This window comes from Tetrao urogallus (genome assembly GCF_951394365.1).
Source record: "Tetrao urogallus genome assembly, chromosome: 10".
NCBI classification, from domain to species: Eukaryota; Metazoa; Chordata; class Aves; order Galliformes; family Phasianidae; genus Tetrao; species Tetrao urogallus.
The window spans coordinates 19,068,306-19,356,663 of NC_136823.1; the positions used below are offsets into that span (position 1 = coordinate 19,068,306).

A 288,358-nucleotide genomic window follows, 5' to 3' on the forward strand; every position below is an offset into this window, starting at 1 on the left:
AGCCTGCAGCACTTCTTGATTTTGTTTAAACGTGCTTTCATATGGCTGTGATGGACAGACAAGAGGAGCTGGGAGAGGAGCAGCGGGTGGGGAAGGAGGGCTGTGCCATCAGGAACGGGGCAGGGACCCCCATTAGTGCTAAACCTCACAACCCAGACACAAATTCAGCCCTGGGAGCAACACCACAGGAGCCAAGGGGAAGCATCTGCATCCCTATCAAAAGGACACAGCCAAGGGATCTTAAAAATGATTTCCGATTTGCAAAGAACGCTCATGATTTCTGTTACAAAATGCTCCAAAACAACCTCACAACCCAATTTCTACAGCCATCGGAACAGGGAGAATTACATAAGATCCTTGCTATTTGCTTTTTTTTATGCTTAACTCATATCCTCAATGATTCATTATCAAGATTTGTCAGAACTAATTAAGATGAGTGCCAGCTGTGATGGCGTTTGGTATCACGGCACCTTGCTCCATGGGGTGCGACTGAGGTGGCTCAGTGCATGCAGTTAGCTAACAGCAAGCCGTGCTGGGCAGCTGGCAGTCTGAGCTGCTCACAGAGGTGAAGCTCTTTAGCAGCCCCTGGGGATGTGATGCTTCTGTGTACGGAATTGAGTTTTCAGTAACTCTATTAAAAAAAAAATCATCATCAACAAAGAGAAAATGTATTAAATTGCACATATGGCTTGCTGTTGTGCGGCAAGCCAATTCTCTTTATTTAAATAAAAACAAGTAAATACCAAAAATGGTGTAAGTTTTAAAGTCAGGAAGGGTGAAGATGCAGTTTTGGTTATGGTTTTGAATGTGAGTTTTAATTATGATGTGGTCTGGTGGGCCCCTCTGCAAGCAGGTCACCAACAAAACCTTTCTGGCCTTGCTTTCGTACAGGTGAAGTTAATCATGACATAACCTACATGCAGGTGTGTATTCACTGCTCCTAAACAAGCAGTGGGTGGGGGGCTGGGGGCTGAGTGCTGCAGGGAGGGGGGGAGGGGGGCTCAGCAGGAAAGCAAGGAGCGTTTCATCCCTTCATTAAGGATGCCATCACAGCATGTGCAGAGTAGGTGGAAGGAGCAAGTGTGACTGGCTTTCCCAGAGGCTGATTTTGCAGCCTGGGCGTTTCTTTTCAGGTGAGTGTGGGGGCTTTTTGAGGGTAACATTGAAGAGGAGCAGATAGGAGGATGTCTGCCCCCCCCCCCGGCTGCCTCCCATGGGGGACCCCAGCTCTGCACCCCTGGAGCTGCCTCTGGGGGCTGCCAGGTGGCTCATCTCGTCACCCAGCCCTGGGCAGGTGGAGAAAACCACCTGGTCTCACTCCTGAGAGCATGCAAACTCCATCAGCATTGCAGGTGTTGTGGGGATTAAGTGAATCAGAATATTCCTAGTAAATCAGAAACTGAGATAACAGTGAGTGTTTGAGAGGGAGAAGTTACTGTTCTCAGCGGATTGCAGGGATTGCAATGATTTGGCTGAAATGCCCATCTAATAGAGCTGCCTCTTTGAAATATTTGCCACCTCAGAGGAACAGTTTTAAAGTGTCTCCTGCGTAATTGATTGATTCATTCTCCTCTGATGCCTGGAAGGCTCTCAGAGCGATGGGACAGGTACTGATGGCACTTTGGGGGGATGTGTGTCCTACACGGCCAGGGAACACGGAGGCTTGCCTGGAAAGGCTCAAACACTGGGAGAGAAATAGGTCAAAAATGTATTAATTTTAAAACGTCGTTAACTGTAGCCGTGCAGCAGCGTGGAAGGTGGCATCCAGCCCTTGCACTGTGACTCAGTTTTCTAAGTGTGCTCCATTGAAGGGCTCAGCTCACAGCCCTGACGAATGGGGGGATGCAGCAGTGGCACCCAGTGGCTCTGGTGCAGCAGGTTGGCTGCAGCTGGGGGGTCTCCTCCTCAAGTGTTAACAGTGTGTGCAGAGGAGGCAGGATCCAGGAGATGGCTGGAAATGGAAAACAACTGCGTGTGTAAATCTGTGGGCCTTTTAAAGCACATCAAGTAAATGTTCTTCTCCAGGAGGGAGCTGAGATCAGCCACACTGCTCCATCCATTTGGTTTTGTATGGGACCACAGTCACGCATTACTGCAGAGTGCTCGACCAGGTGCTCTGTGTTCCAGGTGCATATTTCTGCACAGAATGAAGAACAACCCCTAACACTTATTCTATATTTACAGTCTTAATGCACATATAATAAATATGCAATCAATAATTCATATTTAATATATACAAATTCAACATTTCAATCTAACAGCTTATAATAACAATATAAATACATGCACACGTTTTGCTAGATCTGACTTTACGTGAGGCCAGATCTACCAAAAGATCCAGGCCGCTGCATCCTTGAAGAGGATTTGCTCTCCCCACCTCCCTGGCAGCCAGCACTGCGCTGACATTTTCTCTTTGTAAACAGCTACAGCCAAACACTGAGTTAAGGATCAGGATTTTTCGGGAGCCTCTGCTCCAAAAATTCATTATTTTCCAAACACCAGATAAGCAGGCACTCTGGCTGCCATCCCAACACTGACTTCACCCAACAAATTAATTGCTTGTACCATGTCCATTACAGTTGTTCAAAATGACCTCCAACCATGCACGGCAGCAGCATGCTACATTACCAAGATGTGAAATATTGTCTTATTTCTCTCTCCTGCTTTTCCACAGCTCTTTGTTTTGCTTCCATGGATCTGTCGTAACGCGATTTTGTGCTCACCCTGCCAGCTGCCCACATAAAAGCAATATTTAATTATACAGCTTCTTTGAAAGTAGATGCGGGTCAGGTCCTCTTGTGATGGAAATGGTGCTGCTCCCCAAAGGACGCTGATATCATTCTGGCAATGACTTTTCTTATCCGGTACCAACTTGGCCGAATCCTTGATCTTATTTGACAGACAAGTTAAGAAATGTTTGTGACTCTGCTTTTGCGTGTGTTTAACCACTAGTTTAACCACTAAACAAATTCCATTGCTGAAAGGATTGGGATAGGATGTTTGTGAAGTCCTGTTTTATGTCTCCTTTTGGTTTCTTTGTGAAGCAAACCTTCCTGGTGGGAGGCAGAGGGCATCCCCAGAGGTGGGGCAGGGACAGCAGTGCTCCTGTGCTCTGCAGCGCCCTGCAGCCCTCCTCTCCCCTGCTGCTTTCAGGGACGGAAATGGAATAGCTTCATTCCTATCACGCCGGGCCTACAACCTGCTCCTATGTGAGCACAGTGCTCCAGCACTGAATTAGGGCATCTAAAGAAAGCATTCGCCGCTCTCTGGGAGCTCAGAGAGTGACTTTTGCTGGGAGTTTGATGTAGCGCAAGAATGACTAATTATGAGGTGAAATACTAAGCATAACATTGAAACGACTTTCCCACCAGTGGAAAAATAAAAATACGCTTCTATCAATATTCCCATTAAATATATACGTTGTCACTCTGCGGCTTTACCGTAATAACATTGCTTTCTGAGAGCCATTTCAGATTAGGATACAAGTTTAACGTGATTTAGTATGTTGTAACTCTAAATCCTCGCTGACAGCTTTAAGAGTGGGAAAGTTCAGCCTGGAGTGGACAGAACGTAATGTATGCTGAGGAACCAGGGGCTGAATCCTTGCGCAGGAGAACCGTTCTGGTGATGAGGAGAAATGCTTTTTAGATCCAGCAGGGCAGGGGCCGCCATGCAGCGCGGGTTCTGAAGCACAGCTATGTTGTGATATGTCATGACATGTGAGTGACGTGTTGAAGATGGTATTTAGCCGGCGTTGTCTCACCTCCAGGTTTTCAGTAATCCAAACCAAATGACAAGTTCCTTCAAAGTAAATCATGGCAGTCACAGATATGCAGGTGATTGGGTTATTGGCTTTAGTTTCATCTCTGCAAGCACCGGAACGAATGTAGGTAGAAAACTGCATGCAGTGGAAGGAGAACATGCACAATAAGGGGAGGTTACTGACTACTTTAACAAAGCAGGAAACAGAAAACTGGCAAAAGCAGGACTTTTTTCAGGCAGTGTCCAATCAAACGGTGGTATTTGTTACCACCAGGTGCCATTGAAACCAAGTGGAAAAGGGACTGGGTGTGTTTATGGATATCTAGAATATCCAGAGTAATGACTGACTAGATAAAATTTGGAATGCAATTAAAATAATTTTTCATGCTTCATGGTTTAAACCAATTCCTATATATGAGATTCAGGGTGAGATTTATGGTAGGAGCAGATTAAAGGCATCTGCATGCTGCAGAGCTCCTGTCTTTTCTTCTGCAGCATCTGCTGCTTCCAAGGCAAGATATTGGGCTAGGACAGATCCCAGGTCTACCTTGATCAAGTGTGTCATTTTCTTTGTTCCCACAGGGAATCTGCTGTGGAATACATAGACTAATTCTTTAGGTAAGCAGGGTGTGATGAAAAGAACCATGGAGTAGACGGCAGATGGGTTTTCTGCAATTCTGAGAGGATAAACATGTTGAATGTAATTGTGGATTTGCCCAAGGAAAAAAAAAATAAAAGGTTAAAAAGCAAGAAAGCTCTCAAATTGATGAGGCAGCTTCCTGCGAAACGAGGCACGGGTTTGCCAAAAAGAAAATAGAAAAGAAAAAAAAATAAAACTTAAAAAAACTTCTAAATTCATATAGTAGCATCCCACAGAACAATGTGATCTATTGGAAAAGATGGTTGATATTTAAATTCTTTCTGAAGCTTGAGCACTTAAGGTAAGCTTGAGTCGTGCTTGCAACCTCTCCTGTACAGCCACTAGAGTTGGATTTTTTAATGATAATAAATACAGCAAAGACTCTGGATGAGGAGCTTCAAGTGGCCAAGAGGTAAATAGGCACTGAAGAGCTTACTTACATTCAATCACACACATTGAGATGTGAAAGGGGCTGAGGCTGATGTTATCAAGGAATGGTTTGGGAGGAACTGCTGACACACTGAGCAGCAGCTGAGCCCGTGCACAGAGCTGAGATGCGTGTGGGCATTGCTGGCATTGGCTCTGGCTGGTGGGGCTGGAGGATGAGGGGTGTCTGACCCTGAGGGCCCCGTCCTTTGTGAGCTCTGCAGGGCAAGTGCTGATCTGTTGAGGCAGCGTGGCTGTGCTTTCCCTGTATGAGGAATAAAACTGATAAATACAGGCCGAGCGATGGCACGAGTAGATCACAATAGTGAAATTACTAAGAAATTGTCTCTAATGAGATTTTTCAGTCCATGGAAAAACTATATTTTGGTGCAAAGGCCCCAGAACAGTTTCTGGCTGAGAACTCCAGCTGCTTTTATTGGTGGTTATCTTTGTTACACCCTGGCCCTGCTGCAAAACCCCTGGACCTGCTATATCTGCCAGTTCTGCTGCTGTTCCCCACGCACCCTCCCTCACTGAGGAATATGTGAGTGAGGTGAAACTGAGGAGCAACTCCTTGGAAAACCTGGTTTCAGTAACTTCTGCCAAGTGGACACAGGGAAGAGGAAAAAGGCTGAAAATGGGAATGGAGGCAGGCCCACAGCTGTGGGGGGAACACATCAGGGCTGCAGCTGGAGCAGGCAGGATGGTGAACAGCAGTTCTGCTTAACCCAGTGTTTGTGCAGAAGGAATGAAAGACTGTTTTCAAAAATACGTGCTTGGCCTGGCAGGAACCAGACATCAGAACTGTATTTTGCATTACTCTCGAGTTGGGAAGGGACAGGATGTGGATTTGCTGCTCAGCACAGAACAGCAACAGGTCTCATCTCCTTGGCTATTACAGTTTGGGGCTGAATGGGACAAAACCAGATGTTCTAGCATCCTTGAAATCTTGGTGCACGGGACAAAATGGGTCTGGAGCTCTTAAAAAACAAAAGCATGAGATCAGCTGCATTACTTCTGTTTCGGGAATATGGGGTTACATCCAAACTCCTCCTTCTCCTCACTGGCTCCACCGGTATTAGCGGCAAGGAGGATGCGCTCCCATGGCAGAGCCGGGCTCTCCGCTTTGACGCCGAGGGCTGGCCGGAACGTCGCTCCGGTTGCCGCGGCCGGGCTGGCCGCGGCTCCTCGAAGAGCGGGGGCTCCGCTCGCCTCCCGCCCGCCCTGCCCCGGCTCCCGGACCCGGGGAGCGAGGCTGCTCCGGCTCCGCGCGCCCTCGGCTCTGCCCATTCGCCCCCGTTTCTGCCCATCCATCCCCAGCTCCGCACGTCCCCGGCGCTGCCCGTCCATCGCCGGCTCCGTCGGACCGCGCTCCTCCACCTGTAGCCCCGCGAGGCCGAACCGCCGGAGCTGCCGCGGCCGCACCGCCTCCACGCCCGGCCCCGGCTCGGCCGCATCCTGCGCAGCGGCGGCCCCGGGGCGGGGCGGCGGAGGGGGCGGGGGGCGGGGAGGCCCCGGCCACCATTTAAAGCGGCAGCGGCGCGGCGCGGCTCCCTTGTGCCGAGCTGCCGCGGAGCGCGGCGGAGGCAGCGGCGGGCGGGAGCGGCCAGAGCCCCGCATCCCGCCCCGAGCCCCGCGTCGCGCCCCGGCGGGCGGATGAAGGCGCAGGGGGGCGCGGGGCAGCGCCCGGGGACGACCGGCAGCACCATGCTCCGCCTGGGCAGGCTGCTGCGGCTCCTGACTCTGGTGAAGTTGCCCTGCTGCCTGCTGGAGTTCCTGCTCTCCGAGGCGGCCCTGGGGCAGGAGATGTACGCGCCGCACTCCATCCGGCTGGAGGGGGACATCACGCTGGGGGGGCTCTTCCCTGTCCACGCCAAAGGTCCCCCGGGCGTGCCCTGCGGGGACATTAAGAAAGAGAACGGCATCCACAGGCTGGAAGCGATGCTCTACGCCCTGGACCAGATCAACAGCGATCCGGAGCTGCTGCCCAATGTCACGCTGGGCGCTCGCATCCTGGACACCTGCTCCCGAGACACCTACGCGCTGGAGCAGTCGCTCACCTTCGTGCAGGCGCTCATCCAGAAGGACACCTCCGACGTGAGGTGCACCAACGGGGAGCCGCCCGTCTTCGTCAAGCCGGAGAAAGTAGTTGGAGTGATCGGGGCGTCGGGAAGTTCCGTGTCTATTATGGTGGCCAACATCCTCCGGCTCTTCCAGGTAGGGCTGCGCGGCGCCGGGTAGCGGAGGGCCGAACCGAACAAGCCGTGCCGAACCGAGCCGTGCAGAGCCGCGCGGCGGAGGCGAACTCTGCCGGCGCCCCTCAGGTGCTTCGTTCGCTTCCCCTCCGGAGCCTCTCGTTTCCCTCCCAGCCGCTCCCGCTATGCCAACATCCTCCCCCGTCTCCCTTCTCTACGGAGCGTGGCACTTTCTGGATTTATCGCCCCATTTGCAAGAAGCAATCCGTGAAGGGAAAGGAGGAGAGGAAAAAATAAAGGCGGTGATTGAGATGGGTTTGCGTTAGGGAGAAATATGGCTCGGCGGCGGGGTACGGCCGGGCCGGGGACCGGGGGGGGGGCTTCGTCCCCCACCCCCAGGGGATCCGCCGTTTCTGGGCGCTGCGCAGCGCGGGGACAGCGGCAGCACCGCCACCAGATGCATCGCGAGCGGCGGAGTTTCTCGCTTCCTATCCTCCGCCTTCGCACGCGGAAGGTGCTGGTGGGGTTATTTTTATTATTTTGTATGGTTTTTTTTTTTTTCTTTTTGCAGCGGGCGGAGATATCCCCCGCTTTTCCCGGTTGGAAACTTGTGGAGGTTTTCCCGACAGAGCCCATCTGGTGTCAGCAGCCACCGCCGCTTCGCGTCCCCATCCCCGGGGCCGGGGCAGCCGCCCGGCGCGGTGCGGAACCTGCCCGGTCGCTCTGGTCTCGGTGCTGTCCGTTCTTCCCAGAGAGCACGAAGGACGCGGTTCTTTTTTCCTCGCTCTCCTCCCCCGCCCGGCAGACTGCGGTGCGCTGAATCCCCGGCAATTTGCGCGGCCGTACCGGCGCTGGGATGCTGTCTCCGGAGGCTGCTGTTTGCGCGGCGCTCCTTTCGCTCCGCACTTCTCGCATTGCCGACAGCCCTCCTTGGGCTGCGGTCCCGCTTCCCCCGAACCGGGGCCGAAGTTGTGCCGGAGGATGGCTCAGCGGGCCGGCAGCTGTCGGTACCGAGCCGCAGCCACGGCGAATCCTGGGCGCTGAGATCCCGTTGGGAAGGGAAGCCCGGGCGCTCCGAGCCCTCCTGTAACACCACGGTACCTGCGAGATCTGTTGATGTTACATAAGGGAGTTTGCAGAAAATGAGGCATTTGAGCAGTTCCTGCACGTAGCGATATTTATATATCTCTAAACATTTTAACATATTGTGACTAAGCATCTGTTCCAAATTGCTCTTTATTCAAATCATCCAGAATGCAGGAACTGGTGCACGCTGAGAGATCACTCTGACTATGTATCTGCAGATTGGTTCTGCCTGCTTTAAGCACATTTTCTGTGTGCTAGAACTGCTAGAACTCTCATCCTTGTCATCCTTCAAAGCACAGTTCAGAGCACGTCCCAGCCAGGGAGAAATAATAAGAATTTTGAGGTAGGAGCAGGAGAGGACCTGTTAAGCGACAGAGTGCAGCTGTGTGGGGAGTGAGAAGCAACGAGGTACTGGAAAGATACACAGCAACAAACTTACTAACCTGCACGCTTGCTAAAATGCATTCGCTTCTGCTTCCCATGTAGCTCTCGTAGGTCCCTGCAGCATTTGCTGACCCTGTGGTGAGGGGGTGGGGGCTCCCAGACATTTGGTTTTGTGCATAGGCTGCCTTTTCCCCAGCGTCTCCTTCCATCTGTGGAGGCTTCTGCAAAGAGACATTACTGGTGGTTGCATTTCTCTGACAGTGTTTTGGAAGAGAACCGAAGTACTCACGCTGTACCTCAATGTGTGGGGAAAGAAATGGGTATAACCCACGCAGAGCACAGCGGGGTTTCCTCAGGCAGCTACTGATGCTTATGGGCTTTCTCTGCAGGAGGGGTAGGGCTTGGGCCATTCCTTTTGCTCTCTGCATATGGAATTGCAGCAGCCATGCGTGCAGCTCACCCGTCTGTCCCTGATACAGCACAGAGCTCTGGGAGCATCTCTAGCCAATGCCAACAGGTGCAGCAGCAGGGAAAGCTATAGTGAGGTCCTCTGACTTGAATTCATCTGTGCCATTACTGTTAGAAGCTTTGTGGAAGCTTTTGTTTGGTAAAAAAGAAGAAAAAAAAAACAAACATGCAAAGATATGCCGGTTTATTCTGTGTGATCAAAGGACAAGTCCTGCTTGCATCTCTTGGAGCTGAGTGGCACTTGCAGCGGGAGCAGCTGGGGTGGGCTGGGGCAGGGCTCTGCCTGGAGCCTGGGGAAGGGCTGAGCCCCATGAGGGATGCTGCTCCCCGGCTGTGGCTGTGTGATGGAGCGGGTCGCTGCTCTGTGGGGCACAGGGGATGTGCAGGTCGTTCTGTGACAGGTGCAGGTGCTGCCAGGGAGGGCAGTGTGCTTCCAAAGGCCAAGTGCACGAGGATTTCTCTTCCACAATTACAGCTGATGAGAGATGCAACCGTGCACAGGATTTAAAGGAAGGAAGATGTCTATCAGCCGGAATTCGAGGTCTGGTTTTGCTGTCGGTTTTGTGCGGACCTCAAGCAAGATGCTTTAGTTTAGATGTTTGGGAGCATCCCACCAGCAGCCCTGATCCTGCTGGGAGCATCCCGTGCCGCTCTGAAGGCAGCAGCCTGGGCCTGACCGTGACTCGCTGTGAAAGGGATGGAGATGGGGGTGCCTCCAGCTGAATGCTTTGCTTTTAGCACCTCGTTGTTATTTCATTTCCTCCTCTCAGAAGTGGGGTGGGGAGACCGCGACGTTCCCATCCAGCCCCGGGCAGCGTTGCTGGGCGCTGCAGCTGTGGGCTGGAACCGTCACGGTCCTCACGCTGCCTTGCTGAAGGCTGTGGGCTTCTGTGCAAGAAGTTGCATTTCCTTTGCTGCGTGGAAGGTGATGCCTCGTCATAGATTTTTCTAGGACGCTGCAGAATGTCGTTTGGGAATGTTTGTTAAGCTGCAAATTTGGGGAAGAGGGCTGCGTCATCTCTGCCAGGGTGCAGCATGGATGCAACAGGAGGAGCGATGCGTGCAGCAGAGCATGGAGATAAAGGCATAAATACTGAAGTGTGTCAAGTAGGGTGACTTCTTCACATTACAATTCTGTGAGAGCATGAGATAAGCAGTGTGCAGATTGTAAATTAAATATCTGCTCTAAAAATAAGACAAACAATTTGGGAAGCTCTTTCTAAACGCACCGGAGATTTCAAGGCGATGCGTTTTTTAGGCTGCTGGTTTCACATTGTAAAAGAATAAATTGTTACTTTACAGTGTCATAGGTTTCCCTGTGAATTCAACTCCATGAAATTCAGTAACTATGCTGAAACAATGCCAGATGTATCATATCTTCTATGAGTTAAACCATGAAGTGTGGAGAGAATCAGCACACCGATTTCTTTTCTTTTTTATACTGGAAAACTCATCTTTGGATGCCCTTAGAACTGCAGACTTCTCATTACGGGCTTTAATAATGAACTAATTACTGCTCCAGGTTTCTGTCCTCAGTGGATGTAGTTTTAAATAGTCAATCAGCAGCTGTTCTTCATCTGAATGCCTTTTGCTTTACATCAGTGATGGTTCCTGTGGCCCATAAGACACATTACTGTGCCCCTTCAGGAAACAGTTTAGAAAACAGAGTGGGATGAAGGTGTACGACTAGATTGAGAGTGTAAATTGAAACTCCTTTATATCCCCTGGGTGCTTTTACTGTATTTCCTTCTGCGGGTGCCTCAGTACTAAGTGAGAAGGATGAAAGTTGCAGTGCCTGCTTTCTGCTGCAGACACAGGAGAAATGAGATTATTTAGAAAGGAATACAGTTTACAAGCGCGGCTCTGAGCTGGGCACTTCTTTCCCTAGAAGGGGGTTGTGCCTTTCCCAGTGAAACCCAAGGGTGGATCCTGCTGGGGCACTGGGGCTGCCTGTGTGGCTGGGCTGCAGCTGGATCACAGCTGGCCTCAGGGACTCGCGTGTGGCATTTCAGTGGCCACCAGGTCCTGCTCTGGTGGGCCAGCATTGCCAAGGGAGGATTGTGAGAGCCATGTGAGAATTGCTTGGGAGTGTGTGTTTGTGTCATTTCCAGATGATTTTAATCCGATCAGCTTCTACAGTCTCCTTCACTCCACAAGAAGAGTTTTCTTGCTCTCCCCATCGCTTGGTTCAAGCTTCCCACTTGCATCACGTGTGCCCAGATGTTGGTGTCTGCGTAGGACCTGGGTACAACCCCAAAGGCCCCAGCAGAGCCCCTCCTGCTGGGCTAAAGGAGCTCATTCCTGGGGCAGGGCTAATTTCCTGCACTGTACCCCGTGGGGCTCCTGGGTTCTCACTGGGAGGAACTCAGCATGCCGTAGCGTTGTTTTTCTCTAGTGCTAATGATAGGCCTTGAACTCATTGCCAATTCATTGCTGTTTCTCCTAACTTTCAGTAAGATGCTGCTGGTTTTAGTGAATGGAGCAATGATGCAATTTTTAAAAGATTGAGGAGAACTATTTTTTGTGGTTACTTTCAGTGAATTTCAAGGAAAGCTGAAAATAGGAGAGGGTAAACTTTCAAAAAAAATTAAAAGGCTTCTGTGTTTCTTGGCAAGCTCTAATTTCCTTCAATCTCTAAATATTGGTGCTTGTTGCTACTGATGCACCTAATGCCTGCCAGCAAGCTGGTCCATGCAGTTTTATTGTTACCTAAATAATTGGCTACGTTTAACAGATGTGAAGTCTTATTTGCTCTGTGTAATTCAAAAGTGCTGGAAAATCTATGTGTCAAGAACAACTTTTCTTCCATGTGGAGTTTCTAGTGGTATGTTGGAGGCATCATGAATGTATTACGCTGTATTCTGTAGGTAAAAATCATATTCCTGACAAGGCAAAGTTAAGCATTAGCAATAATCTCAGCTCTTAATCCCGCTTCAGGTGCTGCTTCATAGGATTCTGGTAGAAGGGAATGCATGGAGGCAGCTGGAAGCAGAGTGGTGCTGCCAGGGGATGGACGCTTCTCCATGCTGAGAGGTGTAAGGATGAGTTTGCTCATGTGAGCAAAGGGTCAGCAGGCAGCTGGGCTGCTGCAGGGGCAGCCTGGTCGGTGAGGGTTGGTAAGGTTGCAATGCATGCAGCAAGTGCCTTTGTGTGATTCCCTGTTCGCTCTTTGAAATGAAAGAAGGTGACCTCTTTGGAATGAGAAATGGAGGGATCGTTTCAAGGCATTATTTTCTTATGAAAGAAATATTGATCTGGTTTCGAGTCTCATAATCCTAATACTGTAAAACTATGTGTACTCTATTCTACATTTTATTTTATTAAATGAGTTTTGCTTGGAGGCGTTAAAACCACCTCATGCAATATTCTGCATCATAATGTCAGATGTTGTTACTTCTATTTATAGCGATACGCAAATTAATCTCAATGAGTGACAATGATGACTGTCCCAGACATAGGACTATGGTGAATTTTATCATAATATTGGAAGATATGAAGCATGTAATTAAAGCTGTTTGAGAGCGTGGTATCCAATATAGTCGGGTCATTAGCGTGGTGGAATGGGCATCCAGGCAGAGAGAATTCTGAAGAAAAACAAGTATTTCTCAAAGCCTTCCACGCTACTGATGATTCACGAGGTCCTGAAAACCCTTCAGCTAAGGGCAATAGAACTATTATGATTAATTGCCAGTAGGAGGGGCAGTCAAGCATGACCACATTAAAACATGGCAGCCCCGGCCCCTGGCAGTGGTCATTCATGCACAGACACCACGCAGGCTCTTTCATGGACTGAAGCTTGCTGGAGGAGCTCTCCTACCTGCACAGCTCGAGTTTCTACCAGATGGCTGTACTGCTCTGAGAAGAGCAGATGACACCAATGGACATCGGGCACAGTCTGAATACTTTTCTCTTGCTGTGCCCCCATGTCTCGGGGCTGTCACGTGAATGCCTCTCTTACGGCACGGCCAGGGCTCAGACAAAGTGTGCACCCAGGCTGGGTGCAGGGTGCTGCAGTGGGGTGAGGGTGACGGTCACCTTCACCTGGGTCTGTCCCTTTCTGAGGGTCGGACACGTCCACTCACACCACCTGCCTGCTGCTGTTACAGCTCCAGCAGCTCTGCCTGGTGTCCCTGTAATGCCGTTTAGTTCCTATTGAGATAAGTGATGCTTTTGCTGTGTCATTTGAGATGTTCGGGGAGGCATTAGCATGCTGTACGGATGTGTGCGTTGAGAAGCTGATATCCTTGTATTCTTTGCTGACATGGAAATGCAAGCCAGGACCGCACTTCGGAGTGTTTTTAAATGAACTTGGGGAGCGTGCCAAAGGCCTGTGAGGTGCCTCTCATTAGAGATCACCATCCTCTGCCTGAGAGCATGGCAGGCACTCAGAGTGCCTGGCCTCGATCTGGATAGAAAAGCAGGCCTGGGAGACCTTCATTTGGGGGCCTTGAGCTGCATGGCACGGATACAACCTCACATGTAGGGCATGTCAGACAGCACTGGATTTGGTAAAAATCTGACCCACTGGGGGAGGAAGGCTACAGCAGTGTTGGGAGTTGTAGGATTTCTGTTCATTTTGGTGGTTCTCTGTTAACCTGTATGAACCTGTTTGTTTATGTAGGTGTTATATAAATATAGAATCATAGAATGGCTTGGGTTGGAAGGGACACCAAGGATCAAAAAGTTCCAACCCCCCTGCCACAGGCAGGGCCACCAACCTCCAGATCTGGTACTAGACCACATACCTATGTGTATATGTCATCTTGTAAACACACATATTATATACCTATATTCTCTATTTATTGCTTTTTAGACATTTTGTAGGTACCAGTGAGCCATCTGTCAGAGCACTGCTTAGGGATGGAGCTGGGTGGAACAGTGAGTCCCAGTGCCAGGCTGTGTTGGGGCAGGTTGGATGGAGCGTGCCTGTGCTTCCATTCCTGCTGCTGCGGGTGCATTGCTGAGCTGCTCAGCTCTTGGCTGTGCCCATCTCACACTGTTACAGTGCCAGGGCTTAGATGAATCATGGGTGTGGGGTTTGTAGAGGAAGGGTGTGCTCTGGTAACACAGAACCACCTCAAAGGCATTGAGCAGCACAGGCAGCAGGTTGCACTCAGTTTTCTGCCCAGCCTGGAGGTGACAGGAGATGAGCATAACCCATGATAGGCATGGGAAGTTCCAAGGTCAGCAAGAAGCTGGGGCAGGAGGAGATGCCCTGCGGGGAGGCTGCTGGCTGGGGGCAGTCTGAAGCCTGAATCCTGAGGTCTGGCCCAGCCTTGCTGAAGCTGCCTAACTGTTTTCAGTTCAAAAGCAAGATAGCCTGGACTTGGCTTTGGTGTGGTCCCTTTGCTCCACTCCGTGCTGCTGATATGCCCTTAGATCTTGCTTTCACTGTTTTACAACTGTTTTTGCCTTTTCGCTTGTGGGTATAACAACTGCTGACAAAGCCAAAGCCTTAAGCTGCAGATCTGCACTGAAAAATGACTGTGATCCAGGTTCTCCTTGCGTGGCTCGATACAACCCCTACCTCTGCTTCCTTTGTCAGATTGCACACCTGTATTGCTGTAGGCACGAGGAATGTGACTGTGGTATCACAGAGACTTTCCGGGGCTAGATGGAAAAGTCATCTTGCTGTTCATAAACTAAATTTCAGATGGAGAAGATACGGGTAAAAGTGACTATACATCCCCATATGCGATATTTATAGCGGCCATTTATTACTATCATACACAACAGACCTAATCCTAACCTTTCTTAGAAGAGTGCCAATAAATAAATGGGACTATAAATCTGAAGATTGCTTCTCTTAGCACATGCTTCTCTTAGTACAGTTTTCCAGCATTTTCTCTGGAGAGTCCATCCAGCACTGGCGGATGTCAGTGGGATGGCAGCTGGATGAAAGCCCATCTAATTCCTTGGGGCATCTTCAAGCTTCTCTTTGCCCTGGTTCCAGAAGGCCTCCTAAAACAAGAATAATCAGAGACCAACCTATAATATCAAAGCCAGTGACTAAGAAACAGGTGTTTTTGTCCTAAATAGGTGGCTTTTATCTTCTGTGCTGGAAATTTCCTTGGTTTTGTCTTGACTGCACTCTCACAGCAGGCGATGAGGCTTAAGTGCAACATAAGATGCAGTCGGTATCCTTCTGAAGCAAGATTTCTGCTTTTCTTCTTTGTTGGAAGTTAGGTACCAAAAACTAGACTTTGTGAGTTCTTTGGTGAGAGATTTCTCCTTGAGCTTAACAGTCAGCTGGGACCTGGGAAATGCCTCTGTCTGATTCAGGCTCATCTAAAGCCTAAACCACTGATGGTCCAGATGAGTGCTGGAGGCTGTTCTCACTTCTGTGTCATTTCAGTGGTGCTTTTCCAGTTTCTAAACAAGAACAACAAACAACAACCAAACAAAAACTCTGCAAGGCATTTGCTTCCTCAACAGCCTTTGTGGAAAGAACTGACAAATTTGCAGAGGAAGAAAATAGGAAATTGAGAATTTATTATTCTGGCACTCCAAGTTCTGGAGAGGAATCTCAGGAAACCTTTGTGCCTGTATTATCTGAGAGGGAAGTGCTTGGGTTCATGCCTTGCCAGCTTGTTTTCTCTGCTGCCATTTTAGCAGTCGTGTAGAGCAGTATTCTGCAAGCTCTTATGCAGAAGGCTTTCTAATAAATTTATTATTTCATAAATATTTTAATAACAGTAATTATGCATTCATCAGAACGGAGATTTGTTTCAATGTTATTAAATTCAGCCTCATAATTATATGCATGGTATTTTTACACGCAGCACAATCGGAGTGCAATTCCTTTGTAGATGTATTGCAGTGCCTGGCGACTGGCAGAGTTCATATCTTTGCAGAATTTTCATCCATAGCCCTTGGCTTGTTCAGTATACCAGAACCAACAGGACAACAGCAGGTTCTCTTCCATGAAAAAAGAGTTTGTCTTAAGCGCTGCGGCGGGTTTCTATTTCCAGCGACAACAGCAAATGACCTCGTTAAAAGAAGATCACAGATAAAATGCAAATTGAGATACAGAGGCACCAGTTGGTGCAGGGTGGTCGGGGCTGTGGCAGAAGAGGGCCAGCTGCAGGGGCTGTGTGCTGGCGGGGCTGCTCAGCCTGCCTGCTTTGCTTGATATTTATTCCCTTTGGGAATGGGTACGTTCCCCAGGCCTGTGATCGTTGGGACATCAGATTTCCTTACACAGTTGTTTCTCTTGGGAAATCCATAGTGGAGGGGTGAGCAAGATGGGTTAACACAAGGACTGGCTCAATGGGTGGCTGAATGCTCATCAGCTCTCTTGGTGCCTTGAATGTAACAGCAGGGTGTAAGAACGTGGATGGCGTGACATGGCCATCGGCTCTAGTGGTGCTGGTGCTCTGCAGCAATAGAGAAAAGACAGAATGCCCAATCATTTCCCATGCTGACCCCACTGAGATGGAGTCCCGTCAGGAAGGGATCCAAATCCCGTTCAGTAACATGTGGTAGGAATAAGTCAAAAACTAAAGGGAAACTGTCAACTCAGATTTGGCTGGAAGTCATAATCTTCATATAAATAAAATCCAGAACCGATAGAGATGTTTTTGTAATTTCTAAACAAGGTAATTTTGCTGCAGAATTTGAGTGCACAGAAGTGATATTGACAGTAAAAATTAATTAAATGACTTCTCGCAGTTTTTCTGTCTGAAAACAGTACAGAGAATGTCAGAGCATTAGCGACATGCAGGGAATTGTCTTTGTACTGTGCCTGTGCCTTTGATATAGGGAATCTTTTCCAGATCAGGAAGGTATGCTCCTGTGCTTCGATTCCCCAGCAGCTCCAGCAAACTGGGAGCTCTGCACCTGTTCCAGTACTTGCAAACACTTCCTTTAGTACGGTGTTGGTGTCACAGCTATAGAGATTTGTGTACTGAACACGCCGTTCTTCAGGCTAACACGAAAAATTAATTTTCAGTCTGCCTCCACAACCATGATGGCATCTCAGTCCTGGAGGACTCACGCCTGGTTCTCACTTTACTCCCAAAGAGAAGTAGGTGGGGATGGAGAGGCGGCCCCAAGTGCTCCGCTCCTTCTGCACCCAGGGCTGCCCTGGCTGAGAGGGGGCTGTGGGGCTGGAGGGGGCTGGAGGCTGCTGCAAGGTCCCTTCCATCCTCAGGGATGCTTTTGGTGAGATGGTAAGCTGGAGGGCCTGAAGTCCATGAAGCAGTGAAAGGAATCTTTACAGTTTTTCTCGCTGTCGGTAAATGCATTTTGTTGGAGAATCAAGTTGTTATTATAAAAAAGGCCTCCAAGTCTTATGCTTATTTTCTCAGAAAGAATCTTCTTATATTTCAGAAGAAAATAAATACCTCTACACACAAAAGCGCCGAGGAGTGGGGCCGATAACCCTTCTGTAACGTCCTGCTTGAGACGAGCAAAGCACCCACTGCTCTTTAAGAAATCCATCTGTTAGGGAGATGATAATCACCTGCTAAAACGTGCATTCCATTGCAGTGCTTATGATAAGAGCATGTACTGAAATGAAGCCTGCAGTTGTCTCCGAGCTGCGCGGTGCTGTAACGCTGTGCTTGGTTGTGTGCAGCGCCTGCCCTGATGGTTGCCCTCAACTGCTGACCCCCAGCCGGGCAGAGGGAAAGCCCCAGCACAGCTGGCATCAGCTGGGAAGCTCTCCTGGTGGCAGCACACACATCAGGCAGCAAGGAAATGCTGCAGCAGCCAGCCAGCCGCGTTCTGTCAGCTATGCAAGCAAGTCCTGTGAGTTTCTCAAACGTATCAGCTGTTCTGTGGGGGCAAACCAGCTCTTTTGTGGTACCTCGATGCAGTGCATTATTGCATACATCTTGAGGTGATGTTTTAGTTATGCACACTGCTTTGTTTTTTCCTTTCGCCAGTTTTTTTTTTTTAACTGCTATTTTTTAATGTCTTTTTATTTAGTGATAAATGTGTGTTTCTACCTCTTCCCTCCCTCCACTGTTCCTTTCTCAGCTCCTAAGCAGTCTGGGAAATTGCTCTGACAGCTGATCTTAATCTCCAGAGTGAATTTGAGATAAGATGGTGTTGGGTTTAGAAAAGGAAGTTTTTTCTTATGCCATTATACAGGTATGGTTGAGCTAGCAAAATGAGCAAAGAGTGCTCTTTGTCTTTCCCACTGTTTTTGTGGAGAGTGTTAAGTCTTGTCACTTAGATTATAATGAATATGGCACAGATTAAAAATAACAAAAAATAATGAGGTTTAGTTTAAACACACAGCTAGGAGAAAATATCTTTCTCAATTGAATTGTGTTTGTGCTCTCTGTGAATCTTTTTTGCCATATTTTCTTGACATAGTTTTTTGAATGTGTCCCCTGAAGATGAATCAAGACCATCAGATATTTAATGAAATCAATTACTGGGGAGGTGTGCCGAGCCCTCCAGGGTGGCTTGTGGTGCTGTGAGGCATGTGAGGTGCTATGGGGGCTGGGATGGAGGGACTGCACTACGTGTAGGGGCAGTCTGACACTTTCTCCAGTCTGTGTTTGCAGGGTCAGTTCCTCAGTTTGTTTTGGGATGCTGTGCCCTCCTGTCCCAGGGGTGTTTTCTCCCAGCCCATGATGTTCCCCTGGGACACGGGGACAGGAGGTGACACAGGACCTCTGCTCAGAGCCCACAGACGGCTGAGTGCAGCCCTCAGGGAGGTGTCTGTGCTCAGCGGGATGCTTATCGCAGGGAAGGGACGCGTTCAGACCAAATGGCAGCCTGACACTGCACAGGGCAAAATACTCATCTAAGATAAAGCAATTTTAAAAATAGAAGCCAGGGAGAAAATGGACTTGAAGGTACATAGCACTCAGATGGAATTGGTCCTAATGGCCCTGAGCTGTGCTCAGATGGAGGTTGCGAGTAAGGCCAGGGCAGAAACCTGAAGGAGGGAGAAGAGCTGCTGCTCAGACATGACTCCCTGTGTCCAATTTATTTTTATTTTAATTTAGGCAGAGAACTGCCCCGGGCTTCAGCTTTTCCTTGTTCAGTTTAGGACTTGCTGCTGCTCCAGGAGGCAATGGGGGAAAGGAGTGTGGGGCTTGGCTGCTCTGCAGGGCTCCGTTATTTGCTGGGAAATCACATCATGTGAAGTCTGCTGGGCCGAGATAACATCTGGTTTCAGGAGGTAGTACACGACCTGGCTTCTGCATCTGGCAGATGAGCTTGCTTGGTGTCAGCCCAGGAAAGATGGAGATGTGATTTGATCTCCTCCCGCGTGCCACCCTGCCTACAGACCTGCTGCCCCTCCGAGAGACCTGCAGCCCCCAGCCCCGTGTGTCCTCCCACTCAGCACAGGGAAGCTCTTGCTGAGGTTATTGTCAGAACAGCAAGGAAACTGAAGGCTTTAAAAAAAAATAGTTTGCTCATTCTGCCCTCCCCCCCAGTGCTCACATAAATGAAGTGCAATGTTTGCAGTCGCTGTCATTGATTTAGCAGCCAGCAAAGCAGAATAGGTGCTGGACCCATTGGCAGATGCAAGCCATGTGAAATTCTTCACCTTCTTTGTAAAGGAACGCTGCTCATATTCGTGTGAGGCAGCAGTGATCTAAGAAAAATATTTGGAAGACGTTATTTGTTTATTTTTGACCTGTAGAACAGACATCGCCATAGAAGTCAGGGGGCAGCTTACAACAGGTTGTGAGCTGTGCATAAAACCCTTCAGCGTGAGTCTGAAATCTGCATGCTGAGGAAGCTGTCCCACGAGGTTTTGACTTCTCCTGGGGCTCCTGACAGCCAGCATCATACTGCAAGTATAGACATTATCATAATGAAAGCACGTAAACAGCACCATCTCTTCATCTGGAGGGAACCTGTCAGCAGAACTTGCCATTACCTCAGGATTCTGCTCATGTCCTTCCAGAGGCGAACACAAAATCTGTTCATAAAAACCAACTCAGCATTTTCCTCCCCAGCTTTGGAGAGGAAGGAGCCTGCTGATGATCTGACAAAATGAAGCATCTTCTCACTGAAGGAAGTCCTGCTCACTTTGAACACAGATGTGTTTCTCGCTGCCAGGATGGCTAATTTATAAGCATCTCCTTGCTTGGGAATCCCAGGTGATCTGGAGAATAATGGGAACAGATCTATGTGTGCTGGGAGTCCAGCATTAAGGGCAGTGCTGCTTCTGGCAATAGCTTTTGGTACTGATGGGGCGGATCCTAAGGGGAAGAAAATATAGGCTAGCATTTTGTTTCAGCCTTACCTCTCTGTTAAAATGAAACTCTCAGATTAATTAGTTGCTTTTGTATCTCCAAATGAGTTTTTAAACTCACACTTTGTTGACAAGAACATGCTTCTGGGGAGTTGTGATTCCAGCTTTGCTGGCAAAGTGTCTGACCAGGGGCACCTGAGAGGTCCTGAGGGATAGGAGCAGTGCACCGGACGCAGCAGGCTGGCTAGGTAGAAGGAGAAATGATGTGGTTGCAGGTAGAAGAAGAAATGATGTGGTTGCACTCTTGCACTCTGGAGATGGGCATTTTTTGTGTTTTTTAAAAAAAAAAATATATATATATATAAGCTTCCTACTCAGTCAGCAAAGACTCCAGATTGAAACAAAACTTGCAGACATCAGCCTTCCCGAGAGGCTCAAAAACTGCGTGGAGCTTTGCCCAGTAGTTTTAATGAAAGCTGAGGTTGTGGCAGGAGCTCATGGCTACCATGAGTATAAAGCAATGCAGATGTGATGGCGGCTGCAGGAGGATTTCAGCGCTGTGAGATGTGCGGGATATTTCTCAAGGCTTTTTCCAGTAGAGCAAAGAGCCTAAAAGAGCCTAAGCTTGAAACAAACAGGTGTTTGTAAGCAGTTGTTCAATATCGATTCGGGTGCTAGTGGAGCTCTGCCAAGCAAAGGTAGGCATGTTAAAATACAGAGGTCTTGTTCTCTCCAATTTAGAAGTGCTCACTACTGCCAAACAGTGTTGAAATGTGATTTGAATCACGCATGGTAAGAAGTGAGAATCACGGGGTGCATTGACTGGAACTCATCATTCACACATCTCGTGTCAGTGCCCCGTGGCACAGCCGTGTCACCTGCTGCCAGGGTGCTTGTGCACTTCTTCACTGTCTCATTTGTCCCCAGTGGATTCATCTGGCCCTTCTGATGGTTCTGTTGGCATCCCACATGCTTGAGCCTCTCTGAATAGCTGACATCCTCTTGGTGCATTAAATCCCCTCTGGCATTGTAATGAAAAGGTATTGATGAAAAAAGTTGGAAGATTTAGAATTGAATCGAGGCAGAGTGGAACCAACCTTAATTAATGCGTGTTACTGTTTCTTCTGTGACAGTTTATCTGCTCTTAATTAACGTTGTTGGAACTACAGTATAGATGTGTGATTATAGACCTACTTAAAAAAGCAGCGAGATGGTGAATAGCTGTCATGATCCCACAAAGGTATGAGAAAAAAGGCACTTACCAATATTGCCGTGTCCTCAGCACCACGGGATCCAAATGAGATGACTGCTGGCTGCAGCTGACCTATCTGTCTCTGCATTAAATGGAAATTGAACTGAGCAGCCTAGTGAATCTTTTTCAATTTTGCCAGTTTTTATTGACTCCTGTAATTGTCCTAATGAGACACTGAATTTAAGTTGTCTCGCCTCTCCCATCCCACCCACTATTTTTTCTGTAGCTTTTCTCAAAGTCTGTTTTGTCCATGGACCATTCACGTTTGCAGTTCTTTACATTAACAGTTTTCAAACGTCAGTTCTTCGGTGTCTTTTTTTTTTTTTAATGTTCTCTAGGGAATGATGCTTCAAACAGGGAAATTGTATGTTTCATTATCAAAAAGGTTTCGGGCTTTATCAGAGTCTTTTTGTTACAGTTGTCATGGAGGTTTTTATTATTATTGTTAAATTGAATAATGGGGAGGAACCTGTTCTTAAGTCTTTGAACAAGAACTAAAATTTAAATGGAGATAAATCTACTCCGTTTGTGAAAGCGGCTTTCTGAGGTTAACTGCATTTAGTTTCCATCACTGGAAGCGCACAAAAGCATTAGTTTATATCAATCAGATATCAAGGCTTTTTGCAACGGTGATAAGGGAGGATCGAACCCAACTGCAGCCAGTGCTGGAGTACCTGGTAGGCGTCGAGCAGCACTGCTATCTCTCGTTAACCAGCCGCCGTCCTCTCTTAAGCTCTGCGAGGCTGCTGGCAGGGGTGATGTCTTTCATTAGAGACGTGGGGAGAGAAGCTTCAAAAAGGGCTGGAGGTGGCTTTTCCTTTGTAGGAGGTACGGAACGCTTCCTTTGTTCAGTAGAGGAGGTGAAGCCTGGCCCTGTGTCTGGGGGCTGTGATGAGGACAGCCTGCCCTGTCCTGTGCTCAGAAAGTGGCTGTGCTGGAGATGGGTGCTAGCTGCCGTTCTGCATGGGGTTCGTGTTATTCAGACGTCTCTGGGATGGGAGCAGCTCCCGATTTCTTGGAGCCAGGACAAAACGTGAGTAATACAGAGATGAAAGGCCTGTGTGTGGATCTGAGCTGGCTCGTGCAGCTGGGAGTACCTGCAGCCAAAAGCTGCTGGGGGCAGGGCAGGTAACCTCTTCAAAATGGGGTCAGATCAGCAGATCGCCTTGAAATAGTTTTGACTAAGAAAATACGTAAAGAACCGATTTGAAAGTGCGAATGTAAATCTGTGTTTCAGCATATTTGGTTACCCCAGGCTTTAGGGAGCTCCCAGTTCAGACACAGCATGTAATGTAAATACTTTATATAATGTCTACTGTGACCATCATACTCATCATGCCTATGACGTGCATCCTTTTTTTTCCTTCGGATGCTGAAATTCATTGACAATCAGGACTCTCCCGAGTCCCCCAGGATTGTTTTGCTGTTACGCTGTGGGGTCTTCCCTTATAATTACCACGGTAAGGCAAATGGCAGCAGGCATTTAAAATGGTGCGTTTAAATACTGACCTTTTTCAAAGGCTTTGATGAAAGATGTGAAAAACTGGAATTCATTATAATATTTCTAATTTCCTGACGTGAAAATAGGAAAGACTTTCTCAATGCGTGTCTTCTCAAACAGTCATCATCAAAAGTCCTACTTTGACAAAGGTCCCTCGACTCTATGCATGCCAATGAACTTAACCATTGAATTCATAAATCTCTGCTAATACATGATCTACAAAAGGAAAGGATTTCTTTCTGTGTATACATTGCTGTCATATAATTCATTACCATGGTGTAAATGCCTGAACGAGTTTGGTCTAAAGGTGCATAAATACGTTTAAATGGTTTTAAAATCAGGACTATTAAAATAACTATATAAAATCCCCAAGAGCATTTTGGGGCAAAATTAAATTCAGAACACGCTGAATGTAAAAGATGCTGTAGCATTTGTGTGTATGTGTGCGTGTACATAAAAAACCTTTCAAAGTTGGCATCCTTTGTTTATCACTGAATGTTGAAAGGAAACACAAAAATAAATCCTCCAGCAATTTCTCGGACCATGGGGAAGGTAAGCAAGAGCATCAGGATGCTGTTTACTCCTGATGAGGAGAGGCAGAATTCTGGTTTGGTGCCATCCTGTTTGGCTTTCTGTGGGTGGGGTTTCTGAGGACTCAGAAGGCCCCAACCCAAGCCATTCTTCAAGGCTTTGTTGAAATGTACAGAGAGACGTTCCCTGCTCTGAAGATTTTACTATCTAAGCAGAAAAAAACAAAGGCTTCGGAGGCAAGATGTATTATCTCCCTGCTGCAGATGGAGAACTGAGAGGCATAACAGATGAAGTAAATTGGCTCTGATGGTGTAAGGCAGCCTGTGAGAGCTGTGCAGTGAACTTGGTCAGTGCACGCTGCAGAACTGTCCTTCCCGTGCAGACAGTGGCATCTTTCCCACCGTGGGGTGGGAGATCCTCTGCTTTCTCATGTCCCTGCAGTCCTGCACAGCTTCCACAGCTCCCATCTGCACTGCTGGCAGCTCAGGCAAAAGCTCCGGATGGAGCAATGAAAGGTTGCACCACCTCATCTTTGCTTTCCCAAAGTGACAAGGTTTCCTTTCGCCAGGCAGAAGAACACATTGACCAGGTAATAAATATTGATGCTCAGTTAGAGGCTAGCTCATAAACACCTGTTTCCACTGTTAAATTTGAATGTAAAATACAGGGGTGGAAATGTTGAGGGAGCTTATAGTGGAAAGGCAAATCAGGGCTTGTTCCACTGATTGAACACCTGGAGGAGGGCAGGGGCAGCCCAGGGGAGCTCAGGTGCATGCAATGTACTGAGTGATGAGGAGGTGGGGCCAGGATCCACCCCTTGCCAGCCCTCATTTAAGGGCTGGCCATGGGGGGAAGGGGATCTTGTTGGAGATCCCTGTGTAGCTGAGACCTTCCAAAGGTAAGCAGCTTTTTTGCTTTATTTCTGTGCTTATAGCTGTTGTGTTTGAGTGGATCTTTGCTTGCTGTAGCCTGGGATTTGGTGCTCTGCTGTTGTTGCTGTGATTTCCATGGTGTTACAGAGCTGAAAGCTACTGGTGGTTCTTTTAAGAAAGAAGAGAGGAGCCCTGGCCTGGGGCAGCAGTGCTGTGTGTGCTGGCTGGGGAGATGTGCGCAGGTGGGACTAATAGGGGAAAGTGAGAAGTGGGGGAGAGGTGGCTGAGGAGTGGTGGGGGTCTCCAGGAGGACAACAGGGAGCTTTGTGGGGAGAGGATGTGGTTTTGGAGGAGCCCGGATCATCCAAATAGCGAGGTAACTGCTTCTGGCACAACGCACCTATTTCAGAAGTACTGAGATGCCTTGCTTTTGGGGAGGTGTTTTTCTTTGGGAACTCCAGAAGGCATCTTGGTGAGAACAATCTTTTAGCTTTTCTATCCAGTGAGATTTCTGTGCTGTTAGAGCAAGAGCTTGGAAGTTCCCAGGTGGGATTCCTGCCTCATCATGGTGTGCGTGCTACTCTCCCTGCGCAGGGAGAAGACTGTGGATTCCATTTGGTGTTTGTTCACCTTTTTGAAAGCTGAAATGTAATTTTGCTAGGGGCTGGCTCCAAATGGGAGCTTTGGCATCAGTGAATCTTCTTTACAGGATAAACCCTCCTGGCTCTCCACAGAAGTGTATGTGCTGGGGCTTTTTTAATGGAGCATGAAGTGGTCCTTGTGTACCTTGGGGAAGTTTAGGCTTGAGAGGGAGAACAGCTGTGCTTTAGAGCTTGTGCTGTGAACTTTCCAGAAAGAATGACTTTGAATGCACTCCTCATAATGCAGATCTGTTTTGAAGAAGGCTGTATTTTAAGTTTGGTTTTTGTGTGGGCAAATATGAATTACTTTACTTGATCAAATGTCTTTGCAGTCGCCCATAAATAACGTAGAATGACTTGAAATTACAATTGGTCAAAAATGATGTGCTGAGGCTTCGCCTACAAGGAGGCCATGGAGTTAGGAGTCCTATCAGGTTATGGATTTCTCACTCAACCACAAAAAGCCTTTCTCTTCCAAAAATTCTTTTCATAATAATACCTTTGTTTTCTACAAATGATGCTGTAATTCAGATAAATCTGTGCTCATTGAGAAGAACAGGATTGAGTTGTCTGACTCATGTAACTGTGCCTGGACGGGAGGGCTGGGCTGGAACACTGGGGAGCACAGGGACTTGCTGCTTTGTGGCTTCCAGGGATTTTGGTCTTCAGAAAGAGTCTGGCTCAAATTCTGCTGAAAGCCAATAATGTTTGCTTAAGAAATAGTATTGTGATTTTTTTTTTTTCTTTTTTTTTTTTCTTTTTTGAGCAAGCTGTTTAGGGAAGGGGCTTTGAGATGCTGGTGTCAGCCAGCTGAGTGCTATGTATTGGACTGGCAGTGCTCAGTGACTGCAGGTGAACGTGACATGCCAGAGTTTTTGTGCTGTTCTGTTAGCAATTGCTGGCTGCCTTAAGAAAGCACTTAGCAATGCTTTGCCTTTAGGAATGAATTATCCAAATCTTGTTGCAAATCTGCTCCCTGTTGGAAGGGCTGGTTTCCAGGTTGGCTGTGATAGCCACAGAGGTGCTGGTACCGGGAGGCACCTCCAGGTCCCCTCAGCTCTACCTCTGCTCCTGGTGACTGCTTTCCTCCGGGGGCTGCAGTGGGGGCATGGAGCCTTCTGATGAGACCAAGTATCTGCAGCTTTAAGCAGATTATGGAACATTGGCTGTGAAGCTGGAGTTTGATAAATGGGTCAAACTTATTCAAGCTGAGGGAGCTAACGCTGCCGTATCCCTGCTAAGAGAGCCCTGCATTGCTGGTGTTTAACCTACATGTTAGTGGTGTTCAGACAGATGCACCAAAATTAACGTGATCTGTTTGACCTACATAGTTATACAGGGAGGAAACAATAAGAAATAAACAAGAAGATGAGACCGCATTAAAGCAAATCCTATTTTTGGCCTATTTTTCTGCCTCGTGAATGTGAACATAGAAATCAAAGGAATATACTTAAAAGCATTTTAAATAACCATCCACATCCTCAGCTGGTGGAGCAAGAAGAGGCCCCTTGTTGTGCAGTGAGAAGATTTGAGGTGATTTCTGCATGCAGGACAGTATACTGAGGAGCAGGAGGTTGCAGACCATGCTTGTGCCCATAGGACAGGGCATCCTGCTGGCTTGTGCTCTGCCACAGGTGTGTGCCTCCAGCTGGCTTGTAGGGAGCAGCTGCCAGCACTGGGACTCCTGTGCCTTCTGAGCCCTGTTCTAAAGTAGTGGACGACAGAGAAGGTGGTAGCATGATTTGTTATTTCCTGATGTCTGTAGTGTCTGGTATACCCATTCCACTTCTTCCAAAGGAAGGAAGTTGGAAACCTAATTTTGCATTTGCAGCTTTGTTCATGCCCTGCTCCCTAGGAGATGCCAGCACTGCCAGGCCCTTGGGATGTCTGCCCACCTGGTGTTCCCCATTCCTCCCTGCTCTTCTCCTCTTGGGCTCTCCAGCCCTGCTGTCAGCATTCAGTTGTGCATCCCATAGCCAGACCTCTGCTGTTTTCTCCTCCTCCCCAGCTGTCCATTTCAATAAGGAAGGATTACTGTAAAGTGGTCTCTGAGGGGCATCTGTTTATCCACTTTGAGGAGGGTGGGTGAATGTCTCCCAGAGACCCCTGGCAGTTTCCTCTGTGCACCGATAACCCACTGCAGGATCCTGCAAATCTCCCAGGTTTCAAAGCTAACCGTACTAGTGTAAAATTATACCATTAGGTATCAATGATCATAGATCATCACAAGATGCTGTTCTGATTAGTTGAGTTCCTGCTGGGTCTTTCTGTCTGGCAGTATAACCATGTGAGGATCTATTAAAATAAAATGGGTTGGATACCCCATCTTTCCTGTTTGTTTTTTGAGACCTGTTTTTGGCCTTTATGCAGAAGGCTCCTTCCTTCTTTGGTTTGGTTTAGTGTGCTTGGCAGTGAAATAACCCTAATTTGGACTTATTATGAATAAGTGTTCATGCAGAAGGCTGAGTTCAGGTGTTCATTTCTGAATTCCCAGATTAAGTGTCTGAATTACCTTTTTTGCTGTGTGAGCCAGTCTCGGATCTCCTTCTTGCCTCTTGGATTACAGCAGAAGAATTGCTGAAATTTTTTTTTTTTTAACTTTACAAACCAGCACAAATGTCTTGGAATGTGAAAGAAAGAGGTGAAGGAGAAAAGTGGGAGGTTCCCATCTTTTCTTGGAGCTGCTTTCCCATGTCTAGTGGAAGCAGTGATAAATACACATAATATTTTCCAACCAATTTCAGGGTCATTTCTCCAATTGCTTTTGAAGATGACTGGGCACAACTTAATCTGTTTTCACAGATACACAAATCACAAATTATGGTTTTCCCGAAGCCAGTCTGGGCACTGCTCCCAGCTTGCTGGGCTCCCCCACATTCTGTGCCCACACTGTGCCACAGCCCTGCAGCAGTGCTGCCTGCTGGGCTGCTCCTGCTCATCCCAAACCTTCTTGTCACAGTCCTTTCTACCAGTGTGACAGAAGTAAGATACATCACACAACTCCTCCGTTACTTCTGAAGCTTGTTTTCTTTACTGTGAAATGGGAAGAATGGTGAGTGGATGCTCCACCTGCTCTGCACACTTGAAGCAATGAAATGAAGTAATGAAAAGCTGTGCTTTGGAACAGGGACTGCTTTTCTCCAATTGTTTTATTTTTTAAAATCATGTCCACCTCTACAGTAGGTGCTGCACTCAGAGGCATCTCCAAGGCAGCGGTTTGGTTCACTTTGGTCAAAGTGCAACTGTTTTTCAATAGGAAGCATTTAGAGTGGGATGTGCTTCAGTAATAGAGGTGATGCTGGCACTTTTGGCTCTCCAGGCTTAGCAGCTGACTTGCAGCAGTGCCTGCTGCCCCCCCATCACTGCAGGGCCCTGCAGAGAGCACCCTGCCCTGCTCACCGCCTGCCCTCTTCCTCCCACTGCTCTGTGGCTGAACAGCCAGTGCCATCCAGCTGCTGTGTTCTGCGAGCTTCAGCAACATCTGCTGCTTTGGCAGCCTCCTCAGACAGTTGTGTCAATGAGTTCTGAACAGATTGGCCTTCACAATGGCTGATTTAATCTATTGGGCACTATTTTTCTCTCTGACTCATCTTTGAATAACTTTGTACCAGCCTGATTCGACTGGAAGCCCTTGTGCAGTCTGTGTAAACAAGTCTGCTTGTAGCAGGACAGGGCGCAGAGCTAAGAAATATGCTGCTGCTTCACACCTTGCTACATAAATTGTTGCAATTCCTTGATTATGTGTCCATTCAAGGAAAAGTAATTTCTAAGACAAATGTTTTTCTGTGATTAAAAAGGAACAAATAGATCTTAAAAAAAAAAAAAAAAAAAAAAAAAAAAAAAAAAAAAACACCCAAAACATCAAACCCTCGGGTTCTTTTGTTATAGAGCATTGATAATGCAATACGATTTGGAAGGCATGGCTTCAGTGTTCTGCAGACTTCAGTGGTAGATGGCAGCGCTGCTGGGCACTGGGGGAGATGGAGGGTGGGCCTGAGCTGTGAAAAGAAGGGGTTTGGGCTCCTTGGCTCGGGTCTGTCTGTTCCAGCCCACTACAGTCTTTACTTTGCACCAGTGCTTACAGTTATTCTGCACCGAAGCTGCTCCAGGTAAATCAGACTTGTAGGAAGGTGGTGGTATGCTCTTTGCTGCATAGCACTGCTTCTGTGTGTCCTGCAGTTGCCTGAACGGGATGGGGAAAATGGCTGAGGAATGAACTGTAGGCTGGTGCATACATTTGACTGAAGGCAATGATTTGGGTCAGACCCCTCGGTCTGAAGTGAATGGCAGTGTCACCCAGGTAACTGGGGGCAGAATATGGTGGGGAATATTGCAAATGAACCGTCTGAATGAGGGAGGGCATGTGAATGAACGTGCAGCAGGCACCTAAGACCTTGAACAGGAGGCTGGTGTTGGTTGCAGTTCCTCCTGCCCTTGTCTTGGAGGGCACTTTGAGTTTCCCCTCGGGAAGACTTAGTGCCTGGCTACTCTTTGGTTCAGCTCCCACCCAGGCAGCTTTGCCTTTCAGAGAAGCTGTGACTCCTATGAGCCGCTTCTGTGGGTGATGCACAGAATCACAGCTAAGCTGTTTCTTTCCTGAGCTACACAGGAAGATGGAGTTCAGCCAGTTTTGTGATGCATCCCCGTTCTGTACATCCCATGAGATTTATGTCAAAAGACTTATTGGTGGAATCTGCTGCTTTACAAGCTTTATGCTGCTCAACAGGTCGGACTAGATAAATGTAATATCTCCTGAAACTCTGTCTCTCCTGCCCTTAATCTTTACAGTCCTGTTTTTCATGGTCTCTGACACTTCTATATGGTGAATCCATTTCTGGGAGTTAATACGCTTGTTTAATATGGTAAAGGTGAGGATTTGTGCTGTCGGATATGATGTCACAGGAGCACAACTGGATGCATTTTCCATCTCTCATACTAATGTTGGAGTGTTTGGTTTCATAGCCACATAAGATTAAGAGCTGTCTCAGTAATATCCTTTAATTCTTTCACGTTATCCAGCCTGTGCTGCTGTTGTATGGATGCTGAATGATTTGCATGTTGTCTGAAGGAAAGAAGCTGCAGACCATGATCTGCCAGTATTCATGAATGTATACATGTTGACTTTAATTTTTCTTCCCTCTTTCCCATTTGTGTAGATGACTTTAAAAAAAAAAAAAAATTAGGACGTGTGTTTTATTTACTGCAAATGTAAATATAAATCCCTGTCAGCAACAGTGTAATCCAGCAGTGATCTCTCTCAGATGGAAACAAATAATAGATGTTGTGAGTGCAGCACAGGATTGATGGTGTCATCCTTACAGGCAGCTTAGATGAAAGGAGTTCTGTGCTGGCTGTGCAGATCAGCTTTGGAGTGGCACCAGAAGGAGTAGATGAAGAGCTGCTCAGCCCCGGTGCTGCCTGCTGTGTGGGCCTGATCTGCTTCACTGCAGTGCTCCTCTGCACAGAACACCCTGGCTGGCCTCTTCAGCCAGCAGCAGTGAGCACAGACTGATGGAGCAGCTCCTCCAGACAGCTGCTGCTCCAGCACATCAGTTCCTGCAGCCCCCTCCTGCCATGGCCACAAGCACTACCTGTGGCTTTCTTATCTGCAGTGCATGTGGATGCAGCCCCAGCCACGCTCCCTGCATCTGCAGCCAGGGCGATGCTCTGCTCTCTGCAGCTCCTCTCAGACAGGAGCCGGGTCCCAGGCTGCTTTCCTGATGAAAGAATTTAATCATGCCTGTGTCTGACAGAGTGATTGGTGCGGGCTTTAGCTGGAGGAAGATCTGTCGTTGACTTGGGATCCAGCTTGTGCCTGCTGCATTTATTAATGTGTCTCAGCACAATATAAATTACTCTGTTTTGTTTAAAATCTTGCTTATGGTTGAAAAACAAATGATATAGCTTAAAATGTACATGTGGCTTGGTCCCCTGATGATGCTTCAAGGAAATTAATCTGAAGAATAATGAAAAATACTTGAGGAAAAGGAAGTGTATCCCAAAGCGCATCTTAATGAGCCTTTCTGAAGCACAGAAAACAAAAATGAAACTCCACCCTCTCCTCTTCCTACAAGAAAAGCAACATCAAAGAAGAGGAGGAATTGTCAACACAATTACAGGCAGTGCAGGAAGAGTGATGTGGTCTAGGGCTGGAGCTGTGGGTTTGTGTTGGGATCGGGGTCCTGCTGGGTGCCTGTGCGTGCACAGCTCTGCTCTCCCCTGCACCGCTTGGGCATCTTAAACTGCTGAGTCTGTGAGATAAGTTTAGGAAGAGAAGTCCTGGTGTGTGCAGTGAGGATTAATCCATTCATTACAGGAAGGCCCCACCGTGCCTGACCTGAAATCCTTGCCAGGCGCTGTCCTCTATGGCCAGCAGACAGAAATGAGCTGTTATTTTGGGCAGGAGCAGGGTGTGCTGCAAAAGAAATCAAAGTGAGCATAGCAAAGCACAGAGCTCCTGAGTACTGAGATCTGGGTTAATGCATTTACCAGTGTTGGCTTTGTACTGCATTGGAAACTTTTGGCTTTCTCTGCTGCAGCACCAGGGGATCCTTCAGGGCTGTGAGTTTAAGACGAAAACTGGACCAGTGGACAGCCAAACAGGAATGCATGAGCTGGGAATGGCTCTTGGCTGTGCCTGGCTCTGCTGGGACTGGTAGGCTGTTGTCCCAGCCTCCTTTTGATGGGCACTTTGTGTGTGTGCTGTTTGAGCTGGTGGTAGGACACCTGGCATTTCTCCCTGCAGATGCTGTGGGTTGCTTTGGGCAAGCATCAGAATGGCAAAGTGGGCAGCGCAGGGTGACAGCAAGATCCTGTCTGTGCCCCGAAGGCCCTGGCAAGGTAGTTGGTCCTGAACCAGCCAAACTCTTGGTAGGAGATTGACCCAAAATGCCTTGAAAAGCATAAATTGTACCTTAGCATGGAGCACAAAGCAGTGCTGTGTTCTGCCACCCATCGTACGCGTTGGTGGAAGTAATCCTCCTGCAGTCAGTGGGATTATTTATGGAGTTAGCTGCTGTTTGTAGTAAATAAGTTATGAAATCTGGCCTGATGTTATCAAAGAGGATATTTCCAAGTCATATTTATAGACTCACAAGTGTTATGTGAATGAACGTGTTGGCTGGCTGCTCCCAGCTCCGTGAGCTGCTGCTGCTGCAGCAGTGAATGCAGGGCAGAGAACTACACAGAAAATTTGCAGGGAAATTAAGATTTGTTAACGGAGGGGTGATTTCTCACCAAGCTGACATTCATACTTTAGAAATGTGCTACTAATGCTGTGATTGAAATGTCCCTCAGGTTAAAACAAAAAAAACTGACTTGAATGGGGCCAAAATTACATGGCCGGACTTGCTTTGCTTGCTGTGTTTCCACAGTGCCCAGCAGCAGTTGCCCTTATTTCTGTGGTGTTCTGCCTGCTCCACTCTTGTACAGACAATCCTGGCCACAGCCTGCATGGCTATGTCTCTACCTACAGGTGTTACAGTGTTGTTCCACAGGTGCTTCCCTCAAAGCAGTGCAATTAGACCCAGCCAGATGGCTGGGAGGCAGATTGCAAACTGAGCAACTGAGGTGGTTTCTGCTGGACAAACCTAGAGTAAAACATTGTGAAGCCTGGTGACTTTGAGTGAGGCTGTCACATCAGAGGTAGTAATATTTCTACTCTCAGTCCCACTTCTGCCTGCGAAATAGAGATGTGTGTGCATCCTCATCCATCAGCTGACAGCTCCTTGCTTATGGAAACAGTGACAGTTTGACATCAGACCACCTAAATTTCCTTAGTGGCCAGGCTGGAAGCCTCCAGCATTGCTCATCATTCCCCCTCTGTCATCTTCATCTTGCTTTCAATTAGACTGCTACTAAATGTCACCTCAGGATATTGAAAGTTTACCAAGCTGGACATCACATGAGATAGCAAGCATCAGTGTTAATTCTAAATGTGATGTGGTTTTGGAAAAGCAATGAAAGAGCTGTGCACAGGAGCAGCTGTAATTGTAGGCATCTATGCACATGTAGTGTTTCTATAGCTTAATCCTATGGTTTTTCCTTTCAAGACTGTGAAAATGGATGGAGTTATTTTTAGGCTTGGGTGGGCTTTGCACTCAGCCTATAGGCGTTACACAGTGCTTCTGTATTGCAGTCTGCCAATGTGCAGAGGAAAAATGGGGTTGCAGGCCACCAGACCACCCCGAGACAGCTGAAGGAAAGGAATGCTGGCAATTAAGCCGCTTACTGGCAAAAGGCTGAAGCGTAGCGGAGAACTGAATGGCTGTGGGAAAAATGAAAGTTAATGGAAAGTAATTTGGCAACGTAATCTGGAGGTTGGCAGAAATCCGAGCGGATAATCATTTGATTTCAGCTGCTTTTGTGTACTTAGTCATTCGGATGCCCTGCAGAAAGTCACACCATGCTCTGCTGGTGGAGCAGCCCGTGCCCCACAGCTCTGCAGGGCTGCCAGGGGTCCTATTGCTTGCCAAGGGGCAAGTTGAGGCTTGGCCCAAGTCACGCTGCCACCAGCAGCAACTTGATGTGCAGGGAGATTTGATTATTTTTTTTTTTATCATCTTGCTGTAGCAACTTTGATTTTACGCAGTCTGAGTCCGTATCCGTATCTCCTCCCCCTCATCTCTATTCCCAGCACAGTTTGTTAGAGCTGCTGTGACAGGTAGACAGGCATCATCTCTGTCCCTGTGAGTGGTATCCCCGTTATGGTAATGAGAGAAGTCTGACCCAGCACTCGGCATTTCTGCACATGACATCAACTTAATGAAACCAGCAGCTATTTCTGGGCCTTCTCAATATGCTAAGCTCCCTCTCGGAGTAATGAAATTACTGGGGGGGGCACTCGGTTTGCCCTCTCTCCCAGTTCCTGTTCTAAAGCATATTGCCCTGGAGCATGGCTAAGCCACCATGGAATGGTGCTGCCCTGAAACACTTGTTTGTGGAGATGTCCTGGTACAGGGCAAGTGCTGTGGGGCTGTGTTGTAGGGCTGGGGACCTGCTGTATTTCTCTCAGTCCCTTGCCCCACACTGAGGTGCTTGTCTGACCCGTAGAGAAGCACTGGCAAGGGATGCTGGTGGTGAAGAAAAATATCACGATTGCATATACCCTTCAGAAAGGGTGGTCAGGCACTGGAATGGACTGCCCAGGGAGGTGGTGGAGTCACTGACCCTGGGGGTGTTCAAGGAAAGACTGGATGTTGTGTTGAGGGACATGGTTTAGTGGGAGCTGTTGGTAGTAGATGAACGGTTGGACTGGATGATCTTTTAGGTCTTTTCCAACCTTGGTGATTCTATGACTCTAAATGGTAACTGTAAATGTATCTTTCAAGTAGTCTGGTAGTTTAGGTTTTTCTCAGGTCACTTTAAGGGTTTCTTTACCACGTGAGGGCTGTTTGTGGCTGGATTCATTTTCATTATGCCATTGTTGATATGAATGAGTCATGTATGTGAGACCCTGAAGACTCAGTTTTCCTTGTGAAGATGGGGCATTGGGCACAAGGCTAAGGAAATCCTTGGTGCTCCTGGTTGGTTGCTAAATGTTTTATAACCCCCTGTGTCTGTCTGTCCCCTCTAATGTCATTAGCAAGATGAGGAGGGAGGGAATTCCAAGAAATGCTCTTCTCCTAATGCACCTCTTTGTGTTCTGTGCCTTGCTCCCAGCTCGGGTTTCCTTGGCATCGAGTTGCCCTTCGGAGCGGTGAGGAAAATGTGGCTGCTGATAGCTGCAGATAGTGTCAGCATTGAAATATTAACCCCACTGTAATGGATTACCTAATTAATGTAACTCACTGCAAACTTCAACTGCCTCAAATGCACTGCTTTCAAATGAGCCCCAAATCAGTGCTTATCTCAGCAGTAAACTTATTTAATATAAATATACCAGAGACTCTCTTGAAGTTTGTCTGCGTGACTCACCCTTCCATCTATTTGGGTTACGGAGCATAAGCCTCTGCATTTCTTAGCAGTAACTGTGCTTTGTCAACCGTGCCGTCAGATTTGAAGATTGGAATGTGCTTTTATGCAAGCATTTAATTTTGGAGGGGGAAACTTGCAGCTTTCAGCAACTAATTACCCAGTTGGTTTGAATTAATAACGGGGAGCTCTGCTGGTAGCAGTGGAGGTAAACAGTGCCTGAGCCCAGGGCAGCAGCGGTGCGGCTCAGAGCAATGCCTTATTCTTGAGGAACCCAACCTGTGAAGCAGGAAGGAGGGAGAATGGCACTGCCTTTCTTACAGGGCTAAAGATTAAACCTTTAAAACCCGAAGCAGCTCCTCTAAGATGCAGGACGGTGGAGGAAAGCTCCCAGTAAGTAGCTTAGCCTTTAATACTAGATGCAAAGATGATAACAGGAACCAGTGATCAAAGCTGCTCCTGTTCTTTCAGGGCTGTATTTACCAACCTCCCCTTAGGCCAGTCGCAGAGTTTCCCAGGTATACCGAATTTCTTTGGAATTAAAGCACACATCCCAGTTCTTGCAGGTAGGAGTTCTAATTGCTGCCCTCACCCAGCAAGTGAACTTGAAATTTTGTGAAGATTGTGGTTTTTTTGAGCTGCAGTGTCTCCTCCTGACATGCAGCACTGCTAGCAGTCTGGGGGTGTCTGTGTCCTGTACCCCTGGGGGTAGCGCTCAGCTGGCATATGGCAATGCAGGCAGCCCAGCTGTTCCTGTGGACTTCCAAACCAGTTTGTGTTTCTTGAGGGTGTATTGATGTAACTGGTGGTGAGCACCTGATTTTTGCAGTTTATAGGGAATGTAACCTGAAAAAAAAAAAAAAGTGAATTGGAACCCATGTGCCCAACCCAGGTGGTAACTTTTGTGTGAGGCATGAAAATGCGTCCTTTATCTTGCATTTCTAGGGGTTTTTCTACAAACTTCTGTTGCAGGGCTCCATAGTTCACCAGAACCCTTCAGAAGCCAATTCTTTTACTGAGAAGAGAGAAAAGGACCCTGCTTTCTGTCAGCCTTTCTAGCTGGGCAGTAATTCCTGGATATGGCATTTCTCATCTTCTTTCCTGTAGGCAGTCTTTGATTAATTTCAAAGGCCACCTATCTCTCTGCAGACCCTATGTACAGTGCATGCTTTCCAAGGCTCTTCTGGCTTTGTTGGGTCTCACTTTGTTCTTCCTTGGCAAGCTGGCGGTTTGAGGCTGTATGAGCTGCCTTTGGTCCCTGTTGGGCGCTTCCACTCCTTGCCCTCATGCTTCAGAACTGGGTGTGAGCAGCCTGGGGCTCCCCTGCTCCTCGTGCTCCATGATGCTGAGCTCCACATCTGTCTGCCTCTGCCCAGTGCTGGTGGAAACTACTGCTGAGCCTTCCCTTAGGCAGCCGGGAATCTGAGTACCCTGAGAGAGCAGGAAAACAATTGTTTTAAAGCATGGTCCTTGTATCGGTCAGATTGAAACTGCTTTTTCTATCACAAGTTATCAGCCAGCTGGAGAAGGATGTTTTTGAGGTTAACTGTAGAGAAAAAAGTAATAAATGTATTATCCAAACTCTAGTGATGTGAGCAAATGTGTTTATTTTTGCATCTATAAAACCTCTAATATCTTTCATGAAGAAAACTTCACTGATTCATGTAAGTCATTACATTTTAATTAAATTTTAGTCTGGCTTGAATGCTGCCACGCAGCCAAATCCTTTGGTGGCTGTGTGCTCTTCTTTCTGGGTTACATCTTGGCATCACTGTGGCCATGCGAGCGGAGCAGCAGCTGAGCAGGGCTTTGTGCTGCCATGGCTCTCTGCAGCTCGGCGGTTCTGTGGCACTGAAGAAAGGCAGAGGAGCCTGGTGGTGAGGTGGAAGACAAGTTATCTGCTTGCTGGCATTTGTCAGCCCCAGTTCTGTAAAACTTTGCATGGCCGCATATGCTGCAGATCTGGAACCTGCTAGCCTAAGTCACAAAGCCCGGAACGGTGCTAAAACGGTCTGTCATGCAAGTGATGATCTAGATTGTAACTTTGCAAAAAGATGTCGTTGTTCTGTGGCAATTAGCAGAAAAGGCACTGTGGAGAAACATATGTCTGCATCAAGAAAACTGGAGTTTAATGTAAGTTATTTATGTGAGCTCAATAGGAAAAAGAGGGGAGATAAATCAAAGCCCATTTTATTGGGTTCCTTTCTTTGAAGATTTCTCTTCTTAACCAAAGTAAATTTTCCAATTTCAGTTTCTTCTTATGACTGAGGGCAATAAAAAGCAAGGAACACGCAGGAGCACTTGAAAGAGTGCAGAAAAATATGTAATTATATCCTCTATGTCATGCTGTGGCCAGTGCATGGGGCACAGCAGGCATGCTCCCTGTGTAAGATGCTTACTTGGCTCTAGACATGGTGCTCAGGGAGCTTAGCTTCAGTCACCTCGCTTTCAAGGCTGCACTAATTCTGAAAGGATTCAGACTTTGCAGTCTTCAACCAACCAACAAACTCGTAAAGGCAAAGTGTGAAACAGAAGCAGGAATGTCAAAATTGTAACTGTTAGGACTTATTCATGTAGGTTTCTACAGCCTATTGACTACGTTTGATGGCGCTGAAGTTCTCTTCTGAAGCACGTTGTTGTTGGTCAAGGTTTGCAAGCAAATGAAGCCTGCCCGTCCTCCTGACTTAACCAGACCTCTGTGAACTGCAAGTAAGGTCCAGCACTTAGCAGACAATGTGCTTCTGAGCCATATCCACTGCGTGTGTACAAATGTAAAGATGTTTCTGATCCAGAAATGAAAAAGAATAAGAACCTGTTCTTCTAGCCAAGAAGCTGTGGGAAAGTCAATAGAATCAGAAATCATGGTTTTCCTCCTGGCTGCTCTGCTTCTTGAAATGCTCACTGATGAATAGGAGATTATTTTTGGCCATCCTGGGTTTCTTACACTGTAGGCATCCATATTGATGACAAACACTCGCGTAACTTCTTCCCAGCTGTCAGGCGCTTGAGGCAGAGGCTGTAGATTCATGTGATGCATCACCCTGGAATGTGATGCATCATGTGATGCAGAGCCTGGGAAGCTGTGCAGACTCATAGCCAGCTCTGTGCTCAGGGGGCTGAGTGGTGCTGAGTGGGTCAGGTTCTCACTCCAGCTGTGGGATACCTGCTGTGCATGCCCTCTGTTCTGCAGCCTGGTGCACAGGTCAGCCAAGCTGGCTGCTGGGAAGCTCTTTGCTGTAACCTCCTGCTCCATTTAAGGAAAATGGCTCTGTCTGCTTGAAATTAACAAAGGGAAGCCCAAGTAATTGTGCATTTCAATATGCTGAAGGTTTATACCTGTCTCTGCAAACAGCTAATGATGCATGTTTTAGGTAGTTCAAATCCAATAACATTTTCATACTCCGTGGAAGAAGGCGGCCCTGAATTGATGCAGCTTTTGTTATTTTGGTCATGTCTGGGAAGCCAAGCTGCTCCAGCTCTGGGTGGAGTATCTAAATGCCAGCAGTTGTAGGTTTAGTGACTTCACATTTCAATCAGCAGCAAACCATTATAGCATGAAATTATTTTACACTCCAAGCTTTTGCTGTTATCCTTTGTACGATCACAGTAGTCGTTCAAGGAGCTGTGGCTGCTGAAGAACAGATGTGTTTACTGGGGTGTCTCCTTCTAAATCTCAGCTCTGAGGAGCGAGTTCTCTTCTGTGGAACTTTCCCTCTGAATCATGTATTTTCCTACACATAGGTGCAAGGTGGGTGCTGTTGCTATCTTTTGAATTTCAATATGAAGTAGCTACTTTTTTTTCTTTGAATTGTGGGGAAATGAGAACATGCACCGTAGTTATTTAATGTTGGCAAAGCACTTTGAGGTCCCTCAGTGAAGACTATTAGACCTTAAATGTACTACTGCTTGCTTTTATAAATCACAGAAATATAAAGTGCTATTTTGGCAGAAAGAATACTTGGAAATATTAGATTTATTGAAAACTGTTGCGAGTCTTGCTACTAAGTCAATTCTAGCAATCATGTCAGTAGGCCAAATATCTGCTTGCGTTATCATTACTGCAGGCTGAGTATTAAATAGATCTGCATTGCCTGTAAAAGCAATCTCCTGGTGGCTCAGATTAACTGTAGCTCCTCACTGTCTGGATTTATGAACAGCTCTCTTAGCTTAAGAAAGGTTTTGTTGTTGTTAATGCTATGAATCAAACTGATCCAAGCACGGGTGCTCATAATGTGTCCGTCTGCTCTTGGCAAGCTCTGCTCTTAGAGTTATAGATTTGTGTGAGTTGGAAGGAACCTCTACAGGTCTAGTAGGGGTTCTGGTCTAGTCCAAGTCCTTGCAGTGAGCAGGGATGTCTACAGCTCTGTCACGTTGCTCAGAGCCTGGTGCTGCCTGGCCATGGGAGCTCTTTTTCCCAAGGGCTGGGGCTTGCTGTGTTGGTACCTGTGGGCTGGGAGGGGTCATAGGAGTAGCAGCGTTCCAGCTGGAGAACTTCATCCTGCCTCAGTTGCTTTTGTTCCTCTGTTTTTGTCTCCTGTCTACTTGATCCTTCAAGTGTCAAGAGCTAACGAAATATTTTCCTTCCAGTAATAAAACTGGTCCTATTCTCAGCTTTGCTGCCATGTGGTCAGATATGCTTAGGTGCTGGAAGTTCCTTTACCACACAGAGCAATGCCAATGCACTGCCAGCAGTAGTGCTGCCTCATGGTCTTTGTGAGATGCCTTTTAAGCAAGTAATTCTTATTTTGGTCAGAAGCTTTCTAATGATTTCCCCAATGCTTGTGTAAACGTCTAACAGTCATAGCATCAAACAAGCAAAATTCTCTTTTTAGGTTGAGTTCATAGGATTTCAGATTAGATGGAATTTACAACATCCTGTTTTGAAAAAATAAACTTGAGAAATAACCTTGTTGATTTAGAAGAATGTTACAAGAAATACTTCTTTCTTGAATGGCTTATTTACGTTATTGGAGATGGTGTCCTCTAATTGTCCTCTTCACTGTACACGCTAGAGTGTCTTTCATTTTTACATGAGATCAAAGATTAGGAACTAAAAGTGGAGCACAGGGCTGGCTGGCTTTTTCTTCTTGCCTACAAATTGGTTAGAAGCTGTTAAAGCATTAGCACGCATCACTAATGCGGTCACTGTTAATTATTAAAGTGTTTGGGAGCCCTGGCTGGTTTCCTGCCTGTCGAGGCCCCGGTTCCTGCCCTTGCTGTCAGGGAGCTTCACGTCCTCCGCAGCCAGCGCGTGGGAGAGGCAGGTTGCAGGGTATGGGCTGATTCTCCAGGAAGGCTGACAGGAGCTGTTGTGTAACGTGTCCTGATCCCTGGCGTGTCACAAGTCCCCGTGTCGCTTCCACTTACGTTCAGCGCTTGTTGTCTCCGTGCAGAATTAATATGCACACGGTGCTCTAGATTTCATGGAGTGCTTCTCCCTCACCACTCCTTTGAACTCCTTAATGAAAGCGTTTGCTATGTCAGCTCTGTGCTGCGTGTGGGGCTTGAAATATGTTTGTTTCTTTGAAAAGAGACAAACAGGTCAGATATTAAGGACGACTTCTCCAAAAGAGCAATCAGGTGCTGGCATGGGCTGCCTGGGCAGTGATGGGGTCACTGTCCCCAGAGGTATTCCAGGAACGTGGAGATGTGGCCCTGAGGATGTGGGCATAGTGGGGGTAGACTGGGGTTGGGCTTGATGGCTTTTTCCAGCCTTGTTGATTCCGTGGTTCTATGATGAAACATCAGAGAGAGCCTTGGGGGTGTGAGTGAGGGAGCTGGGGAGACTGGTTCTGTGGATCAGCCCTGATTTGTGCAGGTGCTGACCCCCAGGCAGCTCCCTGCCTGCTCATGGCTCAGTCACAGCAGTGTCCTGAGGATGGGTGCATCATCACTGTTGCCTGACTCCTGCCCATCGGTTGCCCTGGCCCTCCAGCTGGTGCCCTGCTTTTTGTGGACTTGTCCCACAGCAAATTCCTCATCTCCATGAGCTGTGTGCCTGCAGCCCACCAGGAGCTTGCCCTTGGGGGCACAGAGTGGAGCAAAACCAACCCTGGCCTCCTGGAACACCAGCCTCTTCGTGCCACCTTCCTCTCCTGGAGAGCTTTGTGTTCCTGGGAGACTTCAGGCTGTGGCAGTGTGTGAAAGACCAGGATGATAATGCTGAATGTGTTTGTTCAGGTGCATGTTGCATCTGTGAGCCATTTACATGCCACTCGGTTTCTTTTTCCCCACTGTTCTACTCTCAGCCTCGCACTGAGAAGCCCACAGCCCAAGGCAGAGCGTGCAGCTCCCATCAGGAGGTGGGGATGCACAGCCCCACACTGAGGGCTCATCCTTCGATGTGTCTGAGGTTGGGATGGAAAAAAAAAATCTTACTGTAGGGCTTGCTGTGTGAACAAAAGAAACAGGAACAGACGGATGGAGGAGGACTTGTCTAGCTCATTCTTAGCCTTCAGGACTTTAGCATGCACTCTAGAAGACAGTGGGACTTCTGTTTGTTGACTTCAATGGGAATAGACCAGGCTTTCACATGCGTTTGATTTAGCAATGTCATTTCCCAGGACAGGTAGGGCCCTTCTACCTTGAAGCACTGCCTTTCCTGGCTGTCAGGATGTGTGGCAGCTCCCTTTACTCAAGTGATGCTGAAAGAACAAAATGAAACTTACTGTATATTTAATTGGAATTCCTCTGTTTTTGTCTATCTGATAATAAATTGGCCTTGAGCGTAAGGAAAAGGTAACAATAAACAAGATTCTCTTGCAGAACCTAGTTGTTGCTGTTGGTAATTATTAGCTGTGTATTCAGCTAAGAGGAGTTTAAGCTGTTTCAGACTGCATAGCTTGGTGTTTTACACTCAGGGAAAGAATACAGAGCTGATTTCTGGACCTCGGGGGCTCTTGGGGCTTTGCAGCACTGTAAAACCAGCACAGTTAGTGCTGGCAGTGCGTGTCACCATCCCCTAAGGGCACTGCGTGGGACATCCTGGCCTTTAGCAGGAATGGCCACCTCACATTCAGCCAGTGGGTGGTGGAGAGTGGGGGGCAGCTCTGCTGGGCTCATTAAACACTTAAAAGCAATAATAAGCCTAGCTAAAATTCAAGTATCAGCAGTGCTGTGTACAAAACTGCTTCCTTATCTGGAGTGCCCGGTGTGCCTCAGCAGCTGTGGGTTCCCCACCTGGGTCACTGGAGCTCAGCTATTCCCCAGCACTGCCCCATGCGTGCTCTGGCAGATGCACAGCAGGAAGCCAGGCTGAAGGCACCTGCAAATTAATAATGTGAGCCCTGGGTATATTCAGCTGTTGTTTACAAAGAACTTAATGGCAGTGGTTTTGAATCCCAAAGCAGTGTCTTAAATAAAAATGGTGGTGATACTAACATGAATTATAAATTCCCTTGCATGCCAATGTGAAGATATTGCCTTGTTTGTCTGAAACAAGCCCTTTTAGTGCCTGCCTTTTGGGGTTACAGACCAGTGCCTTGGTGTGCTTGGAGGGACTGGTTTTCCCAGCCCTCTTTTGGCCCCTTTGGCTGTCTCAGCAGTGCTCATAGCAGTGGGTTTGAGGGAGGTAACGCTGCAGGGACTGCCCAGCAGCTAATAAATCGTGTCACTTGTGCCATTTGTCTGCTCTTTGGGAAGATGAATATGCTGCTTGTTCTTGCTGTCCTGTGCACAGATGTGAAGGGGAAAGTGAGGAGCTCCAGGAAAGTAATCGGTCTTTGGTTCAGCTTCTCTTAATTCAAATTGCTGTCCTCTCTCCTCCCTCAAGAATGACCATCTTTCACATGAGTTTGGTGCTGGTCCAGATTCAATCTCCTTCCATTTGTTTGTTAAAATTGCATTGTTGAATGAGCCCTCGGTGTCATGTTATTCTCAGATGGATGAGAAGCTTCTTTATTACCGATATCCAGCACAATTGCCCACGCTCTGCTGGGAGAAGAAAAAAAAATTGTGGCCCCCTAGGAACTTTTTACTTATTAAAAACAATTGCAGGGAAAGAGAACCACTGAAAACAGTCATCACTCACTGCTTTGACAGAGCTCTCCTCGTTTGGGAGCTGCATCGCGTCCTTACACTGAAGACATTGTCATCTGCAAGAATAATGGAGCTTTTTTAACCCCCAGAAAAAGAAACAATTACTGCAGCACACACATTATCCACGCTAAGCAGCCCTGAAGGCATTCCTTGGCAAACCAAACAGCAGCTGGAATTCAGCAGTAAGGTTGTGCCTTCAGAAGTGATGTGGGAGCTGCATGACAGTGGTGGGACTGCCCATGTCTGTCTGTGGGCACAGGGGCTGTGTGCAGGTGCACTGCTACCCAGGACCTGCTGTCACTGCAGGTGCAGCCCAGGTTTGTGCTTTAGCAGAGGGGTGCTCTGATGTCCTGCGTCACCACTCCGCGTTCCATGCACTGGAACAGGTTGCTCCATGGAGGCTGTGGATGCCCCATCCCTGGAGGCATTCAAGGCCAGGCTGGATGTGGCTCTGGGCAGCCTCATCTGCTGGTTGGCGACCTGCACACAGCAGGGGGGTTGAAACTGGTTGATCATTGTGGTCCTTTTCAACCCGGACTGTTCTGTGATGATGCTATGATCCAGGCATGGCTGAGGGAGCAGAAGCTGCTGTGCCCATGCAGACAGTTGCCCCTCTGCTCCCCCGGGGATGAGAAGCGGCTCTCACCTTGTTCCACCAAGTTATTGTTGCTCCAAAGGAATCCATTCCTACCCAATTAACAGCTCACGGTGTGGCACTGTGCTGCTGGCTGTGATGTGGGGGTGGTCTCCTGCAGAGACGTGAGCAGTGGCATCCCCAAAAGGGCAGAGCTGCTGATTTCCTTTAACACTGCATAGGCATTAGCTAATTGGCCTTAGAGCTACTCCAAGGTCAGTCTGCCTCAGGTAGAAGCTTTGCTCATTCTTCAGTGCAGTGTTCAAAAGCAAGTGTAGCATTTGGAGGTGTCCTGGGTCCAATAGCAGTATAACATGTACTAAACTCTGCTTCTCTGTTTATCTGCTCATGCTGCTGGTCAGGTTGTCTTTAGGTATGGAATGCCTTGCTATTGCACAGCAATCATGCTCTTGTGATGCTGCCCCTATCAAAACAAGATAGTTACTGAAACTTGATTAAATGAGATTTGAGGCACTTCTAAGTTCTTGTATGTATCTGTAAATATTTTTTTCCTGCTGCCTTTCGTTGTTGCACGAACTCAGTCCACTCTCATCAGCAGAAGGTGGTAACTCCATGGGGCACAGACAGCAAAGTTTTGTGTTCTTCTATTACGGCTCGAGAGATTTTCCTGGCTGGTAGCTCTGCATCATCCTTTCTGAAATGTTGATCCTTTCTAGCCACAAAATAAGAAGAGATTATATCAAGTCAGGTGTTTAGTTTATCTTCTTGTGAATTACTCCATGCAGATGCTGCTTCTGGAGCAGCTGACCAGCAATGTCCTGAAGTAGGTGAGCTCCCTCCTGATTTTTCTTTGCAGAACCAAACCACGTCAGGAACTGGAAGGTGCATTGCTTTCCCTCTGGCTGATGCCAAGCTCTGCCATGCAGTTGGTGCTGGCATGAATGTGGAGCTCTTTCAGTCTTTCTGCTGAAGTTATGGCACAAAGATGTGGGTATTGCTGCAGTGTCCCGAGTTGGGCAGGGCAAGGCTGCCACTGCTTCCCTTCCCAATTCCTCCAACCTTCTTTGAGTACTTGCCAAAAGCAGGGTGAATTTCTGTTTTTTATCTTGCCTTCCTCCTCTATCTGAGGAAAGAGAGGGAAAAAATCCATCAGAGCAGGCTGGGTTTCATCTAATTACAAACCGTTTGCTCTTGTTGCCTCAGGAGCTGGCTCCAGAGTTGCAGTGGCATTAAACATTGAGAACCGATGACTTATAGGAGGTACAGGGATGTGTGCTGTGATTACTCTATCGAAGGCAATTGTCTTCAGCTTGAAAAATTTACACCAATCTTGCCCCGTGATTCATCAATTTAAATCAATTTTCAAAGGAACATCTGCAAGAATTAAAGGATTATAAAAATGAATGACTAATTTTTCTCAATCTATTGTTGATGTGACTGAAAGCGGTGGATGATTTACTCCCCGACTATCTGTAATTCTGCTTATTAATAGGCTGGGTGAAATCCTTCATATTCATGACAAGGGATTACAGGGCTCTCCAGAGCGTTGGCACAAACCCCAAATGAATCTACTGCAAGTGGCTGCACAGATGAGGATCTGTGAGGATCTGATGGAGGAAATTTCTGGAAGGATTTTCAGTGACACACTTAGGTTTGTGAGTGTTTCCCTAGGCTGCTGTTTATTGTGATACAGAGTTAGCTGACAGTTCCTGTGTTATAATCATGTGAAGGATGCAGTCATACTAATATTGTGAAATTCAAATGTAGGGATGGTACAACACCACCTACTTAATAAGGCACACTGTTAATTAGGGCCAGCAGTAACAGTAGCTATCTTCTAGGCTAACTCAAAGGAGAATAGAGAAACTTGTCCATTAGGCAGCTGGCACCAGCAAGTTAATTATGCATAATGGCAAAAAGGAGCCCGTCTTTCAATAGGAGATTAGCAAAAGAGACTTTGATATATGATTAAAAACATCAAAGAGTGGAGCAAATGAGCAGATACCAAAGAAGAGGAATAAACAACGATGAGAAAGTGAAGAGCAGCAGAAGCAAGCAACCTCCTTGGTGCCATCGCCATCAGCGTTCAGTGCATGGCGGGGAGGAGGAGCAGTGATGTCCTGAGTGCACAGACAGGGGCTGGCCTCAACCTGCAGTGAGCTTTGTGAGGGGGTGGGGGAGATCTAATTAGCTGCTTCTAGACCACCTGGGATGGAGTGTCTGTTCATAAAAGAAAAATGGGGCTGTGGAGCAATTAGAACTCACTGATCTCCATTAGAACTCACTGATCTCCTATGCTGCAGAAGTGCAGGGTAAGGCATTTTATGAGTCATAGGAAAAAAAAATTGTGCACCACTGATGTTTAATTTTGGGACCGTTTAGGTTTAGTTACAAGGCACTCAATATGATTTTGTAGCTTCGTTGCTGTCTTTGTTGTTAGGGGACAAAGATGAGAAGAATACATAAAGCTTTCAGTGAAGGGAGCAGTAAAATGATTTGCAAATATTGACTTGCTTTTGCTTGGGAAGTGGCTGTAATACTTCTCCCAAATGTTGCAATTGGGAATGGAATTTGCTCCAAAGAAACTTCACATCTGTTTATCTGTTAGCCTGTGTGCAGGTGCAGCAAGTGCCTCTGCTCTGCCAATAAGCATGGAGGGGGAGGAGGCAGGTGCTGTGTGAAGGGCACTTTGCAAGCATGGGGTGCTTGGCACTGCAGGTGTCTGGGGAACCACGAGCTAAAAAGTCTGCAATCAGCTGTTGAGTGTATTCACCTTTAATTGGAGGGAGGGAGGGGGAGAGGAGATACCTGCATGCTCTGTCTTGTCTGAAAAACTGCAGAAAATCTGGTTTGGAAAGAATGCCCACCCCATTTATTTCCCTTCTTGTCAAAATAGCCTTTCTAGGTCCCAGAAAAAAAGATAAATGATTGGAACAGGGCAATATTTGGATTTTGGATGCTCCAGGGTCACAGGGACGTTGGCAGTGCCAAGTCAGAGGCAGCACTAACTGTGCAGTATCTGTCACTGCTGGGTGAGTTACGGCTGCGGGTTGCCATACCCATGGCAAGGCTGTTGCTGCAGTAATGGATATTGATGTAAGCTCTGTTGTGTGAGGCCAAGCGTGAAAAATCAGCTTTCTGAAGGAAAAAAAATAAATCACATTCAGGTTTCGTGTTATTGCATTTTAGGGAAAAAGGAGTCCATAAACCTGGATGCATTCCGGGAGAAAGCAGTATCTTCAGGCACCTGGGTGTGGGGTGCTGTAGGGGCAGAGCTGTGCTTTGTGGCTGCTGTTCCTCCTCTGCTGCTGCTCTGCCCGTTGTGAAGTTGGAGACTTTTTTTTTTTTTTTGCCACTATTTTTGAGGTTTGTTTCTACTAAAAAGTTTGGGTTTTCCTTGTGTGCGCAGCAGAAACTGAGCTAAGCTTGTGCTTTTCGTAAGAAAACTCAGGAGAGATAGTGGGTACAGGGCAATGCCAGTAACTGCAGTCCCAGTGCCAAGATCCTACCAGTAAAGGATGGCTGGTAATGCACTCAGTTCCCAGAGTGCTGAATGAGAAAATGACTTCTCTCCTTTTTTCCTCTCAGCTGTGCTTTCCCATGGCGATGCTGCTTGCTGAGGATGGGATCATTCCAGGCTTTCACACCTGCTTTATCTTTACTGCAGCATTCAGATTCCAGAACTGATAGAGCAGCAATTCAAAGGGTAGGACAAGGGGAATGGCTTTGAACTGAGACAGGGGAGGTGTAGGTTGGATATTAGGAGGAAGTTTTTCACCTGGAGGGTGGTGAGGCACTGGCACAGGCTGCCCAAGGAGGCTGTGGATGCCCCATCCCTGCAGGCATCCAAGGCCAGGCTGGATGTGGCTCTGGGCAGCCTGGGCTGCTGGTTGGTGACCTGCACACAGCAGGGGGGTGGAACTGGATGAGCACTGTGCTCCTTTGCAACTCAGGCCATTCTGTGATATTCTAATAAATGTGATGCGATGCAGAATAATTTTTCCCAAGGTCTGGGAGGAAAGGAAAAATAAAGTACTGAAATAATAGACAGGGATGTTCTAACAGAATATATGGATTTAATACTAACTGGGGGTTTAGTGTTAGGAAATGGGGTTTCTTGCACATCCACTGTGTGCAGTCTATGATATGAATTTAAAGTAAAAAGTACCAATAGTAATCACTATGTGTAAATTCCCTCCCTTAATTTTATGCATAATAGGCAATGCATAGCAGTACCAATTACCCTGTATTCTCCCTTTGAAGAGGTGGCACTAGAGATAATGCTGACGTTCCTCGTTGGAAATTCTATTATCTCCAAAAAAGAAACAGTTAATTAACCCCGTAGAACCATTAGTAGATCGTTGTTAGTGTTTAAGGGCCGTCTGTGTTGTGGCAGGGACGCTCTGGCAGCAGGAGCCAGTAGGACCGACTCCAGGCTGTGCAGAGGAGCTTCGCCTGTGTGAACAGTGCATAGCAGAGCGGTGATGGTCAGGGCAGGGTGTGAAGGATGGACGTGAGAGCTGGAGGCTTTGCAAAGGGGCACAGAGCATGCTTGGGCGCTGTGCACTTCATCAGTTGTCTTGCAAGTTGGTTCCCATTCAGAATCGTGCGTTCCTCCTGCAGAACATCTTCAGGTCAACGTAGATGATGTAAATGCTGCACTCCTAAAGGCATTTTGACTGTATGGGCCGGAGTGTGAAGGCTCCTTATGCTTATCATTCATTGGAAAGCATTTTATGATCAGTGGAAATTTGATAAACAATTGTCTTCATTGCAGTGCTACATTCACGTCAAAGCAAGCAAATGACAATTTTGCATTTTTTTTTTTTTTTCTTCTGTCAAGGAATAAAACTTCTCAGAAAACAACTGTGCCAAAGCAAAGAAAGGCAAACTGTAGTACTTTGGGCAGTGCTGACTTTGTGAGTGAAGCAGACATTGGGCATCCAGCATTTTTTTCACGTTCTGCTGGCAGCTCTTTCAGATAGCAGGGTAGAAGCGCTGAATGAAGCCTTACCAGCTATATATTCCCTCAGTGTCAGCATCTCAGGTGCTTCCCAGGGAACTGCCCCTGCCCTGGCCCCGGTCTGCCCTTCCTCGCCCCTCCCAGGTTCTGTTCCCATCACATTCTGTATGGTAGGTGAGGCATTTGAGATGGCAATTTGAGCTGGGTTGGTTTTCTTTTGTAAAGCTGCCATCAACTGCTTATCAACGATGGTATAGATACTGGAGGAAGTTAGTATGCTAAACAGATGAAGAGGGTAATATGTGGCTCATTTACTTCTCTCTTGTCCTGGCTTTCTCTGAAATCAATTGGACTCTGCTTACTGATTCCTGTTTAATTCCCAGGCGTTTCTGAGTGGATCAGGGATGTTGTCCAGAAGTTATCACAGCCTATCCGAACCAACCATGCGATTTCTCAAGGATAGGAAATCATTAATGGCTGACTTGGCTTAAACTTTTGTAGCAGAAAATGCTCTTTTTCTTAGGGGTTTTAAAACTTAATGTTTAATGCTATGTAGGGAAACAGAATCGGTTTCTGTAAAATGGGATGTAGTTGCAAATCTGGAAATGCACCTTCTAACGTGTGTAATACCTGCTGTCTGTAAGGAATTCTAGATTTGTAGATTCTTAGAATAATATGTTAGGATATTACATAGACTTAAATAGATAACGTTAGTATCAGTCCATCCCATCTTGAATAATCTGCAGGATTTGAGGCACCTCTGTTTCCTGTTGTCTCTATTGCTGGTGCCTTCCTGCCTTTCCTCCTCCCCCTGCTCTCTGTCTGTCCCCTCCAGCTTTCTCCTCCCACGCCGGCTCTGAAGGTGCCAAGAGACCTCAGCTCTGAGGCAATGCAAGCAAGGTGTGAGTCCAGTAAACCTCAATTCGAAATGATTAGTGATTATGGGAGTCACATGGAAGGCAGCACGGCTCCCTGCTGCCCACTGGTTGCTCCCAGCTGGTGCTGCACCAGGGAATGCGGTTCAGAATAGGGTGCATGGATCCTACCCATCTGCTCCCAGTCATTACAGAACTCTTCTGCCTACACGAAAAGGAGGAGGAATAAATGATAAAGGGCCTGTGAGGGGTGTGGGAAAAGGAGTGAGCCCTTCTGCAGGGTTTTTTTTTACTCTGATGCAATATAACTAATCCTAGTGATCCTTCTACTTCATTAGCTTGGGATTGTTTTATTTTAGGCACCGACTCCCGTGATGAATGAATCGTGACATATTATCAGAGCACCCAACATAGCAGGGACTCGCTGCGCTGTAGGTACCGTCATGGTTTAGTAAGCAATAGCAATGTTCCTTGTTGATTGGCAAGTTGCCTTCTGTAGCCAAACCGGGTATCACTTATATGACTCTTGTGGGAGAATTTTTACAGTATTTGGGGCTTTCATCTGTTGACTTTTTGTTGTGGTTTAACCCGGTGGGTGGCTCAGCACCACACAGCTGCTTGCTTCCTCTTCCCAGCAGGAGGGCAGAGAACTGGGGGGGAAAGACCAAGTAGAACTTGTGGGCTGGGATGAAACTATTAAGATAAAGGAAAAGCTTAACAGTGATGACAATACATGTATGTATGTAATGAGTGGTGCACACAATTGCTCACCACCTGACCAATGCCCAGCTTGCCCCCCCCCCCCCCCCGAGCAGCAGGAGGAAGAGAGCAGAATCCCCCCTTTCTAAACTCTTCCTCCCCACGATGTCGCACAGTGAAATGGGAAACGTCCCTTTGGCTGGGCTGGGTCAGCTGCCCTCATTGCATCCCCTCCCGGCCCCTTGTGCCCCCATTGTAGGGCAGTGGGAAATAGCGAGTGTCCTTGGCTGCGTGCAGCGCTGCTCAGCGGCAGCTGGGACCATCGCTGTGTCACCACCACTGCTCCTAAACGCACAGCGCAGCGCCGTGCGGGCGCTGGAGGAAAACAACTCCATCCCAGCTGGATTGAAGACAACTTCGTGTTTATGATGTCAGTGCTCTATCCATTTTATGCTGAAAGAATACCTTTAGCAATTGAAATATTTAAACAATGAATATCAGAAGCAGCAGGAAAAAAAAAACAAAAACAAAAACAATAAAATGTTACCAAAAAACAATGGCCATCTGGATGCTTGTGCTGTGCCACCTGCATGGGGTTTGTATGGCTGTTCATCACAGAAATAGCCTGCTTCTCATTGCATGCTTCAAGATGGTGCTAAGAAACTTTTTGTTTAAATGCACTGTTTTACTGCACAGAGCTCAGAGATAAATCACTGTGTTAGTATTGGTGCATATAATGCTCTGTATCTTGTAATCTCAAAGATGGATGTAATCCATGTGGGAAACGGGTGAGTTCTATTCAGAAGTGCTCGGGTGTCTGTGATGTGGAAAGCATATGGAGTTCTGCTGCATAGGTCAGATTTTTCATTTAAAAAAAAAAAAAAAAAAGAAAAGAAATAGAAAGCAGATTTGTGCTTGCTGGGCTGTGGGCTGTCAGGGCTCGTGTTCCTCTTGGGGTTCTGGGAGCACAGGGTGGAAATAAAGTGGTCTGAAATCAGTTCCAGCTTCAGAAGCTGGGAGCAGGAGGAAATCCGAAGCACCCGTGTCAGGTTTTGATGTACTTGTGCTCTAATGCAGGGATGGCCCCAAGCCAGCTCAGAGAAGTGAAATAAATTAAAATAATAAGTTGAGTTTGATAATATTTCTTGTCTTTTTTTAAAAGTGTTGTTATTTAAACTGGCAAGGATGTTGATCCTCTATGATGCCACCCAGCACCAATGAGGGTGGGATCTGCAGCCTGTGATTCTTCTGTAGTAGCAGTGAGGCACCGATTTGGGTAAATGTGATTTACCCAAAACCTTACCACAGGCATCCTTCATTGAGAAGAGAGATGTCTTGTCTTTACTGGGGTAAACCTGGGAGAAATTCTTGGAAATGAAAGTGATGTTATAGCATTATGTTTGTACCCCTAAACAGCACAGTTACAAGAGAAGGCAGGCTTATAGAAAGATAACCTCTTCTCCATAATTGTGTGTGTAGGAGGTAGCATCTCCTATTTAAAAGCAGGCCATTCTTATCTTTCCACATTGTGTTATCTGGAAGGTAAAGAGTTGTGTGGCTGGCACTGGCTCAGCAAACCACTCCTGTGCTGTACCTTGCTTTTAGCAGTATCACATATATACATTGATATGCAAATTTCAGGGAAAATCCTATCTCTGCTTTCAGTGGTTATGAGCAGTGCAATAGTGGCTGGCGTCAGCAGGCTCAGCTCGACCACAGAAACGGTCAAAACACAAATCAGCTTCAGAAAAAGGTCATAGGGACTTTCTTTTTAATCAGGAGAAAGAAGCCCAAGTTGTCACTTCTAACACACCGTGTTTCCAAAGGCAGATAGATTCCCTGCTGCATCAGGAGCCACAGCAGGCTTTGGACAGCTGAGCCTGTTGGCTGCCTGCTGCAGCAGTGTCCTGCAGAGGCTTTCAGCATGTGAACGTGCAGGAAGAGATGATGGCAGCTGGGTTACGTCCCCATCACATTGAAGAGCCCGGAATGCTGATAAGCCATCAAGTTGTTTAAAACCCATTTGAAATGGAGTCGCTTCAAATGAACGGAAATTAATGGAAATAGGTAGTGGAAATCATTGGCTTCAACAGAGATGTAATGTATTTAGTTTACACACGTCTTAAAGATAATTGATGATCCTCATTTTGAATTTAATGGAATTCCTCCAGTCTTATTGCAAGGTAATAGAAAATATTCTGTAATTGAAAATCAATGCAGATAATTTCTATTAATAATTAACACTCCTATCTCGGAATTGTCTAGTATCTGTAATTTAGGGCAAGGGAATAAGCTCGTGACGGTGAGGTGAAGCTCAGCTCTGGATTCCACGTGTGCTGGACATTGCAGAGGACATCGGAGGTGAGCTGGGGCTGCTTGGCCAGGCTTCCTGCTGAAGCTGCTGGCTCTGGGGTGCCTCAGTTCTTCATGGGGTCACCTGCTGCCCTACAGCATTAACCACAACAGGATGTATCAGTACATGATATGTAATTAGGACCCGGATTGGAAAACCTTGGTCAGAAGTGCTGTGTCAGCAGAATGTGAGTGCAGAGCATGAGAACTGACACAAAAGTGGATTTGTGATGAAGGTGGTCGTTGGCCCCAGGCCATGTGTGTCACCTTCCTGGTGCCGAGCATCAAGAAAAGCACAGACCTGCTTCCTCTTGCTTCTCTTGGCTCAGGTCAAAGCCATGATGTCCATCAGCTGCTGTGGGTGGGTTTCCCCAGGCCCTGCAGGTGCAGGCATCGCTCACTGCACCTCCTGTCTGAAGGAGTCGTGCCCCACGCCTGCCTTGGCTGTTGGACTGGCAGCGAGGGAGCCTTGCTCACCCTGTGACATTGAGCATATCAGGCACAGGTCAAGACAAGGCTCATCACTTTTCCTGCCTGTATTCTGCATCTCGCAGCAGCTTTAAGTGTTTAAAGCCCCTTGGTTTCTATAGCAGCACGGCCACATCAGCACACAGCACAGGCCAGGGAGGGGATGAAGCAGCGCAGTCTGTGTCACTCTGTAGTGATGTACATTTGCTGAAGGGTGCCTTTGTCTTGCAGTAAGGTTGGACTGTGCACTTATTGCGTGAAAATGCCTTTGTGCTACACTGCGTGCTGAGGTCTGCTGCTTGATTCCTGTTCTGCAAGGTGCTGTTAGGTCTAGTATTAAAAATGCCCAAATCCTCCGGTTTCTGTGAGGTTTATTCTTCCCAGGTTGAATGGCAAGGACAGGGAAGGAGTGTCATGATTAAAAGCCTCTCTTCTGAGTGATATGGAAAGTCCAGTGTGTGGGGACTTTGCTTTCTTATGAGGACAGAGATCAACACTTCACTGAATCTGGCTCTTAATTTCCCAATCCAGTGAGCTGTTGCATTCCCGAGGAGAACAGCGGTACAGAACACATTTCAACTGATAAGTAATGGCACTGTATTGCAAGTATTTTAATCAAGAAGCTTTTTTTGCTCAGAGACTTGTACAATCCAGTGTTTAACAGTACAAGCACCTCTCTTCTATTTCATTTCAAACTTCTAAGTAGTTCATACTTATAATGCAACTTTTGTCAGTTTTTACAATGAGGCTATCAAGCAGTGTGTGCTTTCCACCTAATTATGCGTTCAGTTCCATGGAAATCCCCTTTCTTTTTAATTACTCCTTGACATTTGATCTACAGAATTTTATGGCTACCCATCTCTGGTTTTACTTTTTTCTTTATTTCCCCCATTAAGCTGACAGACCGAATCTCTTCTCTCTTAGAAACTGTCTGTAGTCTTGACCTGTAGAATGACCATAGAACAAAGTCTTTTTCACTTGAGAGGGAGACTTCTAAATGCCAATTGTAGGTGTACTTCATCAGCCAAGTGTTGGTTGATGGAATCATTGAGGTTGAAAAAGACTGTGAAGATCATTGCGTCCGATTGTCAACTGAGATGGCTTTCAGTTCCTCAGAAGGTGAGGTTGGTTGGCATCATTTAGGCTGTTCTGTTTGAAGAGAGAAGAACTGGTCCTGGTTTGTGAGGAGTTGAGGTTCAGTCCTTGATCTGCCTGTGTGTAACACTGGTGGTAGCAGATAGTAGAGTTTACGTTGATGAAGATGGGCTAATTATGCTTATAAATTTACGTAATGAATTCCAGGTTCCTCTCTGGCTTGAGCTGTTTGGTGAACTCTGCAATCGTGTCTGCAGGGCAAGGGAAACCTGAATGAGGATTTTCAGGCATGCAGTCTTAAATATATGTATACCTTCATCACCACCAATTCTTTTAAAGACATAGGCTCATGTTAAATTCTAGGCTGCTATTGAGCTTATTGGCGTCAAGGAAATACTTATGACTTCAAAGTCAGTTGTTTTTCTGGATCCCCGGGCAGATATTTCACACGTGTCTTTCTCTCATTTCAAACAACAAATGACATTAATTTCATCATGAAACTTGAGATTCGCCAAGGTAGAATACTTGGTTGTTTTTAAATCAGTCGGCTCATCATTTGTCTGATCAGTGTGAAGAAGGGTGTGATAGGAGTCGGTGAGATAATTCCAAGTTTCTTCCCAGCTGATGTGGGTAATGTTCAGACTGAGTTGTTTGGTGTTGTCCCACCATGGGTTTAACCAAAAGGCCCCCAGGTGTTACAGGGCACGGTTCTGTGTGTGCCTGCTTACTGCAGTCTGCACAGTGGTCCTGCAGATCAGGACAGCATCATGCACTGGGGGGAGCACGGCAGGCACTTACAGACTGGCTTCCCTGGGGTATCTCTTCAAATGGAGATCTGAAAATGTGAAGTATGCTGTTCTGAGCAGGAAAGTGACATTCCCTGAAAAACAAGGGAGAGGGGGGAAAAAAAAAATAATAATTGAAATAAAAGCATGGCATCTGCTTTGAAATATTCACTACAGCTAAGAGTAAGTGCAGAAACTTCAGAGGGAAACCATTCAGTGGGAAGTTTCAAAAGGCTGTATTAGATGGTAAAGTTATAAACTTGTCTTCCCCCTGAGGATGCTGAGAGGGAGCTGCGTGTTTCAGCATCCCTTATTCTTGTGGCTGCACTCAGATCTGTGTATCCACACCAGTGTTCCGTGCAGCAGATGCAATGCATCTTGGCTCCATCTCCTGATGTTTACATATTACATATTCATATGTAATGTTGCCACCACTGATTTGGAAAAGCACACATTTCTCTGCTGCCTTTCATCTTGGCCATCACCCCCACTAGCAGTGCATGCTGATGAGGAACCAGGGTTTGTTTCTTCCACTTGGTTTGTGGTGAGACAAGCAATAGCTGCAGAGGCAGGATGGCCTCACTGCAATCAGCAGGAGCCAGCTTCCCTTCTTCCTCTGCCCTGTGGATGTGCTTCCTTCTGTGGGAGGAAATATTCTGCCATAGCAGGTGGAAGTGAATCAGAACAGCCCATGTTGCTTTGCAAGGTCCAAAAAATGCTGCAGGGAGAGACCAAGGGAGCCAGTGTGCCCCACAGCACCCTGTGCAAGGATGTCCTCTTCTGCTTAAGCAAATCAAATGGGCAAGCAGTGCAGTGGAAAGCAAATAGATTTATTTTTTGGCCTGTTTAATGTGTCTTTTTAAGGTATACATTTTCTGTCAAAACTGCTTAGATTGAAAGTGCCATTTCTGACTGTAATCTTTCAGAAGTAGATCAGGTAAAGAAAAACCTTCATTATCATGCAAGTCAGTAATAGCTTTTCCTCTCTGAGTTGTACGGAGCAGAAGAGTACAGTAATAATGATGCCTGGGAGTGATTCTCTCTGCATAGGAAAAATAAGGTGTTTTCCTGTTTAAAATTGTGCTTCATGTGCAAGCTACAGAAGTGCAATGGAGTGTCAGTGATTTCCAAATAGCTGCTTTCTGGGGCGGCTCAGACCTGCCTCTGTGCTGGTGTGCATGGAGCCCTGCCTCCCTGCACTGGATTTTTATGCTGAAAGTTGCTGATAAATGCTGCTCAGCTGCAGCTGCTTCCCCTAGTGCTACCCAGGGGAGCCCTGGGCAAGAAACATAAAATGGGCTTTTTTGTACCGGAGGATCTTCTATCCCTGTAGTGGTTGTGGTGGGACTTTCATGCTCGGAGTGAGAAATTCACCTGTGGAGGCACAGGACATTCAGCTGGATGGGGGCTGCAGAGGGCAGGAATATTTTGGAAGGTGAATGAGGAGAAACTAGGGCTTCTGGAGATGCTTTCTCTGGAGTGCATCCATTTGCTGAAACAGAATCAGCCAGAAGAAACTTCCAGTCAAAGTGTATGTGGTAGAAGACAATGAGAGTAAAACGGGAGATCAAATGTGTTAGGCACCGTGCGAAAGGGAGCGATGAAGGGCTCTGAAGTTGGATGAAACCAGCAAGGCGAAGGCACTAAAGCAAACTTAAAAGCAGGACACCGAGCTCTAGAGCTTTTTAAATAAAAGGATGTGATAAAGGTTGTGCATAAAAACTGAAAATATTTGTGTAGAACATAGCAAAAAAAAGTGAACTTGGAGCAATAAATGGGCAGGATTATATGCTGGGGGAAGTTCATGTGAAATATTAGGAAAAATCACCAAAAGAGTAGTCAGGCACTGACACAGGCACTGCTATGGGCTGCCCAGGGAGAGGTGGGCTCACCATCCCTGGGGATGTTCCAGAACTGTGGGCATGTGGCACTGAGAGATACAGCCAGTGGGCATGGAGGGCTGGGTTTGGGGATCCTGGGGGTCTTTTCCAACTCTCACAGTTCTATGATTCCAGTCAGTCTTATGGTACTGTAGCAAAACTTGGAGGCAACTATTGTTAACACCAGTGTAAAAGCGGTGGGGGGAATGGGGTGCATGGGACACGTGGGGCTGCAGGGCTGCACGGTGCCCATGGGGCTGCAGCACAGATGATGTTCTCTGACACAGTTCCCTTGTGGCATCAGGGAGTGTCTCATTGCTTTCCATTTAAAATAGCAACACACTTATCCTTTTATCCTTTCTTCACAGCTATATTAACGTTATTTAGAAAGGGTAGGTGAGAAATAGTGAAGTTTTATAACATTTTAAGTTTTCTGCCATGAAAATATGTAAATTGCATTTTGTTGCTTGTGATGAATCTGTCCTCACAGAAGGAGTCGATCTGAGCTTAGAGCTGGGAAGGTTACAAAAGCTCTGCCACAGGCTCATGTATTTCAATCTTCCCAGGCTCGCTGGGCAGGCACTGCCAGGTATGGTAGCTAAGTGGGGAAGGAATTAGCTGTGTATTTATTCCTCTGCCTGGCACGTTCCCAGTAGGAGCATCACTGTCTGAAGGCAGTTGAAGTGGCTGGAACCTGGATGCTGATAATGCACCTGCTCCTTTTCCCTTGAAGCTGGAGGAGTGTGTGGCTCTCTACTGGCAGAGTGGTACCAGTGACACCATCGTGGTCTCTCCTCCTCCTCCCTGCTTCCCTGCCCTCCCAGCATCACACAGGGATGGTGGGATGTGCTTGGTGCTGTTCCTCGCTGCGCCTTGTTCTGCGCTGCTGGTGCTGCCCACCTGCAGGTGATGGCAGATGATGGATGTCTGGGCATTCATCTGTAAAAGCACCAGTGCAAAGTGCTGTCACTTCTCAGCCATCTGCTTACCAACCTCTGTATGCTGCAGCACAGGCAGGAGTATTGGAGGAGGTGCTGCATGAGGACCTGTCCTGTAGTGAGCACGCTGTGTTTTCTGGCTTCACCCCTACCCAGATCTTGTTGGAGATCCTGAACGCCTTCAGGCAGCCTGGTGACTCGTCAGCTGCTGAACTGGTTGAAGGTTTTGGGGGGAAAAGTCCTGCTTGCTGAAGGATGACTTCAGAAATGCAATTTTTTGCAACATAATTGTCATATTTGATGTATTTTTCACTTCTTGTGGAAAATGTCATGCTCTACCAAACCAATCCATGTGATTATTTGAAAACCATATAAAAGCATCATCAAAATGGATGGAAGGCCAATGGTGGAGAACCTTAGGTGTTTGCTTGTTCTGTGAAAGGCTCGTGGCTATGTGTCTTTTTTTCAGTATGAAAAATGCTGCTGTGGGAAATGAAAATAGGCAGGAGCACAGGTTAAAGAAGAACCAGCACATTGCTGTTTTCCACTGGGACAAAATTGAAATGTTTCTTTGGCTTTTGGGGCAGGATGAGCCCAGGGGTGGAAAGCTTGCTCTTGGGAGCCTTTCCGTAGCTGATTTTCCTTTGCCAGTGTAGCTATTGATTTCAGACAGAATAATATTTTCAGAAGGGATTTGATGGGGATAATGAAACAGGAAGGAGCTCTGCTGTGATGTATCAACCTATAATCTGTAAATCAATGATAAACTTTATTTAATGGTTCGAAAACTAAATGGATTCAATCTAATTAACTCTCTAAGCTGTAAAGGATATTTATGACAATTAAATTTTAATACATATTCTCTGAGGGCGAGATAAAGCATCTCGTCTGTTAAACAAAGGTTGCATTTCCTGTTTGTTTGCCCCACGACTCCAGAACACATTTGGGTGGTGAGGTGATGTCTGCCAGTGGCTGGTGCTAAGGCACAGCAGTGTGTTCCCAGCTGCTGGCGCCCTGAGTTCCCCAGTCTCAGCACCCTGCCCGGCCCTCGGGATGCTGAGCAGTGCCTTTCACTTCTGAATCTTTGTTCCCTGTTTGAAGTGTTGTCTAAAGTATTCAGCTGGGGGAAAATGTGCAATTCCTTGCATTTCTCTGAGCTCTCCAACTGAATCTCTCATCTCGGTTATTCACTTCAGGTTGCTTTTGGATTTTCTTTGAGTTTGGCAATTAAATATATATCAAAAGCCTCTTCTGGTTCTGACATCCCTTAGAGTTGGTGTATTCAGGTGTTCCTGTTCTCCCTGGCGTCGCTGGCGGAGTTAAGCCACCGGTTTTGTAAACCAGTTTGGTGGTTGGCTCTGCATGTGCTGCATTATAAATGCTCTGCAGCAGAGAGCATCTCCTGCCTGTTCCAGCCTCAGTGAGTGGGGCCCAGCTCTGTATACCCTGGATCCTGGCTGCAGCACCAGGCTCTGCCCCCAGTTACCCCCAAGCCCGGCTGCTCCTCACCCCAAGGAAGGTGCAGTGGGGCAGGTCTGACCCTCACATCCCGCTGAGTTGGGAATCAGGTGGTGTGAGGCTGTAATAGAGGAATATGATGGGATTATTAAATTTATGGAGCAGGGAAAACTGCTATCAGATCAAGGCTTTGACAATTCACCCTGCAAACTTTTTTTCATCCCTTTATTTATATGAGGAGCCAAGCGTGGGTTTGCAAATGTTTCTGGTATTTTGTTTGTCCTGCGGTGAGGACTTAAGGACAGGCTGTTGTGAATCCACATGCATCCAAATCCCAAGGAGAAAACAGTCCTGTCACTGCTGCCACGTGTTTCTTTTTCCTGAGGCACTGCATTACATGAAGGAAGAACCCATTGCAGGTCATGGCGTGGTGGCAGCACACGGTCAGCTCTGTGGCTTTATCCTGACATGGTGCAGTGGGCATTGCCTCACTTCCCTTTCCATTCCCCACCCCAGGCCATGTCCCTTTGCTCAGGCATGCAGCAGTCTGGTGTCGGAATGCACCATGACAAGCTGGCACCTTGGCTGAGACCTTTCCCAGTCTATTTGTTGTAATTAACCCAGCTGTATGGGATTTCTATCAGATGGGTATTTTGTTTTAAGTGGCTTTATTTTTTGTTTAAAAAATGCAGGTTACTGTTAAGTAGATTGTTCTCATTTTCCCTTAATGATACGGTAGAGTGCAATTGTTAAATCTGCTTTCTCATTTGCTCAGCATCATTTTGAAAACACCTGAAAATATCTTTGCTATCAAACCCTTAGTTTTCTTTTTATTTTTTTTAACTATATCATTTCAACTCACTGAAATGATAGATAATAGCAAGACAAGGGGAAACGGTTTGAAGTTGAGGGAGGGAAGATTTAGGTAGGATGTCAGGGGGAAGTTCTTTACAGAGTGGTGAGGCTGCCCAGAGAACAGAACAGCTGCCCAGAGGGGCTGTGGATGCTCTATCCATCCCTGGAGGTGTTCAAGGCCAGGTTGGATGGGGCCCTGGGCAGCCTGGGCTGGTATTGAATGTGGAGGTTGGTGGCCCTGTGTGTGGAGTGGAGAGGTTGGAATTTGATGATCCTTGGGGTTCCTTCAAACCCAAGCCATTCTATGATTTAATTATGTGCACAGCATTTTTCAGACAGAACTGTGAAGGCAGGGTGTGTGTTTTTTGTTTTTGTTTTTTTTTTTTACATTAGCTTAGTATTGTACTGTAAGTGAAGGCAATTTTCTGTTCTTAAAAGCTTAATTCCATATTTAAGGGCACCTGATTTGCACACAGTGCGATGCTCTGCTGCATGCAGGGCTGACCTGACCTGGAGGGGGAGGACAGCATGCGCTCACCTGTGCTCTGCTACCTTCCTCTCCTGAGCACTTGCTGAACCCCAGCTTTCTTTAATGGTTTAGGCAAGTTAAATCACTGCAGTATCTAAAGGCAGCATGGTCATGGACCCCTGTATTCTCAGTTAGCTGACCTGCCCGTGTGGTGAGGGCTGGCTGCTGTAGAAGTCCTCTCAGAGTGGCATATTTGGGGAGAACTTCTCAGAGGTTGCAGTTGAGCTGGCACAGGTTGGGTTCAGCCTGCGTGTAAGTCCTGAGGGGATGAGGAAATCTGTTTGTGTACCTGCTTGAAAAATTAGCCACACTTGGAAAATGTTAAAATAAGGTTGGCTGCCGGGTGATAAGTTTGCATTTGAAAATGGGAAGGGTTGCTGATCTGATTTATATTTATTACAGCATTAAAAGAAGCTGGATCAATGCTACACTTCATCCTCATTATAAACTAGAGCTCTGCTTTGAATTATAGATGCAGTGTCCTACTGACTGATAGGCAATAATCCCCAAGATGAAAAGGCAGCCACTTGGTCTCACTGCTGGCAGCTCAGGGACTCCTGCAAACCACGGACAGTCCCTGTAGACGCCTGTTGCTGCTGCTGTCCTGGCCCCGAATGGTTGGGCTTGGGAATGGGACATCCCCTGTGCTTCAGCCTTTTGGTGATGGATGGAGGCGATGGGTGAAAGCAGCTGCAGCCACAGAGGAGAGGCAGCAGACAACCAGAGAAGGAGGATAGGTTTTGTTGGGAGGGGTGCACTGGGAGCATCCCGTGCCCAGAGCCCCTTGGATGAGTGCTGCACCTGAAGCCTCTGCCATCTCCTTTGGGCCTTGGGTTAGGGCTGAGGATGGGGTTTGAGGCACTGCTGTGCAGGGCAGGAGGGTTTGACGGCTCCTGACTCCCCCCCCCCTGCGCAAGGTGAAGAGGCATTGTTTGAAGCATCTGCTTCAGTATTGCTGAAGCTGTTGCTGGATTTGTTCCAGATGAATCTAAATTGGAAGGTGTTGCAAATGCCAGATGGAGCAGGGGTATGGAACAGAGAAACATGAAAGGCTTGGAAATATAGGCAATGCCTTTAAAGATAAACCCAGAAAAATAAAAGCTTCTCAGGCCTTGAGGGGAAGAATCCAAAGCCCCAGCCCTCAATGGAAGGAGCTGCATAAAAGCAGCCATGACAAAAGGTACAGCAATGAGAGCCGGTTGCAGAGCAAGCTGGATCATTTTCAATACCTTTTTTTTTCTGTCTAAATATGGCTATTTCACCGCTGTTGCTTTTACCCCATTTCACTGGGGCATATTTCACTGGTTCTCTTTTACCCCATTAGCAGTGCTGTGGCTCTGATAAGAAAGGAGAGGTGTGAATACCCAGCAGTGGTGTTCCAGCTCTGCCTGCACTGCCCATGGCTGCGGGTCGGGCACCCAGCTCTTCACCTCCAGCTTTAGCTGTTGGGCTGCCAGCTTAGCTTCTGGTGTTTCACTTTTTTTCCACTGGGGAAGATGCAAATGATTTTTGTTTGGTTGCATGATTGAGAAAACTGAGAGATCATCACTGCTGGTAAGCCTTGTAAGCTGGACCTGAAAATGTGTGTCACAGCTGGGGCATGTGTGTCCCCACCTGAGATGGGCACTCAGCAGCTGGCACTTATGTGTGCACAAACAGTGCTGTCTCCTGTTTGGGCTCACCAAAAGAGGCTCAGCTCCAGCTATCCTTAACCTGGGTGCCTCTGCCTCCTCCTCCTGCACTGCTTCTGTGCAGCAGCACTAGTCTGATAGAAGCAATGCTGGTGTAAGGCACTTGATTTAAGAAATGAGAAACAAACATCAGGAAGTGAGTAAAAGTTGCTTGAAGGGTACAGCCTGGTTTATTCTGAAGTTGTCCTTTCACACTGCGTTTTTTATTTTTTTTTTACTTAGAAGTAATCCCTTGTAGCTCTTGGGTTTTTTTTTTTCCTCTTTTTTTTCTTCCTGTTTGTGTGCAGTGTGCCATAATTTCCTTGAATTATTAATGTGGAGGATGATGAAGGTCTGTGTGGATAGCCACAAATGCACCACTTACAGTTAGGGAGCCTCTGTAGACAAGCTCAGTGTTTGCACCTGATCCGGTGGGGGCAACCAGCCCATGGCAGGGGTGGGGACTGGGGGGGCTTTCAGGTTCCCTCCAACCTGCAGCATTCTGTGGTTCCATGGCTATTGGAGATGAACAAGATGGTCTTGCCTCATCAGCATCTCTTCCACAGGTGTGTTTGGGGCAGCACCCAGGCGTGGTGTTATCTGGAGGTGGGAGAATGCAGCATAGAAACGTTGAAGATGGTGGTTGTCGTAGGCAAGTCTGACTTGTAGCAAATACAGCAATTTGAATTAAAATCCTGGATTACGTATGTGGGGAAATATCACAACAGAATGTGGCACTGATTCAGTATGCGTTCTGGATGAAAGTCATTAGGGGTAATTATCTCTAGGAACAGTTTTCATGAGGCTATTCCAGTTTTCAGCAAGCATCCTTCCTGCAGAGAACCGAGTCCTGCAGTGGGTAACTTGGTTTTCACCCAGATGATTACTGTTTGCCAAATCCCATGTTCTGGATTTGAAATTCCTCTTTTTAGGTGTTGCCATAGAAATCGCAGAGCTGACAGAGACTCTTTGCTTTCATTTTACTTTCTTTTTATATTGAGTAACGCTGTGCCCAGAATCTGCACGTGGATTTCTCAATAGCAAGGGAGTAAATGGTGGTGACGTGGACAGCAGTGGCAGAATGTGACCCTGTGCCTGTGGTTCCAGGAGCTGGGGGCAGCCAGCAGTGTTGGGCAGTGGGGATGCAGCATTGTGTCCACCTGCTGCTGCTCATGGGTGGGCTCTGCTCCCCAGCTCTGCCCATGCTGGCCACCAAACCCTCTGTGTTCCTCTGGCCAGCAGGTGGAAGCAGAGAAAAAAAACTCTTGAAGGCTCTTGTGTGTTCCCATGCTGTTCAGAGATGCTGTTTTCCTCCCAAATTGCAAGCCATTAGGGGATAGAAAATACCATGTAATTTTGCTGAGCCCTGCATCTGGTCCACAACAGCCTGAGCCAGGTGATTTTTAAAACAGCTTGCTCTGTGGTTCATTACTGGTGTTGGTTTATTTCTATTTTGTTTCATATTCTTTTTCATGCTTTTATGCACCATAAGCAACAGGAGGGCAGATTTGTACTCAGACCCTTCCGTTTGCTATTTGTTAAATTGGGTTACTGCTTGCTTGAAATCGAAAGGACCTTTGTTAAGCATCCAGCCCAGCGTCAGCTACATGGTTCAGCGTGCAGCGCTGTCTGTGCTGGTAACAGTGCTGGCAGCATCAGGACCAGACTGCACCATTGGAGCCCCTGTGATATCAATCTTAATGCTGATTTTTATTGCGTTGGTATTGGTCTACTGGGAAGTGCCACTGCCTCGTCCGTCTGTCTGCCCGTTCTCTGCCCAGGCTCAGCTTTTTGGAGCCCTGATGTGTATCGCAGTGCCTGGCGCTCTCTCGAAGCTCCAATGCCTTCTGACTGCACACAGGCGCTGGTATTGAAATCACAGCGGGCAGCTGTCAAGCTGTGGTCATCTTCAGCTCAGAAATAAAAGTAACAATTTACTGTTGCTTTGAATCAATTTAACTTGATAACACAATCAAAATTTGTATCACTTTTTTTTTTTTTCTTCCATGGAATGGTTTTGTTTCTCTTTATTTTCTGTAGATTTTAGATTTACAGCCTCCACGTATTGGCAATATTTGCAGGGAAGTAAAGAAATACTATGGAAGGAAATAAATACGTAAATGTTGTGCTATATCCATAGTAAAAGTACATTTAAGCTTCGCTGTATCACATAATTAATTGGCCATTTCATATTACTGATGTCTTTCTGAGATCACACACTTCAAAGAGGAATGTCAGAGCAGAAGAGAACAAAGATCCCTAACGCAGACTCAGTTTGTTGGTTTAATGGTCGTGGTCTCTCTGAGCCATATCTCAGTGTGTGAGCTCTGAGGAGCAGGAGATGACCACCCTCACTGTGCTGTGTGCTGAGGGGAGCGCTCTGGGTTTTGGAAGAGAAAAGACAATCTGCATAAATGCTTCAGGTAGAGCATAGCTGACCGACCCCAGCAGAAAGGCGACGACCTTGCTGGTCTGATTGGAGGAAAGTGGCACTCACAGATCCTCCCAGCCTGATTAATGGCCCTAAAAGCATCTCTGTATGCTGGGTGGGAGCTGTTTCCCACTGAATCCAGGCTTTGCATTCTTAAAATATGTGCAGATGTTTGTTATTTCTTATAGTCTTAAAATGTTTCCAAACTTCTCGGTGGAACGGCAGTGCGGTGGAGCCCTGCGGACAGGACTTCTCCCCTCTCAATGGGAGCGAGCTTTGTATCAATCCTCATTTATCAATTGTAATAGAGCTGCTGTAACAGTTGTAATTGCCAAAATTAGTCCGGATGGTTGCATTAATATTCATGTATTCCTGCAGAGCACTGAGCTAATTAGCATCCCTTCCTTCTCTTGTGACGGTGGCAATGTGGGGCAGTGCACGCGTGGGGCTGAGCTTTGTGCTGGCCGTGTGCTGGTATGCAGAGCCACGTCCTGCCTGCAGGAGCACCACGGCTGGGGCTGCTGGGACACCCACAGGTTCACAGATGTAAGGAGGAGGTGGAGGTTTGCTTCTGGGGAAACACAAAGCCATGCTGCTCTGTGTAATTATTCTGCAGTAAGCAGCATAGGATCTGCAGGGAATACTCCTCTGTGCTGGCCCAGAAATGCTGTAATTCCCTCAAATTCCACCTGGGCTGGGTGCTCAGAAGGAGTTTTCCACTTCTGGTTTCTGTAGTCCTAGAAGACAGCAATGAAAGGTGGGAGAATTTCCTGCCTGTTTCTGTGAGTCTTGCTCTTTCTCTTATTGAAAGCTATTGAGAAAACACTTCCTCACGTTGCTGAAGAGTGGCATGTTGTGCACAAACCTAAGGAATGTTCTCATGTCCCTCTCCTAGGAGCCTGTGGCAGTAGTGTGTCACCTCATAGTGCTGAGCAGGATGCCCCAAAGCCACAGCACTGCATTTCCCAGGGCACTGCACAGGTCTGTGGCTTTGGCAGCCTGTTCTGCAGCGGGGCTCAGGAGCTGGGTGCCTTCAGGGCTGAGCTGAAACTCTTCCAGAAGCCTGCGAAGCTCTTAGCATCTCACTGTGAATGTGGATTGTTAAGAAGGATCAAAGAGCAAGCACAGAGAATGCCCTTACCTGTTTCTCTGAGCAGGAAACATAGAAGGTGATGCTGGAGCAGGTGGTGGCACTGCCCTGAGTCAGCAGAGGACTGAAAAAATGCCATGCCAGGGGCTGCTTCCCGTGATTCAGCATCTCTACACTTGTTAATTAAAGCTCTGTATAAAATTGCTCTTAACTGGGTGTTGCTGTTGGCATCCCCACGCTGTCACCCTACCCGGGGAAGGTGCTGCAGCCAGGGCACTGGGTTTGGAGATCAAGCTGAGGAAAACAAGTCCCCAGAGACATCAGCACCTGCAGGCACCTGGGCTCGGGATGTACATGACAGCAGATACAATTCTGCTGTGATTATTTTTTTTATATGAAGCTATGTGCTTCACTCAAGCTCCTTCACAAACAAATGAATAAATAAAATAAAGCCATAAATGAATCAAGCGTTTCTCTTGAAAGCTTGAAAGGCAGAAGAAATAAGGAAGAAATGCTATTAGTTCTATTTTTAAAGACTTCAGGGCTGCTTGGATGCCATGGTGATAGAAGTGGTGTAAGCACCTTGTTGCAGATCTCTGAGATGTCTGCAATAATTTAAATGGACCGGGACAGTATGCAGGTAGAAAGTATTTGTCTGCTTCCCCTTGGGTTTTCTGTTGTTAAGTGTGGTTTCCTGGCTGTCAGTGTGCTGTTGGAAGCTGGCATTCCAGGCCTGGAGAGCAGTGGAACAGTCCTCAGAATGGCTCCTGCAGGTGTGGCAGCGGGCAGCTCTGTGTGCTGGGGGCCTGGAGCTGGGGGGGGGCTTGGGGCATCAGCCCTGCCCAAGTGCAGAACAGCAAGAGCATCTCAGTAGTAAATGTGGTATTGGAGGAGAGAGGCTGCAAACCGTTTTGTGCAGCTCTGGAACACCTCTGATAGCAGCGTGCTGAGCAGTGCAGGGAGCGTTTGGGGGTCCTGGTGTGGGGAAGGGGCTGCTGTGTGCCCAGCGCGGTGCTGACAGCTGGCTGTCCGTGCTTATCAGCAACGATGCTGCTGCCATTTAATGCCTGCCAGCAAGCTGCCAACCGGCAGCAATGCACAGCTAAGTCAGGATACTCCCGGAGCACCATTATTTAGGGGTGGGGGTGGAAAAAAGAAAAGAAAAAATGCTTGAGTCACTCAGTTGTGACCGTATAATGACTCTGTATACAAATTAGATGAATTCACATAGTGCTTATCTAAATGAGGTTGCCATTTTACAATGCTAATTTTCCCGTTGGTTGCTCGTGAGAGCAGAAGGCAGCATTTCCAAACCTGCCGTGCTGCTGGGCTGTGAGCTGCAGGGCTGTGGGCTGAGCGGGACCTGCTGAGCACATTGCAGCTCTGCTTCCTCCTTTTGAACTGCTTGTAAGGTTGATAGGTGTGACTGCAGTAATTAGTAGCGAGTCTATGGATCTTGATGGAGTATGCACAAGGGGCTTGTTCCTCCGTGCTGTTCTTTTACCCTCCAGAGGAATAAATAACTGAAGGGAAGGGAATTGAGGGGAGGGGGGAAGTAATGAAGAAGGAAATAAAAACCCCATGCTTATTTCAAGAGCTGACACGTAGGAATCTGATAGACACTTGCAAGATCTAAGTGAAAAGAGGCTGCATTCAAAAGCTCCTGGCAGCCTGATGGAAGTGCTGTGCTATGGTGCAGGGGGTGCAGCAGCGGAGCAGCAGTTTTTGGCTGAGGGCTGCAAAAATGTCCTCTTGTCGTTCATGTTTTATTATGGTTTGTCACACACAACGAAGGTGGTCACAGGCACAGCTTGCATGTCATGTTGTGAACGCTGACACTTTGCATTCATGCGGATACTTCTGGCATTCCAAATTCTCAGCCAACAGAGATCAAAGTTCCCTTCTCCTCCCCCCCCTCTTCTCCACTATGCGGAGCTGGGGCTGCAGGGACCGGTCAGGAGTTGCACGATGTGATGCTTCAGGCTTCTGTGTGCACAGGTCACTGTGCCTGCCTGATTCCAGGCAGTGAGGATGATGTGCAGAGCATCGCCCTGCTGGCTGGCCCTAATGGGGAGCATCAGCACAACGAGCTGCTGCCCGCAGACCTGCCGGCACTGCTTAATTTGTTTAGTGAGAGCTGACTGATGGGGACCGGTTATGTTTTGTTGTTCAGAATAATCTGTGCCCTCCATTTTGCGTAAACTTTCTTTTACAAATATCTGTTCATGGTGAAGTGAAAAAAAAAAAATAATAATAATAATAGTGATTTAGGGTATAAGCTGCGCATGCATAAACATGAGGTGATCTCCAAAGTCATGAAGCTCATTTTAATATGATAAATACAGATGCGCAATTATTTGCAGAGTGCCATTCATGGTGGTGTTAATTTTGTGGATCAGATCTTCAAGCTGTGCAAAGTGGTGGAGCTCCATTGAGGCCAGTGGCAATTTTCTCCAGCTGAGGATGTGATGCTCCATGTGCAATTTTTATTTCATAAAAGGGAAAATATATGGTATCGCATCATTCTTTCTTGCCTGCAGCTTTTCCTCTGCTCTGCTTCCATAGGGATGATGAAGTCTGTAATTGTGGTTTCTTCCATTAATGGAGGGCAGCAGCAGCACTGTTGGATGGGGCGAGGGCTGGCTGGGGCTGCAGGGCCCTCTGTGCTGCCCTGGTCCTCTGGGTCCCTTCGGCTTTGGGCGCAGGTTGGTGGCAGCTGGAGGGCAGGGAGGGGCGGCTCGGTAGCATTACCTAACTGGCAGCTGTTGCTTTGTGTGATGGCATTCCTCTGTGTACACAACTCTGGAAACAATAAAGCAGAAATGTAAGCAGTGCATTATCGGGACTAAGTGCAGAAGCACTTTGCGTTTCCGTCGGGACGCAGATGGCTGCTGATGGGCTCTGGTTGCTGCGTGCAGCAGTGCCTGTTTGGTGCGGTGGGAGCTTTGCTGTCCGTGCCTCAGAACGCGGTGGGGGGAGTGCAGAGCTTTTCCTGGCTCTGGGACTTTGGGCCAGGCAGGCGCTCAAACATGGGCTTGAATTTCCAGGCATAGAACAGTTCACTCCCTTCAGGTGGTGCCTGGAAGTAAATAGGTTTCTATGCTCTGTCAGGTTGTGCATAACGGCTTGCAGGATCAAACCCAAAGTAATGATGAGCACAAGGAGCTCCATGATTAACACGCTGTTACACAGAGCAGGGATCTTGAAATATTTAGTGCTTTCCAGATCCGAGCTCTGTATCTTTTATTTGTTGAGGTTTCAGGGTCAGAACGAGCTCTTTCATCTTAACGAAGGTCGCTCGCCCTGAACATGGATCAGCTAAAAATTATGCAAAACTTGAAGACATAGCTGCCAGCAAAATCCCCACAACTGAGAACGAGCCAAACGTGGAAAGAAAGGTTAGAAAGATGCAAGGCTGCCCAGGAACCCATTAGCAGTTTGATCTCAGAGCTTGAAGCCAACTCAGCGGCACAGCAGTGAGCCGGCCAGAAAGCCTGTCCAGAAGGCAGGGCAGTGCCAAGGAGAGCCCGAGACATCGCTTTGCTGAGGGAAAGCACGTCCCAAATGTTGACATGTAGGTCCTGCAGTTGCCAGTCTGATTTCCAACAGATGCATATTTTTCATGCTAAAGGAAGAGAATTGGGAGAGAGAAAAACTACCAGCTCTCTTAGTATCTGGGCAAAAGTGGCTTTATTTGCACTTGATTTTCTTCTGCTTTCATTGTACAGTACATAAACAAATCCAACCATACACAACTATGGCTGTACATCACAGGGCAAATCCAGCAGAGCAGTTCTTGTGTCAGAAGAGAGACTACCAGCCCTGCTGCAGGTCGGGCCATGCTTTGCACAGACATTTTCTTTGAACAGCTGTGTGCAATATCCCCACGTATTGAATACTGGCAGCAATTTGCAGATGTACTTCGCAAGGACACGTGGTTGAAAACTGTGATTCTTTTTTAATGGCTAAAAATCCAGTTAATGATGGATGAACATGTCTTACAGCTTTGCTGAACAGATACAAATGAGGACTGGGAAAGGGATCTTTATTGATTTAAAATGGCTACTGGTGGATTTTACTTAGTGTTAGTTGGATCATAGACGCAGATAAGCGTTTCCTTGAGTGGCGAAACATTTCTGTACCATTTTGTTAGTTCCATGTGATTTCAGTCACTTGCCATCTATCTGACTTTGTAGGAATGCTAGGAATGTTGGCTGAGGGAGAATGTTGGACAAATTGCTGCCCAAAGTTGTATACATGACCTTCATTTAAACAGGCACTTAAATTATAAGTTCATATGGGACACAAAATCGTACTCAAGGAGGATATCAAAGAGAATGGATGATAATATACATCGTACAAAACACAGGAGATTTCTGTGGTTCTGTAATCCTAGAAGCATCTTGGTTTACCACTGTTGCCTCAGGGGATTAGTTCATGTTGGCCATGAGAGCTGGGGAAGAGAACTGCACCACTCCAGCTCCCAGTGGTTCATCGCTGCAGGGCAGAGCTGAGATGCAGGCTGAAGCACGAGCTCAAGTTGAGGAAGGAGCCCCATGGGGAGTTGTGTTGCAGATGAGGATATTTCAGAATGATTCTCCCTTGCAGGTGTCACGAGGTGGAAATGTATAATTTCCCATGAGGAGGAGTGCAAAATAAGGAAATAGAGAGGTAAATGGATAAATAAGAGGTCTGCGTCCTGCACGGTGGCTGGGAAGCGCTGCTCCCTCTTGCCTCTGCTTGGGTAGCATTATTTATCATTTATTACAAAGACTACAGGGTACAGCCTGCACAGCTCTGTCTGGTTGGTCCTTGTTGTGTAGAGTTGGCTGCAGATTGCTTCCCTTCCAGGGAATCGTAGAGCAGCTTGGGCTGGAGGGTGGAATGGGAAAGGGAGCTGGTGGCCTTGGTGGGGTGGATTTCATCAGGGCACCAAAGGGCAGAGCTGCTTGAAGCCTTTAAAAAAAAGAAAAAGTAAAACTGTTCTGTGTCTGGTTGCTTCTGCATGTGTCTAATAACATGGCCCTTAGAAAGCAATTTGGATTAATTAGAATGTCCGGGCACTTTTGTGATAAAGACATGCCTAGTAATTATCCAGTGTCCAGAATAATCTATCGAGCTTGTGAAGTTTAAGTCTGAAAATTATTCTCCCCTAAGTATTTTTCTTTCTAGCTGTATTTCTGTTATTAAATTTGTTTTCCCACAAGTTAGATAAGAAGAAATGTAATTATTTAGCTGGCAAGCATAATGTTGAGGTGAAGAAAGCCAGTGAAGGTAAAAGTGTGATTGCCTTCTGTTTTTCCTGGGGTAGGGCATAAATATTTATATACGTGTAGAATTGCATCTTGATGACACAATTTCTAAAAGGCCAGAGATAAAATGCAAGGAAATAAAAGGTATAGATAACCACTGAAACTTCATTATGTCCTATAATTCTCATCTGTATTTTAGAAGGAATGTCACATGCAGATTTCTCATGTAATTATAATCTACTCTCACATCCCTTCTTGCTGCATTTCCTTGCTCTCCATTATGCCTTATGCCTTTGTGGACCTTGTTGGGCTTCTTGTGCTCTTAGGAGACAAAAGGCCTTCTCATCCTAATATTGATTTTTGAGTAAAAAACAACATGAAATCAGGGGAGACCAAGTACCAACTCAGCCTCACTGCTGAGATCTGTCCCTGCACCCCAACGGCTGGGTTGCTGGCTCTTGGAGCGACACTCGGCTGTGTTCAAATGATGATATAGATGTGCTTAATTTTTAGCGTGTGCCTGGTTTCTCTGAGAGAGATTTCTCATTAACTGAGTTTTTAAGCTTGTATTTGTAAGTTCTCTCTCCGTTAGAAATAAAATCCTGCTCATATCCCTCTTCCATCTGCATCATACGGAAAGCACCCCATGTTCCTACCATACTGTGTGTATTTCATAGTTCTAGGTTAGCCTTGGCTACAGTTCATGTAGATCAAACTTACATAGTAAAGCCCTTATGTTAAATTTTTCTTATGGAAGTTTAACAGCAGGAGTTCTCCTGTAGGGTTGTTACTGCTGCAGCAGAAGGTAACTTCCAATAGAGAGGTACAAATAACTTGTAAGGATTTTATTACACAAACTCAAATATACTAGGCTGCTGCTACAGCAGTAATGAACACAAGTGAATAAAAGGCTTCTAAGTGCTCTTCTGAATTGGAGACTTCACTCCAGATATTTGAAATTGAGAATGCACTCGTATCATACATCTGCTTAAATGGTGTGTTTGTAGGAATTTCCTATTAACGAGATTCAGGAAGGCTGTGCAGTACTTCATTGTGTTCTTCCCCATGCACAGAAGTATTTTGCTGTAGGAAACAGCTCTGTGCTCTAAGTACTGGATACCACTGGAACTCAGCACACTTGTTCAGAGAAATTCTCTTCTGTGTTTTGTCATGGAAAATAAAGCAATTGTCATGGGGAAAATAAAAAGGGGGAGAAAAAAGAAGGAACCAACAGGTTAGATTTTATCTTATTATCCATTTAGACCATAGTTTGTCTCTAGCTGTGAGCATCAGTTTATGGCAGGAGGGAGAACGGATGCTCTATATGCAAGCACAGGATAATCTGCTCTGTGTATTCCATCTGCAGCCATTAGCCAAAGATCACTGATGTTATCAGTGTTTCATCCCTTATCAGCAGCTTCCCAAGTCCAACATCATGTTTAATGCTGTGCTGGGTAGAGATGCTGGGGACATATCAGTGAGTTTCAGACACACAGAGGAGCTCAGCTGCAGTGGCTCCTCCTGCTGTCCTGCAGTGCTGCTCATCCACACTGGGAATGGTGGGGATTACAGCTGGGCTGTGGAGCTGCACCATCCCAGCGGTGGGTTGCACTCGGAGATGTCTCTGTGTGGTTCCATTCTTAGGTTTGTAACATCTGATCAGTGAAAGCCATTCACAGGAGTTCAGTTTTGCTCATTAAGATATTCAGCTGCTTGCTGGAAGTTCATCTTTACTTTAGAATTGCAAACAAACAGCCTTATTTTGCATAACAGATATGGAAGCTCTGCTAGAAATGCAATTGGAGAGGTACTCAGAGCTGAACTTGACAGCTTTTACTAAGCCCAGTAACTGAGCTCTGAAGGATGTTGTGCCCCACTGCAATTTGTTTCCTCTGTGGTGGCTTTGGGTGCATCTGTGTATTACTTGCAGGAAGCTGTGTCATCTTATCAGGCTTTTCTGCATATCAGCCTATCTGCTGAGATGGGTCTTGATTGTCTTTGTGGGGATACTTTCAAAATCAATGAGATTAATAGTTGCTGATTAAAAAAAAAACTTCTGAAATATGCATAGACAATGTAAGGTTCAATTATGTGTTTAGGAGACTGGAGCAGTGTGTACACATAAATAAAACATAACAGCGTGTTTGCCGTGTTTGTCTTCTGGTTCTGCTTTATTTTCAAAACAATAATTAGCATTTCTGAATCTATATTGGGACGTGTGAGTTCTGATCACTGCGAGCATATCCATACTTTTGTAAGTATTTGTATACATAAACATTCTCATATGCATTAGCATCTCGATCTGTTCAGCGTCTGACTTCTCACGTTCAGGACATGAGACGTAAGGGAATGGTGTAGGTATAAAAGGGAAAAAGCAATCCACCTGGTGCTGTCATGTAGATGGCGTCCAGCCCCCAGTGCTCTGCTCAGCACTTCTCTGAGTGGTGGAAGCTGTCCTCAGGATGCTTTGTTGGGTGCAGACCTTCAGGCCGTAGTAAGTGGGCTTCAAAACTTGAGGGATTACTTCTGAGTCAAGGATGTATTGAAATGTGTGCTCAGAATGTGCCTTCCCTCTTCCTCTGAGGGACGTGGGAAGCCTCAGTGTAAGCACACTCAGTGCTGGACCCCACCTCTGCCCCCCTGAGACACCCTGTGTTAAGACAAACATTAATCTTAGCAGTCTGGATTTATTTTTGACATGAGCTGGCTTGTGATGTGCAGTATTTAATGGGCAGACCTCAGTTTGGTCCCTGTGATACGTCACTGCCCGTTTTATCTGCCAGAGACCTTAAGCTGAGATAGAAGCAAACAGCCAAGAAGTGCATTCAGTCTTGGCACAGGCTCAGTGCAGAATGCACCTCTTAAGGTTTTTTGTTCTGTTTCTATAGGATCTTTGTAATTACCTCTCAGGTGACACAGAGTGTCACGGGAAGAAAGTGTGACAGAATATCCATAGATTTATTTTGTAGCCTGCATCTGAATCACAACACGAGGTTGATAAGTCTGTCAGTGCAGAAGCTGCTGTGTGGTACCATATGATTACAAAATGTGGCTATTAAAGGGGTTAGAGGGTCCCTGTGCTCCCATCACCTTCTGTGAGTTCAGCTAAAATCTGACTTGAAGTATTAGTTCATAATAGACAAGAAGCTTTGATGCTTTGTTAAGATTTCGAATTACCTCTAGCAGAGTGCCATCTATTATTTTAATACTGCTCTCAAGCTTACATTCTATCACCACCAGAGTTAAAATATGAAGAGCTGTGCATTCTTGCATTGCAATGGATGGGCAATCACCGCTGATACTCTAACTGATGTATCCTAGGAGGAATATTCTAGTTAATATTGTAAAGTCAATGAATATGCACTAGTAGATATAAATGTGCTGTGCTGGTCGTATCTCATCCTCCAGATCTGCAAATCATTATAGTGTTGTTGCTTTGCGAGTTTATGAGCAAGCCAGCTACGATTCTTAACAACTTAAATGTTCACTTAAAAACACGAAGTGCTGAAGTTTTGTAACGTTACGTGTCCTTTTGTCGTTATTATCCATAGCACATCTGATGTGGGAGATGAGTAATGTTGTTCCCTCGTGGGGGCTGTAGGAGGCTCCCTGCTGTGGGATGTGTTTGCATGGGAGCTGGGTGAGCTGTGGCACTGAGGGAGGGGACCCACTGCCCAGCAGGGAGTCCCACCTGCAAGGAGAATCCTGGGGAAATAGGCACAGAGATGATCACATTTAAAGTAACTTTAATTTTTTTAAAGGTTGAGATGTAGATGGAACAACAGGCACTGAAAGGTAGGGAATATAAGTAAAAATTGGTCTTGCTTCTGAGAAGTGATCACTGAGAAGCCATATTCTTCCCAACTACATAAACACAACTTTATGCCTAGAGAGAAAACTTTCTACATGCAGATCAGGCAGCTGTGCATTGAGTTATCTTCCTCCATTTCACTGTAAATTGAAAAGCTGATTTCTGGTTGTTGGTTTTTTGTTTTTTTTTTTTCTTTTGAAAATGAATGTTCCAAAGATGCACTGGGGAAAAAAGTTTTGGAGTATGGCAATATGCAGGAGGAATTAACTGCTCGTGCCATAGCGGTTGGCGTTGCGAACACAGATAATATCTGCCAACCAAGGGAATGCCTTTTTCATGCTGTTGCTGCTGTGCTGTCACAGAACAGCTGATCCCACTGGAATGGTAAGGGATATGACATGTCTTTTGATAAACGTGGGAGTATATTTTTGCCTCCTAAAAGAGCAGCCTTAAATATGTATGAAGCTTTTGTGTCCAAGCTGCACGATAGACTGAGATTTTTAATGTAGAGTTTTCCACAGGGGAAGATAGTGAAAGAACAGTTTAATTCCAGTTGGGCCTCACCTGTTTCTGGAATAATGTGCAATATTGGCAGTGCTGTTGAAACCCTATTCTGCCTTCCTCAGAGGCATTCAGCTTCTGCAGCAGCAGCAGCAGCTCAGGGGGAGCTTTGGCCAGCCTGGTCTGAAGGCTTGAATTAATGGTTTGTAGGCACCAGAAACTTTCTGAAATGGGTCACAGACCCTGCTCAGTGGGGCTTGGCTATAAAGAATGGTCTTTGCCCTTGAAAAAAATGTTATTAGATTTTGAAATGCAAGCAGAGTTACTCACTGGAACTGTAAATCTCCAAGCATTCAGCAGAGCAGGTTATTCCCACATTGCTGCTTCATTCATTCGGTAGTTCTGTTTGCAGGAGGTTCTTGAGCAGGTCTTTGGTGGGTCCTTACTGCAGATAGGGGTAATGCAGGCAGGCTTGGATTAGGGACAAAAGCCTGGAATTGCAGCCCCATAGATATTACTTTCTACTTTGTTCTTGCACCTCCTCCTGCTGTATACTGCATTAAAAAAAAAAAAAAAATCTGATATGCTTTCTTTACTTTTTTTTTTTCTAAAATGAATAGCAGTTCTTTTTGTTGTTGTTTTTTTTTTTTTTTAATGTTTTTACAGTTTTCTGACAGTGCTGAAGCTGCCTGGATAGGAACAGGTTAAAGTGACTGCAGTCACATTAAATGGGCAAGTCTTGCTCTGCAAGGAGTGCGATGTCATGGAAGAGTTTTTTTTTTTTTTTTTTTAATTTCATTTATAACTATGTAGGAAAAGTAATGAGCCTGTAGGTTCATTATAAATTGATTCACAGTACAAGAATTTGCAGATCTTAGCCACCTGGAATACATTTAGTAGGACAGTAAGCTGTCTGTGTGCCTCTGCACCATAATGCACAGATTAGACAACTGGAAGTATCAACAGTGGAAGTATAAATGGAAAATTCTTAGAGCAGAATAGGTAAGCTTGTTGAGACAGGTGTCCTCCTTTTTGAGAAGGACAGTAGGATGTGCAGCCTCAGAAAGAGATGAGGTTCTTACTTCAGTAGATCTTGGCTTCAAGTCATCTACTCGATGTTCTTTTAGCATTTAAAAGCTAAGAGATCACCTCCTTTTGCAGCTACAAAAGCCCAAGCTGTGCCACAAGCTCCTGGTTGCCCCAAATAGACATAGGCTGAGGCAGAACCAATGGAGGGTATTTCCATTTTGTGGAACCTCTCGTGTTATTGTGCACTTAAGTTTTTTTGTTTCTGCTTTCTGAGTTGATAAAATGCTCCCATGAGCTATGTGGACAGTACTAATTGCCATAATTATTGTTTCCTTAATTGCTACAATTATTTTTGCTGGAATAATTCATAGGATTACTTACTTGCTCTAGAAAAGGAAACAGAAAATGCCCTGTAGATACATGGAAAATACTCCTGACTTGCCAAAGTCATTTAAGTTGTCTTTCTACTTGATTGCCATGAAAGTTGTACTAGGGATGAAGGTTGATTTATGTGCCTGCGAAGGGTCTTTTTCATGTGCTCTTTTCAGGTCTGGATTAAATTTAAAACAAAGTAATCCCAATTAACCAAGCAAGCAAATTAAAAAATATATATATTCAATAAGAAAATGAGCGGTCCTTATGTTGTATATTTAAGAAATCCCAAGTGGTGTTGGAGATGCTTCCTTTGGTAATGGGTTTCCCCCAGTGCAGTGCTGGCAATGAAGGAGCTGCAGGTGGAAGTGCCTCACTGCCCATTACGGCCCTGCTGAGCTCTGGCACTGCCCTGCACAGCATCAGTCCTTCCCAAAGGCTGCTCTTCCCTCTTCCACCCCACAATCTGCACCACACTTCTGAAGTTTATTCGCTGCGTAGTGGAACTGAAATATGTGCTGTACAGTGAGACAGTTCCTTGGAATGAAGTTATGGATATCTCCTCCCGGTCGTTCCCTGCGTCCTGTTGGTCCATTACCCTTCCTGGCACTGCTTCGTTCTCCTGCTGCTGTGTCACTCATGAATTATCTGATGCTGAGAGGTCCACACCACAGTGACCTTGTCTGGTTTTTCGCTGATGATGTGTCAAGAACACCAATAGTTCTCTATAAATAAGGAATTTTGGAAACTCCCCAAAGGAAAAAGAGCTTGAGCGAGGGTTGGAAGGTCTGACAGAGCTCCTCTATTGCAGGAGCTGAGCACTTTTGAAAATCTCTCTTTAAAACACTTTAAAAAATGGGATTATATTGCTGTGTTAATTGTCCTGTTAGTCTGTGAAATAGGTTCAGAGAAGACCCACTCGCTGTGGGGCAGGTGGAGCTCACACAGAGTGCTGGGCTTTGGCAGAAGGGGCCAACTTGGATACAGGCTGAATTCGTGTGCATGAATCATTTATTGTGTTGCTTTTCTTGGTGTTTCTTTTTGTGCTCTTAAAGATATTTCTGTTTTATTCGATGCACTTCTCCTCCAGGCTCAGCTTCTCATTCGTATCTGATGTTGTTTATGTTTGTATTCCTGTACCTTATGAAACATCCGTCCAATTCCCGTGTAGTTGATTGTGTTGATCTCTAATACATCATTGGGAATTCACTGTGGATAAAGTAAGGGAGGTGGGATGTGAGCAAACAGGACCCTGTTTGAACACCAATGGCTTTAGTAATTGGTGAGCAGAATGAGAGAAACTGAGGTGAGCCGTGAGTAGATTCATGTTTCTGAACGTTTTCTGATATACAAATGCCCTGCTTTAGATGTGCTGCTTCTGTTATGGCACAAAGGACTTTGCTCCTTGGTGTAACTTCTGCACGCAGCAGCAGGTTTGCCAATTGTTTGCACCATTTACACCATGGCAGAGCTGCCAAGAAATGTTCCTTATTGTTCTGACAACTGATTTACATGAAAGCTTTTTTGCAAATTGTTTTGCCTCGTTGTCTAATCATCAGCATTTGATTCTTGAGTGTAAAAATCAGCTTGATATGCACTACTTGTGAAATTTCATAATAAAACATAATAGAGAGGGATTATCAAAGGGCTTTAGTAGGATTTGCTCTCATCATTATCTAAGGCTGTTGGGAGTATTACTACCCAGTCTTTTACCAGCCCTACAGGAAGAATTGCAGGATATTTGTCCACTTACACACGTTTCAGCAAGACACCCCAGAACAGGACATGTGGTGCTAGATTGGCAGCTCAGGACAACCTGTGCTGAGCTTGGATTGTGGAATGGTTTTTGTTGTACGTGTGTTACTGTCCAGCCATGCTGCAGGGCTGGGGATGCCCTGCTGGTGTTGGCTGTGGGCAAACAGGCTTCAGGTCCCACCCCATCCTGGAGGCTTTCAATGGGAAATCTCCCTCCAGCTGTCCATGCAAGCACTGGGATGTCATTGAGTCTCATTTTATACCTCTAGTAAAATGTTCTTCCTGTTGGGAACAAAGTGAAATGTGAAAATTGTAGATGAGTTTTGCCTGGAGAAAGTGGCCAGTCAGAAACTTAATTGTTTTTTTTGCCTTAAAATAAAACTACTTTATGTGCAGTTCAAGGATGCTGAAGCTGTTTGTTGTACAATGTAAATGGTGAACAAAGAGAAGTTGTACTGATGATTAAATCCTGACATGAGAGATTTCTACATGAATAAAATCCAAGACCTAAACAGATTCAAGACTGTTAGTCATCCATCAACTCACACCAAAGTGCTCAGCAGAGGAGGGCAAAGTCTTCAGGCATCTTACTTGTGCAAAGTGAAGTTGCTGGCAGGATTTTGCACTTTGTGCAGACTGATGCTGCTCTGCCAAATAAGAGACAGTCAAGAGGCTTTATCAAAGTGGGATATATATATATGTATTATATATGTATGGGATATATATATATGTATATAATATATATAATATATACATATATATAATATATATATGTATTATTTCCATGGTCAGGAGCTCATATCAGTGGAACCTGATGGGAAGTTGAAAGTAAGGTTGCAGCCAACTGTGAACTTGATGTTACCCTGGTGGGAGCTCATTAATATCTCAGCAGGTATACTCATGCATTATCTTAATTGCACGTGATCCTTAGGAAAATTGCCTTTCTCAAGTTTTCTAGTGACTGTCCTTTGCTGAGGAGGCTCAGGTGGGCCATTTCATTCATCCTTCAGTAAGATACTGGGGAGAAGGGAGCTACTGCATGGGCAGATCAGTTTTGATGTGTCCAGAGTGGGAGTATATGGGGAGGAAGGTGGATAACTCAGGTTTTACCACAGTGCAAACCCTTCAAAACTCTACAAGTTTATATTTTCTCAGTTGTGTTTTACTCAGAAACACACAGTTCTAGGCCTAATGAAAATGTTTCATGCGGACGTTGCTTTTCCAGCAGCCCAATCAAGAGTGGTGCAGGGATTCAGGGAGAACTTCTTCATTAGCAGAAGAAAATGAGATAAATGAAGAATAATGCTCAATGTTAAAAATGGATTAAAATTAATCACTGACTAATGCAATGGTCCCAGCATTAATCATTCAGTATTATTGTAATCAGAACATCGGCCAGGGAAGCCATATGAGAAGCTCTGGGCTGTGATGTTTGTCACAATCCTGCTGAAAACATGAAGGTTGCCTTCTTACAATCCTGTCTGCCCAGGACCTGCTGGCACCTGTGCATCCATTGTGGGGCTCTGGGCATGTTCCTGCCCTGCTGGCTGCTGGTCCCAGCTGCTGCAGTGGAGGAAGGGAAAATTAAATCCTTTAGATGCGACCAAATATATGTCTGGTTAATTAAAATAAGTGTGTAGAAATGCTCTATTTAATGATTTCTTGTTGAACCCACACAAAACATCACCAAAATTCTGCTCTGACTGTATGACTTCATGTTGCTTTCAGATGTCCTGTAAGAGGTGCTGGTAGAGAAACCAATATATGCTCTGAATACTGAAGTGATTTAAACAGCCAAAAGTGCTTAATATTTTATGGGCAGAGGAAAAAGACTTAAAAAAAAAAAAAACCAAAAGGTCTCCTAAGTAATATAAGCTCTGGAGCAAATTCTGTTGGAGTTTCTGCAGTAGTGCAGAATGTGATCCTGTTGATTTCAAGTTGAAAAAGTAGCTGTTTACAAGTTGGAATACAAGCACTTGCCACAGATTAAAAAAATCATATTTCTTCTGTCCTTTTATTTATAATTAATGGTGCTGCACTCGGCTATCGCAGCACAGCTCTGGGTGCTCATGCAATTAGCAGCACCCGTGAAGTCAGCATGGTAACTGTTGCACTTAATGTAACGCCATCCAATGGGGTGATGAATTAAGCTGATCAGCAGCTGAGCAGGCTCCATGGGCTGCATTGTACAAAGGAGAAGAGAGCAATCCCAGAATATCGCTATCGTGGTGAATGCAGACACCAGCAAATTAGGAACGTGAATTATTGCGGAGGTGCTCAGCGTTCTCTGTGCAACCCTGAGCTAGATGAGAAATCAAGAACCACAGTAAATCAACACCATTGATTTATTTGTGTGTTGAGAGTGGTCCCCAAGCTTTGCTGGCAAATAGGCAAAGCAGTGAGCAAAGAAATCACGTTTCTTTGCTGCCAGCCTCAATTTTAACTTCTTTAACGTTCTGTGTCTGGAACGTGTGTCAACAAGTGCCTGCGTCGTTCATAATTGCGGGTTGTTTGCATGACTTCTCTTTGCCTGCTACGTCTGCAGCAGCAGCTCTGCTTTGCAGCCCTGCTCTGGCTGCGGCACGCAGCCTGCGTCCCTTCAGACTGCTGTGTTGGCGCTGCCTGCCCTGACCTCTGTGGGCAGGGAAGGCACTGAGCCCATGCTGTAACACTGCCTCTGCTGAGAGGGCAGGAGGACTAATGAATACCCACAGAAATGCTGAGTGGAGGGAGAATACAGGAGATACTTGGGCTGAGGCATGAAATACTGACCTTGCCAGAACCTAACGATCTAAAATCATTATATATGATCATGTTTGTTTATATCTCAAGTCTTTTTTTCCCCTTCTTTGGCATCTCGAGTGAGAATTGTGGAAGGCTCCTTAAATTAAGGAGAAGTCCCAGACTGTTACTCAAACAGTTGCATAATGTGTTTGGGGATTAATGTACTGTCAGCTTGGTAACTGCTCCACAGCCTTTGTTATCAGGGAGAAAATAACCCTAGACAATATCCCAGTCTGTTGCACAAAGTAACCCACCGTCTTCCCATAAACAGAGGAAGGCTCCTTCTGGCTTCCAGCCACAACAGGTCTGGATTTCAGTTCTGCTGTATTCAGCATCCAAAGTGACCCAATGGTGCTCAGCAGAACGCCAATGAAAGGCAACAGTGAGGAGTGGTTGGTGTGCGCTGCATTGGGTTGTGCGAAAGGAGGAAATGTAAATGTTGAACATGTATGCCTTTGTTCTAATTTGACTAACTTTGTCTAGTTTTACAACTTTCTGCTCGATTTCAATGGAAAGATTGGTGTTTTGATTTGTGCACTGCAATGGAATGTGGCAGAGAAACGTAGATGGGTGCAAGGAAGATGAACTTAGGCTCAGCAGAAGCTAGGTGCTTTAGCTAACTGCTGTGACAAGTGCAATGCATATGTGAACGTGTATATTTATCAGAAATTATTTTTCTCTACAGATCCCACAAATCAGTTATGCCTCAACTGCACCAGAGTTGAGTGATGACAGGCGCTATGATTTCTTCTCACGTGTGGTTCCTCCAGATTCCTTCCAAGCGCAAGCAATGGTGGACATTGTGAAAGCTTTAGGATGGAATTATGTATCCACTTTGGCATCTGAAGGGAATTATGGAGAAAAAGGAGTCGAGTCCTTCATGCAAATTTCCAGAGAGGCAGGTAGGCAACACCCGTCCTCCCTCCCGAAAATGCTGTAGAAGTGATGGATGTTATTTTGTACTAAATGTTATGTTTTTCTGGAACGTATATTTGATTCTAAAGTTGCTCCAGTTCTTTGCAATGCCTCTGTAACGGCTCCTGGGTGCTCTCTTTCCTAAATTGCTTATAGAGTTTCAGAGAATTTGAAATGTTAGTGTTTTTCAATCGTTTCTGGAGAAAATAGAAAGCCCTGAGTCTTATCAAGCTTCTGGTATTCTGCTGGACAGCATTATGTTATGTTGACATGGGTAGAAGACAGATTCGAAAATGCTGAGCTTTTATCTCTCCACAGCTAGAAATTGTTTGAAGGCTGCTTGTTGCTACACATTGACTCGTGTCATGCTGCTGCTGTGCACGTCTCAGATTGCTGCCAGTGTATTGCTTTTCTGTAGCATTCCTCTTGACCAATTCTTTTGAGAAAACTCATACATCTTACCTGAAAGGCTCAGGATTGCTGTCCTGGGGTAAGGAGGCATAAAGCCCTGCAGCATGGTGTGAGGCACACCATGCCTCTAGTGGGATGCAAAATGCTTTTCTTGTTGCCTGAGTGCTTCTTTTCTCTTTTTTTTTCTTTCTTAAAGGATAAAGCTTTTTTCAGTGTGCTGGAGAACATCTCTTGTGAGTGGGAGATATTCCAAGAGGACAAGGAGATGCTGTGCCTTATGCTATGCCTGCTCAGGCTTGTGGTATAGGCTTGAGCCATCACAATTTTGTTGACGGGAAACCTAATTTTGCAGTTGGCTTTCTGGTTGTGGTTCAGAATGCAGGGCAGACCTGCCCTGGAGGGGTGGCTGCTGTGTCTGTGTGCTCACACCCTTGTCTCGGTAACTTGCTCTTCAGGTGAAATAGCTTTGAATTTCCCCAGAGATGACAAAACATAGGAGGGCTTGGGATGGTATGGCTGGGGATCAAACTGTACATCTGCAGCAAGCTGATATGCAATGCTGGATCATTAACGTTTGTAAACTGAAACATTTGAAGCAGATCTCCATGCTAGGAAGGAGAAATAGGCAGAAGATGACATCAGCGGTGAGCTGTATAAGAGCCAACTCCAGGAATGGGCACTGATGTATCCTGGTGTGACAGGGAGGATCAGAAATGTGTCCTCACTCTATAAGAACAAGCCCTGTTGCACTACCTGCAGGAAGTGGCAGGTGTCCCATCCTGCAGCTGCCCTGCCGTCCCATTGCAAAAAGCTGATAATACTGAGCCAGAATTCAGTCTTGAATGACAGGATTCACTGGGCAGGTGGGGAAGGGGCTGTTGGTATGGAGTGAGGGGACCTGGACAGGACAGTGATGCCCTGCAGCACCCATTGCATGTGCTGGGTCCTGCAGCCAGTACCAGGGCTGCAGGGGGTGGGGGAAGGAGCTTTGGAGGGATGTCAGAGCTGTTGTGTTCTGTTGGTATCATGTAGTGAGGCTGTATTTGCATGAATTTGTCTGTTCGTTTGAATGCGTATTTATGCAGTATTAAAGAAAATGGTTTGGGATTTAATACCATAGGAAGTGATAAACACCAGCGTTCATTATAATTTAAAATTTACTTTATTTGCAAATATCCACTGTTGCAAAATCTTACAAGAAATGCGTTCTCTACGTCAAGGACAAACTCTAGCTGAATAATACTCTATCACTTCATAGACTTTGGCAGAATTAACTTAATGACTGGAGCTGCTAATGCAGTCAACTTGTAAGTCAACGTTCTTAAAGAATAAAGCATAAACCCACAAGAACGCCCTGCATAAAGCAGCTTTGTGTGCAGGGTGATGTAGGCTGTGCCTGCCACAGCTCTGTGTTGTGCAGATAAAGACTGGGTGAGGTTCTGAGAGTCCCTGTCAGCACGCTCCTGCTCTTCTAGAGCCCAGAAAAGTACCAGGAGGTCCTGCCTCCATGGAATGTGGAATCACAGAACCACAGCGTGGTTGGTTGGAAAGGACCATAAAGCCCCCCGTGCTGCCCCCCCCTGCTGCCATTGAGCTCTGCCACTGGTGTCTGTGGGCAGTGCCCAGGGGCTGTGCAGCTCGTGCCAAAGCCTGAGATGTGCGGGCTGTTGGCAGCTGTTGTCACCTGCAGCCAGCTGCCTCGTATCTCATAATCAGCGTGGTTTGGCACAGAAGGGTTTAGTCCATAGGTACCAGCACGCTTCCTGTCTTTGGAATCCATAGCAAGCTAATTATCCTAAATTCAGCTTTCCGTCCAGTCTGGTTTCGGATTCAGCCAAGATCTTAGGAATGGCAAGGATGAGTAGAAAGCATTATCCATGCTCAGTGTTTAAATGTGCTCTGGTATATAACGACTTTGCTTGATCCTTTGAGTTAATAATTCTTCACAAAGTGACTTTTATTATGAGTGCTTCAAGCGAGTTTGAATATGTCATTGTGGCAGGGGATGAGGATTTGAAACATGCTCTGCAGTCTGTGGGATTAATAAATTAGAGAATGCTCTAATTATGGAAAATCTAAAGGACAATTTCAGATTATTAATGAAACTATTGAATGCTCAAATTTCAAAGATTAATTCATCTTTGATTTTTTAAAAGATTAATCTGTACCAGAAGGTTAATTGCTATCTGTAAGATATATATATATATTGAAGTCGTTAGCAAAAAACCACTTGACTGCCTCCTAACAGATAAATGAAAGATCCAGCATGCATTTATCCATCTTTTCCTCTCCCTGAATTCCTCTCCCCAACCTCCTTGCGGAGGTTGCTAGCCCTGCCTGTGGTAAGAGGATTGGAGATTGATGATCCTTGAGGTCCCTTCTAACCCTGGACCATTCTGTGATTCTCTGTAGTTGCCTGTTTGCAGATCAATGCCCTGGCAGCTTTGCTGTGCAGCAGTGTGTTTTAACCAGGCACCCAGATCCAGCTCCTCCCTTCTGCTTACCTCAGCCCTGTGCCCATGCTGTGCCCATTGCCCATAGCTGGGGCAGCTCTTGGGCTTGGCTGGGGCTGTGCACAGAGCAGAGCTGTTGTATCCCATAGAGAGGGCTGCCAGCAGCCATGGGCAGTCTGCAAGCCAGAGTTCATCCAGGTGTTGTTCTCAGCCACTTGGAAGGGATGGAAAAGGCAGATTCTGGAGCAGCACGTCATTTTGCTTTGTGTTCCAAAGATGCAAAAAAAGAGATTAAAGCCCTTGTATCGGAGGGCTGATGTGATTATTATGTATACTGAAGCTTTTCCCAACAACTTTCAGTTGTGGTGCCATGTCTCTTAAAAGGCCATCACCACCTTGACAGAAAAAAAAGGTGGAATAAACTTTAATCCGCTCTCGCGTAGGAAGCGCAGCATTTGCAACAGTCTCTTCATCTTCTTTTCCTTTTTATTCTTTATTTTTTGCTGAAGAACTTTTTGTAATATTCATTAATTCCTCTCTTTCCCCGATCCTCAATGCCATGCAGCAGCCTTTACATAAGGCTGGGACAGCCTGCACAGCAGGGCAGCCGGGCTGGCTCAGAAGGGGAAGAACCATCCACAGCCATCCATTGCCTGGCCAGAGAGGGGACCCTGCTGGTCTGAACCCTCTTCCCCATAATGGGTTTTTTTCCAGCAGTGACGTTGGCCGGCATTTCTTTCCTATCCTTACCTTTCTTTTTATCTTGTTTTTCCAGATTTATATTTGCTAGCAGAAAACATGCATATGCACACGTGTATGTGGCTGAATGAGATGCGTTGCCCTCATGCCTGACAGATGCAAAGTGTTGCTCCATCAGATGAATCATTTTTTGGAGTGCCATTAAAATCTGTGCATTAAATGTATAGAAGTTGACATTCCGTCCTCAGTGTCTCACACAGCATTTCTCTGGGCTCCTGTAGATCCGTGCAGCTGTCTATTATGGCCCTGAATCCATATTTTTTTAGTGGAACTGTGCTGTCTTTGGGAATGCCGTTAGCACAAATTATCACTGGAGGACATGAGAGAGTTAAATCATTGCTGGGAGGGAGCTGTGCACACTGACAGTATTCTGAGGGAAGGGAGACTGTTCTGCCAGCATCTTCAGTAGAGCACTGATTCCTACTGCCACGTAGAAACTCAGGATTTCTTTTATCATGCATTTAGACACTAATAAAACATCTCTCCTTTTTGTATCCGCTGAAGCACTGCTGCCTGCTTTTAGGATGCGTACTGTAAGTAGAAGTGCATTGCCACAAACACTGCTGTGAAACGTGGGCTTTGGGCAAGCTGCTCTACTGGGGGTGTCTCACACACTGCGAGGATTGGAACCAGGTGGTCCTTCAGACCCCCTTCCAGGCTCAAATACTCTGTGGTTGTATGCAATTTGAAAACTGTTGCTTTCCTTCCCGTGTTTCTGAAGTAACAATTGTTTTGTCATGTTCAGACAGTTGGGAAATCTCTGAATTTGTACCAACTCGTGTTGTGTGCTGCAGTCTGTTGTAGGTTCTGTATTACAAGCGTTGCTTATGTTCTGTTCTGATGCTGGAACAGCAGCAGTGCCTTTACCAAGGTCTTCCTAATGCTGTTTTTAGAGATGCAAAAGCAATAATAGTATTATTTCTAGAATATTCAGCACTCCCGAATGAAATCTTGTCAGGTTTGTGCAAAACACAAAAATTTCCATTTGGTTTAGAAGCTGGTGAACGCGCCTTGGCTGCCAGTGTAACCATGAATGGAGACCTGCTCCATACCTTCACACCAACAGAAATGCAGATATAATTCACAGAAGGGTTCTTCTTAAACTGTAAAGATACAGTAGAAGATGCACTGGAGCCTTGGATTGCAGTTGATTAAGTATTGTCCTGACAGTGGGAAGGAAGGAGCGTCATCCAAAGCACAGCACCAAGCTGCCCCCATGGCCGTGCTCTGCTGAGAGAGGCAACCTCACTGAGAGCAGCAGGCAGCCACGTCCTTCAGGCACTGCTTGGCTGCTGGCTTCCCACTGGTGTTGGTTAGAGCCCAAGCAGGTGTCTGGATTCATGGGGAGAATCCCTCTGGATGTGGCGGAGCTGGGATAGGGCGACGAGGTCCGAGTTCTCCTTTTGGAGCATCTGTGTCTCCATGGGGGATGCAGGCACCAAATAAAAGCATGAGATTACAAAAGAGAAGCATGAGATTTTACAAAGAATCCATGTGTTGGTATAAATGCCATAGGTGTATTCTCCTGTATTTTGTCATTGCTTGAAGGTAAATGCATGGCATAACTGTATGGAGTCCTTAGGATCTTGCTCAGGGTGGGAATTAGGAGCACGTGCTTTAGGTGCCCAGAAATCCTGCAGCCCAAATAGTGGCGTAATTCTGTGCTGAAATGAGTGGGGGTCTGAGTAATTCTTCCTGCTCAAATAGACTCGCATGAAATCAATACAGTGGAGTTCGGGGAGAAGCAAGGAGATAAAGATGTGACGCTATGACTACCTCAGGGTCTGCTTATGTGAAATTTGAGACCCATTCCGTGCTGATACACGCAGAAACTTTTCTGCTGTCCTCCTGAGTGATCTCACACAGCTGCTTTCCAGGCTGAAAAGAATTCAAGTGTTATTGGAAAGCTGTAACAGTCTGTTGTCACAGTTGTGGCATAAGTCACTTTAATGATAATATCTGCCTTTTTATGGCATTTATTGAATGTTCTGAGATTGCTTTTCAAGGAGCGGAGTAAAATTGAAATAGCAAAGTCTTGTTACTAAAGAAATAACTGCCAGCATCCCTTAAAAATGTTACCCCAAATTTAAAAAAAAACATTGCTTTCATGGTTATGTGAAATGTATCTTGTGGATCAGTTGAAAATAAATGATTGGTTAAGTCTTTGTTAATCCAAAGCAGAGCGATGTGCTGTTGAGCCTTTATTTTTACCAGTCAAGTTAGCCCCAGGGGATGCTCCTGTGCCTTGCAGTGTGCGTGTCCCACATTACCCAAGTGAAGGATTTGGTTTGATGTGGATTTTTTAAGCTGTTCACCCCTCATCCAGCTGCTTTTTTTCATTTGCCTGTTGAAAGGTTTCCTACATCTCATGGGTAAAGTGTTCTTCTTGGTAAAGGTAGCAGTACAGAGCAGGAACAGAGGAGGGAGAGCCTTCGTGTTCGTTCTGCAGCCATCTGCTGGGAAGAAGAGAAGTCGGGGGGGGGAAGCAGTGATGGAAACATTAGGGGAAGGGAGAATAAATCAGTTAATGCATATCCAGAAGCTTGGGGGGAAAGTCCTGCTGAAGTTCAAAAGCTGATGTTTTGAGTAGGACTGGTAGTAGGAGCAGAGAGGAGTTGGGATTTATTGAACAATAAGAGGAAGGGAGAAGTCTGTGGACAACAAGGCAGGTGTGACTGTTATGGAAGGAGAGATGAAGAGCTGTGAAATGAAAATTGATAGAAGTAGCTGGGGTTGGAAAGATTGAATCACAGCGGGGAAAAAATCCATGAATAAGGAAGCCTTGCCATAGAGAGTGGGCTAGAAAAAGGTATTTATTTCACTGAGAAATTAATGATTTCAGAAGCAGAGCTGAGTTTGGTTCTGAGGTAGAATTTCTGTCTGAAGCTCACGTTTTCTGCCTGAGGACAGTGCTGCCAGGCTGCTGCTGAAGCCTCCAAGCACTTTGTTGCTCCCCACACCTCCTGCCCACCTCCCAGCACCCCAGGGTGACCCCAGTCCAGCTCCAGTGTGAAGTGTTTTGTCTGCTTTCCTGGAGGAACAACGTGCATTTCACAAACACCTCCTGCTGAGGCGTCCCCTGCTCTCATTTTGACTTTCCCTACAGAAAATAGAAATGTTATGATTACGCTGAGCTCATCCCATGGGATGTGTCCATTTTATAGAGTGGGATAAATGTGTTGGAACATCGTTTTGGACCATCTCAAGGTGCAGTTCTGCATCTGAGGGATAAGATAGAATCTAACGCAGCAAGTTACTGCTGTTTCTGTCATGGAAATTTGGCATCTCAAGAGGAAATACAAAATATCACCTCATCTTACACCTCTCACACTTGCTGGTCCCTTTCACTTCTTGCTAATGCAAGGAACAGCTTTCATAGCCATGGGGGAGCAGCAGCACATAAATAATGCTGAGCTGCGTCTTCCATCACGCGCCCTCCCCTTTCCTTCCCTCCCCTTGGACTGCAGATGCTGACAGGCACCTCCAGCCCTCTGCCCTCTGGGGGATGGCTCTGTGCATCGCTGTGATCTCCATTGCTTGCCTGGCCCAGCCCTGGAGCCCTGCAGTCCTTCCTTCTGCCATCCCCTGGTGCAGGAAAAAAAAAGATCAAGCAGAGGAAAAAAAAAAAACCCACTTAGCTAAATTGTGGCAGGTGTGTCGTCAATTGTGATCACTTGAGTTCATCCTTTTTTCTTCGCGTGTTTGCAGGAAAGTTGATTAGTAAGACAGTGTTTCAAGCACTTTGGGCTACTTGCTGCTCGCATCATTAGCAGCCTTACAAAGATTTTGTAGGTATGTCATGGTGATGAAACAGAGTAAACTTTGTGTAATGCAGAGGCAGCTCAAGTGTGTGGATGCTGCTTGAAGTTTGAATCAGATTTTATGCTAACACTGTGTGTTATTCCACATAAGTGAGCTATCTCCATACTAATGGAAGATGGAAATGCTCTGCTATGTTGCTGTTTGTCTGGAGGAGCACAGGTATGACACAATCCTGTATCCAGGATTTGGCTGGAAAATAAGGCATGCTGTGCTATCTCTGCAGCCTGCTCAGCAGGAATCCCTTGCAGGACAAGCTGTTGCAGCTCCTGGGGGCTCCAAAGAGGGCAAGGTTAGGCTGATGTGGGGTTTGGATGAGCTGATAGAGCAGCTCAGCTGCCGTGCTGCTCCTTGGAGCCACCTGTGGCCGTTACCCCCCTGGGATTCTGTTCTCAGGCTGTGGGGATGGACCATCTCAGAGCTGCTCTGTGCAGTCCATCAGGTGTGGGTGTTCTCCTGCCAGCAGCCCGGTGCTTTCAGGTGGCTGTCCAGCAATGGAAGTTTTTATCTGGATGGACGAGTCTGCATGTGGCTATCAGCCTGCTTTAGTTGAAGAGAAGTTATAATTTAATTCCCTGAATGCATTTAGTGTCTCCCCATAATTTCACTAATCCATGTGTCTAATCAGCCCTCTAATTGACTCCCGATTTATCTTTTGTCTGTACTTTGTCCTCCTGTAGCCTGATGTTTCTCCTCAGATCTCCCTTCTCCCTCTGCAGCGTCTCGGTGCTGCTCTGCAGAGCAGAGGCTGTGCCATGCAGCTCTGGGCAGCACAGTGCTATTCTGCAGTGGCTTAAATTCTAGCTTCACTGTAAAACAGTGTCTCCTCTACCTAGATCAGTGCATCAGTGGCACAGCTACGCTGGTAAAAAGGCCAATTTAAAGACGACATGATCTTTAGACTTGGCATTAGCTGGAGTTATGGTTATTTCTAATGCTTGGGTTCCCTCCCCACGGGGGAGCTGTGTTGAGATGTGCTGGTTGGGGCTTCATTGGGCAGTCCTGCAGGTGAACAGCTGCCCTGACAGGCAGGGTGTTTGTAGTGTGGGAATCCCAAAGAGAGCAGCTCTTCTGCTTTGAAAATGAAGGCTTTTGCTGATACGACTGTGCGTTGAGTGCAGGATGAGGATGTGGAACAGCAGGAGGCTTATTTGAAAGCTTTTTGCTGACTTTTCATTGCTGTTTATATATTTCTTTTAGAGCCATTTTTATATCCAGGCGAAAGAAAGTCTAGACAGATTGTCTAAAAACTTTTATTAGCTAATTAAGGTTATATGGCGGGTGTATCATTGCTGGGTAATGTGTGGACTCTGGGTAAGACGGGCTTTTGCTTTGTGGCATGCGCCTTTTGCCGAGCACGCTTTTATTATTCCCTGCGATTGCTCTTTTCATGTTTCAACGTCAAAAACAAGTCCCAGTTGAATTCTTATGTTTGGACATCTGAATCTATACGAAGGGACTGGAGAGCCTTGATTTTCTCCAAAACACTGAGCATTCGTGGCTTCCATTAAAATTGATTGGAGATGCAATTGCTCCGTGCACACAGAAATCAATCTGGCCTTCAGCGGTTGTCTCCACGCTGCGGCCTCAGCATTCGTGTGTGGTGGGAGATTGACAGCCCTGAGAGCTGAGCTCTGGAGCTGTAATGCAGCAGCCCGGTGACGTGTCTTATCAGAGACTAAATCCCAGAAGGAGTCATGCTCCCGGAGAGTAACACCATTCACTTTGATAAATAACTCATCCCTCTGCTGAGCCTGCTGGTTTATTGCTGGAGAGTGTTTATTTGGAGCTTGGGGTGAGGTGTGCTTTCTTTGGATGTTGGCCTATTAAAATTGGTCTTACTTAACCAGCTCAAACTGGGTGATAACGGTGCCTTGTTCCCCTGGAGCCAGGATGAATTTCAACGTGGATGTTCCCACTTTCTACTGAGTTCCCATTCCCCCTCAGCGATTGCCTGAATGCCTGACTGCCATTTCTTGTGTTCCTGTGAATGTTCATAGCAGCCAGCACTCATCTCAAACCTCCGATTGCTGTAACCGAGTAGCTTTTATTTATTAACATCAGGAGGGAAGACAGAGAAGCAGCATCGCAAAATCACAGCCGAAGAACATAACACACAAAGCTGTTCCTTGAAATAAACATCTTTGAAAAAATCTCTACAGAAGCTCCGGACTGCACGGCCCCCGTTGAGGTTCTTCACACTCAGATGCCCTGTAATGCCAGCGCTCTGTAAGATGCAGTAAAAAAGCAATTAGCACTTTGGAGTGCTTTGCAAAATTTTATTAGTCTTCTGCCTCTTGAGGCTCTGGCAAAAAATTGCTGTTTTACTCGAGATGTCTTTGATGCATTTTTTTTTTTTTTTCAGACTTTTCCAAAAACAAATACAGGAGATGAGGCTGTAGTACAGTCAACCCAGCAACTTGTAATCCTACTTCCCGAGAACTTCAAAACTCATTAAACTCACTTCTTTGCAAAGACATTCCATACTTCTTCTGAAGGAGGGAAGATTTAGGTTGGATGTTAGGGGGAAGTTCTTTACAAGGAGAGTGGTTAGGCCCTGGAACGGGCTGCCCAGGGAGGTTGTGGATGAACCGTCCTTGGACGTGTTCAAGGCCAGGTTGGACGGGGTCCTGGGCAACCTGATCTAAATGTGGATGTTTGGTGGCCCTGCTAGGCAGGGGGGTTGGAACTACATGATCCTTGAGGTCCCTTCCAACCCGGGTGATTCTGTGATTCTTCTCCGTCTCTCTTTTCTTCTGCTCATCGCATCTGTGCTTCCTATGTGACTCCAGATTAAGGGCTGCAGGAACTTCAGTGTCCAAGAAAGCCATTCTTTGAGCTTGAGAACCAATACTTCTGTTCCATCATTGCCATTTCCTCACTTGCTGGAAAATAGGGAACAAATCTCCAGAGCAAAAACAAGAATAAAAGGGGCCAACAATGCTGTTCCTTGCAGTGGGAGATGCTGCCCAGTTGCTGCAGCCTGGACCTTCTATGGCAGTGTTCTGGTTCAGAGATTGGTGCTGAAGGGCATGGACACTGATGAGTGAGGCAAGGAATGACTGCTTTCCAGTGTAACCATCTTCCTGGTTTTGGTGGGATATGTTCTGTTCTTGGTGGCCATCACTGGGTTCGGGCTTTTCAGAGAACTCCCCCTCATCATCGCACCCCACATCTGTGGGGGGATGCACCCACATTGGGCACAGGCAGCTCTGAAGGCTCAGACCCGCACTGCAGGCAAACAAGGCAAGATGAGATCGTGCTCGGTTTTGCTGTTTGATTTTCCTGTGAGATTTCAATGACCTCCCTAACACAAAAAAAAGAAAACATGTTCTTTTCATCGTTGCTCCAATTCTAGTAGGTTTCAAAGCAAAACCTGTGTGGTTCTTGTCAGTTTCAGAAAGCCTTTCTTAAAGCAGAATACTACTGATTAAGCTTTAGTGACATATTTTTCTTAAAAGGAGCTAGGAATCGTAAACATTAAAGATGGGGAAGATGTAATTTGGGTGTCATTAGTACTTAAGCTGCTTTTCTCTTTCATAGATGAATGCACGCAGGTGTATTAGCAGCTGGGTTTGAATGTAGGATTTTTCTTGCCCTGTCCTATTGCAAAAGTGGTTTAAAATGCTCGGTATTGAAAGCTTATTTTCCAGCTATGTCCTTTGCTCATCTGAGTAACTGTGTCAAGGATTGGTCTCCATCCAAGAGGAGCAGGAGCTCTCTCCTGTCTTTTTCAACCAGCCAGACTATATGGAATGTTGCTTGGGATGGCAAATCCATCCCAAACTGCTCCCCAGCCCAAGGCTGGCAGTGCTGACAGCAGTGTGCTGCATGAGGGCTGTGGGGTGCTCTGGGCTCCTGCACAGAGCTTCTGTGAGGCATTTGCCTCCGATTTTGACTTTCAGTTTTAAGGAACAAGCCTACAGTTACCTAGATTTACAGCTTTCCTTCCTCCCTGCTCCAGAAGCAGACTTCAATCAATTATGGTGTCCCTTATCTCTAAGAGCATCTCTGCAGCACAGTAGCACCTGCATAAGCACCCATGAGCATGCTGGTGGTGTGGGGCAGGAGGGATGTGTCTCAGTCTTGTCTGTAAAATCACAGTGATGGAGCCTGTAGACTTGTGCCTATGTCTATTTAGAAAGAAAAATTGTGTCCAATTTCTTTTTCAAGTTTGACTGGTGCACCTCATCTCTAGTCTTGTTTGCCGTGGTACAGAATTCATCGGCTGCTGAATTACAGAGAAGCACATTACTAGGGAATTCATCTAGCAAAAGACTCACTGACAGCACAAAATATGCAAATAACAGTGATAGGGGAAACCAGATCTGGAGACAAGATCAGGAAAGTGCAAAATCCTAAATATTCCATGCCATAGTGTATGACAGTGACATGATCAGACAGGGAGTCGCATTATTTTAACTAAGAGCCATACTTAGAACATTAGAACATACTTAGAACAGCCTGGGAGAACGTCATCTGGGGAGAGAAATTGGCCTAAGTGAGAAAACTATCTCCTCAACTTCTGATTTTCCTGATGCAATGTATGGACTGTGGAAATGCTTTTCAATCCAAGATCCGTGCTGTCGTTACAACAGTGTGACTTACTGTAAAGTGCTGGGCGCTGTGGCTGGAGATGGAAAGGTTGTCAGGCTCCATTAATTAGAGGAACATCACAAAGTGTTTGGTCATAAGGGTTCATAGATGTGGTTACTGGCATTCTAGCACATAAGGAATTCTGCTGTTGCCAAAGCATGTATCATACTTGTGAAAAGCCACTGTTAGTTCCATGAGTAACCTTCAAAGTTTAATAAAGATAACTTTATCTATAGAGGATAGCGCAGGTCTGTGAAATAATACCTTTCCATTTTCAAGTTGCAGCAGCTGACACCAAGTCAAGAAAGGTAATATCTTATTAAACAGCGTCTCAGTTTCATATCTCAGGTTTTCGTCTCTCTTACATACATGCAAATTTTTAGTCTTTTTCCTTAAGAGGAAAACTAACTGGGTTGCCAAACGGAGCATCTTCCATGGAAAGAGGCTGGGTGCCATGCTGCCTGCTTGCAGCTGGAACCCCGGTGCTTCTGCAGGAAGCGTAGGACATGTGAAAGGAAGAGCAAAGTGCAGATTTTCTGTGCTGTGGTTGCAGCTGTGTTCACGACATGCCTTCATACAGGTGGGGTCACCATCCCTGGAGGTGTTCAGAACCGCAGAGATGTGGCACTGCGGGATGTGGGCAGTGGGCATGGTGGGAGGGTTGGGGCTGGGCATGGGGATTCTGGAGGTCAACCTTAAAGGTTCTGTGGCTCGGTGAACGTATAAATTACCTCATTTGTGGCCTAGTGCATCTCTTCTCTGTGATGTGAGCAGTGCTGGTATCACTGTGCTAGAGGAGGAAGAACAGAGGCACTGCGTGGGTTTCTCAGGATGTCACTAGGGGAACTGACAGATAAAGAGCATGAATATATATATATATATATATATATTTCTAAACTGAGCACGACTTGGGAAAACTTAGAGCTTGTATGTTTAATTTAAGGAATATCTTACTGCTGACATTTTCCTGTAAGAAATGGCAAAATGCAGAAATTCAGCCAGCGTTCTCTTCTAGTTGCTCTGGGGTCATTTCTCTCTTGGTCAGGGCGAAGCTCCAGCTCTTGGAGCCATTTGGGAGGTTTCTAATCCTATTACAGAGAACGGTGAAAGTTTTCCCTGCAAGTCTTTACACATCCTTATCAAGTTTAAATGTCTCATTGCTTTGGCAGCTGATGTTTTTCTTGAAAAATTAACTCTTCTGTAAAAATGACGTACTTTCAGTGAGATAAGCCATTTGATTCTGTCAGTTTGTTTCTAAGCTTCCTGTCCTAAATCAAATACCTTTAAGGGGAAGTAGTTCAGTCATCGGATGAGATATGTATATTTCTCATTTCTATATTATTTAAATAAGACACAATTATACTTCTCTTCTTTGTGTAGATGCATTCTTTTTACCAGTTAAATCATTTTTTATGTAACCATTCAAGGAGCCACATATTCTACAAAGATAAAACAAGAAAATAGATGGGCAGCAAGATGGTCAAATGTGGAAACGTATTAACAGGGAGGGGGGAACAAGAATGAAATCTGACCTGTGATTTTGCTCTTAAATGTGGAATTTCTCTAGAGTTCCTATAGGTAGTTACTCTTTTCTTATAACTAAGTCTTCCATCTCCATTGATCCAAATCTTCTGTGTCTGTTACAAAGCCCTGTCACTGCAAGAAGGTTAACAGCACTGGGAATAACGTGCTGGTGGTAAGAAGTAGATGTTGACTGCTCTTGGTAAATAATGGGTTTTAACTAGGCGTGTGGACATGGTGTCAGTCCCAAGGCTGAGGCAGGGGAAGCTGAACGCTGCTTGTAACAGGAGGTGAGGGCTCAAGCAGCAGCCCTCCGTCCTGCAGCTCCTGCTGCCCTCGCTGGTGGCCACCGCAGTATCGTGAGTGTCACGATGTGGTGTTCAGGAAAGGTTTCTTAAGCATAGGAGGGGGAAATCAGCCTGAACAGTGGTATTTCTGTCCTGGTGTTGTGCACACAGATAGGAGCCCTGTCCTTCCTAACAGCGTGTTGGGAAGGATGGAGGCAAGTGTTCACCCACTAGGCAGCCCCCAGGCTGCTTGCAGCAGAGCAGTCCTCTGTGGAGCAGCACGAGATTGGAGAGAGGGAGCAATGCAGTTAGACTGATTATAGAGAGCAGCTCAGTGTTTCTGATAAAATAATTAATCTAACTTCTGTCCATTTTCTGCATTCTTTATTCCCTAATGCAGCCATCCCACTTTGCTTTCAAGCTAGTGGTGCAGGCTGAGAGGCCTGATTAAATGGCAAGGAAGCCTTCTAAATGAAAGGATCCATATCTAGCTACACTCATTATCAGTTCCAAGAAATTAAATCTACCATAAATGATTTACTCTGAAGTAAATCAAATAGACATTGGAAAGACGAAGGGCAGAGTGACCGTAAGATTGCATCTTGGTGGGAGGAAGCAGCAATTAAAAAAAAGAAAAAAAAACAAAAACCCAGACCTGGCTTCCACTCCCACAGACAGCATCCTTGCTTAGAGTCTGGGCAGTTACCCTTGCGCTTGCCTTGAATATCCTGTAAGTTGTGCAGTGGTGGAGGACGCGATATTTATCTCAAGGAATCGGAAATCTTTTATGGCTGGCTGTTCCATAAGGCACTCTAACACTTAGGTTTTGTCTGTACGGATTGCTGCTCCCCTCTGCAGATTTATGTATTCATTTTTCTTTCAAGGATGTGAATATAAAAACCTCTAGAAATTCACCTTTGCTCTCACTGAAGACAGACATAAACAAGAAGCTCAGAGCAGCAGCAGCATTCTTCCACAAGCTGTGGTTAAAAATAACAGAGACAGTCTGTGTGTGACATGCAGTGACTTCTCATCTTCTGCTTTGCTGTTCCTCAAAATTTGTGTGTATACATTGCTGTGTATTTCTCTTTTCCACTCTGCCTATACTTACATGGTGCATTTGGTTGCTCCTCATCCGTGTTTCTTAAATCTATCCTGTTCACAGCGCAGTTCCCCTGGCTTTGTGCCTTGCATGTGGAGATGGGTACGAGGAGGGTTTGGTCCTTTTGTCAGGGATACAGACTTGTCACCAATCTGGAGGACATGTGGAGCTTTAGGAGAGAGCTGCAATGTTAGGATGTGCAGGAACACTGAGAACATGTTGCACACAACGTATTACGCTGCCCTTGTGCATGTGCAGGTTGGTTCAGCCTGCTGCTGGGCAGGCTTCCTAGAGTACGCGATGCCCTTATGCTTAAAATAATAATTAAAACCATTTTAAAAAGGCAACTTCCCCAGCCTCTACTTCATTATTTTTAAGATTCCATGCTGCATGTTGTCCAGAGCATCCCTGGGCTTGTTCCAATCCAGCAACGATAGCATTTGGTTCGATATGCAGTGCTGGGGGAAGCTGGATGTCGAATCTGTAGCTCTGGTGCAGATGAAATTCAGAGCTTTGGCCAAGTTTTTCAGTGGAATATTCCAAAGCCAGCTGAGGTCAAAAGAAGTCAATGAAATTTTTCACCGTGCTGTTTCAGCTTCCCCAAGGGCAAAGTCAGAGCGATGCAGGTTTACTTCGCATTTAGGCTTCCAAATATTCTCGGTTAGCAGCCTTGAGGCCCTCCTGCAAGCTGTGGTAGAGCAGTAAAGCTGTGGTTATTGGGACCTAGGCACCAGATGCAGTCACCTACAGCGGCCCATGCAAAATCTCAGCTTTCTAATATGCACTGATCCTCCTCCTGCCTTCCTCTCAGAGCTTCCCATATGTCTGTTTATCTTGCATTTCATTTTAAGTTTTACTTGGCCTTGATTCAGACGTTTTTAAGAAGTATGTAATTTTTACTTTAAGCTCATTTTTCAAGCAAAAATGATACAAATATGGAACTTTGTCATACCTCGGTGCATGCTGATGAAGTTTTGATTTGCTCTGGCTGATCTTGAGTGTTAAATTAGCCTGAAGGGAAGACCCAAGGTAGGAAATTTCAGTGCTTTTAACAGGAAAGAAAATACGGGGTTTGTTCTGAAAACTTTCTGTATTCTTCGACCCATCCAGCGAGGTGAAGTCATGCAGTCTCCAATGCACAGATTGCTGTGATGTGTTTGTTCTGAAATAAAAGCAGCCAGATTGCCTGGACTGTCCAACGCAGGAATTCACATTCATTCCATTTCAATTCCCATTTTCAGGTGCTAGTTCATATACAAGTGACGAAGGTTCTCACTGGTTGCTTGGTTAGGTGGGTTTTTATAGTTCCATTTCTCAAGTCCAAGAAAAAAAAGCCAAGAAGATATTTTCTTGTAAAAAGAGCTTTCTGACTGCCTAGATAGGCGGCTTTGTGAGAAGGCTGTCAAGAGCAGACCTCGGTTCTCTCCTTGCATGGATGAGCCCCAAGACAAGCTTCTTCCCACATCCTTGATTTTCTAGTGGCTTTCTTTCATGTACTTTATGAAGAGTCTGATTTACTGCTGGGGGAAGGAGTGAAGGATGGGGCTTCATTGTGTTCTATTAAATCAGAGCTGGTACCTTTCCATTTCATGCTGTGTTTTGTGCATGTGCATGGTTACTGATGCAGACGACTTCCAATAACGATTTAATAGGGGGAAAGAAAGTCATGAAAACAGAGGGTTCTAAAACTTCAGCATCGAGCACGTCTGAAAATTTGTGAATGCTTCCTAGAGTCAAATGGGCAATAAAAATAACAGCGCAGGGAGATGTAGGGATTGGTCCTGAGAGACACTGAACTCATTAACCTAAACTCATAAAGTATTTAAGCACCAAATAGTGCTATTAACTCTGGTGGACCTGCTAACCAGGTTAACATTTCTGCCCTCCTGGGCCTTATCATTAACGTTGCTCTCCATAAAGCGATGCCTATACCTGAGGATGAATCAATCACTGCACTGCTCTCCGTGAATATCTGCTGTGTTAGGGGTGTAGCAGTCAGAATTTTGTACCAGTAGTTACAATGCAAAGGGCAATGCAGCTCTAACTTGGAACAAAGAATGTTCCTTCACCTGTAGGCTTTCTTATTGTATACGTACATTTATATACATACAGCTTTGTAGCTTTGTATAATCTTTCTCTGACTGGTGTTAATTGAATTAGTTATGCTGACAGAGTACTGAAAAGATTTGCCTGTGGGAATTTCTCTTCAGTTTTGAGTCAACATTTGATTCACGGGATTTTGTTTTCATTACTGACTTCTTTATTAAAGTAAACAAGATTACTGACAGCGAATACCCTGCAAGCCTTACAAGGAAGGACAGAACATGCCAAAGCGAGCAGGCTGAGATGAACAGAGATGCATTAAAGCTTCTGCATTGTAATAGGTACAAACATTACTTTGGCAATTGTGACCTTTTTGGATTGTTTCCCAGTGGGTTCATCCCTTGGCTCTGCCGTTCCCCAGCAGCAGTGAGAGCCAGCGGTCAGCTCCAGCTCTGCCGTGGGCTGGGGCTCTCTGCCTGCACCCAGTGAGGGTCTTCACAGACTGTAACAAAACCGAATGTAAGCCTAGCCTTGGTTTTGTAAGCTCTGTGGTAATTGATTTCTCAAGACTCGTTTTCCTGTTGCGTCTTCTCCAGTTTTTAGTTGCACGGCCAGTTTTTAGGGTGGTTTTGGTTCTTTTGGTTATTTTCAGTAAAACCTCCCTAATGTCTATAAACACATATGGGTTTGAACTTACAAAATGCTGCCCATTGAGTCACGAGCTGAATGTCAGTAAGCTGGATAGAGTGCTGGAAGCCAGGACTCAGCTCCAGGCTTGTCACTCAGCCCTCGTGTTTGCTAGCCCATGGCTCTACTTACAGAGCCGCTCTAATCTTTCTTCTGCCTTCGAAGCCTGGGGAGCAAAAGGGATCAGGGGCTGACCTCCCTGTGGTGTGTGCTGTGGAGATGGGGATCTGCAGGAAGAGTGGTGCAAAGTACAGCTCTGAAAATGGCTGCTGTGCAGACAGCGTGCCCTGAGTGTTACCAGCTGGATTGTTCACGTGCCTTTTGTACAGGATGTTTTTTTTAATCATATATATATATCAACTAAATTAACCAGAGTTTCTTTATTACTGAAGTTGATTGAAAGCGTGGATGTGAAAGCAATTGCTCTGTGCTGCTTTGGAAATGGTGGGCAGGTGAGGCTGCCATTAAATTTTAGGCAAAGCAGGAGTGAGGCAGCAAGAAGAGAGAACAACAGGTCTGTCATTTTGAAGGATTAATTTGTGGCAGTTAGAAAGTAACTCAGTAATAGAAAAAAGCATGGAATCATTTTGATGCTTGTCTCTTCCTATCTTACTGTGTTTGCTTCTTGCTATAAACTGATCAGCCTGGACAGGGGATGAAGGAGAGCTTCTGTCTGCTCCTTCCCTTAGGTCAGAGATGGCCGTCCCTAGATTGAAGCTCTCTATTGTCACATTAGTGTAGAAGAGGAAGATTTATGCCTCACTACAAAATAATAAACCTATCTAATTGTTATATACTTCCGGAAAAAAAAATTGGATCTGTGAATTTGGTTTACAAATTGGATGCACTTGGAACATCTGTTCAAATTTGATGTTTCTAGCTACTGAGGAGCTTGATAACCCAGCAAACCATGTACATTTACCTCGATGTTCCACAGAAATAGTGAAAAGCTGTGGTGCTTTCTGTACCAGGCACATTATTATGTAGGTCAACTAGGATCTGGATCTGTTATCACAAGTGACATTGCTGGAGAAAAATCAATGGAAAATAAAAGGAGCCTTGAATAAGAATATCATAGGTACTGACGTTGTGTTTAATCCAGAAACAATTCCCTCGGCACCAGCACTGTACTTTCCTTACCTCGCCTACTAAATAACGACAGTAAAAATACCAACTGCTGTTCACCTGAAACAAATAGATGCTTTAAAGTAGCATAAAAATAGGTAACTGCTATAATGCCAGTAACTTGCAGGAAATTCGCTGTGATTTTTCTTAGATTATCCCTCATTTTGCCTGAGTAGTTGGGTGTTTGGAAAACGATCTGCCTTTTCTGAAAGCAATTGAGAAATGGGGATGTGGCCGAGCTCTGAGAGGTCCTGGTGCCCCATCTCCTCTGATGGGGGTGGATACGCATCACAGGGGGCTGGGGGGGCAAGGAAGGAGGCCTTGGGTTTCATCTGGGAAAGATGCGGTAGCTGCTCTGCCGTATAAGATATGCTAACATCTGACAAAATGGGTGATTTAAAGACAAAATAACTAAGAACATGATTGAAACATTAAAGAAATTGTTCAAAATTGTTCAATTTTTCAGCATATCTTCTTGTGAGTCTGGTGAGTGCTTGAATGCTCCGCTGCCACTGCGCTTGGTCTGCATAATCTGTTCCTGAAACAGGAAAAAATGGGCTGCATTGTCCTGTCCTTTGTATGGATTTGGGCATTTGTGGAATCTCGGGTCACGGTGACTGCATAAATCAGATATTTGGGGTGGATTTAGAGACAGGAATAATGCTGCTCCCAGAACTGGTAGGAGTACCAAAGTATTTAACAAGAGTAAGTTTTAACCAGACTGGAAAGCAAAACACTTTTAATTCATTTCTGTCTGTTAGACTTTGGCTCTCATTCCGGTTGATGGGCAGCAGCCCAAAGGCAGTTCTGCAGGACATGGGAGGTATGGTCGGTGCCATTGATTCCTTTAACCCTTGCACCTTTGAAGAACCCAAATTAAATATGACTCAACGCTAATAATTCACCAAGCTACCTTGGAGCCACAAAGCTACTGCAGTCTGGACTTTTTTTTAACTAATTTATCTTTTTGTTTAAAAAAAAAAGGATTTTATGAGCTTGTCCAAGGAAGCTGTTCTTGTCAGAAGTAAGAATGGGGAAAGAAACAAAGGCAAAACCAAGGCACTGTCAGTACTAATTGTTGTTCCTTCCTTCTGTTTCCCATTGGTGCAGCAGCCGTAGGCGCTGGGATTCTGAAAGCAAAGCTCTCATTTTGTGCTGCTGGCTTTACTTTTGCCACAGCAGCTTACTGCAGTTGTTCTTTCTAAGTACTTTCAGGTAGTACATCCAGTTGAGTTACAGCGAAGAGAACAAAGATTGATGGCAGGCTGGTTTAATGTAGCTCTTAGCAACAATTTGCAGAGATTAGGAGGTTGTTTTGTTGGACATCTATCACTGGAAGCTTGGGGACTGCTTTCTGAAGTCATTTTGAATTGGCAAGTAACAGATAGCTTTCTTTGATAGCTCTTTTATGTGCAGGTACAGCTAAATGGAAATCAACCACAGAGGAATGGCTCTGTTTATCATTATTTTTGAATTTCTTTAGCGTTGGGTTTCACGCATCGCCGCTTCCCAGCCGACACTCGGCAGCATTAAACAAAGGCAGGGTGGAAGCAGCACCCATGTGGGCCTCCTCACGGCCCCTTCAGCTGCCCGTGAGGCCAGCAGGAAGCAGCACGTCGCAGGCAGCACTGCGTTGCATCTGGCTTCGTGCTTAAGCAGTAGGAGAATTATGGCTCCTGGCTTCTGGCTGAGTATGAAGGCATTACTCTTCTGAAAGGTAGCTGTCATGTGCCGAGGGCTGCGAGCTGCTGGGAGGCTTACAGGGACAGTGCAAAAGGCAGCAAATGAACCAGGAGTTACTAATGAGATATAACCTGTCTCAGTAAGTATTGATTTGTACGTGTTTTTGTCTAGCCAACTTCAGGGCAATGTTACAGCCTCTAACAAGTCTTGTTTGCAACTTCTTTTGCTCCTGAGCATTGGCTCTCTCTTATTTTGTGCTCCTATCTAATTTGGATAGAAATTTTGAAAGAGTCTGAGTGTCTGCTTGGAAAAAAAAAAAAAGGCATAAAACAATCTGCTGTTTTTCAGCAGGTATTATATCATCTTCTTTGGAAATCTGAGGATATCACCAAATATCAAACCCACTCAGAAGGTAGAATTGATGAAGAAAAGTTAAGCGTGCAGAGAAGCTGTGATCCGTTTGCTTACTGAAGTTGCAAATAGCATTAATTTCTGCAGGGTTGGGTGTTGTTTACTGGTTACCAGCAGTTGCCAGTAATTACAGCTGATCTTCACTAAAATAAATGTTTTCTTGTTTTCTTCCTTCCACTTCTGCATTTCTCCATGTTTGTTTTTCTTCCTGCATCTTTTCTTTTGGACCGTGCCAGCACTACTAAATGCACTACATTTAACCAATCCAGCTCTCCCACAGGAGATGCAGCACAGCACCAAGCAGCACTGCCCTGACTGGCCATCAGCATTTCTCATCCCATCTCCTCAGAAACATTTATTAGAAAACAATATTATTTAGTGGACATGGAGAAAGGTATGTTTTCCATTGGTTTAAATGGCATATGTGCTTTAGGATATGGTCCATTAGTCAGGTGAGGGGAACCACAGTTAATTCTGCATCCTTAGATGTTGATACTCACATGCAGCTCTTTGCTCTGCTTTAGGAGTTAGTGATGCCTTCAGCTGTTGCAGGGAAACACAGAACATTGAACTCAGTGTTTTGATAGGTTAAAAAGTGTTTCCATTTCTCTTTCAACCTAAATCCCATCGTTCATATGAATATTCCCATGATGTAGCTCGTGTAAGACGAGATGTATGCTGTGTTTGTAAATTTGTGTCAGCTGGTTGCTCTGGAGCAATGTGGAGGAGATCACAAATGCAAACAGAGAGAGGAAGGAGGAAAAGGGTGTGGGGCCACGGGCACAGCCTGATGCTTGGGATGACCTCAGCCCCTCCCTGCAGTCCACCAGCGTTTGGGTCTGACACTGCAGCCAGTGCTGGGGATGAGGTTCTGCTCCTTCCTGAAGCCGCCGGGGGCTTGGATAGGAGATGCTGAGAGCACAGCAGCTAGGTTTCTCTAAGCACAGGGTCTAGAATAAGATGCTGCATACATCCTGTGGACTGAAAGGAAAAGGAAGATTTCTGCAATCACTTCTTTCATTGGTTACCTTTTGTTAGGTGTCATTTTCCCTTCCCTGTCAATTAGGAACAAGGAATTGTTTGGGGGAAAAGTTTCTCTTTTTTTTTTTTTTTTGTCAGATGAACTGATCACACGATGAATTTGTTCAGAGGTCCCTGGGCTTTCTGATATTGCCAGTGTCAGGCTGGCACGCTCTGAAGAGGAGGGCTGTGCTCAGGGGCAGGAGCAACAGCAGCCATCCTGCAGCAGCAGCTCTGCCTGCAGGCAGCCCCTCACCCTGCGCAGCACCAAGGTTCCTGGCCCTGGGCATTTGTCCCTGCTTAGCATAAAAATGTAATTCTGGAGGAGAAGAGCTCTCGTGTGTCAGACGTGGAGTGGTGTATTCATGAAGATAAGAGAAAAAGGAAAATGCAGCCTTGCTCCAAAAGCCATCTTCTAGAAAGCAGTTATCTTGGAGAGGTCATGATGGAGGGGTTATTGGCTCTCCCGTTCTCCTCTGCATGAATGCTTCCTGTGAAAGAGGGCTGGTTTTATTCAAAGAGAGTAACTCTATTACTGGGAAGTTATTACTGCCTACTGAAAATCATCATTTTTTTACTGCAGAAGGCATTACATCTTCTTCAGAAAAAACAAGAGCCCACAGTGATGGCACAGGGCAGGTCCGTGCTGCTGCTGAGCGAGCCTGGCTGAGCAGCGCCCTTCTGGCGTGGGGTGGTTTTAATTACATCCATCTCTCATGGTTACCTTCTCAGGTTCATCTCACCCTCCCTTCTAGTTTCCAATTATTCTTTTTAAGTCATTTCTTTTCAAGCTCTTTGAGCTCTCTTTCTAGTGAGCAAGCAGAGGAGAAGAACGCAGAAGCAAAACAGGCGTGCAAAGAAAGAAAATGCGTTCAAACAATTTTGCTCCACAATTGAACACGTTTTCCTGCAACTCTTCCTTTAATCCATCCCTCAATTTTGTACCGACCTTTTAGCAGATTGCTTGGATAAAAGCTTTGTCTGGTGGCTTTATCGTGTCATCCGGATACATTGCCAAGATAAGGCTGCTCTCCCTTGAGGGGTCTGAGGTTACTGGTAGAAGATGCTGTGCTGATTGTGGGGAGGCAGCAGCAGGGGATGGAGAGGAGGGGTCCATGAGGCCCAGCATCTCCCTAATGAGACAGCGAGAGATGACAATGTTCAGTTGCCTGTGATAATTTCCCTGATAACGATAATCCTATGAATAACATTCCTGGAGGACAGAGGAGAAAGGAGCTCTTTACGTGGCTTGTATTTGAATGCAAGGTTTCTTGGGAATATTAATTTTACAAATTATATTTTCTAGATGCATTGCCTGACAGACGGGCTCAAACTTGCACAAAGCATCATTTTATGTATTGGTCCAGAAGTGCATTTGCCACTCATTCATTGTGAATCCCTTCCATTGTGATTGAATGCAGCAGTTGCATGTTCCCCAAAGGACATGCCTTCCCCTGGAAACAGAAGGCCGTCCATTGCTCTGACTTACCTGCTTTAATTACAAGCAAAAACAAGCACCCTCCTGCAACCCTGAAACCTCGCGTCCGAAGGAGAAGGCCTGCAGCTGAGTTGAGGAGGTGCTGTTTATAAAAGCAATTGCTTTATTAGTAGTGAACGAGCAGGAATGCTGTTTGTCTCCTCTAAGTGCATTTCCAGTAGTGTCAGGTAAGGGAGTTTACGCAGCTTGTGTTTTGGATTCAAACACCATTGTGAACTGTGGGATTTTTAATGAACTAAAATGGGCTTATTGTGGACATCTGATAAATGAGATTTGATGGGGCTTTAAAATGGTTTTTTACCAGGAGATGTTAAGAAATATGAGGCTGAGTGTTGGAGCATCATATTGTTTTCACAATACCCGTTTTACTGACTGGGGGTGAATCACTCAAACTGTCACTGTAAGAATTCCATTTATTTACTTACAAGGAAGTAAACATTTGGAGCTCACTCACTTGAACTTCTGGCTGATGACAAAGCAGAAGGGAACACAAAGCAGAGGTTGGGCTCCCACGTCCTTCCCTTGTCCCAGCACTGCCATTACACTGCATCAAATCCATGAGAGCATCGTGCAGTTACGGTGTGCTGGGGAGATAATGATGTGCTGGTGCCGAGCTGCAATTCTGATGTTTGTTTTCCTTCTGCTATTCTCAGTGGTATCTGTGTGCTTTTTCAAGAATGAAAGCATATTTAAAAATATTTTGTACCGTGCCCCCAGCTATTTCACAAGAGTTGTCTTAAAAGAAAGCCCCTATACTTATTTAAAACCTGTGGGAACATTCATAATATGGTTGAAATGTGGGAGAAAAAAAAGAAAGCAGTTATTTTCCTTCACCATCCTCTGCTACAGAAGCACAGTGCCTTGAAGCCAAGGTTAATTTAGTATTCTCCAGGCCCAGGCAGAGGACGCGAACATCTTTGAACTCAGTGATTCTGTATAGAGCCAAATGGCACATCATGTTTCTAAACTGCTGCATGAAGTTGAAATAATGATAATGGAATGAAACAGCCCTTAGAAATAGGAGTCTGTGGGGAGGGAGAGGCTGGGATGTGAGCGGGCTCGAAGCTTCACAAGGCGTCAGTGAAGCTTTTGTTGGGTGATTTCCCAGAGGTCGCCGAGGAGAGGAGCTGTGCTGGGTGGGTGAGTCTGACGTGGGCAGTGGCACTGAGGGTCACAGGTACATCTGAGAATCACTGCTATTTTGTTCTCGTTCCTCTAGCCTGTGACACTGGAAAACATAGGAGGGGAGCTCCTTTACACCTCTTGTTCGTGTGTTTTAGCCTCGTTTATCTCCAGGTTGTATTTAAAATCACATATGCACACTGTAATCACCTGGCCTCAAAGTTCTCCATTTGCAGCAGTGGTTTCTTCATTAATATTTGAAGCGTGTGATTTTGCTTGTTATCAGCAATATCCCGAGAGACAGCGAGAAAGGCTGTGTAGGAGGGCATTTTAAAAGCTTATCTTTAAAAGCAGGGTGTTTTGTGATTTAAAAATTAAATATGGATTAACAAATGGAGAACTGACTCTGTCTGGGGAATCAAAATGGAATGTGGAGGGGAAAAGAGCATGACTCAACAAATTGCTTTATCACAATAAACTGGAGCTATTGGTGCACACACACTCAGGTAGAGTGGAATGGTTAAAACATCTGAAAGTCAGATATTACTCAAGTAACTAGGCAGGTAACAATTAAAAATAAACAAAACTCATTTCTTCCAAACAACAACTCTTGGAACCAAACGGATTAAACGAGACGCATCTGTTCTTTTCTTTGCAGGGAACGTTGCGTGGCTCTGATAAAGGTGCAGTGCTGTGCCATGGTTGCCAAAACCTCGTGCTTCTCTCAGATGTGCTTCAGCCCCACTCAACTCACTGGTTGAGTGTTGCTCCATTAGATGTGCAGAGAGAAGCAATGCTCTGGCACCAGTCTTGTGCAGACAGAGGAGCTTCTGCCACCTGGGGAGGCTTGCAGCACCCAGGCAGTGCCCAGACAGGTCTTAAAGAAGTAAAAAATGCTATTTAACAGGCTTTTTATATTAACGCAAGTAATAGGTCTAACAATCTCAAGTGTCCCTTCTCGGTTGTTATGGGTTAAAGACGTTGAAATCTGTGGCAGCTGCCAGCTGGCCTCTGTGGAAGGTGTCAGGTACCAGTGGTTCCAGTAACATAGGTGTAAAGAAACCAACCTCGAAACCCCTGTGTGGGTTGTTACAGCCTGGGAGGGGGAACAGCCCGTGCTCATGGCGGGCAGATGTGCTGCTGTGGTCTGTGTGAGACTTGAGTGGTGCAGTCGCATCCCAAAGCATGGGGGTTTATAAAGCAAGCAGAATTCTTCTTCATACTAATTAGTTGCACATGTACATTTTAAGCTATCAAGCTGGGCTTTTTTATCTCTTAAATTCCTGTGAGATATAATATATGGCAATTGAAACTAAGGGCTGCTCGGCTCCGTGTGGCTGTAGGTGTGTATGGTGAGGTATAGCTGGAAGAGTGTGAAATTTGATCTGCAAATAATGTAAGAAAATTTAATTAAATTTAGACTAATGTGATGAGTGCCCCAGCAGTAAGGGAAAGGGACATATTCAGCATATTAATTTTTCTTATCCACTCTTTTTTTGGTCTCTTTGGTCTCTTGAATTCCAGCCTTTCTAGCATTCCCTTCTCACATGAAGTTTCCAGAGAAAGTCTAGGGATCAAGCTTTCTTGCTACGTAAGGGTTGTTTAAATATTTACCCATTGATTTGGGAGTGTGACCTCATTTCTTGCTTCCTGAAGTAACAAAGAGTAGAGGATAAAAATATTTTGGTTCTCTGAAGTTATTGCTGTAACGTAAGATTACCTGCCATTACTCTGTTATTGATTAGCGCAGTAACGTTGTGCAGCATGTCCCACACCACAGCAGCACTGGATGGCAGCCCACTGAACCAGGACTGTGGCAGACAGACCTCAGGCAGACTTGACACTCCATCCTTCTCCTGCTCGCACCGTGAAAGTACCTGTCAGTGTCTATGGATTCACATCAGTGCAGGCTTTGTAAGGGAGCAGAGATTCTTGATTCTCGAGTTCTTGTTGTTCTCGGATGCTCATTGCACTGCTCCTGCTCCTTTTTGTCGGGACATTCAGCATCAGTGTAAGCTTCTTGGGGTTTTTAAAACTTAGAGGATGAGGAGAGAATCGCAACGTAATATTGGTGGTGGTTATTCTGCGCTATGCATTCAATTAAGGAAAGCACAAGTTTTTTTCCATTGCTTGACAATGGTGCTTAAGAAATGTTCTCTGGAAATTGTTACCCCAACATCTTGAACAGTATGGTTTATATATTTGCTGCTATTTTTGTGTATGTTTTCACTCGGTTTCGCTTGTTTTGTAAGTCACATTTTTAAGCCAGCGTGTAACAAGTGCAGTGCTAGGAACATGCGCTTCCCTTCCCCTCTGTCCTGGAGCCGCTTGGCTGGACCGTTCCGTTCACCTCAGTCCAGAAAATAGGAGTTTGGTTCCCATAAGTCCTAATGCTGAGCTTTGGACTATTTATTGTGCGCAGCAAAAGCAGAAAACAAATCAGTTTTTCCTTTGTTCTTTCTTTCATAGAGGAAGGATTTCTAAAAACGTGGTCTGTCAGAGATACAGGCATACTACAGCCACTGTGGCCACTGCTGAAAAGAAAATGAAGACTTTAAAGATTCATAATATTTTTGGATGCAGTGGGAGAAATATGGGCTTTTACTGCAGGAATGATTTCAGCAGCAACCACTTTTTCTTTCAGTTATACACATTAAGTAGTCTGAATATTGACAAGTACGTCATACACCTCTTGAATTCAGTGTCCAGTGAAGGGAATCGCATCTCTAATGGGTTGTTCATCAAAAAACCTCTATAGAAAACAGTCAGTGAAGAGCTTTGTGCTGTAAGAACTCGTGTATGACCATATTCAGTTCACTCCTATTGGAACTGAATGCAAATGGCCGTGTGCTGGAGGCTGGTGCTCGGCTCAAGCACACTTTTGCTGATGAAGGGTTGGTGCATGGCTCCTGCCCCATGCTGAGTCCTCTCCATGGGATCCCCTGGACACCTGGCCCACTTGTGCTGTGGCCATGATATGCAGCATTCACCCAATATGGAATCATAGAATGGCTTGGGTTAGAAGAGACCTCAAGGATCATCAGGTTCCAACCTGCTGCCAGCTGCTGACCGTGAGATAAGGCACTGCTGGGCCGAAACCCGGACTGCCGCCCGAGAGCTTGCTCCTTCTGTGCCTTTTACAACATTTTGTTGCAGAGCTTCATTAAAATGAGCTGACTATCTGTGGGCAGTATATAGGGAGGTGTTTTTTGCAATGCTGAGATAGTGTTTTTATTGAACTATATTGCATTTTTAGTAGTCATTTGAGAGTGGGCTATTAAAGCACAGTACTGTGCATTAAGAACGTTCTTGCAATGTGCAGGAGATGAGGATTATGAGAAAGTGAAGAAGAGACCAAAGACTCTTCAGTGTTTTGTTTCTATTTTTTATTTCCCTCATCCAAAGGCTGGAAAGCTGTTCTGTGCAGCTTTTGCTGCGTGTATTTTGCTGCTGAATGTATTTTTCAAGTCTCAGAAATCAGTGGTCATCTGCAGCAATGCCTTTGTCTCACTGCAGCAAGTCCAGGGGCTCAGAAACCTGGGTAGGCCCTAACAGAGAAGTGTCTGTTGGTATTTCAGTCATCCCAACTGCCATCTGCCCATCCCGTCTCCCGAGATGATTTGCACTTGAGACTTTTCAGAATGATGTGCTTTTAAGAAATGTGTGAGTCAGAGCTTTACTCAGCTTTCACCAAAACGCTGTGAAATATGGACGTGCACGGGGTAATGACAGTTTGCTAATGGTGCATCATGAAATTGTCTGTCTGTAAAATTAGACCAAGTGAAGTTTGATTCTGTTGTGATCTCTGTAGGGAGGGGGTCTGCAGTGCTGCAGAACTGAGGACCGGGGCTGTGGAAGCAGTGTTGTTTATGGTTTCAATTGAACTTGGGAAGCAGCATGCTATATGGCATGTGCTAATTAGGGAACAGTCCCCTGGAAGAGGATTTGGTATGGCTGCCGAAGCATCCGAAGAAGAGACCTTCATCCTGCTTGAAGTGTATAGGAGTAATAAGTAGCTCTTTTCTGCTTTGGTTTGCATGAGACAGAAGAAACTGGAGGTTAAACAAAATGATATGGAAGCCGCTGTCTTTTCCTCTAATCCTCTGCGTCTCCCGGCCTGATGTCCTGCTGCCTTTTGTTTTGATACCAAAACAGTAATTGATCTTTCCAGGGCTGTGCTCTGGTCCCCCATCTTGCTTTTTGTCCTCTCTAACTCAAAGCCCGTGAGTTCCTATCATTTGGTTCTCATGTTCCTTGTATCCCATGGAGTTTTTGCAAGCCTGACACTTGGTTCACAACAGATATTTCTTTATGTTGTGAATGCTGGTCTTTTCTTTGGTGGAAAAACTAGAAAACAGGCTTCGTTCCAAAAGAATACTTAAAAGATTTCTAATCCTCCCTCCCTTCCCACCCAGATTTGTCATTTTGTCATTGCTGCACTCTGGATTTCTCATTCTTTGAAGAACTGACAAGTCTTTACTTGCCCTTACAGATATATAGCAACCAAGAAAATGCCATTATCTGAGAGAAAGCTAAAATACTATGCTACCTCTCCAAGAAAAAAAATGAATTAGGAACATGGGAACACTCCAAATTGTAGTTAGAAAAGCTTCATCATTAGAGATCATTTTGTGCTTGCAATTTATAATGATTCACTATCCAGAGGTGGCATCATTATTACTAGGGGGGAAATATCCTGCAAGAACAGCACAGCGCTAAGCAGTCTCCTAAATTACAGAGTGGAGCTCCAAGAGGCAGTTCAGACAAATAAAACCGTGTCATAGAGCACAGGATTCTTTAGTGTATGTGAAGGTTGCAGGAAATTGCTTTTTGCAAGGGAGCCAAGCCAGCCTCGGCAGGCATTGTTTGTGAGCAGTGTTGCATTCAGGCGCCAGGGGAGGCAAACAAGGTGCTGGGGATGAGCAGTGGGTGAGCTGGGCTGCCCAGGCACCCGGCTGGGAGGTGAGCTGGTCCAGCCTCGCTGTGCCGAGCAGAGGATGGGTCAGTGCCTCAGTTCTGTGGGGGCTCAGGGTCTTGGCAGCGTTACCTCTGACTGTGCCTGAATACATCTCAATCTTAACGCCGATTTATAGGGAAACAAAATATTTCTTATTGTTTCTTAGTGGATGCACTGGAACAAGCTCTTCGTAAACCTGAGCCCTGAGGCTGCTGCCCGTGTCCTGCTGGTTGCACCCTGCTGGAGTTCTGCCTCCCACTGCTGAGCGTGTTCACAGCAGGCTCGGAGCCGGGGGGAGCTCCCTGGAGCCTGAAGCCTCCTCCACAGCATGGAAGTCCTCTCAGGAGTTGGTTAAGATGGTCTCCAGAGGTCCCTTCCCACCCCTGTGGTTCTGCAATGCTGGAGATGGCTGTTCTGCTTTGTTCTCAATGGAAAGTTCAGTTTAGGGCATCAAATTTGGCAGTTTTGAGGGTTTGTGAACCAGCTGCAAGGCTAAGATCCTTAGCGGGTGTTTTGTGTTGAGCGTAGCTCTAATTTGTATCATTGCTTGGCTGTGCATGGTGCTTTTAAACATGGTATTTTTGGCACTTTGTTTCTGTCTCTATCCACAGCCAGAGATTTCACCGCCTACAGTTGTTCCTAAAGAAACTGTGTTTGCTGAAGTGTTCTGACACTATTTCTGAGAACTTTGCTTTTTCTATTTTTATGCACAACACAGTGGAGTTGGTCTTAAGTCTGACTAAAGCAGAGTCTTAAAGGCAGAGGGAGGGCCGCGTTACTTTTGGTTTCTCCCTGTACAAGGTTACACAAAACGTTTTGCATTGCAATATTCATCCTGTTGATCAGCAGATGCACCCGAAGCTTCTTTACACACCTTTAATTACATTCATTGCAACATAATTCTGGCGTCTGAATGTGGGACCCCACTTTCTGTTTGATCATCGGTATGTGGTAAAAGGTCTATGCATAAGTAATGTTATTTAGCTGGGAATCTGGTTCTTCAGACGTCAGCCCTGGGTTTTCATCTGAAAGATCTTCAGAATGGCTCAAACATACTTTTTGTCATACAGAGTTTAGGATACCAATAAATCTGGAGTCCCTTCCCTGCAAACCCCTCGGCTGAGTCTGATTCAGGTGCTTTGGAGCATTGCAAAGTGAGCAGACGTGTGCTTGGGGAGCATGGGCAGCTGCTGTACCAACCAGAGAGCCTTCTGCATTTTCTGCCTGGTAATCAGAGCTTTTCTGAATCCTTGAAAATGATGATTTTTTTTTACCACTCATAATTTAATACAGCGTTCCTAATCTATGCATACTGCTGGGGTTTGTCTGCCATAGTAAAGGACAATTTTGAGGCGATAAAACTCGCAAGGAATGCCATGAAATACAGAGCTATGCTATGATGCAACAGAATGGAGCATTAATGAACAACGTACTTCAGGTATTAGTCTTCTGTGTCAGTCTGCCTTTTGGTTTTTGATCGTGATGCGATCTAACAGGAAAAGATGAGATGACAAACAGCCAAAACCGAAGCTTTAAAATGATTCCGCAGTATCTTCCCACACAGGAAGCTTCCAAGAGAAGGCTGTTGCATATCCACAAGGATGCTGGTGGACAATTTCTGTGTTTTTATGTAATTTTATTACTGGGGCACACTTTACACTTGAATTATGATACTGTGGAGACTGAATTTAAATCCTGTCCTATCTGCACACCAATGCAGCTGTAATTATAGTTGTTTTACTGGCACATGTGGGAACACCAGAACTCTTGGCACCCGCATTATTTGCCTTTCCTACTAAAGAAAGAAAGCCTAATGCAGAGCCTCATTAGAACTTCCATTTTGGACATTGGGACCCAACTGCCATTTCTGGCTTTCCTCACACGTCGGGATTTTTGGCTTAAAGGACAGACAGGTCAGTGCTCAGAGTTCAGCCATGTAGCCAGGGTTTGTTTTTCTGGCTTTGTTTATTGTGAGTTTACATGTTTGGAATCGGCGCTGGGAATTCTCCTAGGTTCGATTGCTGCAGTTCTCCCTGTTTCCTGCAGCAGGCTGATAACACAGCAGTGGGTAATAACCTGTATCATTCCTGTTCCTCTAGGACCTAATTCTGCTTTTTTAAGAACTGTCCTCAGTTGTGAAGGATGAAAGTCTGTTTGTGGGGATGATACTGATTGGGCCATTCAAGCACTACTCAGGGACGAAACTTGGTCCTTGATATTATTGCCTTTGGTTTCCTTCTATAAAATAGATGAGGTTTAGAAGTAAAAATTCATTTGAGCTAATAAATTGTATATGTGGGATATACATAATTATATCCCAAAACCCAGCAGTGGCAACAACAAAGGAAAAAAAAAAACCACTATATGTCTTTGATATGTATTTTCCTTCTTCCACAATTAATTCCTCTCCTCTGGGCCATCTCAAACTCACACAAGCTCTCCGCTGTTTCCCTAGTGAAGCACAGGCTTTGCTGCTCCTTGGGCTGCCCATGGTGTGGGTGTGCTGGTGGTGGACCCTGGGGGGGGTCAGCCCTCCTTTGTGTTGTTCAGGGTTGAAAACCTGTTTCTAAGCTGTAGGACAGCCGAGCATTTCCATGGACACCGACATTCCTAAGGAAATCGCATGAACCCAACAGCATCCCCTCCCATAAACATCCAGGGTGCAGATTCTGGCAGCTGCTCATACTGAAGTAACTCATCAGTTAAACTGAGAATTCCTTTTATTAATTAGAAATGGCCACTCTAACTTTCTGAAGCAATGTTTTTGGTGCTGCTGAAAGTGTGCTCCCCAAAAAGAGAATCTCTGCAGAGAAATCATCTGAAAAAGTGTTAAATTGTCTCCTGTGCTACCTGGTAATCCAATTAAGGGGTGATAAGAAAAATAGCTCTTGGAAAATTTCAGGGAAGCAGAATAATGTACTTAGTGTTGTACCAGAATCAAAATACCACTTAATCACGGGTATCCATGGATACTGGAGCGACACTTTGATTACCAGATACATCCATTACCCTTAAATACCAGAGCTGGGTGTTTAATGCCCCCAACAATTTGATGCACGGCTGCGTGAACTTGCACAGAGAACTCTCGTGAGGTTTTCCTCTCACAGGCAGAGCACATCACCCATCAGTGGGTGAAACAAGGCAGCCCTGATATTTTTTTACAGCTCTTTCTCCCGAGCCCCTGTGTGCTTCACAGCTCTTGCACAACAGGTCATCTCCAGCCTATTTCTGTTAACCTGCTCATCCTGTTCTACTCCAGAGACCCAAACCTGTGATCACCATCCCAGCTCTTTCCTTCACTTTGCTTCAAGACTTTGTTCTTAGTTGATAACGATTGTCTGCAAGAATGAAAGAAGACTTCAGGGTCCAATCCAGCACCTCCCTGAGTTTTGGGATGTTCTGGGAGGGTGGTTCCCTTCCTTCCGTTTGTGTTAATTGAGCACTGGTGGTTGATGTGAGAGTGAAGTGTTGGGTCCTCAGCAGCCTGGCTGTGCTGTGTGTTTGGTTTGTTTGCCAAAAAAAAAAAAAAAAAAAAAAAATCAGGAGGCACTGTTAATTTTGGTTGAAATGTTAGCATTTCTGTTTTCTCAGTGCTGCCAGTGGCTCGCAGCAGGGGGAATTTTAATGCTTGGAATAGATTGAAACCATTGGGTCAGTTTGCCAATGTGGCACAAACCCCTGGGAAAACTAGAAGCTAGGAAACAAAATAATTTTCAAGTTGTTATTGGAGGAAATGTTTCCTTGTTGTCTCCTCCCTTCTGTGGATTACTGCACGTTTTTGTGGCTTACTTGCTGGACAAAGGCACATCTGGAAGGGCTGAACCTGCTGGGTCTGCTCCTGGTGCTCTGTTCCCAGATTCATGTTATTAGGAAACATTTGCTGGCAGCAGGGAAGGGTGGAAGAGATGCCAATGTTGGACTTCTATACATAGCCCCGAGGAGAAAAGACATTGTTCCAAGAGCAGAGTGGTAGAGAGCTGGCTGCCATAGTCCCTGCTGTGGCTGCTCTTTGTGTGCTCTTTCCTGTGAATTCCTCAAATTCCGTCTTTCAAGGAATTAATTCCTCCATTTTTCCTCTAGCACTCTCATTTTCCCAAAAGAAGCGCTCCAACTGCAACAGTACAGAAGAGATCTTAAGGATTTGGTTATAAAAACATCAAACCCATCAGTTTCAGGAACTTGGAAATTTCTGGAGAAAAGAGAATTTTTCTCCCCTGGTTCAATTATGCTGCTTTTACATTTTTCCATTGTGGATGGATAAATGGAGGCACCGGCTGTGTGTGCTGTGTGTTGGGGGAGCATGACAAGCAAGCATGTTGTCTGCTGAGCACTGTTTCATCTAAGCTGTAGTTCAGATCTGCTTTATGCCTGTCTAGCACCCTTTACCTTAGAGGTGGAGCCTGCATTGGGATGCAGAACAGCAGTCCCTGCAGCACTGCATGCCAACAGCTCATGGTGCAGCGCAGGGGAGGCTGGGGCACCTGGAGCCTCGTGGCTTCCAGCAGTTGCCACAGCACTCTGTAGCTGGTAACGCCATGTGCCTGCTCACCAGTCCTGCAGGAGTCATATTTTAATGTAGAAATCCTTAATTTGCAGCTTCCACACTTCTACTGCTTAATTCCCTCAGAGGTTTTACTTCAGGAGCACCATGAATTAACAGCTGAAATAACTATGCACGTGTGTTACCTATTGCAATAGGACACTCCTTGAGCATCCTTTGCTGCTGAGGAGAGAGAAGTGGCGTGTGCCCCTGCCTGCCACGAGGTCCCACAGAGGTCAGGGCAGCCTGCACCCAGCTCAGGAGCCTCTGCAGGCAGGAGCTGTGTGAGCTGGCACACAGCCTGCAGAGCTGGGGCTGATCGCACGCTTGAGACAAGCTTGTAGTTGGGTGTCAGAGCTGCCCAGCATAGGCTTGAGCAAAGCAAATAAAGACAATAATACATCTTGACCCAACTTGGAGCACGTATTAGTTAATCTGGAATAGCATCACTTTCCTGGAAGAGATGCTGGCAATTTAAAATCAGGATAGCTATCAACATATTTGCCTTGTATCACCCGAGCCTTGTTCCTCTTCCCTCTCACTTTCTGCCTTTTATATTTGCCCATAAAAGGCCTTGTGTTGCTTTAGCCCTGTTTGCTCCTGATGTTGCTCTGTAGGTGCCTGGTTAAGGCTGTCCCCTGGTTCTTGTGCATTTCTCCCCTTCAGGTTCCCGTGGCAGCTGAGCTTGTTAAGCATTAGCAGTGCTGCTATACTGTAAGACAGTGTATTTTGGGTTTGATCACTGACTTAAGCTCAAGGATGGAAGGTTTAGATTGGATGCCAGGGGAAAGTTCTTTACAGAGAAGAGTGGTGAGGTGCTGGAACAGCTGCCTAGAGAGGCTGTGGATGCCCCATCCATCCCTGGAGGTGTTCAAGGGCAGGTTGAATGGGGCCCTGGGCCCCAGTGTCAGATTTGGAGGTTGCTGGCCCTGCCTGTGGCAGTGGGGTTGGAACTTGATGATCCTTGGGGTTCCTTCCAACCCAAGCCGTTCTATAATCTTATGATGATTCTGCAACATTTACCATTTATTCATCATTCCTGCTGACCTGTGGCAGGCAGCAGGGAAACCAAGAGCTGACTTTCCCCAGGTAGCATAAACTCTGTGGCATAAAAAAGACCCCAAACCACCCCTCCTAGTTTCCACACTTTATCCACCCTAGTTCCACACACACAAGAATTACATACTTTGTGTGTTGTGTTGGAGGCTTATTTTCCTCTCTATTGAGAATCTGGCCACAGCTGTCCAGAGATGCTCAGTTCAGCTGTAATCATTATCGACCATAATCAGATTTTTGGCTCCTCTATCCAGGCAGCAGAGATTGCATGACCCACACAAGCGGTGTAATTATTGTCAGGAGGGGTTGCTGAGCCAGCAGCCTTGCCAGCTGTTCCAACCCTTCATTTCATGCACCTAAATCATGTAGGTGTCAATTACTTAGTATTAGATACTATGTTTTTATAATAGTTTTATAACCAGAATGTGTCACCTGGGTACAGGTTTTAGTTTTTACTTTATCCCTCACATGCAAAGATTCTATAACGAAGGCATAGAACACTGCTCCTCTCTGATGGGTTCTGCTGTGGTTTTAGCTCTCTGCCCCACTGCTGCTGCTCCTGTATCACTGCTCACTGCTGCCCCGTGTGTGCAGTGCCATAGCTGGGCAAAAGCAACTGCAGGCATTCTTCCACCCTGGCTTTAGAAGTTCCTATTGGTACTTGGATATTTGAGATCAGCAGATGAGGGGAACCTTGTTCCACATCTCTCTGCAAGTGCCTCTTATTGGGAGCTGTGTCTGATCCTGCTGAGAGCTCACTTTCTCTGAATGAAAGTAATGGAGAGCTGTGAGGAATGGCCAGGGATCTGCACGGCACCTTCAGAAATGTCCGAGTAGCAAACCCACCCAGCATGCCAAACCCTTGCTCTCAGTGCTGCCAAAGACGTCCTCTCCTGCTCTGCTGTGTCAAAGTGGGAGCCTCTGGCAGGGACACCATCATGGGAGCGAAGTCATTTTTGTGTGTTAAACCTTGGCCCTTTGTAGCAGCTTGTGATTTTGTGCTTGGTTTCCTATGTGGGCACTCCTCCTCTTGCACGCTGTCCTATAGAACACCCTCTCTATTTCTTCATTTGACTGTTCTTTCAAATCTGCAACTTAAAGCATACCAGTAAATAGCTCCTTTATCTTGCTGGCTTTTAATTAATTCATCCCTACTTCAGGTTCTTACTGTGCACCTCTAAAACTATTAATTAACGCACTGTGCAGTATACTGAGGAAGTTGTTATCTAAGATGCCAGAGAAGATGAAAGAGTTTATTGCTGAGAAACAAAATAATAAAGGCAAAAGTGTGACTTCATCTGCCTCGATCGACAAGCGCAATGTCAAGGGAGATGTGATTTTTCTTTTTTTAATTGTTTTTTTTTTTTTCCCCAGCCGAGCATAATAATGTGTGAAATGTGTTAAACCTGAGCATTCCTTTGCTATGGATGTATTTATTGCTGTTATTGATTGATACTCGTTTTTTTCAACACTACCTGTGTGTTTATGAGATGCCCAGCTCACAGACGTGCTGTACCTCAAGGCAGCTCCCTTCTGTTTGGTGATGGACATTTCAATGAGTACAGATTTTCATGACCAATCTTCCCTTTGCCACCATTTCGACCCTTTTGTTGTTCCTGTTTCAAATAAGCTGTTTCGGTGGAAGCTTTTTCTCCCAACATCTTTCAACTCAAAATCAAAACGGATCCCTGCTCTTCACCAAGATAAACTGTAATTCCTTGTCAACATCATTTGCATTTCAGCCTGTTGTGTTTGTTTTTCTGAGTCAGTCTAAGCTTTTCCATGGTTTCTGCTGTTTTTGTTGTTTTCACACCCAATTGTCTGGTTTATTTGTTTGTTACTCCATGATGGTGTTTGCACCTGCTCAATGTACAGCCGTGCTCTGGCGTGCATTGTGTGTATGGGTCTATGAATGAAGCTGTGTCCCACCTTGACAACAACAAACTGTACACCTCGGGATGCCTGGAGGGAGGCTTAAGTGTCTCCAAGGACGTTTGGATCGGGTTGTTTTCCATCCAGGCTGCCCCTTCAGTCTATGTGTATCCCCCAGCCCCTTTCCCATGCTCCCTGCTGACTGAGCCCTTCTCTTCTTTGTTCCACAGGTGGGCTCTGCATCGCTCAGTCCCTGAAAATCCCACAGGATCGCAAGGACAAGACCATTGACTTTGATAAAATCATCAAGCAGCTCTTAGAAACTCCCAATGCCAGGGCCATCGTTATTTTTGCCAACGACGAGGACATAAAGTAAGGATGGCTGAGGGGACTAATTCGTTTGTGCTTGGTAGCCATGCAGAAAAAAGAAAGCAAGTAAGAACACGGATAACAAAGAGGGAATGCCTGTTGGTAGGAGCTGTGTGGGGTTGTGGGTTTGCCATTTGCAGGGTCACACTGGGCTCCTGCTGCTGCCTGGCCCTTTTGGCACCTTGGATCATGCTGTGGGGAGAAGGGAGCGACGGGCTGCAAGGGGTGAATCATAGGGTGAATCATAGAATGGCTTGGGTTGGAAGGGACCTTGAGGATCATGAAGCTCCAATCCCCCACCACAGGCAGGGCTGCCAACCTCCACGTTTAATACTAGACCAGGCTGCCCAGGGCCCCATCCAGCCCTGGGTGAAGGTCTGAAGGTTTTTAATATTGTAGGATCACTCATGTGTTTGATGGCAGACCTTAAGAAAATGCTCCTCCCTCCAAGCTCATACTACAGTGAGTAATTCCTAGATTCAGAGTGTATTTTATGACAGGTGATGGTTACTGATGATAAAGTGGCTTGGATGCTCGTGTCATTCAGATACCACTTGCCATTAAAATTATGTGCAGAATATTTTAAAAGCATGGCTTATTTCTAACTTAAGAATTTTAAATTAACCAGACATTTTGATGGTACTGAGAGGCTCAGTTCTCCAAAGTGAGACACAAGAAGTTGGGATAAAGTTTCAATGAAGTCAGTGGGATTTCATTCTTAGGATAGAGGGTGAATTAAAAAGCAAGGTTCGATCTTTGCTGCTCAGATCGTGGCACGATGTGCTGTGAAATTTCTGGGTTCTGTTGGTTACAGAAATACATTCGTTCTGCAATTGCCACGCACCGTTTTTTACCAAGCAATCGTATGTTGAAATGAAACTAACTCGTGAACAAACTGTCCCCTTCCACAGGCAAATCCTGGCAGCTGCCAAGAGGGCTGACCAAGTGGGGCACTTCCTATGGGTGGGCTCGGACACGTGGGGCTCCAAGGTGAGCCCATTGCTGCAGCAGGAGGACGTGGCTGAGGGGGCCATCACCATCCTGCCCAAGCGAGCGACCATCGAGGGTAAGAGCTCTGCCCACCTTCTCTCATATCTTCTTGCCTTGCTTCTTGTTTCCTGAAAACGAGTGGCACAAAATGGGTTGTATTTGTTCTTTGTGTGTGTTTTTTTGGGTGGCTGTACCTGGATGTGGTTGTGTTGGAAGGGTGTAAAATACGCTGAGCTGGTCTTTATCCCCTGGAATTTTCCTGAATGTCTGTGTTCCTCATCTGAGAACTATATGCTGTATCTGAAAAGCTACCAGCAGTTATCTATGTCACCTCAAAGGCAGTAAACCAAAATGATCTTAATGTGTCATGTATGTATGCAGGAAGAGAAAATGCATTGCAGTTACATACCCCTCAGAAACAGCAGATAAACTCCATACTGAGGAAGTGAAAATTCAGGTACAAGTCAGCAGCTTCCCTTCAACTTGTATTTTATTCAGATCATATGCTATATGTATTTATATTTTTTGTGTACTCTACTAATATATGTATTTGTAGATGTGTGTGCATCTGTGTAAAGATTATGAGGCACTTCTGTTACAGAATTCCTCCTTTCTCAGCATTTCTCTTCTCCCTGAAGTCTGTCTCAGATCTGTCCTTAATTTGCTGTCCCCTCTGTGGAGATGCTTAACTATCCGAGCAGCTTCCTCTGGGCAAACCAAGCATGCGATTAGAGTCCATGTTCTCCTTGACATGAAAAGGAAAACTCTTCATAGACACAAAGTAACGAGAATGAACTCCTCTGCTGTGCATGGCGTGAGAGCCCCTGCATGTGTTGTGCACACAAAAATGGGCTTTGGTGTCTTCCCTCACAGGGAAAGCAAACGTGTGCATTCATTTTAGCTGTGTATACGCTACCACCTCATTAGTTATTCTTCTCAGGTCCCTCATATTAAATTTTTGAACCTCAGAGGCATTTTTACATGTTATTTCTCCATAAATACGTAAAGTTGGTAGAGAATGAAGTGGTTTGTTTCTGAAAAACACAGCATTTTAATAATCTTTCCCTACTGTTTGCATTCATCCCTGAGGGCTTCTGACAGAAAATCTCAAAGTCTGCCAACAGCACACAGAAAGGAAAACTTTCCAAATGTGTTTGTTATAAAACATTTTCCTTCTGCGTTACACGTTAAACACTTTGGACATAATGGAGTTTTCTTTTGGCAATAATGAGTTACAACGGCAGACTGAAGGGATGCAGGTACGGAAAGTTGGCTAAGTAACAGTTACAGATATCAGCACATGTAGTGCCTTGGAGGATGTGAGAGCACTGAGCCTGTACACAGCTTATTCCCCACCTATACTGGGCTTTTGCCTAAGAGCTGCCTCGTTGCATTCTGCACTTGCGCTCACACAGACTGCACGATTACTGTTTGTAAGGTTTGTGAAGCTTGAATTATATTTTGCCTACATATATAATTGCATGCGTTCTTCCACAGTTTCTGCCATGCAGGCAGGTACATATTTTGAGTGCTGTTTTCCAGAAAGGGGAAAGCCATCAGCCGAAGGTTGGTGCCACGCTAGGTGTGAAGAGAGAGGCAGAGCACCATGTCCTAGAGCTGCAGTTCCAATGTCAATAGCAAATGATTCCTGCATGCTCTGTGACCACTAGAAAGGTTCAGGCTGGTTCTTACCTTTTGCAGTTTCGTTCATCCATCCCTAATTACCATCTGTATTTGCCATCTGCTTAGCCCTGTTAGGGGGAAGAGCAAAGGGATGGTTATGAGCGCAGAGCGCATTTCCCTTCTCCTGTGCAGTCATTCTCATACTGTCCTTCTCCAACACAACCCTCATGCCTGCCCTGCTGAGTGCTCCTCTTGGTGTGAAGCAGTTTTCCAGAATTCAACGTTTCTCCTTTCAAACCAATTCCATTTCTGTTTTGTTCCCCATGAGAAGCATCCACTGAAATCAGTTACTTACAGGAAGCAAGGATTCCTCAGGTGTTAGCATTTCTTTGCTTAGTGAGGCTGTTACCCGTATGGATTATCTTCCTTTCTTGCATTCAGACTGCTGTATGTGGTTTTGTTTTTCTTTCTGTAGTAATTTCATTTGGCATTGAATCCAGGAGAACTGGAAACAGACATTTTAACATTGTTCTTTTATCATCCAGCAATGAACGTCTGCTACTAGAATTTAGTAATGTACTTCTGTGGGAGAATACATAAAATAAATGAAATAAGAAGCCCTGACTTTCCCTATAAATTGATGGAAACAAACTAAATTAGCAGAACAGAACTCAATTTGCCCTAAAGGAGGATATCTTGAGCAGTGCCCAGCCTGGCAGGCTCCTTTCCCTGCAGTGCTGCTGCCGACGATGCGGCTCGCGGGCTGCAGGCACCACGAGGCACCAGCTGCCTTCTGCTGGGCTCGGTGAGTGCTTCTCTGGTAGGAGTGAGTAAGGGGGCTGCCCTGGTTTTGCTTAAGAGCATTTGCTCTTGTGGTATGTTAGAAAAGGATTCCCAGCCAACTTCATTGGAAGCAAACAGCGGTGCAGCTTCCCCCGTCTAGAAAATATCACGTTGATATTAAATAAGTGATGCTGCCAACCTCTTCTCACACTTTAGGGGAAAAAAGCAAGTCTTATAGGCCAGGAAAAGTTGAATTGCATTGAAAATTAATGTAGCATCATGTTAAAGCATATGTGGGAGCTTTGGATTATCAGATTTTGACATTTCAAGAGCTGTTGGTCACAGAAGTCATAAGCTGAAATGGTCAGTTTACAGAAAAAGACGTTTTTTACTGCCACTCCTCTAGCCGTGGTTCTTGGATGCAGAACACAGACGTGAAGCACGTAGTGTCAGGCCCCAGAAGTGTGGTTATTTGTCTAGATGCTTGATGTCACCCTTGGGACAGCTTTTTCTTTGCCACAGCCCCATGGGGTGATTTAGGAAATCATTACATGAACTGAATTTGTTCCTCTTAAGTCAGTCTTAATATAGCCCGATTGTGTTTGATGTAATTATGCTGAAGGGATAAAGTTGCATCTTATTTGCATAATTGCAGTAGACAGTGAGCCAGAGGAAGTGCAAACTTAAATAGTAATCACAGCACAGAAACCTGTGTGTTTGCAACAAGCTCCACGGCCAACTTCAACGAAGCTGCAGCTTCAGGGAAACAGGCAGGGCGTGCGTGCTTTGGAACAGCCACTGCAGCAGGGCAGCGTATTCCAGTTATTGTACTTTGAACTGCTCCCACAAAAAAGGCCTTAATGGTGCGTCCTCCTGCTCGTGGGCTGTTAAAACATCAGCCTGGTCCAGAAGCTGTGAGCACACTGCAGCAATGCACGTAGCAGGGCTTGTGTTGGTGAGTTCCAGTTGCGTCTCGCTCCGAGTGTAGCCCTGCGCCGTGGCTGTGGAAAGGCACAGTGTAACCACACAACAAACAGCAGTGTTGGGGTGTGAGGAAAAAAAAAACAGTTTAAATGAAAGATAAAGGGTGTTTTTTTTTCGTAATTAAAATTTGAACGGGCATCCGTTCTTATAATCATTATTATTATGTTCATTTTACAATAATATAGAAATGATGAACATCTGTGGCTCTGCGTGCGCGTGATGTTCATAAAAACAAAAGCGCAGCAGAAACAATCTGCAGAACATCTTTATTCTCCAAAATGCATTTGGTGCGGTGTTCCCTTCTGCTGCTGTGCTCCTCAGAAAGCCTCTTCTTCGTCCTTCCACTCAGTGTGAGCTGTGCATGTGGGGAGGTTCCCATGTCAGCCCAGACGATGCTGCTGGTCCTGGGGAGGTGCAGTGCTGCGAGGAGGAGCAGCTGAGGGCTGCAGAGGAAGAGTTTGGGCTGTTTTGAAGCAACGATGCCATCAGGATAATGGATAAATGGGAGATGTTGAGGCTCGACTGTAACGAGCTCCCAAAAGTTCGATCACTGCAGGGAAAATGGAAGCACAGCGGAAAATGAGAAGAAAGGCTGAGATTTCAAAACAGAAGTGTTTTGTGCTTGCAGTTCTGCTGAGCTGTTTGCCTCCAGACCAGCAAATTGCTGGGTTGGTTTTCCTTTCTCTAGGCAGGGATGGTTGAAGAGACCCTTGTTCTTTGTCCTATTTTTCATTCCGAGTCCCAGAAGCATTGTAGCCAGTCAAAGCAGCCACAAACAAACAGTGCTAATGCTCCCTGCCCCCCCGTGGCTCACCCCATTTCCAGCAGCGGAGCTTCCAAAGTGATGAACCACAGCCCCACTTCTTTGTAGATTTAAATGAACTTCTTCCACGCTAATCACAAAGTGACCTTTCAATATTCTGCTGCCACTTTGCTTCTTCATTTTTCGGTAGATTTAATATATTTTAGAGCATTTCCTTTTCTCATTATCACTGCTATGCCCAAATCTAATTATTCTTGTTATCTGCCTGGGGTAGCTGTCTTTATTACACCATATACGTGTATATAAGAGATATCAGGATGGCCCTCTGATTGAAGATGATAAGACTTCTGGCCCGGACATCGATTGAAGTTCTCCCTAGCAGGCAGCTTCCAAGTCAGGAGTTCCTAAATTCTGTCCCGGGAGAAAAAGTACTTCTTTCTGCCAGTGATAAGAAAGTGTCTGTGTCATGAGGGAAGGAAAAGCCTCATCCTTCTGCACTAGATTTGTGCAGTATTTGCCGAATTAAATTGGGAAGGCTGTTAGATGCATCTACAGGTGGATATTTAAGTCAGAGGACTGTGTGATACTGATGATCTCTGGATGCGGAATGATGATCTCTCCCCTTTCCCATCTTTTCTTCAAGTCTAAGCCATATCCACTTCAGATTTTAAATTTGCTGGTATCAGTCTTTAGTATCCATTAAGATTAAATCTGGCTCATTAGAGCCCTTGAGCAGCGTGACAGAGGAGTAGAGAGCACAGAGAACAGGTAGAGCAGGAGCATTCTGGATCTTGGTTCGGCATTTGGAACGTATTTCTGTGGCTATTTATTAGGGCTGCTCCGAAAGCAGCGCCTCCTGTATTGCGATGTTGGCCCACAACATCAGATGTGGACGCTGGTGGTTGAACCTTCCCACATCACTATGCCACTCCATTTTGTTGCCGTGCGACGTTTGGCAGCAGAGGGTCAGACTGACAGAATGGTGTGTGATGTGGAAGTGTGTATTGAAGCAAAGGGATGGAATTGAGGTCCTATATGTGGAAAAAAAAAAAAAAAGCTCCCAATGATGTTCATCAACGTTTATGGAGACTAAACAGTGGATGTGTGCACAGTGAGGGGTGGCTGGTGTGTTTCAGCAGTGGTGGCAATGGCAGCGGTCACCTCTGGTGGTGCACACTTTTGTTTGTACTGGTGAAAATGCATGGCTAATGGTGGTGAGTGCATCGAAAAATACTGTTGTGCAGCTGAGAATTTTCTCTATCGGTGCTGTCGTGCTCTTTGTAACTGCTGTCTTTTCAGTGGAAATAAATAGGAGGCATTCCTTTTGGAGTTAACCTACATAATTGTTAATTGTTTTGAAAGTCTGCTGAAATGGTTTGCCTGTAGTGAAAGAAGTGTTGCTTATGGTCTGAGGTCAGAATTTGACGCAACGAAACAGTGACATTCAAGCAGATTTGAGATAAATGATTCGATTCCAGCGAGCGCTGCATGCGGCTGAGGTTTGCAGTCTCGTGAAGCACTCAGCTCTGAGGTTAACGGATGGCTCAAATTCAGCCCAGGAAAGTGCACAGCTATTTGAAAAGAAAACAAAAACAAAACCCCAAACCAACAGAAGCATTGCAAATGCTGTAAACCAACATAAAACTGTCCTTGAATAGTCTGTTGCTTGTCTTCCAAAAAGATGGCGAACTGTGATTTCAGTGGTTTGGTTTTTATTCCCAACAAGAGCTGTTTTGCTTCTTTTTCTGTTTGAGCAGTATTATAGGTAGAAAAAAAGCACTGAAAGAGCAGTGAGTCAAGGAAAAAAGAACAGAATGAAGTCATCTCTCCCAGTTTAGTGGTTTCAAATATTTTACCTCCACATCGCCAGCCTACTGAGGTAAAGAGCTGCAGGTTCATTTTGCTCTGTGTTACAGACAGTGTTGAATTTTATCCAGTATTAACGAACCCAGTCCTGCTGTCCTGTACTCAGCTACAGCCCCCCTTTGCCCTGGGATGTTTTTCTGGGAGAGATGTGCTTGTTTTGTGCAGTGTTTACCCATCTCCTCCTTGAACAGAACAGAAAGGCATCGTGCACCTCCTGTCAATGTTTGTAAAGTGAGCGGTTTGGGATTCTTGTTGCTTACAGCCTGGCTTAGAGCTCATTACAGCGCTCTGTGCTTCTCGAGGTGTTTTGCCCCACATCCCTGGGACTGAGCTCTTAGCAGAGCCCACCTCTGGCTCCCACAGCCCAGCACAGGCAGTAGCAATGGGAGTTGTGCTGCTTTATGGCAGTGGTTTGGGAGCAGCATTCTGTTTTGGATAAGTTTATCTGCATTCTTCCTGGGAGTAAACTGTATTGAGCAGCTTTGGAATTAAAATGCTGCGAGTACTCTGTGTTCAGATGTGCGAGGTGAGATGTGTCGTCTGTTTAGGTAGGTTTCTTATTTCACCCAGTGCAGTTTATCAAATGGATGCTCTCAGTGGCACTCCGGGTCCCTTCTGACACGACTCGGCTGCCCAAGTGCAGCCGAAGGAAGAATTTACCTTTCTGTTCTTCTGCCACTCAGAGCTTAAAGTAATTTGATGCGCAAACTTGTTGAGAATGCATCTTTCCTAATGCTGATGAAGTCATTAATTGAATTTAAATTAGTTCTGTGGCTACGTGGGAGCCCAGGACACTCACAGCTGTGAAAAGTTTATTGCATATCGATCTGAGAGTGTTGGAAAGTCATTTTGGGAGGAGGATCGGCTGTGGTTCCTCTGGCTGAGTGCTGGCTGTCACTGCCTCTGCCCCTGTGCTGAGTTACAGAGTGGGGCACAATGTGCCAGGATGGCTGGCATTGCCTGCCCCGGCTGGGGGCAGGAACCATCCTCATGGAGGTGCAGGAGCACTTACAGCCAGAAGTTGTACCGGAGGAGGTTTAGGTTGGACATTAGGAGAAACTTTTTCTCTCAAAGGGTGGTCAGGCACTGGAATGGCTGCCCAGGGAGGTGGTGGAGTCGCCGTCCCTGGCAGTGTTCAAGAGGTGCCTGGATGAGGAGCTTCGAGAGATGGTTTAGTGCTTGTGGCACTGATAGGAATGGGAGGGTGGTTGGACTAGATGATCTTGCAGGTCGTTTCCAACCTTGTGATTCTGTGATTCACTGCAGTGCTTGGCTTTAAAGGGCTGACATGAAAGTCCCATGGAGGAGAGGTTAGTAGGTTGAAAGAGACAGTGCCCTAAGGGCAGCATTTTTTTTTAATATGCAGATACTGCATTTAATATGCAGATAGGAAAGTTAAGAAGCACAGCTTCTACAAAGTTCCAAATTAATGTTATGTTTGTAGTCTCAAATCAAGTTTGAAGCAGTACCTTCCTAAGGGCGTAGCTGCTTCATGCAAAAGGTCTGATTGGACAAGGAAGTGCCTTACAGCACAGATTTAGGGACCTTATCCATGGCTCGTTGAGAGGAATGGAAGGGCTCACCCAGCCCTGCTGGACGTGGGCTGTGAGGTGGGCAGCTCCTGAGCTGGGCCAGCTGTGGCTCACTCTGCATGTGCTGCTCCCTTAACTCTGTTTGGCGCGTTCCTCCCTGGGCTCACGTTGGCGTTTTCCTTTCGGTGTTCGTGTTTAGCTGTTATTTCAGGATGCTGGAGGTCGTGTGGGCGGTTGTGCTGAGATTCACGTGTGAACACACCAGAGTGGCTGGCACTGAAAGAAGAGAGAATTCGTGGGACAAAACTGTTGAGCTGCTGATGGCTGTGAGTGGTCTTTACTTTGAATCAGTCTGAACTGCACCTCCTAAGACCAGAGTTCCCCTCTGTGATCCAGCAATGAAGCTGCCTGTTGGGCACATCCAGACAGATATTTCCATCTAGAAGGAAAGCATCTTGTTTTCAGAAGCCTGCTGTTACCATGTGCCATCTCCCGATCTGCCTGCGCCCTGGTAGGGATGTCTGGGCACTAATGGGGATGTGCCATTACAGCTCCACAGCTGACAGCCCTGCGCTGCCTGCAGCACTTCTGCAAGGACTCAGAGCTGAGGGCAGCTGAGGCTGGCACACAGCCACCCCATCCCTGTGAGAACAGTGCACGGCCAGCACACAAGGCAAATGCCTGCTTCTTGTTCAACCCCCCCAAGTGGACCATTAGGAAATCCTGGTGTTTTCTAGTGCTGTTAGTCCCTGCTTCCATGCAGAGTTATAAGACTCATTTGTTTGAATTCATTTTCCATCTGCTAGTAAAACTGGCAGGATTTCCAGGATCTGTAATGTATATAGAAAGACTTAGCAGCCAAAGTTCCTCTTTTGTTGTCCCCAGGGAGGACTGTTAGGTAATACCAAAAGGTAAAAAGCAATCCTGAAGGTGTGCAAAAGGCTTTTCCCATGATCTAAAAACAAATCTCATGATCTCAAAGCTGGGAAAGGATTCGGCAAGGTGTTGCTTCATGTCAGTCACTGCAGGAAGTCATTTCCTTTTGTATCCAATGACATTCTCTGGGTCTGGCAATGAGCAGTGCTCAATTAGATCTTTTCTACTGATGCTTAACTTGCAGGGAGGAAGAGTCCCAGTATGGCTTGGCTGAGCCATTTCCAACCACTTCAGAAATACAGAAGAAATTTGGCTGAGAGGGTCCAGAGGAGAGCCTCGAAGATGATCAGGGGGCTGGAGCGCCTCCCTATGAAGACAGGCTGAGGGAGCTGGGCTTGTTCAGCCTGGAGAAAAGAAGGCTATGGGATGACCTCATTGCAGCCTTCAATACCTAAAGGGAGCCTACAGACAGGAGGGGAATCAACTCTTTGACAGGGTAGATAACTGCAGGACAAGGGGAAATGGTTTGAAGTTGAGGGAGGGGAGATTGAGGTTGGATGTCAGGGGGAAGTTCTGTGCTGTGAGAGTGGTGAGGTGCTGGAACAGCTGCCCAGAGAGGCTGTGATGCCCCGTCCATCCCTGGAGGTGTTCAAGGCCAGGTTGGATGGGACCTTGGTCAGCCTGGTCTAGCATTAAATGTGGAGGTTGGTGGCCCTGCGTGTGGCAGGGGGTTGGAGCTTCATGATCCTTGAGGTCCCTTCCAACCCTGGCCGTTCTGTGATTCTGTGGCTGATCTGAATTTTCAAGCACCTCTCAGAGAGGTGTGCTGTGGGGGTGAGGCTCAGGGGGTGTCACTGCACTGACACAGAGGAGCCCCTCCTGAGCTGCTGAGCAGATCTGGCTCACGAGAAGTATAAAAAGTAATGTTTTAGTTTGTCGTTTTCTTCAGGCATAGAAACAGGAGTCAGAAAAGATTTCATCACCTTCTCCCACTCGCTCAGAGCAGTTTGGCACTGGGACCATGCCAGGCACAGTGCTCACATTGTGGTTGCCTCCGCGACTCAGCGCAGGCAGTGCAGGGAGCCGGGATGATGCACCAGAGCTGTGCGAGGAGCACGAGCAGCCTCACTGCAGAAACAAAGGGGCAGGAGAGGTTAACGTGTTGTTTTTTTTTACCTCCAAGGAAAGTAATATGAGCAGAATATTTCTTTCACCATTTGTATTTAACGTATTTTTCTAGTAAAGAAGGAATTGCAGGAGCGTTCTGAAATAAACTGTTTCAAGTGTAAAAACAGCCATGCATCTAGTTTTGAAAGCACCGCTCTGCAGGAGGGCTGGGAACCACAGGCTGCTCTTAATGGCACAGGTCATTTGTCATCTCTGATGTTTGGCTCTGGCAAAGCATGAAGGAGTTCAGCACAGTGTGTAGCATTTCCAGTCCAGCGCCTGGTGGCCTACCCATAGCTGCTGCCAAACAGGCCATCAGGGATGCCACTTGTTTGATCAGAAGCACTGGTGGTTTCTCCTAGTGCTGATTCCCACATGTGATGAGTTTGGTCCCAAGAAAGAGTTCCAAAGGGGGAACTTAAGGATTAGATCCACAGACCTGACTGTTTATTTTCCTTCGCAATGATCACACCGTTTTAATTTAGGAAGCTTCAGACACTGAAATTGGGGGCAGTGAAACGCAGAATACAAATACAATCTGCTTGTGCCATAAGGTGATGGAAGAAATAAAAGGTTCCGTCATCGGCCGTTTCTACAAGGGTTATTTTTTGCAACAAGGAATTAAAATAGCTTCATATATTAGGAATTAAAACGAAAGAAACAAACCCCCCTGCCATCTGCTAAGCAAATACCAGTGCAGCCCATTGGAGGAGCTTCTGTGCACGGAGTGGCAGCAGCCTCCCAGCCCTGCCGTGGGTCCTGTGCTGTGTAGGCACGAGGCAAGGCAGGTCCCTTGGGGCAGCAGGGAGGAGCTGGGACACACAGTGCCAACACTGTCAGCACCCTCAGGCACCCCGTGGGCTTGCTCTGGTCTTTGCAGGGCCACATCTCCTTCCTCACCCCCTGCCTGACAGGTACAAGGCGAGCGCATATCTGCAGTGCTCCTCGCTTCTGCTCCTTTAGCAACCCTCCTGTCTTACCAGAATGTGAAAATTTAGGTGTGGTTCAGTCCTGTGTGGTGCATCTTGTCCCAGGATTGCTTTGAGTCTGATGTATTTACAGTAACACATCATTTCATGCATTCTAAATTCATACATCTCAGCATTTCTTTATCTTTTGTTATCATCTATTCCATCACTCTTTACAAATCATAATGAGTGTGAATTTCCTCTTTGGATTCAGTTTTTGATACCAAAAGCAAAGGTTTCTTAATTCAACACGTTTTTTTCCTTATGCCACTTCTGACCATGGCTATAACCCAATGAAGTTGTCCCTCGAGGCCACTTAAAATTACTCTCTGACATGTCCTATGATTCATTTATTCATCCTCTTTATTAGCAAGCCTGAAAATAAATACCACTTCACAATAAATCAAGGAAAGCAAGAATAAAAATGTTTGAGCTTTTTATGAGAGTAAAATGCAAATATGGTATTTATGTTTGCAAGTAGCAAATGAATCTGCTTACATTATACGTTACAAATATATTTGCTGTAGGTATGACGTGTTTGATAGTGGCTGCACAACCATCTATCTTTTCCTGCGTAAGCATCTATGGATGATGTGGGGGTGTGGAGCACAGGGAGGCTCTGTGCTGTCTGCAGCTCCTCTGCTGTGCAGGGCTGTGAAAGGCGCTTGGTTTTGTTTGCTTGTTGTTCTTTCTCCTTTTGGTTTGTGTTGGTAATGCTTGAAGGATGATAGGCTTTTGGAAGTAGTAATAGTTGGGAAATAATACACGTAATTTCCCTAAGGATGACACAGTGAATGCTGAAGTGCCCTCTTCACTCACGCTGGGCTTGCAGGGAATGGGTTTTCATTTTGGCGACTGTGTGATAATGCTCTAATGACAGAAACTGAAAACTGTTTAGGAAAGAATCCTCAGTGTGATCACGTGTTCCAGCTCTAAGGACAATGAAACTGGAGTCAGAAGATCAAGGAATTTTTTTTCCTGGTAAGGACAGATAAACACAATCTTTTTGTCTCGTAATTGAAATATAATTGCAGGATAGTGCAGAATTATCTGTTGGTGAGAAATGCCATCCCTCTGTGCCATTGAAGGTCATGCTGAAAAAACAGATTTGTCTTTGGTTGGTTACAGGAGCAAACCATGTGGGAAGTAACCCACTGTCATGTTCAACGTATGTGAATGTTCACACAGTTCCTACAAAGTGCCCACCTATACAGAGTGCAATCCAATACTACTCACGCTGTATGAATACAGGGTTCTTGCCTGGGGTCTTTGGTGGTCTTGAGGTGCTCTCCGGCCAACAGTTTGTTTGCTAAGTGGTCAGGTCTCATGCTTGGTCAAGAAATTGTTTACAGAAAATCAGCCAACAGCCACTGCAGAAGCTGAAAATTTCCCTTGGTTTGAGTAAATGTTTGGGTTTAGTGGATTCACTCCGCTGCAGATAGGAAGCAATGGAGCCGTGTTGGTTAGAAGTGCCCCCCTGCACCTGGCTGGTGGGGCTGACATGCTGCAGAATGGGATGAGCTCAGCTCAGAGGGGCTCTGAGCTCCGTGTGCCTCCATCTGACAGTGGCTGTAGTTCAGGCACTTCTGTCTTGTACCCTGAGTGAGACGAATAATGCAGACTGAAGTGCGGGGCTGAGTACCAAGCCTGATACAATACTACTGCAGTCGAGTTTGTGGAAGTGAATCGGTGCACTTGATTTTAAAAAAATCTAAATCATACCTGAAATCGTTCTTTAGGGCCTCCTGGGAATTTAAATGATGTTTTTAGCTTTGGCAATGATTTAAAATGCTGATGTGTCGATCCCTAAGGAGAGAATACTTGTCTCAAGTATTGCCACTTGAAATTTTGGGAAGCCACACAGATGTTCATCTCCTCATTATGGAAATAATGTATTTGGTTAATGTGTTGGTATGAAGAGAGGGGAATACAAATTATCTTGCAACTTGAGAGCGTTTAAAAGTTCCCTTATGTTCACATTGCCTTATTCAGCTCTGCAGAGGCGTTTCTGCTGGGAGATACCCTGCAGTCTCTCTGCTCTGCAGGGTCACAGCCCTGCTGCCCCGTGTCCCACAGCTCTGCTCTCACTGGTGCTCACTGTTGGCTCAGTGAGGGCTGTTTGGCAGCCCTGTATCAGCTCAAGGAGTTACAGCTGTAGGATGTGGATCTTCTCAGGTCTGTGTGTGGCTCCTTAGAGACAAGGCTGGGGTTTCTGAGTGCAGTCTGCTGGCTTCTTACTGGAAAAGTGGGAAAACCAAAGCCATGACCTCAGTGTGTTATAGCCATTATTTCTATGAAAAATTGATAACGCAGAACTGTACAAATCTTTACAAAGAAAATTGACTATCGCAGCCAAAACCATGACAGGGTGGGATAGCCCTGAGACAGAGAGAGGAGGCAAGGAAAAAGCCAGCAGAGGTGATCAAAGGATGAAGATTATGTGCCTAGAGGATATTTTGCTCCTGGATTATTTAAATACAAGTGGAAGTTTTCTTCTTTTCCCTAAAATATTCTTGGTGTTTCAAGTACAGGTGACTGGGGGCGATGCAAGAGATCCTGTGGGGGACTGCATCCTCTGGCTGCAGAAATCTGAATTATTTTTGTATTTGCCTTTTCACATGTCAGTCTGAGCACTTGTTTTTGATAGCACCTTGCAGTTTGACATGACTAATGTGCACAGCTGGAGTGAGTGCTGCTACTGTGTTAGCAGCATCAGCTGAGGAGGCTGTAGAGAAGGCGGGAATAGCTGTTATTCCGTGCTGCTCCCATCCTTGCATGCTCTAGCTGGATGGAATTATTAAAACCTGATTACAACTAAGAACTCAGCTGTCAAAATTGAGGAAGCAGATCTTTTTTCTCCTCCCCCCACCCCCCAAAAAAAAGCAGGAGTGCAGTGGAGATCTCAAGTTCTCTCAAGTGGAACTTGACAGTAAGATTGCTAGCACATGCAGTAGTTTAAGAAGTGACCCAGCTGCTGTGCACAGCTATCTGTGCCCAAACACTGGTGAGCCCTGCTGACCACTTGCACTGGGATGTGCTGCCAACATCTGCTGCCACGTGGGCTCCTGCATTTCTGCAGGAAAAAAAGGTACCATGTTAAACAGCAATCTGAAGGAATGTTGATACTTTTATCCTGCTGTTGTTACCATGTCAACAGTTTAACAGAAAAAGAAAGACAAAGCAGCATCTCTCCATACCTGGTTTGTCAGTATGGGACTGTGCACCCGTGTTTGAGGATGCATAAATATATTTACATGGGGTGATTATTGCTGTCGGTAGGTGACCTCAGCTGTGCACACACGTACGGACAGGGATGGACTCAGTGTTGAAGGAGCTGAACACAGAGCATGTGGGTGGTGTGTGGCAAGCAGTGAGTGCATGGCCCTGCTGTGTGGTGGCCATGAGGGCCTCGGCCCCATCAGCATGGATGCTCTGTGAGGAGGAGGTTTGGGTTGCGTGCCCCGTCGTGCTGGGATGTGGCCCCTCTGTCCTGCTGTCACCCAGCACTGCGTGTCCCGCTGTCACTAATGCACCCGTCGTGTTTGGGGGTTGCTCCATGTAGACAGATGTCTGTACTTTTATCCGTGTTTTAAATTATGCAGGCAAATGACTGGAGTTTAAATGCTTTTAAGGATGTGGGATGTGCATTTTGTCTGCTGCTGCTATCAAAGGGAAGGAACCACTCCGGCATGTTCTGCATTTAGACTCTCTGTATCTCTCTGATTTCACTGCTCTACATTATTAAAATGAAACGGGCCATCTGTGGAGCAGGGAGAAAGGGTGAGAAGGAGGAATGAACCCAGAGAGACGCAGGGAGGAAGGCATTGATGCATACAAGGAGATTAGTTAGATACTTAATTGCAAAATAAATATTGAAACAATAGCTCATGCTTTGAGAGTAACTGCCAGTGATAGGAGAGAGTGATCTGCTTTTGCACCTTGGCCTGACATAGCTCTGCTTTGCTCCCTGCCCTGGCTTGAGTTCCTGTTTCACTCCATTGCAGTTTTGCTGCTGCTGCTGGAAGAGATCGATGTAAAAGCTGATTTAGCTTCCAGCAGCAGAAAGCAGCTAATAATTTCAAGGCAGACTGTGAAAGTGAGAGGGGAAGAAGGCTAATATCTTATTGCCTTGCAATATAGCTAATAAAAAAATGTGAAACATTTTGCCCCATCTTCAGGTGGGAGGAAAAGCGAATACTTCCAGCATAAGGCCCTTGCAACACAAATATCCCATTTCTAATAAGTGTGTAGCAGGATAAGGCAAATTACTGAGAAACATTCTACTTCTGGATATATTCTTAAAGCTATTAGGTTTTGCCTGAATCGGGTGATAGTCTTTACAGCAGTTACAGATCCTCACTAGCAAGAGTGGGCTTATGCGACTGCACATTCCACTTCATAAAAGAATTATTCATCCCAGCAGCAGGAGTCGTTTGAATAAGAAGTAGAGTATTCAGCTGAAAGGAGAGCACAGTGTACATAAAGCAGCACGGTGACTTACAGTGATGTCAACTTAGAAAGTCCCTCTGTGGCTTAAAATGCAAAAATCTCACGCATTATGAAGTCTGTAGTTGTTAGGGGGAAGAGAGCTCAAGTTGTCTTCATCTTCTGCCCTGTAACAGCTCCCTTGCTCTCTGAGACATGGATTTGGTCTTTTCCTTTTGATAGAGAAAACAGTGATTCCTTTTGGGTTAAAGCACAATCTCCTGCTCCGGTAAGGGGATATATGTGATGCCATCCCTAGGATTCTGGCAGCAGGGGATAGGGATCAGCTCTTCGTTGCATGTGTCTCCGGAGCCTGCTGCAACAGGAAAAAGCTCATTCTCAACTGATACAGCAATAGAATCAGCAATAAAATAAATAAATTTTGGATTTTCCTCTAACTCTCATATTGATATAAATGGGAGCTTGGTGACACTGAGAAGTGCCCGAAGGCCATGAAGTGTAGAATAATGAATAATAATATACTTGTGTATTTAACCTTCCTACTACAGTGCTGTCTAGACACCACCTGGGTCACGATCTCATTGTCATGGCAGCTGTATAATTTCATAAAAGTGATAACGATGGTACTTAGCCAACATACATCTATTTCCATAATAGAAGCTTTACAGCTTAAACTCACAGATCTGCCCTAGGCACTGTAAGCTGAATTTCCTTTGTCCATGATGTATGTAGCGTATAACAAAAACATTTCAGACGTGACATCAGCCACCGTACCCTTTGTCAATGTTTCAATCTGCAACTGTTACAAAAATGCTTTGCTTTTGTTTTGTTTTGTCATGAAGGAAGTTAACAAAACCTTTCCGTGTTATGGTCTTATTGAGGAGGTCCAGAAAATCTGTAAACTCTCTTAACAATTCCACAATGCTACATAGTGTACAGCTGGAGCAATGCAATGAAATCTGAAAAAAGACTGGCTGCCTTAAAAATCGATCTTATCCCATATCTAATGCTTTTATCCCAGATTTAATGTTAGTGAATTAAAGCATTTTGGCTTGAAGGCTAAGGAAATCAGAAAATTGAGTAGCTGCTCTCAACTCACTTGGCATCAGTAACCATAAGTTACTGGCTGGGTGAATGAAATTTGTGTAGCTGGCCTTTATTAGTGTGGGCAGGCTTTGGACAAAGTAGAGGAGAATAAAACTAATGTAAACTAATAAAAACTGCTCGTGAAATTAGGTCAATCTGTTGTATTTGCTCGCAGACCACGTGGTCTGAGAATGAAAACACTCCAGGCACAAGAGAGATGTGTTAGGTCAAATGCTCTGGTTTTATTATTTTCCTTATTAAATAACAACCACCAATGACCTGACTGCCCTCGAAATCATTACTGATGCATGAAAGTAATGCTTCACAGCGCATAGCAATGATGTGGTAAACAAGAAGTGGCATAGAAGGCTTATTTAGGAATAGCTTCTTCATCCACGCCTATCGTGCATCGCCACTGAGGATTCCTAGATCAGCCTGCCCAGAGTTCCTCTTCTGGGATACTGGAAACTTCTTTTGGCTGCTGCTGGTTTCACTGGAGCCAGTTTAGTGTTGGCCCTTGGGCAGAGCTGCAGTGGAACGGGAGCATCTCTCCTTACTGCCCACTCTTTCCCTCTTGGTATCTGCCTGCTGTTTTCCCCGTGATAACTGCCTCATCTGTCAACTTGTCTTCTCTTTTCCCCACTGCTCCCCTCCCTGCTGTAATGCAGTTGACCATGGAAAACCACATCGTTAGCCCTGGAGCCCGGTTTAGCCTCCAAAGCACGTATAATTCCCTTGGCCATCACTGCCAGGGAAGCGAGCATTATGCTTTCAGGCAGAAAATGGGCAGCGTGTAACATCAGATGGAAGGAGAGATGCGAGATTAATGTTAGAAATAAATCATTGGGGGATTCTTTGTGTAAAGAACAACCACAAGTTAGCAAGCCTCATTTTCCGCTCGAGAATGAGCCACAGTTCTTGTCATCGCCGGCTCCTCGACGCGGGGTGTCTTCCTTCCTTAGCAGTGCCTGGGCCTGAAGGACCTTTCTGAGAAGTGATGAGGAGGTTGGATCTCCGCGAGCATCTCCTCAGAAGGGCTGCATGCTGTGCTGATGTTTTCATTTTGGCTGGCTGACCACAAACAGCACAGAATGAAGCGCTCAGATAAAACTTGATATGCGGAGTTTCTTATCAGCCTCTGGTAAATTCTGAGTCCGTCGCGGGGCCGGTGATGATTCCTATCCTGATAGAGAATGAGCGTGCAATGGCCCTGCAGGTGCCCTGCCTGAAGTAGCAGACGTGTGGATGTACTCAGAGCACGGCGTCATTGCAGCCTGGTGAGGACTCTGCCCTCACCTGCACATCCCAGCAGAAGGCTGTCTGGGGATCTGCTCCCTTCCCCTGCACCCCCTCTCTTAAAAACTCTGTGTCTTCACCATGTGATTAATTTATACGTTAATCCCCCAAGGTAGAAAATAAACCCATTAGGTAAAATCATCTTTCTCTGTGTAAGAGTAATGATTTAATGAAATCGGAAGGATTTAAAGTAATAAGACCTATTTTCATTTGTAAAATCTCATAAAATAGCTATCTATATCTTAGAGGTGTTTGCTGAAAAAGTAATTTTCTTAAGTATGATATATGGGCAACATTGGGAAATCGCTAAATCTTGCCACACTGGAGTAATACTTGGCCGTGTACAAAAGTAGGAAGTGATTATTCATACATGTACCTTTAAGCATCCAGCTTTTTTGGTTGGGTCAGCCAACTCCCCGAGCCCCTGAATCCCAAACTCTTACTCCTGTGCTCAGCGTTCTGCATTTAAGTTGTCTTGTTGGCTTCAGCTCAAAAAGATTAAGCTTAAACACCTGCTTAAAGTCTGTCATTATAGAGAACACGTTTGCACACATTAAATTTTAATGGTTTCTGAATCAGAATAATTTAAAAAAAAAAAATTGTGTAGAATTGGGTGTGTGTTTAAGATGTCCTCTGATTCAAAGCCCCAGGCTGGAGCTGTTTTGTTAACAGGGCAGCTGCTTGGTACGTGGGAGTGTAGAAATAGTGCTGACTAAGGGACTTGAGACAGCGCGTTTGTGCATCTTGGAGGCAGACTCCAGTTTGGGCTTTTTCCAAGAATTAAGAAGCTACAGGTCAGGCTGAATATAGTGGAAAGTTACCTAATCCTCCGTGACTTGAGAAGCTGACTGGAGGGAACCTGCTGTAGTGTGGAGGGTGCGCTGGGTGATCTGCCGGCTCCGGGAGGAGGGGTGAGAGAGGAAATTAGCAGTATCTGCAGGTTTTCTAAGACAGGTGTTGCAGCAGCTCTATTTTGTATGTAATTGTATCATTTATAATTCCCATCTGAAGAAATTCAATCACTTTAATGTAATTAGCCCTAGCAAATGTGCTGGCAGTGTGACGTGCAAGATGTTGGAGCGCTAACAGGAGGAAAGCTGTCGGACGGACACCCGAGTGTGCGGTCCTGTCGGGTGAGGCTGGGTGCCACGTTAGGGAGCTGTGGTGGGTGGGATCCTGGGCTTTGGGTGGTAAAACATGGCAGGAACTGCTCAGTGATGATGTGGCACTCAAAATGGTTTGCACCCGACGCACTGAAGAAAGTAATATGGATGTTCTGTATTGACGCAAAAGTTGGCAGCCTTCTGAAATGGAGAAAGCTGTTGATTGTAATCGCGGATCAGGATAAGCTGCTGGAGTCCGAGCTGTTCAATAAACTCGCAGTAACTAAATCTGTGTGGGTTATCTCAAAATCACATAGCATGTGTCTTTCCATAGCCCCACCATAGTCTTACAATTAGTGGTCTAAATACGATAACCTCAACACAGACTGTTCTCCAGTTGAGAGGTCATAGAATTCATCATGGGATTCGTGGTATTTAATTCTAATCCATGGCAAGGTTGGTTGCGAGGCAGCAATTTTACCACCCTGGCAAATGATTGATGAAATGAAAGACTAAACTATAGAATACTCGGGTCTTGTTTACTTATTAGCCACGCATCTAATGGATGTTTATAAATAGTAACGATAGATCCTTTTTCCTCTTAATTGAAAAACTTATTTTTTTCTTCTGGGTTCCTTCTTAAAAATTGCTTTAAATTGTATTTCATACAATTACCTGTCCAAAAATAGCAGTGGAAAAAACCAAAATGATGATTGCTGTCTGAAGTCACAGAGCAATGAGTGTGGTGCATGTTCAGCTCAGACAGTGGTGATAACTCCTTTCTTCTGCATTCTTGTGAATAATAGGATATAGAGAGGGGAAAAAAAAGCCGATACAGAGTAACCCAGCCACGTTCTGGGAGCAGTGGGATTTTACTGAGCATTCTAAACCAACCTGTAAGTAAGCTGCAGAAAATCTGATCTGCTGTAAGCAGGCAGAGTTCGGTTATGATAGGCTGTGTCAGAATTAAGTGAGGGCTGAGAGTTTCTGCACAGTCAACGCTTAATGGACATCTGGCCTCTGCTTACCTCTGACCCTCCGTCAGTCTCTTGGCTGCTCGGCTTGGTCGATAGAAAACAATGATTAAAACTGTTCACTCTTTAATAGGGATCTGTCTTCCTTCTTGAGAGTGGGGAGGGATCATTAAAAAATCAATGAGAACGTCATTATTTGTTATTAAATCTGTAAAGGTTTAGAGTAATTCTTGTGGAATTCTATTACAGTTTTATCAAGATGTATTGATTTTGTCTTATTAAGCACTTTTCATAGAGGTGGCTTACTTTGGAACATTGGTCAAGTATATTGTTTCTCTTTCCAGGATCTATTCATCGCAGGTTTTATGACCACAGATCCCCTTTGAAGTGCTCGTTTAAGCAGTAATAAAATTAATGCACGTGGGTTTACAGGAAAGCAGGTTTAGCTGGTATGCAACAAGAAAACCTAGGAAATACTCTTAGATTTTGGCTTCTGTCAAACGAGTGTTTTCCATAGGATGCTTCAGCACAGACGAGCAGAAATTGTGCTTTCCTTTCTAGAGGCAGTGCGTAGAAACAAACCCCAAAGTGGAACAGTGGAACAGCTGAGGCAGGGGGATTTTGCTACGTGGTTTCCTTAAAAGGTGGGAATCGCTGTTAGGTGCCTCCCTGGGGATAAATACACAGCTGGAGAGGTGTGGGGTCTCAGCCATTGCAGCTCTGCTCTTTTCCTGCAGCTTTGTCCAGTTTTAGTCTGGAAAGTTTTCACTTCAAGCTGCAAAAACGACACTAAGGGCTGGACAGCAGTTTTGAGTACATGGAGATGACACATATCCAGGGTGAGTCTGCAGAATTGCTTCCGTGCAGCACCGAGGCCTTCTATCCATGCTGTTGTTTTGCTTGCAGGTCGCAGCATGAAGCTTTGGGGTCACGCTGCTCACAGCTTGTGGTGGTTTGGAGGCATTCTGGTGTATTTTTAGCAAAAGGGGCATATTTTCAAGCTTGGCTGCAGACAACGTTGAAACTGCTTTCAGCCTGGTTTTGGAAGACCCCGGTGTTTATTTCTTTGGCGTTGATATGCGTTATGCTTTATGAGCAGTAGGCTTTGGATGCGCCTCGTAAACAGTAGGCTCAGAATTAGCAAAATGTGTTCTGGTTGGGTCAGTAGGGCACAGAGCTAACATGAGGAGACAGGTTGACCCCACTCCTCATTTTCTTTCTTGTTTGAAAACATCTGTTTTCATGCTGTCTATTTTTATCCCATAGTACATGGGTTGCTAAGCTAATTTAATGAGGCCATATGTTTTTCTTCTGCCTCCATTTCATTGTGTGGGGTGCCAGATTGAGTCAATTTACCCACTTATTTCAGAGAGACAAATTGTTGGCCACGGTGCAGGGAACTTTTTTTCTCTTTCAGTAGGGTATGTATTTACTGCAACTCTTAACTGCAAAATCAGAAGAGCCAGAGATAGTTTAGTACTTGTAAGAGCTTGCTGTTTCCTTGTTTCCGCTGCCTGGAACCTTTATAAGCTGCAAAGCTATGCAAAGGAACAAGACAGAAAAGCTGAGATTTGTCTCTTTGGTGGATTTGCACTTTTTAGCATGTCAGGTAACTTACCCTGAGCCTCTCTGTGTACAACCAGACTTTTTCAAGCCTTCTTTACTTGTGATCTGCCTTATGCTTCAGATCATCACAGTTTTCTATGTGATCCTGTGTGATAGCTTGAATACTTCAACTGTCTTCGTAACAAGAGGCAAAACTGCCTCGTAACCAGAATTTGAAATTTGATTACAGTTCTGGAAGGTTACATTCAAAACAGTGAATCTAGGCTGTCTCCTTAAGCAAAAGTTCTCACGTTGCTCATTGCAGACTGAAGACATAACTTGAAAGACATAGGAAGGCTCCACTCTGCCAGCAGCACTGATGAATATCCTGCTATTGAAATACACTTGCTGGAAGAATTATGTAACTCTCTGAAGAGAATGAGCGCAGCCCCCTTACTGCACAGTGACTGTCAGGTTTGGGAAATTAGTATAATGACTCTCAGAGTAACGGATGAATATATCTGCTTTCCCCAGCAATCCCTCCAGGCAGAGCTCTGTGCTGAGCTGGCTGGGAGGGCCAGGTGCTGCTGCTGACTTTTCAACTCATCTGTGAAACTTCAGGAAGGAAATCTGTCTTGATTGTGCCTTAAATGTCTTTGCTGGCGTAGCTAGAGTTGTGTTGGCCAGGAATAAGAAATAAAAGGTTTTGCCTTAAAATGGACAAAGCTGCAGTAGAGTTATCAGTACTGCAGATCATATATGCATGTATTTGTGATGTCTGTACTACCTGCTGTGTGTATATATGACACTTAATGTGCATATATATGTTGGCTACCAAAAGAAAAAAGGGTCTTTGTATGAGCATGTGCTCATGCAGTGCTGTATTTGTCCCACGCAGATACTTTCCTTACTAAACAGACAAGCAAAACCCAGAGCAAGCTGGGATGGTAAAAGGAAAAAAAGTGGAGATGGAAAGCATGGTTTCACTGGGAGAGCAGGCAGGGCCTGGGAGCTCTGCTCATTGCAGTGCAAAGGCCAGATTGCTGGCATCACACCTACCTGGGGGATCTGCCTATTGATAGGCAAGTATCTGTGTGCACAAGGGTTCCTTCAGGCTGTAAGGAGTCATCTCAGCTTTGAAGGAGAACAGCTGATGGAAGAGTGCTTAAATACAGGGGCAAACAGCAGTGCCCTGGGTAATTAGTGATTTGGACTAGAACTACCACTGCTCATTGGGAAAATAAGTATTTCTCCTGGAGTTCTGTATGCTACTGTAAGGAAAACTCCGTTAAAATGAGGATGATCTTTGAAGGGTATTGTTTGTATTGTTAAGGAATACTTGGCTTGATTTGAAACTATTGCTCCGCTATGGCAGATCCAATTTATTACCAGAATTTAATGAACTGGAAAAAAAAAGAAAAAAAATCAAAGTCTCTTTTTCTTGGCAAGTTGAGGTGCTAAAGAGAGATAGGATATGAGCCAGATAAAAATCATGAAATACTCAGTGCTACACAGCTATGCAATATTTTGTTTCAGATACTACAGAACACTAAGCGCTTTGGTAAATAAAAAATAAAACACAGGGGCTTTGTGCCTGCACTGCCTCAGTGATGGACTGAGTCTGATGGGCCCGGGCAGGGAAGCCTCCCACTGCAGGCTGTGGAGGTCATTTAAGCCAAGCACCCAGCTTTGCTTTCCAGACACCTCTGCGAAGTTCTGTGCCACGTTTATTCGTCTGGAGGGGAGATGAAGAGACACAATGCAAAAGTATGAAGTTGTACTGATAATGGCCTACTGAGTGAGATGGGGCTGCATTCTCTAGAGGTCTGGAGAGGTTAATTAAAAAATTACAGTTGTATTGAGCTCCATCAAGTATCATTTATCTTCATTCCTTATCTGTATATATCTAATCCGCGCTTCTTGCTTATAACTTTCTTTTTAATATTAATCTCTTCCACATGTATTTTACCTGGTTTTGTAACTCTCAGCCAGTAGCTGAGTACATCTTGCACGGTGCAGTTGAGGAGATAAAATGTGCAAATGATTTCCATTCTCTCCATGGGCCTCTCATGTGGTGGACAGACATGAACACGTGCCTGCTGTTGAAGGAGATGCGAGCAGTGGCTTTGTTCCTCAGGCTGCAACACTCACCATGAAGCAGGAGCCAAGACTGAGCTTTGTCTGTCTCCTCCTGCAGGGTTCGATGCCTACTTCACCTCCCGCACACTGGAGAACAACAGGAGGAATGTGTGGTTTGCTGAGTACTGGGAGGAGAACTTCAACTGCAAGCTAACCATCAGCGGGTCGAAGAAGGAGGATACAGACCGCAAATGCACAGGTGAGTGCAGGCACCGCTCCCTCCTCGTGCTGCTGAACGAGGCCGTGTTGGGCGGCTGCACGGCTGATGGAGGGAAGCTTGGCTGCAGGCAGACTGAAAAAATAAATTGAATGTTTGTTGGTTGTAGAGAAAATGGAACAGCAGCATCAGCCTCGAGGGACAAGAGTAGGTGAAGAGACAACATTTCATTCTTCTTTCTTCCTTTTTCTGGCTGTCCTTGTAGAAGGAAAATCAGTATTTTCCACGGGACCCAGAGGGACTTTCATTTGAGCACAGAGTAGCTTGCTGGGTTTCTGGAAGTTGGTTTTAGATGGAGAATATTCCATGCTTGAGCCTTTTATGTGTCTACAAATCACAGAGTGACCACCAGCCATGTCAAAGCACCTCCTGCTCGTAAGCCAGCAGAGTGGTGCTGCAAAACCCATCTGCCTGCAGTTTTGACTTTTGAGGGGGAAATCATACAATTAGGCTGGAAAGGACCTCTAGCATCATCCAGTCCAACTGTCCATCTTCTGCCAATATTTGCCACTAAACCATGTCCCAAAGTACTGCATCTACCCTTCCCTTAAACACCCCTAGGAACAGTGACCCAGCACTCCCTGAGCAGCCTGTGCCACTGCCTGACTACCTTTTCTGAGAAGAAATTCTTCCTGACATCCAACCTCCCCTGGCACAACTTGAGGTCATTTCTTCTTGTCCTATGGAAATGCACCTGTAGGAAAATAATGGCAGAGGATGAAATATTTTCATTTTATATAGAAGAAAATTGTGTTACTTCAGTGATAGTGGAAAAGTAGGAATGAGATTTTTTTCAGTCATGTTACCATCAATATCATAAGAGGGTAATTATAGCCAGTAATGTGACATTGGGCCTTTGCCTTTCCTTCCCCCCCTCCTTTCAGTTTTTCGTAGCAGCAGTTAAAGTGTTGTGTTGAATAATTGTGTTGAATTTTGATCAAAGAAAATTAGTTCATAGGAGGATATGTTTTACTTTGATTGAAAACTGATGAAAACTTTCCATATTTCATATCATCTGTTTCTGATTTCAATTCATGGATGGGAGTAGGAGGGCTGTGCACAGAAGCAGTGCGGATCCCGCTGGGAATACGTTGCCATTAAATTTAGCATTTGGAATCTCCCTTTGAAGGCTGGAATTGAAATAAAAGTCACTCAAGAAAGATCTTGAGGATAATCCCTAAAATTTTCAGTGCCCTTATTTTTTCTGCAATTATTTTGTTAGAAAAGAGGGTGAGTTGCCCACAGATTGTGCCTTCTGATGCCAATAAAGAATGGTTTTCACCCTTCCCACACCTTAGGTTCAGCAGAAACGTTTATTTTTGATGGCTAACTTATCCTATTGCACTGCAATACCACGTTACAGCTGGGCATTGCACCAGTGACATGCCCTGCCCTGACATCTTCCTTCCCTCTTGTACAAACCGAGGTAAATCGTGCATCAGAAAAAACATTAGCTTTGAATTATATTGCTGGTATGAGAATCTTAATGCCCCTTTCATGTGATAATATCATGAATGATCATCATTATTTTAGAACTTGATTGGTAATTTGTAATGCAGCGAGGTACTGGGCCACAGGCCATCAGTTTCTGACGGCGCTCGTGCTGCTGAGCACCGGGGCTCCTGCTCCTCAGCTGAGCTCGTGCACTTTGCAGGAGTCTTTGGCTCATACAGGTGTACGTAGGTGACAAAGAAAGGCCCCTCCAAGAGTCCGCCTTGTGGGCACCTGGCCTTTTAACACTGCAGCTTTCTGAGGGGTCTCCACACGAAGCTTGTAACATCATTTATGCATGAAAAATTTATCCTGATTGGGATGGATAGAGGTAGGGTGAGAAAATTAGAGCGCATTTAGCACACCATGCCTTATTTCTAGACAAGGCTAAATGTAACGTATTGCTGTAATTAACACTGTTTCTGGCGAGTGACTGACTTTGGCATAATCCAGGACACGATCCAGCACTGCAAGTCGTGCCACTGCCAAGGACACCTGTATTGTTGTGCAGCAATTTCTGCTGGGATGCAGGCCATGTCACAGCAGCGTGGATGTGTACAACAGACAGCCAAGCTGTCCCCAAAGCAGAGAGGGATCCGTTCTGCATGCACCAAACAGCACTGCTTCAGCCAGGTGCTGCCTTTGGGGCTTGCCAGCCCCTGGAGCCGCTGCCTCTGTCCTTGAGGAATGCTGTGATTTGCTTTTGAGGACACTTCATCAAGCTCTATGGGGAATCTCACGCAATCACTGGAGCAGCACAATAGTACAAAGTATTGGTTTCAGACAGTTCTTTGTTGGTTTACTTCTTGCTGCTTACTTTCCAGAATACCAATGACTCCCTTCAGCCAAAACAGGCCACGTCAAGGTAATGCAGAAGTATTTTGACAAAAATGAGCCTTTAGTACCATGTATTGTGGCAAAAGTGTTTACATGCTTGTTTTTAATAGGGAAGATTTAACAGAAGAATGCAGCTGCTTTTATAGAGAGCAAAACAGTAGTAAATATGTGTGGGGAGAGCCTTGCAGAATGCTCTGCTCGCATGCATAGAGGCGAGGAGATGAGGTGTGTGCTTTGGTTATGAGCTCAGCTGAAACGTTTCAGTGAGGAAAAACCGAGTTGTGCTGGTGCCTTCAGCTCTCTGAGATGGAGGGAGCCAGAATTAAGACACTAAAACAGATGTTTGTGTACATATTGCCATGAACCAGGCTGTACATAAGTTTCAAAGTGGTTACTGAAATCAAATGCGCAGTGCAGAATATTTGGAATTACTGCACCGTGAGCACCTGCCCCATGCGGGCCGTGGGGCTGTGCCTGCAGGTTGCTGTGCTAGCAGTGTGGCTGTCCCATGGGTGCTCCCATTTGTGTGGCTGTGGACTGTTTCCTGCTCCAGAGGAAGCACCAGTGCCCAAGTATGGCAGAAAGGTGCCCACAAAAGAAATGCAAAGACTTGCAATGCCCAGCAGCATCAGCTACATGAGGAGGACCTGCATTTTTAACGAAATGCCATCCTGGAGTGTAGTGCTAACTGAAAGGGAAATTGCAACACTTGACTGTTTTCACTTTTTAAACATAGCTTTTAATTCAGAAGGCTTTACACTCAAGGAGACTTAATGAAGAGATATCAGGGTGGTGTCACCTTGGATGTCATCTCTCAGAGTGGAGACTGCTCAGAGAGCTTTTCTAATTATCTGGAAGTGTAATCAGTCTGATGGCACAGCCCTGATGTTGGCTCAAGCAATGACTTGCTCTAAAGAAAATGCTGGGAGAAGGCTGCCTGCGAGCCAAAGTGACTGAAATGTAGCAAAGGCCTTAGTGAAAAAGGGAGCGTTGTGCTTAGTATTTGAACAGGAACAAGAGAGCTTGCCTCCAGGGAGCAGCCCGTGGTCCTGCAGTGTTTGTACGGGGGCTGTCTCTGTGCTGTGCACTCTGAGCACCTCGTGCAGCATTGGGAGTGCAGATCCCCACATTGCAGTGAATGGGGGGTGAGCTCCTCTGCCCCAAAACCCTGGGGGTGCATCTCTGGGCTGTGATGGGTCAGAAGGAGGGGAGGGTGGCACCTGGTGGCAAAGGTGCTGCACTCACATTATGGTGTAAGGAGCATCGGCCGGGAAGCCTTTCTCCTTTCTCTGGACATATGCATAGTATTTCCTTGCTAGTGAGTGCCTTATTTATATGTTTGCAACACACTGCCATCAACAACTTCTGCTGGCTGGCTCTTTCTCCTCTGACACCGTCTTTTGCATTATACATGACAGCAGTTGTAGGTTCTCTCAAAGTGCACTGTTTGCAGGGAAAGAAGATCCAAGATGGAGTTTTACTGGAACACACGTTGGTTTGTTGCTGAGATACATCTCCCAGCTGCAGCTCATCTCTGGGGGACTCCAAGAACTTTCTGAGCCAGTGCTGCTGTAGCTGAGAGATGATGTGAGTTTGGTTGGTTGGTGAATGTTTGTTCCAGTGTGAAACTCAGAATTTTAGTCCTTCGCTTTGCATCCGATTTTGTGGGTACTTCAACAGTCTTTAGCCTGCTTAAAGCTTCTTGTTGCTAACATCTGTCAGAAGGAAAATGTGCTGTGCGAAAGTTGAGGAGCAAATGAACCACGTTAAGCACCAGTGTGCAAGCTGACTGGCTCTTTGTTTTTCTGAACAACATGTTTTTCCACAGAGCATTAGATCGTTGCAAGTCTGTGTTATAACTTAATGACCTGCAAACCTTCAGCTCAAACAGTTAATCTCGTGTAGCATCACAGTACTTCAAAACATACAGAGCCCAATTTCCTGAAAGAACCCTGCAGTGATTGATTCAACCAACATTAAACCAACCTTGAACAGTTTATTCTTAAGGTAAACCAGTTTTATGGTTCTCCAAACTCTATTATCTTTCTGAAATATATTTCTTAATGGTGCTTTTATTTCTAGATTGTCAAGGTGATTTGACAGCAAAGCCCTGCGATTCTATGGCCCTCTCCTTGCTATTTACATATGTTCCTCTATTTGCAAACTATGATTTTAGCCAGGTGCTTAAATATTAAGATGGCTCTAATTTAAGCCTTCTAATATTTAAGTGCTGCTTCTGGATGTGTCCGTGGTCATTGACTTCACCAGCAGTTACTGCTACAAGAAGCTTGCTTTATTTGCACGTTGGGAAGTTCAAGCTGTGAAGTGTCAGTGACTTGCCTTGTTGGTGCTGCCTTCTTATGGCTGTGGTGCTTCAGTGTTGGAGTACAAATGACAGCTATTGCAGATGTTTCAATAGGACTGCTGAACGCACAGAAAACGCACTGAATAAGAAAGTTGGGTCAGTTTTCTAATCTAAAATCTGTTCTCTTAGATGCACATACACACCAGAGAACAGAAACTGCTACAGTGGGTTGAATCAGTGTAATGGAGAAAGAATCAGTATTAGCTGAGAGGTGTAGGTGAAGCTGGCTACATGTGCTTCTGAGTTGATTGGGTTTTGGTGGCATTACTGGAATCACTAAGCACAGCTGTATGTTGACAATGTCTGAGAGAGGATCAGGAGTGTATAACACACATTCTAGTTGTACAAGTCATCCCTGCTTGTTTCCAGTGTAGACCAATTGTCCTGATTGGCATATCTGGTGTGTGGTATGAAGTTTCCCATCTCAAGCGGAGCTGCAGGAGCTCTAGAGCCATGCTGACGTGGAAGGGTGCAGCAGATCAAGGAGCAGCAAGGCCCAGGTGTGAGCCTCAGCAGCAAGGCAGGTGCTCAGCGCTGGTTGGGCTGCCCTGGTCGGTGCTTCTGGCCCTGAGCCTGCACGAAACGGTGCCATGTGCCAGGTCTGGTCCGAGCACGGGGAGATGTTCTTGTTCAAAGAGCAGTGGAAATCTGAGAGTTCATCTGTTTCCCTTAACAGAATCCATGGGGATTGGATTGATGGTATTGAGATAAAGGCTTTTGTCTGTAATGAGATCTGAATTAGCATGAACTGGATAGATGACTGTAACTACATAGCAGTATTATTGGATCTTGGATTTCTTTGTAAAAAGACAATACATGGATTATATTGCAAAGGGGCCTGATTGTCGTTCTCCTCATGTTCAAATTACAATATTTACTCTCGCACATTGTTAGCTTTTCTCAGACTCTGATATTTGTCTACTTTCAAATAAAGATCTTATTCGGAGAAACCTTCGGGTTCTGCAGCCCCTGTGTGCACAGCAGCGCCTGTTCCATGAGAGAACATGGGAGGAGTAATAGCTCTGACCTTGTTCTGACAAGCTCTGGGTCTACGTCTTTGTCTGCTAGAGCTGTTCTGTGCTGCTGAGCTTGTTTGTGAGGGGCACGGGCACAGCAGGAGCAGCTGCACTGCTGAGCTCTGCACAGGATGAGGTGCAGGAGGCGGCTGCAGTGCGGTTGAGGTGGCGTATGGGCAGCTGCAGACTGGTGCCTGCATGTGCTGCATGGTGGGCATCTCATGGCTATCAGGCATCAGGTTTGTGAGGCTGCTAACCGAGCTCTGGATGTGTGAAGTGTGTGTGGTTTTGCCAGCACTCAGCCAGATGATGAGCTCTCGTCCAAAGAGAGGCTGCCTGCTCCATCCTGCAAGCGTTCTGCAATCTTTCAATTACATCTCTTGTTAATGATGGCTATCAGCAGGTTCTCAACAGTATTATTGTGTTAAGTTCCTTTGAAAATGTGCTTAATCCTCGAGAAACTGAGCCGGTGTCTGCATTCATCTACTGTAAGAGCTGATTAATTGGGATTTTGAAGTCTGTTCATTGTATGAATTACACGCCACAGAAATTGTCCTTGCAGCATTCTTTACACTTTGTATCATACTGCTGGCGTTCTGTGAATACTGGCGATGAGTCCAGAGAAATCATCTGAAGGAGAAATGCAGAGGAAAACATGAAAAACAAGCTTCTCAGCTCCTTTCCCATAGAAAGGAGTGTTAAGCATCACCCTGGTGCTGATGCAAAAAGTACAGCCGTGAGTTCTTAAAGCTGCACTTCACTTCTGAAGGAGATCATACACGAGGACTTCTTCCTCTCTGTATTCTTGCTGCTCTGGTGGGTGGTGGTTGTTGGTTCTTTTTCTCTCGCTCTGTTGCAGTATTTTTCTCTTGCGAAGATTTGCCTGAAGCAAGAGACCCATCTCTCAATCTCTTAGGAATCATCATGATGAGCACTTGAGACTGTAGTAGGAAGTGAGGTTAAATTATTTGTCATCACCTTCAAACAGATCTTTTGGAAGCAAAAAATCCTCATGTCAATAAATTGCTTTTGTGTTTCTCCCTTTTCCTGACATCCCAGGAACTCCATTTCAAATCCGTGGCACAGAAGTGCATTCTCTCCCAGTCACTCTGTGTGCGTGTGCCTCAGGTGCCATTTTCCTCATTCTTGAAGAAAATAGTTACTGCATGGCTCCCCGAAGATCACCAAGTTTGGGTTGTTTGGCTTTTTGTATGTTTTTTTTTAAAGCCCTCTGTAGGGATGAAGGCACAGAAGGTCTGGGTGCCCCAGTGCAGATGGGGTTTGTTTCCCTTCTGTGCTGCTCGGTGTCTCCCAGTCACACACGAGGCACTGCTCAGTTTCTTGCTGCACCTGATGCCGGAGTTCATTGCTGGCTCCTCCAAGGCCCCCAGTGCCAGGCAGCCTGCAGGCCAGCCCCTCTGCTGGGAGGTGCTCACAGCCAATGCTGAAGCTCCTGGTACTGCTGCTTTTGTCTGCAGGAAGCTAATGTCTTCTGTGGGTTTTCTTCTCTTCCGGGAATAATTAATAATTTAATTTGTATGCACCCCTATATTGCTATTCCTGAAGTGTGTGCAACTTTCTGCTTGGCTTCTCCGGGAAAACAGCAAAATGCTCACCAAAATAAAACTGCTGAAGGTGCAGGTAAGGTGGTGCCTGTCGTGTCTGAAAGCAGACTTCAGGCGTCAGCCTGCTGATGTGCTACTGGGATGTTGGTTTGGTGTCAGCTAGAGGGAGCAGGAGAGAACCCACTCAGAACCCACTCACATGGTGTTTTCTACGTATTGAAGTCCGAAGGCAGTTTGCCGTGTAAAACATGGCTGTTGTTTTGAAGGATGTTTGCCAAATCAAATTGAGGCTGAAGTTGTGCTTGCAGTCGTTAAAAGGCAGCTCAGTCTGTGTTTCCGTGAACAGCTGTATGCTCCTGTTAGTGCAAGACCTCTGCTGTGTAAATGAAATCACGCATGCCTTTCTGGGTGGGGAGCTGCATTTGACTCCATATCCAGACTGTACACAAACTGTGTGTAATACTCAGCAGAATGGCTCTTTGCAACAGATTTCATCCCTGTTACTGGAAATTCAATTATGTTTTTCAAATCCAATTCATCTCTGAGACTTTCATACTTGGGCGTTGTTAATATTGCTCCTTTTTTTAAGTTGGTTTTGCTCAGGTTTCTTGCAGGTACCTTCGCTGTGCGTTCAGCCAACTGTGCCTCTGGAACTTAATATGCCTAATCAGTATTGTTTGTGTGCAGAATTTCAATCCCAGCTCCGCTTCCCTTGGCATGCATTTCTGTTGCATTGCTAATTTGGTAGTGTAGCTGAGCTGAAACCACTTAAAAGCTTTTTCCTTGTCAGGGCTGGAGATGTAATAAGGTCTGTAATCAATGAGAGGGGAGTGAAATAATGAAAACGACAGTATGTGAATCTTCACAGTCTGGAAGCTCTCACTCTGCTGAATTATTTTCAGAATTTCAGTGTTTCTGACACAGTTGAAATGCAAAACTGAGGCTTTGGTAGAGGGAATGTCAGCCAAAACAGGTTGGTGCACGATGGTAGTTAGAGAGGGAAACTACGAAGGGGAAAAAGTGTAGGCAATTAAGATGTTCACAGAGGGGGGTTGTGTTCTCATTTATTTTCAAGGTCCTCACTGTTGCAGACAGGGTAAGGCATTTCTTGTGCTTGTAGGATTTCTGGAAGAAGATGGTGCTTTCTCTGTGCTCATTTGTAATTCAGTCCACCACCACCACCCTTCTCAAAGGAGGAAAAAGGGATTGTGTGAACGTGCTGTGATCTTGGGAGTGTGGCCCAGCTCCTTTTTGGTGCCTGGCCCCTCAGTGAGCGCAGTGCAGGAAGACACACAGCTGGCACAGTGAGCTGCTGCCCAGGGCAGGCTGCTGGGCACAGTGCTGCACAAAAGGCGTCTCTTCCCTCTTCTGTCTCCAACATGAGTATTTCCTTTGATTGAAAGCCCCTAAGGCATTTGCAGGGTGATTTTGCGAGCTGTGCCTGTGCTTCTGTCCGTGCCCAGCCCTGCAGGAGGGCAGGCAGGGCTGGTGAAACGACTGGGCTGCCTTGTTGCCGCCCATGGGAAATAATGGATTGCACTTCTGCTGCTTTCCTCGCACAGCTCAGGACACTGAACAAGCAGTAATTATGTTTCACAAATCCCCGGTGATATGGGTAAGTATAATCGCGTGTTTGGCAGCCAGGCAGATTGAATTATGCAGGTGTTACTTGGCCAAGGCAAGACAAGGTGTTAGTGGGCAATTTCAGAGAAAACTCAAAGGCTCCCGTATCTCTGTAGTGCCCTGCTTTATGCTCTGGCAGTGCTGTTTGCTTTGCAGCAGTTGTCTGCTTCTGTGGCAGTGGCAAGAAAGCTGCCTTACAGCCTGCATTCACCAGGTGATGTCACCAGGTTACACTTGTGTCTCAAGTCTGACAGTAAATGCTTAGGGTGCAAGCCCACGGCTCAAAATATTGCATTCCACTTATCTCTGCTGCTGAGCATTTTGGGTCTCTGTGGCCTAATTTCTGAGTTCCCATTTTCCATCTGCAAAACAGTTCTCCTGTCTCTTGCGTTTGATGTCCAGCAGATGAGAGGAGCTCTGAGGTTGTGCGTCCTGCCATGCTGGGTGCTGCGGTGACAAACGACTGCCAAAGCTGCTGCAGTTCGTATGGCATGGATGTTTGCATTCCTTAAGCTCTCACAGCTGTCATAGCATTTTAAAGGCAATCACTGGATTCTAAAGGATGTTTCGATCTCTGTTGGTACAGGGAAGGGGTGTAAGTCAGCGCAAACAACCGGAGCTTCCCGAGGCTGTGCTAATAGCAGGCGCGTTCGCTCAGTTCTCTGGAGTGCCCCTTTGGCTGCGTCTGAAGTGATGCTTTTTTCCCCCAGTCTGGCTGTGACTTTCAATTAGAGACTGGGATTTGGAGCACAACAAACCATCAGACTTTAAAATACCAGCTGTGCTTTATTTTTAAACGCTTTCTTCTTTCAAAGCCACGCTTTGGGAGCACGCAGAGCCTGGTGTTCTCTATCTGAGGTGGTCCCTGTGGGTTACAGTTTCAAGTTTGTGATGATGGTAGGATTTGTAGAGTAACTTGCAAGCGTTGATGATTCTGCTGTCGAGAATGAAAGATACCTCTCTTTAAAATTTGTGTTAATTAGTAAAATCATAATGTTTTTAATGTATCGCCTAACACACGCATTGCTTTCCACGTACTCCAAGAGACATCACAAAGCACCGCGCCTTACTGTCCTTCTGTGTGCGTGCTGTGCAGGGCAGGAGCGCATCGGCAAGGACTCCCACTACGAGCAGGAGGGGAAGGTGCAGTTTGTGATCGATGCAGTGTACGCCATGGCACACGCACTGCACCACATGAGCAAGGATCTGTGTGCTGACTACGCCGGGGTCTGCCCTGAGATGGAGCACGCGGGCGGCAAGAAGCTGCTCAAGTACATCCGCAGCGTTAACTTCAACGGTGAGTGAGAGCTGCTCCACCTGTAGCACCCTGCCTGCATGGCTTGTCGTTCCATTCAGTCTCACTCGGTGTATTTATTCGTTCCGCTCAGGTGATGCTTTTGTTTTAGCATTTCACTAGAGTTTGTGGCAGAAGACCGTGTCTGTTTAGCATCTGTAAGCATCCTGCTTTAGCTGAGGTGGATAGGCTACTGCTCTGCAAAGACAGAAATTGCTGCTGCTGTTCTAGGATGCTTTCCCAAAGCCTGTGATTTCCTGTGGGAGAAATAGCTGAGTAAATGCCCAAGTTTTTCTTCATCTTAATATGTCTGTCCCCATTTGTGTTCTTTCTTGTATTTAGAGCAAGCTAACTGGAAGAAATTCTGGTATTTTACCTGACTTAGCTCAGCACTCAGGAGAAGAGAGAACAGCTAAAGAGCCAGGTCCATTTGCAGAATCACATCTATAATGTAGACAGAGTGATTACCCCAACTCCAGTAGGTATTTAGAGGAGTTGTAACATCATAGGAATGGGGATGGGATGACTTTATCCTTTTGTGTGCTTATTGTTTATCTAGCAACTTTTTACCAGTGGATGTACCAGCTGCAATACCAACCCAATGTTTCATACAACACGATGGGCTTTCACATATCTTTATCTGCATTGCACTGTATGAATTAGACCTGGATATTAGGAACGTTTCTCTGCCTCTCTGCATTTTACTGTAATCTTATTACAGTTTCATTAACCAACACTCGCCTGCAACTAGAGGGGGGACCAGAGCTGATTGCTTGCAGGGGTAGCATTACAGCAACCTAATGTTATTTCCTCTTCATAAACATTGCTAATGTGTGTACCAGGAGGTCTGACTGCTCTGCCCTATCTCTGAATAAGATAAAGATCTGAGGCTTAACCAGGAGCCATTGAGAGACTGGGGACCTACTGCCTAGCTCCCAGAGTTGTTGCATGCTAACTTTCGTTTCCTTCTTTGTGTTTTCTTGGTCAGTCCTTTAAAAGATGACTTTTCTTCCTCCGTTTGTGATTGATCTACATGGCCATGTGGTGTTTTTCTTTGTTTGCATACACGTAAGTGGCTTCCAGCACAGGGACTTGAAGTAGCAGTTTGCTTTATTACTGGGGGAAGGAGGATGGTGACAAAGTGAAGAGAGGTTTAAAACCTTTAAACTGCTTGCGGCTACTTAGCCTTGGACATTTCCAGTGGGAAAAGAACCAGCTGAGGGTTCTTATCTGAGGGAGTTATTATCTGAGGGAGGAATTCAGCTTCTCGTTGCACTCATAGTGCAGAACTGTGTATGGGTTTGCACAGCCGTGCTCAGCATTGAGCTGCAGCCCTCCTGGGGGAGGTTCCCGTGGATGTGAAGAAAGGTTCTGCAGAGCTTGCTTTTTTCTGTGCTGTATGAAAGTAAATTCCCAAAATTGCAATGAATTCAATCAGCCAACCTGGGATCAACAGCTGCCATATAATGCACTGAGCGGCCAGCCTGCAAACGCAGGTGGATGTGGGAACAGAAGCTACGAGAGAGCACTTGTAGGTCTGGGTTATGTAGTGCTGTTGTGGTACGGCCTGGGAGCCCTGGGGACAGCAGTGCTGGTGCCCACGTCTGCCTTGGCATCACGCTGTGGTGGGGCTGCTGGGTTTGCTTCAGCAGTGTTATGCTAGCCCTTACCCTGCTCCTCTCTGGGTCGCTGGTGCAGCCATGCAATTCTTTTCATCAGAGGTAGGGCTTGGAAAACAACATTCGGTCTGTGCTTAAACTCTTGTTCTACCAGCTCTCTACCTAAACTCGTAGTAGAAACAGAGCAGAGCAGTGGGGTTCTTTGCCTGAACCGTGATCTGGAGAGATAAATTGCAGCCCATTTCCAAGCCGATCCTGAGCCCATGAGCTGGAGATCTCTGTGCATTTAATGGCTCTCTCTGTCACGATGAAGCTGAAGCCATCTCGCCTGTAACTGCTTCTAAAGCCCTTTCTTCCCTGCAAAGGTAATGACATTCACGCAGAAGGAGCTCAAGCAACGTTTTAATGAAGAGAGAGTGGATTTGTACGAGGAGCTCAGTGTGAATTTTGATATTGGTCACATTATCTTTAGAACAGAAAGCCTCCAAATACCGAAAACTTAAAACTCCAAGTGCTCGTGCAGTAGGATTCTGAAAATCCTATGGTGCAGAGAGAAGGTTGTATTTTTCCCCAGTGAAAAAGCTGAAGGCTTTGTTCATCCGAGCCCTTCAGGTCCTCAAACCGCAGTCAGCGTGGATGGAATAATAAAGAAACACCTTGGCTAGGCACACCTGCCTGCCATCCCGTCCTCCTCCTATTAATTCGTTTCTCATCTTGTGGTGATTAAGGGATTGAAATTCTACAAATTCAGTCAGATGGCATCTCCTCTCAGATGCGTCCTGCAGGTGAATGGGTGTCATGTGCTCTCCATCTGTGTGGTGAAAGGACAGCTTATTTGTTGGGAGCTGAAGATGAATTAAATTGTCATAGCCTCTGAATGAGCAAGGAGCTGCAGCCTGCAGGCTACTGCTCAGTTTCTGAAGTGCTTGCTGGAGCTGTAGCAAAATGGTATGAATCGGAGCAGAAGGAAAATAAATCCTAAATTATATTCCAAAAAAAGTGAAAGCTCATCAACCAAATATTGTCATAATTATAAGATCAAGAAGTGAAGTAATAAATAGAACCAATTTTGGAAATCCTTTTGTCTCTGCGAGGAGGTTTTCATGCATCCCTTATTTTCATGAGTGCACAAAGGAGCTGGAACTGCACGTAGAGGCTGAAGTGCTGCAGTGATTTAGAGCAGGATGGGAAAGATGGGGTCCCTGCAGACAGAGCACCAGCACACAGCAGAACCCAGCAAAGGCTGCAGTAGGTCGGTGCTTACAAAGCAGGTCCTCGGCTGGGAGTGCAATTGCTCCAACTTCAAAGCTGGGAAACAGGAGGCTTTGTCTTAACTTCTGGGACCATCCCAGTTCTCTGTGTTTCTATAGCTGGATGTCTTCCCTGCAGTTTGCAACCTGTTTCACAGGTTGCTTTTCTTTTTTTTCCCCATGTGATTCTAAAGCAGAAATGATGGTGACCTGCAGACAGCAACAGGTGTGCACTGCAATCAGGTCCCCACATCGGTGCATAATAGTCCTTGTCCCAGGAGCTGTGCTGTGGAGGTGACCCAGCACTGATGCTGTCCCATGCCAGTCCTGCAGCAGCCACATACAGCACTGCTCTTCAACTGTGGTATTCAAAGTAATCCTTAAAAGCTGCCTATGTGCAACAATTAGCAGGAACGGGCAAAACATTTTGCTGCTCCCACAAAACACAGAAACAGCACAGCTTGGAGTAGCAGCTCTGGATTGCACCTTTATTTTTGTCAGTTCTGGAAGAAAAAGAAAAAAACAAAACAGAAACAAGCTTAACTAATAATATACAGCCCTTTAGAAGTCATGATTAGCAAAACACCGTTTCCCATTTGTGCTGACTTTCAGGAGGAGCCAAGGAGTTAAGGAGTTATGGCCATACCTCTTCATTCTAAGCATTTTCATTATAAATGTGTTCCGGGTACATGAATCTGTAATGACAATTAAGTATCAGCTTTGTGCTCATAAGGAACCAGAGAGATCTCCGTGGAAGATTTTCTGTACCAGCCTTTGAACTGAATCCATATCTGATCTCTGAGGCTTGCAGGGTAGACAGGAAGCCATTTACCAGAGCTGCAATGAAAACTATGCTAATTTACTTCTTCAAATTTTCTTTTGCTCTCTGGAATTCAATGAAGAATGGGAATCATGAAGAAAACCATAATCTTAAAGTTCAGTGCTACTGCAGGAGAGATTTTTCATTGCTTTGGGGGAAAAAAAAAAAGAGATGCAGAAGGAAGCAGCTTTGAATATAGAGATGCTAGAGCTGAAATCTTCAATCTTGACACAATATTACTCTGCCACACCTAAGCCTATTTTAATGTATGTTGTGATAAATGTGGCCCTTAAAGAAAACACAGCATTGCTCTACATTCTCCTTTAGAAAGGGGTTCACTTCTGACACCATGGCAATTCAGGTGCAGGTGCCCTGGGGAGCAGTTATCCATGCAAGGACTGGGAATGGTTGGTAGCAGCACTGGGGGTCAGTGCTGGGCAGCTCTGCTCAGCAGCAGCATGGGGGGGCTCTGGAGGGATGCTTGCTTTCCTGCTGCCCTGCATCCAAGCCCTGTGTTGGTTACCCTGGTACGTGGCAGGTGAAGTTGATGCAGCATCCTGATCTGAGTGGCTCCAACCCGAGGTGCTTCTCAGCCTGTGTCAGTTTCACAGAGACTCAATAAGGGAGCACACAAGGAATGATCTTCCTATAGTTTAGTCTGTTCTTTTCCACCCCAACTGCATGCTGATTACAGGAATAAGAACATATTGTGGAGGAGGAAGCTATTTCTGGATGCCAATCAAGATTCACTAGACCTGGGCTGACTTCTGACAGCAGTATCTCTCAGAAGCAGATGGAACATTTTCTGGGGGAAAAAAAGAATCATTTAAAGGCTCCATTCACAAGTGTGATTTTCAGTAAAGAACTCCCTAAGGAAAAAGAGATGGGGAGGGAGGCTGGAGGGCAGGAAGAAAAGCCTTCTGATATTTCTTGCTGTTTGCAAAGCTCGACTGAAGGAAAACTGATCTGGTTTTGCTTCGTTTTGTTTTCAGTCAGTGGGCTTGGGCAGTAGTAGTTAATCAGGGAAGAGGACTAGGATTATTCCAGCGTGTCCTGAAGTATCTGCGTTAGATGGCTTGCTGATAGATAACCAATGCCTGAAATACATTGCCAGTCTGAAAGCTCCCAGGCGTGACTAAATAAAATAGCTGCTGTAAAGCTTTGGCTTTTCCTTTTTTTTTTTTTTTTCCTTTCTCTTTTTTTTGGTTGGATTTGGTCTTGTTTCCTTCCCCCAGGCAGTGCTGGCACTCCAGTGATGTTTAACAAAAATGGTGATGCACCAGGGCGCTACGACATCTTCCAGTTCCACACCACCAACACCAGCACCCCGGGCTACCGCCTCGTCGGGCAGTGGACGGACGACCTCCAGCTCAACGTGAGTCCATGCCAGTTTCTCCTCACTCATTTCTTTGTTCTCAGGTACAGCGATTAGTTCTGCTTTCCTTTTTCCCCACCGTGCAGGAACTAACATAATCACTATTTCTCTGCAGCTGTGCAGTGCATTATTTCTTGCATCTCTCCTGACACCTTTTATCTGTGCTGTGAGTACCAAAGCTCCTCAGACAGATCAGGACATCAGGCAGTCATGCAAATTTTATTACCTTTGCATGTCTGGAGTCCCTGGTTGCCACGTTGGAAAATAAACCAGTAATGCGCTGTGGTTTGAAACCAATGGGCTTTCATTTGTAGATGCTCTTCAGTTTTTCTGTTTTTAAAAAAGCTGAAATGAAGTATTTCTTGAGTGAGTCACTTCTGCTGTTACTTTTAAGTGAAATATATCCATATGAATGAGATATCTCTTCTGTAACGATGCCTGAAAGAAAAGTAAGAATAGGTGATCAAAGATTCCCCAGACATTTTGCTGTTGCCCAGATGAACAAACAAAGATGACTGTTGGCTGGGAGCTCTTGTCAGCTCTACCCACATGAGGGTGATGACAGGTCCCTGGCCTACAGACCTCCAGAGATCTGGGCTCAGGCTTCCTGCTTGGTGCTGTGCATGTGCCTGTGCCCCATAGGCATGGAGGGGATGTGCTGCTTAACCACGCAGCTCCTTGGCTCCCTACAGGTTGACACAGAGCTGAGAGGTGATACCTCCGGTTCCATCTGAATGTTCTGCAGCAGCAGAAATGGCCCAGAGCCGAGGTGTTGCTGAAGTGGAATGCCAGTTGCTACAGAAGGGCTTTCCTCTCCTGGTCCAAACAATAATTAATGCGGATTACCAAGGGTGCAGCCTTTGAGACTAACCACAGTGTTGTGCTCTCCTTGAATTCTGATGCTCTTTGATTTGCTATTTCCGTCTTTTACAACTTCTGATGCTTGACTCTCCTTTATAGACTTGGAATTTACAATTCTTTTAGCAAAAAATTTAATATTTTATTAAGTAAATCTTTATATAAACTACGCATCCTGGCTCATTAATATTTAAAACTAAATTAATGGAGCTTGATTTGTATTCCTGCCGTTGTGCTAAATGTCTCCATAAAAAGCATTCCTCACCCTCATATCCTGAAGGCTACAGTGTTGTGTCAATAGCTGAGACTGTCTCAGTAACTTCCCTTCTCCTCAAGCACAGGATTAGCTTTGATATGACAGTCCCTGTGTTTTTTCTTACGATAATAAGGAACATTCTGGAGTTTAGAGGAGTCAAGGATGCCCTAAAATAACCAAACAAAACAGAAGCTGCTATTAAGTATCTCCCAGGAAAACTGCCAAAGTCTGCAATTTATTTTCAGTAATGGACGTCGAGGTAACGCTTCAGGATATTTTCCCAATTCTCATTTCTTTAATACCAACACAAGAGGGGAGACAAAGGACGGTTGGTGAGAGTGCTGATTTTAATTTAGAAAATGCTGAAATGATGCTCTGTTTTCCACAAGAGTTGCCATTTGGGGCTGTCTGGTTTAGTTCTGTGTGTCTGACTGTTCTCCATCACAAAAGAGAAGTTGTTCTGCCCAGTTATGCTGCCATTAATGGCAAGGGTGCTCCAGGTCTCAAAAGCAGTAGGCAGATAAGTGCCAAAGACTGTCCTAGGTGAGTAATGTGGTTTTTTCTTTACCACTGTCCTCATTCAAAGAAGCTGAGAGCATTTTGCTGTTATTTTTCCCATGGAAGCAGTGTTGCTGTTCAGTCTATGGTCAGTCCAGTCCTATGGCAGTGTATGTTGTCTTCCCATTCTCACCCTTCTGTAGTGAGAGGCAGAAGTGTGGAGTTACGATGCTGATTAATCTTCATTAGCTGCACCATATTTTTTTCACAACAACTGCTTGACTTTTTCTGTTGCAGAAGACAATTGATAGGCTGAGGAGATCTTTAGCAACATATATTTACAAGTCTTATGACAAGCCATGCCAGTTTGTTTTCTCATTGTTATCATCAGTTTACAAACCTGGTTTTTTGAGATGTCTGAGTGTGTTTCTCTCGATCCCAGTTGCTTCTCCACATATTTGCATCCCGTTTGCTCTCTTGTCTGGCAGCAGTGTTTGGAGAAGGCAGATGTCTGCTCCCCACACACAGGAGCCAGGCTCAGATCTGCCTGTAGGTATGTGAGGTGTCTCCTCTGAGTGCAGCTGACTCACCCTGCATTTACATTTCTGTATCTGAGGTCAGAATTTTATTGATTACCAAGAAAATACTTTATCATTCTCACTGCAGCAGAGTTGGGCCATAACATAGTTTTTACATAAGGCCAACATAATTACCAAATTTTCTTTCACTTGCTTGATCTCAAGCAATCTAACACAGCTTAGCCTAACGCTCAAGGCATGATTTAGTAAAGATGTTGGCTGTATTTCACAGATATCTACACAAGGGTAAAATGAGCAGATGTCTAATTTTAAATGGTTTGGCCAGTGTTCCATGAAAAACCGTTGCTGTGCTGTGTTTTCCCTGCAGTGAGGTTGATTACACGATGCCCCACCATCTCCCACAGGAGGTCATGGCAGAGCGTGTCACGAGGGTTATGTCAAGTTCTGTCAGCCCCCAGCACGCAGATCTAGTAAACAGTATTTATAGTTTGTGCCCTCTTATGGTTTGAAAAGCTTTCCCTGGATTTTAGGGTTGGAAACTCAGCCAGCTGCGTCCCCAAATGACATGCAGTCTCGTGAACCCCAGAGCCTGCTCAGCAGCAGAGATGCAGCCCGTGCAACTGGATGAGAGCATCGCTGGCCTATGTTCTAGGTTTCATAAGAGCGTTGGAAACCTGGACTCTCTTGTACTTTGCCAGTGCTGAGAGTATGCTTTTGTATTATTAAATAGATATAATGCATTTATAACATATAAGCATCAGTACAAGGAGAGCTATTTTGAATGTGTTTCAGAACAAGCGGTGCTACTGATGGAAAGGAGGAAATTTACCGTGGGGAAAAGGTGTCAGATAGCAGCTGGGTTTTGTTTGTTTTACACTGGGTAACTTTTAGCGTGTGGAGGATTTTGGTTTTGTTGTGTTCTTGTTTGTTTGTTTTAATAGCTTGATTACTGTTATTTGTGCTATTCATGCAGTAAGAAATAGGGAAGCTTGATTTGAACTTTGAATTTTAGAAAGGCAGTGAACTGTCTGTGCTGTTTTACCCCATAGATCCTATAATGGGTGCCTTCCTGACATGTGTGCCTCTGTTCCTCCATAAAGCACTTAGGGCTGACTTCTGTGAATGCAACTTCCAATGCTTTGAGGTACCTGAAGACAAATGCGCCTCTCCTGGAGGAGCTGATGCGTCTGAAGGAGGCAGAAATGAATTGCCTCTAGAGGAATGGGAGGTTCTCATGGGAGATGTAGTGATACTGCTTCTCTTTCGCTATATAGTTAACTCAGCATGCCTCAGGTTCATTATGTTTTCATGTCCAAACCTCTGCAACTGCCCTTGAGCTGTCAAAATCCAAAAGTAAAGGGAAAAAAATCCCCATAAAATTGCTGAATCTTGTTTTTCCAAGGATTTGTCTATTGCATACCCTAGCACAGCAGCATTCTTTATCATGTTCCCTGGGACTCCATCCCATACTTGTCTCCACTGTTTCCCTGCAGTGCTTGAACTCGCTCCCGCACCCCTGTACCATTTGCTGCACAAGCAGCATCCTGCACTGTGGCTGCCTTTGAACAGCCTTTTTCTTCCATCTGTGCCCCACTTTCCTGTTGTGCATTGACAAGCTCTTGGGAGTCATTAAAGCCAAGGCTGTTTGCAGTTGGCAGTTTGTTGCATGGTTTAATCCCATTGAGCTTGGACTTGGTGCAGCTGTGCCAGCACCATGGCAGCAGCACTGTGAGCAGGAGGTCTGGGCCCTTGCAGAGGGAACAAATGAGCTGTTGGCACTGAGGTCCTGCACGATGAGCTGCAGGTCTGGACTGAGAGCTGTGCCTCCCATCTGTTGGTGTCTGTGTAGGATGCATCGTATTATTTTAATTGCATCAGCATCTCCCGCTCAGTGCTGTGACATGTAAAGGTGCCACTGGCAGCTGGGTGCTGGTCTGAGGCTGAAGTGCATTTTTCAGGATGACTGAGGGTGCATCCCCAGCTCATAAAGAGCAGAGGTGGAAAGCGTGTTGCCCTGCCCACTGCTATACTGCAGAGATCTCAGGGAGCCCCAGCTTGAAACGTGTGTCGCTTGCAGAGCATCAGACTGAGTTCACTGTTAGTTCCAAGTGAAATTAAAGTATCTCTAATTAATTCTTTTTGTAAGCAGGAACAAATACATATTAAAGATGCCTAAACACCCTGTGTGCAGAAATAAACAAATCCGTATTGTTTTAGTGATGTGCCCTCGAATGGTAAGTAGTTCAGCAGCCGTTAAGCAGTGCAGAAGTTGGAACATGACTGCCACCTGAACAGAGCCTTTGTGTGCAGAGTCAGAAGGCCAGCGGCTGGGCAATTCCTTGCTCTTTTTATAATCTCCTCCAGCAATAAGTGATTTATCACTGCAGCCTTTCTAACCAAGTGCTTAGGAGATGAATCGTATTGATAATCATCAATAGTGTTCCATAAACATGTATACTACGTGAATCTAACTGCACGTAAATCCTGTCTCGTGTTCTGTGGTGCAAAGGAAACCACTCTGTGCTTATTAATAAACTCCCTCATCCTTGGGGAAGTAGCTGTGCTGTGTTATTTTCTTCACTGTGGGTTCAGTGCAGTGATTTAGAGGAGAGGGAAGATAGGCAGAAAACAACCAAGTGACATCCGTGCCCCTCGGTGTCTCTGGATGTACAGGAGCAGGGATCTGGCCCTGGCCTCAGGGCGGTGATAGGGTCACAGTGCCACTTCCACACTGGGGTTCTTTTTTTCCCCACAGGCATAGTAGGTAATTTTATTATCAGCTGTTCAACGCCTATTCAGCTACTTCTGCTCAGACCAATCTATTTAAATGCCACAAGCATCTCTGTTACAGAATTTGAAAATAAATGTTATAAACAGAGATCTGACAGAATAGAAAGAATAGCGAGATGTCTGATCTTCTGGCAGGAGACCTCCACGTGTCCCTATTTTTAGGGAAATATCCTGAACAGCAGCTGGATCCCAGCAGCTCTTCAGTGACGTTCAGTGTTCAGCGGTATTCCTGGAGCTTACTTGCCATACTTGGAAGTCACAAAGACTATATATATATGTGAAACTATATATATATATATGTATATCTATACATATGTATGTATATGTATATATAAATGTATATATATGCATGTATTTTTTTTTTAAGTAGAAGTTTATTCTGTGGCTTGCACTTTCCATTTGAATTTGTACTACCTATAAGTAGGAAGGCAATAGTTAAATCTTGCACCTTGCTTTGAAAACTAACTCAGACTTGGGGTTAAAGATATGAAATGTCATTTCTTGTTCATTATTGACCTATTTTGCTTAGGTGGTAATGTATGCTGCATGAGCTGCACTACCTTAGGCAAAGTGAAATGAATTAAGCTATATCAGCTCTTGGTAACTGTGAGCATTGGTGTAATTTTTCCAGGTCTGAGAATGTCACAAGGTAAAATGTTTGTAAGGACATAAATGCTCATAGAAACCAGACTGAGAGAGTACCTCAAATATCTTTTCAAAGGTAATGCAAAAGAAAAGGTAAGGAACTGATACAAGCTAGAAAGGACAGAAAGTGTATCAGGCAACTTACTGGCTTCAGAATTTGCCTCATCTTGTGTTCTCCTAAATGTCCGGGAGCCAATAGGCAACCAGACCTGCTCTGAGAGCGAGTAAGGTAAGAAATAGATAAAAAATAATGAAGTTGCACTTTAAAATAGGTGATTTATTTGTTCTCCTGCACATCACAACTTTGGACTCGCTCACAGGAGCTGTGTGATGGCACTCGAGATGGTCTATGGGATCCACTCAGAGGCTTGGGAAGGATTAAATCCAGGGTCATCCGGGGAAGCTTCCAGCTCCTGTTTTGTATTTTTCCCAAGTATTTTAGGGTATTGCATTAACAGACGGGGGAAGGATTGGTGTCATGCTGTTCTTGTTGCTCCGAGCGCAATCCAGCTGTGTTTTGCAAAGTGAAATGTTGAGGCCATGCAGATGTGGGTACCGAGGATAGCAGAACAGAATTATGATGGTTTTCTTTAGAGGGAAGGAAGAGATTCCGTACAGGGTTTTCAAGAGGCTCTGCCCACGCCAGGACTGTGTGAATGGCCATTAGAATTTCCAATGATTAAGCAAATTATAAAGGTTCTCAAAGGAGTCCATGCAGTGAGTGTGTCAAAAATAATCATTTTTAAATGTCCCTGGATACCAACTTACATAGAAAATCAATGTGGTTTGCAGGAAGAGTACAATATTGGGTATATAGTGTGCATTGCAATGTCTCAGGCTAATCATTTGTATGGCAGGCAATAACAGCCCCAAATAGAGCTGAGAAATGCCTTTTGTTTGCACTTAAAAGAGGCTTTCCCTAAAGTTTATTTGTTTTGTTTCAGTGTTTGTTTGCTGCTTCTTCCACTGATTTGAAAATGTACTTTTAATATGAAAATGCTGCAGTAGATGATTCCCATGGAACAACCTTGCTTACTTGTTAATTGCATCTTTTAATGATATGGAGGGTGTGTATTTGACCATTAAATGTGGCTTCTGAGCATCCAGCTCCCAATAGCAGCTAGAAATGTTGCCTATAATGAGGCATTTTGTTCCACTCTTGCGCTGTCTGTCTTTCAGACAGACTGGTGAAACAAAATCAGCAGTATGGACTTCCACTTCCCTTGGCAAAAGCCAAAGCTTGGATGACTTTTCTTTCAGAAATATGACTGGAAAAAGCAGCACAGGCAGTTCTCTGCTAGTTGGGATGCTTCTGTAGCCGTAATGCATTTCTGTATTCCTGGGGAGGAGAGGGAAGGAAGAGTGTCTGTGCTGTAAAGGATGCCCAGCGGTGGCATATTGAGGGTGCTCAGCAGGAGGGCATGAGAAGTTGCTCCCCATCGCTGTGCTCACTTTTCAGAGAGGTGAAAAGGGTACAGTGGGGAGAAAAATGCAAGGTGTTGGTTATTTCTGATGAAGTCTGCGAAAGTGTACTGAGGCACAAAATTCCTTAACCTGCCATGGTTCGTGTAGGAAATAAAGCTCTGAAGTGGGCTGCAGAATTTCAGTGGAAGTGCAGGAAGTCAGCGCTGTCAATGATGCAATTGGAGGATTGTATTTCTACTCTTAGGCATTGAATCTCTGAAGTGATCTTCTTTTTCAAACTCTGCTTCTGTTTTGCATGCCATCTTAGCCTTTCGCATGTGTCGTGCCAGTTTGTCCACCCTGCACAGCCCAGGCAAACCAGCATTCCGTGTAGCCTTCAGAGCAGCAGCACGCCCTGTGCCATCACTGTGCAGTGCCAGCACTTCCTTTGCTCTTCCTTCCCCAGCCCTGTTTCAGCACGGCATGATTGCAGCCTTGGTGGAAGAGTGGCCTCCATGTGGAGGATAATTAGTCCCATTAGCCAGCCCTAATTGTCTGTGTACCGTCTACAGTGGTTGGGACCAGCCGACCAAGCGTAGCCCAAGCAAGAAAATTTAGTAGCGTTAATAATACTGCAGCAACCTAATTAGGGCCTAAAGGAGTGAGGTGCTGAGTATCACTTGGAATTTTGTGGTTCTTTCATCTCGCTTCCGCAGCCTGTGTGTCATTATGCCATGCTCACTAGCCATGACGAGGAAATTACCGACAATTGATGCTGATCCTTTAAAAGGGGAAGACCAGGACCAAATAATTTGACTAGCACATACTGGTCTTTGAATCAGCTTGGAAATTAGTAGGATAAATAAACTGAAGCATTTTGAGTTGGCAGGCACTTCAAGATAAATGCTATCCAAATTACACACCTGCCATTTGGTACATCTCTAGTTATTACCCTTTCCATTTTGAAAGTAATATATCAGATTTGGCAGATGTATTTCTTTTTTGCAACCATAAATAACAGAAAAAGAAGTTATTAGCTCATAAGCAGAGATAAATAAGCATTGAGGGATAATCCTTTTCTCAAAACCTGGGTAAGGTCAACTCATGGCCATACTATGAAAAATAGCTCTGAAAATGAGTTCTGGGGAGAAAAATCACAATTCCTGACTTTGCTTCTAGGTGCCCTTGTCATCTCATATTGTTATTTGGGACTTGAACTTGAAAATTTCTGAGCATTATGAACGTATTAGAACAGAACATTTGATTTCAACTGTTCACTTAAATACTGAGCAATTACTTTGACCCAATATCAAGCTGTTTCTTAGGTGGTTTGGTGCTTTGGATTGGGGGATTTTTGTCATCCTGCGCAATGAATCCCTTTAGTCTTCATTTCCAGGACAGCCATGGAGCAAGTGCAGAGCTTCAAATACCCAGGGAAGGTCTGTTTGAGTCCTTGGGCATGTAGAAAGCTGCACGTGCTGCTGCCTTGGCTTTCATCTTGCTCTGCTATGCCCTCATTACACTGGATGCAGAGCTTCCTCCATGCTATTTAGCACGTGCTGCTGCGTTCACTGCTGCTTAGAGATGTTGGGGTGGAAGCAGCAGGGGGGTTTTGGGACCATTTCAGCCCTCTTTTTCAGGAGCCAGGTGTGAGGTTCCCTTATCTAATTACTTATTGCATACCTCATGGCTTCTAAGTTTCATATTTTTATTCTAATGGCAGCGTGGGTATATTTGAAAGAAGACACATGCCATCGTGTCTGACCGTCCCAGAAAGCAGACAAAAGCAGAAATCTGTGATTGAAGGCTACTTTGCTAAGGCCATTTCCTGCCCGGCTGTAAAATACTGAGCAGTTTCTCTTATATGAGTCCATAACTGGGCCACCTCGCTTTGAGATGAAACCTTTCATCTCTGTTTCACACCACGGTGCGTACGAGTGCTGCACTGCATGGAGGTGCTGCGGGGCGGCCGCGCACGGCTCCGGCTCCGGCTGCACTTTGAGGGCTGTGACACTAAAGGACAAGTTAGCTTATGCCAGAGGCATAAAATGCTTATAATAGTCCAGGCTACTATGCTCATAACCTGCTTTCATTGTCCCAGTTAGGTGCCAGACAAGCTGTAAATTGCTCCTTTAATTAAGCAGCGTTTTATCTCCTTGTACGCGACCACAGAAACATCAGGAGCTGGCAGAAGTGTGGGCTGCCAGCAGTGGGACAACTGGGCTCTTTTCAGGCTGACATCTGTGGGTTGTGAGTTGTGCCAGGGATGCTTCACTGAGCCCTGCTGGCGGCCAGCCCGCCCTGCTCCCAGTCCTGTCCACTGAACCAGCCTTTAAATGGGCTGTCCCACTGATGCTCTCAAGATACGTGATGCTGGGTTAAATGTTGGTCCAGCTTCAGTAACAGGGAGACTCAGATTTGCAGATTGTCTGTGGTCCATGCAGTTTCAATGAGTAGCTGAACTGAAACGAGGTATTTTGTCATGATCCCCACACCACGTTGGTTAAATCCCCTCCTTCTTTCCTTCTCCCCCCTTTCCCCCCCCCCCAAACTCCAAGAGTACAAGCTTTTAGAGTGTTAGCACTTCTTACAATGCAATCTATGCCTGATGGCTGTTCCTTCTGGGCATCCTGGGGGTAACTGCTGGTGATTTCAAGTTGATTTATGGTATAATTAAACACCAATCTATCACTTCCTCACTGAAGCAAAGCTCCAATTGATATCAGTGGGAGCATCACTTGATTAAGGCACTTAGGAGTGGTCTCACAGTGAGCCATTGTCTTCCTGTATGAAGTGAAATCTGGTGTATAAATATCCCCATAATGCCTTGCAGTGGGTTTTCTTTCCTTCCCTTTTTTTCCCTAGATGCCTTTACAGCCCTTTAGAAAGATCAGATAATTTGTCAGCAAGGTTTGCTCTACAGTCAGTTGTAGTAGGGAATGAAGAAAAGCTTTGGAAACCAAATTTTCCCCTAAAAGTTTCTGATATTGGTTGAGTGACCACAACGTGAGGACAGTGGACAGCAGGGGCTGGTTTTGTTAATCTTTGAATGACCGTGTTAGGCTCTGATGTCTAAGTGTGGCACTGTTGCTCCCCCCATGGCAGCTGTTATTTTCTGCATGTAAAATATTAAAGGCACCATGAGCTTATTTCTATTCTGTGAAGTAGGGAAGAAGACTATTGGCCTCGAGTCTGCTCTGAGAGGGCTGGCAATGGAGCACGCTGGGGACGCAATGCTGAGCACAGCACGAAGGACAGCAAAAGTCTGTGTTGGTCCGAGCAACAGGCTTGGTGCTGATTACAGAAACTAATTGTGAGCCACTTCAGGATGACAAATTCCCTCAGATTACTTCAAGAAGATAGATTTGCTCTAACTTACCAACTTAAATAGATAACTACTGCTTATTATAAATGCACATTTGGAAGTATGTGTTCTATTTTAATTTGAAAAGTTATGCAGGGGCTGCAGGATGAATTCTGAAGATGCATGGCCCATCCCATCCCATCCTATTACCAAGAAGACAACAGGAAGCCGTAGTCAGATATAAAAGCATTAAAATAATTAATTTTCAGCTTTATTGTGTGTCAACAGGAATGTATAATGAGCATTCTTGCAAAAACTGTAGATTAAGCGTTTCTCTCTGAATCAGTGCTGTGCTGAAATTGTCCTTGATTTAATGTAGAACAAACGGGCTTTGGATCTCATTACTGTTGTTGCTCATTGCAGCGGTGTCCAGTGCTACCGAGGCAGGTGAGATGGGTGGAAAATGACTGCAAATATTAAAGTAAACAAGCAGTATGATGAGAAGAGGAAGATGCATCATGTTTCCGTGCAGGTTAAGATCTGGTTGTTGTGAGATCACCAAAAAACAGTTACAGCATAGAGCCTGGGGATCTCAGCCCGGTGGGCTCGGAGCTCAGTGCGGGTTCGGCAGCAGGGCACGGTGTGTGAGCTGAAGGAGCTGTGCTGACTGCACACAACTGCCAGGTTTTGGCTGCAAGCCTGCGAGCAGTGATGAGTTTCCACTGCCTTTGGTTTGGACACTGATTTACTCATCGCATAAACGATGACTAAATGATAGGTGTGGCTGTGCCCACAGCCCTCCCTGGCACAAAGCAGGCAGTGGTAGGAGAGACCAGAGCAGGACACACACAGCGACTGTTAACTCCTGTTTTAAGAGGAGAATACTTGGATGGATTTCAGATGGGTATCTCAGCACGGTGGGAAAACTGAAGTGCTGGTGCTGCTCCTCCGAAGCTGGATTCATTTTGGAACCCAGCAGCGGGGCAGCGCCAGGGCTGTTAGGAGCCCCAGCTACGGGGACGGACGGGGTGGTGGGGAGCAGCCCTTCCTGCAGGGCTGAGTGCCACTGCCCCCAGGGGATGGAGCTGAAGGGAAAAGTTACAGCAGTGGGTGAAATGCAGCGTTGGCGGTCTGGGTGAGCCGTTGTGGTAGATCTGTGTCTTTCCCTGGTTGTTTGGCTTATCGCTGCTGTAATCTATTTAAGGGATTTTAGTTGATATTTTGCAGGAAGCTTTGTTGACTGTGTGTTGTTGACATTCTTAGCTTAAAACTGTTATCACGTTAAAGCCCTGGATTGAAAAACTAATTACAAGACATTAATAGCTATGCCCGAAGAGCTAAGTCATGCAAATATTGCTATCTGGGAAGTTGAATGTGCAAAAACTGTTTGAACTCTGACTTAGTGACAGGAGCCTGAAAGCAGTCTGTGAGATAGCAATAAATCTGAGCACAATCCTCTGCAATAGTTTCCTAATATGTCCACAAAATTAATGGCAGCACCGTTATAAACATCCTATTGGGGAAAGTAGCTATCTTTCCTGAGAAGGTTAATTATCAGTAACGTAATTATTTTTGTACTGACTTCTATTTTAATCAAACATTGCATGGAACAATTTGGTTCAGAACAAATAGCTCATTACAGAAATGTTTGTGGTGCTGAGAAAAGAAGCAGCGATGTTTAAATTACAGACATATATCGAGTTACTTTATTCATTAAAATGAACAATTATGCTAGGCCTTATGAGACACACTAAGCATTTCTTGCTAATGTTTGTTCTGTGGTGAGCATGATGAGAATTAACACTGGGGCCAGATCCCATGGCACCGAGGTGTTCATGGAGCGGGCAGTGAGCTGTGGGCTCTGCTGCTGGGTGCTGGGTGCTCGCTGCCCAGAGCCACGTGCAGCCTCACCTGTGGGATCCAGCATCTGGAAATGAACCCAGGAGGTGAAACACGTGGTGGTGTGCAGCCTCCAGGGAGCATCCAGTGCCACGGCAGCACGGGGCAGCGTGGAGGAGCACAAGGCACAGTGCATCGCCAGCATTAGGAAAGCTAATTGGCAAGGCTCTGATGAAGTTCCTGTCCTCCCAGTTCTCATCTGCCATTCGGATTCTGAGCAGTTGCAGATCAGGTGCCAGTCTTGGGAGGGAAGGCTGAAGGCAGGACTGGCACTGTGCTGAGGTGGCTGAGGGAGGAAGCAAAGACCAGAAGTGCTTGCTTTCATATGGACTGCTTAAAAATACTGCTTTTATCTGAGCCTAACAGCAGCAATCCCATGGTTTGCTGGTATTAGTTAGACTGTATTGAAGGAAATGCTCTGCTGTTTTGTTCTGTTGACAGTCCTATTACAGTAATAGTGGACAAAAATTATTCTTATGGTCCTGATCCTGAAACTCTGAACTTTGCAAAATCTGTAAGTTGTTTCCAGCTCAGATAGGCAAGAAGTACTGGGAAAAGTGCCATTAAATAGAAGCATGTTTATAGGTTTAAGTAAATAAAAGAAGGAACTGAATGTAGCAGTTCCTCAACACAGTAGAAATTTTTTCTAGATTCAGGTTCTTGAAAGCCTATTTACAGAAACTGCAGTAAAGGGTGGGAAGAGGAGAACAGAATAATGTACGTTGGGTACAGCCATCAGCTCCCAGCGCTCCCGATGTACAGCTGAACAGTTTGTTGCTTTTGTTTACACTTCTGAAAGCAGTTATGAAGCACTAATTTATTACAAAGACGTGAAATGCTTCAAAAATACTCTTCATGTGTGTGAGGGGGGAGAGCATCTCCACTTTGGATCGGATTCTCCGCTCCCAGCGCCTGCCTCGGTGGCAGGTGGCTTATCTGACAGCAGTTTTCATTATTAATTTTCTAGCCAGAAGCAACAGAGCACCGTGAGCCTTTCTGAGGGCAGCGATACAGAGTTATCGTGGTGTGGTCCAGGCAGACCAGAAAAGAACTTTCCATAATTTTGCCCGATCTCCTGTTTATCTCCTCACACCAGTATCTGTGCAGAATGAGATTCCTTCGGGCTGTCCCCGCTATCTAGCAATGCACGGGATACTTCTGAGAATATGGAAATTCTCTGGGTCTGAAGGCGTAGGGGGATGTGATGATGCATTAATAACTCTGTGGCTCTCTGAGGTATGTGGAAAATTGGTGAGAACCCTTTCATCGCTGCAGCCTGGGTCAAACTGCATGTGTGTAGATGCTTTCCTCATTTCATATCAATGCGTGCTGTAAAACCAGCACCAAGTACGTTCTGTGTTTAGTAGCTGTAATAGCAAATGGGAGCTCCAGCCTGGGCTGGTGTGCCACTCTGTAGCTGTACCAGCACTGGTAAGGGGTAGTTGCCCTGCCTCAGCTTCCATCTTTCTAGAAAGGTGAGATAGAAGGCAGTGATAAGGAGGAATCGTTCTTCAGCTTCTGTAAGCTGCAAGCCTTCAGCTCAGTGCAATGGTAGGGAAGAGTTCCCGGGTCTTGTTTTCTTTCAGAATAAGCAGTGAACACTGAAGGTTAATGAAGTTTCTTGAGCAGGGGCAGACCTCTCAAACATCTGTTATTGAGGGATTATTTCTGTAGCGTTGGCTGCAGACTCTCAATACTATAATATTTGAGCAGTCTGTGGCTTTGATGTTTTTCAAGCATATGAAACAAAGTTGGTACAGGGTCTGTTTTGAATTAAATTAGGAGGGTGCACCTTAATCCTTCAGTTTAAGACATCCTAACCCCAGTCTTCCTGCGCACATCAGTAATCACAGACAGCTGATTCCAGCAGCTCACCTTAAAATCCCTCGGTTGTAGGAAATATTGGAGCGTGTAAACATTGAAGAACCTAAATTATTAGCTGCAATGTTGTTTTAGTTAGACTTACGTTTGCCCCAGCAGATCAGGTAGTGCATCAGGAAAAGCTGTGCACACACACATGTGCTGCAGGTTGAGGAGTCTCTGAAGTTCTGCTGTGTGGCTGAGCTGCATCTGGTGCCGTGAGTCGGTGCTGGGTGTCAGGACCTCCCTGTGGTCCCAGACTGGGTTATTGCAGGGGAGCTCCAGTGCTGAACCTCCCAGGTTCTTAGCAGCTGGTCAGTCCGGAATATTTTGGAATGATTGGTGACTCAAATTTTGTGCAGTATTTTGAGTTAAACTTGGAGTTTAGGATTCTTCAGATTTAGGATTCTTTGGACTACAGAACAAATGAGGTGTTCCATTTACTTAATACAGTCGTTGATAATTTGCATTCCCAGAAGCATGCGTGGTATTTCAGAAGCCGGATGTGACTTTGAAATGAAATATTATCTAATTAACTGATGACTGTTTTCTTTGTACCTTGTAGTTCTTACGCAGCTCTCATTACAGATCTCACCACATTCCCACCAATTCCAGCCCCTAGGTACATTTCCACCTTGCTCAAAGTGTTCCCCTGTAGCAGTAGTTCCAGGAGGGGAGAACACTTGCTGTGGTCTTAGTGAGGAGCCCCAGGCTCTGGGTGCACGAAAGGCAGTCTCGCAGTGTGGCTGCTGCCTTCCCATAAGCCAAATCAAGTGCTCTCACTGATTTTCACGCAGCAAAAAGGGTTTTCACACTGCTGTTTTGTCTGGTGCTGTGTCGTTCTACGCAAATTTATTACTAAGAAACGTGAAAAATGGCTGTAGTAAATAGTCTTGGGTTACAGTCCCACGTGAAGGCGCTGGTGTGCAGTCTGGAAAAGCACAGTCGACCATATGTGATGTTTTCCATTTGTTGCAGCGTGCTGCCCCGTGGTCCGGCGGTAACACCCACATAACAGCCTCCTTCTGCTTCACATGTCTCCTAGATCGACGACATGCAGTGGGGTAGAGGAGTGCGAGAAGTCCCGTCCTCGGTCTGCAGCCTGCCTTGCAAACCGGGAGAGAGGAAGAAGATGGTGAAGGGGATGCCGTGCTGCTGGCACTGCGAGCTGTGCGATGGGTACCAGTACCAGGCCGACGAGGTCACCTGCCTGCTGTGCTCCTACAACGAGCGGCCCAACGAGAACCGCACCGGCTGCCGCTCCATCCCCATCGTCAAGCTGGAGTGGCACTCGCCCTGGGCCGTGATCCCCGTCTTCTTGGCCATGCTCGGGATTATCGCCACCATTTTTGTCATGGCGACCTTCATTCGCTACAACGATACCCCCATCGTCCGGGCCTCGGGGCGGGAGCTCAGCTACGTCCTGCTGACGGGGATCTTCCTCTGCTACATCATCACCTTCCTGATGATCGCCAAGCCGAACGTCGCCGTGTGCTCCTTCCGGCGCATCTTCCTGGGGCTGGGGATGTGCATCAGCTACGCAGCCCTGCTGACCAAAACAAACCGCATCTACCGCATATTTGAGCAGGGCAAAAAGTCAGTGACAGCACCCAGGCTTATCAGCCCCACGTCGCAGCTGGCGATCACGTCGAGTTTGATATCTGTGCAGCTTCTAGGTGTCTTTATTTGGTTTGCAGTTGACCCACCCAACATCATTATAGATTATGATGAGCAGAAAACTATGAACCCTGATCAAGCCAGAGGAGTTCTCAAATGTGACATAACGGATCTACAAATCATTTGTTCCTTGGGTTATAGCATTCTTCTAATGGTTACATGTACTGTGTATGCCATCAAGACTCGGGGTGTCCCAGAGAATTTTAATGAAGCTAAACCCATTGGATTCACTATGTACACTACCTGTATAGTATGGCTTGCCTTCATTCCAATATTTTTTGGCACTGCCCAGTCAGCTGAAAAGGTAGGTGAAAATGAGCTCACGGTCGTCTGTTAGAAAAGCTTTCATTACAGCTATAAATTGTATGCTGATGTCCAGCTTTACAAAGATTTCCAAATGAGCTTTCCAGTTAGCTTGTTACAGAGACATGCAACATACAGCACTATTTTCCTTCTCCCGTTAGCTGGTGGGATCTTCATTTGATAAACTGGCAAATGATCAATGGCAATTGTATTAGCCACTCTTTTTACTGTTGCATCTATTTCAGTTGTCCCTTTTCAGTAGAATAAGTGGGAATTAGCTGTCATATCGTTCATAAAAGGAGATCTCTTAACTAAGTCATTTCAAATACAAGACGTAAGAAAATAATGTTAAAAAATGATTAAGAGATGTCTGTGCTTCTAGAGGTCAGTGCTGAATTCAATGCATAGTTGTCTGATGCGTGCTCAGCTCTGTTAACAGCAGCTTCAGGGCTTATTTACACCACAGGGTAAAGAGTCTGTCCTGAGCTCCAGCTGCATCTCGAAGGGCGGTGATTTCTGCTGGAAAGGAGTGCTGCCACATCTCAGGTATTTCAAACCCTACTGCTCTCCTTGTCAAGGGTGAGATAAGGAACAACACGGGCAGCTTTCAACCCAGCTGGGTCTGTGTGTCGCTTTGGTCTGATGCAGCAAGCACAGAGCAGCTCTTGTGCTGCTTGCCTGGGAGCGTGTCAGGCCTGCAGGTGACCGAGATGGTGGCTTTGAGCTGTCTGCAAAGATTTAACTGTGTGATAGAAAGACTGGAAGAATGTCAAAGGCTGCTGCTGGAATTAGGAAGCATTTGGCAGCAAAATCTTAAGTTTACCATGAGTTCACCTATAGAGCTGAATTACCCTGTACTGCTTTGAAAGTGAAAGATTCTTGCACGAATTCAGGTAGGACAGCAAAAGATGTTATTAATCTGATTTCACGCCGAGTGCAGATGATGCCAGCAGAGCAAACAGCCTTGCAGCCTGTGTCAGTGCAGCCCTGCAGAACTGGTGCCTGTGAGGAGGGCACAGGTCCATTTCCACAATGCGTGCAAACACGCTGGGGCTGTGACTGCAGTTCTGCCCTCAGTGTGACTTCACTGTGTGACAAGCAGCTCACAACACACGTGGCTGCACTTGGGTGTCATCCCCAGAGATGCTCCCTGGCCTGTGGGCACTGAGTGTGGCTGTGGCAAATCTGAGCCATGAGCCAGCTGTGCCAGTTCTCCTCCCCAGCTAGAGAGGCCTTCATGCTTACACTGAGCAATGCACAGTGGCTTTGCTTCTTGGATCTCTTTTCTGTCTCTTTTTCTTACTCTCTTTTTTCTTCTTATTTTTTGGCAGGGCAGGGGGTGTTGTACTTTTTTTGTGATTGCTAGTGATTTTCTGTCAGATGTTTTCTCTGGAAAATATTGGGCATGATCTTAGCCACGCAAGTCTTTGCTGAAATGGAAATTGTACATGTTGAAAATCTCATGCAGCCCAATCTTTTAAGCTGAGAAATGGTGTTATATATAACACCATGCTTTTCATTGTATGGATTTATTTTATTTTATCAATAAATACAACTATAATATTGTTTGGTAGGAAGCATATTAAATATACCTCTCTTGTTCAGTGCAAGTTTAAAAAAAAAAAAAAAAAAACAAGACTAAAACATGCTGCAAGTATTTCATCAAAGGCAAATAATTCCATTAGCAGAGAGAAAGGAGAGACCAGGGCTGAGGAAGGGCCAGTGCTGCAGGCTGGATATAAAACCTATGGGATATATGGGAGGTGGTATATGGGAAAAGCAGATTCACAGCTTGCATTTACTCAGACTCTCAGTCTGCCCTTAGCCTTCAGAACTGCCCTGCTGAGCTGTGATGTCAGGAAGTCAGGCTTCCTTGGTGCCACAGCCTGCTGCTGGGTGCAGCCCACGGTCCCTGTGAGCTGCTGCCGATCCTTGCATGGTGGTTGTGCCCCATGTTCCTGCCTGCCTGCTGCTCTGTTGCTCTCTGGGTTTTGGGTCATGTTTTAGGGTGCATTCTTCTTTTAGTGTGCTTTCCTGTCACTATTGGTATGTATTCCAAAATGCTGCTGTGGCCTTTTCTGTAGGACGGAGGAACCGTGTCATGTTTTCACTCAGATCCTTTCTTGGATACCAAACACTGAGCATGGAGCCAGTTGGTCCCTCCCATTGCCCAGCAGCTCCCAGTGGAGGCTAGGGGGCCTTGGGGCTGAGGGTGGTGCCCACCCATCCTTGTGTGTCTTGCTCCTCCAGAGAGGGCCCATGCTGCCAAACGCTGCTGCTGTGCTCCTGGACAGTTGTTTTTGACAATAAAACTGTGTTCAATCCTCAGTGGATGTGTGGGCATCTTACCAGAAGCAAAGTGGCCTCAAAAAGCTGTTAAACCAATTACAAAAGCCCTAGCTCTGCGGCAGAGTCAATACAGAGCAGCACTTGAAAAGAGCACGTGCTGCTCGGTGAGGTCAGGTGGAGCGCAGCTCGATCAATGCTCCGAACTGAGCCAAAATCTTGGAGTACAGATGAGAGAGAATGGTGGGAGGGAGCCCTGGGGCTTGTGCTTCCCTCTGCCCTGAGGCTCTGGGTAGGTCAGCAGTGCCTGCTCCTACCATTGCCTTCTCCTGCCTTTCCGGGCCCCATGGTAGTGTGGTCACCCTGTGGGGCTGCATGGCCGTGCTCCGTCCCCACAGGGCAGACTGCAGGGCACACATCTGAGATCGCTGGGTCTCACGGATCTTTCATTTCCCTTTATGTGTTGGACCGTTTTCAGGTTTTTACAGGCAATGTGGTAAAACAGCAGTATGGCAGCATGCGATGCGCTCTGATGCATCTGGAAGCATCCATTCGCAGGTGGTGCTGGTAGCTGCTTTTTTATTATTATGACTCTCTCTTAAAGTAAATATTTTTAAGACTTGCACAGCAAGGATTACCAGAGGCTAAGCTTTCATGGCAAAAAAACAAAGAAAAATACAGTGAAGGGAAAAACCATCTGTAGTTAAATCAATGTGATAGAGAGTTCTTAAAATACCGTCTTGCTGTCTCTGTACATAAAAGTCAGTTTATTGTTAAGAAAACAATACCTTTCAGCACTTGTTTAGTACCATTTTACTTCTTCCATGTAATGCTGTTGATGCTAGGAGGAGTTAACAGGGCAGGAGGAATTGTTGGAGGCTGTGTCAGAAATAGCTGGGCGTGGGGTTGGGGCTCTTTTCTCACCACCTCGTTCTCCATTTCTTCTCACCATGTTCAACCCTGGTTATGAAAGTCTGAGATCACAAGCTATTTTCTCTTGTGGGAATTCAGCATCTCCATGTATGAGTAGTGTTGCTTACATTACATTTCTAAATCTCTAGGATGTAGTACTGAAGAACTAGATCCCTTTAATGGCCAACCTGAGCATCAGTCTGCTTCATGTGGCAGTGTGTCTGATCTGCAGTGCCACGCTGGGCTCAGTAACGTGCACAGGTCTGCGCTTCCTGTGCCCATCACGGTTTGAAGAAGAAATGTCATTTGGAATCAGGCCAAGGTGTAACTGTGAGACTAAAAGAACTCGTTGTGTGCACAGGTCTGAAGTCCGTTCTCGTTCTCAGTCACGGCGTGCAGCTGTAGTTCTCTGCGTTGCATGTTCCCCTAAGATCTTATTTTCTCAGATTGTGCCATTGAACTAATATGAGGGGTATGTCATCATTGGATTTCACTTTTGTTTAGTAACTGCTGAGATTAAAATAATAAATTTCCGGGTATGTCTGCTAGGCAGTGATAGCTGTCAGCATGCTCCTGGATAGGTGCAGCGAGTGGGACTTCTTGGAGTATTTTGAGGACATTTGTCAAGTAAAAAAAAGTTATAATCATGACTCTGAGTGAGTGATGGTTTTCAGCCAGTGTGGTCTTCCATGCTGGGAGCTTTCTTCATCCTGAAATGAAGAGGAATGGGAAAACACCGACCATATATTCTTGGCTTTCCATCAGCCTATTTTTGAATCCAGATTGCGTTAACCTTTGGCTTTTTTATTTGTTTTAACTGTAATACAGCCACTGTGAAACTTGCAGCCCTTGATCCCATGTAGTCTTCCACCTTCCTTCAGATTTCTGGGTCTTTTTTCACGTTCCTTCTATTCAAATCAGTAAGCGGGGTAAGCCAAGTGTATTTGGCAGCAACGTTTTAACTTATTGTGTTGAATGTTACATAAATACTATAATTTCAAGGCACATGCAAAGTGGATTCTTGTTCAGATTAAATAATATCACATTAGCACAGTAGCACTTCAGTCCCTGTTCTATTTTTTGGCGAAACAAAGTTACCCTTCAATTCTCCATAATACAAATACCGATTAACCAGGTAGGACACACACTTATTTTCTCTGCTGGGAAGGCTTGAGATGACAGTTGCTATAGCAACCATACATACAAGGATTTGGGAGTTATGAGGATTTCAATACAACATTTGCTGGAGTTTTATGCTGTTGGGTGGTTGAGGAAATCGGGCTTTGAGGCTCATTTGGAGCACAACTTTGAATCTGGCATAGTGGGGGCACACGAAGGGTTGTGAGCTGTAGCTTTCTTCTAAAGAAATGTAATTTATCACCCTTTGAAATGAATAGCTTTAAATAATGCTAACATTTATTCTTTATAATGCCCCTGCTTTCCAAAACAGAAGTGAAGACTGGTTCTAATAACAGTGGCTGCTTAGAACTTTATAACTGCAGATATTCGTTTCTCTCGCTGTTCTGCAGTAGAGTTCGCCTACAGCTGTATTATGTTTTCAGGAGCTGTGAGGATCTGCGTGTTCAGGTACTGAAGTTCTTAACTTCATCCAGCATCAGGTCTGAGGAATGTGTGGGGTTTCATGCAGCCTCGCAGCCCTGCGGTGCCATGGGCCGGGGCTGTCCTGCAGTGAGCCCTGGCTGTTGGCCTCAGCCCAAATGGGACCCTGGCCCCATAGAAGGCAGATTACATGTTCTTTGGAACGTGTTCCCTGACGTTGTGCTGCTCTGCGATGTGGGGCTGCAGGGCTGCGCTGGTGCAGCCTGGTGTTGCTGCGGAACTTCTTGGAACCGCGTGGATCAGGAAACAGTGACTGGTGGGAACGTAGCTCCGTGTGTTCACATGTCCTTCACAAGCTTGAATTCTCACTTATGGAGCTATCTGGTGGTTCTGGATTTTTGTCAGCAACCATTTTGTGTAGTATTCAGCCAACCAAAGGTGTTAGTGTTTCGGAAGTGAGTACAGTGATAACAGCAATACCAGTTCCCTTTGCACAGAAGCCTGAAGCATCCAACAGACAGGTTGAGGACCCGTGGGGTAGAAGCGTTGCGTCGGCCATTCTGCAGCAGTTTGCACAGCACTCATCCCTGCAGTTCAGGGCAGGCGGTTGGGTGTCGTTCTGTGTTCATCACAGGGATGTGCCCCGTGCCCCCTGTGGTTGTATCACCCACTCAATGGAGCAGCATCCATCGGAAAGCTTGCAGGATTCCAACCAGTCTGAAAACAACCACCCACCCGGGATTTGGCCAGCATTTGACACCCGTGCTCTTCAGAGGCATCTTCAGTGTCTGGAAGAACGAAGAAATATTGGCTGTAAACGTGTCCAAAAGCACTCATGTACCCACGTCCGCAGCACGCGCCGATCAGGGCTCTTCCAGAAGGATCCTCTGTGCCCCTGCAGCACCTCCTCCAGCCCAGAGCTTCTGCCCAGGTCTGCAGCTGCTCAGCCAAGGCCATGGAGGCCGTGCGGGCAGTGAGCGCTGGTCTGCTGCCTGGGCTTGTAATGCTGCTGGTAAAGCTGGGTAGCAGAAGACGTGCACACTGTGGGTGAAATAAGGGATGATTAAAGCAATTAGATCTTTCTCAGAAGGCCGTAAATTAATGGCAATTATGATTCTTGAAACAACAGGAGTAGAAGGTATGTCTACCATTGATCTGTTTTATCACATTTGCTGCATTGTAATGCTCCTTTAATGTTAATATGTATTTTTGTAGTAAAATCTAATTGAAAACACTGAGCAGGCAGAGCCCAAGGCCACAATCATGTTCCACATAATTACCTGAGGAGGAGGGTGTACATCTGCAATGAAGGGATGCCACCAACCGTTAGCCAGGCAGAAGCAGTGCAGTCCTCGTGTTCATGCATGTACAGTAATAGCCTTACAGGAACATATAGGTGAGTGCTAAAAGATAATTAACAATCAATTCATTTTGTGAAATTGTCACAAAATTGGAACAGGTATCTTCATAATGGAGTAATAATACTACTTTTAAATTTGCATGTGGCTGTCTCGTAGTGGAGATGTATTCATTTAAGCAGGAATTACTTGAAGTTTGCAGCCCTGCGGTGGTTCTGCAGTCACCAAGGGACTCTTTGAAGCCTGCGAGCATGCTGCTTTGATGTCTGATGTAGAAAGTGAGGGATCTCTTCACTGTGATAATTCTAGCCTTTTCCATTCCCTTCTGTGATGAGAACAGAGAAAAAAATCTCATTGGGAAGATGAAAAAATAAATGGAAGTCGGGAAGGAGTGTGAGTTTAGAGGGGAGGGAAATGCTCTGACCCCCCACTGGGCAGTCACCGCTGTCTTGTGCTGCCCCAGGGAGCAGGAGCACAGTGCTGCAGGGCTGCTGCTTGGCGCTGCATTGGGACTGCTGGAGGAGACCAAAACCCAATAGAGATGGAAGCACCCTCTCCTTGAAGAGGGCCCCAGTTCCCTGCAGAGAGCTCCAGGAGAGCAGCTCACAGCAGTGGCTGCTGCACGTACAGTGCTGCACAGAGGTTCTGGAGGCAAAACCACAAATGAAGAATTTCACTGGCACCTGAGGGAGAACCTTTCTTCCACCCTGCTAGCACAGCCACGGGCAGCTGAAGCGCTCACCGAGTTACTGAACTGGGAGCCAAACCCAGCTCCTCCTCCTCCTCTCCAGTCTGCATTCAGTTTTGCTCCATTAGCCATCAGGAATGACAAACCTGGGCTCTCCTGATCACTGCGGCTGTGGTCCCCCCATGTCCTGGCACTGCTGGGGCTGGGTGGCTCCGTGCTGTGGGTGCTGGGTGCTGCACGTTCTGTGAGCGTGGGCAAGCACTGGGCTTGTTTCCAGCAAGTGCTGGGCAAAGTGTAGAAGGAGGGTATCTTCTCATTCTGTGATTTCTAGTGCAAATTTAACTGGCTAAAAAGCAACGTAATTTTGAAAGGGAAAAGCATGTGGGTGTTTAATGCATAGTGTCGACATGTACTTTTTTGGTTCTTTTTTTTGTTCTTTCTTTATTTTAATAGAAAACGTAGAGCTGCCAAGAGAGTTTTACATATGAAAAGCAATCTCTGCACATGCCCGTATCTGTGTTATGCAACAGTTTCTATCTGCAGTACAAACTGACAACACCTCAGCGAGGAATAATTGCAGCTCCATTGAGTCCAGCAGAGCAATTACGTTGTTGACGAAACTTTTCTCTTTGCTTGTGCTTTGATATCTCCGCAATGTCAAACTCACTTGCACTGACAACATAATCCTTCCTGCAGAGCCGTTGCTCTGACCGTGCAACTGTTCCTTGGCATCACGCGGGGTGCTTGCAGCACCTGGGAGTGCCCTGCTTTGGGTTGTGCCAGCGTTGGGTCACGTTGGGCATCAGGAAACATTTCTTCTTGGGAAGAGAGGTCAGGCACTGGCATAGGCTGCCCACAGAGGTGGTGACGATGCCATGGTTTCCCTGAGATGTTGCTGTATTCCTACAACGCTGATTCTCGTGCGTGTTTTTGCAGAGCCTTGTTTCGTGGTCTCAGTAGATGAGTTGGGACTCTACACAGAGGTCTTTCCCGTGCTGAACTCCGGGGTTTTTGGCACTCTCTAGGTCTGTGCTGTGATAGAGCAGTTTGATTTCTTCTGTAGAAACCTTTGTTTGCCATTAATGCCCCTTCCCTCTGAATAAGAGTTAATCATCTCTCCAGAAAAATCCCACAGGTCGTGGCTGACGCTGTGAGCTGAACGCTGGGAACTGAAGTGTCACTTTGTGAGAGCAGATCATAACCAGCTTCTGAACCCCATGGGTATTGTAGAAACATAATAATGTTATTTTGAGTCAGAAATAATGGCTGCTGATTCCAAGCTCATCCAGGGACAAAAAGAAAACCATGACGGGCTTATTCAGTACAACATAAGCCATGCAGATGTTTCTCAGTTTTCTTGCTGAACTTGTATGCAGGAGTCAAACCACTTGAGCAGAAAGAATGGGTCCTTAAGTACTTTTGTCACTGTGTGTGAATGGGTTATGAAAGCAGCATGTGCAGGGGTGCTCAATCAAGGACCCTTGTCAGCAGGGCCCGGAGCAGCCTCACTTACTGCCCTCGTGTGGGTGACCGGTTCAGAGCTGCTTTTCTTCTGTTTATTTGGAAATGAGCAGAAGCAGAATGGGAGCAGGAGGCCCAAAGCTCGGCTCAGTCCCAGGTCACGGGGACTGGTGAGGAGGTGCCCCGCATAGCCAAGCAAAGCCTCTGCCGATGGAGAAGATTGTTGCAGTTTGTTTTAAATAGAGTCCTCTAACAGAAATGTCAGGTCCTCTGCTCACACCAGCGACTAAATATAGCTGGGTTTGCAGAGTGGAAGCAAACAGTTCTTCTTGAAGGCGCATTTTCAGTCTTGCATGGCCGCTTTAACGCAAGGCCAAAAAGTAGGTTTCACTGTACGTAAGAAATGCTTGCACAAGTATTGACCTGAAGGATTTATTTGTTGTTTTAAATGGCTTAAGCAGGCATGTAATAATAATAAAAGTAGGAATTACGGCACTCAGTCAAAGCAATTGCCTTGCATTTTGTCTTTGAGGCATAAACTTAGAAGGTTAAAAAGAAACAAGGAGACCTTGTGTCCTATGTGTACCCCTTCAAAACTGATTTGGAGCACATTTCTACATTTTGAAACAAAGGCTTTTTTGTATGTGTGCTCACATCCCTCACAGACACGGGCTGTGAAGCTTCCTTCTGACCTGCAGCCACGCTGCCCCTCGTCCCTGTCCCCCACCCTCCTGGTGTGGTGCTGGGTGTACTGAGCAGGACCCAAGCTGGCACCAGCCCCAATGGCTTTGTAGGTGGCTCCAGAAGTGTGTTGTGCTGTCGGTGCAGCATAGAGTGGCTGGGAGCTGTCGCTGGGGGCTGATACCCTATGACAAATGCAGAGTGTCTCTTAGAGAAGGGGCTTAGTCTGCCACTGCCAAAGGAGGGCTGCCTGCAAGCGTGCAGAAGAGCAGCTGCTTGTATTGTGCGAGCCAGGAGATGAATTGGGAGAAAAAAAGGAAATCTTGGGGAATAGATTGTAGGGAAACTGTTTCTGTGCTGTTGTTTTCCCTGTTAAGGAAGGGATCACGCTGGGAAGGTGCTGTGCTTAATGGAAGAGGGGCTGTGGTTTGGCTGCAGTGTTCCCTTCTGCACTGAGTTGGCTTGGTGTCGTTTCCATCCTAAACTTTCCTATTGCTAATGTGCCATCTTTGTGTTGTGGCAGTGACTGATGATCCAAATGTTTTCCTTCCCAGACTGAATAGTGGAGTTGGGCAAGTGTTTGCCTGCAGCTGGAACTTACCCTGCGAGCTCTAGTGGTATAAAACAGTATTCATGAGACAAGGTCCCTTTTCTGGCAGATATTCCCCAACCAAACCTATGTTGATAGGGTCATCTGCTGTGGCAGGGAGAGCTTGTTGACCTCTTTAATTGCCAAGGTTGTATGAAGGGTTTCTCAGCTTTAGCACTTTGCAGTTAATGATGTCAGGCACTTTAGCACCAGATTATTCATTCTGTGTTGGCATTTGGCCTTTAAATGGCTGACATGTCTGTGGTGACAAAACCCAGGCTGGGGAAATGAGGTGAAACTCATATTTACAAAGATGTTTTCCGCTCAGCCCTAACTGTCTGTCTTGTACCGCTAATTGCCCATTAAATGCAATCCACTCAGCCATTAACCACCTTCTGCTGGAGCGGGAAACCCCAGGTTTCACCCTGCCTGTGCCCCTGAGTCATACAGTCCCTCTGATTAAGTAATGTTCATTCCGTGTTTATAGCAACTGAAAAAATAATGTATGTGTTGTACTTTTAATATCTCACGTTCACACGATCTCCGTTGCTTTATACTTAGAGACGGAGACGCTTATTTTAAAGAATGTAGAGGGAGTAGGAGGACAAAATACGAGATGAACAATATGCTGTCGTCTTCCTCTTATTCTGTGATTTGCATTTTCAACATCAGAGCAACCTGGAGTACTTAATGGAGACAGCTGAATAAGATTTGAAGGCAACAGGGCTCTTTTTAGTGGAGGAACGGCTCCTGCTAAGAACGTAACTAGCAACAATACTTCAGCAGTAAACTGAGGAGTAAAATGCATTTAAAAGCTTAAAACTAGACTGCATTAGGAAATGGTAACAGGAAAATCAATTAGTGTAGGCAAGGTGGTCAGTGCTCAAAGCGTGATTACAGCTGGAGAGGGCACTGTTGGAGCTGGTGTCAGCAAGCGGGTAAGATTTGTTCTGGTACCTTAATTGGAGCACTAGGGAAGTTCAAGTGGGAAGATGGAGTGTTTTGATTCTCCAGAACTTCAGAATCAATGTAGTTTTAGCTCATTTTATTGACTGGAGGATGAGATCTGTTAATGATTCCAGATGGAAAGGAAGGCCATGCTGACAGCCAGCCACCTCCAACCGGGGCTGAGCAAGACGTGCTGGGGAGGAAATAGGTGACAGCATGGCTGGGAGGGGAGGACTCACTGCTGGACACAGCCACAGTGCCTGCTGAGTGCAGGGAGCAGGAGGTGGGACGTGGAGGCAGTCTGTTAGGGCAAGCTTCCCTGGGGGCTGCGCGGCTTGATTTGATTGCAATCATGCACAGAGAAATTCCTCCTCGTAATGCTCCGTGTCCCTTGGGCTGCTGACTGAGGCTTCGCTTTGCACAAATGCAGCCTTGTTCTCACTGGCTTCCTTGTGGCTTCGTCATGAGCGATAAGGGAACCGCCAGATCCTCAGCGTTTATTTCTTGATGCCTAGGAAGGGGTAGGAGGCAGTAAATACATCTCAGTTGAGAATAAAGACAGGTGTGCTGTGAATACGCAATAGATAGAGGCATAGGATGGCTTAAGTTGGAAGGGATCCCAAAGATTATCTGTATAAATCTGCATAATAATTTTAATGTAAAACGTTTAATAAAGTATAGATGTAGAACTGGCTCCTTGGGTCATTAACTTTTGTCAGACCATGACTAGTTAAACATTAGCTGTATTGGCTTCAGACTCGAGTTGTTGTTATCCTTTAATATTCCTGATTGCTTTCTGTGCAAGTACCCCAAAGGAAACTGCAGGTATGGAGCACTAAATAACTCCTGGCAATTTGTAATGCTGTCTCAGAGGTGTGAAGCATTGGAGTCCATTTCTGAGTTAATTCAGAGCTGGCAATGAGGAATTGTGCAGCTGTTGTGCAGCAGCACAGCACACAGTGTCACCTCGTTAGACTCTATTGGAAAATGGCTTGGCTATTGCTGTAAGCTGTCGTTGCAGCATTAAGTGAGACAGAGATTCAGTTTAGCGCCGTAATGAAATAAGTGCCGTATTTGCTAATTAGGAGTGGAAGCTCTTGGTGCTGTGATTTGGTTCACAGGCAAGGATGTCTCCTAACTGCCCACCAGCACGGGGGGTTGTGGGATGAAACTCCTCAGCTCCTAAAGTGATTGGCTGCTTGTAATGAAGTCTCAAATAAACAAGCACCGAAATCATCTTCTATTCCAGGATTACCCATTCCCAGTTTAACCTAACAATAAATGCCCATCTGTGAGCTGTGGAAACTCAAGGATTGCATAAGCCACAAACAAGCTTGCCCCATCCATGAGTTATGATGGATTTAGCAGTTGCCATGCCGACAGTTTGTTCTAATTGAGATACATTAGTAGCAACAAGGCTTAGATGGCTAAAGTTAATTGGATGCAAACTTGGACGCGATGAAATAATAGATAAATTTAACACCAACCAGTGCACTCCTGTAAAATGTGAACGATTTGTCTTCAAAAAATTGCAAAGCATTTCTGTGTCCTTGATGAGTGGTTTGCAGCCCGTATGCCTGCAGCAGGGATGGTTCAGGTTGGATATTAGGAGGAAGTTCTTCACACAGAGGGTGATGAGGCACTGGAACAGGCTGCCCAAGGAGGCTGTGGATGCCCCATCCCTGCAGGCACTCAAGGCCAGGCTGGATGTGGCTCTGGGCAGGCTGGGCTGCTGGTTGGCGACCTGCACACAGCAGGGGGTTGGAACTGGATGAGCACTGTGGGCCTTTGCAACCCAGGCCATTCTGTGATTCTATGCTATGAGCTGGAGAGCAGAACAGCCACTGTGCTGCATTTGGAATAGGGGATTGGGGTGGGGATGGCTGACAGGCCTTACTGTCCTGTCAGGAAGACGTGTTACAGTCACAAAGAGCACAGCCTTGCTTTCAGAAAACGCTGAAGTTTGCATTGTCGAGCCTCCCGTCCTGCAGCACGTTCACCCTGCTCCACTTCTCTTTGCCCTTGGGTGCTTTTTAGCACTCAGACCACACCAAAATAGAAATGCATCCTTGAGTAACTAACAGAAAAGGAAAACGTGTAACTTTTTAATGAGGAGTTGTCTTTCTTCATTTGCAAGGGTTTAAATTCCTAAGGACAGCTGGTCTGCGATGGCAGCAAAGCCTTCATAGCCTGCCGTCCTCTGACTCCAACCATTCTTTATGAGGCTCTAAAACACTCAGTTTACATTTGAGCTTCAGGAAGCGAAATAATTCTGATAGTAATAAATAAATCTGGACCCAGTAGAAGTAACTGGCTGGCTAGAATTGCAGGGTGCTTTTTGTGCTTGACTGCAAGTGTTAGATCCCAAACCAGCACCCAGCTGTGCAGTCGCGCAACCCTGTGTGCAGCACTGTGATAATGTTAAATGGAGAGGACGCTCCCAGTAACAGCAAGTTTGGTTCTAAGTAGCAAAAGCAGTATGTAAATACTCTGTTTTAAATAATAATTACATTATAATCTGAAAAGTCAACCAGAAGCTGGCTTGCTTTTATATGTATATATATATATATGTAACAGTGTGCTTTAATAATCACTGTTTGTTCTACTCTCTGAAGGTCTTAAAAGAAACATCAGATGAGTAAGATTAGCCCTTTTCTGCCCCTGCACTCTGCTGACACCATTTTGCACTTTGAATTCCCCTGAAGGTCTCTAAGCAGAATTAGATCTCATTTTATATGCAAAATATATGGAATCTGTTTTCAATATAGTTGAACTTTGCTGACATTGAATGATTCCCATGGGCTTTTTTTGAGCTTACAGTAGGGCCACAGCAATGGAGGGAACCCAAGATGACCACATTTAGCACAGAAAGAGCAGTGCTGCTGGCACAGTTCAGTTCTTTGGTGTGTCAGAGGAGCAGGGTGTTTTTCCTGGGATGGCTTTGAGGTTTTGCACACCGGTTGTTCTCATGTAGAATAATCCTTATTGCTTTCACATCCCACATGGAAGCCATTAGTGGGGACCTTCCTCATCTCTCAGGTGGAGACTGCTCTGAGAGAGCTGTGGGGATGGAACCAGCGTTCGCATTGAGTAGATGCTCCCAGAAATAGATAGCCTGAAGAAGGAGTTGAATAAGAAGTCAGTAGGATTATGAGGAATCAATTTAGCCAGAAAATGTTACCAGGTGAAGAAGTTGGTGTGGTGAAGTGCCCAGTGGCAGCATAGCACGGCAGGACGCCATCGGACTGCATGTAGCTTCCTGCAGTACCACCAAGCTGTGTGCTCAGTCATGGCTCACCATGGTGTACAGATGTGGCTCCCTGCTGTGGAGGAGAATGGGGCCTTGCTCTTCTGGGAGGGCTGGAGGACTTTGTTTGGCGGTGTGATGGTTTGGGTACGTCGGGGCATCAAGGAGGTTCAGCTGCTGAAAAGTGAATGCGAAGGGAATCTATTAACTAGGCTGTCTCAGAAAAAGAGCAATCTTATTTCAGAAGATGCCTTCCAACAGGGTGGAAGTGACGGGATATAAATAAAACATTCATACGGCTGGAGTGGGGAAGACAAAATTGAAGGTGAAAGGCCAGAAAAAAACTTGAAGCTTGCTCTGTAAAATGAATCTTCTGCGTGGAGTCCTGCTTTTCATTAGGAGCATAGCATGGGCTGAAATAGCATTTATTTTTTTCCTTGTTAAGCCCGAGCTGACGGCTGGGGAAGATGTAGGCTCACAGAGCAGGACTGGCTCAGGTGCTGTGTGCATGTTGTCCCAGCAGCTCCATGCAGCACCAAGAAGGGGGAGAAATGTGTGGTGGGCAGAGCTTCTGTGCAGGGCTGCCAGGGTTGGCCCTTCTGAGGGAGCTGCTGCTTGGCTCTTGGCGGTTTCCTTCTGTTTTGCAATATTAACTTACTAATGTGTGATTATAAACCTATAAAAATGCCCACATTTATTTTGAATTATAAATTTTATTTTTGGAAGAGCTAAATGGATGAAATGAAAGGGCTGTCTGCCTTTGTAATGTAAGGCTTGCCTCATTTACCATCCACTAAAATTAAAGAAAACTGCAAAGCCCAAAATGGTTAATAGTATGTAATAGGGGGAAGCCATCAGGGCATTTGCACCTCCCTGATTTCCAAGCTATGAATAATTTTGGCAGCGTTCCCCAGCACTGCCAAGGCAGAGCAGCAGCGTGCTCTCAGCTGCACCTGCAGACATTGCATTTCCATGACAACATGGTGCAAAAACTTGAGCTGCTGTGCGTGTCAGCAGCGTGGCAGAGGAGCCCGCCTGCACTGTGCCACAACTGCCCGCACAAATAAGAGCACATGGAGCAAAAAGAGCCAACCTGGGTGCTCACAGCCGTGGCAGAGGCTCCTCGCATCTCCACATTTCCATCCCCTTTCCTTAGAGGCCAGCCCTTCAGTTCCATTGAGGCCATTCTGACCGCATCTCCCCTGCAGCTCCATGCAGTGCACCGCCGGGCAGCAGCAGGGTGTGCAGGCAGAGCTGTGCCCAGGGCAGGGCGTGCAGCACCCCTCATTGCTCCTGGCACTGTCAGTGTGTGTGCAGACTGCCTGAGAGGAAGGTCACTAGAAGTTTTACTGAATAAATGCATACTTCTGTGCTGCTAGACAGCTCGCTCTCAATTGAGAAGATCTGTCTGTAAATAAAGGTCAGTTTGTTACTTTTTCACATTTATTTGTGCTTTTTGCATAGAGAAAGAAACAGTGCAGGAAAACGCTTTAAGGAAAAAACAATTTTTCCAGCCTGGCTGCTGCAGGGGAGAACGGAGCAGGCTGTGCTCCGGTCGCTGTGAATAGGATACCCATGGCACCTTGCCTCTGCATTCTACCCGTACATAGCTGCTGTGTTGTTCCTGGGGCTCTACCAGCACCACAATGCTAAAACTGTCTGGTTTGGCTTTTTATATGATGTGCTATCTGTGTAGCCTCAACCCAAGTCATTGCCACTTGGACAAACATTTTTGCTTCACCAGGAAAAAGTAACCTTTAAGAAGACACAACAATTAGCAAGTAAATCTCTTTTGTTCTGCAGTTTAAATTTGTAGAATTATAGAAATATCTGCATTGTTGGTGTGTTTCAGTGGTTGTTTGAGGTCATTTCTCTGTTCCGTCAGTTTGCATTCCCCTGTGCACCCAGCGCTACTTCAAGCAGACTGGAAGCTGCAGCTCCATCGCATGGCCTCGGGCAGCTGAGGCTTTGGAAAGCTGTGTTTGTTTGTTCAGAGTACACTCAGTACATGGCCCAGTACCCAGGTGCCAGTTTGTGGTACGGTTTCCTTCATCTGTTTTCTCCACGCGCTCAAGCCCCAGTTCAGGCTGCTGGCACTGCGCCATTGCAGGGCAGGCTCCTCCATGGCTGTGCTGGGTGCTTCCTCTTGCCATGCTCTGCTGCTTTCTCTGTGTTTCCTCCACACCTTATTTGTTTTTCTCCAGTGGGAAAGACCCCCGCAGTGTGGGGAGACGCACAGCCTGACATCTCAGGTTTTCCTGGCAAGTAACAAATGCCAGCACCTCTCTGGTCTGATACAGACCTGTGCTGAGAACATTTGAATTCTCAGACTGGGGATGGTAGATGTTTGCCCTACCATGCTGTCAGGGCAGAATCTAAAGAATCTTAAATTGTTTTTCATGGAGAACGTATTTTTTTTTCCTTTTCTTAACGTGTGAATTAGCACGTATGAATTGTGTCCTGGATAACTGCAGAGTGAATTCCAGAGAGCAAGGCAGCTGGTCCAGGTGGCAGCGTTCCTTAAGGCTGCTTTATTACACAGGGATATTTATGAGGGTCATAATATTTTTGGTTTCCTGGTCCGTTTGCCCATTTATGTATTTACTTATGCACACATTAGCTTACTGTTCATTTCTATAATCGATACCTTTCACTCGATACTCACTCTTGCTTATTCCTTCATAAAACAGAAATGGAATCGACTTGAAGGCAATTGACCTAAGTTTATTTTCTATCCTAGAATACGTTAATAATTCAAGAAGAGATGTGAAATAGCTTTGCCTCGTGTTCATTTAGCAACTATTAGGTGAAGCAGGATTGTAGCTGCGGCCATGCAGTCTGCTCGCTGCGGTCAGGAGCAGTGCTGGCTCCCTCAGGTCTTTCTGAGAGGTTCAGGTTGCACCCCGCTCCTTTTTGGGGCTCTGGCTTCCTGCTGGCTTGCCAGCCTTTCTTTGAGTTGTTTGTGCCACTTCCACAAATATTCTCTCGAAGGCTGAAAGCAGGAGTTGGTGATGTGGGGAACTGCAGGTGTTAGGCTGCTTGAAATCATCAGTTCGTGGCCGCACCTTCTCAAATGCCAACCCCTGCATGGAGGTGCAAAGGGTTTATGTGTGCCCCGAGATATTGGTGCTGCTGGGCAGTACCTGCAGGTGTGCATCACAGGTGTGTTAGGCAGAGGTCCCCTCCTGCAGTCAGTGTCCTCTGCTTATTTTGTTTGGAGTTTCGGAGTATCACGTGTTGTTTTTTCCCCTTGCATTGAATAATTCAGTAGTTGAAGTGAGTAAAATTAAAGATTTCTGGACTAGTAGCATCTGGAGTATAAGAAGGATAGCAGAATGTATTTCATTTGAACTCTAATCTCTGGTCATGTATAAAATGAATAAAATGCAATAAGAGTGAAGAAATGTGATTTATACCAGCAGCCGAAGCCTGGCGCTGAATACCCTAAAATGCCAAGATTGTGTGTCAGTCAATTTAGGAGTGCAGCAGTGAGGAATGAAATGAAGCCTTTCTCCGATGATGTAATCTTCAGAAAAAATGACATGGCAAATTATCTCTAACTCAAAAAAGCTAAGTGCTCAGTCCCTGGGGGAGGGAAAAGCCATTGTTTTAATAATAGAAACAGGGGACATACACTGCTTTGTGTTTGTCTCTTTTGTGATACTTACTGTACTGCTATTATCATGAATGTCAAGCAGGGGACACTAGACAGTTCTGAGGATTGATAATGGGTTCCTGAGCTGTTTGTGCCTGCCTGTGCTTGAGAGCTGCCCAACCGGGCTGCGGCTGTTGGCTGTTATTGCCTGAAGGCTGTGCAGTGACTGCAGCTGAGCAGCTTGGTCCCTGTGCTGGGTTCCAGAAGCAGAGCACGAGGACACATCTTATCTCAGTGCTGGATGCACACGGACGACCCTGCTCCAAGCATCACTATTTTGCACAGAGTTTGCTTTGCTGGCACATCCTTCTATGCCAAATCCCTGCTTCAGAGATGACAACATTCAAAACTGTCATGAGGTCAGAGGGTGCCATGGTTCCAGGGAGTCCCAAATTCAAAACCACTTTAATCTTCTGTTGACTTGGGGCCATTGCTACTTGTTTCTTGGCTTAGCAACTCCTGAAGGTTCTGAGCAGTTCGTGGGCATCTTCGTTGTGTCTGTAAGTGACACAGAGGTAAAGCAGATTCCTTTCTCCAACAGATGTCCAATCCCTGCAGTACGTACTGTGTGAACTATCTGATTTGTGGGATTGTCTTTGATGCTGCTTCAATTTCTCTTTTAGCCATGTGATGTCCTTTGAAAGCAGCAACATCCCTTGCCTTCATTGCTCAGTCCAATTATCTGAATAATTTAATTTCCTTCTAGATAAGCTCCTAGAGTTTCTCTCAAAGGAGGGAGAGACAAAATTCCTCCTTCATCTGCATAGTAACCCTCAGAGCAAGTGCCTTAGCATTTAGTATTTGGAATTATCATTCAAGTTACAGATATAATCCATAAATATTTTTTCTGATGCGTGCAAATTTCTTGCATAAGGAAATTCCTTTTATAAGGGAACAAGCTGTATAAAATAATTGACACAAATAGCTGAAACATATTGGAAATATTTGTATTTACTTCATCTTTACTCTGCCTGTTTGGCCATGAAATGCAAGCTGAAAAGCTAGATGTGTCGGGTGCTCTGATTTAGGACATGAAAATTTAAGTTGTTTTTGGCAGTGTGACATCAGAAGGAGAAGTTTTATAGTGCGAGCAGAGGGGACTGGAAATTGGTGCTTCTGGAACATGCTTTGCTATGTGGTCTGCCTTGCACTTGGCCTTTGCAGGAGGAAATCCATCAGAATATAACCTCAGTTTTCCCTTTGACATGCAAAACCATGGCAAATTTTAATCTAGCCCAGAAGAAGAGCAGGTCTGGGCAGTAACCTGTTATTATTCACAGTCCTGGAAGGCAGCACTTACAGATGAAACTCTTGGAGGAAGTTCTGCTCCTGTTTGCTTGCCTGGGACAACAGAATGTTGTCATTCCACGTGGCACGTGTTGTGCAGAGCAGGTTCCCCTGTGGAGATGGAGCTGATGAGCTGAGGGTGCTTTGCACACAGCACACAGGGCTCCGCTTGTTTCCTGGGGCAGATAATGACATCTTTTGTTTTCTGCTTCAGTGGTGGTGATTCTTCAAATCTGGTCTCTGTTCTCATCTCCCATCCCATTCGTGTGGTAGGAGCAGTGGCTGTCTCCAGCCGAGTGCGTGGTTGAAGCTCACCAGGCTCATGATGTTTGTTATGTGGTGATCTGTCATTACTTTGATAGTTCATTCAAAACTCCAAAGTTCTATTTAATGAAGGATAAACAAACAGATCATGTTCAGTATTTTTTTAAGTTAAAACAAAGCAAACAGAAGAGTGTGATTTCTATTCATGTCCTTATTTGCAAACAATAATTTTTTAAAAAAGAACAAGGCTTAAAAGACTGTTGGAAGAAAGTTGCCTTGAAACTGCCCTGACAAAAATGAATCTTCAGATTTTTGAGGGTGCCATCCTGCTTTCAGCCCATCAGGGGCTGGAGCTGATGCAGCAGACAGGTGCTGCTGTGCTCATGTGAGCTGTTGTTTGCTGAGGGCAGGCAGATGGCTGATCAGCTCTTTCTAGAGTGAGATATGGTTGTTACTGGCATGTGGAAAAGTAATTTGAGGAGCTGCTTTCCAAACTTCAATCTTCCCTTTCGTACCTCCTAAGGGATTGTGATGCTATGCTGGGAATCCTTTGCTGTTACTGTGGAATTCTGTTTTTCAGTTACACTGAAATACATTTGCAAGGTTAACCAGCAGCTGCATCTGACCTACCAGAAGTAACTCTGTGAGATGTTCAGGAAAAGCAGTCAGGCACTGACACAGGCGCTGCTATGGGCTGCCCGGGGAGTGCTGGGGTCACCATCCCTGGAGGTGTTCCAGAGCTGTGGGTGTGTGGCACTGAGGGACGCAGTCAGGGGGCATGGAGGGGTGGGGTGGATGTAGGTCTGGGGATGCTGGAGGTCTTTTCCAGCCTAAATGACCCTATGAAGAACACTAACTTAACAACCCCGCTGTGCTCGCTGCTGAAAGTCACCCAGCCCTGGGTCTGCTGTAAGCAGGAGTGCGTGCTTCCCATCAGGAGCACAGAGCTCCTCTCCAAGCTGCAGAACAAACGTGGTTTTCAGCTTGGAAATCAAGTTGAAAAGAAAGAATATATGCTTACCTCATCGCCATTTAATTCTGCTTCAGTCCATTTAATGTCAGTTGAATTGTCGTAGCCGCAAGTGTGTTGCGTATTTCTGTACAGTGTATATAAATGTAAGGGATGCAGAAGTCGATGGGCACTGGGTGCCAGAGCCCCACCTGCTAGTGAGTGGCCTGCAGAAGGGCATTTCAGGTTGATTCTGTAAAATTAAAGACCTTCTAATCTTGCAGTCGGTGAGGCCAGGAATGGAGATGGCCTACAGCAAGGATCACAGTCCTGCCCCGTTTCTGGGCTTCTTAAATCAAGACACAGCACAGAAAGTCTCCTTTTCTTGAAGTTGCAGTAAGTAGGAGTGGAGGTTCCTCGCAGAGGGCTCCATCTGCAGAGCTGCTGCACTGCACACCTCCAGCACCGCCAGCACACGGCTGTTCCAGCCAAGCCCCCAGTGCTGCCAGCCTGCAGAACACAGAGTGGGTAAAGGGAAATCTTCTGACACTGAAATCCCATCATTTTCTCCAGTGTCACCTTTCACATAATTACCAAGCAGAGAATTTATAATTAGATGGTGTGACTGATTCTGTGACATTCGCATAGACGTTTCGCAAAGGCTATTTGCGTGCCTTGCTATTTTGTACTGTAATAACTGCAATCAGCATAACTACTATGATTTGTTTATCAAACGTCCCCTGGGTAGCATCCGTTGTCGTTTGTAGAAGTTGAGCACCACAATTTACATAGCGTTCCTGTGCCACGCTGCTGAGGTGCTGAAGCTCCACTGATGCTCATAGAGCAGAAGGGCTTCTCTGTGCTCTGTGCACGAATGGCTGCAGCTGTTGGCCTCTCTTTCCAACACCACCTAGTGTCCTTCCTGCTCAAATAAGGGTAAGTTAGTTTTCTTCTAATGGTCAACAGCGTTGTAATCAGTTGGGTTCATGAAGTTGTGAAATTCTGTGAAACAAAGGAAGAGTTGAATCTTCACAACAGGGATCAAAAGGTGCAGTTGCTGTGCAGTGGAAATGACAGGTTGAAAAGTGATGGGACAAGAGTACGTTCAGTGAGCTCCCACCCAGTACTGTGGCTGTGCTGCTGGCCGTGTGGTGCTCAGCCAGTGGTATTGAGCCCAGGCAGCTTACAGCACTGCATGGCTTGGTGTCACAGCGCCTGGCGTTGTCACACGTACAGAGCATTGGGCTGTGCGTGTGTCCCACTGACAAAATAATCAAAGGCAACGAAGTATGATGAGCTGCTGGCATGGTGTGGATTATGCTAATAGCATTAGGAGCAGGAGGCTGCAGTGGAGGGCACACGGTGTGGTCCCCATCTCATCTGTCCGATCCCCCCTGCAATGGCCAATCTCTGCTCCCTGCATCCATGACAGATATTTGCCACTTTTGTTGAAAAAGCGATCCTCCTGGAAAGTCACCGGGGGATGCCAGAACCTGCTGCCCACAAGGCTTTGTTGCTGTTGTGGCTTTTTTTTCTTTCCCCTCAAAATGATGTTAGCCTGAAAGAAGGGCAAACCACTTGCCCTGAGCGCTGCTAAAGCCTTCTAATCTGGGAAAAGAGATTGGGTGGGGCTTTTTTCAAGCTGCTCTGTTCTCTAAAGGGCACTGCTAAACGACAGCTTCAGCAGGTTATGATGCTCAAAGGGATGGGAATGGAGGCAGAGTCCTGCAAGTCACCAGCGTGCAGCGCAGTGCAGTGTCTGCGGCTGAGCTGCCGTGTGCCCGTGTCTGCCTGGAGGGGCTGCCTTTCCCTGAGGCGCTCATCCATCAGTCCCACCAGGGAGCTGGGGCTGCCAACGGTGCTCTCCTGCACCAACACGGTTTTAGGGGTTCTCTGCCACCGTTGTTTCTCTGCAGTGACGTCTGCCCTCGGTCCTGACTGCTGGGTGAGGTGCAAACGGCCACATATCATCAGGAGAGAGAGGACACTGGTTCTTTCTATGCAAAGAACAAAACTTCCAGTGAGTAAAAAGCATCTCAGCTTCGTTTAATTTGCCTTTAAAATGCCCTGCTGCCTTTGGTGCAGAAAGGGGCGTTAAGCACTAAAATGTCTGAGAACATTTGCATTCAAGTCTTTTTGCTTCCCGTATTTTTGCAGACACGTCATGCAGTGGGAGCTAATCCTGGTTTTTATTAAGAGATGTTTCTTGTCCTTATGTCTGTGTAACGTAATGTAAGGGATGAGCTGAAATCTTCACATGACCTGGAAGTCTTCCGGGAGATTTATAAACTGCCTACTTCATATGTAAGAACGTTTGTTTTAATTCCCATATAAAAGTGAGATAAATTGGTTTGTGATAACACAAGCCCAGAAATATCTGAAGTTACCCATTTATTTCCATATTGCAAAATAACACCGTTCACTGCTTAATTACAATGCTGAGTTAGATAAAAGGAACTCTTGCTCCTGATTAGACTATGAATGCAAAGAATTAGCCTACGAAAAGTACTGCCAACTGCTAAAAAGTCTTTTCTAAGGAATGCTGCTATCAGTTCAGCGATCGTGGCCCAGCAATGCAAACCTGGACTGCATTGGTGCAGACTGACAGGCCTGGTCCTGTGGTGCTTCGCTTCTGAGATCCATTCTCACTCATACAAAATTGTCCACTGATATTTTTTGCACTATATAAATTGCTGGTTCTTAGATGCGTATTTTTGAGACCAGTCTGATTTTCTTTCAAGGTTTTTAGGGTAATTTTCATCATTTGCATGAATAGAGCAAGAATCTGCAAAATACCGAAATCTAAAATTCAAATGGGAATCCTTTATGTAAAATAGATGATAAGAGCTAGGTGTCTCTGCATGTGAATGATATCCTCAGGGCTTCCTTTTCTCCAGTGCAGCGCTTCAAAGTCTGATGCACTGGTAGCTGTAAGGGCAGTGTGTTTAACACCAGGTTAGAATCCATCAGAAATGAGAGCCTGCCTGGGAAGGATGCGAGTGAGCGACCCCCGGGTGGCTTTGTCCTCATGGTGCAGCAAATGTAGCTTCAAACCTCAGTGGAATTGGGCTTGCAGACCAAAAGCACCACTTTAGGAAGCTTTGGTTTCCGCTGGAAGCACTCAGCTCAGCCCTAGTTCTCATTCACTTCAAGTTAGAGCCTCCCTTGCTGAATCTGCTTCTTAATTTCTTAATTTCATCTCCAGTTTGGAAACCGGGTTTCACTCGCCATCTATAAAAGGTACGTATGAGTTATCAGACCTGCATTGTTGGTTAAATCTCATTCTTTGTATTTTAAATCACCAATTTGCATTCATCTAAAATGCTTTCAGAGAATTTATCAGAAGAAGCGAAATAAGAAATGAAATAGTTTCATGTAAACTGCATTTTTATGTTTGACTGGTAAAGCCACAAAGCAGAGATAAAATACATAAAACTAAGGTTCTGCATAATAAGCATATCTCTTAGTTTCCCTTATCTTTCTAAAGCTCCCAGTTGTCATGAGAAGCATTATGTGTCACTCATCCTGCCTTGTTCTACAAAAGCTCTTTTCTCGCTCTCCTTTTATCTCCCATCGGCGATTCCCAGGCAGGAGCCTTTGCTGGCACACTGCTGCAGAGGACCCCACTGCTGGGATAACTGCACAGCAGGCTGACCTTCTGTCCCATAGCAGCATGAGGAAATGGTGCTCAGTGCCTGCACGCACCCAGTTAAGAGGCTCCAGGCACGCATGGCGATGGCAGCAGCCCTGCAGGGTGGGAGCACTGGGGAAGTCGCACTGGGAGCCCAGACATGGAGCAGCCCATGGGGAATGACTGAGGGATGCTGCAGCCACTCTGCTGAGTTCCAGCACCCACAGCTGAGCACACAGCCCAGCAGCCATGGCTGAGCAGCACTTCCCAAGGAGCGGGGCAGAGTGCTTCTCTCAGAGCATGGTGTTCTGTTCCCAGAAAGAGGTGTTGGCATCCCATCTCAAAGCAAACAGCTGCTCCAGGATGCAGACAGTGCCTGGCAAAGGTAACAAATACTTCTCTTGCTGAGGATCCGTTTGAAACCTTCTTGGTGTGTGGTGCTTTTCAAAGTGGCTCCTGCTCAGCCGCGTGTCTCCTTTTTGAAGGCTCCAGTGCTGTCACACTGTGGGTACGGCAGCTGCTGCTCCTCCCTCTGTGCTGACACAACACCAGGTCGCATTGCTGGCCAGTTTGTCAAAGCTCCTACAGGGAGCAGTTGGCAGAGAGGCCGAAGGAGAAATAGGAGCTGAGTGGATAAAGTTGGCAGTCCAACACAGAGGTGGTGTTTTTGCCTGCAGAACACGGTGTGTTATGCTGCAGTGCTCAGCCAGCAGCTTTATTTTGTCCTCCAGTGGTCCAAATTCCTGCTTTCTCTGTAAGGATTCTTATTTTCTCCAGGGAAGCGAGGTTGCAGAACATCACTGTGTGTTTTTCACGACGTGGCTGCATGGTGGGACTTGGCCCAGCACTGCTTCACAGGGTGGGATGGGATTTGTCCTAACGTTCCAGCACTGACAAAATTCTGATCACATCAGCGCCATTCCCTTCTGATAATGGGTACAGAAATGTTGAGAAGGCACTGCAGTCTTTGCTTGTGTGCTTTGGTATAGAGACGTCGTGCACAGCACATTTCTTAGGTTTTCTGTAGGCACCTTATTGCTTCTAGTGGTTGTCTTAATCAGTCTGATAGCAGCAGTTATGGAGATATAAGAGCAAGTCCAGAAACATTCATATTTTTCCAAGTGCGGAACTTTGGAAGTATCTGGGCAGGGTTGGCATTTTCCTGTGCCGTTGTATTTATTTATTGAGCTCTTCCAGCAGAAATGCAAACTGATTAGCACTGAATAGCAGGAGAAGAGAAAATAGTGTTCTGAAGGAATTGCCCACCGTGTGTATTATCTTTTGCACGTGAATGGATGTACCATATATTTACCTTTTGAGCAGGATCTGCAGGGAGTTTACTTCTTCTTTCAGCTCCTTTGCACCTGTATTGTGCTGTCTCTGTGCCTTTTAACTCACAATGATCATTATAGTTCACTTATCAAGTGTTTCCTCTAAAAGGTAATTAAAAAAAGAAAGGCTTTTCTGCTTTCTGTGTTTGCAGAGTACATTTGGCAATCCTTGTGTTCCTTTGAATACTCATCTCATGAGAGCAGCTGATCTCCAGCTTGCACATACACAAGCTTTTCATACTAAACATAGCTGAGCATTGGGAGCACACAAATCACTGTGTATTGTCTGCACAGTTATTGCAATGTACAGAATTAAAGCATACTAAAAATAATTTAAAAAACCTTCCTTTCTTTTTTTTTTACGGCAAGTTTTTACTAACCCATATTATTATGGATTTAATGCTCTTCTTTTATAACTTAGAGTAGACGTAAGTTTCAGTTTATACCAGTTTTATTGAAATCCACATCTGTTCTTCGTTCTGTAAGTGGAAGGAAGCTGTGAGTGTGTGAGAGGGGTCGTGTTGGTGCAGGCACTGAAGTTCTGCCATAGCTGCTGGCTGCTGCACGTCACAGCAGTTTGCAGCACAGTTCTTGGCTCACACATATTCGGGTCGAGCTCATTAAAAAAGCGATTTAAAAAGAAGAGTAATTTGTATGGTTAACAAGGTCAGCGTGCCGTGTTACAGCCCCAGAGCACCCATGTGAATGCTGAGAAGCCCAATGGGTCGGAGCAGCCCTGCTGGGCCGTGCTGCCGTGAGCCCAGGGCTGTAGCCCACGTTCTGCTGTAAGCGCTGCGCCCGCTGCCCTGTCTGGTCTGTAACGGTGCCTCATGTGTTCTGTCTCCTAGCTCTACATACAAACTACCACACTTACAATATCCATGAACCTAAGTGCTTCAGTGGCCCTGGGGATGCTTTACATGCCGAAAGTGTACATCATCATCTTCCACCCCGAGCTCAACGTGCAGAAGCGGAAGCGCAGCTTCAAGGCCGTGGTGACGGCCGCCACCATGTCGTCCCGGCTCTCACACAAGCCCAGCGACAGGCCCAACGGCGAGGCCAAGACGGAGCTCTGCGAGAACGTGGACCCCAACAGTGAGTACTCAGCTCTGCTTCGTGCCGTGCGCGCGTTAGAGACCTTGAGCAGCGCCGGAGTCCTGGGGAATCCGTGCCGTTTGCCCTTTGCATTTAAAGACTTTTGATGGCTCAGCTTTGGTTTGTGTGAATTTCTCTCTTTCCTCCTCGCTTTTTGAGTCGCGCCGGTTGGCAGCACGTGAGGGAACCTCCTCCTTCCCCTCCTCTGTGCCAGCGCCCTCAGGTGCCGCAGCACCTCCAGCCTGTGCCACAGCAAACCCTGCAGGCTGGGAGGAGGGACAGGCACTGAGCTCACCGGGAGCCCCGTTAACCTGACATACAATTATGGCTCCTGCAAAGTTTCTTTGCCAGAATCTCACCATCCTTGAAGGCTCCCATGTACGGGCTTGATCCGGTCCTGTAAAACCGAATGCAAATTTTGTCATTGATTTAAAAGGAAAACAGAGCAAAAAGATGCTGCCGATTTCCTCAATGCCTGTACTACGGTATACTGTAGCACAAAATTACATACTGAGGCCATCATATATTTGATTTCCATTTGAATCTGGAGGGAGCTGAGGAAGGAGACAGCTGCACAACTTTGTAGCATAGTGGAAAGGTTTGGGCACGTCTGCAGTTTTTATGAAAACCAGATCTGAATGTTGGAGGAATGCCCTCTGCCTGCCCGTGATCCGTTTATCCATTTGCTGATGCAATTTCTGCCACTTCTTGTCTATTAAACTGCTGTCTGAATATCTGCCTCAAAGCAGAAACTCTGCTGTCAAAGCAAAGTGGGAGCAGCCAGCAAATTATTGTCACGGCACTTTTCCTCCCTGTGTTCACCCCTGCGTGTTGTTTGTGCGGTGCCTTATCATACAGGTATGCTCACTTGGTGGATGGATTGCCCCTGCCCTGCACCCGGCCCACGGCAGGGGTTGGAACTCTGATCTTTAAGGTCCCTTCCAACCCAATCCGCTCTATGATTCTATGAAACCATATTCTGACTGGAAAAAAAGAATCTGCCTTCAGAAACTGTGAACTGTCTCACAATTCTGGCAGAATCAAAAGGGAGCGAGGAAATGTTTCTAACAAATGAAGGACCGTATCATGCCTCCTCTGAGCAGAACCTTCACCGCTCAAGGAAATAAATCTACTTCTGTGTTAGGGTATTGGTATTATATTTGGTATTGTAGCCAGAGTGGGAGCTGCAGAACACTGTGCTACACTGCATGGCTGTCAAAGGCTGCCAGGAAGCAGCCCTGCCCTTCCACCCCTAATTCTTCAGCTATGATGCTGGGGTTGAGCCCTCCTGCATGAGGAGCAGCTCCTCTGTGTGTTGTCTGGGGGGGAAGGAGGAGGAAAGGTGAGGAGGGAAGCAGGCCCTGAGGGCTGATAGGAGAGAGTTGGATTCGCTGAACTGCGTTGCGCTGATGGCTGTGCAGGTCCAATGAGTTGGGGTGAGTTTCTCCTCCAGAAAAGAAAAAAAAAGAAAAAAAAATCTAAAATTTGCACTTAAAGAGATAAAACACTCAAAAAGCAAAAAAAAAAAAAGTTCTAATGGGGAAATGTTCAGTGTGGTAACAGAAGCGTTGTGGGACTGCAGTTTGGGGGTTTTACACTCTTGGTTTCCCCTTCTGGTCTCATTCTCCTGAGCTGCATTTATTTGCTGTTTCCAGGCTTCGGAGGATTCTTTCCTCCCCTTCCCAAGATCAGTCACATTTTTCCCTGGAAGGAAATATTTTTATTAACCAGGACTCAGTTAAACCCCCATATTTCCTATTAAAAATCATTTTTACACCCAGGGACTGTATGCTAAGACATGCTGTTAAGAGGCAGTGAGGGGTGGATTCCTCCCCTGCACGATGTGTGAGTTTCTGCCCTAAGAATCCCACCTTCCGGCCCAAGTTGTTGGCACTGCTGGGAAGTCTGTGCACAGTCTGCTGGGAGAGATGCCATCCCAGCTTTGAAATTGAGGTAGCTGACAGGAAAGTGCTTTCTGTGGTCTCCTTGGCTTACATATAGAACTCAGAAGAGTACACATTTGCTTGTTAGAGCTTGCCAGTCAGAATGTGTGCAGTTGTTAAATGGTTTTCACAGAATCACAGAATCACAGAATCACCCGGGTTGGAAGGGACCTCAAGGATCATGTAGTTCCAACCCCCCTGCCTAGCAGGGCCACCAAACATACACATTTAGATCAGGTTGCCCAGGACCCCGTCCAACCTGGCCTTGAACACGTCCAAGGACGGGGCATCCACAACCTCCCTGGGCAGCCCGTTCCAGGGCCTAACCACTCTCCTCGTAAAGAACTTCCCCCTAACATCCAACCTAAATCTTCCCTCCTTCAACTTGGATCCATTTCCCCTAGTCCTGCTATTGTCAGCCCTTATGAAGAGTTTACTCCCCTCCTGGGTGTAGGTTCCCTTCAGGTATTGATAGGCTGCAATGAGGTCGCCCCGCAGCCTTCTCTTCTCCAGGCTGAACAAGCCCAACTCCCTCAGCCTGTCCTCATAGGGGAGGTGCTCTAGCCCCCTGATCATCTTAGTCGCCCTCCTCTGGACCCTTTCCAAAATCTCCATGTCTTTCTTGTACTGAGGGCTCCACACCTGGACACAGTACTCCAGATGGGGCCTCACAAGAGCCGAGTAGAGAGGGACAATCACTTCCCTGTTCCTGCTGACCACCCCTCTCCTGATGGAGCCCAGGATCCCATTTGCCTTTCGAGCTGCCAGAGCGCACTGCTGGCTCATGTTGAGTCTCTCGTCCATCAGGACCCCCAGGTCCTTCTCTGCCGAGCTGCTCTCAAGGACCACTCCTCCCAGCTTGTACGGGTGCCTGGGGTTCTTCCGGCCCAAATGCAAAACCTTGCACTTTGCCGTGTTGAACCTCATTAGGTTCACCCGAGCCCAGCTTTCCAGCCTGTCGAGGTCCCTCTGAATGGCATCCCTTCCTTCCACCGTATCAACCGCACCACTCAGCTTGGTGTCGTCAGCAAACTTGCTGAGGGTGCACTCAATTCCCTCATCGATGTCATTGATAAAGATGTTAAAGAGCACCGGTCCCAAGACAGACCCTTGGGGGACACCACTTGTTACCGGCCTCCACCTGGACATAGAGCCATTGACCATCACCCTCTGTCTGCGGCCTTTCAACCAATTGCTTATCCATCGGGTCGTCCACCCATCAAATCCACTTCCCTCCAATTTGGAGATGAGGATGTGGTGGGGGACCATGTCAAAGGCCTTGCTCAGGTCCAGGAAAATGACATCGGTCGCCTTCCCTTCGTCCACCAATGCCGTCACTCCATCATAGAAGGCCACAAGATTAGTTAGGCATGACCTTCCTTTGGTGAAGCCGTGCTGGCTGTCTCGGATCACATGCTCATTCTTTATGTGATCGAGCATGTTGTCCAGGAGGATCTGTTCCATGATTTTCCCAGGCACGGAGGTGAGACTCACCGGCCTGTAGTTCCCCGGGTCCTCCCTGCTCCCCTTCTTGTATATGGGAGTGACGTGACCCTTCCTCCAGTCGTCCGGGACCTCACCTGACAGCCACGACTTCTCAAATATGATGGAGAGCGGCTGTTTTCTGCAGATCTTGGGCTTTTCAGTCTGTAACGTTTGCAGAGAACGTTATCTGTTAAAACTTCTAATTAATTACATAGATACATGTATCAACCTATGTTCATATTACATGGTGCACCTCCCACTGTTACGTCATCCCTTGCATGTATGTTAATATATACTACTAGAAGATCAAATGAAATGCACTACTGCTGTACTTGAAGTAGCAGGGTACATTTTCCACCCCCACAGAGCACTGCTACATGTGATGGGAGCTTTGCATGGTGTTCAGTGGGATGTCAATCAGGCCCCTAATGAGACAATATTCTGTGTGTACATCTATGGAGCAGTTTGTTGAATACCTGAAATGAGTCTCTTTTTTGCTCTTTCAGAGTTGGCTGTGAGCCCCACTCGAGCTGGGCTGGGGAGTGGGGGACATGGCCAGGGGTGGGCAGGATCCCAGTGCTTAGGAGAGGTGGGCTCAAGCTGGGATTGCAGAGCCAGTATAGAAGAAGAAACCGCACTAATGTGGCTGGAAAGCCACTGGAAATGCAGCGACCCCATGTCCTGCCCTGTTGGAGGAGCAAGGATCCATTGTGTTGCAGTTTTTGCTTCAGGATGTCTCAGAAGTGAGAAATTTCACCGGCTGAGCCCCCGAGCCCTGACCTGGGCTCCATGCTGAGTGGGTTATATTAAGGCCCCGCTTTTCAGTCTGGAACTTTGTCACTCTCTTAATCATTCCAGTTTTCCATTTGCCATGGGCACGCTTTTACTCATCCAACAGCTTTTTTCTGCTAATGCATGTTTGCCTCTGAAACGTTGTGCAGCAAAGTTGAGCAGAAACCGGGGGCACAGCAGCTCTGTCTGTGCAATGAGTGCGTTCTGTGCTGTGTGTCCTTGGTGGATTTCTGTGCTGGGGCAGATGCTTCTCGTCATGCCTGAAGCTGAGCTGGTTGTGGTGCTCCTGCTGGGCTCTGTGTTTGTTTCTGCTGCAACAGTGGTGTCAGACTCTGGGAAAACATTTGAACCTCCAACCCATACTTAACTTGTATTGAGATTTACATGTAATTATTCCTTCTCCTTAGCAACTTGCCTTAATTCATGGCTTTTCCAAACGCAGCAATGGGGAAATCACTTGTTCGGTAATAAGGAGGTTGTGCTTCTCATGGGCTGGACCAGCAGATCTTCCTGCTCACCATCTATGAGAGTGGCTGTGGACAAGTTCATCCTCATCTTTTGCTCTTTTGTGCTATGCTGATAAAGCCCTGAGGCCAAGAGATGTGTTGCACCCCACTGGTAAGTGCAGGCAACAGGAGGAGTTCAGCGTCTCTGTGGCAAAGCCGAGGACACCCATGTGGCAAAGAGCAGCTGGGAAGGAATGGCAGCATGCAGGAGGAGATGTGAGGAGTTTTGCTGAGATCTGGTGAGAAGCAGTGAAGGATTGAGTCCCTGTGTGCCAGCCATGAAGGTTAAGATTTGAACGGTTAGAAGGATCCGATTTTCAGCAGCTCTGTAAGCCTGTGGGCATTCAAGTTAGCAGGAGCTTTGAGGACTCAATACGTACTCAAGCATCTTCAAAATGGTTTTATTTTTTTTCCTTTCTCCTTTCCTTAGCATTAAGTAGAAACTATTTGGCAGTTAATTCAATTTCCAGGAGTGAAGTGAAATCTCTGCCTGTTTTTCTAGAAACATTTCCATTTTAGAATATTGCTTTCCTGCTTGCTGCCACCTCCTAACTCTGACCAGCACGATGATGAGAACAGGGCACGTCAGCCCTCGTTTTTCTCCATGTGTTGGGAATGGACATTGACTTTGTCATCAGTAAAGTGTGAATAGTAAATGTGGGTTGCAAACATCTCTGCAGATGTACAAACACTGCTATGCAAATGCTGCCGTGCTGCGCTCCGCTCTGCTCGTGTATTCATCCGTGTTGATTCTTAACATCACTGACATGACATTGCCTATTCCATTCTCTGACGGGAAGAAACTAAAACGCTTGTCAATGATGCTGAGGAAACCAAGAGTGAGCTCAGAGATGCAGAAGGACTGGGGAATGTTAAATGGAAACCAAAGTGCTCTGGAGTTTGTTCAGGGGAGAGGAAAAAATTCAACCAGATCTGCTGTGCTGTGAGCAGCTGCTCTCATGCTCAGAGGTACCCGAACTTCTATGAACTGGTTCCTTTATTCCCAGCCCAGAGCTAATTTCGTATGTCTGTGTACTGCTCTCCTCTGAGCTTTTTGGTCAGATTAATATCATGGCTCCAATGACAGGGAAAAATTTGAAGAGTTTATTGTGAACAGATGCATTGTACATACCAATGTATTTACTTTTCCTGTAGACTGCATACCACCAGTAAGAAAGAGTGTTCAAAAGTCTGTTACTTGGTACACTCTTCCACCTACTGTATAGCTTTTGCCTGCTTTCCAAAAAGGTAAGGAAAAAATCTAGCTTACTATTACTTTATTCTCAAATAATTATTGTCTCACATGAATAAATGGGGAATGTGCATTAGTGCAGCTATGTCAGAACAAGAGTCTGCCTTAAAAATTGTTCACACATCCTCTGCCGAAAGCACCCACGCAAAGGGCGCGCTGCAGGAAGGGCAGAGCAGAAGTGGGCAGTGCTCAGCCAGTGCTGCAGGAGGGCAGGAGCCTGGTGGGCCCTGCAGCCCCCATGGGATGTGGGTCCCAGGAAACCCTCTGGAGGCGTTTGGTCCTTTTTCACATTGTTTCAAGTACCTCTAAACCACCAAAATGTGATTATGGCAATCAGATCGAGCAGCTAACAGAATGCTTTTGGGGTTGCCTGGCAGCGTGGAAATAACAGATGTGGGTGTGCAAGCACTCTTTTTTACATTGTAAATTGCCCCAAAATAAGTTTGCAAACTACTTTTTTTCCTTCACTGCGGGTGACTGCTCCTGAATAACCACAAGTGAACAATTTTTGAGGGCTGGCTTTTTCTAAGTGTTGTGACTGCCTGCGTGGTCATCTCTTGCACTGATGTCGTCTTTGTGACTCCATGAACCAGAAACTGCTGTTTTTCTAGTGAAATCAGGGGAACGAGAAGCTAACAGCCATTAATAATTATTTCTCATATCTGCAGCTGTGTGTGCTCATCCAGCTTTGCCTGCTCCTTTGAGGCTTTGGCCAGGTCTGAAAGGCACTGCCCTAGTTGCTGTGGTGCTGTGCAGTCAGGGCTGGAAGAAATTGCTGTATATACAGCTTTCAAAACCGTGTTGAGCTTATCCCTAATAGGTGGGAACTTGTATCAGCAAAGGTAGGAATGTTGCTAGAATTGAGTCACTGAGTCACAGGGCAAAAATAAAACCCGGCTCTAATAACCTTAGCTGGTGTAAATTGCCACAGCTCCAGTTTCAATTCAGCTTGAGTTCTTGTGAAGTGTTCAAATTGCTTTTTATTGTGTTTGAATCATGCCTGTTATTCTAACTTGCCCAGCTCTGGCAGAAAGCCTTATTTAAGGTGTGCTGCTCTGTGTGAGCATCAGAACGACTGGCTTAGCTGAGGGCTGAAGTCTGGAAGGTTGGTGGTTGGTGATGGGTGTTGAGGGAAATATGAGAGTAGTTGGAAGGGAGGAGGAAATGCTCAGAGTGCCATTGCAAATGTAATGTGAAAGAGTAAAAGGTGACCACGTGGAGATGACATTGCTAAAGGAAGGAGAGCAGGAGGACCATGAGAGACTGTGAATCTTGGGAGAAATCACCTTTTTGTGTAAAACCTTTGAAAAGTGTTTAAAATGTAAGGCATTAGGAGCCGACGTGTTTCCAAAAACAGGTTTTATAAAGATAAATGTAACATTGCCATATAATGCAAGGAACCGGTGTCTGCAGAGGCACAGAGGTTTTGTCATCCACGCCCTACAAAAGGCAGTTGGCCATTCAGATTCTTTGTTCAGGTTCTTTGTTCAGATGTTGAGATCTGCTCTATGCAGAGCCATGAAATCTGCCCGCTCTGCAGCAGTTCTGCATTGGGTGCTGTTCTCTGCTGCCCTCACGAATGCTCCTTTCCAGCTGGGCTGGCTGCTGGAGCTCTGCTCGCTGTGTTTTGACTTGTTTTTCCAGTAATATAAAACAAAACAAAAAAGTCAAAGAACACGACGCTACAATAAAAGCGAAGCAGTGATATTGGGAAAACATCAACTTAGTTGTAAATTGACTTTATTTTGGTAGTAACATGTTTGTATGTCAGTATGGACATGGTGCTTATATGCTGCTTGACTGTATCAATTTCTGCTACGTGCTGCATGGAAGGATGTTTATAATGCTTTTAAACTGTTTTCTTTGAGTGACAAATAGGACTTCTTTCCTGGTGAGACTGATTAAAATACAAGGCTTGAAAAACTGCACGCAGTCAGTGGGTCAGGAGGACAAATCGCCATCGCCCAAATGAGGCAGAGAAGCAGAGTGCATAAGTGCTGCACTCCTGTCTGCGGCCCGGCCTGGTGCTCCTGCCAGCGAGGGCTGCGAGATGCTTACATGGAGCAGATGGACCCCTTCTGGTTCGTGCTGGGGTTCCCCCACCTCACCCTGTGTACCAGTCTGGGAGAGCTGGGTGCTGCCTGTGGCCGGCTGGCCCATGGAGCAGGCTGCAAGTTCTGCAGGGCGCTGCAGGCTCAACTGCACTTACCTTCCAGCACCTGTGCACACTGTCTTCTTCCCAAGGCTTTCCTCTGCTTGACAAGCTGGTTTTTTTGCTCAATTTGTATGTAGAGGAATTTCCATGGTGATTGCAAAGTGCTGGGATCGTTGGTGAGGTGTGTGCAGCACCGCATTACATGAAGGCATTACATTTCTCGGTTGTGCTTCTGGGATGCATGTGCCATTGCTTAGACTGTGCAGTAATGACGTGAGCCATGACGTGACTACAGACCAACCTGCTGGTGCTGCAAGAGGCAAACAGGTCAAGCAGCCCCTGGGCTGTGCAGGAAGCCCCGTCCATGGGACCTGGCAGCTTCGTGTCCAAACTGCAGGTTGCTGCAGAGCTCATCCCGCCTTAGAGTGTGCAGCAGAGAGCCATTATTTTCTAGATTGAGGCACCATTTTCATTTTAAATCCCACTAGTTTCATCCCAAGAAACAGTGCTCTGTGTTTAACCTCACTTGAAGGATTTTCTGTTCAGTGTGACTGCTAAGAAATGAGAATACGCAGTGGAAATTGATAAGTGAAAGACTTTGACAGGTCTTCACTGCATTTATTTATATTCTAGAATAACTTACTGAGAAATAAACATTTATCATAGATTTCTCCTAGCCTTGATATGCTCGCTTTATAAGCAAGGCACAGTTGCATCCAAACAATCATCTTCTGTGCACTGGCTGCAGCACTCTGTCTGGAGAATGGATCCCAAATGATATGATTTCATGCCTGAGGGGCTCAGGCACCAAATGCGCGAGCAAATTAACCTCCTTATTTAGCAAGTTTTTCAGGTAAAGTTGGTTTTTTCACCCCCTGCTGAGAAGGATCTGTTCTTGAATAACACAGCCTTCCCCCATTTCTTCTAGCTGAGGAAAATAAGTGTTCTGAACTATTGATCTGAACGACTGAACTATTGAAACTTGAGTTGGGGGTTATAAGTTGCTTCCTCTGCAGCAGCTTTGCAGTTTGGTTTCAGTTACTTTTTATTGTAAAGCCTGAGCGTTTTTCCTGCTGTTCTTAACTGATCCTTGAGCTGCTCTTTTCTTTTGGTTTGGACTTGGCACAAGGAACTGGGTAATAAATGGGACATGGGGAACATCTCTTGCACCTCATCTGCATCGCTGCAGGATCAGGGCCGGTGTGACTCCTGCTGGGCACTGCTGTCTGTCGGATGGTCCTTCAAACCATGGCCAGGCTTTGTCTGCTCCCGTTTGGGAGCAAGTTGCAGCAGTGGTGGCATTTGTGAAAGACTCAACAAGAATGTTTCTTTTTGTGACAGATTGAATTGTCGTTTGCATTTAACAAAGTTTAGGATCTTTTAAATATTATCGACGTTAATTCTTATGCATCTTTGAATAAGATGGGTTTTCTGCTGTTGTGCCACACTGCAGACTACAGGAGATTTTTTTTATTTTCCATTTCCTACAGCTCAGAAATGATTTTTCTCCCTCTTCTCACAATCAGTACGTACTGTTTTTCCTGAGCAGCCTCTGGAGCGGTCTGGACCTGTTGCAGACATGCCTGTGGTCAAGAGATGCAAGCAGGGCTCCTTTATCCAGCCCTTGTGCTCCCATACTTTTGCAAATTCCAGCTAGGAACCGAAATGGAGGTATTTATTTCAGAAATTACTTATGTATAGCACTTATTTTCTGAGCCTAGCTACGTCCGATGTGGTTCCCTCTTTAATAAAGAAAAAGAAGCAGAACTTCTGTCTAAGAACATACCTTCTTCCCCATCCTTCACCACCCCACAATTCGCATTTATACATTCCGTCTGCATTACAATTTTTACCCGTCTCTCAAGCTCTCAATATCGATTTGAATCAATGTTTTCCTTCAGGTTTCATACATCCGTGGCAGCATCTTGCTGCCCAGCAGCCAGGCCGTGCCAGGAATTATTCTCTCTCTAAACGCCTTATGAGCTGTACAAGTGATTTTGCAATTATTCTCCTCAGCAGTGCAAAGTTGGACTCCTCTCATGATGTTTCAAGATTTGAAGGGTATCCATTGCAGTGAATAACTATTTCTTATGCCACCACCACAGTTCGTATGGCTGAGAGAAGTCTGAGTTATTTAAAGCTTTCCTTTAAAACCTCTCAGAAATAAATCTGATGCAACTAGACCTTGACCGAGGCTTGAAGGCAGGTCTGGGGAAGCCAAGTTTTGTCTTTTTGGCTTCAAGCACTGTTGGACTTGAGTTACTTACAAGATTTATTTTGCTTACTGCTATCATGCGGGCAGGAAATCTTGCTGGAGAAGCTGTGTGTATGGCAGTGCAGAGCAGGAAGGAGCCGTGGGATGCTGGGATCCTGCAGCACCCAGGTGGGCACAAAGTGGGCAGCCCAGGTGGGCCTGCAGCCCATAGCAGGCCCTCCTGTTTGCATGCACAAGGACCGGGCCCGTCCTGTGATGCTGCAGAATACCTGGTGCTGGTGATATGCTTTCATATATCCACTCTGTTGCATGCTCCCAAAGGGATGTTTTACAGGCTGTCTCATGCCTTTTATGATACAAGGCTGCAAACAGGTGAGGTGTTGGTCTGTTTGTGCAGAAAAATGATGGAACCCTTTAAGTACTTAAATAATGACCCTGTAGTGTGAGGTTTGAACAGTGCTCGTTGTACACGTTATTCTTGACTGTAGATGCTTTGATTATGACAAATGTGGATAGCTGATAGATATTTTTGAGACACAGATGAGCATTAATTCTTTTATTAGCATTAGCATTCCTCTTCTGTTCCATTCTTTGTCCTTTTCTGTGATCTCTTCTCCCAGGAAATCTGGAAGAGGAGCAAGCTGCAGATTCTGCATGTGCACTGCTATAGCTCGTGGCCCAGTCCCACTCTCACTTCTTGCCTGACAAACCCTTAGCAGTGCTGAGTTATCCCTTTGGCTCATCCTCACATCCTCTCTGGGAGAATTTTTCAAATTCCTAAGCCATAATATCGGTGCAATACGAGGATATTTGGCTCTCTTGTCATCCATACAGTTATAATGAATCTCCCCTCCTGAGGAGGGTGGATGTCAGCAGGCCAGCCCTGCCTTGCTGCTGCTCTCACATGTAGCTGCTGCACTCCCATCCTCACGTCCATGTTAATGAGGTGTCAAAAGAAAGAGAAGCAGGATTATGAGATAAGGCTGGACGTTCTCAGCTCATTCTCTCTGAAAGCACTGCGATTGCCCTCGGCTGGGACCAGGAATGTTTGAGCCCTGATACGTTTCTCCCCCCCCCAAGGGATGGGAAGCGTTACAATTGCATGTAGAGCTTTTGGGATGGCTGCTCCTGGAAGTGTTGCTTCTGCTGTGAATGCAGTGCAACTGTTGCTAACAGCTTCCTGTTTGTGACCTCAGTGCAAAACCCGACTGGATACAAAGGCCCAAAGTAGCAGGAAAAGAGATTTTAGGAGAGAGCAGATAACAGCCAGTAAGTGGAAGATGGAAGGAGGTATCTGCTGAGCTTTGTGCTCTGTTGTGGCTTCAGAGAAAGCGAGGAAGCTGAATTTGAGACTTTCCAATTTAGAGCCTTTGCATATTTTCTTGATCTGATTTGCAGTTGGTGACTTTTGAGGACCATATATTTGTTTTGCAGCCATTTCAGTTTGTCCGCCGTTATGGCAGTGCACTGATTGCATTTATCATTGCTATTCACACAGGGCCGGATAACAGAGCTGGGGGGTCAGGGCCTGTGATGCAGAGAGGGCAGTAAGGACAGGCCTTCAGGATGCTGGAGATGCAGAGCCTTGGGGTTGTTTCTAATGGTCTGTGAAGTGCAGCAACAGTGCTGAAATTTGCAGCTCGGTGGCCGTTCTGTGCTGTAACTCAGCTACCTGCAGCTCTGTGGTCCTGCTGGAGGATTTCTTCACTCACACACTTCGTTGTGCCCAGCTCTGGCCAATGGCAGCCAGTAGCACACCCCTGGGATGCACATTTATCCTCCCGTTTGCCAAGGAAAGATGTTTTTCCTCTTTTTCTTCTCCTTAACAAATTCTGTGCTGAATTAAAACAGCCGTGAAGCAGCCCTGCTTCTGTTCCTGCGAAATGGTTTGCAGCCATCAGCACCACAGCAGCTGTCACATGCTGTGGGAGGGAAGGACGGTGATATGAATTATTTTAAGGGCATCTAACATCTGGTTTAGAAGTGAGCGACTTCCATTCGTGATGAAATCTATATGGATGATAAGGTTAGGTGCAAAACCTGTATTAAATGAGTGACTTAAATTGTTTTCCCCTCTGGTATAAGGAGGTCTGTTCATAGCTGTTGCTGAAGGAAGAGGATCGAGTGGATGTGGCAGTGGAGTCTGTCAACAAAAGTCCTTATGAGCTGAGCTGCTGTGAGGGCACTTCCTCCATCACCCTCCCCATAGAAAGAGAGCAGAGGGCAGATGGGTGCGTGGGGCTGGCAGGGCGGGATGCAGGCAGTGCAGGGCTGCCTACAGGAGCTGAGAGAAAGGCTCTGCTCTGGGTTTGCCTCCTGTGAGTCCCCACGGGGCCCTGCTGGCTTTGCTGCTGGAGATGTCAGCCGAGCTGGAAGCAGAGCTTCAGGCTCCTTACAGCCCATGCTCGCCAAAACAAGGAATCCCATCTGTGACAGGACTGTAAGTGCTGCCAAGTAGCTCAGTGGTTTCTTACACCAAAGCCCTGGCTGTGGACAGGAGATTCCAACCAGGAATGCGAGGAAGCCCCGTCTGTGGGACAGCTGTGCCTCCTTGTTTGGTTTGCACCAAGTCCATCAGGCACTGTATGGGGTGTGTGCTGCAGCTTTCTTCTTTGAGACAGATGTCCTTCTCATGTGCAGGTCTGCCTGGATCCTTTGTAAGAAGTGTTTTTACTAAGCTCAACCATGCTTTTAGTCCTTATTGGTTGTTGTCTTGTTTTTATTGCAAACAATTAGTCGCTTCAATTCAGTGTCAGATTTTTGTTCTGCTTTACAGTGTAAGCCGCGCGTGATGGAGGCACTTAGGCTCTGAGATTCAGTGATGCTCGTATCAGTTACAAATGCTTGTGAGCACAGGTCTGACCCAGATCTTGCCAGATAAACTGAAAGATAACCTTATGAATCGCTTTCAGCGTTCATTTTCCTTTGCATGTTTGCTGTGGTTTGACCCTGCGGTTGCTCAGCGCCTCACAGCCACGCGTGGGAGGGGCAGAGAATCAGGGGGAATAAACCAAATACCCGTGTTTGTGATAGCTGCCATTCCTCTGGTCGAGGAACCGCCATCAAAAATTCCTGGTTTGGTTCCATGACACGCAGGTAGCATTACCCAAGCAGGTTCCTGCGTGCAGCTGTGTATCTTTGGTGTTTTTTTACTCAAGCCTTGATGGATATTGTCATCCTTGGGAAAAACAAACCCGTGCAGAATTTCAGCACGGCGCCTGGAAGTGGCACTGCTGATGAACTGGAGGAGCACGCGAGTAAAAAGAACGTAAGGTAGAGCTGAGTGTTTGTCACTGACACTGAACTGTGCTGTAAAATGAGATAGATATTATTTTATGTTGACACAGATAGCAAACAGAGAATAGAGTTGTGCAGAAGGGGCCTGGTTTTGTTTGTGTTTTTGGGGGCCAGTAAGAAAAACAAATAAATAGCATATGAGAAATCGGTCTTTCTCAGTGCATCGCTCATATTGCAAATATGCACCGGTTTCACATCCAGCATCTCTGCCAAGCAGTGGTGTTTTTTCTCTTTATTAGCTTCAGGGAAGGAAATGTGTGTGTCTCTTTCCAGCAACATATGCTGGTACATTAAAGAGGAGAGCATCCTTTTCTTCAAGAAAATCAGTGTTTTGAGCTTGCGATGAGTTCATCTGTTCTGAACTCTGACAGTAAAGGAAAAGGAGGTATGTTTTTGCTTTCCAGCCATGGTCATAAAGAGGAGGAGAATTAGACTCATATCTAAATACATGTAAATGCCCATGAAACACAACTGAAACACAAAATAGAAAAGAAAGGTGTTCCAGCCCTGGGATCTGTGGTTCTGCTCAGTGACTGCTCTGTAACAGCACTGAGGCTTACCTGGGGGACATCTGGCACTGCATCAAGGGAGACGTCTGCTCTTGCAGCTCTGTGGAGAACAGGGGGAAATAGTTGCCATAGTTACACCCCTTGTCACGATGCTTATCGTGTCGGCAGAATAAAGAGCCCTGTATTAAATCTGCGCTCCTGCTAATATCAGCTGTTAAACATTTTCGAGATATTTGAAATCAAGACTTTCTGCCAAAAAAAAAAAAAGAAAACGTTGATTGCAGCGAAATGGTGCTGTTGAGCCTTGCAGCTCAAAACATAATTTTGTCAGACATTTGGTATTACAGAATTATACAGCATGAATAAATATTCCAGTGAACTTAGCCTCTTTGCACTTCATGAATATCCTTGGTTTTTCTGTTAAGCTGTTTGCTACTTGCAGCTCCCTGCCAGGTGGCTGGAGCAGGGCAAAGCAAAGAAAAGGGAAGGCAGGGGCACGCAGAGCTTTTGCACTGTACTGCAGTCATTCAGAGCTCCCACGCAGCAGGAACAGTGCTGTGTGTGTGTGTCCTCTTTTGCTTTCCAGTGCAGATACCCAGACGTCCAGGCAGACTAACAAGCACACACACATGCATTCTTTGTGAAACCATCAAAGTATCTGTACGTATTTCCCATGCCAAGAGGCCTGTGGTTTAACGGGGTTAAATTCGTGTGTAAGCTGGCGTGCTGAATCCTAAAGCATTAAGGGGATATTATTTAAAGTGCTGTGTTGTGTTTTTCTCCATGTGTAGGAGTGCCTCAGTTGGTCTGTCTTGATCCACTGCCTGCTTTCCTTGCCATGTCCATCAGGCAGGACTGTGTTTGCTGAGGAACGCGCATGATGGGCAGCTCATTGATGGGGAGATTGACTTGAGCCAAAATCCAAACTCAGCGAAACTTTTCTCATCGGGTGTCACCCTATTTTCATTTTTCTGTTAAAAAAGCAGTTTGCATTTCCAGATCTTGGATTGGGTTTTGACTCCCTGAGCGCCTGAGCTGTACGGTGGAAATGGATTGCTTTGTATGAACCCAGGGCCCTGCAAGGCTTCCCTCTGCCTGCAGAAGGACACGTCTGCTGTGCTGAAGGCTGCGTGGGGCATAGGGCACGGGAAGGCAGGAGGAGAGCTGGGGAGGTTAGAGCAGGTAATGGAGTCCTTTGTAAAGAGTAAACACTGTTGTACTTTCACTCAGTGTGAAACCCATTATTGGCTACAGGTTTCTTTAGGAAAAATAAGTGCATGTTATTCAATCCTACATTCCTCTTGTTTAGCAACTGCGCAGCATTCTGATTTGCTTGATCTTTATTAAGTACAGTGATTAATTACGAAAGTATTTTCAGCAGTTTGATCGTTGAACGAATCCGAGTTGCTGCACGTGTAGAGCTGTATTTACTGACTGTGACAGTAAGAAAGAAAATGGTTAGCATGGAGAAGTGCTGAGGATTCCAGGATGGGGACTGACTGGAAAATGGTGCTTCCTAGGCAAGAGCGCCAGAAATGTTTCTTCTGGGCAGGACAGAATGGTCCGTGTAGGAACCAGCTGTGTAGGAACAGCATCAGGAAGAAAGGCGGCAGAGAGGAATCATTTCTTGCAGCACCGACTCAGGGCTCCTTTGAGACATTTTAGAGGATCACTCAGGTCATAGTTTTAATTATGTTTCATGCAAACTGTTTTCACGTTCGGCTTTAACAGCTCTCAGCAGAGCCTGGCTTTCCAGGTGAGATAACCAAAGTACTATTAATTGCTTTGTTTTAAGCAGGTGAAAATAATTTGCTACTATTCATTATCTTCCTAGTCAACAGCATTCAAACAGAAGCATTTTACTTGTAGCTGAAATTAGTATGTTTTCTGTACTCTCAGCTCCAATTAAAGAGTGATGCAGATCAGTTTTGTTGCTTCCCTGCCACCGTCTCATAAAGATTTGGAAGTCCGTTTCCTAAGCTCCTGTTTGCTCTGTGCTGGGGCAGTGCTGCCAGCAGAGCAGTGCTGGGAACGTGGTGGTAGGAAGGTTCAGGCAGTGAGCGCTGCCTGGGAGCAGCTCTGCCCTACCTGCACAGATCGGGGGTGCTGCTCCCTGACCCCATCCCTTTGCTGCATCTCCCATCTTAAGAGCATTGATGCTCCAGCGAGTCGTGACTGCTCTTCCTGCAAGGTTTTCTTAAAGCCTCTCTGCAATCTTTCATTTGCTGGAAACGCTGATAAGGCTTTCTGCTGTTTATTCTTTGATCCCAGAGCCCAGTATTGCAGACGCTTTCAAACCTCACCTGACCCAGAAGTTTTTATCTGCAAAGCTGAACAAGTAGGAGATAGGAGACAGGTGCTGCCAAACATGCTCAAGATTGATGCTCTTCGGTGGTACAATATTTTGTTGGTTTGTGCTTTTATTTAGGAGGATAAAACTAATCCTCTTTTATTGCAATGTTATTACCTGACTCAAAATCTCAGTCTTACAGGCATCTTTCTGGCAAAAACATGATGCTTTCTCAAGCTGTAAATGTTATTTGTCGGGCTCTGTTCTTTGACACAAAGTCATGTTTTCCTCTAACAGCTCAGATGGGAAAATTAACATTGACAGCAGCCTCTGAGTCTGTCTCTGAAGGCATCTGCCTTAATAATATCTTGCAAAGTAGTCGAAGGTGTGGCTGATAAAAATTATCTTTTAGCACAGTCCTGAGGAGGCTGAAAGCAGTGTCTGTCACTGCAGGTAGTTTAGATCATCTTTCCAGCTCAACAAAAGGAGTTTATTGACTCTGACAGAGTTATCAGCATAAGCAGTTCAGAAGCAGAGAAATAAATGACATGCTTTTGTGTGTTTCCATAGAACTATCACTTCCATTGGTAAATATTCATAAATGATTATATTCTCTTACCGTTGCGAAGGGGGAATTTGTCTCTCATCTTCCATTTATAGCCTATTTTTAGATCTGATCAGAATTAATACAGGTACGTGTCTTTATAATATTCTTCAGAGCAGTGAATTTCCTGTAGCACTCAGCATTACTGATGCTGTATGCACATCTCCCATCCTCAGCAGCACCTGGAGCAGGAAGGACAGCTGTCCTGCAGTGCTGCTGGGGGTTTGGCTGCAGGGAGGATGGCTGTGGGTTTGATACAGGACAGCATGAGAAACACAGAAGTTCTCCCTTTGTCCAGGTGGAAAGATGCTATAGAAACACTGTCAGAAGGCAATAACTTTATACTGTATTGTAAACTTCTCTTGTGAGCAACCCTGACTTTGCTGGAACCAGCAGGTGCTTTCCCCATAACTCTGCATGAGCAGGATTTCAGCCACAGAGCGCAGCGCTGCTCTGGCCTGTAGAGGTGGAACTTGAGAGTGGAGTTCACCATTAAGCCATCATAAAAATGAGCCATGTATGGTCTGTGCCACGTTCTGTTGGGTTTTTTCCTTGCTCATCTTTGCACAGTTTGCATTTGCTGTCCAGAGGGCAAAGTTAGGGAACAGTAAGGGCTGCCCTTCATCATTAGACAAAACTACCAAGCGTGTCACCTTGTATTACTTTCCCCTTGTGCTGGGGAGCTGTGACTTCAAAGTCAGCGTGCGAGAGATGTTTCATCATTTACCCGATGCACCGTATGAAAATGTGCCTGACTTTCAGGTATGTGATTCAATCTTTGCTTTTGCTCAAGAGGAGAGTGCCAAGAGCAATGGTGCGTACTGACTTAGCAAACTATCTTTACATCATTTTGTGGGTTTTGGAGTGATCAGTGTGAAAAGCACCTCATCCTTTCTGGGATTCGCTCGGTAAAGCCTTCTTCACCGAAATTAATGGGGATTATTCTGAATTTTCCAGCTCTGTACTGTGTGGCAAGCATCCATCTAATACAGCTGCTTTCTCTACGTTGGCTGAGCTTAGAATTTTCATGTCCCTATCAAGAAAAAAATTCAAGAGCCCATTGGTCTCAATCTAATACACCTGCAGAACAACACTGCAAACACATTTTATCTACTCAAACTCTTACAAACCATCTTAGGCTATAAAAATACCAAGTTGTTTCCACTTTGGCCTGAGCTGATTTCCTCTTGCTATGCCATTGTCTCACCCAAGAGCTGTCATTATTATTCTTCCTATCAGATACATTTTCTATTCTCACCAAAAAAAAAGAAAAAGATGAACTGAAACCCTACACCTCTGGTAGCAGTTAGTACTTGAAATCCTTATAGGCTAAATGGACTTCTGCTTAAAGAAAACCCCTCTTCAAATCCCTGTGTGCTCTGGGGAACTGGCAAGGTCGTACTTTTCTTCCTATTAAATCCTTCTGGGAACTTCAAAGCAATCCTAGTTAAAAGAATCCATTATAGTGGATATTTGTAATTGTTACTTATGGCCCTGGCACTACGCGCTACGATATTTTGCCAGTCCCCTGGGCACAAGGCTCACTTGAAGTGCAGCTATATAATCCACTCCGCCAGCCGTGCAGCCCGAGTTTGCCTGGGGGCTGTATAATACACAGGGTAAATATCCACTGCTGAAAGGGCTAATAAGAAAAAAGCCTTGAAGGAAGCATGTAGCCCTGGTTAGAATGCGACACGTTTAGGTGTGGAATAAATTTGTGTAAACAGGAACGTGTGAACATTCTTCATATAGAAATATGCACACAGCATTGAGCCAACCCTGCTGTGTACGTTACGTTTGTATGCATATGCATAAGTGTAATTATTCTAATAATTGGAAGTAATTGTTTCGTTATTAATTGCATTCTGAAAGCAGCGGAGGTGAACCAGGTGAATCCACTTTATCAAATGTATGTAAAACAGCTCAGAAGTGCAAGATTGCTTAGGCTATTCTTCTGATTGTGCTCTGCTGACATTAATCACTTATTCATCATTCCTGGGCATTAGCATTCACCTTGTGATTTCCTTTGGACGTAGGAGCTTATAAACATTACCACCATTCTGCAGATTGGAAGTGAGACTGGGGTGGCAGTGGTGATGCAGCTGGGTGGGCTGGCTGGACGTCTGGCTTGCAGCATCCTGCTGGAGCTGCAGAGCTGAGCCAGAAAAGAAGCTGGCCTTGTCCTTCTGAATTACTGTGGGGGAGGCTTGTTTGGTGGCTTTGCTGTTGGTTGCTTTTGAAGCATTTGGTGTTTTTGTGACCCCTCGTTAGTACATGGCTACACAAGGTAAAATTCGTTGACGTTGTCCAATCTGACTTGTAGTGATTTCAGGCAGCGTTAGGATTTTCTTCACCACTTCCCATGCCATCAGGTGAACTCTCAGCACTGAATTCTGTGCTCGCATGTGTTCCTAGCAGCAACAGGTGAATGAATTTCAACCGTGGGCTACTTAAAAGGCTACTTACTTTTGCTTCCCAAGAGGCGGTGGTCTCACTCTTATATTCCTCACCCAGCTGGGTTCTGCTCAAAGCAATCAGACCAATCCTGGCATGTTGGTGGAGTGCCTGGAGCAAATGTGTCTGCAGGTACCCACGTGGTGATCTTCAGCGTCCTGAAGGACGCAGTGAGTGGCTTCAGGAGCAGTAGCTTTGTTATTGTCACCTAGCAGCTACTCATAATTAATTTAAAGAAGTTTGTTTCAGAAACTTTATTGCATGTTTTTACACAGTTTTTGTGCATGTGGGTTTGGGTTGGTTTTCTTTCACAAGCTGTTTGCTTTATATGGATATATGAGAAAAAGCCAAGACTCTCATCTTCCCAGCTACATAAATGTATTTTCTCTCTCCCTGCTAGCAGGAGTCTCACAGATAACACTTTGTATGTGAAGCAGCAGGAACACCTCCTCTGCATGCCAACCTGCTGCAGGCAGCCCTGCCTCCTCTGCAGTGTGCAGGCAGGGCTGAGGAGGGCAGTTTTTCCAGCCTTGTTTTGCATGCGTCTTCCAACCTAATGAACCTCAGCAAAGCCAAATCGAATACCATAATGGCACCGGAAAGTGTTTGTTAGCAAAGCTCATCTTTCAAAGAACACCTGATGGAAATATTTAAATTACCTGTGGCAGACTTTAAAGCTTTTCCTAACACCTAGTGAAATTTGTTATTTACTATTTATTGCCATTATCTCCTGGCACCCTGCAGCGCTTCCAATCAAATGAATAAAACTTGAGAAGAGATTAGCATTGAACAAAACTCTGAATTCTTAAGAGAGGACCAGAGCCCAGGCACAAGCGTCCTCTCAGGGCTGTCCTCCAGCTGAGCACCTCCCCAGTGCTGCACTCCATGCTGGCCACTCGGGCTGCAAGGCAAGCATCACTTCAGCACACAAGTGGATTTTAGCGTTATCTCTACAGAAGAGTCTGAGATGAATGCCTCCAAAACCGCATCCATCCAGGAAGCTATTCATTAGCAAAGTAAATGAAGAAAATGCAGCCTCTCCAACAATCTGACGACCTCCTAAATGGAACCCTTTCGCTCATAGATGGGAACAGAGAGATGCAAACTTTGGTGTGTTCCTTCAGAAATGGCCCTGCATGCCCAGCCTGAGGTTTCTGGAGCATCACTACAGTGCGAGTGAGGGTTTCAGTTTGGTGCTGTAGAAGGAATTGGTGCAGATGAAGAGCCTTCCTTGTTCCACATTCCCAGTGACTTTTCTCTGGAGAAGACCATCCTGGCCAGGTGAGCTGCCCCGCTTTTAGGAAAGCAAACGGCCGTGGCATTGCAGCCACCTGGCTGTGCTGAGCAGGCCCTGCCATGCGTGGCACACGTTGCTGGTCGGCGCGGCGCTGCCTGGCACGCAGCAACAATGGGTGCTCCTTCACCTTACAAGCAACAGCTGCTGGCAGTGCGGTGTCTCAGGGCCCACACAATCCAGGGGAAGAGGGGACGGTTGCTAAGCAACTTGGCTCCATTTCCATTTCTGCCATTTCAGCTCCTTCTCAGCTTTGTGCTCCGTGTCTGCGGCTGCTTAATTTGATCCTATTTGCAGTGACAGCGTAGGGTCTTGTGCCTCTGATTATGATTCACACAGAATGTACCGATTGTCACACTTAAAAAACACACTTGGGTTTGGAGCTGGTGGAAGTGAAACGGGAAGCCGGGCAGCACCTGCAGGCCCTCATCTCAGCATCCTGCGGCCATCATCCGTCCCTCCGTCCTCTCTGATGGCATTTAATGAACTAATTACACTGTTCAGAGACGCCTGCTCTTCTGGAAGATCAGCCAGCCCCAGGCCTCTCTCTCTGGCTGCCACTCCATGTATTTTTACTGCTGCTGTCATACGCAGCACATCCTTCGTTGATGTCTGACCTCATGTTTCCTAAGAGTTCCTTAGCTTAAATTACAAGAGGGTGAGGCAGCGGCATGAGCGCTGTATGAAATCAGCAGCGTTCCCAATGAATGATATCCAACAGAACTGAAGTCATCTTGTACTGGAAGTTTGCATTTATCCCAAAGAGATGGGGATGAAGTGGAGTTTCTGGGGATTCTGGATCTTGCAGGGGCAGATCCTGCCCTGGTTGCTTGCCGAACTTCATGGTGGCATCCCTCCCATTTCTGGCCAAAAGAAGGAAGAAAACCAGCTCCCAAAAAGCAAAGCAGAGGGATAAAATCTTACTAAGGAATTTAAAAAAGAAAACCAACCAAAAAAAAAAGTAAAGGCAAACTTAAAATATAATTGACACCACCCACTTTCATTCTGGTTTTGATTTTACAGCATCTCATGGAGATTACAAGCTGTATATTAGTAATACATGCTGTAATGCACAGCGTGTCACAAGAGCAGCTAAAGAAATACATGATGACTGTATAAATCTATACAGTTCTATTACATAATTGTTCTTCTGTTAATTTCCAAAGTGCATTTACTCTGCAAGCAGCCCTTGCTGGGAGTTCTGCATAATGTGCAGAATCTGGAGGGCCGTGCTCCTCAGAATAGATATATATCCTGCATATATTAGAAAATAAATAAAACCTTGCATTCTTCTTAGTGTGCTGCTGTCAAGTGTACTGCAATTCAGCAAGGCTTTTAAGTAGAACTAAAAGTTATTCAAATGCTCAGCTGAGTGCTTTGCAGACTATGATGTTTTGCCCATATTTAACAGAAGCACTTCTCCACCGTGCTTCAGGAGCTTTCCTGGAGGACAGGTGGCTGATAAAGTCACACAGACAGAAAGAACCCATTCCCATGGTGTTTGTTATCCAAGCAGGACTCTGTCTTCTCACTGGCCTGCCAGGTATGTCAGGGCTGGGTGGGGGTCTCCTGTCAGGAGCTGGAGGGCCGGGGGGTGGCAGTGCCATGTGGCATGGGGTTATCTCCTTGCTGGGCAGCACAGTCAGCCCTTCTCACCTTTGCACTTGTCAGCAGGCTGCCATCAGGCCTTTAGGGACCGGGTAAGTTAGCGACTGGGGAAAAAGAAGCAATCTCTTTAGCAGCTTCTCACTCCCTGTTGTATTTCTTGATCTGCTGACAAAACCTCTCGGCGACTCCAACAGCACTGATATTTATGGCTGTGCTCAGTGCTGAACTGCTAATTGTTGCTGCTTTTCTGAGAGTGACAAGGACGTGTGACAGCTAAACACGATGCAGTGTATGGGAAGAGAAGGCTGTAAAGCAATTATGGAGCAACACTCTTTTAACTCATGTTATATTTGTAATTTAATATATTCGTATCCCATTATTAAAACATGAGGTTCTGAATAATCTGTGTAAAAGTCAGGCAGTTCGGGCTGCAGTTCGGAGGCAAACAGCGGCCCACCAACACAGGCACTGAGCACAGGAATTTACTGTGGAATGGTGGTATCTGTTATGGATACGTTGCCAACACGATGGTAGCAAACAGAACGGGAGCGATGTGAAAACGTGGTGTAACGATTTATGTTCATTTAGCTATTAAATTTAGGTTCTGTCAGGTTTGTGGTGAGCGTGTGAAAGTATTCAGGGCTGTTGCTCTCAGTTCCTGCTCATGTATTGCCCAGCTAAAGGCAGCGTGTGCACAGCTCTGCTTTTCAGCACAGAGCCATGGGAGGGACCACACGTGCCCACTTCTCTGTCGGATGAGCCAGAAGTGGAGCTTAATCACCAGCTGCTGCTTTACCTGGCATGGATGGTACTGGTTTCCAGGCGAGAATTAAGAAAGTGTAAAAAGAGAAGTAAGCATGATCTGCCACGACGACTGCAAAGGAAATCAGAGCAGATCCAAGCTTGTAGCCATCACAGTGTCAGCTCTTGTTCAGTGCTGGAAGTACTAAGACAATGTTTCATATCTTTAATAGCCTGAGATGCCCATAGGCTGCAATAAAATTCATCTTTTGCACTGTAAATCTCTCCTCTTTAAGCTTGGAAGAGTTAACAAATGTGCATAAAATTGAAGTGAAAGTGATTAAATCTCACTCTGAGCAAGTATTGACAGATCTGCCTTGCTTTTGGATGCTCTGGGAGCTTCTTTCTTTGTGGCCTGTGCTCAAGATAATGAAAACCAGTCAAGTGATGAAACATACATCCAAAGAGGATTTTTCCTTCTATGTATTTGTTTTTCATATGTTGTTGGCACAGGCGATACAGTCACTCTGATTTCTGTCATCCACTTATGGCAGAGGATGGGTCTAGACTACCACTGCCCCCCAACCCGTTGGGCAGGCTGGATAGTAGCTGAAAAAGGAAGAGTTCTGATAAATTCTTGTGTTTCGAATAAGTAGCATTTATTTTCCCTGTGCAGATAGGCAGGTCGTCTTCATTTCCATAAGCTGCAGTGAGCTGTGGGCATGTTCTTCCCACTGGGTTGCTCAGCTGCAGGCAGTGTGAGGGCAGCTTGAAGTGCCTGCATGTAAGGAGGGTGGGGATCTGCTTCCTGGGAAAGGCTGTTGCGTACAAGCTACCAACAACCAGTACTTAACAATTGTCATTTAATGTCTGCAGGCATCGCTTGTTGGTATCTTGAATGCAGTCTCATCCTTAAAGTCAGTGCTGTGCCGTGCCATGAAATGCCGGGGCTTTGTGGTGACTGAGGTGCCTCTCTGCGCTCCCAGCAGTCCAGCTGCTAGCAAATCGTGTGTCAGTTCCATTTCTGACCTTACTGGAAAGTGTTGCTCTTGACTTCTTGCTCATTGAAAGTTTCTGATTACTTTCATATTGAGAATAAGCGTAATGTTCACAGAACTGCCCCATCCTTCTGTTACAGTAATGTGTCATGGCATGGCCAGCATTCCGTGCATCCCTGGAGCAAATCTTCACATCCTTTTGGAAGTGTGACAGCCTCCAGTGGTTTCCAGTGTAATGTGGACCAAGCAATTTCCATTTAAGTGGAGCGAAGTTAAGGCATAATGTAGTGGGAGCTGAAGAGCCCTGTGCTGTGCTGTGCCGTGCCGTGCTTGACAAGTGTGTGAACGCTTACATGAGGTGCTTACCTATGTCAGGCCCCAGCCTGGAGGCTGTTTGCAGTTTAGCTCTCCTGTCTGTATAGATGGCATTGCATTCTTCTCCTGCTAACATTGTTGCCATTTACCACAATTAGAGAAAGAAGACCCTTGTCACCAACAGCAGCAAGTAGCTTCTTGTAGCAGGTGGTCACCTTCTCTGAAAACAAATTACAAGTTACAGATTCTTCAAGAGGAAGTACATCTGCAAATAAGCAGTCGAGCTGTGTCCAGAATGTTTCCTTTCCTCAGGGCAGCCCGTATTTAAGAATAGCTGGCAGCCCACGTTGCTCACACGGCTTGTTTGCTTATTTCTGACCTCAGGAAATGGGCTGCAGTTGGTGTGTGTGTCTCTGCACTGGAGCTACCATCCTGCGCTGTGCGTTCTGCATAGCACAGCTTCTGGCTCACCTCCAGTACAGCCAAGTCAGTGGCCAGCTGAGGTTGACATAATTATATGCATATTAATTACTATGTATATGTATCTTGTGAGAAGACAATCTGTTTTCATTGTTGGAAAGCCGTTGTCTACTGACTCGAACAGCAGCATGGTGAATGAGATCTGTATCTGTTTCCCAGTTAAAGAACAGGGCATGCTCGTGTATCACGGATTAAAGCATGGTGAGTGCTGGTAATGCTGATGTTTCATTAGCATTCCTCATCTTCATGTAAATTAATTTCTTTGAGAAAAATCAAATCTGTACCTGCTGCTAATTGCCCAATGGTAATGAAGAGCTGACACTCATTATCGAGGCAGACGGTCGCTCTCCTGATGTCTTCATATCAGAGCTTCTCTGGAAGGCTTCAGCTGGGCTCCGAGTTCCTGGCGTCAGTGCAGGAGCAGCTGTGAAATGCAGCAGCTGCGTAACGAGAGATGTGATCTCTTCAGTCTTAAGAACAGTCTTAAGAACCAGGGAAGATCATCTTTGCTCTCCTAGAATTACCACGAAGCTTCCATTAATCACTTTATCAGAATTACGGGTGATACTTCTATCATGTACATTTTTCTGTTGAAACAGAGCAGTTCCAGAAATAATTTTATTGTCTAGGACTGAGATGCATGGGGCTCATCTTTTCACAGAGAGCTGACAGGATCTATCAAACTATACACACTATCAAAATATTTCTAAGGTGACTTCACTTGGCACTGGTGGTTCCTGTCACATTGAAAATGAGAGATGAGATGCTGTGGTAGAATTTAGGAGAAAACTCATTAAGCAAAATTTCAGGGTTGCTGGATGGTAAAGTGAAAGCCCTGTAAGCGATGGAGGGGTGACGTTACACGAACCAGCCATGGGAGTATCACAGTGTAGTTCTCTATTATAGGAACTCTGCTGCTATTTGAAATTGGAGCATGTAATGGATAAAGCTGAAGTAGATCACAAAATAATACGTGTAATTACTTTGCAACCCGTTTCCTGATTACACATTTTTTTTCCAATTGCATTTTACCTCTCTTCAGCATTTAATGGTATACCATAGTTTATTGGATATTTGCGGTCTAGTCTTGCAGGATAATGAGTTTCATCCTCCTGTGTGTTGAACACCTTCACACCCCAGAGCAGTTAATGGGAATTGAAGATCAGCATTTTGCAGGATCAGGCCTTGACTGAGCAAACAGCACCAACTGTTGTGTAGAGCATGGTAGAACAGATAAGTGGAGTTTCAGAGTAATGCAGTAAAGCTCTTTAGCAGAGGAAGACCTTTTCTTCAGTCGCTGAATGCAGTTCAACTCAAAACCCCATCAGCTCAGGGCATGTAGTCGCATCCTCGTTACAGAATCTGCATATAAGCAGTGATGTTTTTGTTAACGTGCCTGATGGAGAGCATGCCATCCAAGTCCCTAAGCTGTCAGTGCTACCAGGGTACTGCACCGTATTTTGCTCAGTATTTAGCTGCAAATATTTGCAACTTACTGACAGAAGTGGGTAGCATTGTTCACAATATAGGTACTGGCTGCTTTTACTAATTAACGTGTGCAAATGGATTTAATTTGAAGGCCACAATTAGGAAAGCTGGTGCCTTGACCCCCAGAAATCCCAGAAGTCATAAATCTGGAACAAGAATCACTTTTTCCCTCCCCCCCCCCCAAGAAAGCCAACTCCTAGCCCAGGAGATGCAGGAAGTTGGAGAGAATGTCATCATGTCATCACTGCTGGAAAAAGTCCTGAAATCCCACGCGGGATCACAGGGTGCCCAGCAGGTCACAGCCGAGGGAAGGGCTCCATGCTGAGCACTGGGCAGCGCTGGGTTCTGGGGGCTCCGGTCGGCTCCGCGTTCCTGACCGGTGGAACAGCAACGAGCCTCCCCACGGAGGCCTTCGCCGGACGCTCCGGTGACCGTTTCCCACTTGTCTTTCAGGCCCCGCTGCAAAAAAGAAGTACGTCAGTTATAACAACCTGGTTATCTAAGCCCGGCCGCGGGCGCGAGGACGGAGAGGACTTCCATGCGCTGCGGCACGGGCCTCCAGCTGGCCCCGCCGCCAGCTGCTGCCCACGGCCGCTCCGTGAGCCCGGCGTGCGCTGCGCGGTGAGCTGCGGCGTGGGGCTGCAGCCCGGCCCTGCTCCGCCGCGGAGCTGCCGAGCCCACGGCACGGAGGAGCGCTCCCCGGCACTGCGAGGACTCACGGGGGCTGTTCTGTCTTTCTATGTACTTCCAGACTGCGAGTTTTTGAACTTTCTGTACAGTTTGTGAGGATTTTTGCATACCGCCATCCATGTTGTTTCCTGGGTCACTGTTTTTGTTTTGGTTCTTTTTTTGTTTTTGAATGCACAGTTTCATTGAGGCCCAATTCTCTGAGACCTAGCGCGTCAAAACGAACAAAACCTAAGGATCCGAAAGACCTGTGTACATGACCTGTATGGTTACTATTGTATCGCCGCGATCCATGTATTTTTTTTAACGAAACAAAAAAGAATTTAAAGACCAAAAACTGTGCTGGCCAGGTGAGCCCCCCACGTCGATGGCTGCGGAGGATGCAGATGGGAGTTTTGCTGAGTTTTAGTACAGGTCTTGATATTTGGAATGCATGCCAGTAATGTATTTTATGGTACATGTTAATTTATGTTTGATATTTGTATTTGTGTTCTATTTTGTTATTTTATTTAAGGTATCTGACTATTTTGCAATAATTTCAATAATTCTTATGGTATTTGGAAGGAAGAATATGGCTTTTACATGTCTTGAGGTTTTTCTTTGTTGATGCCCCACCATGACTGACCAGTGTGGTAAGGACTTACAAAGCATGTATGTTTTATACTGTTTGTAATAAGTAATTTCGTTAATCTTGCTGCTTATGTGCCAATTTAGTGGAACCAATCTTTGCCGCGACCTCCTCCCTTCCTTTCCATTCTCTCGATCTTGTGATATTATCCAAGAATGTATCAATAAAGGGTTTTGGTTAACTTTTTTTTATTTACTCCAATAAATATATTTTTTCAGTTGCTCCCTCCCCCTTCCCCCCTTGTGACTACACTTTATTTCGTGACATTGCTGGAGATCCCAACCCTTTGGGGCTCTGAGGGGCCACCAGCACAACCCCATCGCATCAGCCATGGGTGTGGGAGAAGAGTGGGAGGAGGCTGGGGAGGGAAAGAAAGAAAAGGCAAATTGCAGTGCAAAATGCTGGGACCTAGACTGAGGGCTAAAGCTGACACTCAGCTGCACAGAGAGCCCACCTCACCTCTCTGTGTTTCACAGCTCGAGTGCTCCCTTCAGCTTTTGAGGCTTCTTGGTGACGTTCAAGGATATTCTTTCCAACAGACACCGAAATGCAGTTAAATCAACAAGTAATCAAAGTCAATCTAGTGGGCAATTGTTGAGAGAGCTGGGGGGAAAGGAAAAGCTCTGCGACAAGAGGTGAGAGGAAGCTCTTTCAGACTGCAGCACAGCACCTGCAGAAGCTGCTTTGGGTGACATCTGACGATTGCTTTGCAGAGCATTTAGCCTCCCATTTTCTCTAGACAACTTGATCAATTATACTGATGAAGTTAATCAGCATCAAAAGAGACTCTGACAGCTGTGGGACAGCCCCAGTGCATGGTGATGAAGACCTCAGTGGCAGAGCTGGACTGACTGCAGGGCAGCCCAGGGGCCCGGGGGTGCTGCTCAGCCTTTCATGGCTGTGCTAATATTCACAGATACAGCCATTAATTGCAGCAGACAAAAGATGACATCCAAGAAAAGGCTTTGTTAGCAAGAAATGAATAATCAGCCCAACAAATAACGAAAACAGAGTGGCTCTGCAGTGTTATCTGTTTTCTCTGCACAGAGCATAAACACAAGGGCAGAGCCAGCGTCAGGCTGCGGTAAGTGTGCAGCCACCAAACACTAAGACTCCTAGTAAGACCCTTAATTTTTTTTTCCGAGTGGACAAAAATTGGTCAGTTGGTTTCTTCCTTTTTTTGAAAGGAGGAGATGAGGAGGAGATAGAGGAATGGATGATGCGGGACTGGGGTGCTGTGCTTTGAAGGTGGTTCTGTTTTTCATTCTCCCAGTTCGTGTTGCATTAGATCCAGCAGAACCCCAAACCTGGGTTAACACAGAGTCAGTCTCAAATATCTGGCACAAATAGCTTTCCAGTAAACCAAGGAGGCAATACCAGCCTGCCATGTTTCCCCGTGTCAGAGTCCTGCTGTGCTGGCTTTGCTCCCTGCTATTCAGCACCTTCTGTTGCAGCCCTGTGGGGCAGTCAGGCCCTGTGGACTCTGCTCCCTGCAGCACAACCTCCACATGCAGACCTGTCCTTGTGCACCTCTACTGTACCACATGTATTGGTGAAGGACACGAATAGCCACTTATGTATGCATGAATCTGCATCTAGAGATAACTGTGTCACACACGCAAATAGAAAAACAAGCATTCATGCATGAATGTTGGTGTTCTAAAATGTGAGTGCGTTAGCTGGCTTCTGGGCCACCTCTCCCTCTCTGTATCCAACCTCTGGAGGGAGTCACAGAGGTGAGAGCAGAGCTCTGGGGCTCTGCCACAGTGAAGGTGTGAAGCTGCAGAGTGTCTGCTTTTCCATACTGCACGTTTCCAAACCAAAACTGAGTCCTTACCTCCATTTGAAACCTGTATTTTACAAATGGCTGTGCTTTGCAGCTCTGCAGTGTTACCTTTGTTTTCAGAGCATCTCTAGCAGTCCTACACATGGGTGCAGTGGTGTGCCTTGCTGTCCCCATCTGCTGCTGGCATGGGCAGTGTCACGCATGTGACAGCTGATGGCAACATGCAGTTTCATAAGGAGGAAGGACTTTGTTTAGACAAGAAGAGCTGGTGGAGTTTCCTTCACAGAAGCCATGATCTTGTGCCAGTGGGCATGGCGAGACGTACAGCAGGATAGTGCAGCACAGGTACAGACAGACAGACGCTGGAGGAGCATGCATGCAGAGTAAGAAGGGACCATGTGCACATGCATGTGAGCTGCAACATGGTGGTACCCACCCGAGCACATGAGAGTAGTGTTCCTCACTAATGTTGTGGTACACACCAGGAAAAAGACCCACTAACAAAGTCCTGAGGGAACAGAGTGTTGTTTTTTGGGGGGTTTTTATGCCATTTATTACAGAGGCTGAATCTTGTCCAAATTCTATGAGTGAGTTAATGCCATGTTTATTGTTCATAAATATTATTGTGCAGTTAAGCTTTCTGGACATGCTATGTGATGGATAATGACAATTATTTAGGCTGAGTCAGAGCTTAGTTTTCATTTGTGACATTAATTGCCTTTATATATAATTAAATGCACCATAATACAGCCATATACAGAATCTGTGCATCCATGAAAGTGCTAATCAAACATTTTTATTAATTTCTAAGAGCTCTCTGTAAAGGCTTTGATACAGTTGAGTGTTTTCCAGTAAACAGTCTATTGGATAAGATGCTTAGCAGAATGTTTTGATAATTGCTCTTTGTGCTAGATGTGCAATTAATACTATTAATGCCGCGTGAGGGTGGGGGGAGCGGCGCTGCCTCCCTGCTGCTCTGCATGCTGGGATCCCACAGCAGTGCTGCCAGCACAGCGATGCTCCCAAGAGGCAGGTTTGGGTGTGGAGTACTCTGATGGAGGTTAGGAAGGGATTGGGCAGCAGCATCCCAGGCCATTCCTCTGCTCTGTGTTTCACACCTGCAAGTGTAAGTTCCTACAAGCAATTTTAAGCCCGTGACGTGGGTGTGATGCGTGTAAAAAAACACTCATGGCTTTTGGTCTGAAGAATTGCAAGCAGTGCAGTGAGCACAGTTGGATGTCAGTGAGCAGATGGTGGCAGAAAAGGGTGGTAACCTGTGGACACTGCTGCCTGCACACGTCACGTCTGGTAGGCCCTCAGTACTGTAAAGCAATAGAATGAAATAGAGAAATAGCTGTTTTTTCACAGGGATATGAAGAAAGCGCTTGACATTCCTCACAAAGCTCTGGTGGGTATCTGTGAACCATTCTCATTTCCAGACTGGGCCAATGAAGATGTGCACACCGAGGCAGGCACCTAGGGGGCTGAGTCCAGGATGCTCATGCCCAATGTCTTGCATTTTTTGGCTGAATCAGATCTTAGCTTTATTCAATGAGAGGAGAAGAATTGTTTTTAAACCGAGGTTTTCATGTGGTGGAGTGCTGCCCTGACAAACACGGCTGGATCCCAGGGCAGTTGGTGGCAGCAAGCTGTTCTGCTCAACCCACAGAACCCCAGCTGTGCCCACAAACCTCGCCCTGGCCGGTAGCTCTGCATCACAGGACAGCTTGGCAGTGCTGTGCCTGACCCTGGAATCCATGGCACTGCAGCCGAGGGCTCTGCCCCAGGCAAACTGCACAAAAATAGGGGAAGAGATAGAAGTGCATGAATTACAAGGTGTATCTGAGCCCTGGCTGTGTAGGTAAGGGTTGTTACAACAACAAAAGAAAGAAGTGAAAGGAGAGCATCTCATGCCCTTCGGCTGCTGCTGGCCAGGCAGCCCCATGCTGGGGTGTCCAGGCAGACCCAGGGCTCGGTGACGGCAGGAGCACAGCCAGCTTGCAGACAGAAAAATCTCAGAGTGAATATTAATGGCTGTGATCTTAACCCGGCATTATTTAAAGCTGAAATGGTAAATGTTTACTTAGAGCCAGCAGGATTTTTGCTTGTGCAGATCATTTATCTTGGGCCAGCATTGGAGCTCTGTCATGTGGGAATTTGGGGAGGGCACGGTGCTGATGTGATGGAGAGGCCTGTGGTGGGAGCCCCCACTGCCACAGGTGGTGGGAACCAGTTGGGTTTCTGCAACCACACTGTCAGGCTCTAGGTTTTAATTTGGGCAGGTGCTCAGGGCTTCAGCTCCAAAGAGCTGGGCTCAGTCCCTGCTGGTGGAAACACAACAAGGCTGCTGCCAAGCAGGCTGCTTTTAATCCTTGCCAGTGCTTTTACCACTCCAAAGGGTAAAAATCTTCCTTAATCTCAGGGACTAAGCAAAAACGAAAACTATATTTGTATGACTTTTCGACATTAAAATAATGGCATTGGCCCATGTTTTTCTTAAGAGCTTTAGATTTGTAAGGATCAAGATAAAAAGAACTGAGCTGCTCTTTGGACATCAGACACTCAGCGTCCTACAGCCAGGAGCATCTGTAGCAGAAATGCTGAGGCAGGGCTTGTTCCGCTGATGGAGCACCTGGTGGAGGGCAGGGGCAGCCCAGGGGAGCGCAGGTGCATGCAATGTACTGAGTGATGAGGAGGTGGGGCCAGGATCCACCCCTTGCCAGACCTCATTTAAGGGTTGGCAGTGGAAGAAAGGGTATTTTGAGGAAGATTCCTGTTTATCTGGAGCCTTTCAAAGGTAAGCAGCTCTTTTCCTTCATTTCTGCAGTTGCTGTATTTGGGTTTGTCTTCCCTTGCTATAGCCAAACTCTTTGCCACCCCACTGTTATTGTTGTACTTTCCATCGCATTATTGCATTATATTTGATGAGCCAGCCAGCTTTATTTAGGATGGATTATCTTAAAAAAAACTGGTGTGTTGGATGGTCACTGGGACCATTAATACACCTGAAGAGGAACTCCTGGGGGAAACTGCGGGGTTCCTAGGTTCCATATGGCTAAGTTCTGCATGAATTATTGAAGAATGGGGACCTGTCAGGGACAATGGTCCCGTTAGTAAATCCCCTTCATAAATGGCTGAATTTTTTTAATAAATTAGGACAAAATCTTTTGACAAGTAAGGGAAGAGTAATAGCAGCATCTGCTATGGCACGGCTGCTGCTGCTATTAACTCATCTCATTCCTCTGAGGAAGAATTAAAAGATGAAGATGAGCTTTTAAAAGCCCGTTTAGACAACTGAAAAATCAAATTACATCTTTGACAGGGTGAACTGCCTCTCCTTCAAATGGAACTTCTCCTTTGAAATTAAAACCCATACCATTAGAAGGGAAAAAAGTACTTGGATCATCAGATCCTGGTTGAATTCAGGAACAAAAAGGCCAGACAGACTGAAATCCAACTAGAAGATCTGGGAACCTCAGATCCCCAACTAGAAGATCTGGGAACCTCAGATCCCCAACTAGAAGATCTGGGAACCTCAGATCCTCTAGAATTAAGACCAATAATAACTCAAAAGACCAAGAAAATCCAGGGTAGACCAGCAGGGTTGGCACCCAAAGAGTGGCGCAGTGCCCACACTGCACAGCATGTAACAGCATCCCATACACAGCTGCTGAACTTATGGATTTGTTGCAACAACTTAAACAAACCCAGGAGAGCATGCCAGCATGATGTTTGAGATTATGGGATGTAGGGGTTGAAAGTGTGGTAGTTAAAGGGCTTGAGATTTCCAAACTTGCATCTGTTACCACACATCCAGCCCTCAGAGGCAGTGGTAATACCATTCTCTAATTCAGTGGGTAACGGTGGCATGTAGAGTTACCTGGCTGAACAACAGTGACATACCGATAAATACTGGCTTCTGGGCCTCAGTGGAAGAACTCCAAAACTGTATCAGAGAACTAGGAATGAAAAAAGCTATTTATGATGATGCATTAGAGAGTTCTGACCTGCTAAAGCTCTTGGCAGAAATGAGGGATCTCGTACTACAACAAGACCCTCCCCACCAGTATGGCACACTGGTGTCCTTACTGAACCCTTTAGTGGCCTCAGAGGCCATCATCCAACAAGCTGCTTAATTGGGGGCTGATCTGGAGGAGGCAGAGCCTAATATCCAGATGTTGCACCACAGACCGCTCAGTCAGGACCCATACAGGTGTTCCAAAAGCAATCAATGAAAAACGGTTATTGGCTGCCTACTCCACATTTCAGGTGGTGGAGCCAATAACTCAAACATCTGAAGTCATAGTTAAGATCACCTTGCTGTTTCAGGGGTGAGTGCAAGATCTGACTCACTTTCCTAAGACAGGGTGGCCCAAGCACAAACAGTGGCACAACGGGTTCCCCCACTCAGCCAGAGGAGTTCTCTGTCCTCACCACCATTGAAAGAAGAGCTACAGAAGGCTGTTTATTGGATTCTATAATGTTGCTCTTAAGGCTGCCCTGAAGACAGACTTTCAGTCCCTGCAGGGGTGGACAAAGAGACTTCATGAGACCCTGCAGGACCTGAATGGAAGGCCCAGAGATGGCAGACCCAGTGCCCTGAAGATGCTGCAGACCACATTACAGGCACCAGTAATTGGGTAAGACCACAAATTGGCAATGAAAATAACCTTCTGCTCCCTGCTCCTGAAAACCTAGAATCCAGTACCTACAAAATAGAATGGCCTTGGGAGGTGCAAGTAGGACCAAAGTGGTGCAGCCTATTTGCACCTTGGGAGGCTGGGGGATCAGTAGTCGACCCAATGATAGGATCATGATGTCTGCAGGCCATGTACAGCGCTGGTTTTCATTGCTAAGGGGACCTTAATCATGCCCCTATGGATTTTCCATCTCCCTCACCCCCTCTTAGTACCTAATACAGTTATGCAGCCTCAGATATCAGGCCAGAGGGTATGGGAAATGGCTAAGACATGCCCCAGTGCAAGCTGAAGTGTTGACCCAGGACAGAAACATGGCCTGTATCTTGCTGTGGAGGGCAGACCTACCCCTTCTGGCGCCTCTGAATCATCTGTACTACCCCCTGTGAGTCTCTTTGAGTCCATAGGATCACCGGAGGAACAACCTGACATCAATGTGCTCCTACAGTCAGCAGCATCCTACAACCAGGAGCATCCTGCAGCATGCCCAGCCTAAGCACTGGGCAGGCCATGAGCAGCTCCAGGCAGCACTGTCCTAAAGCTCCTCTGGCTAGCAGTAAACCGAGGTGCCATGTCTGCCTCAAATTAACCAGCAGTAATTTAAACCAGCAGTCTTCATCAAAGCGTGTTTTATTGAGGCTGACTTCCTTTATACGTTTCTTTACAGGTTGACTCAAGCTGTCGAATGTGTGTTAGTCAAAGAGGAAAAAATAAACCCTTTAGGGTACATGTGGGCAGTGCTTAGTGAGGGATGAATTTATGCACTGTAGCGCCATATGGAAAAGCACAAACGCGCGTTTTGCCCATAGATGAGTGACTCAGTGTTAACGTTTTTGTTTGTTCATGAAGTTTTAAGATAGCAGGATCTCGAGGAAGCTTACCAACTAACTCCTATTAATAGAGTAAAACCAAACAGGAGAAAGGATGGAAAGCAAACAGAAGAGCCTTCCCTGGTCACAGTCCCCAAGCTCCAGCAGGAGCTTTCCATCCTGCCACTGGGATGCAAAGCAGAAAGCTGCTCTAAGGACAGTGCTTCGTAAGTGTGTTGAGGAGAAGAGGCAGGCTGCTTTTAGTAGAGGTGAGCTCTTTATAAAGGCTATTTCACTTGGTACAAAATGTATTTGTCTGTTGTCTTTCATTTACAAACACAGGAGAAGTACCTTATTGAAATAATTTAACCAAAACGTGACTTCTTGTGCCAGTTACTTCTTCAGAAGTGCAATTAATTTTATATGTAATTCATCTCATAGAACTTATACAATGTGAATAACATGTGGACTATTGATGCTATTCAGCGAGCAAATGGGTTTTCTTGGCAGCCTAATGGTCTGTGCAAAATGTATTTGAGAAGCTTTAGCTATTTTTCTGAACCCATTAGCTGCTATGAAAATCTTTAGTTAACCTGATCTTCTTACTCCATCCATCACTAAGTGTCATCTGCTTCATCTCAGCAGGCCCTGCCTGTTACCTGCAGCCCTGACCCAGCCCCAAGCTGACATGCTCTGTTCCCTGGGCAAGGACAGGGACCGGGGCCTTCCACGTGTTTCTCCCCAGCTCTGAGGTCTTGGAAGGGATAAATCTCAACATTGATCTGACTTCTGTGAAGCCCAACAGTGCTGGTAACAGATGATGTGCAGTGCATGGGAAGGGCCATCAAATCAGTGTCTCCCAGAGCCCTGCATGCCAGCAGTACCCAAAGGGGGTGTGAATGAGGATCACCTGACACTTGGGGCTGGTAATCCACATCTTGCAATTAGTGCTGAAGCACGGTGATTAGGCCATGGCACATGAATCAGCCTTTTGTTTAAGGTCTGTTAGGCAATAATTGTGTTTTCTGGCATGTGATTTGCTTGGGACAATTTTCTATGACACATAAATTATTGTCCTCAGGATGAAGCATTCCTGGCAAAATAATGGCCCTCGCCTGAGCTGCACACAGACCCTGCCCCACCTTGCCAGGGGCTCTGCAAGAATCACTCAATTCTGTGTGGCCTTTTAATTTCCCACAGTTGTCCCAGATGAGATACCAGGAAGGTTTTGGTATGCACAGTAACATGGATCGCCCTGACAGCAGTAACCAAATGTCTTTGTGAAATAACTCGCAAGCACTGGCCCCATCTGGTCTTGTCACAGGCTTTTGTCCCAGCCAAAGATTTGTATTAGATCCAGCAAAGGACTGCAGCTCTTTCTCCACACCACAGGCTTTTATTGTACTGTTGAAAGTTCTGTGCAGCATCTCACGCAAGAGTGAGTGAACATTGCATACATTTCAATGAGTGCCTCCAAGGAAGAAATTTAGTTAATCTGTGCTGGATGTATATCTCAATCTATTGCTTTTTAACTTATAAAAATGACCACCTCCTACTATATGAAATCCTGAGAGAGGCTTGCACTAACTTTTCTGCTGCTATAATCCTGTATCTGCTCTCTCACATGTAGCCTCAGAACAGATAAATTATACAGCATATGCCTTTCCCTGCCACCAGAAAAAAAAGGCTGGAGAACAGTTAGAGATTACTGGATGTTAAAAGCCAGGCAGCAGGGCTCTGTAAAAGAGCAGGGGTACTTCTGGCCTCTTCATGCCTTCTGCTTGGTGCTTCCAGGCTGCTTCAGGTGCCCATCACTGTGAGAACAAGCAGCCAGTATCACCAATAGCTGGAGAAGTGCACCTCAGCCATAAACGAGCTTAATGCGTTATTGATGTGGGAAGACTAAAAGGAGCTACAAGGAAGGAAAAGAACAGGAGTGGCTGTAGGGAATAGAGGAAGTTACCTGAGTGCCATACAGGCCAACACCACCCTGATTAGAGGGGACCCCACTGAGCCACTGGCTGCTGGCAGTCTGTCACTGCATGCATCACTTCTTGTAGTGACTGCAGCCGAGCAGTGGCTGTGCAAAACACAAAGTGCATTTCCTACAAGTGCACTGGTCTTACCTACGTCTGCTTATCTGCTTATTTAGTGACGTTTGTCCCAACATGCTAATTGCTACTGCAGAAGCTTTCCCTGTCCTAAAAATACTTCTCAGTTTCATCTCTTGTGTGAATGCTGGAAGACAGAGTCTGCTGACTCAGTAAGCAAATGGTGATGTGCCTTCGAGAAAACATGATTCAAAACTACAGCAAATATGTATGTATCTTTATAGGATTGACAAGGAAAAGGAGGAACACGTGAATGAGAAGGAATGTGTGTATGGGGCGTTGGGCTCACGCAGCTCTGCACCACAACTTCCAGACACCTGATGCATTACACTGCCTTGTTAAAGGTGAGAGGACTGGGAAACGTAAGGAGCTGATCAGCTAACAGAACCTCCCACCTCTACCTACAGCCCATCACACTCACAGCACAGTTTGTAAGAATAGGACTGAGGACTTCAGCTCAAAGTCTTCACATTTTTCAGGGTTTAGATGTCATCATCAGCATCACCTGCCTCTAGAGACCTGGCATCCCTGTGCAGAGTCACTCATTAGCATTGTTGGCTGGGAGGCACAGAACCCAACAGGTGAACCCTGAGAGGTTGAGAAAGCAGAACTCAAGGTAATGGAGGAACAAGTAGAAAGAACTTCTCAGAAGTTGCTCAGTGTAGTGCATCTCTCATCTGAAACCTTCAAGAAACGGTGAATAATGAAATAATCCAGAATTGCTGATGCTTTTCACTTAAAAAAAAATAGTAATAAATCTTCGCTCAGAATAATCAAGGGTGATGTACAACTTGTAGACACTAGAGGGCAAGGATGCGTGCGATGTACCGAGGCACCAGGCGGTGGGGGAGGCAGGCAGCATGGCGCACCAGGCTCTGCTCTGAGCCTGCACAGATCCGTGCGGCCCCAGCCGAGCCTGCTTCTCTTACAAGGTACGTACAGTCTGTGTGAGTGTAAGCACACACGTATGTATGTGGATGGGCACAGACTTCAGATGCTGTACCTCTCCCATGTTTCCTCACATAGCGCAGAGTTCAAATGCCAGTGCAGGAAAGGACAGAGTGCTGCATTCTAGCCCAAAACAATTCATGAAATAAAACAAGTAAACCTCCTAAGTCTGATAAAGAACCTTCATGGCCCCGAGAGACTGCAAAGAAAAGAAATGCAAAAAACATTTTTTTCCCCTGTAACATTAAGAAGATTCTTAAGCCAACCAGTCCAGCCTCATCATAGGACTGCACAAACCCACACCTTTGCCTGGCCCAAGCAGTGACCCACCGGGAGCATTACAAAGCAGTAAGTGCTGAGAGGAGAAGGTAAGCTGCTCTGCAACACACACTGAATTCCACCCAGCAGCTGAAATTCTGATTGCTACAGACACACACAGACACGTGTCCTCTTCGTACAGGCTGGTCTGCCCTGAGGGCAACTCGGAAATAATGCCATCACACCTTTAAGGACAGAACCTGTGATACTGTCATAAAATCATGCCTATCTCCCTGCTACAGAACTATACACACGGCTCTGTCATTCACTGCACAGCTCCTGGAGCTGCGCTCCATCCCATGGGAGCACCAGCTCAATTAAACTTGTTCTGTGCTCCCATGCTTCAGCTGCTGCCCACACAGCATCCTTCTGATCCACCCTGCTAACATCCGCCTTGTGTGCCAGCTGTGTCAATGGATATTTCCAGCCAGGGGAATTTGGTAACAGAAGCACATTTTTGCACCTGGTGGAGGATGACAATATAACCGCTGTTGTAACGAATACCTGCTTACGTATCAGCTGTACAATGGATGCAGATCAGCAATGCTGGATGCAGAATACTTTGAAAAGATACACAAATATGGAACTGTTCCTAGGGACAATGCAGAAGTTTCAGAATCCGTTCTGTACATAGAAAGGAAGAAAACAAAGACTGAGGGAAAGGCAGAAGTGGGCTCAAAGAACCCCAACATGGGAAGGAAAAGTTTGATACACAAATATCACTGAACTCCCTGATTAATGGTCAAGGTTTTTTGATATGGTGCTTTCCTGACCAGGTTTTTGAGGAAGTTTCCTTCATCTGCCTGTTGTTTTTTTTTCCTTCTGTTTACTCCACCGTCCTTAAATATTGAAGCTATTACGTTTTGTTTGCTTCACTTTCCTTAAGTGTTTATGCTATTATGCTCTCCTGGCATAAATATTTGTTTTATTAATATCTATTTAACTGAAGGATAAGAAGCGAAGTCAAAAATTAGAAATTAAACTGCAAATTTAGAGGAAGAACAGCAATTAGCTCTGCCAAGGTGTTAACCTTTTGAAAATGACGTGATTTGCCTCTATGCTGCATCTGATGGGCTGTGCACCAACGGATGGGAGCTGCTTTGAAGACATTTTCCCCATCTGCATTTCATTTTCCTCTTCCCTCCTGCTGTGCCTGGACACGTGCTGCCAGGCTGCATGGCACAGTGCAGCAGCACTCAGTGCTATTCTGCTCCATCCTATGCTACTCCACTCTACCCCATCCCATCCTATTCTATCCCAGACCTTCCCCCTTTATGCTCATGACGCTCACCAGACCAATGGGCCTGGATGGCTGCAGGTTTCATGTTCTAAGTCCACCAAAATACTTCTCTCGCCCACAGGCAAACAAAAATAACATACAGGTAACTTACTCTGTATTTTCTTTATCAGTCTATTGAATAATGGACTTACTGGTTTACATCTAAGCAGTTCTTAGTAACAATTCCAATCCTGAGACTGTTTTCTGTCAAACAAAATGAGCACAGAGCCAACTAAAGGTACTCACCCTGTTCTGGGCATGCTGTCCTCTGCATATTTAAGCAAGGAAGAAGTAACATTTCTATTCCTGATGCCTGTCATACAATTTAAGATCTATAATTACTGGGTGTTACACACATTATATGCAATTTGGTAGGCTTGGTTATCAACGCAGTCTGCAGCACAGAAGTGTGTGTGCAATGTCGAAGTGGAATAAAAATACACCGCATACTTTTGCCATAGAGCTCAAGATGAATTAAAATGGAAATTATATACATCTGAAATGCCTCTTGTATTTTTCTCAGCAGAAATGGTTAAAATAATTGCTATATTGATGAACAGTAACACATTCTCCCTTAAGCTGACACCCGATGTTTTTACGCCGTCACGTATTTGACAGAACTCAAACCAGCAGTGTGCCAGAACCAAGTGCTGCTCAGCCTTAGCAGTGCGACGAAGACACTGGAGTAAAACTTCCAGTGCCACCACCCCTCCTGCACCACTTCCAAGAGCGGAGCACGAGAGATGCCAGCCTGTGCAAAGCCTGCTCTTGTTCCCTTGCTGCAGAAGCACCTTTCCCATCACAGATTCTAGCATAATTTCAACAGATCTAACACATCAAGAGCCCACCATGCGCGCGCTGCTTTATCACCGAGTGGGGCTGCTGGAGCCCAGAGGATCCCCATGCCGTGCCACCCATCACCGCAGCACTCTGGGCCACAGCCAAGAGCCGTGGGAAGAACCAAACTCCTTGGCCATTTCCAATCCATAATTCAAACACAACCTACTGGTTTTAGACAAGAGTGCTTAAAAACTCTTCATGGCCTCAAGATTGAAGTACAAGTTACCAGGTGGGCTGCTGGTGTGTGTGGGTTTTTTTCCCCCTTTTGCCACAGTGATGGATTCCTCTTTTTAAAGAAATGCGTTGCGTGATAGAGACAAATATTGACAGAGGAGATAAAAAGGGTTGTTATGATAATAGGTGTAATGGGATGTTGTTTATAAAACTATAGCCGGGAACAGAAATCCTTCCCTGCTGTAGAATATTGATCTCCTCAAGAAAGAAAGGAAATAAGCTTTCTTCTGTCTACCACAGCTACAGCGATGCCTCACACCAACAGAGCACCTCACACCTCATTGGCACTGATGTGACACCCATGGATGAGCTGCTTTCTGGTTTAAAATCTACGCAGGGCAGATGAGTGCCACAGATGAGGAACCCCATCCCTCTCTGCTTACCCCCAGAGCACCCACCCCCACTCACTGCCTGCTGTGAGCCCCCCGCTCCCCACCACCAAAGCACAGTTTCTCCAGTTGCCATGGAAACACCTTGACCAACGGCCTGAGAAGATTTACACACAAAATAAAATAAAGTTCCATTCGAGCAAAAACCTGCAGCCCCTGCCCTGGTTTGGTCAAGTTGATTTTCTGCTCGCTCACCCGCTCAGCAGAAGGCAACCTTCCCAATTTTCCTCCCGAGTGCCATTAGTACAAGTTATTTCTGCTATTACACCCATTTTCATTATGAATAATGTGCTGAGCAGCATTGAGCTACAGAGAGAAAAAGTTATGAATGCCCCCAGGTTGGAGCTACACATTAATGCATTTGTGTTGGGCTCTCTATTTCTATTCAAAAAAGGTCTGACGTCGGCACTCTACTCACATTCCATAATGGAGAAAACCCAGATGCCGCAGAATTAATGACACTAAAGCAAAATAAGTTGTGGAGCTGGAGGTGAGATATGTGGGCCCTGCTCTTCCAAGGAGCACTCAGAACTGCTTCCCCCACCCCTGCCCTCAGAAGCACCACTGGGAAACACTGCGTGCAACTCTGCACCGCCAGCTGGGCCACCTCTTGTGGTGCACAGGATGCTCTTATCCTGTGCAACTGTAAGACTGACGGTGTAATTTCACACCTAAGTTCTCCATATCCAGCGAAGCCAATATGTGTTATTACACGAGGCTGAGCTTTTACACAGCTGCATTTTTCTAATTTCTAAGAAAGCACAGAAATTCTGTTTCCAATTCAGCAAAAGCTGTTATAATTTTCTTTTTGTGCAGTTGGCCTTTCAACAGATTGTTTTAAACTAAAACCTAGAGCAGGAATCATAATAGCCATGATCTATTATTAATCATGGGCAAAGACAAGTGTTTTTGATCACATTATGCCTACAGAGTAACCCACTGCTATCTTCAACTGTTGTGGCTGCTCTTTGGCATTTCACTCTTTAATACCCAGGAGCCAAAACCATGGCAACATTGATAATTAACGAAGAGAGGTTAGTAAACCAACAACTACTTGACCAGAAAAATAAAGCAAATAAGTGGTAAAACTGACGGTGAAGCTCCAGTTCTGTACGTGGTGTTGGCTTTGTGCCTGTGCATATACATGTTGGACTATGAACACCGAGCAGTTCTGCCAGCATCCATGAAAGCTCCTATAAGTCTGTAACACGGAAAAAGCAGCAATGGTAGTGAAGCTGAAAAGTCCCAAGCTGCAACAAATGAGAATGGTCAAATGCAGCAGCTGTGGACACAGAAACAAAAGAGAGAAACAGCTCACCTTTGGAAGTCCTCAGGTACACAGAGATCTCCTGCAAGACACCCTCACCTCCACTGCCAGCCCTTAAATGAGGTCTGGGAAGGGGTGGATCCTGGCTCCATCCCTTCCATCACTCAGATATATTGCATGCACCTGAGCTCCCCTGGGCTGGCCCTGCCTTCCACCAGTTGCTCCATCACTTCTTCAGGTTGTGACTCAGCATTTCTGCTATGGTTCCCATTGATTTTTTCATTGCATTCAGTGTAGCAAAAACCTAGAGGCCATTAAACATCTGTAAAACAACTGTATTTCCTCTGGTTTTGGTACAGGGTGAAACAGGTAGAGCACAGTCACTGATAAGCCCACCATCCTTCATGCATCGAGTGCAGTTTCACAGTACAAGATGTTAGGGCAGATTAGTTTGGTCACTCCAAGATTTAGAAGGAGTAGCAAAGGTTTAGGCTGATTCACATAAAGCAAATCAATCAATACGTGAATACGAAGACAAGCAGTACTACAGCACGGCAAAGCTAAGGCAGCGAGTTAAGCGCGCTCCATCTAGAGTGAAGCGCAACGCAGAGACATGTCCTACTCTCCACCCCAGGGCTGTTCTTCGTAAATAGAGTAAATTGCATCAAGATTAAACTCAGAAGAAAAACAAATGTGTCCATAGTGTGAAATTCAACTTGGTTTTACCTACGGAGTCTCATCTCTCGCCTCTATCAAAACAATACGAATTTTGTTACAGGCACTGCACCTCTGAAATTATGTTTTCATTTAATAATTCCTGCTGCTCAGTGGCAGCAATAGGGAAAGGTTGGTTTTGTATGTATTTCAGTTGCTTTTCTCTCTCATATTTGGAAACAAGTTTCCAGTAAACAGTACAAAACCGCAGTAAAATAACAGGGATAGCAGCAAGGAGCTGGATCAATACCTGCTTCTGAGATTAGTGCTGCAATAATCTTGCATTTGTTGAAAACTTCAACTGAAAAAATGGAGCAGCAATGAAAACAGGAGAGCAAGAGGAAATTCTGCTGCAGGCGATCGGCTCAAATGAATGGAAACCTCAGAGTGCGAGGCATTAACGTCTTCAGCTTGCTCCAAACATTCAAAATCATGCATCGAGAGAACAGGACTAAAGACTGGGAATGCACATCGGACCCCCACAGCAGGGACTCGGCAATGTGCTCACCTGAAATGAAGGTTTATGGCTTAAAACTACGGATCCAGGCAAAGCCAGCACTTGTACCTGCGGCACTGCGCTGCCCTACACGCTGCTCAGCTCTGTGGAGTCACTCTGTTGTGTCACTGTTCCACCCTGTAAGCAGCAGAGTATCCAGCCATCCCGAATCTTGCTACGTTGCTGTTAAATTACTGCATTACATCGATGCTGTGTCAATAAATACATTCTAGCTTCTCTTTTAGGAGCGCGATACAGTGTAGCTTGTTTTCATCCAACAGTAAGGAGAGCTGCACCTTGTGATTCAGGCTTGCCAGTTTTCTGCAAATGAATTCTCACCCAAAAAATAAAAGCCAAAAGGAGGGAAGGAGGAAGGGAAGGAGGAAGGGAAGGAGGAAGGGAAGGAGGAAGGGAAGGAGGAAGGGAAGGAGGAAGGGAAGAAGGAAGGGAAGGAGGAAGGGAAGGAGGAAGGGAAGGAGGAAGGGAAGGAGGAAGGGAAGGAAAGGGAGGAACCATTAGTTAGGGACATGGGGGCACCATCGCAGGCACTCTCTTTACACATTCTCCAGGTGTAAATATCACAGTTCTCCAAACTGTCAGATTTATCCATATTTTGCCTCTGCTGCCATCAGTGCATCTGCCATCTCCGGTGCACACAGCCTTTAGCTGTCCGTTTTTTTGCTCTCATCTGGCTGCAGCCTTTAAGCATCCACTCAACCTTGGGTCAGAAGTCCCCATTGCATACGGATGTGATTCAGGCAGAGATAACAGACCAAGAAAGTCAGTGCGAAACACGGTGGATGCGGCCCACAAGCAGAGAGCCGAGGCGCTTCCTGCATGGTGGCTGGGCCACGCGTCCCCAAGGCCAGCGCTGGGTGATGCCGCTCAGTGCTGCGATGGAGGCTGTGGTGGCACGTAGCTGACTGGGGGAAGAAAATAAGCCGTGGCTTCTTCTGCTGGGAATACAAAGCAGATGGTAATTGCGCCTGTTGCTGCCGCGGTGGAGCAGAAATCCCTTCCACTGAACCGGTGCTGTCAGCTACAAAAGATAAGTAGCTGTACGGATTCTTGAAAGGATGGAGTTAATACCCTTTGGATTTAAATTGGTCTCTTTTTCATGAATATGTGTCCTATTTACTGCTCAACCTGCAGTATTAATACAGTGAATTATTTTAATTTCTGCAGAGTTGTTTACTTGTCCATTAAGCCAGACATTATGGCTATTACTGGATTGTTGCTGCATCAGAAATTCACTTCTACCGGGCTGCATTAAGCCTTCTGTGCTGCCAAGCACACGCTCTCACTCCTGGAGTTTCCTCTATAACACTTAGAAAAGAGGACTAAGTGCATCCTGCAGGTGCATTTATTTACAAATAAACAATAAAAGTACAACCAAAAGTAAACCTCCAGACCCCAAAGCGAGCCCTGCACTGATATGCACAGGAAACACAGTCAGGTCTGGTTTGTTTTCATCAAATATTCAGCAGCCTATGAAAATTTAAACTGGGAAAACAATGGAGGGAATACATTTTGTGCTTTCCCTGCTGCAGTACCACAGGGAGCCCCATGCCCAGCACTGCGTGCCCTCACCGGGCTGCAGCACCAGCACCGTGTGCTGGGAGCATCCACAGCTCAGCGCTGGGAAACGCCTGTTCTCCTGCCTGGGACATCGCTCTGAAGGCAGTGAGGAATGGCAAACCATGCATGTCTCTGAAAGACAGCTCACTGCCATCGAGTCAGGGAGCAGAGCCTGGCTTCATGTCCGGGCATCCCACCAGGGCAGCTCAGGGCGATGGGTGTCAGCCTAGAGCAGCTCTGTTGTCATTGTGGAAATACTCTGGAGTTTACAGCAGTGGTGGGTAGCAGCTACAAGAAACGGAACACAAGTAAAGAGGATGGGAAAAACTCCTTCTGGATATTCTAACATAACTTGTGCTTTGTCCAGGTACAGACAGTTCTATCCTCACCTGTTTGGCTGCTCCTGAGTGCAGTGCCACAGACGGGCTCAGGTGAGGAACAAAGCCACGCACAGGATGACTGTAAATGTTACAATGTTACATCAATCTCCAAAGCAGCAAACAGATGACACCAGTTCTCCAGGGGTTGCCGAATCCTTCTTTACAGATACAAAACAGGGACTACAGCTCTAAGATTATGCTGTGTCTGAGAGGAGGCAATTAAAACTGGGTCGCAGCGTTTGATTTTCAATATCTCATTTAAATCTTGTAACAAAGTTCAATTAATGGTCTCAGAAAAGTTTTCTGAAATTTAATGCTGCTTCGCTGCAATACCTTTTATGACTTTTTCTGTTGCAAAGCTTTTCTTCTTCCGTTTGAAGTCAGACAACATTATGGAAATATTATCTTTGTAAACGCGGGTGAAGTTGATGATGATATTGATTTCAGATAGCCTTCAACTCGGAGACAAATTTCCACACCCGTCTGGAGGGATGGAGCAAAGATTTCCAATGCCCTGCACTGCTCAGAGGGCTGGGAGCAGCAGGGGTGCAGGGCAGTGCTCTGTGCTGGCTGGGGGAGCAGCACTGAGCAGCCCGCAGCTCCAGCACAGCACGTCGCAGCTCTGCCCCAGCACCGCCGTTCCTCCAAGGGCCCAAACAAACGCAGCCCTCCAGAGCTGACAGCCCAGCTCCTGCACACGGCAACAAAGTGCTCACTGACTTCCTAGCAATCAAAGCCAACTCTTAACGTGAGGAGCAAAGAAAAGTGCTTTTTCAGCTTTTACCAGCCGATGCCATGATGAGTCCTTGTTGGGGCCCATTCTCTGCACCAAGAAACATCCACAGTGCAAACCTCGTGATGACAGAAATTAAGCTTTCATTCTTGTTGTGGGTGTGGGAGACTGACATTCGCATTCGCTGTGAATAAACCCTGCATTATATTTTGGGTTCTACTTCCCCAGTTGCTCAGCACAGAGCATTTCTACGCTGCAGCTCCATTATGTGAAAATCAGGAATAACGTTTTTCTCTCCAGGACTCCACATTCACTCTGTGAATGTTTCGCTGAGAAGATGACATGATTTGGGTTCTGATGCTTTTAAAACAGCGCCCAATTTGAGGAACCAATTCCTCCTGTGATGGCGGTGTGGGATGGAGCCAACACAGCCAAAACCAAAGCAGGCTGAAGCCCAGTGCCTCCCACCAGCAACCAGCAAGGAGCAGGACAGCACTCAAAGCAGGCGGCTTCAACACAGGGCTCTGTAATTATCTGCAGCTCAAGACCCCAGGAGGCACTAAATGCTCCCATTGCCATACGCCCTTTAGGTCTCAGCACGTACCTGCTCAGACAGGAGCACGGCATGTCACGCTGCTTTTTGTTTCTTCGGCTATTTTAGCCTCGGTTGGTAAGCAAACATCCCAGTCTCATATACTGGGAACAGTGCTTCCCATGTTTAAAGCAGATTGAGGGCCTCCAGTCTCAAATTGCTCTAATAATTTATTCCGGTCTTGAAATCCCTGAGGTTATTTCAGAGAAAATGTATTTTAAGATGTTTGGCTCAAAAATGACAAGATAACAGATGATACATATTCATTCTCTCCCCCAAGATGGTGATGAGATGGAAGAAAATAAAGCAGAGCTCTCCCCTCCCCCAGAACAGGGGACCCACAGCTTTATCTCCCCGACACCACCAGCACCTCGCTGCCATTTATCTTCAGGGTGCCTTTATGGAAGGGATTGTTTGCAGCTGGAGCTACAAGGCATGAAACAAACTGATAATGGAACTTTCTTCTGGAGCTTATTCCTCTTTGGTGGCATTTTTCTTTCTTTCCTTTATGAGCTGCTGACAGCCAAGCAGTCATTTCCTTTCTGTATTTTAGCACAAACAACAGATTAGTGTCACATTGTTTGCTTGAGGTTTTGCTTTCTGCTTGCAGGGGTGCTTGTTGGCATTTGGTGCATTCCAAACAAATAATGCGGCCATTCATAAAGATAACAAACTGAAACATCTTCCTGGCACACAGGACGCGTAGCTCGCACGTCTCTCGAATACGGCGCAGCAGAACAGAGGCAGAGGTGAATAATGGGATTTGAAACCAGAATCACGAGATGTATGGGCCGGGACTTTGTCTTCTGGAAGAGACATAACAGCGCCCTCAGCACCGCATGCACGGCAGCCTGCATGGCCTCATAATCAAGAAGACAGAAATTGAAATTATCAGCATAAATCACAGGCAGTAAATTATTAATTTCTAGAATATGACCTCCTGGAAGAAAATATCTTTTTTCCCTTCTCAACACCACAATGTCTTTTTTTTAATATCCTTAGAGATATTTACTCTGCTCAGAACCGTGACAGAACCATACTTCACAGCAGTTCCTCCCTTCTTCTGCCTCACGTCCCCTCACACACAGCACTCTGTCCTTTCTGCCCCTTGCACTCAGCAGCCCTCCCTGCATGCATCCGTCCCATTCACCCCCACAGTGAACAACTCAGCCAGTTTTGCTCTCAGCATCTCTCCTGGAGTTCTTTGCCAGGCTTCGTGCTCCCTTCTCAGCCACATGGCGCACCAGCATGGCCCATACAGACCCATCCCCAGCCCTGACTGCTGCAGGGTCCCCAGCCCAGCACCACTCCCACCACGGCTCTGCATCCCTGTGTGCAGTGAGCAGGAGCAGCACTGCTGAACTGACCACCTAGCAAACAAGGATGCTGCCTCTGTAAAGGATGAAGGCTGGCTTAAAACCTCACGTTTTAGACAAAATCCTGAGAGTATAGCATTTTAGCACTAACTCAAAATGATAACATATTATTTCCTGGAGTTCTGTGAGCACGATGCCAGTAGAATGGCTTTGTGGGGTCAATGAAGTGAGCTCACACTGTTTGAGTGGTTAAATGCTGCTTACTGCTAGCTAAGAGGCTTTGGCTTTGGTAAGACAGAAGATAGCAGGCAGAAAGGAATGCAGAGAATACAAACAAGTGGAGAGAGGAAGATTAATGACAGCACAAGGGAACGGGCAGGGATATACAGCCCTGGGCTGGAAGAATTCAGGCAATGAGGTGGAAAGGAGCCCTTCCAGCTACAGCACAAATTGAAGCTCGGCTTCCTCCAGGCTCCTGCCTCCTCAGGAAGGGCTGGGACAAGGCAGCCTGGGGGCGGCCCCACCAGCACAGCACAGCCCCCCTGGCTCCCTTCTCCTCGGACACTGCTTTTCATACAATCATAGAATCATTTCAGCTGGAAAAGACTCTAACATAACCAAGATCAAATCAACCCAATCCCACCGTGCCCACTGACCGTGTCCCCTTGAGTCTGGAATGGAGCACCGTGTACTGAAGGAGAGGAAACACAGAGTGCCCATCAGCAACAACGGAGCTGCAGGAGGAGAGCTCTCCTGGCCAGCACATGTTTTGCTTTAGCAAGAAAACTCATCTTTAGGGCTCAGAGCGCTTCCTCTGTGCATTAGCGCTCAGTGGCTGTTAGCACTCGGCAGCAATACTGCCAAAGCTACATTGAGTCATTCAAGTGAAGGGAAATTTGAGCAGTTGATTTGGGAAATGGATATTTCATTAACAGCACAACTCATGATGAATGGAAGATTTCCCAGCGCCTTCACCAGGAATACCAATGAGCTGTAAGTTCAATTGCCTGAGAAGTGGGGCAGAGCCACGTCCCTGTGCTGCTGCAGAGAGTCAACATGGAGGAGAGCTGAGGATGCAAACAGACCATCAGCTACACCAGTGAATTGCAGCCCTGAGATCAGTTCTGCCAACAGGCAACGTAAGCAGACACAGCCAGGAGCTCAAGATTGCGACTGCTAAGCAGCAATGCACACCATCACTTCCACGCACCCAATGGTGATGAAGAAGCAATGCATTGCTTGTTAACATGTGAGGAAGGGCCACTGATGGCTGCAGCTGCACTGGAGCTCTCTGTTTGGATCAGAGCCGAGCTGTAAGAGCAGATGGGCTTTTATAGTTGAGTACGCCGTGCTCCCAATCCCCGAGATACTTTGGTGGGTTTATCGATAGGGAATAAAAGCAGAGCAAATGGTCCACCGACTGCATTCAGCCATTTGTTGTAAGTGTTCTTATTAAGCTCCAGATCAACTCATCCAAACTAATGCTTTGGGCATTAGACTAATGCTAACTAATGCTTTGGGCAGGTGCTTTTGGCACACTGATACCGTGTGAGTACGTGGTGGTTTGAATAAAATAAGGGGGAAAATATTTCTAAAGATCACGCAAAAAATTCCGGGAAACCTCCACAAATGGCACATTTTAAAATTAAATGAACACTTCCCTTCCGAAGTTGAGAAAAATAAATTCAAAAGGAACATTCATCCGTTTTCTCCGCGTTAGAATTAACAGCCGAAGCGGACTTCCTTCAGAAGACTGAAACAACAGCCAGAAGTGGGGAGGTGGGGAGCAGAGCCCTCACCCCACACCCTCGCAGCCCCCAGAGCCATCTCAGCAGCTCCTGTGCCCCCAGGTGAGCGAGGGCATGGGGGGCACATGGAGCAGCGAGGTGGGGAGCACAGAGCTGGCATCCCGTGTTTCGTCAGGAAGGAGTTTGCATCACGCAGGCACCAAACGCGTTGTTTGCAGTACAGAAGTTGCTATGGCAACTTGGTCAGAGCCCTTCAAAAATTCAACAGCAAACAGTCGTAGAAAAGCTAAACATAAATGAGGGAAGTCCGTAAGCACCTCTAAGTTCAGCAGTGCCCAAACAAGTTCCTTTCTTTTCCCTGTCCTCCTCAGAACTCCCCATGGCCAGCTGCTCATCTCCACGCACACACTGCCTCCCTGCACCAGCTCCATCCCTGCTGCCCCATCCCTTCCCTTCCCTGCAGCCAGGTCCACTCTGCCTCAGATGTAGGCACCTGCACTTTGTTTTGTGGAAACCAGAAACCAACACAGCATTATAAAATATTGCAGACATTTATGCCTCGGTTATTTTTTTTTTAATATTTGTGCTTTGCTCACAGGTGTCAGCCTGGAAGGGCTCCTTCCCTCGTGCTGAGCCAAGCACCCCCAGTGCTTGCAGAAAAGCTGGGATGAGGCTGTGCATGCATCTCTCTGCCACAGTTACATTCTGAAATGTGCAGCACATGCAAAGTTCAAGGGTAGGAAGGTTTATCCTGCCTGTAGGACTGTGTGGAAGGAGCAGTAGCTTGTGAGGTTACACAGCGATGAGATACAGATTTTGTTATTATGATTTCCAAAGTTATTCCAGTACAGCACAAACCAAGCACAGCGCTGACAAACAAAGGCAACTCATGGGCTCCAGACAGTGCCCCAGTTGCTGCAGATGCAGTCCGTGGCACACAGGCTTGAAGCCCATCAGACAGGAGAACTGCATTCAGATACAGAGCCTCATCACTTCTATGGGAACAGAACTGCAGAACCAGATCCCCGTGCCTCCCTGCCAATGGAGCTTTCTCACCATCCCAAACCATGTCCCAGCATGCGGGAGGTTGTTAGAGGGCTGCTCTCACATTTGCTCTTCCTGATGGAAATAGCACTGACACAAACCCATGGGAACGCAGCAGTTGCACTCTCAGGGCAGGAAGACCTTTCCACAGCCATGGCACAGCCCTCACTTACTGCTCACTCTGCTGATTATTGTAAACTCCTCATTTTATTATGCACCGCACAAAGAAAGATTAGCTCCTGAGGATACGCCTAGAAGAAGGTAGAATTAATTAAAATCTATTACAATAAAACTGATCTTCAAAGCAACAGAGTAATTTTAAAACACGTCATGGAATCATCTGGGGAATAAAAACCTAAATTACAGACCATACATTAAGCGTGGTCTTTTTCCACGTGTGCCAATTGCAAACCTGAAGCAATGGGAGCAGTGAGCCAGCGAGCACCTGCCCAGCACCCTGCATGGTGAGGGGCGTCCAGCACTGCCCCATTGCCACCACCTCCAGCAGCACCAGGCTGCACACACGGCCAGGGAAACACTGCACTGCTGCTTCCAATCTGCCCGAGAGCTCGGAGGAAAAGCAGAAGATATTTGCATGGGTGGAAACACTGCAGTATCAAAACAGTGACTTAAAATGCAATAATCAGCCCTAGAAAATTTGTACCGGGTTTCAGAGGCTTTTGTTATGTAGATGTTAGAGGTAATTAACCTTCCATTGAATGTAATGCTAGCAGGTGTAAAGTGATACTGAAGAAAAGTATTGGTATAAAAAAAAATGGCAGTTGTATTGCACTTTGCCCCCAATGATTCTATGTTTCTTTAGAACCCAATTAAAAAATGAACTAAATCTAATTTAACTTTCTTTAGGCCTTTCACTGCACACCAATTAACACACGGCACACGCCCCAAGGAAACTGAAGTGAGCTGTTACAATGAGAGAGGAGCGCAGAAGTGAAATGGGTGTGCTTGGTGCGACCCGCTGCAACCCATCTTCCTGCAATTAAACGCAATGCTAGTTAGCGCAAGTGCCAGGCCAAAATTAGCATAAAAGAAAATAATTTGTCCTGTTTATATAATTGCATGCATTTGTCATTGCCAGCTCGTGGAGCAGCACTCTGGGGATGGGGCGCAGTGGGCGCTGCGGCACAGCGTGGAGGCGATGCCGGCCGGAGGGACAGCTGTGCTCCATGTGCACCCAGGTGAGCATCCTGAGCTTCTCTCTCAAGCCTTGAGGAGCAGAAACATTTGCTTTTGTCACAGAATGCTGTGATGCTGCACTTCACTACAAGAGAAAAGGAATAGGAGTGCAATATATGAATATCAGTATTGCCATCAAAGCCAGTGACAGGCTGTAGAGCAGGGCACCACCCCTGCTTTGTTTGCAACTCCTAAGAAGCCTATCTAAGTATTTCTTTTTACTGAATTTGAGTCACTGCTACATCAAATTACAGCTCCCTCAATGAAGCAAAGTGCATTTCAATCCAGTTGTGCTAAGTGAAATGCAGGCAGAATTGAGCACTGGGCTCCCTAGATCCTGGCCCCTCTCAGTGCATGTCTCCAACTGCAGTCTGCCACTAAGAGCTGTAGCACACCAGGCTGTGCAGGAAGGTGATGGCAATCAGCAATAGCTGGTGTTTCCTCGGTGTTCTTCCAGGTAGAGCTGTGCTGTCTATTTAACTTCAACGTCTCTGATGAAAACAAGTTTTTCTGCACCTCAAGGCTTTAGAGATGTGATCAGAAAGCTCACCTGGGCACAGTCTATATGCCCAGAAAGCAAGAAGCGGTGATTAAAAGTCTCTCCAAAGTCCTCTGCATGGCAGAGCTAGCGTGTGTTATTTGCTCATTTAAGATGCTGACCCAGGAGGCACCCACAGATCTGTGTGCACGTGATGCTGAACATGATGCACACTCAGTGCTGTATCTGAAGATTCAGCCGTTTCAGAGCAATGCTTTGCGCATCACTGATTCTCTTGATCTCAGCAATTCATGCAGCTAAAGCTCACATCAGACCAAGGCTGCAAGCAGAGGATGATCCAATGCCGTTTTCCTTGGGGAAGCTGCAGTGTAGGAAGCAACACATTCCAGCCCTGAGCCCTAAGCAGAAGCAGAGCCAGCACGGGGAAGCCCCAGCAGCCCCAGCCAGGGCAGCTGTGCATGGTGCCAACGTCCCACAAATACTCATAGCTGCAGAAGAGGCCTTGATTTGCACGGCCCCAGAGACAGCAGCTCCTGCTAAGCTCTGGGTGGGGGAATACAGTGGGTGTCACTGAATTGTAGCACCACCCAGGGTTATCCCCAGCAGTCTGAACGTGGCTGTTTCTCTGATACCAAGCAAAGCAGCCACGAGTCTAAAGTATGATGGTCAAAATGAATAGAGGAGGGCGCCTGACCACTCGTAACACAAAGGAAATACTCCATTTTTGGCCCACCATGCAATGTGCCTGGTGGCACTCTCAGGACTCCAGGGAGGTGGCAGCAAGCAAGCAGTTTGGGAAGGGGAGGCATGGAGGTGCTGACATTTCCCTGATGTTACCACTGAGGTACACAGGCACCTTCCCATCGTGCTGAATTCCTGTGTGCATATTTTATACTCAGCGATATTCACAGTGTCAGGAAAAGCCAGAGAAGTGCTGTTAGAGGTCAGCAGCCTTGTTTAGCAGCTTGTCTGCAGAGTGCCGACCACAGCAGCAAGCCGTACAAATGGGAACACAATTGCTATCAGCACATGCCTTTGGGTCTATCCCTGCCACAGGACACAGCTATCGGGGTTACTCTGCTCTGCCACCATGCAGCCTGAGGAGCACACACACCAAACTGAGTTAAGCATCACTGTAACAAGCAGAACGGGTTGCAGCGGGCAGTGATGCCTGCAGGAGGACGCAGCATTACTCCTGAGCACAATATTGGGAACCAGCAGTATATGGAAGCACCAACTCCAGGAAACAGCACACCAGATCACCAGAATAGCTGCTTACTGGTATTGTATGTCAAACAGCAAACACCCCTGATGGAAAAATTGTTTACTCTTTGCAGTTTGACTCCCTCATAAAGAGGCAATAACAATTGCTTTTGTTCATATTACACCAGGGAGAGAAAGAGAGAGCAAATACAGAAGGGTTGGGACTAATAACACAAACTAATGGAAGCAGCTGCCGAGCCAGCGAGAAGTTGTGGATATTTACTGTGCCTGCATCTCTCCCACTTACTGTACTTCATTGTACTTCCCTACCTATTACTTCACTTTGCAAGGTTTCTTATGAGGCTACAAACAATCCTGTCTTATTTCCTTGTCCTACTCTATTCGCTGTTTTCACTTTGAGTATTTCTACCGTCTCTCTCCTAGCCGCTAATTCCCATTTTCCCCTACAGATCAGGTCTGTGTTCACCCATCTCTGTACCAAACCTGATCGCTCAATTAGAAATCAGGACAACTAAAACGTTCCTCCTTTCATTCTTGATTCTTTCTTTTCTTGGCTTCCCTGCCCAAGCAGTCACAAAGTATTACTGTAGAAAGACAACACACCCTTCCAAAAATTAGATCGAAGGCAAACTGTAATGGGAAAAAACAACAAAGGAATAAAAGAACCTGACATTTGCAGCATTCATCTTTGCACCTTAGGGAGAGTCTTGGGCGTGCTGGACCTGGACTGTTCTGCAGTCTGAAGTCAGGGACAGAGATACACAAACACCCTCCAAGAAGACAGCCACACAGGGAGGAGCCACGACAAGCAGCACACCAATGCCTGCCCTGCCCTTCATAAAGCATGAACCTGGCTTTAATCTTTTAATATTTAATGGAGGTTGGAATGAGGAAGGACACTGGAAAGCTTGGTAATGGATAACTAACGCCTAAAGACAGCTCCATAGCAGTCAGAGCCCTCCTCACAAACAGCCATTGACATCCCCCAGATTGCATCAACGTTCCACTGCCTCCTCACCTTCCTCAGGCTGATGCGGGGGCTGCATCCAGGATGCAGCAGAACGCCACGAGGCCATAAACCACAGTGCAACATGGCAAAGTGAAAGCAGAGCCTTAAGGTTCACATAGATGTGAGGCTGCAGATGGGCTCCTCCAGTCCCGTTTCTGCTGTATCCCACACAAAGGCAGCGTGAAACACAGCTGCTGGTCACTCTAGCAGAAGATAAAGCATAAAAGCAGAAAGAGAGAAATGTTAAGAGGTGCTATGCTGTTACACAGCCAGGAGGGGCCAAGTGACAGCAGTGCCCATTGGGGATGCAATAGGGCTGTCCAGGCACACACAGGTGGTACAACAGTGCAGACATTCACACCCTGATAAGTGCAGCCCCACAGCAACAGCATCGGGTGGACACTGCTCAGCAGGAACGTGCTGGAAATACGGGGTGTGGAGCTCAACCCAATACAAGCTTTGTGTGTTCAAAGCTCAGATCCTTGGTAGGAAAGGGTTGAGGTAAAAGAAAGAATATTCCTTCAGTACCAGAGGAAATGGAAATGCAATTTTCATCCAGAGAGAAGGTAGCAAAATAACACTATAAATACCAGAGCTCTCCCTTCCTGTTTATTTATCTGTTCCAGTACTTATTGTGTCCTAAATAAGAAACACCAGAAACCATGCAGTAACTCCTAAGAGTACATTTTCAACACAATGTTTTAAAGCACCATTAAAAGAAAAAAGAGATTAGTCATACATGAAAGCTAAGTGAAATGGAGAGCAATTCATCCTTATCCAGAGCCTGGAAGTCAGGATGCCCAGACTGCCCTCACTTGGCATTTGCACTTCTGCCACACTGACTGCTGATTTACCAAAATGAGGGATGATCACAGATCCACGTTGCAGCTGTCAAGCTGCTTTCCCAGAGAGTTCAGAAAGTTTCTTTCTTCAGTATTGATCTCCTTTGAGTGCCACTTTTCTGCTCATTCCCAGGCAGGGCTGTGTCTCACGCAGCCTCCACAAGCTGCACTCCCTGGCGATCGATGAGCATCAGCACAGGGCTTTGCTTCTGCCAGAGCTGTCCTGGGTTTGCGTCTCTCCTTAACAAACACTGAGGGATGTGAAATAGGCACAGAAGATGTCATAGGCTGATTTTTTCCACGCAGTTTGTAAAAAGCTTCCTTTTTCACTGCTCCCACCAGCACTAGATCCCAGAGCTTCATCCTGAAGCCACCTTCAGCCAGGCACTGAGCAAAGCGCCGTGTTCAGCACAGAAAGAGCAGAACAAGGAACAGCAGGTCTGCAGGCACCGCTCCTCCTGCTGCAGCTGTGATCCCCACTGCTGCACAAAGGCAGGCAGCTGGGGAACAGGAGCAGCAGCCCCATGCCTCTGGAAAGAGCAGATCACATCCAAGTCCTACGGACTGGGAGAACCAGAAGTGATGCTCACCCTGAGCCTGGGGAGGCTCCCAGTGCTCAGATTCTGCCAGGTAAGCCAGGCCCATAGAGCTGCCTGCAGCCCGTGTACTGGGCACAGCTGGAATGGCTGCCCACAGCCAAGCAACAGTTGCCACACAGGCAGCTGACCCACGTGAGCTGTGACAACAGCAGCCAGGGGCTGGGAGGCTTCTCTTGGCCACTTGGTTTAGGACTGGATGGATACTGAAGTTTTATGGATGCTCCATATCGCTCTAGACGTGGTCAGCTGCTATGAAACCCCAGACTTGACTGTGACACAGTGCCTAAAGGGGATCGGGACACTTGTGGTCCATCTGCACCAATACAAAGAGTTTCAGCATCAGCTTTATTTCACCCAGGCATTTGCAGGATCAACCCTGTGATTTTAAACTGCTTTATGCTACCCAGTCCAGCAGCCAACTTTTGCACAGACACCTTCTTGCACTTGATTTTGCCCGATAGAAACCAGCCGCCATTCAATACGCTCCACAGCTAGAGGAAGGACAAGCAAGTCTTACTAGGGATGGGCATTCATGCAGGAAAATTGTAATTCTAAACATGAAAATAAACTGCTCTGAAGACAGAACGCTTTACAGTATTTCCCCTCGTGCTATTTTTAATCCAAAATTCTAACAGGTTTCTTTTGCAACTTCGCATGAAATTTGGCAGTCCTTGCACAGGCAGTGTACAAGGTACAGTGTACAGTGTACACCGGCAGTGTAACGAACCTGCTTACTTTGCACCAAATAAAACTGAATCTTTGCGAGCACATCACCTGCACGTAACATCAGTAGAGGATACCAAAGCAGCATCCTCAGCCCAGCCCACACGATTCCTGTGAACCTGAGAGAACCTTCTGCACTTGGCATTTTGCACAACAGCTCTTTCCTTGCCGCAGCCATTCAGACACAGCCTGCAGGAGCTGATGCTCCTGCTCTGTTTTGAATAATTTAAGCCAGGCTGCTTGTGCTGCTTGTCTGGAGCACAGGAGCTGCAGGCTCTCATCCTGCATCTGTCAGCAGGAGCTGCAGCTGTGCTGGGACTACCTGGCTGCTGGGTTGGTCCCCAGCCCCAAGACCTGCAGTGGGAGTTTGGGCCATTGCCCCGCTGCAAACTGGGGCAGAACCAACACCTGAGATCCGCAGGGTAAAGAGAAAAAAAGAATCCCTATGAGACAGAAGGCAGGAATTCACAGAAATTCCATTTTAAACAGTCTACTAGTATTAAAATTGAATACACATTTAGTGTGCCATAAAAATATATTCTTCATCCCATTTGCCACTTAACTGGTGCTCTTTCCCTGCCTGCATAAATACAAGCCTTAGGCCCTTTGTTATTAATATCCATAAGCACAATTTAATAGCGGAACAAGTGCTGGAGATGTGCACTTCATATTTAATAGCAAGTGTGGTTTGGAAGTGGTCTGGAAGAAGTGCAATGAACATACTGGTTGTTTAGACTGCTCCGAATGCTTAGATCAATACAGCATCATTTTATTATTGCAAATGATGAGCCAAGTCGTATTTTTGCCATCTCTGTCCTTCTGCACAGCAAACGGAGAAGAGGCAGGAAAAAGGGACTCAGTGAACCCAGGCTGGGGCTCTGTGACAAGCTCCCAAGCAAAAGAAGCCCAATGGTGCACAGACTCCCCGGCAGGCAGGGAGCTGGGATGGCTTTATCAACCCCAGCATTGAGTAAAATCTTTAAAAAGAACAAATATCAGGAAGACAATACTGTATTGACCAAAAGCCACCAGGAATTTGTAGAGGCAATTGAAGGTTATGGTCCAGAGCTGCAGAAGATAAAACTCAGAGCAGACTTTGTAGATGCCACCCTTGACTTGTTCTTTACCTGGAGACTATTTCACTGCATGTGAACCTTGCAGCTTCTTGTTACGCTTCATTCATACACTTCAGGATTCAGAAAATCAACACACTGCCTATACTGCCAGAGTACACTGCAACAGCATCCATCCAAAAAAATACAGGTGAGAGAAATCACCTACCTCAAGTTCAAGAAATCAGGGATTTTTTGGCATGCCAACCTGTCAAAACTTCACAGAATGGCCCAGAATGGAAGGGACCTCAAGGGTGATGAAGCTCCAACCCCCCCGCTACACGCAGGGCCACCAACCTCCACATTTAATACTATTCCAGGCTGCCCATCCAACCTGGCCTTGAACACCTCCAGGGATGGACGGGGCATCACAGCCTCTCTGGGCAGCTGTTCCAGCACCTCACCGCTCTCTCTGTAAAGAACTTCCCTGACATCCTACCTAAATCTTCCCTCCCTCAACTTCAAACCATTTCCCCTTGTCCTGCCGTTCTCCATCCTTTCAAAGAGATTCCCCTCCTGTTTGTAGGCTCCCTTTAGGTACTGAAGGCTGCAGTGAGGTCACCCCGCAGCCTTCTTTCCTCCAGGCTGATCTTGCCAGCCCCTGGTGAATGCAGATTACACTGCATGTGGATGATCACCAGGCACAAGCTCAGCTGCCCTCATTTGCAATCTTAGTTCCATGTGTAACATTCTTCTTTCCTGCTGAACACTACAGGAACATTAACACTCGTAGGCTGCAGTTCTCCTATTGACTGTTGGTTTTCCTTGATGTGGCATGTTAAAACTTCCTTTTGACCAACAGAACATCAGCAAGAAGAAGTGCCTGTTCCCTTCCCTGCCTTCCCCAGCTCTCCCATGAGGTTTGTCTCAACCCTACTTCAGGGTAGGGACGGTACCGGGGTAAAGCACCCCAACGGGGACGCACTGCTGCATGAGGATGGTGGCCATAGCAGACATGACAGCTACTACCAAGCACCTGCTATGCAATAAATTTGCAGAGGTTTCCTAATGTTTCAGTTATAAAATAGCTCTGTTCCCCAGAGAACTGAAAACATTCTGTTAGCAACCACTTCTGTCCCAGAGATGTTGCCTGGTACACAGAACACAATTTAATTAAAACAGTAAAGCGGTGTGAAAGTTTTTGCCATGCCAACACTCTATGTTTAATTATAACATTTCATTCCATTATCTCAGAAACAAGTTCTCATTGTTCTGGGCAGCTTGTTTCAGACACCCAGCTTCAAAAGCACTTACACAGAGAGCACAAGCCGAGCTGGTGTGCACCTCCCCACACCCAGAAGTCCCCCATGGGCCAGAGGGTCTGGGGACCCCACCTAAAAGCCACCCACAGTGGCTCCCATCCATCAGGAGCTCCTTCTGGGCCCCACTGGCTGTGGACGTCTCAGGAACAAACCTCGCCAAAAGCTTCCCATTAGGCAACTCCCAAATCACAGCCTTTAAGGAAGAAGAATTCTTCACAGCTAAGGCACTCACTCGAGGCCTCTCATGAAAGAGGGTTTCCATCAGGCAAAACAGAGCCTTGACCAATAAAGCACACCAGGCTCATCGCCCAAATCCACACTCACCTTGACCACAGAGCCAGCAGCAGAGCACAGACCAGCAGAGCTCAGCTTCCCATCACCAAGCTGACAAAGGGCTTTGTTTCTCTCTCTAGAACGTTTGAAAACACCACCACAACTCCTCCATCACCTGCACCTTCCAAAAGCCCAACTAAAGCTGTCCATCTACATTAAAAGGAAGAAACTTGGCATTATGAGTAACAGCTTCTCATTGCTCGTCAAAGTGAGTTTAGCTGTGAATGATTAGCACCTCCTATAGCTCTCAGTGAGCCTGCAGAGATCCATGGGAGCTGTGTACCCTCCTCATCCAAAGCTCCACTATAAGTTTTGCCACTTATTTTGTTTTACTTATGGTTTTAGTCAGGCTAAAGAGGCCTTTCGTGTACATGTGACAAAGCACAGGTTTTCTTGTGCATTCAAGCTGTTGCACAACCAGTAGGGGATGGAAAAAGTAGGTCAATGAAGTACATATGCCTGCTTTTATCCTTAGGGCTCCTTTCCCTGGGGGAAAGCCCCAATTTCCAGCCCTTTCCATGGGAGGTTTACCTGCCCTGCAGGTGTGGTGCCCCCATTTTGGAGCTCAGGGTGTCTGCAACACAAGATAATCTTTAGAGAAAAGGTGATTTCCATATATTAATATGATTCAAGAAAATAAACCTGCATCAGAGAGAGACTTCAGCATCAGTTCAAAGCAAAATCAGGGCCCAGAAGGGCAACATTTTCTATTGCAGCACAGTGCATTTCCCCCCAGATCCCTCCCAGCTGCTGCCTGCAGAGCTCCCTGCTCTGCCTGGGGAGCACAATTGGGGTGAGAAGCACAGCAGGCAGTGGGGTGCTCCTCCAGACCTTAACAGATGACTTTCCGTGGTGTGTTTGCACTGCAAACCATCATTATGTTTTCTTCTCAGTGGGAATCAAGCCTTCCTGCTTGTCTTGTTTTCTTAGCAAATCTTTGCCTGGTTAATTTAGCAATTTACAGAAGGGTAACGAGTACGTGGGACAAGCACATTTCCATCCCTATTGCCCTCCTGGGAAGAGTACAAGCACCTACACAGGGTGCTCACCCCATCCCAAGCGCCCATCCCCGCCGCAGGCTCCACCATGCCCAGGGCAGCACGGCGCCGTGCAGCTCTATGCTGTGCACCGCACCATGCAGCGTTACACCCAGCAGCACCGCAGGGCAGCTGCAGAATCACCTGCATTGGCAGAAGTTGCACACACACAGGGTCTGGCCCACACAGCCACAGCCAGGGCCCACAACCCAGGGGTCCTCACAGCACCCACCAGCTGCAGGGGGCTACAGCTGCCCCCAGAGATGCTTTCCCAACGCCTGACTTATTTACAGCAGGTTGTGTGCGCGCATGGCTGGAGGTGAGCACAGCTCCTGCAGCTCTGCTCTGCCCCGGCGTCTCCTGGGCCTTGTGCTCCTTTTCCCCAACATTAATTAAGGTCTGCAGTCAAGTTTCCATCCATGTCTTGAATAAGGTTCATGGAGGTCCTTAGTGTTAATTTATATTCCCCTAAAGAATAAGTAAATATTTAAACTTCCCCCCGCGGTTGTAATTGAATGTTCTAATTCATGCCAGTAGACCGAGTCAAGCAAAGTCTTCCATTGCTCAGATTATTTATTAAAGAAAACTACAATAGAAAATCACTCCTGTCATTTCACTAGAGCGTACACATTTACTGGAAGGAGGCTTCCCAAATGTACAACCCCAGACTATGGCTGCCCACCGGAGAAGTAGGTGAGCACAGCAGCTGTGTGCAGCGCTGCAGGGGACAGCACTGTGTTCAACTTGCAACAGCCGTGCTGGCAGCCACCACTGTGCTGCAGAAGGAAGCAGAGCTGAACCCTGGCACACACCTGTGGCATTTTCTGTACCAAGGCCACCTTCCCACTTTGTGCTCCCACTGCCTGCTCTATGCAACACATGGCAGAAGTGTTCCTACAGAATACTGGGGCAACGTCAGCCACGGCATCCCCAGCACGCACTGTGCCTGGGAGCTCACCTGGCTGTGTGTTGGACGCAGAGCACACGGCTGTGCAGTGTGGTGGCACAAAACAGAACGGATGGCATCGGCGGCGCCATGAGCTGACACTCAGCTAATGGAGTGAAAAGCAGCCGGAGTGAGTGCGGGGCTTTGTGCATCCAGGAGAACCTACCATGTTGCATAAATATTCGTTTTGCACTCCAGGCATCACAAATTGTTGTAAATCACCCCTCCTTCTCACGGCGCTGATTGCACTTCAATATTGCACAATGCTGTCCCTGGGATGGGAGTTTTAGTTTTCTGATACTGCAGGCAAAAGACAGAGATGCATTGAAAATTAAGATACCTAAATAATTAACCCCACTTTTGAGTCTCAGAGGCAATTTAATGAAGTACTCTCTGGGACCCAGCTGACAGCGACTAATCTCCATCCCTGGAGCATCTACACATGCTGCAGGAGCAGCTCCGTGCTAATGGCACTTAATGGCTGGTGTCCTCCAGGGCAATGGCACTGCTGGAAACCAAGCGGTGAGCAACAGCCGTGCACCAAGAACTGGGAGGAGCAGAGCTGCAGGATGGCCAGGACAGTTCCTCCCCCAGGGCAAAGGCACAGGCAGAGCAGGTCCATGTTATTAAACCCATATAACTTGCTCTACAAATACCCTTCTGTCGGCCGCTGCGCTCTGCAATGCCCAATGAGAGGCACTACAACAGCCTGACTTTGATTGCACCCCACCAGCACCGAGGGAAGCATTTTGTGGAGCTCCTCGTGGTCCTATGGATTTTTATGTGTTTGATTAATTATTTATGGATTTTAGATTGCAAATATGGCGCAGAAAGGAATAGACAAGCTGGGTGAACCCATTTGGCTGAAATAAGATCCAGCCACAACTCCCGGATTATAACGTTGGAGAAAGAAATGCCCTTTCTGTTTCGGGAATTGCTCTTACACTGACAGCCTCTGCAGAGGGGGTGGGTTAACAGCAGTGAGCAGTGGAGGGAGAGCTGAGGCCTGGGCTGAGCCACAGACATGAGCTGATGGCTCTCAGCACCCCCAAAGCACCACATAGGGTCTTCCTGCAGGATTCACCCCGTTTTCTTCAGCAGTATGGAAAGGGTCACGTAGCAATACTAGGTTCTCCCAATGGGTTTGCACACAGACCAACAACTGGACACGTTTGTGTGAATGATGATCAGCTGTGTTGGTAATGTAGGTGACAAAACAGAGCAGCAAACTGTGCACCTGAGGAACAACGTGGGCTTGGGTCCATTTCTCCATGACAGAAAGGTTTTCAAGCGACCTCTGCAGAATTTTTCTACAGCTTGACATTATGGGGAGATATTAATGACATGAAGTTGATAATGGGGAGAACTGGCAGAAAATCTTTCCGTGGAAGAGTAATAAATGCTATGGACGTGTAAGGTGACAGCTGCAATTTCAAAAGAATCAATACATGTTATAGTGGTATTCACACCAGGGATGATAGTGAGAACAGCTCCCTCACCAACGCCTGGCTGATACAATCGGAGCCCAGCTGAGCTCCTTTGGCTTAGGAATAATGAATAAGGCCAGTTCTGATCTGGGAAAGGCATTAACCTCTCCTCCCCAGGCGACGCACGTCAGCTCAATTCCTCGCAGATTCTCCTGCCTTCAGCCTGCCCACTCTGCTCGGGGCTGGGTGAAGCTGTCAGATGTTCCTCTGAGCACCTCTCAGGCCTCTCTAGCTCATACAGAGACAATCAATACCAAAGCAGGTACTGCCACAGCTCCCGGCACTCCCAGCCGCATGCCTCGGCTCTCAGCAGCGCTGCCATCCCATAGCAGCTGTCCCTGGGCCACAGCTGAGTTGCTGAATCGTTATCATTTTTTTGCTTCTGCTTATTAAAGAAATACCCAGCAGCACAGCGCCCTGTAAGACTGAATGGACTTACAAGACTTGAAGCCCCTCAGTATTTAAACAAATTTGGGTCACTGTTAGTGATCTCCGTGACTTGCCCTGCATGATGGGTTTACTCACTCAAGTGAAAAGTTGCCATCTGGGGACCCACGTGGCCCTGCACACCCTGCATGTGCTGGAGCCGTGTCAGGGGATGCCATCACTGGGGACAAACAGCAGAATCCTGTGGGTGCTGCAGCCCTGCCGAGCTCCTGCCCAGCTCAGCAGCACCAGCACACACTGCTACCACGGCCAGGAAAGGGTTGTGCCATTCCCCGTGCAGACATGCAGTCAGACCCAAAGTTTTTAAACATTTTACCCCAGATTTCATAGCAAACGTGAGTGCTTGAGCACCACCATGACCACAGCCAGCTGGTTGTGCAGCACGGGGCAGAAAGGGTTCAGCAGTGGCAGAACAAGGGAGGATGGCCTTAAAATAAAAGGGAGTATGTTTAGGTTAGATGATGGGAAGATATTTTACACTCAGAGGGTGGTGAGACACTGGAACGGGCTGCCCAGAAGGCTGTGGATGCCCTATGTCCAGAGGCACTTGAGGCCAGATGGATGCTCTGTGGGCATCCTGAGCTGCTGGGAGGCAACCCTGCCGATGGCAAGGGGAGGCTGGAACCGTGCGGTTTTTAAGGTCACTCCAACCCCAGCCATCCTATGATTCTATGAGAGCAAGTGAGGAATTTGCACCAAAACAATACTCCAGCAGTAAAACCCAACCACACTGGAGGACCAAGGCGTCAGTACCTTTAGAAATGTTCATTTCTTTTGAAAGCAGAACTGTAGCTCTGCGAGCAAGCAGTAGCACTTGCTGAGAACACCACAGTGTGGCAGCAGGGCCAGAAGGGGGTCTGGATGGCAGACAGCAGTAAGGAGCAAGGCGGGCCGTGGGCTCAGAGGGCCCAGCAGCTCTGGGTGCACAGTTCATGAGGACCTAAAGGAACATCTCTATCCTACACCATGTGCCACAAACACTGCTTGTTATTTGTACTGAAGCTGTACTGGCCTTACCTGTGCCACAGGTCTTATCCATGAGTGACAGCAAGCTGAAGTGTCAGCAACCAGAAATTCCCTAAGCTCACCTGCAGCCTCTCAGCTCCTCCAGGTACAGTTCAGCTCTGAGCACTCTGATACCTCTCTCATCTCCTGCTAATTACTTCACTCAGCTCTACCCTTATCTCCCAGTTCTGCTGTATATCACCATTCCTAACACATGCTCTAATCTAAATAGCTTCCAGCCATAACACTCCCACCTCCCTTCTATCACTCCCCACTGTGAAAGCATAAAAAAAGCACAAAAACTTCTCCTGGTGCCTCTCCCTGGTGGCCATCTCGACCCAACCAGCAGCTCTCAGCATCACAGCTGAGAACCTCCTTATGTCTGAGCCAGGAGAACTTGATTTCAACAGTCAATAGATGCTAGGAGTACACAAAAGAGCAGAAAAAAATGGAGGGGAAAGTGAAAAAAATTTCTGACCATAAGTTGTCCGCATGAGCCCTTTACAAACAGCTTGTTTAGGAGAGGTGACTCCTACTGCCTCCTTTTGCCTAAAGAAAACCTGTCCTTTCATCTCTGTGCAGCATTCCTCCAGGAGCACACAGGGCTCAGCTACAAGCTGCTGGCTGTGGCCACTGGCCAAGGCTGAACAAATTGCACAAGTAATCTGGCTTGCAGAAATACAAGTTTGGCATGCCTATTCAGTGCATGGCACGTGACTTTCCTTTAAGTTATTGCTGTTATACACCTACATCCCAGCCAGGTGCGTGCCAATAGTTGTCTACCGGTAAATAAAAAGTTGCTGTATTTAACTAGGCTTGAGGAAACCAAAGCAGCTGGCACCCAGGTAGCTCATGTTCCAAGTGTGGCTGCTGGACAGCCAGCCCTGCAAGTACCAGAGCCAAAGGAGAGCAAGGTGCTTCGCAGCATGTATGCCATGCTGTGCTGACAGGCGTGGGTGCACAGCACGTGCTGCATTCACAACCACTGCAAGCAGTCCCTGCAGAGGCCCTGGAGGGAAACAGGATTTGCCCCTTAGTCTCACTCACAGCTGTGCCCCTTCCTTCTGCTGCTCCGCACCTCCCAGCATCCCACTGCCTGCCCCACTGCCCTGCTGGGCAGAGCCTGCTGTGGGACATGCAGAGCTGGGGCTGCTCAGGGGAAGAGGCACCGTTTGATGCAGCATTTCATCCCCACCCAACAGCTGACTGAGCTGCTCCTGCACAGAGCTGCTGCTCCCCTGCAGGAAAACAGGCTCCTGCCTGCATGAGACTGCAGCTGAAAAGCAAAGGGTGCCATCATAAGGAATGGAGACAGAGCACAGGCCAAAACCATGAAACACCTCAATGCAAAATTCCAGACCTGCATTCCCCTGTTCCAGTTGCCCACCTGCTTTGGTTGGTTTGGAGTAGTGAAGGACTTCAACCTCCTGCACTCTTCCTCTACCAGTGAAAACAAAATCTTTCCCTATCATAGAATGCAAGTCCCTCACAGCGTTAGAAATCTTTCTGACCCAAATATACATACAGAGAACAAAAATAACTGTGAGGAACAGTGCTTAATCTGCCTAGAGTCCACTCTCAAGAAGATATAATCTATTACAAATGTTATCCCCTGCCTTGCCTATTAATCCTACAGGAGCCACTGATTAAGTATTTTCGCTGCCCCTCTGTCCCCGGCACGCCTGTGATTCAGAGCTCTGTAATCACCCTGTGCTGCACATCTGGTGATAGCAATGAGCAACACTGCTCCTGCAGTGAGCTCTCACTGCTGCTGCTGGGCTGCAAATGCAGGATTGCATTCAGCACGTTTCTCATCCCTCCTTCCCGAATTAACCACAGCAACGCTCCTGACTTGGAGAAGGGTTACAAGGAAAGCACAACTCTGGACACGTTTGCAAAGGGAAAAGATGAGTGAGCATTCAGGGGGATGTGGAGGAAGGGATGATCCGAGGAACTGCCCATGGGAGCTGCCCACAGCCTGAACCCCGGGAGCCTTTGTGCACAGCGAGGCAATGCTCTTATTCCAGCTTATGGGGGTGGGTGGTACATCTATCAAATTAATTTTAATTGCCATTCAAAGAAAGAAAAGCCACTTTAACATTTCTAATCAACAGGCATCTAATGAGGTGCGTTAGTTCCTGCAGTTCTGCACACAGTAGGAAATTTCTGGAGATAATTTACTTCATTAGTATTCAGCTAGAAATGGATCATCCAATACTTCCCATGTCGGCATTAAATGTGTCAAAAGGAAAACTTTATATTTGATGTGGACATCAAGCATCGTAAGTTTTGCTTTATCTTAGGAAGAAGCCCTTTCTAACTGAAAGGAAACACAGCAGCCTGGATCCAGCAGCATGACGAGATGCTGCAGCACAGCCAGCACCAGCCCTGCTCTGGTGCAGGATCCTCTGCAGTCAGAGCCCAGTTCTCAGCCCACTCTCTGCACCCTTCTTTGTGTACGAGCAATTCCAGTCGCAGAACAAAGAACGCTGGCCCAATTCATAATCTGCTGTTGGTCAGCTGGGTGCATCACTCTCACCCGCTCTGAGGCACACAGCCCCACTCCCTGACAGACTGCCTGTGTTGGGTTTTGATTCGCTGCCTATTCCCAAGGGCTCCAGATGCAGGTGTTTAAGTGGCAGATTGTTACACCTTGGTCTGTGTCCTGGGTAAATAAATAAACAGGTTTGCAACATCGGGATACTCAGGGATGTGTTTAGAAAACGTATATGTTTCTATGAAGCCCATCTTGATACAAGTAAATCAGAACCCGCCTGAGGTTTTCTTCCAGGATTTCCAGGAGCTGCTGCTTCTTTCTCTACAGACCTTTAAGTCATCCTCCAAAAGGATTTTATTCTAGATTGCATCGCACTACCAGAGATTAAGGAAAAAATGATGAAATCATGAATATTGGAAGAGCTATGATTCAAAACGTCTGCATGGTGGGGACAGCAGGTTGCAAAAGGAGCCCATCGCCACGTGGGGTCACAACCAGCCCAGGAGCCCAACGCAGCAGGAGATCATTGGGCACTGCCTGCAAGGGTGTGCGATGCCTGGGGAGGAGCTCCACAGCCATAGCAGGCTGTGGTTAAGCAGGCCATCAGCATGCCGTGCTGCTCTGGTTAAGTCACAGCAGGTCAAATGAAGTCTGCAGCATTTCCATAAAACGCAGCTAAGAAAAACACATTTCACACATCAAAGGAACTGAAGAATATCATCCAAAAAAATAAAAAATGGAGCAAACTGCAGGAAAACACTCACATGCCATGAGCTACCAAACAGCCACTCTGCATGCACACTGCAGTGAGTGGCTGCTCCCTGCACGCTGTGTGCTGCCCAACCCTCTGCTCTGCTCCGCTCCCATCACCAGCTGCATGGCCGTGCTGCAGCCCACAGAGCTGGCAGAGATGGCCCTCACAGGGCTCTTGGAAAGCAGAGCTGCCATCATGATTCTTCCTCTGCAGTGTGAAACAAATCTTCATTTGGACTTCATGGCTAATGCAGGAAGCACATACAGCCTTAATTCCAATGTCTCATTTTTCCACCCTTAATCTCAATTGTTCAAGCTTGCTTGGCTGGAGTGCGATGAGATTCAATTCTCAGTTCACAAGATGCTTGTTAGTGCTCGCCTCTGTGTAACTCCAGGGGATCAAAGTTTGATTTGTAGCAGTACTTTTTTCTCCCAATTGGAAAACTATACACATTCATAAACATAAACCTTAAACAGACTCAAAATGAAGATCAAATCTTATTGCCTTCTGCCTCTCTCTAAAGACCTCAGACTTGATCCCAAAGAGAATGCGCCTGCACTGCAGAACTGGGTGCTAAAAATTCCACTCCTAAAAGGAGGGCGTTGAATTACGAGCTCTGCTTTGCTTCCTGGCCCGCGATAATGAATGACAGGGGATGGGGCTGATTCAGAGGAACAGCAATGCAAAATATGCTGCTTCATAAAATAACAGCAATAACGGCGTTGCTATCCAGGGAATGCACAGAGCTGGCCAGAGCCATGAACTGGCAGAGGCAATAGGATTGCTCCCTGTGGGCCATTTGGACAGCGTGGGCCGAACCACTGCGCTGCTGCTGGCATCAGCTCCCTGCTCACACTGCCTGCAGCAGAAGCTGCTCCTCTCCCCTCCTTCTCCCATAGGCACTGCTGAACCAGGGAGGCCCCTGGGCCACCCATCTGGTGCACATGCATGCTGCTGCTGGATGCTTTCCTGTAAAACGGTCAGATAGTGGCTAAAACATCACCGCCCTTTTTTGTTATCTTGATGTCTGCGTAAATATTCTCGCGGTTCAACCGAGCAGAACAGGAACGAAGTGGCAGCAGCTCTGTATGTTCATTTGTACCAGAGACTGCTGCCATTTCTGTCCCCTCAGACTCACTGCAGCCATGCAGCCCTGCTGCATTAAACAGAGACTGTAATACCAAATAATGAAACATTTGGGTGAATATTACTCCACCTTGGAGCGATTAATCTCTAATAATAACGCTACCTACCCACCACTAAACATTTCATCACTTGCACTTCCAAAAATACAATGAGAAGTAGGCTTCAAGTTTCATATTGTTAATGGATTAAATTAAATTACAGTCTCATCATTCAAAGGCACTTCGATTAATTTAAAAATATATATTTTACCGAAAAGTCACTTAACTGCCATGTAATTTCTTGCTATTTCCTTTTCCATTATTGCTGATTAACAAGATACTCGGGAATAAATAGAAGCGCTCTCTGCTGTAATTAGCCTGCCCGTCCCTCTGATTAGTTCACTCCTATTTTGTGGCAGAGGACTTAGAACATCCTAAATACTCCGGTTTGACATCATCGTTCTGTTACAGAAAAGGAGCAGGCAGAACGAAATGGAGGCTTTCTTGAAAAGAAAAGGTATCAGATCAATCTTAAGGAGGGTCTGGAAAATCACCAAGGTCCACCCTCAACATCAGTAAAACTAATGGGTTTTGCTTCACTGAGCTACGAAAAGAAAGCCCAGAAGGACTCGAGCCAGGATGAAACCTTCAGCCAGACGACTGAGAGAAGTGCGATGCATTCACAGCAGAGCCACCCCAGGGGCAGCACCCAGGCTGCATGCAGGGCTCAGCATCTCCTGCAGCAGCAAGGGGCAGCGAGCAGCACACGATGGGGAGATGGCAAGGGGAGGGTGGGAAGGAAAGCTTTAGGGCGACCAGCAGAGAGCTCCAGTGCCACAACTGTCACATGCAGCAAAGGCCAGCAAAGCTCTACAGCTGTGTCTCATGAGCCACGATCTAGAAGGCACTGCTGTAACTGCACCTTCCCTACATAGAACTCCCTGTGCCATTTTCTTGGGAAAGCTCTCTTTTTCTGCCCCAGAACGTAGTGCAGATGCAATGTGGGGCTCTGAGGTCTGCTCTTGTATTTTGTGGGTGGAAGCTTCCCAGAGTGGAGGAGTCTATCAAACAGTTGGATCTTCCTGAAGATGAAAGGCACTCCAACAATTAAGTGATACCATTGTCAGTAGTAGTAACAATAGTACTATTTCAGTACTAGGAAATGAGCCACGAAAATCAATTCTGTGCTTTAAGAAGCCCAAACAAATGCTGCCTTTGAAACACAAAGTACTATGTAGAAATAAGATTACATTTACCAAGTGTTTAATGAAAAAATAGAGTTAAAATCTGATTGTTTTGTACAGCCCTGAGATACTGACCTCATCTTTCATATGAGCAATGGAAGCAGACTAACAGCTCCGGGCATGACAGGCAGCAGCGGGTGCTGCCAAACTGGAAGGAGGAAGAGGTGCCCAAAGCACAGGGGATGTGAGGCACAGCTCCTCACTGCTCCACTGCTGGGGGAAGGCCTGGGGTCACACAGGAGCACGGTGTGCTGCAGCATCAGGGGCAGCCATGGCTGCTGCACCAAAGCAGCCAACAGCAAACCCAACCCAGCACTGCCCAGCCCCACGGTGTGGGTGCAAATCACGGAATCACAGAACGGCCACGGTTGGAAGGGACCTCAAGGATCACGAAGCTCCAACCCCCTGCCACACGCAGGGCCACCAACCCCCACATTTAATACTATCCCAGGCTGCCCAGGGCCCCATCCAACCTGGCCTTGAACACCTCCAGGGATGGATGGGGCATCACAGCCTCTCTGGGCAGCTGTTCCAGCACCTCACCGCTCTCATAGCAAAGAATTTCCCCCTGACATCCAGCCTCAATCTCCCCTCTCTCAACTTCAAACCATTTCCCCTTGTCCTGCTCCCACATCTGGTGGGAGGTGAGCTTTAAAAAAATTCTGTTACTTTTGGAGTGACTAACAACTGTCATTACAATGAAAGCGTTCTTTACAAAATCTTAGAGTTATAAATAACACCATATTGCATTTTAAAGAGCTAAAGTTACACAAATTTATTAATACAAAGGGAGAAATCTCTTCAAGGCAGTTGGGTTATTCCTTATGCCCCAATAGATTAATTAACAAATTGAGATCAATAAAGCGGAATGTCTTTAGGAATAGATCCAAAACAGCAGAAACCTTTGGAAAGTCTTGTGTTGCTTTAATTGAACCTGGCCCCCAGTGAATTAACTGCTTCAAAATCCTCTTGTCTTATTAACGGAGTTAATAACGATTTTCAAAGTTCTTCCCACCTAACGACAACTGTGTTGATAAGCACAGATGCAGGTGCCAAGCACGGCTGCGTGCTGCTGCTGAGCCATGCTTGCAGTCCATGCTCACAGCAGCAGAGCGCGTGGTTTATGCAGCCATGTGCCAGCCCACTGCTCACCTGGGAGAGTCCAACCTCCAGTAGAAGCTGCAAAGCAGAAAATGGGGATCTCAGCCTCTAGCTGTGGGAAAATGGGCTCTCCAAACACACGTGCTGCCTGCAGCCCAGCACAGAGCAGATGCAACAGGCGGAGTAAATACTGCAAGAGAGCACTTCTGCATAACGTACTGTAAGCCTGAGATAGCTGCAATCCTAATGCAATGAAAATGTAAAGCCCTACTCCTCTGAAAAGGAAAACAAAGATGTTTTCTCTGCAGAATAAATAACTGTCACATTAAATACACCTCTACCCTCTCATCATCACCAACTGCTAGAAGCCATTCATTTTGACAAATTGAAGAGAACTCATAGACAAGGAACAAATGGTGAGCTGACTGGGATAATGCCTCATGAAGGAAGATGAAAAGGAGCAAATTTTGTATGGTGTAGGTGAGCAATGACTTGAAAGAGGCCACCATAGGGATGTGTGTGAAAGAGAATCAGAAAGGAAGCGACAAACTATTGCCGTGACACACAGACTGCTTGTGGGTCAGGAAACAAAATCCAAGATCACAATGCTTTAATGCCAAATGAGATTCTTGCTGAGACAGAATGACCACATTCCCGTCCCCAGCCTCGTCCCCACCAGGCGCTCGTGCAATCATTGCCCCCCGCAACACATCCTTATGGTCAGCAAATGCAGGCGTTGGAACCATTGGAAACACAGCCCCAAATATCCCAGCTGCACTCTGCACTGGGGGAAAGGAGAAGGGCAGAAGTGGAAGGGTTAGAGACCTGGTCAGATGGCACACCGCTGTACAGAACCAAACAAACACTGCCTGAGATCTCTGCGTCGACAAATGAGATACCTGTGTTGGCAGCTTGGCAGGCTTCCCTTGTTTGTATTGGTAAATTAAGTTCATAGTCTACAGTTGCAAAGGGGATTTTTTAAATTTTAATTACAGGCATCACTCCTGAAAGCTGCTGGTGTGGTGCCTGGGGGAGCTCATCACTGTAAAGGACTCAGCATAAGCTTTGTGTGTGTGGAAATAGTCCTTCCAGGGGAGACCTTGAAACAACAGGAGCAATCCGAAGGATGCCGCTTCTCACCTCCGCTGTCTGCCTCCTACGTGGGCACTCTGAACCCAAAGCCCCATTACCAGAAAATTCTCTTCCAATTCTGATCCCTTACACCCCCACCTGAGCAGAGCCAGCCTGCTCAGCAGCCTTTCCAGCACAGAGGCCCCATCCTTTCCCCATGCACCAGTAACGATGCTCTGATTTCAGCACGGCTGCACAGTGATACAGACCGGGCCAAGGCCCAGCAGGGGACCTGACCTATCAGCCCCAGTTTGCAGTGCTGCTGAAGGAGGGGTGGCAGCAAGCGGTGACAAAGGACATCATAAACAGCACAATGAGCTGGCAGAACTCTCCCAAACTTCCAGTTTGCTCACAGAAGAAATACATGTGTTCGAATTCAAGAAAAAACCAAACCCCCACTGCTCCTAAAGTCTTTCAGCTCTTCTGAGCACTGCCACGAAGCGGTTCCTTAGTCAGCATCTCACGTCTCCCACCAGAGCTTTGTCAGAGGGCACATCTCTACCCCCTGCTGCAAGACTGGAGAGAAGACCCATTAGAACAAGGGCAGCCAAATCAATCTTCCATTGCTGATAATCTCAAGGGCACGAGGAAGCTGTCTGTCGCTCATTTTACCATATGACTGATCATGGTGATGCACGGCTTAAAGACCAACCTCCACCTCCGCGGCGCAGAGCGCTGCGCATCTGAGTTGAGCTGTAATTCTCCATTACCCCACTGCGACCTTGCAAGAAGCTCTGATTCCTCACAGGGAAGCCTGAGCTGACCGGTAAGCAAAACCCTGCACAGAGAGCTCTAATTGGCCACGGGTTCCTGATGGAGAATTGCCCATTATTTTTCACACTGGATGTACAAGAGCTCGCAGGAACACCGTGGGGCCTCGCTGTGATAATTCCTGCACCTCGTGGGCCAGTGATCAGCAGATCCCACAGATGGATCAGTCTTTATGGTAACTTACAGCTGTCCCATGTTGCTGGGCTCAGGGCACAAGGTGCACATGGATAGCACTGTTCCCAGGAGGGGCGGCAGCTCCCAGCACACACATCCTCATCACAGAACTTTGTGATACTGTTTTCTATACAGTAACCTGGTATAAACATAATTTAATGATACCAGGAGGGAAACAACCCCAGCAACAAAAATGACAGGCAACGACCGTAAAGTCTGTTAATTCATAGTTTTTCTTCCTTTTCTCTCATCCACTCTCCTTTGTTTTAAATGCGTATTACCACGCTCACGCTGTCACCGGATCACTACATGTTCTCAATTTTGCTAATAAAAAGCCAGAAGGCATTTTGTGGTTGGAGTTTAAGCTTTTGAGGGGTGCTTCATTTTTGCCTGTGAATTTATTTCAGCTTTGCTTTGGGTTACCATCATGCCTGCTTAACCACCCTCTCCAACTTTGAAACAACTGGCTGTGCCCAAGGCACACATTAAGCTGGAGATACCCCCACAGCCATCAGGTTCCTCCTTGGTGCTGGTCAGGACCAGTCCAGCACACAACACAAGGTCAAATGACAGAAGTCCCATCCTGAGCCATGGCTACAGGGGGCAGGATTCCTCATCCTCGCCTTTTTTCCCCACTGAGCATCCCAAATGCAGGCTCACGTGGACGCCTGTATAAATCCAACAGATTGTGGACTGCCATTACAACGCTCAGGAATGAAATACACCCGATATACCAAAGATGGCTACATTTTACATACATTATTAGCATTATTTATTATGAACTGAGATTAGAAATCATACTTCTCTACTATGTGTCTCACTTCCACAGCCTATCTATTTATTTATTGCACGGCATCAGCAAACAGCTCAAAGAAAGCCCAACGTAGATGAGCACCACGTGGATGGACGTGCTTCCCGCACAGCCCCATTTGGCACACAGCAAGCAGCACCTCCAGCTCCCACAGCAGCAGCTCATGGCTCACAGCTTGGGTGGAACTGCCATGTCAGACCAGAGCAAAAACTGTACAACTCCTTTAATTGAATTTAGCAGCACCGCGTGTTTGAATGACACAAGCTGATCTGAGCCGCAGCTATGAATACGTATCAGCAGCAGCTGCACAAACAGGGGAAAAAATAAGCAAATACTTCTTATCTCACTAAACAAAGATTTCACAGCACTTGTTCGTTTTAATAAAGGCAAACGCATTGAATTATTTTTAAGCAAAGTGATTCTGCCAGCACTTTGTGTGAGGAACACGGCGTGGCCATGCACACCCTGCTCCCCATTTGAAAAAGGAGCAGCTCTAGGATTTTGGTGATGAGAAGGCCCAGCAGGATCACAAAAACAATGAGATGGGTGTCTTGGTCCCGTAATCAACTAAAATGCATTTGAAAAGCAAAATTGATGCACTTGAGAGAAGGAGGAGAATCTGTTGGAAACAGTTGTGAGCTCAGCAAAGGGACAGGTGAGCACCTCCCATTCGTAGGCCATTGGAAATTCCTGCTGTTTCTTTGTGCCGGGGCTGCAGCCTGCACTGAGTGCTGCCCTGTGGGGCGGCATCCTGTGTGACACAAGGATGGGCCATGTGCAGGAGCAGCGTGGAGGAAGACTGACCCCTGAAGGGCTGAGGGGAGATGTGCTAACTGCACACGGATACCCCACAGAGTGATTATTCCTCTTTCCTTTCTACTTTCCTACTTCTATTTTTGTTTTCCCATGCAAGCCAGCACCCAGGATTCACAGCGTTTCCCCAGGCTTCCAATCTGATTCCCAGTTCCAGCACTTTGTGCTTGCACAGGATGGAAGGAGCCCCAGATCCTCCCCTCCCCAGCCAGGCACAGGGCGGCTCAGCAGCTGAGGCACTTATGCAACTCTTATACAACACATCTCCTCCAATTTATTTCACCATACAGCTCACTAATTAGATCCTGTCCCTGCACAACGTGCTCAGAACTCCAGCCTTCTGGAGCTGCAGCAAACTCCTACTCTTCCATTTCTTTCAATTACTTCCAATGTACCACTGTAGGAGAGCTCTCACAGTGGGCTAATTTTTAACAATTATCATTATTTCTTTATACATCTTGGTAACAAGTTTGCACAACGCAGACATCAAGGAGGGAAAGGAAATGGCACCTTTCTTACCCTTTTTTCAACACAACAAACATCTTCATCACGAAGACCCAGCACTCTGCTCTATGCATTCACCAACCCCTGCTAGAACAGGGCTGTCTCCCCTGCCCTCCTTACTGCCCAAAACACCGAGGTGCTGGGATGTGTCCGGTCCTCTTGGACTGAACTGCACAAACCTGCTGCGGGGTTGGATGTGCTGCTACCTTCCCTGGGCTGCAGGAGAAGACCCCGAGGCACGTCCCATGCTGAGGCACAGGGACAGAGTCCTTGGCCTGCTTTGCAGAGGAGCTGTGGCATCAGGACTAAATGACACCCAGCAGTCCCAGCTGCAATCCGCTGTGTAAATGGAGCTGCTCAGATCCTGCTGCCAACCACAGACCCTGGCTGGAGACCAGGGTGAGGAATTGGCCTGCCCCTGCCCTCTGGGAGCTGAAGCTGACATAGCACAGGGCAAAATCACACTGATTAACAGCCTGGAAGGTTTACAAGATGTCTGAACCTCCGTCTAGTCATATCCTATCCAGTTTTAACAGATTCAATGCCATTTGAATTTAAATGATGGCTCTTCTTACACCGGCCTTAAGAGGCAGAGAAGTTTAATCGTTAACAGACTGGCAATCTGTGAGCCACTTCCACCCATCTGCAGTCAGAGAGAACATCACCTACAGATCAACCACTGCTCCAAGATTCCCCACAGCATTTATGGCTGAGAGGTGAGACAAATAGCAAAACAGGAGGCTGAATTTTGAGTTTCCCTTGCTTCTTTCATCCCTGCTAACCTCTACCACCCTGCTTTCCCAAGGGCCAGCCTGGCAGGGATTTTCCATGGGCAATGCAGCTTTTCCGCAGGCTCAGCCAGGTGAGGAGCAAAAGAGCTACCAGAGAAGAAAGGCAGACATTTATTCCACAGAGGGTGCGTTGGGAAAAGTAAGAACTAAATACAAAAATTTCCTTCCAAGGAAAATAGCAAAGGCACGTTCTTACAGCGTATATCCAAACAGCAGACACTATTTCAAATCTAAACTCGTAGGGATCAAATAAGTGGCGTGGCTTCTACTTGGGAGACAGGTCACCTGAAATAAAAGGCTCGGCTGCTCCTGTGTTTCCTGTGTAGGCTAATCTAAAACGAGAATTCTAATTTCATTTCGCTATTCTTTCAGTGAGAGACAGGCTGCGTTTCCATTCACCACGCTGAGCATTATCAGAACTGATAGCTCCTTCCACGCAGTTCTTCCAGCAACCATTTATCTGACTGAAGCGATGGGATATTACACACTGCCCAGTTGCAGACCTCGTCCCGCACTGCTGCCTACTGTCCTGCCGTGTCCTTCAACAGGGACACAAGAGCCAATCAAAGCCATCCCCCGGCTCACTGCCTGCCCTGCGCACTGCAGCAGCCATGGGGCTCAGAGCCGGGCCCTGGGCAGCGCTGCCCTCGTCCTGTGCAGGAGCAGCAGCAGCAGCAGCAGCCCCCCATGCAAGGAAGTTGTGGCACAAGTCAGCAAGAAAAGAACACATTTCCATTGTGGGTGAGAGCTGGCAGTAACACTGAGGGAAGACACAACCCTTTCTGAGAAAGACAGTTTCCAGCCTCTCCTCTTCTTTTCTTGCATCCAGGACAGAAAATCACTTTGCTTTAATTATTATTATTATACTAACGTCCTGTGTCACACGCAGCCAAAATACTGAGTATGCCTTTGAAAGGGACTGCATAGATGGCAATGTATTTACAAGGTCAGGGCACTGCACTGGGCTGAAGCTTCCAAGAGGAGGATGCTGTTTCAGCCACACAAAGCACCCTTGCATCTCTGTGTTAGGTGTGTTTTAATTGGATGCTTTATCCTGCCAAATGGGCAAGCTTTACAAGAGTCTCAGGGATAAGCAGATCCCTGGGAACATATAGATAATAGCAAGCATAGCAGTCTGCTGGCTCCAGCATTGTTTGTGAGCAGCTCTGTGTCTTAAAAGAATAGAACAATTTGTAATTCTGAAGCGTCAGTTTGAATTTATGACCTTGTGCTGCATTTAATCACTTAGGAAGCATCATATTGTGTTATGTCTTTTTGCATTAGGCCACAGCTGAACACGGAGAAATGCAGTGTTATATGAAACAAGCTGGACTCTGAAGAGATGCTAGAGCTTTTGCAGGTAGAAACATCCGTAGCTGAGTTTCAGGAAGGCATCCAGCAGGGTCCCCAGTGCTTCACTTCCCATCAGCTTGACAGGCCCTAATGGTTTCATTTAGGTCAGAAAGAGTAAAAAAGTATCTTGTGAAGGGTGTGGAACACAGCCAGCGCTTTTACTTGACTTTTCCCTGGACTCACAAAGATTACAGGGGAGGGGAACACACAGAGCCCATTTTCAGATCCCCACCCTCTCCTGTTCTCAGTCTTCTGGAAACCAAGGATACACAGCTCATCTTAGCAACTGCTTTTGGATGGATCAGAACTACAAATTCAATAAAACTGAGCTCGTTGAAGAATCACTAAGGGATCGCTGCAAACAGACAATACAAGCCTTGCTACAAACAAGGCGAGGCAATCCCCGCTGTAACTCTGCAGGGAGCCCTGAAGCACTCAGACTGCAGCACAAAGCCGGTATCTCCCCTCTCCTCCCCCAGGGAAGGACTGCACAGCCTCTACCCTGTACTGAGCCTCCAGCCACAGGACAGCAAGAGCTGGGGCCCTCTGCACAGCCACAGAGACGGCAGCTCCCTCTGGGCACAGCGGGATGCTCTGCTGCAGGCAGGGATGCCTTCCTGCTGGGTGCTGCCCGTGCAGCAGTGTGAGCAGCAGGGCAAGATGCACCTGGAACAAACACAGCCTGTTCCTATCACCCAGAGGTGGCAGCGCGGATGAAAATACCCTACTGGCTGATTCAGAAAGCAGACGCTCTTGAGTTAGACACACACAGCAAAGGACTGGCTGCAGGCTGCCCCACAGAGCTGGCACCTCCACCAGGGCAGCTGTGCTCCTCAGCAGCAGGGCTGTTCCTCAGCAGGACGGAGGGGAGGCTGCGACAGCATCTCAGCTCAGCCAGCACTAAAACTCAAATTCAGATTAATTGAATACAGCTTCTTTTCCTACACGGACTTCAATTTTCCAGAGCTCCTGAGATGTCTATATAAATGTCACGAGATTAATGTGCTATCTCTGAAAAGTCCATATTAGTTTTGCTTAGACCAGGGTTTGTTCCTTTTATAGCCCAAATCACAGAGCGACAGCAGACAGAGAAACAAGGTAAAACCTCTTTGTGCTTCATCTTAGCCGGGGCCCGTAAAATGCTTTTCCAAAGGTTAAATAACGCTTATGAGTGATGTTTAGGCAGGCAAGCCTTCATTTAATGCCTAAAAAATGACTTTATTTTCTATCACTTTCCGAGGTGTTATTCATCACCTAAGACGAAATAAATTGTACAGAACCTGCTTTGCTGCTTCAGCCTCACAAGACCACAATGTCCATATTTAAAGAAATACTTGCAGCAAAAGGCAGCTTCCTGTAAGACACGCAGCCTGGAGGGGCTGCCTTTTGTCACTGCAGCAGCACCCCAGAGCTACCGGGGCCTCCAGCACCCACAAACAGCACAACACCACCTCCACCGGGCAGCAGGGGATGGCAGGAAGTGTTTGGGTAACTTGGTGCCCGGCCAGAACCCATCCAGCACCTGCTGCACGCTGACTGCACCCTGAGCCCAAACGGGATGCATCCCTGACCATTTATTCAGAGGCTGCAATGCAAAGTAGGAGATAACGCTTCTTACAGGTCTTATGGGGGCAACCAAACCACAGGGAGCAGGGTGGGCTGTGCCGGCTCAGTGCCAGGCTGCCACCCCACACCACGTCCACAGCATCACAGAGCCACGAGATCCCTCAGTGCAACCCCCTGCAAAGCAGCTCCTGCAGCAGCTTACACAGGAAGGCATCCAGGCAGGTTTTGAACGTCTCCAGAGAAGACGACACCACAACGTCTACAGGAAGCTGACTGCATTTACTCTCTTTACTGGAGGCCCACATTAGGTATATTCTCAAGAAAAGTTACCCACAATAATATATTTCCATTAATAAGAATAAAATTCCTTTGTCTGTGGTCAGGAAAGGCAGTGCCACCTCGAGCTCCTCGCTCCTCATGCTGTTTCTCTTGAGCAGAGCTGTTAATCTCAGGGTCCAATTAGTTTTAAACTACCATCTACAGAAGGGTGAGGTTACTAGTACTAACATATCGCCTGAAAAGCATCACCAAGCAAATAAGATTACTTAGGGAATTAAGTGGGAACAGGAATATTAACGTGGGCACTAATAGCCTGTCTACTTCTGTTGCGTCCATTATTTCTCATTGTCTTACTCTGCAGGATAATTTTGCGTTACCCTGTGGACTCGCACGGTGTGGTTTTGCAAGAGCAGTAATTGCTAAAGCACCACAGCAGTATTTAGGCATGCTACTTCATCTTCAATGGATCACACAGTTTCAGAGAGATGTATGTGTCTGAAGGGCTGTGAGATCTTGAGGTCAACATCCAAAACAAAATTGCTGTGTGCCGAAAAGCCAGCACTCGTCATTGCTCAGCACAAAGCTGCTGCAAGGGAGGAGGGCAGCCCTGAAAGTCAGGACGGCGGCCGATGCTTCCAGTGGAAGAGTGATGATGGTGATAATAACAGGAATGATAATAGTGGTGGCCCAGCAGCAAAAACCTTCTTTGCTGTTTACAAAAGGCACTGAGATTCTACAGTGAGCTCATGTAAATAGATACACAGTTTTATTATAGTTCTTGTTATTGCTACAATATATAATTTTAGACGTGTAGGTACTGAACTGGGTTAAATTGATACTTCTCTTATTTTCCACTATTTCCCCATTACTTTCCTATGCATCAGTCAGTCAGCAGCACCTTGCAGTTAAACCAAACTTTCTTGACCACGAAATTTTGCATTCATTACCATAACCATAGAATCGGCCCATAGCCTGTTATGAGTCTGACCTGTCACAAGAAAAGAAGCTTACCCAGGAGGAAGATAAATATGTCTTTTCCAACAAGACAATGCAAAATCTGCTTTTTTCATCATGAAGCTGGTTTGCTGCCTGCACAGTGAGACAAAACAGGCTGATCACACTGTGTACCAGTTGTTGCTACAGACTAATGCTGCCATGATTAATTAGACAGTCTCTGGGACAGAAAAAAAAAATGAAAACAACATTGCTTTACGGCCATTCTAGCATTTTATATCGCACAGCCACAGAAGGACCCACCAAACACGTAAGGAATGAGATCTTCTCTTTCCAGGGGAAATACCATCCCAGAGCTCCCACATGTGGCTCTGCACGCATCTCAGGCCCTCAGCTGCCAGCTTCTGTGGACCACGATAGCAAGCCAGCTCTAGTGATGAGACCGAGACCCCCACCAAATGGGGCTGCAGGCAAACCCAGTAATGCTTTTGCCTCTGCTCACTCCCAGCCTTGACCTGTTGATCAAATGACCAACACGCAACGTTCCCAGCAGGAAACTGCATGGTGGCAAATGACAATTTTCTAACTTTGTTCTTGAATGAGCCAGAAGGATCAGAAATAAATAAAGGACAAGGAAAGATTTGTACTTTCACTTAACTGCGCATTAGTGCTGCTTCCATTCAGTAACCTGAATGATTACAGGCTCATAGTCACAGTGGGTACATTGGGTACATACTCACATGAGATTATCAAAGCATAGACCTCTGGAACAGACTTGTACATACAAATATATGTATACAGAAACACACACGCAGAGCAGCCCAGGATTTAACTGCCCCCATGTTCACCACAGCAAGATTTGGCTTAAATGTCATGTGGAAATGTTCTCCCTCAGTACCTGGGAGAGCAAGGAAAAGTTGTGCAAGTTCATTCAATCATCTGCATTTACTGATGATAACTTAATTAATGTGAAGAAAATCACCATTCCTATGCTTATTTTTTTGCACAACCTAAGATTTCTCCTCTGGCTAGCATACAAAATTCCAGCTCATTTAATTTCTTCAGCAGCATCTGTTTTAACCACAGTTTTAAATACAGTATTCGTAAATGTAACCATAAAAGAAAACAACTGATAGGTAAATGGTTTCAGTAAACTACCAGCAGAATTTTGTCTTTATGCACTTCACCGAATGATGAAGCATTTGCTCAGAGTGCTGTTTGTTCAGGTAAGAACCGCATGAAGCAATGTTAAGATGCACAGACTTATGACGTGGATGAGGGGGACAGACTAAGTGAGGGCAGCTCAGCCACTGAGCCTCAGCAACTTCCCTGGCTGCCCGTTGTTTGAGACTGGAGCGGGCTCAGAATCAGACACAGAATGATCCAGACTGCACAGACGGCATCAGTGTGAGACTCTCCTGCCATCAGCACCACATCCATGCTCAGGGGGAAGCGCACCCGAGTTTCACTGGAGCCAGGACCATTTGGGGGAGCATGACCCAGACTCCATGGAATTTATTTCCTCTGAGCAAGTACGAGCTCACATTTGCACAGCATTTCCATAGGTAACTTGCTCATTAGAGTAAGCTTTATAAATGTTACCGTGTTCATTATTATTTGCACATGCAAATTACCAGTGAGATTTATGCAAGTAGATGGCAACTCGCAGCAATCTTTTTTTTCCCAGACCATTTCCTGATGGCATTTCTAGCTCACTCCTGGCTGGTGTCTGAGAGTACAGAGGTAAACAAAAATGAAAAATGATGAAACAGAAATGAGCCACCTGCTTTGAACCTCAGAGGGTTGGTATTTATTCTGAACAGGAATCTGCAAGGTATCTGGGGTTTCTAATTGCTCCAGTTGGTTCGCTTCAATATCTATGACCATCTGGATATTTGTGGGTTAGAAATTAGGAACGGTAAATGAAACAGTTGAAAATGTTATTGTTCAGCTTACTGAAGTACTTCTTACCAAAGGTTAAGAAAAAGCACGTAACAAATCTTCAGTGCAAATCAAGCAGTGCTGTAAGGATGTGTCTCTGCTAGAGCCAGGATTTCTGGTTGACGGCGGAATCCCAGTGTCAGCTTTTTCAAAAGGAAGTCCACAGTTTGAAAATGCTTAAGAACAGAAACCCCACTGGTAAGAAGCAAATCTGAAGTCTCTGTGAGAAGATTACTGTTTGCATGCTAATTTTTAAAGTTTAATTTTGGCAGTCGTTGCATTTTTCTGAATGAGGGCAACTGATGGGAAGCACTAATAAGCCATTTCCATCCACAAGCAGACAATCTGGATGCAGAGGAATGCAGGGAGTGAGCTGGGGGGGGGCACTGCCCAACCTAAGGGGAGAACGGGATGCAGATTCTTCCAAGGCACTCATATTTGCTCCAAATCACATTTTTCTTTTCAAAGTTCCCCCCAAAGCACCAACCCTTCTCCTTCCAGGCCGCACCACTCCTCATCAAAGACAGTAATTTGAGAAAAGCACACAACCTTCACAGCAGGATGAGCGGTTTGCCTTGCTTCAGGGATTTCTCACAAGTCACAGTGGTCCTCGTTTCTCAGCTGGCCATCACAGAAGGGCTGGGGTTTGCACAGGAGCTCCCAGAACGTTCCACCTTTTGTACCTCCACACCACAGCTGGAGCGGAGGTTGAAGTCCCTGTCCTAGGAGCGCTCTGTTGAGAGGAAAACCTTTCCCACTGTCCTGCCAGGGAACCCCCAGCCCTGTTTAGCACGGGCCCCTGCCCAGCATTGAGCCTGCAGCCCTGCTTGAAGCAGCTCTGGGGGCTGCAGCCCCAGGCAGGGCACACCATCAAGCCTTGGATTCAGATGCTTTCAAACTTGTGACAGACGCCAGGGATTAACTTCATTCATGAATTTAACAATGATTACGCTTTATTATCCTCCACACAAACAAAAATTAGGAACAACTGAATTACACATAAAGGCATTCTTTATGCGTTTATTTACATAGCCCAAGAAAGACCGTGTTCACATTGTATAATTCTGATTGCATGCTTCGTCGAGCATTAAAAAGGTTTACCACTGCCTGGCTCCCACAGCTTGACAATTTTGACAGCTCAACTCTGAATGTGTGTATGAACAAACAAGCAAATCTGTAAGGCGAGGTGTGCTGAGCAGTGTGGAATGCTGTCGAAAGACTGTTATCACAATAAGCATCTCTAGTAGGTGCTGTTCCACACAGACATCTTCATTTCTGGGAATTTCTCTTATTGACAAGCCACTCATTCATACCATGTCTATCTGCAGGTTACAAACTCCCATCCTCTGCGTGCCATCCCACAGTGCCTGCAGCACTGCTGCTCCACCACTGCTCCTTTCCCAGCCTGCCAGAACTGTGGCTTTTCAAAGCTGCCCTGTGGCCCTCGGTCTGATGCTGCTGCAGGAACCTGGGGACTGCTGAGCTCCCAGGGCAGGCCAAGGCAGCGCTGCCTGCACAGCAGCCCTGCAGCAGGACCTGCAGGTGGCAGCTCTCCTAGCCCAGGCCATGGCCACAATTCTCACATTTTTAGAGATCCCAAACCAGTACTTACAGACTTCACCCTTTGAAGGTGAGTTCCAAAGCTGATCATTAAAGATACAGGAAAAGAAAAAAAAAAAAAAAGGCACAAAATCAGCCTAAGGCAAGAACTGCATGTGCAGATTCACTTTGCTGAACAGCGTTTTGGAGAAATGAGAGTTGGCATATGAGAACAGACTCAGTACAAATGGAGCATCTTGAGAAGAGTAACACACACAGCAATGCTAGCACTCAAGTCAAGTTTGAAGACAGAGGTCTGAATCCCCATGTTCTTCCTAGAAAAAGCGTCCAAGACCACTATAAATACCAAGTGATGGAGAAACAATAATGAATCTGTTCAGAAAAATCACGCTATTTAGTCACAACCTACAGAAAGGCCCATGCTCACATCCATGCCCACGTCCAAATCCACATAAACAAAAAGCCTTTGAAGAGGACAACAGCGAATACTAAAATATCAGGATCTGGCCGTACAAACTGTCACATTTGAAAGATGTCTCTGATTTGTCAATATTTGTACAGATTCCCAGTAACGGGTGTGAATCTAATCCAGAAACCTGAGCCAGCGATAAACAGAGCTCTGGAACAAAGAGAGCAGATGACTGAATTAACTCCATGACAAACTGGGAGTCCCTCAAAATCAGTCATACGCTGAGCAGCCATGTAAATCTTGCTATCGTGGTGCCCTTGGTGATTAATTAGATGAGTAACTGCCGTTCGGTTTTAATTTGCTTTCAGAATGCTCCCAGTGTTTCTGCTGGCAGGTAAGAATGCAATGTGTCTGAACAACAAGCCCAAGGAAAGCAGCCCTCGAGCACAGCGTGCAACTCCAACTGCACTCACAATTCTTAGCAAGTTCCCTTCTCTTTCCTAAAAATCAAATTACTGTTCCATTTTCGGGTCCCTAAATGATGTGCAAAGCACACCAGCATTTGGTGTTTGCAAACGTGTGTGCAAATGCAGCTCTTTGGAACTACTGCTCAAACAAAAGAATCCAGCAACATTCATTCCACGTTTTTCCATACAAAGATGACAGAGCACTGCTGACGTCTTCATGTCTGATTTATTCTCTAATTTATTATTATTTTTCTTTTTTTTTTTTTTTACTTCAAGCTCATAATGCCTGATTTATTCCATACTTCATGCCCTGACAGTCCTATACCATCCAACCCCAAATTAAAAGAAAAGATATAGAAACTCCATGTGGCAGGTAAGCAATGAGGCACTTTAATTCTGAGCAGCACATAGAAAAAATCCAGCAGCAGAGGCAGGAATTCAGGAGAAAAGCTGACTGCTAGATCAGGCACATATGCCATGGCACAGAGGATGTCGGAGGCACTTTGGCTGGTAGTTATAGCAACCATATGCTTAGCTAGAATAACACATTGCTGGGGATTCAGAGGGCTCAAGCATTGCTAAGGGAATAGCTGAGGTCTTTGGTGGGAGAAAGCAAACATTCTCTGCCAGATTCTGTGCTCTCTGCTAGGAAGGGCCCAGAGATCAGAGCCTCTGGAGAGAGAACGCAGCCGGTGAAACAACAGCCAGTGCTGGGGCCATAAAATGCACCTGGTTCTTCTGCTTCCTAAATACACCTCTTACTGTTTGTGTAAACAAACGTGTCTGGGCAGCCCTGCTCCATCCCCACGCTTTGGCTCAGAGTCGAGCAAAGTGTTACAGACCGAAATCTGCCACCTATTTCAACCTCCTCCCACGTGACTGCAACTGGGACATCCAGCAGATCTGCTTAACGACCTGTTCTTAGTTCCATGCTCTTGGAGGTCTGAAAGCACCTACAGAAAACTGTATTTCAGAAAAACAGTCCCCAGAAATAGCTGACAGAGCACATGAAGTGTTTCTACGCAAAGCAGGCTCACAGAGCATGTGCTTAACAAACCCTTCTATTTAAAAACAAACAAAAAAGCCACGGGTTTCACAAAAAATAAAAGTTTCAAGTGGATGCAACAGAAATAGCAATGCACACGCTAAGTATCGTTATTATGACTAAACTTTAAATTATTACTATTATTGCCAGCCTTTTCATTATTTAAGCCACGATGGAGAAAAGCAGTGACAGACTCTGCTGGCTTTTTAGGGGCTGCGATGCCTCATCCCCACCGAGCACAGCTGCCAGAGGAGCTGGCCCATAGGCCCCCAAAGCACTGCTGGTTTTAGCTGATAGCTGCACAGAATATTATCCCAACCCCAAGGACCCTCGTGTACTTTCCTCCTCCCTGAATGAAAATGGTTCAGCCCTTCTCTTGTTTAGTGCCTCCTAAGCAGTAAAGAAATGAACACACATGCACCAGCTTCACCTTTCAATAGAGGGCAAGCTCCCATCACCCACAGAGACCAGTTTGCAGTGAATTGCTTGACTATAATTAACAACAGCAGCAAGACCTCAGAAGCTGTTATAAGATTTTTATTGTCTTATCAATCACGATGAGCTAGCACGTTGTTTATACTCCTTATTAATAACGTCGTGCCCAGAGTGATGGATTGCTCCAGCCAGTGGCAGTACACTCTCAGGAGGTCATTCCCTCTCCCCGTGCTGCACCTTTCATCTGCTAATGAGTTTCAGCTCCTCGGGGTGACCCCCACTAGCTGTGCCTGGCTGCAGCCCTACAGCCATAGGAAGCACAGCACAGTGCCCAGACCCACGGCCACCAGCCGTCCTGCAGCTCCTGCCTGCCTGCCCTCTGGAGCACGCGGCCTTAGCAGTGCAGAGGGACACGCACAGCCCCTGGCTGGCTGCACAGGGATGTGTGGATGGGCTGGGTTTTCACCTCACCTCTTTACTACAGCCTATGAGAGTGTATAAAAGCAGTGAATGGTTTTAATTATCTGCTTACAGCACTGCGCAGTGGTATCGTATTGACTAATACCAAGCAGAGGCGTAAGTGCTCTATTTTCCTGCACCCAACACTCTCTATCCAATTTCCTGCATCCCATCTATGAAATGGAAACAATAATACTTCCCTTTCTCCCACCCTTCTTCCACCTCATTGACAGAACAGTTGTGGCAGGGCCGTGGTGCCAGCCCAGCACAGAGCACATCAGCAGGACGTGATCTTTGCTACAGAGCAGAGCAGGGATTAACAGCAGCACAGCCCCCACCCCAACACAAAGCTCAGCTGTGCAGCACCCAGGCACCCCACCTGATGCCACAGAGCAGCCTTGGTGGCTTCAGCAACGATCCCCTTCCTCAGTGCATGTTCTGAGGAAACTTCTCCAATGCTGTTTTTCAGCGTCAAGTATACATTGTCTGATTGCATTTAACTGCAAATAACCAGGCACTTAAAAGGAACTGCCAGTCA

General features: G+C 46.2%; 1 protein-coding gene across 1 annotated transcript; it reads left to right on the forward strand.

The window, feature by feature from the left end:
• Positions 1-6,484: 6,484 nt before the first annotated feature.
• On the forward strand, positions 6,485-206,847 carry GRM7 (glutamate metabotropic receptor 7; the record flags this gene model as incomplete). The annotated part of the gene is made up of 10 exons (XM_079540241.1): positions 6,485-7,045; positions 81,747-81,963; positions 119,169-119,310; positions 120,219-120,373; positions 143,507-143,647; positions 153,659-153,863; positions 158,785-158,920; positions 174,019-174,954; positions 200,649-200,895; positions 206,777-206,847. 10 exons carry the CDS (start codon positions 6,485-6,487, stop codon positions 206,845-206,847), a joined length of 2,811 nt encoding a protein of 936 aa, XP_079396367.1.
• Between the last annotated feature and the right edge of the window lie 81,511 nt (positions 206,848-288,358).